This window comes from Myxocyprinus asiaticus, chromosome 2 (genome assembly GCF_019703515.2).
Source record: "Myxocyprinus asiaticus isolate MX2 ecotype Aquarium Trade chromosome 2, UBuf_Myxa_2, whole genome shotgun sequence".
NCBI classification, from domain to species: domain Eukaryota; kingdom Metazoa; phylum Chordata; class Actinopteri; order Cypriniformes; family Catostomidae; genus Myxocyprinus; species Myxocyprinus asiaticus.
In genome coordinates this window covers 35,909,275-36,197,632 of record NC_059345.1, presented here as the reverse complement: position 1 = coordinate 36,197,632, position 288,358 = coordinate 35,909,275, and the positions used below count along the sequence as shown (strand labels likewise).

Genomic DNA, 288,358 nt, shown 5'->3' with positions numbered 1-288,358 from the left:
ACCATAGAGACCACCCCCCCCCCGACCCCGGGGGCATTTCGAGTGGAAATACATCACATGGTCTTACTGAGTCTTGTCGGAAGTATGTCATATGGAGAAGTCCTATGGTAGGTCCTACCTAACGGGGGAGGAGTTCTGCAAACACAGTGACCGGGGGCAGAGGAACCTCTGCCCAAGGAAGACGCAGTTTACTGACAGGGAAACAATTTAGCGAAAGATATATCACATGGGGTCACCTATGGGGAACCAGCTCATGTGGAGCACCTACCCCAGTACAGGGCTTAGTTAGCACATGTAGTGGGCCAGCAGCGAGTTTCTCAGCAAACTCGTCTGCCACAGGGCTTAGGAGGAAAGTCATCCAGGGATCACAACTTGAGAACACGACTGGGAGTCAAAAGCACACGTCTTCACCTCATGGGAGGGGAAAGGCGCTATGCGCAAGCGGTACACCTGGCCAGCTGTCCCAGAACTTACCTGCTCGTACCTGACAACACACGGGACAAACCGGCTCAACCTGGAGATTATAGAACCTCACAAAGTTGTTGGGTGTTGCCCAGCCCACTGCTCTGCAGATGTCTGCCAAAGAGGTGCCACTGCTCAGGGCCCAGGAGGCCACTACACTCCTAGTAGAGTGGGCTCGTAACCCCACGGGGGGCGGCAAGTCCTGAGCATGATATGCCATCACGATGGCGTCAACAACCCAGTGGGTGATCCTCTGTTTGGAGACAGAGCTTCCTTTCCGCTGTCCACCAAAGCAGACAAAGAGCTGCTCAGAGCTTCTAAAGCTCTGCGTGCGATCCAAATAGATGCGTAAAGCACGCACTGGACACAGCAATGCCAAACCTGGGTCTGCCTTCTCCTGGGGCAGCGCTTGCAGGTTCACCACCTGATCCCTAAAAGGGGTCATGGGAACCTTGGGCACATAGCCCGGTCAGGGTCTCAGGATCACTTGAGAGTAACCCGGACCGAACTCCAGGCACGATTCGCTGACAGAGAACACCTGCAGGTCCCCTACCCTCTTGATGGAAGTGAGCGCAGTCATGAGGGCAGTTTTCAAAGAGAGTGCCTTAAGCTCAACTGACTCCAGGGGCTCAAAGGGAGATCCCCGTAAACCCCAAAGGACTACAGAGAGGTCCCACGAGGGGATGAGGCGCAGTCTGGAGGGATTCAACCTCCTAGTGCCTTTCAGGAACCTGACGATCAAGTCATGCTTCCCCAAATACTTACCATCCACTGCATCGTGATGTGCCAAAATGGTGGCTACATACACCTTCAAGGTGGAGGGGGACAGCCGCCCCTCCAGCCTCTCCTGCAGGAAGGAAAGCACCGATCCGACTGCGCATCTCTGGGGGTCTTTGCATCAGGAAGAACACCACTTAGCCAACAGACGCCACTTCAAGGCATACAGGCGCCTCATAGAGGGAGCCCTAGCCTGAGTGATCGTGTCTACCACCGTGGGTGGTAGGCCACTTAGGTCTTCCTCATCCCGTCCAAGGGCCAGATGTGGAGATTCCAGAGGTCCGTTTGCGGGTGCCAGATGGTGCCCCGTTGCGTGGAGTGTGAGGTCTGAGAAACACGTCTGGGTGGGCCAGTAGGGTGTTACTAGGATGACCTGCTCCTCCCTGACCTTGCACAGGGTATGTGCAAGTAGGCTCACTGGGGGAAACTCGTATTTGTGTAATCCTGGGGGCCATCTGTGTGCCAGCGCATCTATACTGAGGGGTGCCTCGGTCAGGGCGTACCAAAGCAGGCAGTGGGAGGATTCCTGGGAAGCAAACAGATCTACCTGTGCTTGACCGAATCGACTCCCAATCAGCTGGGCCACCTGGGGGTGGAGTCTCCACTCTCCTCTGAGCATAACCTGTCATGACAGCATGTCCGCTGTGGTGTTGAGCTCGCCCGGGATGTGAGTGGCTCGTAGCAACTTGAGGCGCTGCTGACTCCAGAGGAGGAGACGGCGGGCGAGTTGTGACATGTAACAGGAGCGTAGACCGCCTTGACGGTTGATGTAGGCTATAGTCGCCGTGTTGTCCATCCGGACCAACACGTGCATGCCCTGGATCAACGGCCGGAACCTCCGCAGGGTGAGCAGTACTGCCAACAACTCTAAGCAGTTGATGTGCCAACGCAGCTGCGGGCCAGTCCAGGAGCTGGCAGCTGTGTGCCCGTTGCATACAGTGCCCCAGCCTGTCTTGGAGGCATCTGTTGTAACCACGATGCACCAGGAGCCCAGCTCTAGGGGAACCCCTGCCCATAGAAATGCAAGGTCAGTCCAAGGGCTGAAGAGGCGGCGACAGATCGGTGTGATGACCATGCAATATGTCCCACAGCGCCATGCCCCTCTCGGGACTCGAGTCTGAAGCCAGTGCTGAAGCGGTCTCATATGCACCAACCCGAGCAGTATGGACACCACTAAGGATGCCATATGCCCCAGGAGCCACTGAAAAAGTATCAGTTGAAGGGTAGCGATCACGCAAGGTAGCGGCATTCTCGCCCGAAGCGGATGCTGCAGAACCTGGTTGGGTGCCTGGCAAACTGAATCGCATAGCCGAGTCGGACAGTCCAGGTCAGCTATCGTGATGGGTTGGAAAGCACAAGCCACGCGTCCAAACTCCGGGTGAGGGGGACCAAGGGGATAATCACTTCGGACGTACCGGCGGGTGGGGCCTCGCGGCAGGGCGGAGCCTGAGGCGCCACGTCAAGGGAGCTCGAACCCCATGGCCGTGCTGAGTCCAGAGACATTGAAGCACTTACCTGGCTCCTGACGCCCACCATAAGATTGGTCGAGGAGGGGGGAGGAGGAATATTGTCCCTGCAGTCCATCGGAACCAACCCGGTGTGGGCATGTTTGTGCCACAGCTGGGCGCACAGGGGCGGGGGGTCCACCGCTGGAGCGCCGAACCTGCTGAAATGGGACGGTTGACGGTGGTCATGAAGACGGCCGTGCGCACCTGACATGTGACCCAGGGAACAAGAAAACCACTCTTTTGCTGAAGTTTTGGGTACCTTGGCATGCGGCGAAAAATGAAACAAAAGATTCTCCTCCCAGCCCTCCACCGGGGGATGGAGTGGTCTGTCTACCAGCTCCATAGAAGCAGGTCTCCTGGTCCCTGGGTCGCCCGTCTCAGGGGCACTTCGAAGCCTTCCTAGGGTTCTTGGTGGCCAGCCGCAAGACGGGTTGAATCTGCTTTCTGCGGTGGGCTCCACGCCGGGGCCAGGCCGGGCCGGGCCATGGGGGTGGGCTGCGGCGAAGCCAGCGCTGTTGCTGCAGGAGGACACACTTGGCGAAGAGCACGGGGTGCGGGGTCTTGAGCCACACTGGGGCAGGATGTGGTGGCGCTCTGTGGGCACAAGTGCACCGCGAGTGCCTTATCCACCTGGGAGATCACCGAATACCACCATCGAGGGTAGTGAGAGTGGGGGAGCTGAAAGATCAGGATCGGGTAGTAAAAGGCTCCCCCCACAATCTTGTCAGCTCCTCGTGCACTTCCGGGAAGAAAGGAACCGGGGTGGGGCGCAGCCGTGAGCGGCGCTCTGGGCCCAGGAACCAATCATCGAGCTGTGAGGGTTCAGGGGAGAGTGGAGGGTTCCACTCTAGCCCGATGCTCGCGGCTGCCCGGGAAAGCATGTCCGTCATCTCCGCGTCGGCCTGAGACTGGGCGACCATACCCGAAGGAGGAAGTCTCCGCGTCAGAGTGGATGAGCCCGCTCACTGATGCTGCGCTCGAAAACTCATCATCTTCCCAGGCCCCGAATAAGAGGTCGAACTCGCCCTGAGACGAGCCAGCGGTCTCATCCGAGAGCCCGACCGGGGCAAGCGAGCGTGCTGAGGTATGGGAGGTCCGTGGGGGGTTACCTGGCGGAGGTGGGCCCATTGGAGTCCCCAAATTGCCCCCAGTGCTAACCGATGCAGCCTCATACCCATAGGTAGAAGGACCGAGGCGGGGAGCCGCTGGGGTGGCTTGCTTTCTTACGAAGGCAAGCCGCAACCGCAACGTTGCCATGGTCATGTTCTCGCAATGAGGACAAGACCCATCCACGTAAGACAACTATCATGGCCATCAGAAGCGGAGAGATAGCGACCGCAACCAGGAATAACACACAAACGGGAAGGCATCTTTAAAAAGATGTTCCGTGTGTGCCGCTCTTTTAGAGTTGAAAATATACTGTTTTAGAATATACTCTTTTTGTTTGTTCTGCCGAAGCGCCCAGGGGCTTTCTCTGCACTCCACAGGTGCAGAGGGGGAGAAGCCGCTGAAATGCACCTTAAAATCCAGCAGTTTGAGGCGAATTGAATTCAGTGCACTGAATGCAATCCCTCGGCTCCGAAGAGAAAATCTGAATGAGTGGTTGCATACCAGCTCCTTTTATACCCGTATGTCCGGTGTTTAGGGCTCCCAAGAGTGACCCCTAGTGTCACTACATCGACACAACGTCGAGCGAGTGACAGATAGGGAACACACAGTTGTTTTAGCACATCTAGTATTAATTTCACCAGGAAAATGCGACAAAATGCAGAACGGGGCATGTAAAAGTCAGTTTGCAAAAAGCCCACACTTTGGAGATCATGACTGATCATGGTGACAAAGGGGCTCTCCTAAATACCCTTTTGAAACAGAAAATGACAAAAGTAACACCCTACGGTTGTGGAATTTGTGGATACAAATTATATCAGAATCAGAATGAGCTTTATTGCCAAGTGTTCTCATGTACGCAAGGAATTTTTATTTTATTTTTTGGTGATAGGAGAAACAAGTGTACACAGAACATTATAGTGAGACAGAATATAAAACAAGGTAGGAGTATAAATAGACATACACATAACAGAAGGCAGTGGTGGCTCAGCGGTTAAGGCTCTGGGTTACTGATCAGAAAGTCAGGGGTTCAAGCCCCAGCACCACCAAGATGCCACTGTTGGGCCCTTGAGCAAGGCCCTTGATCCTATCTGCTCCAGGGGTGCCATATCATGGCTGACCCTGCACTCTGACCCCAGCCTAGCTGGGATATGTGAAAAAGAAGAATTTCACTGTATACGTGCAAATGTATAATGTGTGATAAATAAAGAAAATTATAATTATAAAGAACATATAACAGAATGATTGTATCTGTAGATATTCCATATCTATACCTAGCAACAGGTACGATGTTTCTAGGGTCAGTAGATATTCAGGGCTGAGCACAGACCTCTGTGGGTATGTATGGGGCCTTCATCCTTTCATCCTTTGATGAAATATCAGAATATAATACACTTATAATACACAATAAAATACATAATAAGCCCCAGAAGTCCACCAAGCACCGCCCATGCCTACCAGTCCATATCAGGTATACCTCGCAAAAGCCATTTGTTCACATTTAATTTCAGGTTTTGAAAGCACACAAAGTTGTTTGAAGACATCATTTTGAACTCATCATATTTTATTAATTAATTTATTTACTTAATCAAAAATGACTTCTTGACTTACTTAGGTTACCCTAATAGTTTTCTGTTTGATTCCTGGTACTGCAAGTAAGCTGAAAACATTCCACTCTACTTAACCCCTGTCTACCATCTTCACTGCTATCAACATGGTTGATTCAGTTGTTTTGAAAGCTGTCAATATGAGAGCTGTTATTTGAGGACGGCTGTAAAAAGCACTGATTTTCTGACAGAAAGCAAGGTTATGAGTGGAGCAGTGGGATCTAGCTGTTTCCCAGAGTGTATCACTCTAAACTGAGAATTGAGGGCAATGGTCTCAAATTCTTCCTCCAGAGAGGTTTCTTTGAGGCCTGGGATCCAAAACCCCTCAAATTCAGACATCCTGACTCATCTCACCCTGCCAGTGCTGCTTCTCCTGCCCAGTAACCTCTTTACAACACTGCACTCTCAGGAGAGGATCAAGGAACAAAAGTAAGGCATTATGAATATTGATTGCCCACATATTCCATTTCCAGTTCCCTGGACGCTAAACTGTGAAAGTGAGTTCAAATAAAGTATCTCAAATATCTTTGTATTGCCCAAGCATTAGCATCTAGCATGTACTTTCAAAGAAATTGCATGTGTTTAACACTTATCAGCAAAATATTCACACAGCAATAATACCACAAATTATGTCAAAGTATTCATTTCAAACAACCTACATCAAACGATCAAAACTTCTTCAGACATCCAACACATATAGTTTTAAAATGAAGATGTGCAGTGTGATGTATAGCTCAGGTAATTGATGGAAACAGCCAAGGACTGAGGTTTATACTCTACCAGTCTGACATAATGCAGCCTGACTTATTGTATATAGCGAATGAGATGCAGTCTCTGTGGTAATAGTTGATCCCAAAGAATTCAATCAAACCTTCTGCACTATGTTTTTCATTGAGTATGTGTTTGTGTATGTGTGTGGCCAGACTGCTAACACCCAGACAACTGAGAAAAAAGGTACAGTCAAGCCTGTATTGATTCCTATTTATAAATATATAAGTACCTTATATATTTTCTGATAAATACATTTTGATGGAGAGTCACTTGGAGAGTATTATTGCCACTGATCAGGTCCTGAGACACATTTATTGTTAATTTCTGTTGTTAGTGTTTTGTTTTTGTTTGTTTGTTTGTTTGTTTGTTTGTTTATCTTAAGGCCCAAGTATACTTTGTTTTTGAGCATTCCGGATCGTCTTGCACCTGGTTGACCGCATTGCCTTTGTGAGTATACTTTTATGACCACAATTGAATCCGAATTCGTCTGACGCATGCCCACTACAACTTCTTTTTGAATACTCTTTTAGTAGAGTCAGTGGATGGCAAATGCGCCGACAATGCGCAAAGATGATGACTGCGTCTGTGAATCAAGAAAATCTGGTTAATGCGGTCAGGCCGCACAGACTGGATTATGACAAAATTTACGTCATGCATACTGTGTGTGGTGCGGTCCGCAATGCGGACGCGTAAAGTATACTTTGGCCTCAAGAGTTCATAAAGGAGGGAAAGCATTTATCAAACACTATTGTAAACTAAAACTTAGTTGGGTGCAAGTCAATTGGGTACAACAATTTCAAGCTTCAAACTGTACAAAAAGTCAGCATAAAGGTAATCCATACAACTCAAGTAGTTTAATCCATGCCTGCACATGTGCTCTGTGCATGTTCACACAAGAAAGTGTAATAGAGCTTTAAATAATGATCACACAAAGGAGAATGCAAGATTTATAGGCAAAAGGGAGTTACATTTTCATCTGCTTCTCACCCAAATCTGATCATGTTTCTTCAAAAGACATGGATTAAACCAAAGTCTTTCTAGCAAGTCAGTCCACTGGCAGCCATCTTTTGAACACTCCCGGGAAGCTATTTCCAGACATGAAAGTGCTGCAGAACACCAAAATTTCAAAAACGTTTGGTCAAAATTACGATCAAAGAACATATTTCAAATCAGCAATAAAATCTGACAACACTGGAATCATAAATTGTGCTTTTTTTCCTCAGACTACGCTAAAAAAACCTACATTTCAAATCAAATTCTCGGCATGTATAGCTAATGCACATGCACATTTTCAAATTGATTGGCAGGTAATGTCTGTATTTAAAAGGTGACTGGCTCTTTTACCTGTAAGGCAGGACTTCCTTTCTATATCCACTGACTGTTCCAATTTTTCCTATTAATTTTAATAGAAGTGGCATGTCTCTGCTAAATAGTCTATGATTAAACCACTTGAATTGTATGGATTAACTTGATAGCATTACAGGGCAAACAGTACCAATATACAGCCAATAAAGTGGCAAGCAGCAACTAACAGATTTTTCAGACATACAGTAAACACAGGTAGTGCTCTTCCTCTAGGGTAACATCTGAGCATCCCTGGTGTTCTGTCATGAAGTCTTGAGCACCAGTCTTCACTGTGTTGAGTCTTTTTAAAGGTACTCTAGAGGCTCATAGAGAGCAAAAGCACTAAATTAGATAGAAATCAGTCTAGCTAGCTAATGAAGATCTCTCTGCTACAACTGAAAAATGGACAGCTTGTTTCCTTTCCCAAATAATGAACAGCCCATTTATTTCTTTTCATAAATATGTCAGGATGGATATACAGTGCAGAATATGCACTGTGTAAAATCAATTATTTTTTACTTGAAATGTTACCATGTTACCACATGAAACATATTTTTAAATACTTGACAAAACGTTTTACAGTGTGCCTAACCAACCATAAATCAAGGTCTAAATCTTCCAAAAGGATGAGACTGTAAAATACAATTTTAAATAAATATTATAATCAAATGTTTATATGGCACTATCACTTTGATGAGAAGAGCATACTAAAAGTAAGCAAAAACAAATTTAACGGTCTCCTCTATTGATGTTTTTCACTTGCTTTTAATTGAAAACCAGTCAGTCAGTTTTGCATTATTCTGTCATTCCCAACGGAAAACAAATTGAATTAAAACTAATTGGAAATGAACAAAACTCAAAGGCTCCCTTAAACAAGACAACAGAAAAAAACAAAAAAGAAACAGATCAGATCAGATAAATAAACACAATAACATATAAAACTGATAACACACAGGCAACTGCCAATATGCACACACAAAAACGCACACACATGTACGCATGTACAATTCAGACAGCAATGGTACTTAAACAGAGGGCAGAGGGGAATCCCGCAGGCTCCACTAGGTGTTTGGCAGTGAGGGAGGGTTTTAGATAAATGACGCTGCCCAGGAGCAGTGCCCTGGGACATGGCCCCAGCCTGCCCCCTGCCTTTGCCTGGCTAAGTGGGCCGTTTCTGGGATGTCGGGGGCACAAGCATATGCCACTAAATCCCTGGTGAGGCCTAGCAGAGAGTAAACAGAGACTCTGCTAATGGAAAACTGCCTGCTTCTGACCTTCAAGTGATCTCCCCTCTGCTCTCTCTACCTTTTTCAGTCTCAGTCTTGCTCTCCTCACTCTGTTATTCTTTCTAACTGTCTTCTCTTCCTTTAAAACTCTTTTTATCACTCTTCTCTCATAGGATCTTCATCATGGTTAGTGTATACTGTAAATACAGCTTCTAAAAAAAGTTCAGGAGAAGCATGTTTATATCATTGTGCCAGCCACATACAAATACACACTAGAGTAGGACGCTCTGTGAGAGTAAATACAAAGAAATGCACAAAACAGGTGGGCAAAATGTTGAAATTGTCTTTGCTATTAAGCCAAATTACAGATACATTTATAAATCCAGAGGCATTCAATCAGGGTAACTCCAGTGTGTGGGTGTACAACCATAAACAGCAAACTGGAAGCATTTAATGGTGCACACCCAACACTAATGTGCAGCTTGGGCTAAATAAGATGTCTGAGAGCTAAAATAGACACGATAGCCATTGTTGATGCTGTCAAGATAACCCACAATATACTTATGCTGCTTTGTTTTATACTTTTCTCAGCAAGGGAATTACCAACGTGATCTTGTTAGTTTTTGTTAATATTCTTACGTAAAATGTGGTTATACTGTATAATATATACAGAATATTTTTGTATGTTTGCATTGACAACGAAATGTACAATGCTGACATTTTGACAGAATCTAAGACACAAACATTTTAACATTTTAACATTTTAAAAACTTTAAAGATGTACAAATGTTTACAAATCCTTTGAAGTTTAAAGAATCAGAAGTTTCGGAACAATTGTGACAGATCACACACACACACACACACATTAGGGAATGAGTGAAATGTGTTAATTTTACACTGTTATATTGACGTGTTTCAGTTATATTTCATTCTTGTTGAGCTTTGATGATAATTAAATTCAGCCTTACAAAGAGTGTACAAATATGTATACTTGTATTAGTGCCATCTGGACTTAATTTCTACATAAATGTTATTAAATGGGTCTTTCATTCAGTAAGTTGTTTTTTACATATGCTGCTAACTACCAAAAATATGCTTATTAAAAAAAAATTGTCTATGCAAGAAAACAGCATTTACATGACATTTGAAATTATTAAGTTATTCTCTGCTTTTGACATCAACACGTAAACAGTCAAACGCACAACACTTGTGCACATTTGAAAAGCAACTAAAACTCTGGTAAAAGTGTAAATCAGGGCAATCGATGTGTGCTGATTCTTCTTTCACTTAAGGCATTTATGACCTTACCTGATAAAGGAAAAGAGTTTTAGGCATTTATACGACGTTATATGTTGTTGACATATTAAGCATAATCAGTGTAAGAAAATGCATGCAAACATGCTCACTGACAAATAAAAGTCCCACTATGGGATTTTCTCTAATATTAAACTTGTATACCTGCAGCAGCAACCTAGTAAAGGTTCTGGGAATTTCGGTTTCCTTTCAGTTGTCTGAGGATTCGTAAAGATTTGTTTGTCTCTAAAGCTGAACATACATAAAAGCAGTTACGTTTTAGATGCTGTGAATAAACTCATTTATATATATATATATATATATATATATATATATATATATATATATATATATATATATAAACTCATTTATATATATATATATATATATATATATATATATATATATATATATATATATAGCTTCAGCGCCTATCCAAACATACAAAACAACTCGCAAACAGCAGTGACTCGTCATGGCTGTTGACGAATTTATCTACTCTCTGATACATCATCAGACATTTATTTGATGTGTGTATTAACAAACTGGATACGTATTTTTAGTTTGTTTGCTTATCTGCACACACTATTAGATGTGCCTTGGTTGTCAAGACATTCAGTAGATATCTTTGAGACATTTATGATGTACAATGTTTGTATATGATCTTTTAAGATGTCTATGAGAATAATAGTTATATGATTTTTAGATAAACAAAAAAAAAAAAATCATATGTCGCAGACTATGTGTTCTATCTGGGCACCTTCTCAAATCCTTATTGCCACTCAAAAACATCAAGTCAATGGATTTGAAATGCACTCATCCATGGTTAGAAGCACATTCCAGCTCTGGGGTTCGTTCCACATTTGCGACGATCCAGCAGAAACACAAAACATGCTTACTAGAATTCAAACATTGTGGGAAAAAGATGCTATAGAGGTCAAACTCCCAGCAGTGGCAAAAAAAAAAAAAAAAAAAAACATTTCTGTGTACTTTTCTCTGCATATAAAATCATATTTATAATAATAATAGTCACCTGCAGCAAATCTTGGATTTCCTCTGCACAGTGAAGCCACAAGACTGGTTCGCAAAACAGATTTAAAAGAGGCATACTTCATATTTTTATTGCAACCTCATCACCACAGTTTCCTTCGTTTTCATTTCGAAGGCAAAACCTTCTAATTCAGGGTCTTTCACTGAGTTTATTCCCCAGGTTGATTACAAGGTGCGTGCAGGCAGCCTGCCTGGCAGCACGAAGGCATTTTCACCTCTGAATTTACGTGACTACTCAAAGAGCCCACAACAGTTAAAAGACAATTTGTACCACCTCTTGACTCATGCCACAAATTTGGTACTTCAACCATATAACGTACTAGCTTACTCCTGTGTAGGCTATCTAACTATTGGGATTCCGTTAAATTCTCCCAGCATGACCGTTTTTCTCAGAAGCTCCCTGCCTTGGGACCACCCTTCATGAGGGGAGAGATCTTGACCACGGATGCCGGCAGCCTGCTGGGATGTGTCTGAGCATGCGGGGGAGCGTATAACCGGTCCCAGCATATTTATAATCGAGTTAAAAAAATATTTTTTTACAATTAGACTTTTCTCAAATCAACTGGAGCGCAAATATATGTTATATGGCCGCCCAACAGTATATTTATCATGTGTTCACATTAATCTCCAGGGCGTCACGAAGTCAGTGAGGCTCTTTCAAGCTGCGCGCAAGCTATGGTTCTCTGCAGATGTAACGCACGAAACAGCAGGTGTGGAGCTGTTCTCGAGCAATCAACGCACTGTCTAAAAATTGTTGTCGCTGAACAGGTTAGATCACAATGCAGTGGCTCACAGCTGGCCGAAGGAACTCTGTGATAAAATGGAGGACGGATTTGGTTACACGAATATCTTTTCTACTTAAAGAATTTGTTCTCACAGCTTCTTTACAGACTGTGTACATTTCAGTGCTCAGCTCACCGCTGGCTGCACTCTCTGAAAAAAGCATTACAAGGAACTATAACTGAAACAAGTCATTAATGAATAGATGCTGTAAAAGACTCCTATGTTTTTCCTCCATCTCCATTGATATGGATGGTTTGAGCCGTGTTCAGATATCGAGCCAACCACTGTTTTTAATTGGCCGGTGTTGACCGCATGATTTGTTCACATAACGTTACGGACACTTTTTAAATGCTCACACTCTGTTAAGGCACTCACAAAATAGGGAAAGCTCAAAACGGAGCGTTTGATGCATGGAAGTGCGAAAGGTCCATTAGAAAGGCGTGTACTACACAAGGAAGAGGCAGTCATGGATGGCTATTTAAAATATATATTTGACAATGTACCAGTAAACGTTGAAACTCTTCTCCGGGCTCTCTCTCCACAATTGCAATCTTTTTAGTCTGACAGACAAAGATAACAGAGGACAGGGAACAAATACAGCAGTGCGCATTGCAGCAAAGTTGAAATGTTCTCAACTTTTATTCGCATGCTGGAGCTTAACTATCGGAAACCCTTGCGTTTCTCAGCTTGAAAAACTGGCATCAAGAGATAAAGTGGTTATTACTGTATCCGATGTTCACTCAGCCACATTGTCCTGGACCAATTCAGTAATTTAATCACATTTATCTCCTTTTTACAAGGGTAAATAATGGGGATTATGGAGAAATTGAGTCCTGTCCTAGTTCTGCCCTGATAGTGCGCTTGTAGATAAGAGAGTCTGAACCAGAAGTGACAGTCTTACGTGTCATGGTGAGAGTGAAGAAAGCAGAATATGTGAGCTATATCGGAGTATTAAAGGCCTCAGGCTACAGAGATGAGTCAGTGCTTTTTAAAGGCCTTCTGAACCCAGGCTAGCACAAACTGAAAGAGAGACGAAAAATGTAATCATATTATACTCATAGATGTGTCTATACAATAGCTATTGTAATGGCACATGAGTTGTTGTAAGATCATGCTGTTGTCAAAAACTGTGTCTGTGTATGTGTGTGTGCGTGCATGCGTGTGGGTTAGGGTGGTTTACGAGGACTTTTGTTTTAGGTTACAAACTGGTAATTACAAAGGTATTATGCTATAAATGTGGTTTATGAGGACATTTCTAGTGTCCCCATAATTCAAATCTCTTAAAAAAACATACTAAACAATGTTTTATTGAAAATGTAAAAATGCAGAATGGTTTCTGTGAGGGTTAGGTTTAGGGGTAGGGTTAGGCTTAGGAGACAGAACCTATAGTTTGTACAGTATAAAAATCATTATATCTATGGAGAGTCCTCATAATGATAGCTGCACCAACATGTGTGTGTGTGTGTGTGTGTGTGTGTGTGTGTGTGTGTGTGTGTGTGTGTGTGTGTGTGTGTGTGTTTGCTAGCATTGTGTCAGGATTATGTGCCACACACAAAATGCATTTGTATTTGTTATCCCAAGGAATTTTATGAACCTGTCATATTCTGCTTTGATAAAAAATATCTGCAAAATTAATACAAATATAATGCACAGTGTATATTCATGTTCATACAAATCTGTGTACTAATCTGCAACACATACACACACACACACACACACACACACACACAGAAAAGGTAAATGCGAACATTACACTGTCTAAGGTGTGATGTTGTTTTGTCTCTGGGGCAATGCTATCCCATGTGCGTTCTTTGGAACATTCTGGAAGGGTATGAGGTTTTCTCAAGCCCTCATAAAACACAAGAGGGTCATATATAATTGTGAAGGGATGAAGATGAGACTGGTCTAATTATCTTTATATGTTGACAGTAATATTTCATGAGTTGGGTGAGGGCCCATGCCAGTGTGCCTAGCGGGTATAATTTGGGGAGATTTATGAGGTGCAGATCTTTGCCAGTTCATGTGCCCGCAGCGATTTCAGCTGTCTCTAGATTGACAGAGCTAACAGAGATATTATTTATTCATTGTGTTTATTCAATAGCCAAATACAAGAGCCCAGTTGTGACCTCAAGAGTCTCAGCCAGGAGGGAGGATGTGCTTCCTTTAAGAAGAAAGAGAGAAAGAGTGCGAGAGAGAATGGAGCTATTGAGTAACGAGAGGAGCACAAGCTCTGAAATGTTTTTTTTTTTTTCTTTTTTTTTTTTTTTTTTAAAGAACACTTGAAAGCTGTTCTGAGATATTGAGCAGGTGGACAGTGGGATATGAGGAGCAGGAGAGGAGGAACATGAGAAATCTAGATCACTCTCAATGCAATGGAAAGACCCAAGGGCCTACTCTCACTTCTACACTCTTTTTCATTTCTCACTTTCATAGGGTCTATCCTAGAGAGAAGGTGGAGCAGTTATAGTTATAGAGCTAACCTCAAAGAGTGACTTTAAGATAGGTGTTCAAAAGATGCTCTATGATCTACTGTAAAAAAGAAAAAGAAATAGAAATCCATGACATTTAGGGAGAAAAAACAAACAAACATGTATTTTACAGTTCGCATGGTATGTTAAACATTTCCATAAACATAACTAATTTAATCAAATATAATCTAATATTGTTTTTCACTGCAATTTTTTTTATTAGTTTAACGTAAAATTGCGTGTCTTGTTAAACATAATATACATTTTGACTGTTAACTATAAGGTAAATTATACTTTTTACTTATAAAATCATAATTAAAAAAAAAAAATTATCATCAGATTACATGTATTGTCTTGTTAAATATAATATAATTATTCACTGTTTATAGTAACTACCAATTAAGTTAACCAATTAACATTTTGGTAGCACTTTATTTTACAGAATTGTTTTACATTTATGCACTATATAATTACAACAACTATAGTAATTACTAGGTACTAACCCTAACCTTAACCCATATTAAGTACACGTAGTTACCTAATATTACTCAGTGCTTTCTTGAGTAAGTACACTGTAAGTATACTGAATGTACACATACTGTAAAATAAAATGCGAGCAATTGTTTTTTTTTTTTTTTTTTTTTTACTGTAGCATTTTTACATTCAATTATAATTTACAACATACAATGTTAGAGGATAGAACAAACAATTTAGGTGGAAGATGTGCTTTAACAGCCTGTCTGACTTGTGATACGCTGAATGTTTGATCAGTATAGGTGGTGTGCTTCTCAATATAGAGCTCTCTAAATGGACAGGTTTTGGGTGCACTCAAATATTTGAGGATAGCACTTTATAATAAATTATCAAAAAGCACCAACGCTATGAAAAAATATGGTTCTCAGGAGGAAACTTCAAAAAAGTATCAATTATAAAGCAGAGCCTCTGAGGAGAGCAGCCAGTCCTGCATTGATATGCTTTTCAGTGCAAATCACCCAAGATTATCTGGATAAGGGGAAAGTATAACAGCACTGGATAGTTTAATCTATTCTAGTCCTTTCTCACACACTGACACACACAACCCTCAGAAGAATTATTCAGTGAGTAAAAATATTTTCAAGCAGTTCTTGTCACACTGCTTCAAAGAACACAGACATTACACACTTCCAACACTGAATGGTATTGTCTGAAAATTACAGATCAGATCTCATTGTTGTAGTATAACCAGAGACATTCTCATGGGGATATTTGTAGACATATGCAGGTTAATATGCAGTGATCTTTTCATTATTATTATTATTATTATTATTATTATGTCATTTATCCATTTTTGGGTTACATTTTTTTTTCTTTCAGACTGTGTTTACTTATTTTTTATCAACTTTCCCCCCTAAAAAAGTTTTAAATAGTTTTTTTTTCACAAATTCTCTTTTTATATTTAATAAAATATAGAATTTCCAGTATTTACCAGCAACATAAATACTAACAACATAACTCCAAGTGAACCTCATCTGTTTATGACTGGCACATGATCACACACATACACAGACAAACAGAACACACACACACATACACACACACGCACACTCACATGCCATATCAGCGACACTTTCCAGGTCTTTCTCCCTAGCAAAGCCCTCTGTTGTGACACAGTCATTACAAATTGATTGCAAAATAGCTAACAATCATGATTAAATCATTAAATTCTTGTCTACGCTTCAGAGAACATTGGCAAAACTAACTTCCCACCAACCTCATTTTTTTCCTGAACACGAAATAATGATTTTCTGCCAGTCTTATTACAAAGCCAACATCTGATCAAGCCAGCATCCAGAGGGGATTATCACATGCTGCAGTATTAGAGCTCATTAGCAGTTTGAGTGCAAAGTTATTACACATTGTAATTGGATGGTGAGATTTATATACAGATCTGGACGGTTTCTGTAAGATTGTAATTACAGGCACCGTTGGTTAGCTACTTATCACTGTGCCGGGAGGAGAAGAGGAGAATCGGGGAGCGAGGGAGCGTTTCATTAACCCTTAACCCTGCTGGGGGAAAACACTTTATCTAGCCTGCATCTGGGCTAACGACAAGAGCTACATACGTTCATCAAACAATTTACCCCCCCCCCCCCCAACCTCCAACCACAACCTGCCCGCCCTGTACAAAGAGGAGTGGTTTAGTGTGAGGCCTGAAGAGAGGATTCTGGAGTGTTTGTTCAGATAGAGTGCATTTTCCCCTTGACTGAGCTCCATTCTGTAATTAGCAGGAGTAACAGTGTGGAAAAAGTATGCACCTGCTTAAGGATGCTTTATGGGGCACAGCTCTCGCTCTCTCTTTCTCCCTGTGAGTGTTTCAGTTTCCTCCCCTTATGTCTGTTGCTTTCCTGTACATCTGCATTTAGACAATATAATCTATATCCTTTGATCACTCTTTATCAAAACTGGTATCATTGGAGTACTTTGTTTTCATACTGCTAGGATGAAGAGATGAATTCTAATTTGTTTTTGTTTCCATACATAAAATATTTTTCCTTAAGCAAGTGTTAGTTTGAGTTAGAATTCAGGGTTACATTTAGACTTTGTTTTTTGTAATTTCAGCTGTCTGTAGATGGCCTCTGTGTTTAGGAGAATGTGTGTCAAGGCGTGTCTGTTCAGTTCTTTCTCGCGTCAGCGTTGCCGAATACATTGAACTCTATGGAGTGAAGCGCCGCCATTGCCCCCTGCGCTGTTGCGCTTCCGCATTGTAACGAGCGCTCATAGTTCAAAATATCTAACTTTGACCCTGTCTACACTAAAAAAAAAAAAATTAAATAGCTCTTTAGCTGAACTTGATTCAATAGCGGACAGTGGTTCCACGTGTTTGAAATTAGTTTTTTTTTTTTTACTTAAATTTACTATGTAATCTCAGCACAAACACTTTGTGTGGAAACTTAGTTGAATTGGGTAAACCCAACAAAATTAGATGTGTCAATGTAACAAATAAATCTCTTATTTATTTATGTACAAACTAGTGAAAGTGAGCAAGCTAAATACATGCTGGTTGGAAGCACTACAGAGTATAGTTTAGAAACTATACGGTAAGCACAGTATTTGGTTAACAAAGCAAGCAATCAGTTCCATATGTGACATTTACCTGTCCTCATCGTTAGCTCAAGCTCCACTTTTCACCATAATAATAACCCCCAAATCTCCAACATAACAGAAACTCTTCTAAATCTCAACATTACACAACATTAAACACTAACAAGTATGGCCCTTTATATTCATCTTTCACAAAAACACATACAATAACACTTAATTTTAACATTTAACACTAAATTCCTATTGAGTCCCATGCAAAGCATGCTGGGAAATGGAAATCCCCTGCCTGTTTAATCAATGCTACATTAACACCACAAAAAAATATATTAATTTAGTCCCAACTCAAATGGATTTAAATTGATAGAACATAATGAAATCAAGTTGTGAAAAATGTTCTAAATTTGTGTTGCTTTAGTTCATTTTGATTAAGTAAATTGAACAAGCAGCAAAAAAAAATTTGTTTTTGAGTGCATAGCAGCAGCCAATGATTACTGGGCAATTTGCATATATGCAAAATATGTTTTTGCAGTGACAGGTCCGACAGTAAACTGTAAGGATTTTTATACATTTTTACCTATCTAATGATGCCTTTTTGAGTACAAAGCAACAACATTTTTATGAAGAGATATGGAATGTTTCATAATTAATTTTTATTCACAAATATTTACCTTACTGTTTCCGATCATCCAGAAATGTCAGTTAATGAACTAATTTAAATTCACCAAGAACATCCTAAGACCTTAACGTACATGAGTCCTTTAATCACTTTCTGCAATAAATGTACCAAAGCAATTGCCAGGACTGTTCTCCAAATACATGTTTTCAGTGTTTACTGTGTACACCTCACACTTTCTTGTCTGGCATACTCTTAAGCAAGCGTCTGTTTCTCATTTATTCCATGAGCACTTGACCAATCCACAATAATTGCACTTACTATTTAATAATAGAAAATAAAAATAAACCTTCCTTGACAGTCTTTTTCTTCTGTGTTAGCTCCTACACTACTACAGCCACTCTGAGAACTTGGCAGTGCAATACTGCAGATATTGTTGTCTTTTGTATGACAAATTGCTTGCTATGTTCCTCATTTGTAAGTTGCTTTGGATAAAACTCTTAAAGTTACCCTTCTGTGACGCTACCTGCAACGATTTTCATGTGGAGGTCAAAGCAGTGCCTGATTCTGGCATTGAGCAGTGCGTTAACACCCTGACCCAAGTCATGTGGAAGCCACTTCACACACAGGATCTTTAAATAAGCTTTCTTAATTAAGCTAATTGTTACACCAGAATGCATTGTAAATAGCATTATTGGTAGACAAATCCAGCGGTCACTCTGTGGAGGATCAGGCTTGAAGGCTTAGAAACATAGAAGGAAAGCTACAGCATTAAACAAATCACATTTACTTTTCTTGTAACTCAGAAAGAAAAACACTGTAAGCCAGTATGAAAGAACACAGCACAAAGAGAGTGAGGGAAAGCCAGGAAGAAAAGAAAACAAATTTCATGAACGTCTCATCAAGATGAAACACCGTGCCTTTTTCGCTTTATCCTGTATGAAAACCAGATCCCTATGAATCAATGCTGGCTTACATTTTATGAGACAAGGAGTTAACTTGTTCAATTATGCCACAGACAGCTTTATTCTTTTGTAACAAGTAATGTGGGTGGGGAAATCGATACTGACAGGCTGGTTGCATGCTGCCTAATTTCATATTACCACCAGCCAATGGCGGCACAGCCCTGTGATAAAGCTGTTCTGAGTAGTTCATTATGAAGAGAGAGCGGAATCAATACACACAATGCTGTGCCTGCCAGAGAGAAGGACTCTTGATAAGGTTGATTCACTGTGAAGGAAAGGGAGGATTTGACTCGTAGACGTGGAAGTTTCAGGTACTGGATACTTTATAAATTCAATACAGGAATTACATGATTTAACAGAGTAGATCAATATTTCAAATGTTTGGCTAGCATATTTGGGAAGAAAGTTGCTTTTGGTGCCTTTTAACAGCTCCATATTCTCAGTATTGTACCTCTGTTAGGGATCCTTTAGAAAGAAAGTGCAGGTAATGAAAATTAGCTTTCACTTCTCCAAGAGTAAAATTACATTGCTGTCACATCTCTGACAGTTACCAATGGCACACAGCACAAGCAATAACCACAAAAGGTAAACAAACAAAAGCACATTATGACTCGAGATATTTATTTTTTCATTGCTTTCACAGGATAATTTGCCCTTTATTGCTCCCATTAATAACCTTTACAAGGTTATGCTTAGCAGGATATGACAGAAGCCATTTAGCCTAGCATGCAGAACTGGAAATATTGGCAATTCATAAGGGGGTCGACAACACTGTATTGTCTAGAAATTACATTAAGTGAAGTTTAATCTTAATATCCCATCTGCAATGCAGTTTATTGACTTCCTTTAATTTTCAGCTTAAATTCTCCACAGATTTAAGTTTATTGACTGGATGTGTTTTCATGAGACACCGCAATGGAACTGCAACGTTGTCAGCTATACTCTAGAATGCAATAAAAAGTGAGGGCTCTTTGTATTTGAATATGTTGTTGGTTAATATTGTTTCACACACTCATCTACTAAACCCCTGGCCTATTCACACGGCAATCCTAAGGCAATACTAAATAAAAAAGCATTTAAATCATTGTTAAGTGCTTTTATTTCTGTCTGATTGAATGAAATCCACCACAATCTCAGCAGGCATCCATGCACAGACAAAAGCCAGACAACTTCAAACCTCTTTTGATCAGTATAGGTTTGTGTCATCACCTTTTTGATGTGTTTCATGAGTGAGTGTGATTCCCTGATGGGGCACTTTATGCTCACAGATGCTCTTACTGTATAGAGGCCCGGCTTTTGTAAACTTGAGAGGGGAGGCAAAAGAGAAAAAGAGTGAGAGCAAGGAAACCAAAATTGGACAATATAAAATCAATATAAAATAAAAGACAAAGCAAAAATAGAGACTGAAAGGGAGTGTGAAGGGGGGAAACAAGCTGGGTCTCTGGGGTGTGTGACCCACTTGTGAGTATGCTGACAAATTCTGTATTGTTAACTGAGCTAGTTAATTGGTGACCACACAAAGGCCATTAAAGGAATAGTTCACCCAAAAATTATAATTCTCTCATCATTTACTCACCCTTATGCCATCTCAAACCCATATGACTTCCTTTCTTCTGTGGAACACAAACAAAGATATATTGATGAAAATATGATGTGAATATATCCATACAATGCAAGTCAGTGGGGTCCAAAACGTACAAGCTCCACAAAGGACATAAAGGCAGCATAAAGGTAATCCACACAACTCAAGTGGTTTATTACACGTTTTCTGAAGCGATTCAATCAGTTTTGGGTAAGAACAGACCAAAATATAACAAATTTTTCACTAAAAATGCTCTCATTGACATTTTACCTACTTTCTGCTTTCCAACTCCCCTCATAACATTTTCTCATATTGCTTAATTACCTATTTACATTTGATCTGAAAAAGTAGGCCTCCTGAACAAAGTAGGCTTTATGCTTAGCATACAACTACAACTTTTTTTTCTTTTTTTATCACAAATGCCTTATTTTATTGACAAAATATAATTTTTCAATCTATCCCGATGTTCTTCTCTAATGTAAAAAATAAAACATTTATTGTGAGTTCTACTGACATCTTAAAACCCTGCACTTCTGTCACAATCATTCACATTTTAAGGTGTCTTCCTCAAGAGGGTGCTTGCTGGCCGAAAAAGCAGAATCATCCATTGGGCTGCATGCAAAACTCTTTGCATTTTTTTTTTTACTTAGACAGGAAACATTTGTACACGAAAAGTATGTTTGTTTAACTTATTCATTACAAGAATAGGACGTATAATACCAATGGTAATCTGCCTGTGTCTTCTCCAGAATTACAATCAACTGTGATTTGTGCTTCCTGAACAGTGCTGAGAAATGTGACAGGTGCCACATGACAACACCATTTGTGTGCTGCTTCAGAAGAGGTAGGACAATCCTTTTCACATTACTATTTATACTAAGGACATTTAATAGTTGTTAAAATGAAAATAAAAACAAAGTATAAAGTTAAAGTATTTTCTGTGTGTGGTAAAATTACCCTAATGTTGGTCAGGACATTTTCAATTTTCTGAAAGTTGATAAGGACCAACCCGTTCTCACTCCAATTTTGACACTTGTGCAGAACCCGTCCGCATCTGCATGATGACACCAAATGTGCACCCTTGCGTCCTCTCTTTGACGCGGTGAGAAGCCCCATTGTTTTCAACGATAAAACTTTGTTGTCATTTATCAATCTTTGAACATTATTTTGTGTGCTTGACCTCAATGTTTTATAATACTTATAAATATATTAGTGTGATGTTACACTATACAATCATATATAATATGCAGGGTTGGGAGGGTTACTTTTGAAATGTATCCCACTACAGATTACAGAATAAATGCTGTAAAATGTAATTTGCAGCGTATTCCGTTAGATTACTCAAGGTCAGTAAAGTAATCTAAATACTTTGGATTACTTAAGCACTGATCGATTTTTTCACTTGTTTTAACTAAAACAAAAACTGCCAGTACAGTAAGACAAAATACAGGTTAAAAATGCATTCTCTGGAAAAATCCAAAATATCTTATGCAGTGTTGCTTCTTAAAAAAGACAAACTTTTTATATATTTTTTACAGGAAAACAATGCAAAAATTATCATCAAAAATAAGATTTTTTCCCTAATATCAAAGGTCTTGCCCTAATATCAAAGGTAATTTGTATTTGTTTTATTTTTTATCTAACTTGGATTTTCTTGATAAAAAAAAATATGATCATGCCAGCATGTAAAATGGCTAAAAATAGCATTTTAGCTTAGCTTAATCTCGTGCGACCCCACGTCCACATGCGTGGACATTGTATTTTGGCTTTGCTGTATGCAACACATAATTTAATTTAATTTAAACCAACTGATCTCAGTTCAGGAGACTCTGGGCTGTCAGTACAGGGTTAAACTTTCAACGTACAGAGTCATGTGACAAAACAACATGGTGTCGATCACAGCAGAGTTTGTGTTTGGTTGAAATGGCAACAAAACTACTTCTGGTAAGAAACATAATTCATTTTTTACATTGAACCTGTTTGAGTCAAAATATTAGAGTCTCTAGTTTCATCCAATATGCCATTTTGTTTAATTTGAGCAATATATGACAAAACAGCATGCTGTTAAACACAATTACCACATTTGTGGACTGTATACTCAATTCAGTTAAAATATCCTACATTTACTGTGATTATCACATTGATTATCAATGGATGCATCCAAAAACTGAAAAATGCTGCTTTCAGAGGCTTTATATGGAGTTAGGATGAAAATAAGGTGCATTTCAAACTGTTCTAAGACCAGTGCTAACAGAGAATACACTGGAAGTTAAGTCATTCACAAAATAGGGAGCAAGGGAGCATGCTATAGCTTTCTATGCAGCTAAGTGCATTCACTCCCAAAATCCAACCAAAAGTTCAGTTTCAGGCTGCAGATGATGTTTGGACCACTAAACATGTTTGGCAGACATGGGACAATCATAATCAGTACATAGATTCAGAATTTATAATGTATAATTTTATTTTTAATATGGTTGGCAATGGATGATGCTGGCCATTACTTTGAATTAGAAATATTTATGCACATTTCTGATGTAATGTCTGATGTAACGTAATCTCAAAAACATGAATAAACAACACTCCTGGAAACATTATAAACAATTTGATTACAAAAATCTGACATTCTATAGCTTGGTACTATTTACATTTCACAACTTAGTCCCACTGTTCACATATGTGGGCATCCATTTTTAGGAAAACTATTAGGTCTAAAAAGAGATGCTCTGAACCTGGAGGAGCTTGCTCTTTTCCCAGTTGACCCAAAGCCCTAATCGGCTGAGGTGCGAGAGCACCAAGTCCCTGTGTGCACACAACATGTCCCGAGATTGAGCTAGGATTAGCCAATCATCGAGATAGTTGAGAATGCAAATGCCCACCTCCCTTAATGGGGCAAGAGCTGCCTCTGCGACTTTCATGAAGACGCGAGGGGACAAGGACAGACCGAAAGGGAGGACCTTGTACTGATACGCACGACCCTCGAATGCAATCCGCAGGAAGGGTCTGTGTCGAGGTAGAATCGAGACATGAAAGTACGCGTCCTTCAGGTCTACCGCCGCAAACCAATCTTGATGCCGGACGCTGGCCAGAATGCGTCAGCATCTTGAACGGGAGTCTGTGTAAAGCCCGGTTCAGTACTCGCAGGTCCAAGATTGGCCGCAACCCACTGCCTTTTTCAGTAAGATGAAGTAGGGGCTGTAAAACCCCTTCTTCATCTCGGCCGGAGGGACAGGTTCTATCACACCCTTCCGTAGGAGGGTGGTGATCTCCGCGCACAAGGTAGCAGCGTTTTCATCCTTCACCAAGGTGAAGTGGATACCGCTGAACCTGGGCGGACGCCTGGCGAACTGAATCGCGTAGCCGAGTCGGACGGTCCGGATCAGCCATCGCGACGGATTGGAAAGCGCAAGCCATGCATCCAAGCTCTGCACTAGAAGGACCAACGGGACAATCTCGTCGGACGTACCGGCAGGTGGGGCCTCACGGCGGGGCGGAGCTCGAGGTGCCACAGCATGTCTTGGCCGTGCTGAGTCTAGGGACATCGAAGCACTTACCTGGCTCCTTGTGACCACCCCTGGAACAGCCTGGGACGGGGGAGGAAGAGGCCTGTCCTCATGACCCGTGAAGACTGTCATTTCGGGGGCGGATTTGTGCCACAGCTGGGTGCGCAGGGGCGGGGAGACCGCCACTGGGGCACCAAACCTGCAAAAATGGAATGGTGGATGGTGGTCGTGATGACGGCTGTGCACACCGGGTATGTGACCCAGGGAACGAGGAAACCGCTCTTTTGCTGAACTGTTGGGTACCACAGCCATTTGGGCATGCGGCGAAATCAAATGAAAAGGCAACAAAAGATTCTCCTCCCGGCCCTCCAACGGGGGATGGAGTGGTCTTCTTACCAGCTCCAAGGCAGTGGGTTCCATGGTCCCTGGGTCACCCGTCTCAGGGGCACTTTGAAGCCTTTTGTGTGTTCTTGGTGGCCGGCCGTGAGACGGGTGGCGTCTGCTTCCTGCGGTGGGCTCCACGCCGGGGCCGGGCCGAAGGGGCGGGCTGCGGTGGAGCCAGTACAGTCACCGCAGGGGGACGCCCTTGGCGACGAGCAGGCGGGGTGTGGGATCTTGAGCCACGCTGGGGCAGGATATGCCGGATAGCCTCCATCTGCTGCTTCACCGTCGAGAACTGCTGGGCAAAGTCCTCGACGGTGTCGCCGAATAGGCCAACCTGGGAGACAGGGGCAGCAAGGAACCGTGCCTTGTCGGTCTCACCCATCTCGACCAGGTTGAGCCAAAGGTGGCACTCCTGGACCACTAAGGTGGACATCACCCGCCCGAGAGTCCGTGCCGTGACCTTCGTCGCCCGGAGAGCGAGGTCGGTCACCAAGCGCAGTTCCTGCATCAAATCTGGGGCGGAACTACCCTCATGCAGTTCTTTTAGCGCCTTGGCTTGGTGGATCTGCAGGAGAGCCATGGCGTGCAGGGCAGAGGTGGCTTGTCCAGCAGCACTGTAGGCTTTGGCCGTCAGGGACGACGTGAACCTACAGGTTTTCACCGGGGGAATCGCCGAATAGCCCCTGGCTGCCCCGCCATCGAGGGTAGTGAGGGCGGGGGAGCTGAAAAATCGGGACCGGGCAGTAAAAGGTGACTTCCACGATTTTGTCAGCTCCTTGTGCACTTTCGGGAAGAAAGGTACTGGAGCGGGGCGTGGCTGCTTTGAGCTGCGCTGCGAGCCCAGGAACCAATCATTGAGCCGCGAGGGTTTGGGGGAGAGCGGAGGGTTACACTCTAGCCCAATGCTCGCAGCCGCCTGGGAAAGCATGTCCGTCGTTTCTGCATCAGCCTGTGTCTGGGCAATCGTCCCCGAAGGGGGGAGCCCAGCTGAGGCTTCTGCGTCCGACTGGACAAGCCCGCTCGAGAGCTCATCAGCTTTAAATCATTTGTCTTCCTTTACTGATTACTTGTTCATGCCAGTTTTGCCATTAAGAACTGGACCAGGGAGCAAACATCATCATCAGCTTCGAGGTGAGCCACATACTAGCTATGTTATAAAGAAGTTATGTTGTTATGTATTATATAAAATTAATGCATTTAAAATATGAATACATCGTTAATAACATGGAAAAATAAATGAAATGTATAATAAAGTATCTGCAAAGAACAACAATAAATGTAAGTCAGCACATTACAGCATTCATTACATTGCATCTTGTTGGGAAACAAGTGACTGATAAGAAGCATCACGATACATAAGAGTTGATCAAAATAAAAAGTATAATTAAGAAAAACAGGTCCATAGGAGATACCATATGAGATAACTGACAGTTAGGTGAAATATTGTAATAATTATACTATGTAACACAATTTTTGTTCCTGGGTAGTAAGTGTTATTTCCTAATTGCTTATGCCTCAAAGGTATAGAAAATGGCTATTATTCCCCACAAACTTTGCTTTTGTGGCCAGGACAGTGATATTTTAAAATTTACCAATTTCCAATGAGAAAACGGGAGAATTTGTGTCTTTTCATTCACATAAAGTCAGAAAAAAATTATGAATCCAAATTAACATGTATTTATACTAAAGTAATACAAAAATGACTACAAAAGATTTAGAAGTGAGTCGTTTTTCAAGATTTACGATTATACTGTAAATCACTTTCACCAATCAGCCCCCAAATATAGTCTCCCATCATGTTCTCATTATACTGTTCTTGGTAGCGGCGTTCAAAGTCCAGTATATCCTGATGGAAGCGCTCACCTTGCTCCTCCAAGTACGCTCCCATGTTCTCCTTGAATTTATCAAGATGAGCATCAAGGATATGGACTTTGAGGGACATCCTACAGCCCATTGTGCCATAGTTCTTCACCAAAGTCTCAACCAGCTCCACATAGTTTTCTGCCTTGTGATTGCCCAGGAAGCCCTGAAGCTCTGCGACAAAGTTGTTCCAAGCTGCTTTCTCCTTACAAGTGAGCTTCTTGGGGAATTCATTACACTCCAGGATCTTCTTTATCTGTGGTCCGATGAAGACACTGGCTTTGACCTTTGCCTCAGACAGCTTAGGGAAGAGTCATGAAGGTACTTGAAGGCTGCCGACTCCTTATCTAGAGCTCTGACAAATTGTTTTATAAGGCCCAATTTGATTTGTAGTGGTGGCATCAGCAACTTCCGGGGGTCCACCAGTGGCTCCCATTTGACGTTGTTCCTCCCCACAGAGAACTCGGTCCGCTGTGGCCAGTCTCGCCTGTGGTAGTGGGCCTTAGTGTCCCTGCTGTTCCAAAGGCAAAGATAGCAGGGAACCTTGGAGACCCATCAGGAATGCCACAATTCTGAAGTCTCCTATGACCTCCCAGATGTACTCATCATACTTCAAGGAGTCCAGCAAGGTCTTGATGCTGTTGTAATCCTCTTTGAGGTGCACCGAGTGAGCCAGGGGAAGAGACGGGTACTTGTTATCATTATGGAGCAGCATGGCTTTGAGGCTCCTGGATGAGCTGTCAATGAAGAGGCGCCACTCATTCTGGTTACAGGCGATTCCGATTGCCTTGAACAGACAGGTCACACTGTGGCAGAAGCAGCACCCATCTTGATGGGTGAAGAAGCTGGAAAAAGTTTGGTGACGCTTCCTCTGATCTGCGACTTGCACACTTTCATCCAACAAGTTCCACTGCTTGAGCCTAGATGTCAAAAGCTCAGCATTGGACTTGGTGAGACCAAGATCTCTAATCAAGTCATTGAGGTCTTTTTGGTTGGGGTAGTATGGGTTTCTCTCCACAGCTCCACCTCTGAAATCCCTCAAAGTCCATATCCTTGATGCTCATCTTGATAAATTCAAGGAGAACATGGGAGTATACTCGGAGGAGGAAGACGAGAGCTTCCATCAGGATATACTGGACTTTGAATGCCGCTACCAAGGACAGTATAACAAGAACATGATGGGAGACTACATTTGGGGGCTGATTGGTGAAAGTGATTTACGGTATAATCGTAAATCTCGAAAAACTACTCACTTCTAAATCTTTTGTAGTCATTTTTGTATACTTTAGTATAAATACATGTTAATTTGGATTCATATGTTGTTTTTTCTGACTTTATGTGAACGCCTGTTGTTTCATTGGAAATAGGTACATTTCTAAATATCACTGTCCTGGTCACAAAAGCAAAGTTTGTGGGGAATAATAGCCATTTTCTATACTTTTGAGGCATAAGCAATTAGGACATAACACTTACTACCCAGGAACCAAAAAAAAAAAAAAAAAAAAAATTGTTACACAGTGTTATTATTATTATACACAGGGATGTGATTCTTCCAGATTAATCCGGAATTCCTGTTTTTCCGGCCTAAAAATGTGACCCACGTGAATTGTGTAAAGGGGAGGTCACACTAGGCTTTGAGAACACTATTTTTTTTCGGACAACACTACGAACCAGGATATGATGTCATGCGGGAGCGATTCCGGTATAAGTAAATAATGAATCACAAATTACAAATAATATTTTATTAAAAATGTTAAAATATAATGTCTACTCACTTTCCTGCAACAATAAATATTGCAGCATTGAAATGTGTATACTTTTAATTGAGCCAAGAGGTCATCATTTGACGTTTCGGTCTCCTATTGGTCGCACATCCTCTTGTCGTACAAATTCACGGTTCAGAGTTCACCAACTTGAACTTTGGTGCGCAGCATAGTACGACATTTTTTCTCATGAGCTTACGTGTCCATTTACGTGTTCATATTATATAGAGGGTGAATATGTTATCGACAATGTCCTGTCCAGTGGATTCTCGATAAATGTATCTATTAACATTTTTTTAAAGAAGCAAGCACCTCGCTATAATTTTTTTTAAACGTAAATTGCGTGAGATGTGTTAGTTTAAAGACACTGCCCATCATAGGAGAATTTACTTGCTGCTAACATTTGATAACTTTAAATTTGACAAAGAGGACAAGAAAAGAAACAGACAAGAGGTTCTTGAGGAAATTACTGCAAGGAAAAAGTTCTCTTTGGGAAGCTTGATAATTATGGGCGTAGAATACGTGGGGGATGTGGGGAAAATGTCCCCCTCTCTTTCAATAAAACCAAAGTTTGAACCCCCCCCCCACGCTGTGTCTTACATACAGCAAATGTCTTAATGTGTAAATGCAAAAGTTAAAATTCACTGATCAATCATGTAATTAATTCAATAAAAAACTTTAATCGATTGAGAGCCTCTTATGTATTTATGTTCGTCTTGCGCTAATCGTTCTGTCCCCCTCACAGGGTGGCGGAGGCTTTCTCCGCTCTGCGCAACTCCAGTAGGGATGTGGATGGTGTAACGATGGGCTGCTGGCAATGACAATGACAATGAAATGAAGAACCCAAGTGCAAATTTATAATAAACGTGAAATCCCAAAACAGTAAATCCAAACATGAACAAAACATAAACATGGATTTGAACTTTTGACTTGACTTGACTTGAACAATCCAACCAAAGTTACATTCAACATTCCCGACAAAGCACAGTGGGAAAACATGAGGGCTTAAATACATGGGCATGGGAGGACACATGACAAAGATAACCAATGAACAAACAGAACTGATAACAGGATAACAAGACAATAAACCAGTGGAAACAAGACACATGAACATGGAGGGAAAACATGAAATCACATGACAAGGGAACCACATGACATGAAACAGGAACTAAAAATAAACTTTTCAAAATAAAAGACATGAAAAATATTAATTAACAAAATACACATGACAGATGGGGGTGAAAAAGAAAGTCTCAGCTTTCTAATGTTATAATTATTATGTTTCTCAGGACTCTAAAGATTGCAGAGAGAGAGAGAGAGCGTTATATGCAGCGCATTAGCATGATTGGTGATAACATTTACATGATTTACTAGCTGAAAATAAAAAATATCATGTATCACAAAAAAGTCAGAAACTTTTTTTGGTCTAAAATCACATTTACATAAACAGCCCATTGTGGCTTCAGACTCAGCATGAAAAACCCAGTAAATTCATTGAGCTGAAAGCTTGAAGATGACGTTATGGTAAGTAAGAGAAATATATATATATATATATATATATATATATATATATTATTATTATTATTATTATTATTATTATTATTAATTTTATGTTATTTTGATTTATTTTGACCTAATTCCTTGTCATTTATGACTTACACGTTTATTTCAGCCAAAGAAATGTCAACAAAACTGTTTTGTCCAGGCCTGCGATATTCTCCGCCAGGAGGTAAGTAATTTCAGACTTGAATCACTAAAATATCTGTTGTGGACTGACTAGTAATCCTGATACCAGGTTATGTTATAATTAAATTTTCTTTGCATCTAGAAAACATGGGAAAATGTTTCCAGGAGCACATCACAGCATTGAATTAAGTCAACTGCACTGATTTAAAGAGATTAATCAAACTCTATTCAAGAGTGTGAATATGTCAAGTCATTTTTATTTGTATAGCACTTTTCACAACACACATCCTATCAAAGCAGCTTTCCAGAAAATCATGCATTAACAGAAAATGAAACTGTAATATATATAAAGTCTTAGAGTCATCATTGTGTAGTTTGATTAAATATGATTATACATTTTGTATAATAATAAAATAATAAAATAATAATTGTATTTAGACCCCAGTGAGCAAGCCGAAGACTATAGTGGCAAGGAACACAAAACTCCATAAGATGTTGATTAATGTAGAAAAACAACCTTGGAAAAAACCAGGCTCACCGTGGGAGCCAGTTCCCCTCTGGCTAAACAGCATGAATATAATTCCAATATTAGTAATGTATGTGCAGTGCAAGTCATGGTTTAAAATGAGTAAACTAAGTAAGTGTTAAGGGCCAGTGTATGTACAAAGATTTTGTATGAACTGTAAAATTAATTACTGTCTTTGAAGTCCATCCTGAATTAACTGCAGAAGTTCACATAGATGCATTGTCCTTTGTTAGTTGGCTGATGAAGACTTATGTTGGCAATTAATTGATAGTCTATGTATTCCATTTTAAAAGTGTAGTCTATCATTATGCCAAGGTGATGCAGGCAGAGATCAGTGAGGTGCATCACAGTTCAACCGGCAGGTCATTTCGGTGAGGTCTATCCTAAGTCCAAGGTTCAGGCAGTGGAATATGAAGTATTACATGTCTTATGGTTGGAGTTTGCATCAGTTCAACCCCTGAAGTGCATCGTAATAGACTGAAGTGATGTCTGGCTGGCACCGGCTGCAGTTAGTCATCATCACTCAGAGACACGTAGCAGTGGAGTTCGACACCAAGCAGGAACGGAGCTGGATCTGGTTGGCTCTGGTAACCTCGGGATATGAATCCCGACAGGGAAACAAATAGAATGATATTAGCATAGATGCCATTAAATTTTTTGCAGAGTTATAGAGCATGATAAATGTTTCTGGTTTCAGCAGACCTAACTAAATCAGCCTAATTGTGAGTTGATGGATAAATTAGGTGTACAGTATGCCTGGCTAAATATATGATTCTTTAGTCTAGATTTAACCTGACTGAGTGTGTCTGCGTCCCGAACAGTAATAGGGAGACTATTCTATAGTTTAAGAGCCAAATAGGGAAAGGATCTACCTCCTTTTGTGCATTTTGATATTCTAGGAACTATTAACAGGCCAGAATTTTGCGATCATTTTGAACGTGTTGGAATATAGCGTGGTAGAAGGTCACTTAAGTACTGTGGAGTTAGAACATTCAAAGCTTTGTATGTACTTAACAAAAAAAAAAATTATTAATACAAAATTTAACAGGTAGCCAATGTAATGATGATAAAACGGGGCTAATTTGAACATATTTCTTGGTTCTAGTCAGCACTCTGGCTGCTACATTTTGAACCAATTGAAGTTTATTTATTGAACTTGCAGGACATCCTCCCAGTAATGCATTACAATAATCTAGTCTTGAGGTCATGAACGCATGAATTAGTTTTTTGGCATCAGCAACACAGAGCATGTGTCGTAACTTATCAATATTTCTGAGGTGGAAGAATGCTGTTCTACAAACATTGGAAATGTGATTTTCAAAGGACATTTTGGTATCAAATATAACACCTAAGTTCTTTGCTGTAGAAGATGGTGTAACAGTACATCCATCATGAGTCAAATTATATTTTAGTGGCTTATTTTTAGAGGTTTTTGGTCCAATAATTAGTACCTCTGTTTTTGTTAGAATTGAGAAGGAAATTTCTGGTCATTCAATCTTTTATTTCATTGATACACTCTGCTAATTTGGAGAATTGTGAAATTTCGTCGGGTTTCAAAGAAATATAAAGTTGGGTATTATCGGCATAACACTTATTCCACGATTCCTGATAATATCTCCCAGGGTAAGAATATATAAGGAGAAAAGCAGAGGCCCAAAAACTGATCCCTGTGGCACTCCATACTTAACTTTTGTTTGATTTGACAATTCCTTGTTTACACAGATAAAGTGGTAGCGGTCTGCTAAATAGGACCTAAACCATGCTAATGCAAGTCCACAAATGGCAACATAATTCTCAAGCCTATTCAAGAGAATGTTGTGATCTATGGTGTCAAAGGCTGCACTAAGATCTAAAACCACTAGAAGAGAAATGCAGCCGTGATCAGATAATAAGAGCAAGTTATTTGCAACTCTGATAAATGCAGTCTCTGTACTGTGATGGGACCCAAATCCTGACTGAAATTTTTCATATATACTATTTCTCCATATAAATGAACATAGTTGGGAGGACACTACTTTTTCTAGTATTTTTGACATAAATGGGAGATTTGAAATCGGTCTATAATTAGCCAATTCTCCAGGATCAAGCTGTGGCTTATTAATAAGCGGTTTGATAACTGTCATTTTAAAGTTTCTTGGGACATGTCCTAAGGATAGCGAGGAGTTAATAATATTAAGAAGAGGTTCTGAGATTACTGGGAAAACCTCTTTTAAGAGCTTAGTTGTATTGGATCTAACATACAGTACATGTTGTGGCTTTTGATGTTTCGCTAAGTTTTGTTAGCTCTTCGTGACCTTTGACAGCGAAGGATTGAAGCTGCACGTGAGGATAATTATGAGACACTGTTTTCTGAGGTACTGTGACAGACGATTGCATAATTCCACATTTATTTCTGATTATTCCAATTTTATCAATAAAGAAATTCATGAAGTCATTATTATTGTGCTACAACGGAATATCTGGTTCAGTCAAGGCTTTATTTCTAACCAAATTAGCCACAGTACTGAATAAACACCTAGGATTTTTGTGGTTGTTTTCTATGAGATTGCCAAAATATGCTGACTTGGCAGCTTTCAGTGCCTGTCTGTAGATACAGACACTATCCTTCCATGCACCGCAAAATAATTTTATATTCTTCCACTTGCACTCTATTTTCCGAGCTGCTCTCTTGAGAGCATGAGTGTGATCATTGTACCATGGTGCAGGGCTTTTTTTCTTTCGTTTTCTTTATTCAAAGGGGGGCGACACTATCAAGAGTGCTATAGAAGACTGTATTTATATTTTCTGTTATTACTTCAGGTCTTCTTGACTTTTTGGCTTACTGAGTATATGAGATAAATCTGGAAGATTGTTAATGAAGCTATCTTTAGTGGTCGAAAGAATAGTTCTACCTGAATGATAGCGTGGTGTAGATTCAGTAACATTAGCTGATCGCAGCATACAAGAGATGAAGTAATGATCTGAGATGTCATCACACAATTTCCAGTATCAACATCAACTCCATATGACAGAATTAAGTCTAGCGTATTATTATGGCAATGAGTTGGTCCTGTCACATTTTGTCATTAAATTGCAGCAACACCTCCTCATTGACCCTTCAGATGAGGCTTATGTTTATATCAATAACCTGGGGGAGCAGATTCATTTAAACTAATATATTAATCCGGTTTAAGCCAGGTTTCAGTCAAACAGAGTGCATCCAAACTATTATCTGTAATAATTTAATTTGTAATTAGTGCTTTGGTTGAAAACTATCTAATGTTTAGTAGCCCTACCTTTTTATGATGTTTATATTAAATTTTTTTGTTATTTTCAAGTTTTACCTTAATCAAGTTTTTTTCTAAATGATTTAGTGAGGGGTTTGTGTTTGGTAGTTCGGGGATCATACACAGTCTCTATGTGATATATAGGTGATACAGTCTCTATGTGTTGTAGTTTATGTGACTTGTGTGACATCTAAAGGCAGCTAGCAGATGTTCGGATTAGCCAATTTGTCTGCTTCCTGACCTGGGCCCCAGTTAGTCAAATACTATCACAATTAAAACTATGAGCCAAATTACTAGAGAGGAGAGCACCACCTTCCCTGGAGGGATGGAGTCCATCTCTTTTTATCAGGTCAGGTCTACCCCAAAAACTCTTCCAATTGTCTATAAATCCTGAGCTATTTTGCGGACACCACTCAGACATCCAGCCATTCAGTGACACTAATCTACTATAAACCTTGTCACCACAACGAGCAGGGAGAGGACCAGAGCATATTACAGTGTCTGACATTGTTTTTGCAAGTTCATACACCTCTTTAACATTATCTCTAGTGATCTCCGACTGGTGAAGCCGGACATCATTAGTGCCGACATGAATAACAATTTTAGAAAATCTACGTTTAGCATTAGCCAGCACTTGTAAATTTGATCTGATATCAGACACCCCCGAATAGATTGGAAACCCTAACAGGAATGGAAGAGTTGTGTCGCTTTGCTGAGCGAGTATACCGCCAAGACGTCACCCAAATGCCCTGCTGCAGGGGCTCTACAGCCAGATCCAAAGGGTGTGTGTTGCTCGCTGTTCTACCTGCATCCGAAACAGTATCTACCGACTTCTCTTTCTCACTGACCTCCACTAGCGTTCGGATGCATGTCTCTATCTCATTAACCTTCTCCGTCAGCCTGACTAATCCTTCACTGCTGTTGGAAGAAGCTATAGTAAACATGTGGCATGCAATGCAGGAAGCAATAACATGAGCAGATGCCACATGTCAAATGTCCAAAGTCAAATAGAGGAAGTGATGGAAATGTTTCTATTTCTCAACATTAGTATATGGTGTTTGTAGTTCCCTTTCGATTCAGTTCACTCAACTTTGCTGTAAGCGCTATGAGGAAGTGTCCTTCACATGACCTTGTTGAAACCCTTATACAATCACGGCAATCTTCTGATTGGCAATGGTGTCTGAGCCCCAACCCTTTAGGTGCGCAGTAGGCCTATATATGCAAGCGCTCAGTCACCATTTCTTCATAATTTTATTCCTTCAAGACTGCGAACTACACCTTCAACTTGGAACCCTTTCTGCTTCACTTACAATGGACGGAACTTCTCAGAAAGACGCAAACAGGACGACTCATCGCCTGTGCTCAGTGCCTGCACTGAGAGGCTTTCTTTTCCCTTGTGTGTTCCGGTGCAGAGTTGTCCACATCGTCATTGAAGACGCTCTCAGTGAACGGGTTCTTCGCTTCAGACACTCGTCCTTCATCAACGTGGTGTTTCAGCGAAACTCCTACCTACTTCCCACAGTGCTCAAGCTGGAGTTACTGTATCCTTTATATATATATATATATATATACACAATATTAACTAATAAGTGATCCGCATCTTTTTAAAGATTTCGCTCTGCAAGTGTTTCCTATGTGAACGGCACATCCCGCCACCTTATGAGCTCAAGAACTGTGTTCACTTAAGTGATCCACATCTTTTTAAAGATTTCGCTCTGCAAGTGTTTCCTATGTGAACGGCACATCCCGCCACCTTATGAGCTCAAGAACTGTGTTCACTACCTGTGTCTGCGCCCATGCACAAGCAGCTCTCATGGAGACAGATTGCCCTCACTGCGAGGGTATGAATCTCTGGACATTGCGCTCTAGGATTGACCTCGTTCTGAGGGAAGATCCGGCCTCTCGTGCCCTCCCATCCACCTCTTTTGTGTTAAGTCTCAAGGCACCACAAGGAGGCACAGTGGGGAAGTGAGTTTGAGCTGAAAGAATTAGGGGAGGGTCTCGTGCCGGCGCAAGCCCTGCGAGTCCCCCGAATTTCTGATCTAATATCCTCGCCTGTGCGATATGTGCGCGATGAGCTCTGGCCCTCTATTGGAGCACACAGCCTCATTACGTTTAGCGGCTCTGACGATGGGGATGATGCTATGTCATTTGCAGTTTCTGATGAGTGGTTCAAGGAGGATGTTGCCGTTCCTTCACCAAGCAAGGGTGAAGAACTTTCACACGCCATGGACATGGAGCTTCTTCGCATCCTCACGCTGTTGAAAAGCTCAGTCTTGTGTGGTCCCCTCCAGAAGAGCCAGAAAAGTCTCGCCTGGATGAATGGTTTTTGCAAACCGGCCATCGTCAACAGACCGCGATCCGGAGGAGAGCACCATTCTTCCCTGAGTTCCACACGGAGCTCACAAAGACCTGGCGTGCACCCTACTTTTTGCACACTCGGGTCAGAGATGCTGCCATCCTCATTAAAGTGGACCACGCTGAGGGAAAACGCTACTCAAAGCTTCCCCCATTCGAACAGGTGGTCGCAGTTCATCTCTGCCATAATACTGCCATGGGATGGAAATCCTGCCCTGCCTACCCCTCCAAGCCATTTCGACTGACGTCTGCACTGGTACGAAGAGCTTATACAGCAATGTGCCAATCTGGTTTAGCACACCAGCACATGTCGGTGCTCTGGGTTTTTCAAGCTAAGCACCTCAAACAAATGGATGAGCAAGGCCCTGATCCAGAGCTGTTCAAAGAGCTCTGCACTGCTTCAGATTTGGTGCTGTGAGCCACGAAAACTACCACTCAGGCCATCAGCAAAGCAGTGAGCAGCCTGGTGGTTCTGCAATGGCATATTTGGCTAACTCTCACAGAGATGCGTGATGCAGAGAAAGCCGCCCTCCTCGACTGCCCGGTGTCGCCCGAAGGTCTCTTTGGTAATGCCGTGGAAGGCTTTTTAAAATGCTGTTCATCGGGAACGGGACATTGTTCAAAATGTTGCTTCAGTGTGTATTACTCAAACAGAGGTTGTTCTCACAAAAGAGAAAAAAGCAGCCATTGTATAAACACGGGATGCTCACACAATCTCAGAAAAGGGGCAATTTACTCTTCATGCAACATACACCCCACACAATATGTTCAACCGCTTCCCTATGGTGAGCGGCGCTCTATCTCCTATAGCGAGCGACTCAATCAGCCCGCTCTCCGTGCAGCGATCCCTCACGGGCGTGTCAGACTGATGAACCAGGAATAACACACAATCGGAAAGGCATCTTTAAAAAGACGCGTCTTTAAAAAGACATTCCGTGTGTGCCGCTCTTTTAGAGAAATATACTCTTTTAGAGGAAAAAGCTCTTTCAGAAAATATACTCTCTTTTTTTCTGCCGAAGCACCCAGGGGCATTCTCAGCAGTGCACCAGGAGGGAGAAGCCGCTGAAATGCGCCGTCAGATCCAGTAGAGGTGAATGAACAGTAGAATTCAGCTCCGTGAGCATGACCGTTCGGCTCCGAAGAGAAAATCTAAATGAGTAGTTGCATACCAGCTCCTTTTATACCTGTATGTCCGGGGGAGTGGCATGCAAATACCACTCGCCAATTTTCATTGGCCTTTTATGAAAGACCAGAGATGTCTTGGGCTCCCAAGAGTGACCCCTAGTGTCACTACATCGACAAAACGTCGAGTGAGTGACAGATGGGGAACCTAAATTATCCCTGGTTGTAACAGAATGTGTGTGTGTGTGTGTGTGTGTTCAGCACTGTAGATGTGTTATGGTCTCACCAATTCATTTTGGTGTGTGTGTGTTCTGCATTGTGGCTGATTTATAGATTTTTTGTAAAATTCCCCAAAAAATGGTTCTGTTATATAGTCTGAATAGTTCAGTTTCGTGTGTGTGTGTGTGTGTGTGTGTGTGTGTTTGTGTTTTGCACTCTTGGTGTTTGGTAGTTTCACCCCTTCATGTCTGTGTGTGTTTTGTCTGCATTGTGGCTGTTTTTTAGATTTATATATAAAAATAATAATAATAAAAAAAATTTTTAAAAAAATTCCATGCTACAAATTTAATAACTCCCTTCAACAGCTCGCTTTTTATGAAGAATATACAGTTCTAGACATTTCTGGAATCACAAGTTTTAAGGAAATGTCTTGTAATAGATATATCTTGTTATATAAATATCTAATAGCCTACATAGGGGGCCTTTGAATATTTTCTCCAACAATGGGGGGACTTGGAGTAAAAAAGGTTGAGAACCACTGCCCTAAGGAATTTAATGACTAGATTATGTTTGCCTATCAAAGAGCCAGCCTCTAGGGCGTGGTATGTTGAGATAGTCGCTACATAAACCTTGAGAGTATACGGGGTAAGATCAGCGTCCAGCCGCTCTTGAAGAAAATCTCAGCTATGGGGCAATTCACCAGGTCTTTACCACGTGAAGAGCACCAATTTGCAAAGACATGCCATTTAAGTGCATAGAGGCATCTCATGGACAGTGCTCTAGCCTGTTAAATGGTATTTATCACTGACTGAGCCAATTCTGGCTCGTCCGATGTGCTCCATTCAGGGACCACACTGAGAGAGAAGGTCTCTCCTCAGTGGTATTTCCCATGGAGGGTCGTCCAGTATTTTAATCTCCTTAAACCAGGAGTGATTGGGCCATTTTGGCGCAATTAACAGAACTGTTTTCATGTCCCCTTGGACTTTGATGATGACAGAATGAAGGAGGCGCACCGGGGGAAACGCATACCTGCGTTTCGCCAGCCATTTGTGAGCTATGGCATCCATGTCCAGAGGGGCTTGGGACATGGAGTGCCAGAGGGGACAGTGGGCGTTCTCAGGGGAGGTGAATAGGTCATCTTCCACTTTGCTGGATATTTCCCAAAGCCTCATCACTGTCTGAGGATGAAGTCTCCAATTCCCAGTAATACTCCCTGGCGTGACAACAGATCCGCTCCGAAATTCAGATGGCCAGGGACATGTGTCGCAGGCAATGAGAGGAGATGACGACCGCTCCAGTGGAGGAGGTGTTGTGTCATGCTCATTAATTGTGGCGATCGGAGTCCGCCCTGGTGATTTATGTACGCCACTACTGTTGTGTTTTCTGAACGAATCAGAACTTGGTGATTCAACATGACGGAATGAAAAGCTCTCAAAGCTAAAAAGAGAGCCAGTAGTTCTAGGCGATTGATGTGCCACGTTCGTTTCGCACCTGTCCAGGTGCCAAAAGTCAGACGCCCATTGCACACTGCACCTCAACCTGTGTTGGATGCATCTGTGGTCACCACTTTTCTGAATATTTGAATATTTGACCCAGCATAACACCCTGTTGGTGCTGTCCATGGTGCTAGAGCAGCCAGACAGCAGTGAGTCACTGCGATGCGCATGTGCCCGAGGCTCCAGGCATGATGTGGAAGGTGCCGCTTGAGCCAGTACTAGAGAGGTCTCATGTGTAACAGACCTAAAACTATGACGGCGGATGCTGCCACCATAAAACCCAGCATTCTCTGAAATGACTTCAGTGGCAATGTTTTCCCCATTTTGAACTGAGACAGACACCGAAAAATGGTCTGTACACGCTCTTTCGTGAGGTGTGCGTGCATGCTCACTGAGTCGAGATGAACCCCTAAAAAGGAGATTTGCTGGCTGTGGAAAAGTGTGCTTTTTGCCCAGTTGACGTTCAGACCCAGATTTTTCAGATGACAAAGCAGCAAGCCTCTGTGTTCGCTCAATAGTGCCACTGATTTGGCTAGTAATAGCCAATCATCGAGGTAATTCAAAACATGCACACCATTAATTTTCAATGGGCGAGCGCCACATAGATACATTTTATGAATGTACGGGAAGCCAGAGACAGACCGAAAGGAAGGATATGCAGTTCCCTTGAACGCGAATCTCAAAAAACACCTGTGACGTGGTGCAGTTGGTACATGAAAGTATACGTCCTTCAGATCTATTAACGCAAACCAGTCCTGAGGATGGATGTGCGATAAGATCTGTTTCTGAGTTATCTTTTTGAATGGGTGCTTCGTGAGCATGCAATTCAAGCGTCTCAGATCTAGAATGGGCCGAAGCCTGCCGTCTTTCTTCGGAATGAGTAAATAACAGCTGTAAACCCCGCTGTGTTTGTGTTGCAGTCTGGGACAGTCTCTATCATGTTTTTTGTGAGGAGACTGTCTTTTATGAGGAAGAATCTTTGCACAACACTGGTGCATCCTGTGGTTGGACCCCAGATTGCAAAACGCCAGTGAAGTGAGTTGGCCGGCGTACAAACTGAATCATATAACCATGCTCGATCATTGAAGTTCATCAGATTTGATGCAGGAACTTCACTCTCCGAGCGACGAAGGTCACGACACGTACTCTCGGGCGGACGATGGCCACATTAGTGGTCCAGGAGTGCCACCTTTGGCTCAACCTGGTCAAGATGGGTGAGGCCAACAAGACACAGTTTCTTGCTGACCCCATTTCCCAGGCTGGCCTATTCAGCGACACCGTCAAGGACTTTGCACAGCAGTTCTCAGCGGTGAAGCAGCAGACGGAGGCTATCCGGCACATCCTGCCCCGGCGCGGCTCAAGATCCCACACCCCATCTGCTCGTCGCCAAGGGCGTCCCCCTGCGGTGACTACACCGGCTCCGCCGCAGCCTGCCCCTTCGGCCCGGCCCCAGCGTGGAGCCCACCGCAGGAAGCAGACGCCACCCATCTCACAGTCGGCTGCTTAAGAACCCACGGAGGTCATCAAAGCACCCCTGAGACGGGCGACCCAGGGACAACGAAACCCACTCATCTGGAGCTGGTAAGAAGACCACTCCATCCCCCGGTGGAGGGCTGGGTGGAAAATCTTTTGTTGCTTTTTTCTTTGATTTCGCCGCACGCCCAAGTGGCTGCGGTACCCAACAGTTCAGCAAAAGAGCAGTTTCCTTCCTCCCTGGGTCACATACCCAGTGTGCACGGTCGTCATCACAAGCAGAGCTTTAGGATCTCTGAGCAGCTCTTTGTCTGCTTTGGTGCACAGCAGAAAGGAAGCACTGTCTCCAAGCAGAGGATCGCCCACTGGCTCATTGACGCCATAACTATGGCATATCACGCCCAGGACATGCCGCCCCCGGTAGGGCTACGAGCCCATTCTACCAGGGGTGTAGCGGCCTCCTGGGCCCTGGCCAGAGGTGCCTCTCTAACAGACATTTGCAGAGCAGCAGGCTGGGCAACACCCAACACCTTTGCAAGGTTCTACAACCTCCGGGTGGAACCGGTTTCATCCCAGGTAGTGGCATGCAATACAAGTGGATAATCCCAGGATAGCCGGCCGTGTGTATCACTTGTACATAGCGCCTTCCACCTCCATTTGAGCTGAAGATGTGTGCCATTAATTCCCAGTAGTGTTCACAAACTTTGTTCCCTGGTTGACTTCCTCCGAGCCCTGTGGCAGTCGAGTTTTCGGAGAGACTCGCTACCGGCCCAGTACACGTGCTAACTAAGAGTCCTGTTCTGGGATAGGTGCTCTGCATGTGGCGGTTCCCTGTAAGGCTAACCCCATGCGATATATATCTTCCGCTAATTTGTTTCCCTGTTGGCAAACTGCGTTTCCATGTTTGTAGTAACTCCTCCCCTGTTGGGTAGGATCTACCTTGAAGATTCTCCACATGGTCGGAAAGACCATGTGACGTATTCTTCCACTTAAATATCCCCCCCTCTTTGGGCAAGGTGTGGTCTCCGCGGTGTCTTCCCCTTGGGAGGGACACCCCCCGACTAGACCTGGCGGCCCAGTCAGATAATCCCCCTTCTTTTTTAGGGAGTGGAAAAAGAGAAGGGGAAAAGTGGTCACGACTGGGTTAGCCTGTCTCTATCTTTTGGGTAGTCGACTTGTCCCCAAAGGGCCGTTCGATACTCAAAACTATGTTGGGGGAGGTTACGTGTCAACCTGGTGTGCTGGCTATGAGGCACACAGTGGTCTGCCCACCACACACCGCCATTCACGTAACACAGTTCAGCCAGTTGTGGCGTTTCTTATAGGGACCCCTAGTGTCACTACATCGACACAACGTCGAGTGAGTGACAGATGGGAAATGTCATGGTTACTTGTGTAACCTCCGTTCCCTGATGGAGGGAACGAGACGTTGTGTCCCTCCTGCCACAACGCTGAACTACCTGCTGAAATGGCCGGACCTTGTCTCGGCTCCTCAGCATAAAACCTGAATGAGTGGTTGCATACCAGCTCCTTTTATACCCGTATGTCCGGGGGAGTGGCATGCAAATACCACTCACCAATATTCATTGGCCTTTTATCAAAGACCAGAGGTGTCTCAGGCTCCCAAGGGTGACCCCTAGTGTCACTACATTGACACAACTTCTCGTTCCCTCCATCAGGGAACGGAGGTTACACAAGTAACCATGACGTTATTACTTGTTATTCTACTCATTTTAGGTATGCAAAAACTGACAAAAATAACCTCAAACAAATCAAACAAAATGCTAAACTTTGACAAAAGTAGTGTTTGATCATGTTTAAATATTTATCTAAACGTAGAACTTGTGACAAAATCTAGAAATCATCTTCTCTTCAATCAGGAATGAATAAGTAGCTCTCTGCAGCCATCTAGTGTTTATACTTGTAATTTCATATGGTTGTTATTTTTTTAAATGGACAGCAAAGTTTGATTCTTGAGACTTTAAGCATTCAAACGGTATATAATTTATGAGGATTGCTTTATTTGACTGACTTTCTTCTACTGAACACAAATAAAACATTTTAGAATATCTCAGCTCTGTAGGTAGATACAATGCAAGTGAATGGTGACCAGAACTCCAAAAGCTCCAAAAAGGAGATAACATTAGCATAAAAGTAATCCATAAGACTCCAGTGGTTTAATCATTGTCTTCTGAAGTGATCCAGTTGGTTTTGGGTGAGAACAGACCAAAGTATAACTCCTTGTTCACTGTAGATCTCCTTGGCGATCATGATTTCAAGCTTGATTACACTTATAGCGCCATCTAGTGCTCTTTGCATGCGTCAAGCACTAGGAAGTGTAATTGAGCTTGAAATCATGATCATGCCTAGAGACTGCAATGGCAAGATGTACGGTGAAATAGGAGTTACGTTTTGGTCTTTTCTCACCCAAAACAAACTGGATTGCTTCAGAAGACATTGATAAAACCACTGGAGTCATACAGATTACATTTAAGATGACATTATCTCCTTTTTGGACCTTCAAAAGGCCTGATCACCATTCACTTGCATTGTATGGGCCTACACAGCTGAGATATTCTTCTAAAAATCTTCATTTGTGTTCAGCAGAAGAAAGAAAGTCATACACATCTGGGATGGCATGAGTGTGAGTAAATGATTAGAGAATTTTCATTTTTGAGTGAACTGTCCCTTTAACCTGAAATAGAAAATTGACCATCACAGCATACAGTTTCTGAAAATTCCCGATATAGCAGCCCCAGAGGCAATGCTGAGAATGCAACACGTCCTAGTGTTGAGTTATGTATTGTTGCGTTGACACATTTTGGAATGCAGAAATGTACAAAAAAAAATGTGTGTAGAGTATGTTTTGGGCATTAGTCTTCCCAACTTTCCCCTCCAATTAATGCTCCTCTTATCATTGCTTGTTCTAATCTTTTCTATTCTCACACTGATATTTCTCATTCATTTATTTGTCCCTCTTCTTCCTCTTAAATCTCTGTCTCCTTCCCATGCCTTTCCCCCTTCCCCTGTTCCTTCAAAGAGACTTGCCTGCAGGAAAGCCTTATTGAATCATGTTAAACTTTCTCTCTTCTGATTGAATTGCCAGATAAATTGTCTTCGCCCTATGCGAGCCAAGCTATGTGTAAGAGCTTACAGTGATAACCCATTAAGACTGTATTCATTTAAAGAGCTTTCTTTGAGACGGACATCAATAAAAGGCTTTAAAATAAGCCCTGTTGTGTAAACCAAGCATGTTAAAGAGATGCTAGCAAGGCCCAACATCCTGCACTCTGCAGCACACAGCAGAAAGCTTTACTAGCTCTCTTTAAAATAAGTGACAGGATGAGCTGATATATCACACCATCCCTTGCGAGTGAAGGAGGAATAGAAGCTTCAAATCCTCTCTGAATGACATCTGGACATCAGTACACATTGCCTCCCATTCAGAGTGACAGTAAAAGCTCTATTGATTTTTAGCAGATTAAAAACACAGCAGGGAGCAATTTAAAATAGACTCACTTTTCAGAGTGTCTAGCCACTCTGACTAGTGTTATTCCAAGAACAAAATCATACCTGAGAGTCACTCTAACCAACACTTTTAACCATAAAAAAAAAAAAAAACGTTGTTTGGGGGAGGAATTACATGAGTTTGTTAAAACATCTTGTGTTTTTTTTTTTGTTTTGTTTTTTTGTTTTTTTTAAAGGAGCTGTGAGAGGCAGATTGTAAAATGTGATTCATTGAAGTGTCACTGTGTTTTAACACAGAATCTTTAGTACGTCTTTAAATGCAAATAAATAATAAAATAGCCTAAGAATTTTTGACAACTTTTTGTTTAACATGATAATTATTTTAAGATGATATTTTTTTATTCATAACAATTTGTAGATGGGCAGCGCTCACACACATATACAGACTAAGGTTGTTGGGTAAGTGTTGTGTGTAAATGTGTGTTGCTTTTAGCCATAAGCTGAGAGAGCGTTTCCGCAAATATGTCAATACCAATTTTACAATCAATAGCTGTTTCAGTTTTGGAGTTTTGCAGTTACTTAGCCAAGCACAGTATATCTCTTATCCTCAGTATATATGTCATTATATACAATTCAAGAAATTATAGTTGTGGATAATTTAACTCTAGAATGCATAAGCAAATTTACCCCCATAAAATGCATATGTGGGTTGAAAATAACTAGTCTAGATTCTTATTCTTTACAAAACTACTACTTACACTTACACTTACTTTAAATTTAAAGCTTACTTAATTTACAAATTGTAAACCATGACTTGCACTGCACACAAATAACTAATATTGGCATTATATTCATGCTGTTTAGCCAGAGGGGAACTGGCCCCCACAGTGAGCCTGGTTTGTCCCAAGGTTATTTTTCTCAATTAACCAACATCTTATAGAGTTTTGTGTTCCTTGCCACAGTCGCCTTCAGCTTGCTCACTGGGGTTCTAAATACAATTATTATTTAATTATTTAATTAAATTGTTGTGTTTATACACAATTTACAATCATATTTAATCAAACTACACAATGATCACTCTAAATCTTTATAGATATTACAGTTTCATTTTTTTGTTAATGCATGATTTCCTGTAAAGCTGCTTTGAAACGATGTGTGTTGTGAAACGCGCTTATCAAATAAAAATGACTTGACAGTGTAAAAAAGGCTTTATAACAGAAATATGTGCAATTTCCATGTTTGGTGGTAATATCAACAATCCTACACACACAAACACATACATATACTGTACATATGTATACAAGTACAGTTGGACTATATGAACAAATGTTTTTTTTCTTTAAAAAAAATGTAGTTATAAACTTGTAAAATTACAACCTTATGTACTCTATAAACATGGCATTTAACAAATATTCAGTTGCATAACACATGAAAACTGAAAGAAAATAATCAATGTATTACAAGAGTAATACCAGTGTTAAATGCACTGAACACCATAGTATATACAGGTGCATCTCAATAAATTAGAATGTCGTGGAAAAGTTCATTTATTTCAGTAATTCAACTCAAACTGTGAAACTCGTGTATTAAATAAATTCAATGTACACAGACTGAAGTAGTTTAAGTCTTTGGTTCTTTTAATTGTGATGACTTTGGCTCACATTTAACAAAAACCCACCAATTCACTATCTCAAAAAATTAGAATATGGTGACATGCCAATCAGCTAATCAACTCAAAACACCCCTGCAATGTTTCCTGAGCCTTCAAAATGGTCTCTCAGTTTGGTTCACTAGGCTACACAATCATGGGGAAGACTGCTGATCTGACAGTTGTCCAGAAGACAATCATTGACACTCTTCACAAGGAGGGTAAGCCACAAACATTCATTGCCAAAGAAGCTGGCTTTTCACAGAGTGCTGTATCCAAGCATGTTAACAGAAAGTTGAGTGGAAGGAAAAAGTGTGGAAGAAAAAGATGCACAACCAACGAGAGAACCGCAGCCTTATGATTGTCCAGCAAAATCGATTCAAGAATTTGGGTGAACTTCACAAGGAATGGACTGAGGCTGGGGTCAAGGCATCAAGAGCCACCACACACAGACATGTCAAGGAATTTGGCTACAGTTGTCGTATTCCTCTTGTTAAGCCACTCCTGAACCACAGACAACGTCAGAGGCGTCTTACCTGGGCTAAGGAGAAGAAGAACTGGACTGTTGCCCAGTGGTCCAAAGTCCTCTTTTCAGATGAGAGCAAGTTTTGTATTTCATTTGGAAACCAAGGTCCTAGAGTCTGGAGGAAGGGTGGAGAAGCTCATAGCCCAAGTTGCTTGAAGTCCAGTGTTAAGTTTCCACAGTCTGTGATGATTTGGGTTGCAATGTCATCTGCTGGTGTTGGTCCATTGTGTTGTTTGAAAACCAAAATCACTGCACCCGTTTACCAAGAAATTTTGGAGCACTTCATGCTTCCTTCTGCTGACCAGCTTTTTAAAGATGCTGATTTCATTTTCCAGCAGGATTTGGCACCTGCCCACACTGCCAAAAGCACCAAAAGTTGGTTAAATGACCATGGTGTTGGTGTGCTTGACTGGCCAGCACACTCACCAGACCTGAACCCCATAGAGAATCTATGGGGTATTGTCAAGAGGAAAATGAGAAACAAGAGACAAAAAATGCAGATGAGCTGAAGGCCACTGTCAAAGAAACCTGGGCTTCCATACCACCTCAGCAGTGCCACAAACTGATCACCTCCATGCCACGCCGAATTGAGGCAGTAATTAAAGCAAAAGGAGCCCCTACCAAGTATTGAGTACATATACAGTAAATGAACATACTTTCCAGAAGGCCAACAATTCACTAAAAATGTTTTTTTTATTGGTCTTATGATGTATTCTAATTTTTTGAGATAGTGAATTGGTGGGTTTTTGTTAAATGTGAGCCAAAATCATCACAATTAAAAGAACCAAAGACTTAAACTACCTCAGTCTGTGTGCATTGAATTTATTTAATACACGAGTTTCACAATTTGAGTTGAATTACTGAAATAAATGAACTTTTCCATGACATTCTAATTTATTGAGATGCACCTGTACATTTAGGTCATATAGGATCCATATATGCAGTGTAGGGGTAGTGATGCAATTCTCTTATAAATGTAAAAAAAAAAAAAAAAGTCAAAAGACACCTTTATTGAGAAATACATGGATTGGCAGATCAAAAGACTACTTCATGTACAAATTATAGTCAGAAAGTAGATGGCCATGCAATTTTTGACCCACATATGTATTGTAGGGTATCTTTATTTCTAGTTAATACATTTTGATGCCACGACATACATTTTTATTAATCGTTAAGAGAGATGGATATACAGTATAATATCACACAAACTATTATCTGCACATCAATGCCTTCTGTCCATAATCATCTCTCATCCCTGTCACAAAAATAAGTGCTCAATATACAGTAAATATTATGGTATTATATATATATTATATAAATATACAGTAAACTCTACATGCTTGGACTTTTTTTTTTTTTTACTTTTGTTAAAAAATTAAAAAAGAAATATAACAAAAATGTAAAAATATCTTTATTCTAAAATATATTGATTATTTCAAATCATATAGGAAAACACGTCAATTGACAGTGTAAAGATCAGATAAGAAATGTACGGCTATAAAATTAAAGAAATGGCTTTGACTGAGCCCGTGTTTAAAAGGGCTCAAACATGCTTGGCTGCAGGTCTGTGAGATCAGGAGAAAACACATTACATCAGAAAATGAGTTGGTAAACAAACAGAAATCCATCGGGAACAGGCCTCAATAAGCAGCTACACACACTTAGAAGTGATGCGAGCTGGTCCCTGGGGTTTTACAGAGGTAGTTTAAATAAAACTCACACGTTCTCTTTCTCAAATGTACACCGACACACACACAGACACACATACACCAGAAAATTTAAGAAATATAAGAAAATTAAGAAGGTTGTATGTGAAAATCAGTTTCTTCATGCAACACGGAATAACAAAAAAGACAGGGAGACAGGAGAGATAAATGGAAAGGAAATATGTAGGACAAAAGTGAGGTGAAGGAGAAGTGAAGTCAGAGGAGTAAAGAATGTGTGACCAGTCTAGCTGCTAAAAACATTTTGACAATTAAACCCTATGGCACTATCCAGGCAGTAAATACAGTGGGCTAAATCAATAGCGACCAGCCATAAACAGAGACACGAAAGATACAGCTGAACAAAATGCTATGGATTTTCAGTGGGGCCATGTGACAGCCACTTTCAAATGCAAATATTAACTTATGCATATTGTCCTCCTGGTGGTTGGGCACCTATTGATTGGATAAAACTAACTCTATTGATCACTGAATAGTTAATGGAGATAATTAAATCTATGATGTACAGTACTTAAGACTGTTTCTGAAGCCCTCCCACACACTCAGGGGACGCACAGAGGACTTTCACTTTTAGCCATGCCCTCATACAATATAAATTATAGTGTAAGATCTAAATTAACATCTTAAAGAGATCAAATAGCAGACATATTAGGCTGACATGTAAATGATCCCCCCTACGAGTCTAAATAAATGCACAGCAATGGGAAAAAATATATATCCTTAATCGATCAGCATAATTCATGGCATTAAGAAGTGCTGGAAACAGGAAAAGGTTGCTGTAAGTATAGCATTAAAGGGCAGTGTACAGTGCGCAGGCCAATGTTAAACAAACTGCCAATCAATATCTCTTTTATTAATGGTCACAATCAATGCAGCACTGACAGAGCAGACCAATTAACACTATCGATTGAGAGGAGAGGATGGAGATAAGACGAAGAGAAGAGAAGAGAAGAGAAGAGAAGAGAAGAGAAGAGAAGAGAAGAGAAGAGAAGAGATGGCAAACTGAGGGAAGAGTCTCTGGCAAATCAAAATGGATATTCAAATGGTGCAACGTCATCTGCTTCCATTCAAAAAGCATCTAAAAAAGGCCAAACAGAGGCAAAATGAAATTTACCTCCTTCCACATTAATAGCCAATCATTTTCAGAGGTAACCACTCAAGCCAATCAGCTTTCAGTATCACATTTACGCTTCATCAAGCCTGCTTGTGGAGAACGTGTCAGGTGAAGAGAAACTTTCAAAATATGCCAAAAATACAGATAGAATAAAAGTTATTGGAAGATCTAAAAACATGTGAAAGACTAAACAACATGATCATTTATTTGACGCAATGAAGCAGTGGAGGATGGAATTTGTCTACACATATAGTAGCCTATTAGGTGAGTAGATGTTACTGTACATGGAATGGGGCCCTTCATTCATTTATGAATGTTTGCATTGATCGTAGTATGTAGCTGGCGCTGAGTCATTTGTTCCATTCCTTTGTTGTATTTACAAGTGTTGAGTTGGTGATCGGAAAGTGCTGAGTTTATGAGCGGAAAGAGTATTAGGCCTACACATCTGTAGTTATCAAGAGAGGACGTCATCGGTGTATGGGAGCATAATTACCAGCAAAAAACATATCATAATACATGATATTTAGACCCATTGCAGTCTTTTATTGGTTTGATCTTTCAAGACTAATTTATATATTTGCCTCCTCTGAAAATTTCATTATGGACCTTCACTGGTTTTCAACCAGAAATGTCTCTCTCTCTCCTCTCTCTGTCTCCACTACCTTCACAGAACGATGGGGTTTAAAACACCAGGTTCCCACACTGTGTGGCCCCCTGGGGTGCGGTGTGGAAGACACCCTGACAGAAAGCAGACCTGGACTATCTCCCAAGAGGAAGGAAGGGGTCAGGGGGCAGTGGCCCCTGTCTACCGCCACTGCCTGCATGTGATGTGGGGTCTGCATTGGGAAAGCTGCTGCTATTCTCTTCTCATCACACACAGAGCATTCTAATAAGGCCAGACTGCAAGTTCTCCTCCTCATGCCCTCAACCCCAGGGAACTGTCCAGATAGTCTGTATGTGTTTGTGTGTGTGTGTGTGTGTGTGTTTGTGTGTGTGTGTGTGTGTGTGTGTGTGTGTGTGTGTGTGTGCACGCACACATTTGTGCATGTGTGTGACTATTGATTACAATATCAGAGATAAAATATGTATTCCCACACTGAGCATCATTAATCTATATGCATTTTTAAACACTTGTCTCTGGGACGTTTGGAGCAGCCATGTTGACAGTCCTTATCATCAGTCAACAAGCGTTTCGGCTGTGAACTACATTGTTGATTTTTAACACAATCCATACTGCTTTCTGAAACTGCTTATCATCATGTTCCCAGTTTTTCCAGTTATCTGTACATATTTTTTCCATTTCTTTCCACAGAGTACAAATTTCTTCAGTGTTCTCCTTCCTGTGCCATGTCCTGTTCCCAAGGAGACAGGGTTAGAGGGCCATATGGTGAGTGTCAGCCATGCTGGCGGCTCTTATGAGGGGTTATCAAGAGCTGAGCTACCTGACCCCAGTGACCTGCTCACACTCAGACAGCAGCAGGAAATGTGACAAGGAGAGCGACCAAGAAGAGAGGAAAAAGAGGAGGGGGCCTTCCAAAATGAACATCAGAGTATCCAGTGTCTGTAGTGAACAACCATTATTCCAATATTTATTTTATCTATTAGATGTGTATTTGATGTGTTTGTTATAAATTTGTAATTACATATTCATAGAGGGAATCTTTCTGTTATAGGTTAGTTAAAGGTCTTCTCATACTTTTGACATTGTGTAACATACTGCTTCTGTGCATATCAGCACAAAGATAGCCTTTTCTTGACTGTAAGGGACACTTTGAGTCATGCATTTTTCTTTAAAAAGAACAAACGCAGAGATCAAAGAGGGAATGATTGACTTAAAAAATTTATCTTATGGATAAAACGGACTGTCTTAAATGGGATGTTCCAAAACTTCCTGTCAACACTGTAATAGAAATGTCACATTGAGGAACAGATTGATGCAATTACACAATCTAAAAACATGTTTGGAGCTGGGAAGTACACAGACTGCCTTCTGGAGGAGGATCTCTCAGGCCCTGGTGGAGAGTTTGTCAGCAAAGTATTTAAAGAATGACCATGTATATGGGGAAAGCGTGAGCACACAAATTCCAGTAATCATAGAATGGATGACATGAACCTTAGGAAATTAGAGGGTTACCTTTGCATCTGTCAAAAGAGGCAACAGTCATCATTCTTGCTCTATCTCTCATTCATTCTCTTCTCTTTTTTTTTTTTTTTTTTCTTTACCTCCCAACCCTTTCAGCCCATGCCTTCAAAACCTAATGAATCTCAGACGGGCATACCAAAGGGAAAAAAAATCTAAAAAACTGGTCTTTGCTGTTTGCCTTGTTCGTGGGGTATGAAAGTTTAACTCAGCCCCTCATTTAGAAGATGCTTTGATGAATTAAAAAGGATTGAGAGTTTATGCTCTTGCTCTTTCTCTTTCTCTCATTTTTTTTTTTTTTAGTTTTTTTTTTTTAGTTTTATGCTATCCACTAAGGTATAAAATATTCACTGTATGGGACTGAGTGCGTTCATTTGGGGTTTCAGCACGTTAAACAATGAGCTACTCAATAATCTGAGATTTGAAACGCAGTCCTCTAAGAAAATCTTTACATCCCTGCTATAGCTCACCTGTACATTTATTCATCCTCTGTCTGCCCTCCCTGGGCTCAAATTCTTACTCCCTAACCAAAGAAAGAACCAAACACAATACACACTGCAGACGGATATAATAGGATTTCATATTGAATCTCTTTCCTTGTTGCAATCAGCAGATCAAACCTTGTGGTCAGCAGTGGCAAGAATCAGGTCAATTATTATTTAATTTTTTTTATTTATTTGCTGTGTTTATATGATGTGCAGTTGTTAAAGATTGTTGAGATCTGCAAGAGTGAACGCTTTATTACATTACATGAAGGCTATTTGACATTATAACTTTACACAGAAAAAGTTAGTAAGTGATTTTATCACACTAAAATCATGTTAACACGCATATTGTTTATGTCTTATAGATAGATAGATAGATAGATAGATAGATAGATAGATAGAAATAATTAGCAATTAGTTTTGAGCATGCATAATGAATAAGACAAATACAGACACTGGGGTGTAACTGTCAGTACTTTCCCTGGATTTTATTGCAGTGTCTAATGCTTGCAATTTATAGCCTTTATCCTCCAAACTTAGTTAACTTTTGGGGTTAATTGGACATCTGTTGAATGCAACGCATCTGTGTGGTTATTTAAGAATGTTGCCTGTCTATACTGTAACTACCAACAGTTCTGGACTAATTTCTTGAGATAAGATGGTTCACTAGAATAACTGAATCTGATATCCATACATCAGAGAAAATTGCCAGGCAGACAAAAATCTTAAAAGCATAATATTGCATTTCAAGTACTCAAACATGTGTTTACTTAAGGAAGCTGACTCTAAATTAATAAAGAAGACACCTATGAGGTTTGATCCAAGTTTCTTGGTCCCCAAAGTAATCTTGACAATCTGCTAATCAGGAATTAGCAGTAACAACAAAAAGCTGTAGCTGGTTTTGAAATTTGATGATGAATGTACGGCCGAGTCAAGGTCAAGGGCTGTGGAAGAGCCATGTTGAGACCTAGTCTAAAATAACCAGCTACTTCAGAAATCAAAGGTATATAATTTCCATTTCTTTACAGTTAACAAAGTGTTTGATCTTGGCAGCTATATAACATATGCTTTTAAGTTCTGCAAAGGGTTTTTTTTTTTTTTTTTTCACTATAGTGAGATCCAGATTCCAGTTTGGGAAAAATAACCTCAGACAGATTTGGAGGTACATAACACATGCAATTTGAATGGAAAATAAAAAAAATAAAAAATTAAATGAAATAGCCATGTCTGAATGGCACTCGACCGTAACAGCATTGTGTCCTGGAAATGAAAATCCACAACACTGTAAAATGAGGAATGGGTGAAATTCTTAGCATGTTACATGAGAGTGAAGTGAAGACAAGCTGTGTCTGGGATAAAACATGTGTCTGTGTCTTTTTTCCACAGAGCCAATTGGTTACACTGTTAAATTATGTGTGTTCTTGCCTTTTCTTTAGTTAGTCAGGACATACAGAATTTATGAATGTGGCACCAAGATACACTGATGTAGCACCTCGGTTCTTTCTTCATTTCTTCATTTTTTTTTTTTTTTTTTTTTTTTTGTGCATACTAAAAAACATAGTTAACTCATATTGGCAATCATCAATAATTTTTATTCCCCAATGAAACAACTGAGTAAAGAGTAAGGTTGAAGCTCAGAAAAAAAGTAGGAGAATGAGTAAGGAATGACAAGGCATTCTAGTTTTGGACACTGATTTCTTGCTTGGATGGAAACATTGGTTTTACATCAGAAAGCACAGAAATAATGCACTGGGGACTGACACGACAAGGCCCGACGGGGCAGATGAAAATAAAATGTGTGGAGGAAATATTTTTAGAGCCATCTGGCTTGCGTTTGAGACCAAGCATGGAGAAGAAAAATCTCGGGCCTGCAAATGAGGACCAGAGGCCTCAGAAATTGAACTGTCGTTGCAGGAGATGCTGTTTTGTCCTGCAGAGGTAAGGCTAGACTTCAGCAGCCCCTGTCTGTTCCCACTTACCTCCAGGGCAACACACTCTCACCTGAAGATAAAAGCAGTCAGCTCAATTTTCCTAAACCTACAGAATAACAAAAGTTACGTGATGATAACTAACAAATGGTCACTTTCTGTTTTTCCCAAATCCCAGGGGTGAAAACCTGATGCTAAAATGTGCCCGTCATAATAAGAGATAAATGAATGTTCTTTCTGCCTGTACATGTAACTTAATCTTTAATTATCCCGCCCTACAAGGCTCAACATTTTCCCTCTTCTGGCAATCTTTCAATCCAGGAGTAAAATCAAAAGTGAAAGAAAACTTCTCAATTAGTTGAACTTCTTACTAATACTGCATGGTACCCAAGACAAGGCTTTGAAGTAAGAGCAAGTGGAAAAGTAAATCTGACATTACAACAGCCTGAATTTCTTTCATGTTTTCAAAAACATAAACTTAACCCATGTGCGTCCATAAAAAAATTTTAAAAAGTCAGAGGTCTTTAAAAGACAAAAATGTCCACGTCAAAAAACTGGCATAATAATATTATATATTTATATTATTTTTCACGTTCAATTAGTTAATTTTTTTAACCAACATCAGTCCTGATCATAACTACCAAATATTCATTCATTTGCAGGATTTTAACCCTTTAAATGCCAGTTTGTTTACATAATGCCACTGTTGTTTTTTACACACACACATACACACAAATTTCTCAATACACATACCAAACACATTCTGACATCCATACCAACACACCCACACAATTGTAGCTGCATCAGTTATTCACTTAGCCTGCAGTGCTCTATAATACAGCAAACAGAAAATAAGAAAAAAGCATGTATTTGCTCCATAGGCTAAACATGAGAAATATGGCACCATCTGGTGGAAAATATTACAAATTTCAATTTTGAAGTCAGGGCTCCGGAATGAAAGCATAATATCATAGAATTCATGATTTTATACTTTAATGGCACTGGGATCAAATATTGCAGATTTAATGGGTTTCAATGGGGACAATTTTGTCCTTAAGGTCCTGAGTGTAACTATTTTGTGAACACAGTGTATTATAGATGTATTACAGGAACTGAGGTTGAAAAATCAAAATTCCCCCAACAATACACACCTTTGGCAAAAATGTAGCCGTTGCCATTAACACAGCCAAAATGATCTAAAAAATGAAAATGAAAAAGACAAAAATGTCCCTAAGGTCGCACGATGGTTAATTTACTGTCCTTGTACAGCAAAACTACAATCTCAAAATCCAGAAGTATGTCATGGAGATTGGGACCTAGCAATGAACTGTATCCCCCATGTCTCTGTCACAGTCCTTCATCTTGCCAACTGTAAAAAACAGATAAAAACAGTGCAGCCTCTCAGAAGTGTTTATGCAAACAAACACCAAGCATGGCTACTTGTAAGTATTGGCACCAGTGTTTGGTTAACTACCCAAAAGCATCTGCAGATGGGACCTTTCCCAGGGAGCCACAAGCACGATGAGAAGAGAAAAGGGGGGAGGAAAAGAGTGGTTACAGAGAAGATGAGAGAACTGTATTTCTAAAGAAGTATTAGAACCACACAAATTAGTAGAGATGTTATAGTCTTCTCTGATCATGATGAAGGGTTATACAGTAATTACTGAGACACTTGTGTAATACAGAATGTATTTGTCCCCAGAGTTTATTGCGAGATGAATAGATTTAGTAATGTGTGCATCCTTGACCATACTCTGATCATTACATGTGTGCACAGACAATCATACTATTAGGCACTGGAGCCTTACCTGACAAATATTTTACCAATATGAATACAACATGCATGTGCACAAGCAAATATGCAGAATTCAACAAAGTCACTAGAGGGCTTACTCAGAAACACTGTGACTGAGACATACTAGTTCAATCTGTATGTAACAAGCTACAAATCCCTGAAAGCAACATAGGAACACTGATGATAGATTTACACTGGGGCCTTTAGAGATCCTGCCAGCTAAACAGTCCTGTTCACACAAGCTCAGCACAACAGTGATGAACAAACCTAAATATACAGTGCATCACACATCCAGAAAAAAAAAAGTGTTGGGTGTCTTTTGCTGTTATCACAGTTTGAGAACATTTTATAATGAGTGTTAATTAAACAACTTATTTTTCTAGCACATTATTTCAAAACTACCTGTAATGTACACCAGAAAAATTATAAGCTGGCTTTGGCATATGCACCAACTTTAAGTAAATAAAACATAATTTAGCATTTACAACAAAATGGAGCAATTTGATTTCATTATCGACACTGCAGAACAGACATTGAAGCCATTTATACTGCATCAAACACAAAGGTTTTATTAAAATAGGTAGACAGATAACTTTATAATGCCTCTATAGGCAAAGATAATTGCGGATTAAAGTCTCCCTAACTCTGGTCAATTTATCCATCTGCTGAGATGAAGTTTGTTTTGGATATTGCTGGGCACTGTTGTGGTCCCATCCATTATAATTTGAGTGCTTCTTATTAGAATATTTATTGCCTTCTTTTAAATGTTTTGATAATTTAGCAGTGTTAGTAGCTGACCAGGAATGAAGCGAGGAGTGACAGTGAGCAATAATTCAGGATCTCGTATGTCTGGGATTCATCTGAATATATCAGGGATATCAGACTTGTTTAATGAGATATCACTCTGCTTCGATCCAGGTTGTCCCCTCCCCTCTGCCCCTCTCTGAGCATGGCCTTATTATTATTTTATAAAAAAAAGCTCTGATCTGTCTTATGAAAAAGCAGAAAAGCTTTGTGAAATTCATTAAAGCAGCCTGAGAAATGTATTAAATGAGAAGGTGAAGCTGGCTGTTGGTTTAACCTTTCTGCTGTGAGGCTTTGAGTCTCCATAATCCCTATGCAAGCCCCCCCCCCCCACACACACACACACACACATCTATCTATCTATCCATCTATCTATGTATGTATGAAGGACTGGTCATTCTGCCTCATCAGTTAGGGCTGATTTAACTTTCTACCTCCACCCCCCAGTGGTAGAGTTTATTTTAGTTTAGTTTAAAAAATAAACCTACTCTAAGGCAAGGGCATAGCCAGGATAAAAATGGATGGACCAAATTTTCTCCAAATTTTCCTTAGCAACAGAAAGGTGGTGCTTTCAAACAGTTCTTGCACACTTTCAGAAAACAGAATTTATGCCTTTTTTTTTTTTTTTTTTTTTTTTTTTACTAATTTAGAAATATATTTTTGAAGTAAAAAAAAAAAAATGTAAAAAAAAAAAACTCTAATAGTCTGAGTCATTGGCTACGCCACTGCTCCAAGGAATAATCACTTAAGTAAGTAAACGAGTGAACGTGGCACTCAAAGTATTGATGGGCTTATATTATGTTGCTGTCATTGCAGTTTACGAGTTATCCTTCGTCACTCCATCAGAGCCATACACTTACTCGCGGCTCTCTGGCGCCTCTCGAAGAGTGAGCTCGTAATCGCAAAAAGATCACAGTGGACATTGTTCTCGTCCGTTTTAAGTAGGGGCAGTGATCTATTCGTCTCACATTATCCCTGGAAATTATAAAATGAGAGGAGAATAGATCGTTGCGATAGCCACAAGACGTGGAGAGAGTGCGTGAGCATTGTGACTTACTGCGCGTGCGTGAGCACTACATTATAACTTTTCTATCATAGTTATTTCACAGTAAAACTATTAGGATAGTTATTATGACGGGGGGGTCTTCTAGGCTAATTATATTGTCTAAAACATTTAATAAAACTGCATGTATCACCCTTTATCCAGACTATTTCGCGCGTTATTTCTACCATCACTTTCAAGTACGCATCCTTCAATTAGAATGCTGTTCCCGTCGCCTCCCACTACTGCCGTATAATTAGACTTGAGCGATTCAGCTAATTCCTCTCTCTCTCTCTCTCTCTCTCTCTCTCTCTCTCTCTCTCTCTCTCTCTCCCAATCTGATCGTCTAATTTCACCTCAAAGGCATATTTTCACGGTGTAACTCGCTGGTTAAACAAGGCCATATCCATTTGTTAATTGATGCAATTACGCATTTCTCATAATGGTCGCGTAGGTCCCGAGATACGCATCAATCAGTTTTCTGTTGACCTGCCAGAGGTTCTCTCCATGTGTGCTCGTCTGCCGGGACTGGCCCTCTCTCTAATAGAGAAAGATAGAAACATCATCGCAATTAACATCAGGTCGGACCTCTGATCGGTCAGACAGACGCGAGCAAGGGTCCTGCACAAACCTCTTCAGTTCATTCCCTCATCAGCGGCTTATAGTGTCTTAAATGTAGTCTAATAATAATCAGCATATTGGAATTGAGAACATAGCAATCTAATATTATAGTTATTATTAAAGATTAGAATTGTGACATGTTTATTTATAAACCTAACAAACTTGTTTCAAATCCTCTTTTGCTTTAGAATTTAGCCTATATGTGAACAGACATCTAATGGGTAAAAACACGTCATTTGCCATGAAAACATATTTTTCCAAAATATACTAAATATCGTTAAAGAATGTGTGTTACAGTAATTAATATTAAAAGTGTATGTAAACTTTGTAGATTTAAAATCTTTATCGGATCAAAAAGTATTGATTATAGCCATCTGTTTTAGCAGTTGTTTCCAAGTGATTTATCTTTGCACTCTAAGTCTTAGAATACCATGATCTAAAAAATAAATAAATAAATAAATAAATAAATAAATAAATAAATAAATTTAAAAAAAAAAACAGAGGGGACAAGGGTGTGCAAAACACACCTCAAGAAAAGCGCGAAGCATGACGTGATTGGCAAAGACATCACTCTATCCTCTTCCGTCCCGGGATTAGGATGACGTCACACGGATACCCGTGCATGGATGAATTCTAAAGAACTATAGAGGCACAAATAATAGCACAACCACAAGTTCATTTCTTGCAAGTCTTACGTTATCCTTTAAGCTTTCTACAGCTGTTTAACAACAATATGTTTGTACTTGATGAAGCTTAACTCTAATTTCTCATTTCCTTAAGGGGATTATACATACATATAAAACTAGGGCTGGCGCAAACATCCTCAGTGCTTCCCAGTTAAGTGCAGTCATCTATTATTGAGCGAAGGGCCGAGTGTGGAAATGTGTGTAAGACGCTGGATTTGAAGTACATTTTGTTTCAATCGATCAGAAGGAGAAGAATATTGCTTATGGTTACAAAAGAAGCAGCTATGTCTTTCTCGCAGTTTGGATATCCTTACAATGCAACTTCTCAGGTAAGCATGGAAACATTATATATTTGTCCTATGGAGATGCTTAATGACGGCTAAAGCCACAGTGTGTTCTTTTAACTTTCTATGGACTGTAACACTGGGTAGCAGGTTGCTCTATCACAAAGTGCATCCTAAAGTAAAGTTAGGCTATAACTTGGGGTTTGTCAGTATTTATAGTAATGGGTTATTTGAATTATAAATGATCTCACGTGTTATTGTAAACGTGTAAATTACCTTTACGGTGTAATTGTTCATGGTGAGAACGAGACTCCTCCCTTTGCCGGTAGCCTTTGCTGTTTGTATAAACGAATTACACATGTTTACATAAAAGCGATTTTGATTAATTGAATTGAGAACAATCATAGGTTTACTTTAATCTTAAAAAGATACAACGTTTCTATACAGTCAAAATATGACGGTTAACTACCCTACCGTTAAGCAAAACTAACAGAAAGTTTTACTTTCTGACTTAACAGAACTGTAGCAACTGGACATTGTTTTTTTTTTTTTTTTTTTTTTTTTTAACCGAACAAGTAAATTAGCCCACAAAAAAAATAAAATAAAATAAAATAAAATAATAATAACAAAATAAATAAATAAATAAATAAAATTATTTCTTAAAGTTTCCATGAATTTTATTAGGCTAAGTCTCAAAGTAAAATGAAAGCACACTTCTTATCTTTTTTTATAAGAATACAACACATAGATTAAATAGAATCAGTTTTAAAGGAATAGTTGTACAGATCAGGCTTAAAAAGTAAGAAAGCGTCTTAAGCTTACCTTACATTTCTGTGTAAAGGAAAGTGTGCGCATACTTTGTAACACAAAGATGAAATGACACGCCTATCCACAATTTTCTTCATGCAGTTTTTCGTCTCGGCAAACCCCAGTACGACTTGCTGCGAATCGATTTCCAGGTCGGTGACTGAAGGATCGAGCGCGTCTCAGACAGCAGCCTCCTTCTGCTGTCCCTCCTATGAGAACCGGCTGCTGGCGAGCACACGGACGGAGCTCAACGCCGCGCTCGGGATGTACGGCTCTCCGTATGCAGCAGCAGCGGCCGCAGCCGGCCAGAACTACGCCAACTATTTCCCGTACAACGCCGACCCCTCGGTCATCTACTCCAGCCTGGTATGTGGAGCTCTCTCATCAGATATAGCGCGAGTCCACGTTCAATCGATTGACTTATTCAAGTCTCGGCTTCTTATCGATTATTTTGGTTTGTAAGAGGATCAATTTGTCTTGCTGTCTGGTGAAATAACTTTGAATAATCAGAAGAAATAGACAGAATGAAGCGCGACATTGCACATCATCTGCTTCGTTTATAAGGGCCTATTTTAATGGGAAGATACTGTGTAAATAAAAATATGTTTACTGTATATTGTCCATTATGTAATTAATAAAAGAAAAGTATTATGGAGATGTTATTTCAAATATAATAAATACATGCCATTTTCTAAAATAATCAGGATCAGACTAAATACCAGTAATAACAGCTGCCACATATAAAGTTTAAAGGTATTTTATGGTGTTTTACTTGATTTATTTACAGAACCCACAATATGATATTAAAGAGGGGTCAGGAAGCCTTCATGGCACTATAACCCAACCCGCTGCCTACTATCCATATGACCACTCACTGGGACAGTACCAGTATGACAGGTGAGTTTTAAGTCTGTCCCATGCCTAATAAGATTTTAATATCATATTTATAATATACTTGTAATAAAAATTCTCAGATTCAACATGCCGCTTTTTGTCTTGATCCAGGTATGGGACAGTTGATTTTAATGGGTCAACACGGAGAAAGAACGCCACGCGTGAGACAACAAGCAGTCTTAAAACATGGCTTTATGAACACCGGAAAAACCCATATCCTACAAAGGGTGAGAAGATCATGCTGGCCATCATCACCAAAATGACTCTCACTCAAGTGTCCACCTGGTTTGCCAATGCTAGAAGGAGATTAAAGAAAGAGAATAAGATGACCTGGTCCCCCAAAAACAAAGCAGGGGATGATATCAATAAGACTGACCCAGACAGCATTACCAAAGGTACCTCATATCTCTTCTCAGCTGTGATTAAATCAGATTTCTGTACATAAAACATGTTTAACTGTGTTTGTTGTATTATGTGAATTTCACTTCACTACCTCTCACTGCTTTCAAATAGACTCCAAAGATAGTAAGGATGAGCGGGACCTGCAGTTCAGTGACCTGGATGACATTGAGGATGAGGACTGTGACAAGCTGGACAGTGACTGTGAGAAATCGGGTCAGGATGACCTCCTGACTTCCTCCCCTCCAAAGAGAGACTGTAACCCTGACCTCCCTCTCCACTCTAACTTCACCTATTTTCCCTGTGGCCTAAAGAGTTTGGGGCCTGTGAACCCTGACCACCTGGATCCTCTGGGCCCCAAACCACACCAACAGCAGTCATCACCTCAGTCCACCTCTACAAGCACTGTGGCACTCTCTCACTGTGAGGTATCAGAGAAACCCCGGATCTGGTCACTAGCACGCACAGCCGCTGCAGGGGTTGTTTTAGGCACGCAGCATGGAGATGCACGGACTGAGCCTGTGGACTGTCAGATGCAGGGAGTCAGGTTGCCCACAGTCGGAGGAGGGCAGAGTAGGGACCTGAGCAATATTGAAAGCCTTTACCAGGAAGGACTGCATGGGATACATAAGGGATACAGTAGTGGAAGCTACAAGACCCTACAGCTACACTCTTCGACCTATCCTGTACTGACAGAATCCTGCCAGTACTCCTCAATGGAAGGTACAGCATTTCTGTGTTGAATCTACATTATAGAACTACAGAAAAGAACCAAGTAACAATACCAAAGTTTAACAGGGTAAACTTTTCTGCTGTTGTTAATTTTGAATGCTAGTTAACATCCTTTCAGTTCTTAGTTAATTATTGCAATGATACATATTCAAAATACAAAATATTATATTGTTTCCATATCAAGCTACATCTGTAGTGTTTAAATTGTTTGTGGTTATTGACAGTTACCTGTGGGTATGTACATTCAGGGTGACTGACAACGCATTTGTGGTCTTTTATGTTTACTGCAGGCTTCCAAAGTGCAGGAAAGACAGAGACAGAACCCACCGAGCTCAATGACACATGTCCAGTACTGCAGGATGCTAAGACCACTGCATTCAGACCTGTGATAAAGAGGTGAGGAAGGTGAGCATGAGTGAATAAACACACACACACACACACACACACACAGAGAGAGAGAGAGAGAGAGAGAGAGAGAGAGAGAGAGAGAGAGAGAGAGAGAGAGAGAGAGAGAGAGAGAAAACTTTGCATTATTAGAATTTTAAAAATTATTATTTAATTTAAGGATAATTTTTCCAAATGAGGATGCCCCAAAATGTCCCCAAAGAGAGGTTTTGTAATTTTTTGCTCACCTTTGGTACAAAATTGTCCCCAAACCAAGTACACACACACACACACACACACACACACACTGACAAATGTACTTACTTTCTGAAACCCTCATGTTGATGTTCTTATATTATTCCATATTCTGCAATAAGAAAAAAATCTTAACCCATTGACTACCTGCTTATAAACTCAACAGGATATATGCACTTTCTTATAAGCTTTTAGAAAGATCCGCAAAGAGCAGACATTTAAATGTACCTACATGTATTGTTTTCTTTTCTAAAAAAAAAAATCCAATCAAATAGGATTACATGATATCTGTCACCCCACAGTCTGCATAGATTTGAGTGGACATCAAATAATGCCATTACACATACTTTCTAGTAAAGTAACTCTGATAACATTAAACATTTGAGCTGTGCAGCCCTCAGCTTAACTGATGAAAATTACTGGATTCTTCTGGCAATATTTCAGTCACTGCGCAACTAAAACAGAATAATGTATATTTATTTTTAGTATCTATGTGTGTGATTTGAGGTAATACGTTCTACAAATCATCTGTGTTTATTTCTTTGCCACAAGGATTTCATCAAGCAGTTCTCCAGTATTACCTGTCCTTTTCACCTAGTCTGACTTTCAAAATATCACCTCATACATTTCCCTTTTCTCTGTTATTTAGGACTGCAGAAATGCCATTAAACGCAGGGACATTTTTGTGATCTGCATTATGCACTATGGAATGGAGGCAATGAAGAACTAAGCTCATGGCAGCAGACACTTGAAATTCTAGCGCAATGATGTGTACTCTTTCTGGAACTGTGAAAAATGGAGGCAGCCATAATTTTGCACAATATGATTTGATGGTGTCAATAACGTTATGCAATGTTTTGTGGATGTATGAGAATAACTTGTCTGTGATTTCTTATTTTTGCACTAGCAATCGTAGTTTAGTTATCCTATTTATCTATTTATTGTTTGATTATCCTTCTGCTTTATTTATCTGTTACCAAACATCCTCTCAAGGTTTTGTTGTGTGTTACGTTTATTTATCTGTGGTCATGTGCTTAATGTTCTGTGATTAACTTTTTTGAAAGCTGGTGTAAAACTTACAGTCAGTCTTTTTACTTTTATTTACTTAACAACAATTACAGAGGTGAGATAACTTGCTCCTGAGGAGTGTGCTCTGTATGTTTATATCAAGAAACTGTGTATAAATGTTGTGTTGTAATTTATAAAATATTTTATAAGAACAAATTTTCAATTTTTCTGTAAATATTTATTTTATACTATATATATATATATATATATATATATATATATATATATATATATATATATATATATATATATATACTTGAAGTCTTGATGTTGTTGGAAGGTCATAAACTTAGAGTTTGTGAATAGACTCAACAAGGGTGTGAAGAAAGGGGACATCCGTTTCTCATTGTCATTATTTAATCTGTACTGGCATCAAATACTTTGTTACTGTTCAGGCTGGGAGTGAGAAAGGAATAGGTTATGAATGCAGCTTTGTCTCCATTGCGCGCGAGCGGGTTCATCATCATCCAGTTCTTGTGTTAACAACGGGGTCACGGGAGCATCCATGGCATGAAACGGGCATGAAGTGTTTTGAAGTTGATCAGTCAGTTTCACGAACTAACCTCCCCGGGAATCTTTAAGCACCCAATTAAACGCGTAAAGCAATGGCTATAGAGGTTCAAAAACACGGGGATTTTTTAAATTTTATTTTATTTTATTTTATTTTATTTATTTATTTATTTTTTTATTATTATTTTTTATTTTTTTTTTCGTTTATTTATGGTCTTAGACTGATTTCAGTAGCGGAGACAAATGAGTTGGCATGTAGAATATCTGCCTAAAAGGATAAAAACTAAAATGGAAATAAATAAAAGGAAATCACACTATTACGTGTTAGGCATGCATTTGTGATGTTACATTTGTTTTCAGTAACCAGAAGAGAAATTAAGTCTTGAATATTAGTCTTGAATAAACATGTCAGTGGTAAAACAATAACATAAAGCATAAAAACAAGGCTGGAGCAATGACCTAGTCGTGTTCCAGTAGCCTAAATTAAGCCACATAAATATAGACATTATTTCAGGACGGATTGAAAGATTAAGGCATGTAATAAAAGTATTAGGACTGTATTAGGTCTATTCAAAGGCGCTGTGGTCAGTTTGTGGGCGAACTGAAAAAGGGGTCGTGCCGAATGTCGATGTCAATTGTTTGCGCTGCAGAATTGACAAAAATGATTATAATATCGCGATAAATAATAGGCCTTAATTTTTAAATCCTATAAATAAATGTTTATTTAGAAAAGCCTTCAACAGATATGGTCATAATGCCATAGTTGTAAATAATGAGCTAGAACTTTTGTTAACTTAATGTTTTTATTTTTCTAAATTATTATTGTTATTATTATTATTGCTGGTGTTGTTGCTTTTGTTAGGCACGTCAAAGACGCCATAATAAGGCAATAGCCTATAACACAAATGTTTGCATTTCATTCCATGTCCGATTACATTTTGGTGGATTTTTGAAAGCTTAATTTGCAGCTGAAGAAATTGTGGTAAAATGTATATAAGAGGCATGACACGATGCAGGTGGCATGCTTTTCCTCTTAGCTCTCCGTTTTTGTTTTTATTAAAGGTCAACGGACCATCGTTTGGATTATCCCTCAGGATCTGCACTACCAAGCAATCTATCCAACAGGCGAGATCTATTTCTACAAATCTTCCTAAATATAATCTCTCAAAATAATATTCTGTATACTATTTTGATTAAAAAAAAAAAAAAAAAAATCAGAAACAGAAACAGAGCTTAGCATGGTGGAGAGTAACTAGGAAGATTTCAAAACCAGAAGCCTAATGCTTAACAGCCTGAGGCCTGTTTTTTCTCTAACCATCTTGCTTTCAACGATCTCCACGATCAAACATTTGACCCAGACCACAAACTGCCATTATACGATGCAAACAAACAATGCACAATAACAAACCATTTTGTGTATTATGCACGGTCTTTTCCTTTATTTAAACTGCTAGACCCGTAGCTAACTGATTCTGTGTTGACAGTGCCACACAGTTGTATGACGGCCACATAAAGACGTTTGCTGTGTGTTAAATATTTAAAGCAAAGGTAATTAAAATGGGAGCCGTAAAGAAGAGCTGCCAAACATTATTGAAGGTAATGATGCATGTGCAATGGGATTAGTGCGGTAGCGCTATACCTGAGGGAACCGGCAATAATAGCATGGATTCCTGCCACACAGCATCAGGCTCACACTGCAACTAATATATCAATTAAGAGCCTGTCTTACAACAGGTTTACACCATATTAAATCTAGACCAACGAGGGCAGAATACGTCTAAGACTGCATTCGCGTTCAGATGGGGACTATGTAAAATGTGTCTTGTGTCCTAAAGTGTGTAATTAGCTTCAAAGAACTGCTTCTATGATTCACTATGTTTGTCTGTCCTTCAGACAGTAAATTAGACTATTGGATGGGTGAATTGGACACGTGCTATACATTATGCAGAGTGCATGAATGTACAGTAAATGACATTACAATAATGGTCTATAATGAAAACGTCGCATTTATAAGTAGTTTAATAAGGTCGATCATCCTCATCTATTTTTTTTAATTAACCAATTTTAATTCTTTTAGACAGATAGATAGATAGATAGATAGATAGATAGATAGATAGATAGATAGATAGATCTGGTTCTTCCCATAGGGTCAAAATTGACCCTTTAAGATAACTGAAGAAACAATTTGGAATAAGTCTTTTTTTATTATTTATTTATTTATTTATTCCATCGTTATTATTATTATTATTATTATTATTATTATTATTATTATTACACAAATTATTTTAAATCATCTTGTGGCCCCTTTGGAAGTTTGCTGAGGCCTCCTATAGGCCCATAGAGTGCCCCCTAGTTGAGAACTGTTTCAAGGGACTTATTAGAAGGACTTATATAATAGTTATTGCTATCATATAATCAATATCTCATAAATTACAAATTTGCAAGAAGCCTTTAACCTTAGCCCCAAACATCAGGTTAGCTTTATAAAAAATAACAATGCAACTTACACCGATTAAACATGGGGATATAAAAAATAAAAGAATGTCTGTTAAGTAAGTCACACTGTTTATTCGCATGGCCATAGATTTGAGGTTGCTATATCTTGTGACCTTTGAATGGCAAGATTCAATCTGTTTTAAGGATAATGAAAAATAAATGGCATAAATGGTTTAGATATTAGATTGGACTGATGATCCAGTACTGATCTTTATAATGTTAATTCAATGAAAGTTACTTTTAGCTAATGATGTTCACAGCCAGCGTGGGTTTTTGGCAAAGATCTGTATCTTGAAACATACAGTATGTGCTGCAGTATTCTGTGTATGGCCAACATTAATATAATCCATGACCATGAGCCATGACTGCTGGATCCTACAGAAGTCTTTTTTTTTTTTTTTTTTGCTGTTAGAGTGATGATTGTATATCATTCTCCACTGGTCAGGGGGACCCTGACTATTATTGACAATACCCCAATTATTTGTGCCAAAGGTTAACAGAGGATTGAGGGTTGTGACTGTTGAAAATTAGGTTATGAGGGGTTTTCTCTCTCACCTCAGACTGTTCACTCGAGCATAGTTGCGATGTAAAACCAGCTAACTGGTTGTGACAGAATAGCAATGGCCAATTCATACTAATAAGGCCCATGATAACAACAACAACAACAACATCTCTGACAACAATTTGCCCAAAGCCAGACAAAAGAGGTAAAGAGAAGGTGCCATTTGATGTGTCCCACACAGTGCCATAGAGGGCATATGAGAGAGGATCTCAGCAATGATGGTTCAGGGTTCAAATGTTGATGAGGGGGACAATGAACACACTTCATTACATTTTGTAAAAGGGCGCAGTGAAATGTGTGCAGGGCTTTGTTTCTGTGCATGTCTCTCCTCATGGAATTTCTGGTAGCCGATGTTGGTATAAGGTCCTTGCTAATGAGTTGTGTCACAGATAATTACGGTGGCCGAAGAGCTCAATGAAAAGCTGGCTTTGTGTGCCTTGCGGGCGGACGGTACATTTTCAACCCTTGCTACTTCCAGTGCACTCTGAGTGACCTGCCTCACCTGACCCTCTCCTGACCAAGGGTTGTTGTCCTGCAACGATTGAGTCCTGCCCAATGTAGAGGATATTGCACAGATCTCGACTAACTGTACCTTTAATAAAGCCAATCATACAATAGTAGTCTCCTCTTCTACATCAACCTTATCTTTACTAAGGCAGGGGACAGCAGACCCAGTTTTCATAATATTCATAGTCAAGAAGAGAGAGACTGGAGCACAGCTATGTGTTATTCTTTCTTAGTTTCAGCTATGCATGCTTTCATCCTCATTGAGAAACAAAAGCCCTATAGGTAAAAAATACATATAATTACAGCTGCCTCAACCCCAGCTGAGCCTCTGTCTGGCTACTGTTCTGGTTTTCCTACTTCCAAACTAAGGTGGAAGATCTGATACACACATAAATGTCATTTAAAGTTCTGTCATCATGTCTGTCTAGCTACTCTTCCTCTTCAGTTTTCTCTCCTTTCTCTGTTAGTTATCTGCCTGGGCTCTAAACTGCCTGGTCACCTCCATTTCAAACAAACCTTATGCACAGACAGAAATAAGGTGGATTACGTCATAATTAATCATATTTCTGATTGTTATGGTTTGTCATAAGGCTCACTGTGCATTACAGATCACCTTACTGACCTCCAAAAGAGAATCTTCAGCAAACAGTTTGCCAGTCTGTCTATTTAGATATAAAACCCCCTCTATGAGAGATAAACACTACGCTGGCTTTTGAAAACACAGTTTCACACTATTTCAATTGTCATGCAGTTGGCCAATTGTGTTGTAATCTTTATGTACCATCCTTTAAGTCCCATGGTTTCTAAACAGCACATCAGCTATTGAATGCATCAATGTCAGAAACAATCAATCCAGTTAAATATTCCAAACTCAAACATGACACATTTTCTGTGTTCCATTACTGTTTGCTTTACCAGAAAATATAAAGCAGTATCAGCTCTTCTCTGAGCAGTGTTTGTGTGCATGTCATGTGCGTGTCAGTAAGAGAGAATGTTTGATGTAAACAGTAATTACTAAGAAATGCACTCTTTGCCATTTTCTTAGAAATGGTACATTATGTGTATTTATGCATATACTGTATACTATGTGATAACAGAGAGAAAGGAAGCCACGCCCTCTTTCCAACCCTCGCAAAATCCAACTGCCAGAGAGTTGGGTAAGGGAGCAAAGAATTTATGGATGATATTCACAGAATGTTGCATTTTTCCCTCTTACAGCTTTCCCTGGAAGAAGTCTGCAATAGGCATACAGCTTCCATAAATACCTCAAACCAAACTTTATTCTACCAATGTTAAAACTTACCTCAAAATTCCAACATTGCTATTAGTTTTAAGGTGTTTAAATGAGAGAAAAAAGAAAAGAAAAAAAAAAACAATGTCTAAGAGATAGGAGATCAAGTTTAGTTTAGGCCTAATCAGTGGTCACAGCAGGTCTGTGTTAAAAGAATGGTTTTTACACATCTCTCTTCACTCTCCCCATTAGGGGTCTGCACCTCTGTAGGAACATCTTATGTTACATTAGACTCCACTGTGCAAGGAAGTCAAACAATAATTATTCTGACAGAGAAGAATCTATGTCTACCTTTACCATCCATCAACTTTTATTAGGGTGAGGCTGACAATGAAGGCAAATCTGTTCTATTGCTGAAGAACTTCAACACTTTTTGGCTAATGATATTCAGACTGTCGCACTTTGTGAAGTCATAAAAACAGTTCTTGACATCCTCATTTCCATAAAACCTCTGGAAACTTTACCATAAACTATTTGCAGCTTGATGCTCACACAAACACAGAAAGATAACCTGCAAGGAACATCATGCCTCCAAAAGAGGCGAGCGAGAGTGAAGGGTTACAGTGGTAGCATGGTAGTTATGACATTGCTTTTGAACCATGTATTCCAGAACACAGTGTAATCAAGAGGCGCTGTTGCAACACGCCCACACACTGTTCTAGCTGGGTAAACAGCATATTCCAACAGCCTTGGGCACTGAATGCAGACCACACATTGTCACAGCTCACTTTTAGACGAGAATACCATAAAAAAAGTCCCATTATGCGCGTGTGGGATTTTTCGCCCAGTTAAAAAGCCCTCTGGGCTGTGCCCAATGACAGAGCATCATAATTATGCATTTTATTGGCCATCTCATTCCAGCTATGACTGATTCGGCTCCCAACTCTAAACGTTTCCATTCGCTCTTTCATGTGGTAGGACTGACAGCGCCACAGCTTGCCTGTTTCAAAGGTGGGCTGACAAATATTTACGACCCGATGTGAAGTCACATGTAATCAGTGCTCATGAGCTGTTAGAGAGGAATCGGTTATTGGAACACACTTATCTTTTACATTATAAATGTTTCTTCAAGAGAAACCCTGGGCCCTTGATGTGGCTGGCCAAAAATAATAAGTGACACATTTCTTTAGCTTCATAGATAATGAGGGGTTATCTGCAAAGGTTGCTCGCTCTAAGAAAATGGTGGAAATAAATCAGTGGCCTCCCTCTACTGGTTAAAGTTATCACAGCAATCATGGTAACTACTTTAAAAACAGCTTCGGCCTTCTATGCAATGACCCCAAATGATGGAGAGCCAGATAATCTTGTAAAAGAAAATTGTGAGGATGCCTAAGATGAGTAATTACACATTTACTTATGTCACTTGAGGAATTTGAGATAGTCTGGCAGGGAAAGCTTGTGTCATGCTCAGCTAATCCTACCCCTGTCAAATAACAATTCCAAGCCATCCAGCAGGAGCAGTATCATAAATTATCATAAAATAAAATAAATAAATGTAAAAGATGGTAAATTATATTTCCAGTACTTATGAACACAAGGCAGAGGGGAAAACACATATGAAGGAGAAGCTGTTTATGCAGACAGCAAGCGAGAATGGTAGGGTAAGAGGTGAATGTGAAATAATATCCTCTGAGCACTACTTAAATGCTCCAAAATAAAAGTTAGTGGTATGGTATCTGCATGTGTCAACTCTATTTCCTCCTTTTCACTTTTCATTCTTGATTCTAATATCTCCACGTTTTCTTATGCAATGGGTTATAGATGTAGATTTATGACAGTAATATGTTCCTTCCCATGCTTTAACTGCCCACAAGGCCTGATGTCAGGGACACATTATCCAAAATACATATTTCCCTTTGTATTAGGAGTTATGGGAATAGCAATCCTCAAAATGAGAACAATAAATCAATATTATGCCATTAACGGGAGCATGGTTCTGTCATTTAGGTCATATCGAGAGTCTGAGAATGGCGAAGTGAGAAGTGTTCATTCAGATGACTGGTGCTCAAGGCACACCATGTGTTTGTTGGTCCTGATATCTATAGCCAGTTCCCATCTCTTCTCCTGATGCTTCTGGCATCTGTTATGCATTTGCCCCCGATTCTGCCTCGTTGTGGTCATCCAGTGAGACCCCACGATAAACTAGAAACGCATTTTCGCAATCTCTGTGGCAGGGGATGCGATCTCAGAACATATTAAATTTGTTACTAATTTTAAAACTTGGCAGCGCAGGCCACGTTTCTGCCACTGGTTTTCTGTAGACAAGTCAGCTGAAGCCCAACGTGACCACAACCACAATACAAACAAAGCAAGAGGAACAGCAGCTCCCTTTGTGCCTCACACTGTAAATGTTTACAAAAAAGGGCTTTTTAAAACTAACTGGACATAATGACATTATGCTAAACCAGAGCTCTGATGGGGTGGAGGTGCATTTGCTCTGTTCTCGTCTTGTACTTCAGCGGCAGATAAAAATGTACGGCTTAAAAGCCAAACAGAAATGGAAGAGCAAATTCTGCAGTCCTACAGAATTAGTGGTCAACTCTTTTTATCTCCAATCAAATACAGGTGCTGGAGTTATCCAAGTACCACACAATACTCTTGTGGAAAGCTTAGTTCAAAATAGCTAAATAAGATTTCTTGTTGTAACATGCAGTTCAACATTATTATTATTTTCATTTTTGTGAGTAGTAGTATTATAATGTTGCAATTCTGCAATACATTTTAAACTCATAAATAAAAAGTAATGGGCATATGATTGAGTAAAAGCATTATTCAGGGTTTCCACCTTTTGACGTATTCATTTCTATGATTTTACAGATTGCTCCTAATTACTGGATAATATATATATATATATATATATATATATATATATATATATATATATATATATATATATATATATATATATATTCTTTTTTTTTTTTTTTTTTTTTTCAAGAGATTGAATTCAAAAAGTGTAATTTCCAGCCATTGAAATATTTTAGATAATTTTTAGATTATAACAGAGCATAACTAGAAAAAATATTATTCACTATAGAAATTTCCATGACTTTGCCAAGACATTTTAAGATTTTGTTCATTTACATGAATTTTTGAGGTCTGGAAATTATAATTTTCAAATCCCCTGATATTTTCAGGTTTTCCATGAATGTGGGAACCCAGTATATATATATATATATATATATATATATATATATATATATATATATATATATATATATGTGTGTGTGTGTGTGTGTGTGTGTGTGTGTGTGTGTGTGTGTGTGTATGTGTGTAGAGGCGGCCATGTTGGCTCTATAGAAAGACTGTGAGTGCAGATGTCACTAGTGGAACTGCACTGACCTCTAGAGACCGATCTCTCCAGGCACAACATGGAGGTTCACTTACCCTGACAGCTCTGGCAACATTGACAGAGAGAGAGTGCGCTCAGGTAAATCTGCTAGTCCAGCACAGACCTGCTAGTCCAATTCAATCTCTAAAACACACACACACACTGTCTTAACCACCCCAAAATCTCTGTGCACTGAAATTCACCCCTGAACAAAGCCACCACTGGTCTAATACGTTTAGCATCCTTTTTTCTCCTCTACTCTGTAACATTATTGTTGCAGTATCCACAGTTCATCCATAGTTCATCCACTGTGGGTGTTTGTGTGTAAATATTTGATTATGTTTTAGATATATTTGATAAAAAAAAAAACAAAAAGAAAAAAAAAAAAAACGTTTGTAAGAAATGAACCTGATGTTTATTAGTAATATAGAGTATTAATCATGTCAGTTTTCTTAAAACATGACACTTATAATATAAAAATTCCCATCGAACTAAAAAAATGTCTTGGAGAAACCCTTCAGTCTGAAACAAAATATAAAACAGTTTCATACAAAATATTAATGTCTGAGGTAGCCTGTTAAAATCAATGAAATCCTGTAGTATTCTAGGAGAGAGGCCAAATTGTATGTATATGTTACTTTTCCTTCGAGAAAACATGACACATTTGGATTAGTAGGCATATAGATATACAGACATTTCCAGCTTTTTCCAACATGTAAACTCCTGTACTCAGGCCTAGGGAAAAGCTATTAACTGCACAAAAATGTTAGCACTGCTTGTGCTTGTAAGTTGAACTATTATTTTAAGGCAGTCTTTCTTTATATATAATTAATGATGTTATGTTTTATACATATCCATGGTAGGTTTGTGTATTTGCTTATCACATCCTAAGAGCACACATCCCATAATCCTGAGTCCCGGTCTGTAGAGGAACATGAGGCATCTCATTCAAACTATTAATCACTTTTTAAGATTTTACTTTTTCAGAGTTTAACACTGTTGCTGTTATCATCATCATAATCATCATCAGTCCTCATATGTGATAAAACATGATGGGGAACATATAAGTGTCTGGGGTCATAAACAACAAATTTAGCTGGAGCAGTAAAGTCTTACTCCCCAATGGGAATATAATACTGTAATATACATTTAAATTAATATACACAATGTATGAAATAGTACTATACTGACTTCCACCTGTTTAAACCATTTGGGGGGCACAAGGATGTCAATCTGTTTCACCAGGTCTGAGTGTATAAACTTTACATTTTCTGTTGATATGATATTTCAAGGCAAAGAAGATCATTACAGAAAAGTGACTATGCTATGTTATGAAGTAACAACAGGCTAATTTTAAGGGGTCATATTTAGTGTTTTTGTGTACTTCTGTATCCCTATAAAAGGTATCTATGAGTGTAAGTATGCCTTTTAATTTATATATGAATGCATATATGCAAGCATGTGTGTGTGTGTGTGGGTGTGTGTGTGTGTTAATGCAGAGATGCACAGATGCACTGCACCATAAGGCAGTATACTGATTAGGGCCGTGTGTAATGCATGAATCAAAGGGCACAGAAGGGAAACAATCAATCTGACTAATGGAAATCCCTGGTGAGAAGTGTGGGCAGAGTCACCCAGCTGTACTATCTCAGTGACCTCCCAGCTTGAACACACACACACACACACAAACACATGTATTTAGTGTGAATTTTGTGGTTACAGCTATTTTCACATTCTGTTTTGTCTGATTCTGAGCATAGTTTACACAAACCTATCAGTCACAGGAGAAATGAGAAACGTTCACACTTATCTGTTTTTTTGTTGTTGTTGTTTTCTCCCCTTTTCTCCCCAATTTGGAATGCCCAATTCCCAAAGCACTCTAAGTCCTCGTGGTTGCATAGTGACTCGCCTCAATCCAGGTGGCGGAGGACGAATCTCAGTTGCCTCGCGTCTGAGACCGTCAATCTGCGCATCTTATCACGTGGCTTGTTGAGCGCTTTCTTCGGAGACCTAGCGCATGTGGAGCCTTCACGCTATTCTCCGCGGCATCCATGCACAACTCACCACGCACCCCACCAAGAGCGAGAACCACATTATAGCGACCACGAGGAGGTTACCCCATGTGACTCTACCCTCCCTACCAACTAGACCAATTTGGTTGCTTAGGAGACCTGGCTGGAGTCACTTAGCATGCCATGGATTCGAAGTCGTGACTCCAGGGATGGTAGTCAGCGTCTTTACTCGATGAGCTACACAGGCCCCCAGTTTGTGTTTTTTAATGTCATCGTTTTCCAAAGTGAAATGCAGTTATGGTGACCGTTTTCGAAAGTCTCTGTTTTCAATGGAGGAAAATGCCATTCCCTTTTGTATGAGATGCATAAATATAGCGAAATCAATGTGTTTTCAAATGAAAATAGATTAGTGTGGACGTGACCTCAGAGACCAGATTTCAGCTTTTTATCATTCAATTTTAACAAAATGGCGTTTTGCCTTTGCACAGCAGAATATTGTCCAAACCCCATTCTTAAATGCACCCATGTAGCCTAAATATGTAATTCTGTCTTGAAAAAGAGTTCTAATTCATGAGCCATAATAAGTATACACAAACACATATCATTTACAGTTATCTTACAAGTACTAAATCAACCAATAACTGCAAATCTGACACACCCCTACGACATACCACAAAACATTGCATGGACTAGATATACAGTATCAGACAATGTTATCCGACACCTAAGAGCAGAACCATCTAACTCATAAATATGCAAATATATACTATATATACTGTATAAAAACACACACACACAGGCACAAAAAACCCCCAAAAACATTCTGCTGAAAACAAAAAACAGGACAGACACACACACACTCAATTACATATGTCCAGCAGCATAGCAGTTCTTAACACATTCAACGTGTCATTGTTTTTGTGCATCAGTGTTTTAGCTGAGGGCTCCACATGTGTCTGCCATATTTATCCACCCTACAGGACTTTCTCTAAGCAGGGGTCCATCAAACAGACACATGAAAAGGCAGACGTATTTAGACAGAGAAAGCTGTGGTGTGAGTTTTCCGAGTGTGTGTGAGAGTGGGTCAGTGTATAGTGAATGGCAGCAAGTTTATTTTCTGTTTTCATTTTGATGACAGACTACTTGAGTGTGGTGCACACTGGGCATCCTTTGTGTATCATATTTTGTCCTTCAATAAGATCAGGACTAATACATGTGCCGATGTGATTCTCGGTCTCTGTGTGTCTTTTTGCAATGTCTGGCCTAGTTAAAGTATAAATACAGATAGCTTTCCAAAATGTACATCTCTTAACAAGATACTGTACATCTTATATGATGGCTTCCACACATGCGTGCATTTATTAAGAAAAAAAACACAAATCACAATCATTACTTGATTTAAACCAAGATTCAACCTTTGACCTCAAGTTGGAGGATAATGTCTAAGCCAAGAGGAATGCATTCCTGATACTGTACACAGCATGAATCAAAGCCTACTCCGTTCTTTTGGACGATAGTTTAAGATTGCTTTGGTTGCACCGAGCTCCCTTTAGTGCTGAGCAGACTTTCATAAAATTGATTTTCTGAGTACACCCTTTTAGCGACTATAAGCTTGAAATATGAACCCTTCATTGCTGAGAGCATTTCTTCTCCATTTTTCCCCCTCTCTCCTTTATTTCTTTTACTCTTTTTATTATTTTTTTCTCTTACTTCATAACTAATGATCTGGGGAGGGAGTGTGTTTGAAATTCTCCACAGTAACCATTTTCATAATTAAACATTTCTAATTCTGGAGCTTTGGCTGGCTCTGAGCAAACAGGCACCGGCAGCGGAATGGGAAACGTTCGACGCCTTTCATTAGAGCTCTTTTTAAATCAGGGCTCTGGTTAATGCATTCACTAATGAAGCAAGAGGACATTTAGCATCCCTGCTCATTAGGAGCTAAACTGCGGCCATTTGTTTGTACAGGAGAAGGAGAGGGTTATCAAAGCGTACGGTCAATCACATTTAATAATGAGGAGGTATTACTCTTTAATGAGTTATTTAAAATTATCCGGAATGCAATTCGTCTGAAAACGAGTGCCCTTTGAGGATAGTGCGCATTAAACAAAGTAAAAAAAAATTTATTTTATTTTTTTGCCCTAATAAGAATTCAGGGTTTATGGTTGGCACAAATTACAGTACAAAGCATGGGTGTGGTTGTGGGTGTATGCTGTTGACAAATATGTTCAAATAATTGACAACTTTCCCTTCAGCCTGGGAAAGTGAATGATGTATTATAACACAGCTCTTTTAAATCACAGGGCTCAGTGGTTTGACACTAGATGTCAATTCATCACCTTCTGACAGCCAGCCGCTATATAGCATTCCACCTGAAAAATTATACATACAAATGATGATAAACATCAACACATTTGTTATGTGGAGGAAAATAGATGGGGCTGCACAATCCACTGCACTGAATGCTTATTGTTCCTTCAGTATCAACACTATTTACATTATTAACAGGACTGGAAATAATAATTGGCCATATATTTCTCACCATCTGATAAACATCCTCTGCCAAAGGTGCTTGACATTCTGCCATGGTTTGTAATGTAAATGACAAAATTTTTATTTATTCCATATCTTAAAAGCCAATGAAGTGGTTTGAGGAGAGAAATAAGCCAGCTACAGGTGGAGGTCAATTATCATTTGAATAATCGAGGCAGCAGCATGGCAGACCCAAGTCCCTCTGAAGTGTGACACATTTTTATCTTCATGCATTTCAATGAAGTCAGACCTGTACATAAAAGGTTATCACCTAGGAAACATATCTGCTTAAGCACAAGTTAAACAGGCGAGTGAGATCAGCATAGATATTCAATTTAGCCACCCAACCTTGAACTATAAATATTTCAATAAAACCCAATGAGAGCGGGGGTCTCTCGGTCTCTCTCTCTCTCTCTCTCTCTCTCTCTCTCTCTCTCTCTCTCTCTCTCTCTCTCTCTCTCTCTCTCTCTCTATCCCCCTTTCCTCCCTTCTTTGATCCAATTCCATTTTAGCTGTGGGAGATAGGGAAATGAGGAGAGGGAGAGGGGGATGGGATTTATAAAAGGAAAAGAGAAAAGAAAAGAAAAGAGGAGCATGGGAAAGTGTGGGGTGAAAAAATGCACCATACTGTAGTTTAGCTAAATATGCTGTTAGACGCATCTGGCCCCGAAGCCTAAGGGAGGAGAAGGGATAGATGGAGGAAGACAGATTGATAGAGAACATATGAAAGAAAGAGAGAGAGTGAGAGAAAGAAAGTTAAACATGAATTTAACAGTTGAGCTGCAAGCAATGTTGGGTCCTGCATTCAGAAGACATGAAATAATCTATTTTTTTTTTGGTTTCTCTCTCTCTATCCATCTTCAAGAAGATCATAATGTCAGTGTGGCATGGCCCTCTGAGTATCATACACAGGACTTTCCTCACACATATTCTCAGGATGTATCCATATACTGTAAGTTTAAATACAGATTAAACTGGAGCAGAGCACAACCGTGCCTGTCCACTTTTTAAGTCTTGTTGCTGGAAGTATTTTTACCATTCTATTTTTCCATATGGATTTCATGACATTCTACATAAGAGTTCTAATTCATGAACCAAATCAACCAGGTGACCCATAACATAAATTGATCTAAAGCAAAAAAGTATATTTGAAAATCTTACAAAATGACAATGATACAAGACTGTGTATCTCACATATTTCATGAGAGAATGAACTAAAACACAATGAAGTACTGCGAATTGCATAATTAAATTAAAAATTATGTAAAAATAAAACTACGGATTTAAAGTTGATGATTATAAGTATAGAAAAAATTGTTTAAATTTAATGCAAAATAGTCAGACATATACAAATAAATAAGTTCTTTGAGAATGTAGGGAGACCAATTCAATGACATTATTCACAATGCTTTCCAAAGGTCTGTCTTTAAAGGTTTATAAATTATCAGTAAAAATCAATAAATCTATGACAAAATAAATAAACAATGGGATTTTTACTTCCTGAAACCGACGGCTGCCCTCAATTGTCCATACTTTAAGATTTTGAAACCATAAAGTCATATTTTTCTCAACAAACTTTCATAAAAACTCCAAAAAGCAATTACACACATTTGTATACAGAAATCCACAAAAAGATTTAGGGCAGTTTTAGTAGTGTATTGAAGGCATGGCTTTACTGGTAATAAATAAATAAATAAATAAATTCTGTGTTAAGACATACAGAAAAATCTACCATATGCCCTGACCACAGGGACAGAGGGGTGCAATTAAAGATTCATTTTCTTAAATATCACAGAGACAGATGCCAATAAAGTGATGGTTAGATAGACGGAGTGTTAAAGGAATAGTTCAACTAAAAATTTTAATTCTGTCATAATTTACTCACAAATTCCTCATGACTTTACATGACTTTCTTTCTTATGTGTTTTAATGAATATCTTGCCCTGTCTTTTCAATACAATGACAGTGGGTTTGTCAATGACAGACGTTTGTCATATTCCAAGCCTTCTGAAGAAATACGATAGGTTTGGGTGAAAAACAACCCAAATTTCAGGTCGTTTTTCATTGAAATTCTTGATATCCGTTGAGCATTAATGAGTGCTATAAAAGAAGCTTGTTCACAGTGGCTTGCATGTTCACGTGAGAACTTGCACGTCAACCTAGTCTAGAGAAATAACGTTACAATAACTACGTTTTTGCAAAATGAGTTTTACGTGCTGCTTTCTACGTTGCTGGTGAAATTAACACTTCAGGCACTACAACAGCTATGCGTTCTATTCACTTTCACACAAATCACGGGTACTATGGCTGATTATGACTTTATCTATCTATCTATCTATCTATCTATCTATCTATCTATCTATCTATATATATATATATATATATATATATATATCCAGATAGCAAACTGACATAGAATCAAGAAAGAATCAATGTCTCTCGCAGCATTGAAACGACATTGACCTCTGGCGTTGATTCTACATCGTCCACGCCACTGGAAACAAACATAAAATCAGTCTAATTGGTTTGCTTCCCTGATGTCGAAATTATGTTGATTTCAGTTGGGTGAAACAACGTCGTAGAATCAACACAGTTTCAATACTCAATCTAATTGGTTTGCTTACCTGATGTTGAATCGACGTTGATTTCAGTTGGGGGAAACAACGTCATAGAATCAACATATTTTCTACTTTTGTTTTAAAAATCCCAAATACTTAAAAATGAATAATTCAGCCTATATATGAAGTCTTTATTAAACACACAGCACATTCAGTTACTCATTGTTTTATTTATCCAAAATGTACATTTACAAATACATAAATCTTTTGAGTTAACTTTTTCAACAGTATATAAATCTTAATACTTATCAGCCAATTACAGAAAAATTACTTTACGCTGTTGCATTCACAAATGGATGTATAATAACAAATTCCATGCTAATTTAAAGGTAGTGTCAATTTTACAGATTTTAAGAGTTTGCTCATCCATAAAATTAAAATGGTGTCATCATACCCACAACCTCATGTTGTTCTGAACCTTAGACATTTTTATTTGGAACACAAAAGTAGATATAAGGCAAAACATTACTTTCATTGCATCTTTTTTTTCTATTAAAGTAAGTGGTTGACTGAAATTCAATAGTGCAATATCTTTTGTGATTCAGGTTTGGAACATACGGAGCCCCTTAAGAGGGCAGAGATGGAGACATTTTTCCCCCCTGAAATATTTTACAAAAAATAACCATGGTTTTAGTACAGTAACCATAGTTTATCAATGGTATTTGTAGTAAAACCATAACTACAAAACTTTCCATGGTTTTACTAGTAAACATATTTTAACCATGATATTTGTAGTGAAACCATTGTAATAACACAGGAAAATTAGAAGTATGGTAATAAAATTAGAATATTGTAGTTCCATTGGTTTTACTATCATAACAAACATTTAAAAAAAAATTTTTTTTAAAAAAAACATTTGACCATTATTAAAATTAAACCTTGTTTTACTACAGAAACCATTGTTTAACCATGGTATTTATAAACCATTACTACAAAATGTAACATTGCTACTAAAGTCATGTTTACTACAATATTACTCAAGTAAAACCATGGTTAATTTATTGCATTGGAGCACAAGACATATAAATAACATTACCCTTGAAAATAGAGGACAGAGTAAAATAATTGATAAATTATTGAGAGGCTGAAGTGAGGAGCAGTGAGTAAGTTGGCCAAATTTCTGTGAAAATTATTGAAAATAGAGTCCTGGCAAATACTGAGGTCATGTGCTTTGTGTTAAAACTCTGACATCAATTTACAATCTTAATTTAAAGTAACATGGAAGCATTGTGAGAAGTCCACTAACCTCAGGGCAAATGTTCCAACTTTTTATATGCTGTTTTGATGAAAGATACATGCTGCAAAATTGTCAATAAAAGCAGTATGTTGACCAAAAAAAAAAAAAAAAAAAACTTGGAAATGTAATATTTGGGCCATAATATGTTAGAAAATAGCAATAAATTATTTTTTTTCATAATAGGTATTTATGTTCTTGCCTTTTTTAAGGGTTAATGATCAGCAGGCATACAAAATATTTCATAATAAATTTTCTGGGGAGCATTTAATGTGCATCAATAAGTGTACAGGCAACATTTGTTTCCACTGACATCTGTTTTTTTTTTTTTTTTTTTTGTTGTCTGCACCATGTATGCTTCATCCATGCATCTGCAAACCCCCCTCTGGTAAGATAAAAAAGCTTGGAAAGGTGGAAAATTGTAATCAGTGATGAGAAAGTTCCTCCCTAAAGGTAAAAGAAAATACATCAATTACAGTGAAACTGTATTTTAACAGTGGGTCATTCCATAATATATTCAAGTCTTATGAATCTAAATTCTAGAATTATAAAGAAATAAAATATTATACTATTTTAAATAGTACAGTAAATACCACCCTACAGTATATCAAACATTATCTTGAGATATTTGGCATTACAATACAATGCTCAAAAAATATATTACTGTCTTCTGTATCTGAGCCTCTTTGGGGTGGATTTATAAAAAAATAAATAAAAAAAAATCTAGAAATCAGCTGAAAAGTTGTAACACTGCAAAAAATATTATCGTCTAAAAACTATTACCTTCTGAAGCATGTCTCTCTGAAATAGAGAAATATGTACACGTGACACTATTAAGCAGTATTTTTAACAGTCCTAATCATAATCATAAAATCATCATATTTAATCCTTTAGTTAAAACACAAAAGACAACAACTGTTCCCAGCACAATGTGTAGGTACAGCAGATGACAATGTATTTAAATGTATGTTATATTGTTGTAAGTCATTTATAATAATATGAATAAAAATAATAATATAATAATATTATAAAGATAACTTGAGACATCTACCTTTGCCATGCTCATCTGGACCTCTGTGGTGAACACTAGTGCAGACTAGGACACAAGGATTGTCCCTAAATTTAAAACACAGTCTTTGAGAATGTAATGACAGTTTTAACATTAATTCACCTTGTGTATTATTGACTCAGTATGTCACGCGTGTCGAAGGACATTCGTGAGCGGAAGACAGATAATTAATGATTTAACTAAAGTTAAAGTTTAGAAAATATGAGTGAAATTGATCATGTTGAAGCTGACCATCTACAACAACTGAAATGAGTCCAACATGGTGTTATCTAAATTTACCTCAGTTACCGGCTGCCTCACAGAAGACTGCCAGTGTGCAAATAGGGCATTTAATTACAAAATTAGAAAAGTTTCTTAGTTAAGAAACATTACAGTGGGAATGATTTTAAGAAACAGAAGGATAAAACTATTCAAATCTAAAGTGATGTTCAATAATAGACTGACAAAACAAAATGATGAATAAAAGTACATTTATGCTTACCTTTTTCTAGCGACACATCCTCTGACAGTTGGCCCGTTGAAGATTCAAAAATGCGCAAACTCAGATTTCTCTAACCAAGTTTCAACATAGAACAAACATTATGATTTTTACCAAATGGGTCGGCGGTACATGTTGATGAATCAACTTCATTTCGACGTTGAATATATGTTCTATTTTCGACCTAACAACATTCTGATGTACCGGCCAAATAGTGAATGTTGATTTAACATTGAAAATTGATTGATGACTGATTCTGACTATTACAACTAAAAATAGAAGTTGAATCAACATCTCATGGAAAAGATGTGTCTTTAGTCGTTTTTTGAAGACAGAGAGTGAGTCTGCTTCACGGATGGAGTTTGGAAGGTCATTCCACCAACGAGGTACAGTGAAACTGAATGTCCGGGAAAGTGATTTGGTGCCAGGACATGACGTGGTTGCTTCAGTAAATGTGCTTTTCATGTTGAATTTGCTTTTAAACACTCTCGATTAGGTATAGGCATAGGTTAAGGGTAAGGATGTCTGTTTTCATAATTTCTTTTCATTTTTTCTTTTAAGACACTATTGGTTAGGTTTAGGTTAAGGGGATATGTTTTACTCATTAAACCGTACATCTACTGTAATACTCACCTTAAAGGTGCTGTAAGAGATTTTAGCCATTCTAACTTCCACGAGACTGAGCCGTTGATTTATCCACGCCCCTCTTTCTAAAACACTGCATCTGATACAGTTGAAACTGATACAAAGCATGTTCCCACAGTTGTCAAACACAACAGTAGTGAAATAGCACCCTCAACTGACAAATTATAAATCAGAATATGCCATTAAGCCTCAATAATTCGCTGCAACGACAACACTATGAGAACGCCCAAAATGATTGACAGGCAGAAAGCACCTCAGACGCCGTCTGATTGACTACAGGACACTTTTTATTTGACATTTTACAGTGATCGGTGTGATATCTCAGGGCAGTTATTTCAGTGATATCTTTAAGGGAGTAGGATTATTTTTTGCATACCTTTCCATGAAAAAAAACGCTTACAGCACCTTTAAAAACCTTGTCTGACAACATCATTTCACTCTATTTTGGCACCACCTGTTGGGCATTTCACTGAGAAACTGCAGCCAAAAGTGTAATGAAGCACATGAATTTGGTTCGCAAAACTGTTGTCATTGTCACGTAAATTTCATGAGATCAGGCTGTAAGTTGTTTAGCTTTAAAACAATAGAAGTTCTAGTGTGAAAGTAATACGGGTGTGAGTGTGAGTAAATTATGACAGAATTTTCAGTTTTGGGTGAACTATCCCTCTAATGCACATGTGTTTTGCTTTTAGCAGCTGTATTTTTTTACTTTATTTGTGAGGTACCCTACACAATTCAGTTTAGTGGAATTGAACATGGTTTAACAGGAAAAAAAGCTATATTAAGAATCCTTTATGTCTCTGTTTTTTAATCACAGTCAGTGGTTAGGCATGTTTTATCTTTTCACTGTAGCTGGGCTGTATCATCTACATCTCAGTCACTGTCATCTCAAACTACTAAACTCACCTGCCTATCATGTTCTCAAGATTTGTATATTCCCCAAGCACACACACCTCCACTCAATACAACCACATCATGCAAACCTCTCTCTCTCTCTCTGTCTCTCTCTCGTCTCCATTCTATGCCATGCCAAGTGACAAGCTGCTTAACTGATTCTCAGTGCATTATGAAGAGAAGAAAGAGCCCCCACTTGGCAGGGCTAAGCCACCCATAGAGACCCCGATCAGTGCCGTGTTGTGACAGAGGACCTGTCAGTGGGGCCAGGGTACAGTATCACTGGGCTGATTTAGTGCCATCCAGACAGGGTGACAGAAGGTGAAAGCTCCAGCTATTTGTCAATGCTGTGCCCGTGTCAAAGTGTCAGGTGTGGGGACAGAGGGGGAGTGCAGCTGGGCTGATAGTAGAAGAGACAGGACCGTATGGTCCGAGACCCAGCAGCCTGTCAACCAGGAGTCAAAGTCTAGTCTCTTTTGGGGCACTAAACCCCTCCTCTTCTTTTTCTCTCAGTCTGACTGTCTTTTCAGCAAGGTGATCTCTCTTTTCTTCCCTGCCTGTTTCTCAATATGCCTTTCTATATTTTGTCAGAGCATCTCTCTCTCTCCAGAGGAAATCTGTTTGTCTCTAAACTCTATATCTTAAAAACATACCCACCTAAAACACTTCCCTCTGTCTTATTCTCACTTGTATCTCCCAGGCCAGTTTAGCTCACAGATCAGAGGTGCAGGTTAGTACAGTTGTACATACCCAAGGCAGCTTGTGTAAATATATCAGAATAAAGACTCCCTATTCTGTGTTTAGAGACCAAAAGAACAACCCTGGACTGCAAATATATATTTTTTCACAATTTAAGCCACATTGTCTTAAAAAAACAACAACTGTAACTTAAAAAACAAGTGGAATAAAAGTGGAATATTCTGATTGCACCATAACAAAGTATCTGCAAAGTCTTTTACTTAAATAACCATGGTAAAAATAGATTTATTCTACAGACTTGAAATCCATACAGATTAAGTGCAAAAATAACAACAGCAGCAAATCAAATCAAGCAGCATATGAAGTCTCAAAAAAACAACGTTTCATATGTTCATAAGACACAAAGTAATTAATTTCTTTATTCTTTCTTAAGCCTCTTTACTTATTTATTGGTGGAGGAGTGTGAGCGGTGTTTATAGTTGGGTCAAACATTGGCTCTCGAGCTTAATAGGGGATTACGGCTTTCTCCCAGAAAAGAACACTTATTGACTTTAGCAGCAGTGTAACTGGCATTTCTTCTGCTAGATATCCAGATTCATCTAAATGAGGGTGATGAAGTGATAAAGGATTAGAGGACGAGATGAGGTGGCTGGACAAGGGAGGAGGGAGTCTTGACATCCTGACAGTGATGCGCCCGGTTGTTTGTCCCCACTACATTTATTTTTCTCCTTCTACGTTTTTTTTCTTTTCTTTTTTTTTTTCTGTTTTTGTTGGCTTGTCTTAATGCCAGTACCCCCTCCCCAAGTCCATCTCAAAACAAGAGCCCGCTGGACTAATTACTAAGATGCACACACAGCTTCATATACACACACACACACATACTTGCAGATATCCCCCGAGTCCTTTTCGAAAAAGAAAATATATTGAATTAGCAAGCAGTACATTCATAAGGCAACAAAAATGCCATATGTTCGCAGTCATTTAGAAGTTTTGGCATGTTGTTTGAAGAATGTGACAACTTGAAAAGTACCTTTTCACACACCTAAAAGAGCAATACAAATCATACTGCCAGAAAGTGAGTAGTCAGAGTTGAGGTGTGTGTGTTTCTGCTCTCCTGAGCTTTGTGAAGGAAAGGCATCAGAAAAAAAAAAGATAGCATGGTTTTAAGGAAGTTCGGCACAGAATTTTGACTCTTGAGTGTTTCACAAATACTTCACATTTAGCTTTCACATCAAACATCACTCGTCTTTTACTATTTCAATGAAAAGAAAGCTATTCTCAAAAATCTGAAAGATTCTTTAATTTCTTCTTTTCCACAGGCAAACGATCCTAACCAGCATGTGTCCACGTTTTTCACACATTTTAATCAGAGGGGCCAAACACTTTCCTCACCTTCTTACCATTTAACATGGTTTATTTTAAAAGCTTAACCTGTTTTAACTTCTCAATCACAAGAACAACACTGAGATGTCCAATAGCTTTCAGATCTCAAGAGTGAGGAATTAAAGAGAGGGTGTATGTGCAAACTCCAGGTAAGGTAAACAGGTAAGAAAAGCCTAGAAGAAGCGACTGTACGGGAATCTCTTCAAAAGCAATATATTACCAGTAAGTCAAATGTTTTCGGAAATATGTTTTTATTTATGGATACCTCTCCAGTAGCTGAGTTTATGGAAGCCCCATTTTTCAGGAATTGAATATTATAAAGTTGGACTGTCCTCAGAACTGTTATCGTTAAACTAGGTCCTAATCATCAATATTCAATCATTTAGTCAGTCATTTCTTTATTTAAAAAGACCATTTGATAGAGGAACAGCATGGAATGGCCAGTTGGAGTTGGCTATTTCGTATGGTCTCGGACTGCCAAGGACCCCTCTGTCAAGCTCCTGAAGTTTGCAGATGACACTACTGCCATCAGTCTCATCCAAGATGACGATGAGTCTGTATACAGAAGGGTGGTTGAACGGCTGGCTCACTGTTGAAGTCAAAACAACCTGGAGCTGAACACGCTCAAAACGGTGGAGATGATTGTGGACTTTAGGAGGAACACCCCAACACTGACCCCCCTCACCATTCTAAACAGCACTGTGGCAGCAGTGGAGTCATTCATGTTCCTGGGCACTACCATCTGAAGTGACCTGAAGTGGGAGACCCACATTGACTCCATTGTGAAAAAAAGCCCAGCAGAGGTTGTACTTCCTTTGCCAGTTGAGGAAGGTCAACCTGCCACAGGCACTTCTGTTACAGTTCTACTCAGCAGTCATTGAGTCTGTCCTCTGCACTTCAGTAACTGTCTGGTTTGGTGCAGCTACAAAATCGGATATCAGAAGAATACAAAGGACAGTTCGGACTGCTGAGAGGATTATTGGTTGCCCCCTTCAAGAACTGTATATGTCCAGAGTGAGGAAAAAGGCTGGAAAAATCACTCTGGACCCCACTCACCCTACCCACTACCTTTTTGAACTGTTGCCTTCTGGCCGACGCTACAGAGCTCTGAGCACCAAAACCGTCAGGCACAGGAACAGGCATCAGGCGTAGTGACTCGCCTCAATCCGGGAGGCGGAGGACGAATCTCAGCTACCTCCACGTCTGAGACCGCCAATCCACGCATCTTATCACGTGGCTTGTTGAGCGTGTTACTGCGGAGACATAGCATATGAGTCTTCACGCTATTCTCAGTGGCATCCATGCACAACTCACCATGTGCCCCACCGAGAGCTAACCACATTATAGCAACCACGAGGAGGTTACCCCATGTGACTCTACCCTCCCTAGCAACCGGGCCAATTTGGTTGCTTAGGAGACCTGGCTGGAGTCACTCAGCACGCCCTGTATTCGAAGTTGCGACTCCAGGGATGGTAGTCAGCGTCTTTACTCGCTGAGCTACCCAGGCCCCCGAAGGACATACTTATTAATATTATGCCCTTACCCAAACCCCTTATCTAAACTTAACCAATCAGTAGAGTGTGTAAACATGATAGGAAGCTGTTGTGTGTGACAGGATGGAAACGATGCCCAGCGATGTCATTGAATTCCTACGACTTTTACTACAGCCAAACGAGTGTAGTCACACAATATCATACGAATAAGCCAAATTTAGAAAAGTCGTTGGAATCCTTACAATTTTGCCGTGAGAGTGTGTTGGAATGACCATTTCAAGAAATGTATTTGAAAAATCTGATGCTGTGATTAAGCTTTACTGTGCAGTGCTTGACTGAAACAAAGATCACTCAGACAGGACGTCAATTATGTTGTAAAATTCCAACCTGGTCTCATAGAATCACTTAAAAAAAACATTATCTGTTTGGGGGGGGGGGGGGGGTAACTAGATTTTAGCATCATACAGTGAACATTTCACCTCAGAACTGCCGCGATGAGTATAAGTAGCCACGTTGTCATTTTGCAAAAATGGTACCACAGACACATAATTTAGTAGTAGAAATGATCATGTAGTGTTCACAATAAGTTCCTGTTCTAAAGCTGGACAGTGTAGAAGAGCTTGAGAAGCTCTTGATTGATGTTGGTCTCTAATGAGACAAAGACATGTTCTTATAGTTGACATCTTATTACAGAGAGACCATAGTTTGATCCTGTCTGGTGGAACAGACAGATAGATTTGGGCTGAGGCCTGAACAAGCCGGGACACAGACTGCATGTTTGTGAGTCCTGGCATTCCATCAAGGAACATGGAAGATACATCCATGCATGGATCCAAAACCAGAGACCAGACTCAAATAGGAGTGTTGCCACTGGAATAGCCAGCTCTGTTTACACATACACACAGTCATTTGACACACAGTTTCCTCAGTATTCAGCAAACATCCTGCAGCATTTTGCTTAAGTGTCAAAGGGGAACAGAGGGTCCTAACAGGCAGCACAACGGGGTACGAGGCAACTGAGCCCGGCATGGGATCAATATTTTTTTTTCATTTCCCCATCAGAGTGTATTTGTGTGCTCTACATAAACACCTATACACGTTCATCACCCTCACACGTTTACAGTCTGCTCTTTTAAAACAGACATGACAAAAAAGAAGTTTATCAAATCTGCATATTAACAATATATTATAAATTGATAGATGTTTTGATTTGATTTTGGATGGATGGATGGACAGAAAAGAAAGAGTGATAGATAGATAAATAAATAATGTACTGAGTCTGTTGAGGATGAACTTGACCTGTGTGCACAAAGCCCAGACCTAAACCCCACTGAACATCTTTGGAGTGAATTGGAATGCCAACTGTGAGCCAGGCCCCATCGTACAACATCAGTGCCTGACCTCTCTGATGTGGTTGTGTCTGAATGGGAGCAAATCCATGCAGCTATATTACAACATCAGCTGGAAGGTCTTTCCAGAAGAGTAGAAGATTTTATAGCAGCATGAGTAGGAACAATCCCTATGGTTTTGAAATCAAATGTACAACAAGCAGCAAAGAATGTCGCTTTTCAGATGTCCACAAACGTTTGGCTATATAATGTACCAAAAAGTACTCTCAACTCTGTTTAACACACTTTGCATGTTTAAATCCATTCTGCAGAATTTCCCCAAAAATCATGCAGAAATGATTAATATAACGTAATTTGTATTTATTTATTTTTTTACATTTACTCAATTAATAGATAGTTTCATCAAAAGCAACTTAAAATGGGGAAAAACACAAGCGATTGATCATAAATACAAGCAATTGCTTGGTGAACACCATCTGTGTCTTCCTTTGCACGTCATTTTAGATTTAATAAATGCTTTTCATGCTTTGTTTTCTTTTTGCTGACAATTATACAAGCAATCTCACAGTAGGAATCCAGTGGAGAACAGCGAAGAAAAGGAGAACACAGTTAGAGGCAAACATATTTTCTTGGTTGTAATGTGTCAAACATACACGTACACACTAGCAAATAAGACAGGGGGATTCTGCCCTGGGCCAAATGAAATTTAGCTTTACACATTGCTCATTCTGTATGGGGATAATCAGAGATAAACAAGCCACTCTTTTTGACTGAAATTACTCCCTCTCTCTGTTTCTCTCTGCACAAAACTAACTTCATGAGTATAGGTGTGCTTCCATTAAACGTAGTAGTATATTTGACTCAAAAACCTGTTACAAGTCAAAATGTAGATGTTTTCTGCAGAACACACATTCTTAATGCCTAAATGTCCTTTTTGTTTCTCTCTCTATCCACACGTCAGGTTATGCATGGACATCTGACCTGTATTCCGAACAAAGTGGGTAATTGGAGAGAGAGAGAGAGAGAGAATCAAAGTAAGAGCGCAATAGAAGCTCAAGGAGATTGAATGTTGATTTATTGCAGGTTGGAACCCCACTCTGGGTGTGAATGAAAGGCTGTTCTGTCCTGGACCAGCCATGCACTAAGACCAAGCTCCTCACACAGGCAATGGTCCACTAAAGAGGGGCTTCACGTAGTCACCAAATCTCTTTAAGCACACACACACACACACACACACACATACACTTAGTGAAAGTAAATCCACTCTGCATACACAAACTGAATCACTAAAGCTCCGAAAGCCCCTGAGGCACACTCACACTTACTGACTGAATCTCCAGTTTCCACACACACACACACACACACTTTATCAACACCTGATTCCATTAAACAGAATGAGTCCACTGGTGTCACCACACTCAGATGCAGTTGTGTGCAACATGTTTAATGCAGTCAAGCTGTTGTCCATCTATAGCTACAACCAAACCCCACTGAAAGAAAAGTGTTGCTACAAATGCAGTCACAACCCACACAACACTTTAATGTCATGTATACCTGCAAAATGAAGCTCAGCAATGTTTAACGATAACACAATAGCTTGTGTTGGCTGTCCATCAGTTATCACTTAAACATGTACCATTATCACCATTGTTTCCACCAAAATGCCATTAAAACTGCAATTGTTACTACTGTAAATTATAATAAATGAATATGGGATCTCCTTCGAATAGTACAGTATAAGAAGATTTCTATCATTTTGGTTACAGTAATTTCTTTTTGTTGATGACAGAAGTGGCAAATAAAAAGATACCAGACAATTATTTTAACACTAACTGTATTAGCAATTTTATTTGGTGGAAACTATTGTTACCTTTGTAAATGTTTGTTATCACTGCATGTGTTTTTCAAGTAAAGGACAAACGTGGATAATCAGCTAGTTTAAAACAAAAGTTGAAAAGTACAAAGTACAAAGATACAAAAAACACAGAATGAAGGTTTTCAAGAGCTGTATTTTTACTTAAACACAATAATGTTTCACACACAAACTTTGGCTGTGCCAATTTAATCAATTTAATTTAAGTTTTTTATGAATTTTTTTATTTATTTTTTTATGCCAAGACAAATTGTATTTACTTGTTATGGAAGTGGATGTACAGAATGCGAACCAATGCAGCTAAGAGTCATTAGCTGAAACAGGGTTGTGGGAGCAGCGCTTTTAGAAAACCTCACCTCTGCTGCTTTAAAAAGGTCCTTCATGAAACCCGTGTCACGGGTGGGCAGAGAACCTGAGGTGCTTGGCCATGAGACAACTGATCACTAGAGTTGGTGTAAAGCAAGCCCAGGGAGGCCACTCATATAACCGCTTTGTTGCTGAATAAATGTCATTTGTAACTGGGCTTTCAAAGGGCCATTTGTCAACATGTTTACAGCAACAAAACTAAAAGGAGGTGGGTGTGCTGGAAAAAGAGAAAGGGACTTAAAAATTGAGAGAAAAGGATGGAAAATGAGGGGACAGTAATTGTAGAAACGTTTACAAACAATTAAGAGGTGATTTCACAAAGGGCAGCCGGTACAGATGGAGAATCCTTGAGTCCCATGAATATAATCTGCATATATAATATGTATATATTTGCATATGCATATGAAGTGTGTGTATGTGGGGTGGGGGGGGGGGGGGGGGTGCTTTTTGTCATGTATTTGCAGCAAAGATGGATAGTTCCATTTAATTCCTCACACACATTCTTAAAGAGGCATTCGTGTCTGTTTGTTCAGCCAGCACACCATCAGGTCCTCTGGAAACCTTCTTCATAATTTAATTTGTGAAAACAATTGGAAGCACTGCTTGTTCAGAGGAACTGTAACCAAAGTCTGTCCTGACTCTCTCACCTACTCTGCACATATAGCTCAGAGCCAGGGTGGCCATTTTCACTAGTCTAAAATTACATTACTTCACCCCTTATTTTATTTGCTCAGAAAACACATAAATCTGCGTTAACAAACCTAGAAATGCTGTCTGTGATGGAATATGTTCTTTTCTCATGTTTATCCAAAGTACACTTCTTGGATAAACAACATTTCTTAACATATCAAAATAACAAAAATTATTGCCACTGTTCTGTGTCTGTATATAAATAATTACTGTTAATTTAAAACACAAAATCTGCAGCCAAATTAAATTTAGCAAATCTTAAAAGAGGCCAAAATAACAGAGAATCTTAAGCTGGTCTTGGCCTTGATCTAGTCTACTGTGACCACTGACCATTTTGGCTGTAATTAGAAATAATTAAAACAGGGATTAGAAATATCTTAATATTGGAACACAGGGCAAAAGATGTCCCGTTCAAGATAAATCCTTTAGAACAGCTGTTATGGACTATGTAAGACAGTATCTATGAAAAGAAATTAAAAAAAAAAAAAAAAAAAAAAATTATAATTTACCAGGAACCCTGAACTACAGCCCTACAGCCCAACGGCAGTGCTCTATGGATGAATTGATTAATTTTGTTGGGTTCACAGGCACAATGTAGTGTTTACTTAAGCATTTAATACAGGCATTTTTCACTTTAACTAAAGATGTATGATTAAGATAAAAAAAAAATAAAAAAATAAAAAAGTCTGACTGATGCTGATCTTGGGCAGAATGACCTGTAGGGCGATGGGTGTGGAGTATATGTTGTTTTCATGAATACACAAGAAGGTTAAGGGGGGGGGGGGGAGAATGACTATGGGTCTGTTCCAAAACTTAGTGAGCTCCCTCTCTGTCTCCTGCCTAGACAGGCAGCTGTCTTCTATTGCAGCATCTGAAATGGAGCCTCATGAGAGATCGATTTTGAAGCCTCTACAAAGGCAGCAACTCCACGTGCCATTCAAATGCTCATGTGCAGCACAAAAATCTGCATTCCATGTATGGTCTGAAATGCATTTGGACAGTAATTCTGAGAAAACATCCTTTGAAAAAAATGCAATGTGAAGGTTGTAAAAAGTTACATTTATCTTTAACAACACTATTAAAGTGAATAGCAGGTGCAACAACGGTGCTACAACATGGGCCACCATCTTGATTGTTTTGGATTGAATGGATCACATGACTGTGTCACATGACCACAAATACATCATCATTTTCAGATATCTCCATTTTCCCTGTCCACACTACATTACGAAGACAGTGTTTTAAATTTATCCACTTGGGTGAGACTTTTCGAAAGGCTCAGTTTTCGCTGTCAAAAACGCTGTTTCAGTGTGTACAGAAGGCCAAAACGTAGAAAGAAAGATGTGTTTTCAAATGAAAACGTATTAGTGTGGACGTGGCCTAAGATACCTGACTTTTGGAACAGCCTTCGCATCGGGAGCGCGACTATGATGCATTAAAATGCTGACTCTGGAGGAAGCTTATTAGAGCCTCTGTGTCTCTTGAGAAAGGTAGCATGTTGGCATGGCCATCTCTACCAGTCAATTTAAGGCCTGTTCACACAAAATCCAATGTAACTAAACAACACACACTGAAGGAATAACACACAAAGACCAATGCTTAAAGGAATAGTTCACCCAAAAATGAAAATTCACTTATAATTTACTCACCCTCATGCCATCCCAGATGTCTACGATTTCTTCTGCAGAACACAAATGAAGATTTAGAATATCTCAGCTCTTTAGGTCCATACAATGTAAGTGAATGGTGACCAAAACATTGAAGCTCCAACAAGCACATAAAAGCAGCATAAAAGTAATCCATAAGACTATTTAATCAATGTCTTCTGAAGCAATCCAATCAGTTTTGGGTGAGAACAGACCAAAATATAACTCCTTTTTTACAATAAATTTTGACATCAACATTCTCCTTGGTGATTATGATTTCAAGCTCAATTGCACTTCCTAGCGCCATCTAGCGTTCTGCACATGCAAAAAGCCCTAGGAAGTGTAATCATGCTTGAAATCGTGATTGCCAAAAAGACTACTAATGTGTTCTGCAGAAGAAAGACTGAGATGACTAAATGATGAGAGAATTTTTATTTTGGGGTAAACTATTCCTTTTAATTTTTGACATTTTCCACAAAAACATATATAAATAAATAAAAGAAAAAAGCTTGGATTCATTAAAGAATTGCTCACCATTCAGATTCTTCAGTTCAGCACCAACATGCTGATAAACTGGGTGACAACCAACAGTCAAAGGCTCAGATGTTTTCAATGTGGGTTACACATCGTCCTAAACAAGTGTGTTGCAATAAAGCAACAAACAATTCCACAGAAATTTGAGTTTTTGTCCCAACCAGTCCCAACCGACCATGACGAGCGACAGGACATTTTGTTGATCACTTGGCTTCTGTTCCTGCGGCGTCATGATGGGTAGTGCTGCCCACAGTGAAATCTAAGTTGTCCAAAATCCTGTACATTGAACGTCAAATATCTGGCTGTTATTGTGTAATATTGTGCAACATTGTGCAGTAGTCACTGGAAACTTGTGCAGTGTTAGGGTTAGAATTATATGCTATTCATTATACTGACAAACTTTTGTGGCTCTTGAATGATCATCAAGGCCTCATGCGTTCCTACGGTAGTCTGTCCTTCACCATACAGCATCTCAACTAGCTGCTCTTTTATACCGACACTAAAATAGCAGTCATCTCGGCAATCTGCTGAGACAGAATGAAAGTGGCAAAGTAAAAGAAGAGGATGAAGAAAAGGAAAAGACACTCGCACAGGGATTAACAGTCCAGCGAAGGATTGAAACGTTCCACCTGGAGACACAAGAGTGATGCTCTGAGTGTGTGTGTGTGTATGGTAGGGGTCACTTGAGAGAAAATGAGGGGATCTCCCATTGGGATTAATGATCTGTTGCCCCCCTTTTCTTTTAATCAAAGTAACACAACCCCACAATCAGGGCAGATTACATCAAGGGAAGAGCCTGGTATTATTGTGTGCTTAATATTCCTGACTAGATTCAATATGGAATTGTTTCTATCCCTCCTTCAATCTCAGATTTTCTCCACTGGCTTGGAAATAGCTCCCCTTACAGGGACCACAGTTATACAACACATAGCCCCACAGTAACTGAAGCTGAATGGCCAGTGCATCTGTAATACATCTTAATTTTAATTAGTTAACTTTTTAAACATGTACTCCAAGTGGTAGACTGATATGGGATTTTAAATGGCTGATGCCAACACTAATATTATATCTAGAGACCAGCCTGATGGCTGATTTCCATAATGGTGTATACAGTCATGGCCTGTTGTTTTGGTCAATTTGTGTTAACACGTTATAGCAAACCCAAACTTAACGCCCCCCCCCCCCCCCTTAATTGAAGCTGTTTGGGGTTACCCGGTTTGCAATTATGTTTTTGTTTGGCTGACCAAATTTGTCAGTTAATGTACATATTGTTTTGTTTTCTTGTATTTTATGTATTGACTTATCTATATGCTCTATACACAAACATTTGTGTGGTATGCTGGACTTTGTTTCTGGACCAGTTTCAAGGGTTTCTCAGCCCAACATTGTCAATTTGTCATACTAACTGATTGTATCAAAACATTAACATTATCGTTTTCATTTCTTTGCAGGTGCTGGGTGCTTGAGGTAGGGAGACTGGCTTCCCTTCTGTATCTGGTGGCGGTTTTCTCTTCACCGTGTGCAGTGTTCATCACCATGTCATTCTTGGGCATCCCCAGGTGGCAATCAACAGCCCTAAATAGGCCGGCCACAGCACTGATTGGCTATCAGTGAATTAAATCATTATCCGCACATTAAAAACTGAAAGGTGACAGCCTATCCTACTACATATGGGTTCCATAAAGTATGTGTGCGTGCATGCGTGTGTTTATTTGTATGGATCTGCCGTTATTTGTCAACATGAGTTAAATCTTTGCAATTCTTGACTGATTCCAGTGTCAGAGTATTCTGTGCTTTTTATTGCTTTTAGTGATTGTTGTGTGGAAACTGACCTGTGTGATTTTTCTTTTTTTTTTTTTTTACAATTCTACAATTTCTAGAATTTTGTAATTCTAACTTAGGCTTTCTTTTCACATTTCCCCCACCACACTGGCAAATGAGATATGCACAAATTTGTTGAAATGCAATAGACATGTGTTTCAAACATTATTTACTCAAAATTAAATAAATAAATAATGAAAACAAACTGTTTATCATCCATTAACAAATCTATCCATATATTTTGGAACTTACAAAAAGGAAGACTACCTCTTGTATTAATCAGCTAGGTGGACACGGTTATCAGCTAATGCTGATAATCTCAAAATGGCCAAAAACTGAAATACATCCCAGTCTCAACCTGTTTGTCTCATGAATTACGATGGCAGAAATGTGGATGGAATGATGGAGGCCATCCTTTTCTAGTCTTTCCTAAAGGTTTAAATGTATAAATAAACGAAACACTTTTGTTTTTTGTAAAAATGTTACTTTTTGTGTATTGATTTTTAGTATTGTACTTATGCCTCCTTCACACTACACGACTTTTAAAAGATGTCGGATTGTGGTACCATTCATATTACACAACTGTCTGTCTTGTCAAGGAAGTTGTAGGGTTCTCAGATTACATGAGGAATCGACAACGGGTGAACACATTACAAAACATTTCACTACTGACGAATCCCCGACGACTCTGCCTGGACTCCAAATTATGTTTCACAACAAAGTACATGCGAGAAGTGATACGAGATACGAAAACAAATGCAATATGTTATGCATTTCAGAATATGATGTGTATGTTTTTAATTGCCTTTACATAAAGTGCAAAGGAATCATATATTTTATTGGCTACAATATGAAAAAGTACCTCCTACTGAAAAATCTACCTATTTGCTTACCTGACTGTCCAAAAGAATTAGCAATTTCTCTCCAACTCTTTCTCCACCCGGTTGTGGTACAGTTCAGGGGAAACATCAAATAGGCACTGGTGCTCCTGCCATTAATTTTATGTTCCACTAATTTATCCTCCATTTCTTTGGTCTAATGAGACTTTCTTGATACTGCAGCCATGCTAGTTAATGTTCTGTTGCAGGTACATCAGGACTTCTCCTACTAAAACTTCCCATGCCCCGTTTCTTGCTCTCTCATTGGCTGTAGGTCAACGCTGCAGTTGTATTCAGTCAAAACACATTTCACGATTTGGAATCGCAGACAGGTCCAGATATTTAACATGCTAGATATCTCGCTGACATTGTCGACGTGTAGACACTTCTCTCAGATCACGTCTTTGATAATTCATACATTGCGTTCGTCGCTCGTGTGAGTGAGCTCTGATTTGCCTATGATTTCGGGCTTTTGTCGGCGATCTCCACAAAACTGTCGGCGAGTGAAAATCGGGCCTAAAATTGTGTAGTGTAAACTCAGCATTAGTCAATTGAAAATATGTTGAAATGTTTGGGGAAAAAAGACATTTTTGATGATCTGTTTTTATATTAGTACTTAGCGTTTCGAAAATGTACCACTTGCTTGTGAAAATAGTACCAAAGCGAAAAATCAAATAAAAAACTGGGCATCAAAGGGGCCTGCGGGCATGCATGGTTGTTAGTTTTGTAGACTGAGAGAAAGGGAAAGGGGAAGAGAGGAAAAAGGAAAGAAAGAGCTAGAGAATCCATTACTTCAAAATCAGCTGAGGCTTTAAAAGGTCGGTTTGTTTTGACGTGGATCTGCAGAAGTGAATGAGAATCAAACAGTGAAGCCAAGAACACTTCAGATGTCAGATTCATTCCTAACCTGCCTCCACTTCTCTCTCTCACTCTCTCCCACACACACACACATACACAAAACCAGAAAAAAAACAAAAAACAAGATAATTCAATAATGCCTTGGAGAATCAGGATTACCTGAAAAGAGACAGAAAGAGAAAACAGAAAGAGTCAGAAAAATCTTGTATGGCTTTTTCCCCCTTCTCGGTTAAAGATTATTCTCTCAGGCTGCATTTTAAAACCCTTGATTGTTCTTAAAGGAATAGTTCACCCCAAAAAGTTTTTTTTTTTTTTTTTGCTCACCCATTGGCCTATGTTGTCCAAACCTGTGTGACTTTCTTTCTTATGCAAAAAAAAAAAAAGAAAAACAAAAAGAGATGTTTTAATAAATATCGCAGACCGCCTTCTTAATGCAATGGCAGTTGAAAGTGACTCACTTTAAAGCTTAAAAAGAACCTAAAAGTATTATAAAAGTAGTCCAAGTGACTCCTGCGTCACAAGTCTTACAAATCAAGTTCTTGTGTGAAAACACAAGCCACTATGAACGAGCTTCTCTCATAGCGCTCATGAACACACAAGAGATGTCAAAATTTTCTCTGCAAAATGACTTAAAGTTCTCACCAAAAGCTATCACATATCTTCAGAAGACATGGAATATGATGCAGGAGTGGCATGGACTACTTTTCTGTATACTTTTGGGTCCTTTTTAAGCTTTAAAATAAGGCACTATCCACTGCCATTGTATTGAAAAGATGGCCCGTGAATTTAATTAATCTCCTTTTCTGTTCATAAGAAAGAAAGTCATATGGGTTTGGAATGATATTAGGGTGAGTAAATTATGACCTGATTTATGATCCTTTAACCCATAGAGCCCAGTTCCCGGGATTGCTGGGGACTGGACACTTCTTTGGCATGTAGAAACAAAGACCAATTTGAGGCAATGTACTATATATAGGAGTTTGATGTGTGTTTGTATAACAACAGGCTACTCCATTCAGAGTAATGATGATAGTTCCTTTTTTGAAAGAGACAACCTATTTCTGTCAATCTGGGGCTAAAGTAGGTTAAATCCCCAGAGAAGAGGGCAGCTGTGCAACACTAGCAGGGCTGGTGGAGTGCTGCTGGAGCATTCACTCCTGAGGAACAATACTGTTTTACTAAGGGAAAAAAAGAGAGACAGTCTCTGTGTGAATTTTAATTAGGCTATGGGTGAGGCTGTACAATACCTATGTCTTTCCCCAATTTGGATGTGTTTGTGTGTCACTCCTCCCATCTAAATGTTTTCCATAAAAAAATAAAAAATAAAAACAGAAGAAAAAGAGAAGAGATATCTCTTAAGACATCATAGAGAGCTGAGACGCTGCTGTCCATGTATCTAGATGGCTCCTCATTCTCTGAATCAGGACAGGTTACGATCTATTAAAGTGGAGTTATATAACAGTATTAATTCATATCCAGTGCTATCACATCAATAAGATGAATGCAAATTGTTGAACATGCTGTATCAGAGTACACAAACCTTAGTCCACAACAAAGGTGTTTCAGTGAATAAAGTATCAAGACCTTTCACATTATTCATACATTATATTGGGGTTAAGTTAACACATTACGTCTTCACCAGTGGCGGGCCGTGCATTTAAAGTCTAGGCCTTCAGAGTGATTCATGCCATTAAGAAAACACAGTTTCACAGTGAATAAGACACCCTATGCCTTTGGGCATCATACATTATGTCACAGCTAACTAGTAATAACAATTGACATTAAAAACATGTTCACGCACGAAAGCAAGAACTTGAAAGGAAACTTAATAATCAAGCAAGCCTAATTTTAACTGCAGCATGACTGTTTTGTGAAATGAACGTCTCCCAAACATATTAATCTACCAAGGAAGTCTATAATACCTGGAAAAATCTGTCTAATAATATTTGCGATTTAAATGTTGCTTGCAATAAATTTCGTTTCATCAGGGAACACGGCTATGCTGTGTTCCATTCAAGTTGGATGAGGGATATTCCTATTTGATATCTCTGACTATAAATGCATTCCATTCCCCAATATTTGGAAATTGATGTTTAAGGAAACAAAACTGCAATGCTCCCATTAGAGTAGCAGGGGTTTGACTCTCATTGATGTCTCCTAGCAACCCAACTGATAAACAATGCTGCAGCGCTAGCATTTGTGCTTCAGGTGTACGATTATCAAAAGAGATTATAATGTTCCCTATCTGTCACTCACTCGACGTTGTGTCGATGTAGTGACACTAGGGGTCACTCTAGGGAGCCCCAAACACCTCTGCTTTTTTGAAAAAAGGCCAATGAGAATTGGCGAGTGGAATTTGCATGCCACTCCCCCGGACATACGGGTATACAAGGAGCTGGTATGCAACCACTCATTCAGATTTTCTCTTCGGAGCCGAGCAGTTGTATTCAGTGCACTGAATTCAATTCCCTCCAAAGATGCACCTCAAAACTGCTGGATTTATGGCGCATTTCAGCGGCTTCTCCCCCTCTGCACCCGTGGAGTGCAGAGAACGCCCCTGGGCACTTCGGCAGAGCGGAAATAAGAGAGTATATTCTAAAAGAGTATATTTTCATTCACAAAAAGAGCAGCACACACAGAACATCTTTTTAAAGATGCCTTTCCTTTTGGTGTGTTATTCCTGGTTGCGGTCATTATCTCTCCGCTTCTGACACAATCACTATCTTACGTGTCTGGGCACTGCCCACGCTGAGACATCGTTCATGGATGAGTCATGTCCTCATTGCGAGAACATTACCATGGCAATGTTGTGGTCGCTGCTTGCTTTCGTAAGCAGCTCCCCGCACCGGTCCTTCTACCCACGGGTTTGAGGCCACGTCGGTTAGCACTGGAGGCGATTTGGGGACATCAATGGGACCACCTAGGCCGGGTATCCACCCATGGACCTCCCATTCCCCAGCACACTCGCTTCCCCAGATCGGGCTTTCACACGAGACCTCCGGCTCGTCTCAGCGCGAGTTCGACTTCTCGTTTGGAGTTCCGGAAGACGATGAGTTATCGAGCGCAGCATCGGAGAGCGGGCTCATCCAGTCTGACGCAGAGGCTTCGGCTGGGCTTCCTCCTTCGGGAACGGTCATCCAGTCTCATGCCGACGCAGAAATGACAGACATGCTTTCCCGGGAGGCAGCGAGCGTCTAGCTAGAGTGGAACCCCCAACTCTCCCCTGAACCCTCGCAGCTCGACGATTGGTTCATGGGCTCGGGGCGCCGCCCATGGCCACGCCCCACCCCCGTTCCTTTCTTCCCGGAAGTGCATGAGGAGCTGACAAGATCGTGGGAGGCACCTTTTACTGCCCGGTCCCAGTCTTTCAGCTCCCCCGCTCTCACTACCCTCGATGGTAGAGTGACCAGGGGGTATTCGGTGATCCCCCAGGAGGATAAGGCGCTCGCGGTGCACTTGTGTCCGCAGAGCGCCACCACCTGGTTCGGGTGCCCGAAGCTCCCGTCCAGGGCATGTAGGTTTACGTCGTCCCTGATGACTGTGACCTGTGGTGCAGCTGAACAAGCCGCCTCCGCCATGCACGCCATGGCTCTCCTGAAAATACACCAAGCCAAGGCGCTAAAAGAACTGCACGGGGGTAGTTCTGACCCAGGATTGATGCAGGAACTGCGCTCTGTGACCGACCTCACTCTCCGGGCAACAAAGGTCACGGCGCGGCCTCTCGGTCCAGGAGAACCACCTTTGGCTCAACTTGGTCGAGATGGGAGAGGCGGACAAGCCACAGTTCCTTGACACCCCATTTCCCAGGTTGGCCTGTTTGGCGATGCCATCGAGGACTTTGCCCAGCAGTTCTCGGTGGTGAAGAAGCAGACGGAGGCCTTACAACATATCCTGCCCCAGCATGGCTTAAGATCCCGCACCCTGTCTGCTTGTCGCCAAGGGCGTCCTCCTGCAGCAATAACACCAGCTCCGCAGGAAGCAGACGCCACCCGTCTCACGGCCGAGGAAGGCTTCAAAGCGCCCCCGAGACGGGCGACCCAGGGGCGATGAGACCCACTTCTCTGGGGCTGGTCAACAGACCTCATGCCCAGGAGGCTGCGGCACCCAAAAGCCTGACAAAAGAATGGTTCCCACGTCTCCTGGGTCACATATCCGGTGCGCAAGGCCGTCGTCACAACCACCGTCCCATTTTGGCAGGTATGGCACTCCAGCGGCGGACCCCCCGCTACTGTGCGCCCAGCTCTGGCACAAACACGCCCACACAGGATTGGTTCCAGTGGACTATGGGGACAAGATTCCTCCTCCCCCCTCCTCGGCCAATCTTATGGTGGGCGGCAGGAGCCAGGTAAGTGCTTCGATGTCCCTGGACTCAGCACGGCCACAGGGCTCGAGTCCTCTCAATGTGGCACCTCGAGATCCTCCCCGCCGCGAGGCCCCACCACTTTTCTCGGTTTGTAGTTGGACGCAGTCTCAATGACAGCGTGCCTCACAAACGAGAGCTCACAATCGGTGCTTAACTGTCTGAAGGCGTTCAGAGGGAGGACAGAGGTTCCACTGAAACTTTTTCAGAGGCTCCTGGGGCATATGGCATCCTCAGTGGCGGCCACACCGCTCGGGTTGATGCATATGAGACCGCTTCAGCACTGGATTCAGACTCGAGTTCCGAGATGAGCATGGCACTGCGGGACACATCGCATGACCATCACGGCAATCTGTCATTGCCTCTTCAGCCCTTGGACTGACCTTCATTTCTAAAGGCAGGGGATCCCCTGATCCCCACAGACCCTGTGCAAGGTCAGGGAGGACGAGGAGCAGGTCGTCCTAGTAGCAACCTACTGGCCAACCCAGACATGGTTCTCGGATCTCACGCTCCTCGTGACAGCCCCCCCCCGACGAATTCCCCTGAGGAAGGACCTTCTTTCTCAGGGACGGGGCACCATCTGGCACCCACGACCAGACCCCTCCATGTCTGGCCCTTGGACGGGATGTGGAATCCCTAAGTGGCCTACCACCCGCGGTGGTAGACACAATCACTCAGGCTAGGGCTCCCTCTACGAGGCGCCTGTATGCCTTGAAGTGGCGTCTGTTCGCTAAGTGGTGTTCTTCCCGACGCGAAGACCCCCAGAGATGTGCAGTCGGATCGGTGCTTTCCTTCCTGCAGGAGAGGCTGGAGGGGTGGCTGTCTCCCTCCACCTTGAAGGTGTATGTAGCCGCTATTTCAGCTCATCACGATGCAGTAGATGGTAAGTACTTGGGGAAGCATGACTTGATCATCAGGTTCCTGAGAGGTGCTAGGAGGTTGAATTCCTCCAGACCACACCTCGTCCCCTCGTGGGACCTCTCTGTAATCCTTTGGGGTCTACAAGGAGCTCCCTTTGAGCCCTTGGAGTCAGCTGAGCTTAAGGCACTCTCTTTGAAGACTGCCTTCCTGACTGCGCTCACTTCCATCAAAAGGGTAGGGGACCTGCAGGCGTTCTCTGTCAGCGAATCGTGCATGGAGTTCGGTCCAGGTTACTCTCACGTTATCCTGAGACCCTGACCGGACTATGTGCCCAAGGTTCCCACGACGCCTTTTGGTGAACCTGCAAGCGCTGCCCCAGGAGGAGGCAAACTCAGCCTTGGTGTTGCTGTGTCTGGTGTGAGCTTTATGTATCTATTTGGATCGCACGCAGAGCCTTAGAAGCTCCGAGCAGCTCTTTGTCTGCTTTGGTGGACAGCGGAAAGGAAGCGCTGTCTCCAAACAGAGGATCGCCCACTGGGTCATTGACGCCATCGCGATGGCATATCAGGCTCAGGACATGCCACCCCCTGCGGGGTTAAGAGCCCACCCTACCAGGAGTGTGGCGGCCTCCTGGGCCTTGGCCAGAGGCGCCTCTTTGGCAGACATCTGCAGAGCAGCAGGCTGGGCAACACCCAACACCTTTGCGAGGTTCTACAATCTCCGGGTTGAGCCGGTCTCGTCCCGTGTATTGGCAGGCACGAGCAGGTAAGTTCCGGGACAGCTGGCCGGGTGTACCGCTTGCGCATAGCACCTTTCCCCTCCCTGAGGTGAAGACGTGCTCTCTTGACTCCCAGTCGTGTTCACAGACTGTGATCCCTGTATGACTTTCCTCCTTAGCCCTCTGGCAGTTGAGATTGCGGAGAAACTCGCTGACCAGCCCAGTACGTGCGCTAATGAACCCCTGTACTAAGGTAGGTGCTCCACATGTGCTGATTCCCCGAAGGCGACCCCATGTGATATCTTCCGCAAAATCGTTTCCCTGTCGGCAAACTGCGTCTTCCTTGGGCAGAAGCCCCTCTGCCCCCGGTCGCCATACTCTGTAGAAACTCCTCTCCCTTCGGGTAGGACCTACCATGGGACCTCTCCACATGACATACTCCCGACAAGACTCGGTAAGACAATGTGATGTATTCCACTCAAAATATCCCCCCCCCCTTTTTTTGGGCGGGGTGTGGTCTCCGCGGTGTCTTCCCCTTGGGAGGGACACCCCCCGACGCAGACACTTATGGCTCCCAGTCAGTTAACAAATTCCACTCTTTTTGGGGAGAAAAGAGAGGGAAAGAGGCCTCTGCTGGGCTAACCTGTCCCTATAGTTGGGCAGTCGACTTGTTCCTGAAGGACCGTTTGACGCTCAGAGCGTTGGGGGAGGTTACATGATGGCCTGGTGCACTGGCTATGAGGCACACAGCGGTCTGCCCATCACACACCGCCAGTTCACGTAACACTTTTCAGATTGTTGTGGCATTTTGTATAGGGACCCCTAGTGTCACTACATCGACACAACGTCAAGTGAGTGACAGATAGGGAATGTCATGGTTACTTTTTTGAAAAAAACGAGACGTTGTGTCCCTCTTGCCACAACGCTGAACTACCCGCTGAAATGGCCGGGACCTGGTCTCGGCTCCTCAGCACAAAACCTGAATGAGTGGTCGCATACCAGCTCCTTTTCGCATACCAATTCTCATTGGCCTTTTTTCAAAAAAGCAAAGGTGTTTGGGGCTCCCAAGAGTGACCCCTAATGTCACTACATCAACACAAAATCTCGTTCCCTCCATCAGGGAACGGATGTTACGAAAGTAACCATGAAGTTTTATACACCTGTTTCTGCAGGCGTTTGTTAAACACGCTTTAATATCATGTAATGTGGAAATGAACATATTTATCGATATTACTTAATAAAGTGAATGTTTATCACTTACTTTGTATATCACCCTGAGTGTCGACATGTTTGTGTGACATCATGCCCCTGCATCTCGGTGAAATCGGAGATGAGAATTTCTGCACGAGCCTACAAGTTGTAATTCTGATTTCAAGATGCATTCCATTGCATTTTTCCTAGTAGGAAGTTGTAAAATCCGACTATTCGAGCTGAATGGAACGCAGCACTACTTTTCAAAACTTGATCCGACACTGAATGCTCAAGCAGCCTAAAAAACTCCTGATGTTGCTATAACAATGCAAATAGCACTTACCAATTTACTTGAAGTGAAAATCAGTCCTTTCCTGTTTAATAAATTAAGCAATCACACAGTCATGCAGAACATCTTGTGTTTTTAAATTCATAAGGATCTCTTTCTCAACGGCAATACCAGCAGTGATGATAGCCAACTGTCAGACAGATTGATCTTACGCTTTTTGCTCTTGAATTATGTACATCACTTAAAGCGTGATTGCATCACTCAAGGCTAGCTAGAAGGCCTCGACCGGGATATATCCTAAAGATCACACCCACCAAGAACAAATAAATTAATCTGATTGGCTGTTGAATCTGACAGTCTGACTTTAGTTGCCCATTCATTTACACTGTTGAGGGATTCTGCAGAAATTCTGAAGGCCTGAGGGGGTGGAGCTCAGAATCACACACTGCTTCGGGCATACGATTTGTGAAACAGTTGTCACACTTTGCTTGTAAGCATCAAGTAATAAATTCTGACTGGATAAACTTTTTGTTTTTCTCTATTTGTTTGTAGATTTAATTAAGAATGGAAAGCAATTAAAATACATAGGCTAAAAGGTGATTGAGAATGAAAGGATGAAAAATATTTATTTATTTGGCATGTTAGGCCAGCAGAGAAGGCTTTGCTGGCCCTGAGAAATCGCCACTGGTCTTCACATATTCTCCACACTTGTACGGAGTATTTGTTCCAAAAACACCCTAAAGGCATCAGTCTCAGCATAGAAGTCTTCAGAAACTGATGTTTAATTTAATTTAGTTACATTTAATTAATTAAATTTAGTTTTATTTAATTTAGTAGACCATTCTCTCTGACACTGTAAAAAGTGGTAACACGAAAGGATGGAGATTATGGCCCTGGTGTAACCTAATGTATTCAGGTTTATTAAGTGATTTTAAACCATTTTTAGATGAAAAAACAACAGTTATTTTAGATGTTACTACATGAAGCACATTTTCAGGTTAACATTTTTTCCAATGGACCCTTAAATTAAACTGGCTGTTTTTTTTTTTGTTGTTGTTGTTGTTGTTGTTGTTGTTGTTTTGTTTTTTTGCTGTTCTCCATGCATGACATTTTTCTAAACACTCTTTTCACATGTAAAATAAGATAAAGGGCTTTGCTGTGCTCACAGTGTGGGTTTGCTGTCTGCTCCAATATAATTTTTAACCTCCCATCCTTCAATAAAGGCCTCTTTTCAAAGCGTACATTACATTGTGACAAGTTGTGAAATGCGCTACTTCGGCTGTTTGGTCAAACTAAAATGATTGGAACACTGTTAAAAATAAACTATAGTCACTCTTTCCTTACGTTGGGCCCCTTCAGAAGGATTTGAGGAGAAGCAGGTGCTACATAGCCAGAAACAGCACAAGGTTTTACTCTTATCATTAGCTCTTCTAATGTTTAGGAATAATAGTATCTATCCTCCTTCAGGGCAGGCCAAGTCTCTAAACACAAAATAGTTTAGACCATATGTCAGACCATATGTTAATGTTTCAGGTTTCTGACAATGATTTTAGAATGAGCTATTTATGCACAATTTCAGTATATGCGTTTTGGACTGGTGAGGATGTTATGAGTTCTGAAACTTAAAAGTATCTGTTAATAGTACATTGAACACTTTTATCTTTTTAAACACATTTACTCACATACTGTAAGTGTTCTTTACCTTATTTGTTAAAATGCCCCCATATAACTCAACATGCTAATACACACTTTTTACTAGGGATATCATACAATATCGATATATAAATTATTGATCAGCACAAAATTTTATCGATACATTGAGGCATTGATTAATTAAAAGAACAGCGTGAAGCCTCCACACGCGCTATGTCTCCACAGTAACATGCTCAACAAGCCATGTGATAAGACGCAGAGGCAACTGAGATTCGTCCTCCGCCACCCGGATTGAAGCGAATCACTACGCCACCACGAGGACTTAGAGTGCATTGGGAATTGGGCATTCCAAATTGAGGAGAAAAAGGGGAGGAAAAAAACAACAAAAAAGAAGTGTACTTTGTGTGCTTTCAATTCACTGCCAGTTGCATTCCATTCAATGTAGTCAATGATGTGATAGCTTTGGGAGACCACAGGGGATGACACATAACATGTACTGAAGCCGGTCACGACATGGACTAGGCATCACACATTACGATCTGATGGCAGTTCAGTCAAGTTACGAAGGCTTTTGTACTTCTTCAAGAATTAACAAAGAGAAGTTGATGAGTTTGCAGGTTAGTGTATGAAACTGATGTAACTGTGCAAACTGAACGATTAGAAATGGCGACGTTTATTATGTATGTTTATTATTGAATAGGTGTTTCATTCAAGCTGCCAAACCACAAAATGACATACTTGTAACTGAAAATACATTGTGTAGTCTCTATGAAAGATACTTTTACACAATATATCATCCAGTAATGAGTAGAGTCCTTTGATAATGATTTGGGTCGAATTTAATAGAAAACTATGCGAGTTGAGCTCTGTGGCGTTGCAAAACATTTTTACAACCTCCAGAGACAGTGAGCCCATGGTGTATGCGTACGTACCTTCATAAAAAATAATTGTTTCAAATTTTAGAATGTGCCATGCCGTATGCCAGACGCATCTGGTGCACTTTACCAAAGTTGTTTTGAGAAATATGATTGAAAATACTAAGAGAATTGTGCAACGAGCAGCCCTACACTGTAAACAATTTCTGTAATTCTAACGGTAAAAGGCTGTAAAACTGCTAAAGAAAAAAACAAAATGTTAATTGATTAACGAGTATTAGCTGTAAAATATACAGTACATTTTTTTTATATATTTTAAAAGACAATACAGTAGTTTTTACGATAAAATGTTGTTTTTAGATGTAAACAGTATGATTTTCCTGTATAATTAATGGTAAAAATGTACATTATGTTTAACAGGAGAGTACATGTACTTTTTACAGTAAATTATTGTTAAATTACAGTAAAAAACAATAATCGGGCGTTCCCACAATTCCCTGCATGACCCATCATATTTCATTATATTTTATGAGAATTGTTATGTTTCTTATTTTTAATATCAGTTATGTACATTGGGGTGTTCTGTTATATATTTGATCTAGTTTAGTTCATATTTACTGCATTATTTTAATTACACATGTGTTACACTGATGGTGTTTAGTGTTTGTGTGAGTGACACTGAGCACTGTCTCTACATTTTTATTGGTCATTGCTCCTGGAAGGGCCACTATTGATGAACTTCATGTCATCATGTGCCCTTCTGTAATTGCTACGGTGAGTAACAATACATTATAAAGTGAAAAGCAGAATTTTACAGTTTCAGAAGATTAATATCAAGTTTATGATGTGTTTTTACTGTGAATTTAACAGATTTTTTTTACAGTGCCAGCGTGGTTATGTAAATTATAACAGTTTGAAACTGTAGAATTTACAGGTTGTTCTGTAAAGTTGTTTACATTTTTACTGTATTTTTTACATAATTATTCTGGCAATTTTTTTGTAAAAACATCAGGATTTTTTTTTACAGTGTATTTATATCTGAAAAAATCCTGATATAAATCGATAATCATCAGGAAAATCTCCAGATTGTTGATGCGTGGAAAAGGAATCAATCCCAAGCCTACTTTTTACTCAAATGATTACAAGCACCAATAACATAGCACATGTCTGCAACACGCAGCTACTGGCCAACGTTCAAGTCTTCTTAAAAACACTGTAACAAACAAAGTTTAAGTTTCTCTTGTTAAAACCTCAGTGATGTGACTGATGTCAGAATGGGGAAAGACAAAAATACAAAGCAGCTTTTAACTGTGCTTCTCTTCAGAATGGGAAGCAAACAGCACACTTTTAATTCTGTCTTCATCTGCCAATGAGCAACAGCTTGACATCACTGAAGAATCTCTCATCTTTTTTACTACCAAAGAGAGTAGAGAGAGTTTGTGATCTTGGCATGATATTTTTGTATAAGGGGATTTAGCTCCACCCTCCCCTGACACACAGACAGATTACACAGTGATTATACACAACTCAATATTGCATGACATCCTCTAACACGTGAGGGGATAACCATCATGTTTCATTCATTTGGTTTGAATGAAGCCTCATTTGAAGCTTCGAAAAGCTTAAGATTTATGTGAAATTCAAAACAGAACAGATGTCCTCTTGAATTTGCTTCTCCAGAAGACAAAAATCTGAAAATAAGCCTTGATTGCCTCAAAAACATAAACATGTTTAGGCCTTAACCCACAGAGGGCTTAGAGGTTATTTAGTGGCATCAATAAGAAGCAAAGCACCATGGGGAATATCCAAATGACAGATTTACTGTATATAAATGCCATTATTCTGCCCTGTCTCAGTGCCTTAATCTGAGTTTCATAGTGCTTATATGTCTAATAATAATGTGTATTTTTAGTAATCAATTAATCAGTATACTGTATCTTCTTTTCCTCTGTTTCAACAAAATGTCTGTGTTCACACTTCTGTGCTAGCTTTGGGTGCGATACTACAAGTAGCAGCTGCTTAGGGCTAAAACCAAACATTCTTTCTTTTTATATCTCAGTGTGATCTCACGGTACAGTTGGAAACAGTAGGTTGACTTTTCTTTAGCTGAAATCAGTCTGTTTTTAAAGAAATGCAAAACACTGCCCCCAGTGGCCAAAGTGGTAAGTGTTGTTTGGCTTATGGACACATGTGAGCTCCATTTTATGGGTGAAATGTCCACAGAGGGGTGCCAAAAGCGAGTTGTGAAGCAAGTTGTTTTAAACTGTGCAAGCTATAACAGAGTGAAGAGGAATGCATTTTTCACAAACTGTACCCCCCCAACCCAAACCTAACCATCAGTGGAGTAAAAATGTAATTTTAGGGGGAAAAATGCAGCCTCTGAATCATGCCCATCACAGATTATGCAAACACGATAACTTCCTGGTTTCAATACGGCATGCAAACCCAGGTCTCCCATGCTTCTGACACAACGTGCTTCTGGTCTAGCCACAAGGGAAGTTAAACACGCTGAAGCTGATGCAGAAATGTCTGAGATGCCGCTTGTTATTGAGATGGAATTATGTGGCCGATCCAACATGCCGATTTTCATGTTTCTCTCTGTGTGTAGAGAGTTTTTATCTCTTTTGATTATGCATACATTCGAGCTGCATGATCATGACAAAATTATAATTGTTAATTATTTATTTTAATATTGTAATTGCGATTAATTATGATTAATATACACTCACTGAGCACTTTATTAGGAACACTATGATTCTAATAAAATGCCCCATGTGGTCTTCTGCTGTAGTAGCCCAGCCCCTTCAAGGTTCAACATGGTTTGCATTCTGAGATGTTGTTCTGCTCACTACAATTGTACAGAGGGGTTATCTGAGTTAACGTAACCTTTCTGTCAGCTCGAACCAGTCTGGCCAGTCTCCGTTGACCTCTCTCATCAACAAGGCGTTTCTGTCTTTCTTGTTTTTGGCACCTTTCTGGGTAAACTCTTGAGACTCTTGTGCGTGAAAACCCAGGAGATCAGCAGTTACAGAAAAACTCAAACCAGCCCATCTGGCATTAACAATCATGCCACGATCCAAATCACTGAGATCACATTTTTTCCCTATTCTGATGGTTGATGTGAACATTGACTGATGCTCCTGACCCATAGCTGATTTTATGCATTACACTGCTGCCACATGATTGGTTGATTAGATAGTCGCATGAATAAGTAGGTGTACAGGTGTTCCTAATAAAGTGCTAAGTGAGTGTAATTTGCACTCGAACCTTATATTTATATGGGCTACACATCCAAAACAAGCTGAGATATAGTTTCTTTAATTCCTTTATTGTTGTTTTATAGCATTAAAAAAAAATATTGTGAGTCGAACATTTTCACATATGGGGAGTAGGCTTAAATGGAATGCTGTAATTAACACTTTTCACAATTAGTTAATTGTAGCCACTGTAACTGTAATCTCGATTATTTATTTGATTAATCGTGCAGCCCAAGCGCACATGCACAGCCACACACTTTCACACAATATAAGGTGTCATCTTTCTGTCTAATAATTTTAGCGAAAGTAAGATTTACTTTAATTATTCTGGATGGATTTTGTTTCACCTAAAATCTTTCTGTTCCCTTTTCTTCTTGCTGGTTAAGTGTGACTGGCATTTGAATTACCTGCACAGATTGTTATGCTTATCAATCACCTCTCAGCTACTAAATTGTGATGACATCACAGACAATTTCCAAATATGAGATTTTATTTACTTGGAGCATAAGAAAGTCTTACATCAAAGCATGATGTGGTCATGAACAGCTCAAGATTTGCTCAGGGTGTTAAGAAAATATATATTTAAAATGAAGAATGATCAGTGACAAGTGTGACCATACCTTCAGTACCTTCAGTTTAAAGCCCAAGAAGAAAGAAACAAAGAAAGAAATGTGTGTGTGCATGTATGCATGCTTCTATTAGCCTGTGTTTGGATAATGGCAGAGGCTAGATAAATAGTTTGAGGTATAATATATATATATATATATATATATATATATATATATATTTTTTTTTTTTTTTTTTTTTTTTTAAAGAAAAGAAGATCAGTACTTTAAATAAAAGCAGGCAGTGGAAAGGAAAAAAAACTGTAATATGCAATAGAGAGATTTATGCCTATTCCAAGACAAGCTAAAGGGCCTTATTATTTAGCACATTAAAAGCCGTTTTAGACAAAATCTTATATGCAGTCTCTCCATAATTAATATAATCTAATAAACAACATAATTTAATATTTTCAGCTTCTTTCCATAAAGTGAACTTTGAATCCAATTTCAGGTCCTCTGATTGAAGATTCTCTATATTGCAGCTAACACACCGACCTTATTCTGGATGTCTTTGTTAACAGAGACTGTGGAAAGCACGTCTTTCTCTGACTATTAAACAGCTAGGTCGCCTGAGCTCCGGAAGGAATACAATAAAAACAGAAAAACAATAAAAGGAAATGTGAGTTATTAAATCGGATATTGAGGTAATGTATAATCTCAGCTTGTCTTGCTGGTTCATGCATGAACATCTTTGCTTAGCCAGTGCACTGCTTGATTTTCTAATGAAAGCCAAAGTCTGCTTGAAAGATGGGTGGGTGGATGGTTGAATATTAAGATGATAAGAAGGACCACATTAATCTTTATAAAATTACAAAGAAAAATAAACTATTTAACATATAATTCTGTCCTGCATACAGTCTGCAGGCTAATTATAAAACCAGCAAGCAAAAAGAGAAAGTGTTTAATAGTTTTTAATTCATAGTGATCTCACAATCTCTCTGCTCTCTCTAACTCTTAGAGCTCTTTTTTTCATTCACTGTGAAACATTAAATGAACCCATTAGCCCGACCGACTCAAATACTAAAAGGACCCAGGTTGAATTTAACAGAGCTTTGTGCGTGATCAGCCTATAATCTACTCTCTTCAAAACTGCAGCTGTTTTCACTGATTAATAATTACCTCTTCACAACAAGTGCTACGCAGTCTCCTGAACCCATTCATTTGAATTGTACTGTATATAAAAGTATTAAATCCAGCAGAGGTCCAAAAAAGTAATTAATTTTATGAATAAAGAGTAGATCTTAAAAAATACCATGTAAACAGACATCATTTTATTATTTGACTTGTTCTTTCACTAAATTAAGAGGGTTTTGAAGGCACTGAAGTGCATAGTGATGAAGTTCTGTGTCTGTGTGTGTGTTTCCCGGTAAGAGTGTTGATTTCCTAATAAATAGAAGTGGAGGCAGGGTCAGGAGCTGGGGCAGGGTGTGTCTGATCGAGTTAGGCCCGAGGGGTGAGATGAGAGGAAAAGAGAAGAGAGGACTTGGCCCAGTGCCAGGGTTAACTGTACCTCTCCATTCTTCTCTCTCCAAGAAGCCATCCATCTCTTCCTCTCTCTGCTGACACTCTGTTTATTCCCTCGTTCATTTGACATGTCCCCAATCAGCTGGATGAATAGAGGTACTGCCTCGCTGATGTATGATCTTTCTAATTAAGACCAAAAGAAAAGATCTGTGACTCAACTTTCTCTCTTGTTTCGCCTCTGTCTCCTTTTCTGTGAGCAAGTTTCCTTTTTTCCCTGACCAGGGTAACGTCCTTTTGGGCAGGATTGGCTGTAGGTCATTTACAGGAGAACAAAGAGATAGGAGGGAGGGAGAGAGAGAGAGAGAGAGAGAGAGAGAGAGAGAGAGAGAGAGAGAGAGAGTGAGAGAGAGAGAGAGCAGTCTGGCATCCAGGATGCTTTTGTTTGTTTTTTTGCTGTGTTTAAAACAAAGACGGAATGGCGTTGAGAATCTCATCAGCAGGAAACCCCCTTAGAGACATACATATTCAAAGGCATGCAAATGACAAGCTCAGAGCGGGGGCTGGGTTCACTTTGGAACTGCTTAATTACCTCATTTCTAAAATAACTTGTGCCTTGTTTACGAATACAGCACATGTAGGTAATGGCGCAAAATTTTGGGGGGTTACATTGTTTCACTTTCCAGACAGCACACATTTTTGCCCTGTCGCTGACACTGGGAAAAAAAATGGCTTGGGAAACTAATACTACAATAAACTGAATGAATATATATATATATATACACACACACACACACACACACACACACACACACAGCTTAGCTGGGATATGTGAAAAAAATAATTTCACTGTATATGTGCAAATGTATAATGTGTGAAAAATAAATATAATTATTATACACACACTGGTGGCCAAAAGTTTGGAATAATGTACAGATTTAGCTGTTTCGGAAGGAAATTGTTACTTTCATTCACCAAAGTGGCATTCAACTGATCACAAAGTATGGTCAGGACATTACTGATGTAAAAAACAGCATCATCACTATTTGAAAAAAGTCATTTTTGATCAAATCTAGACAGGCCCCATTTCCAGCGGCCATCACTCCAACACCTTATCCTTGAGTAATCATGCTAAATTGCTAATTTGGTACTAGAAAATCACTTGCCATTATATCAAACACTGCTGAAAGCTATTTGATTCGTTAAATGAAGCTTAACATTGTCTTTGTGTTTGAGTTGCCACAGTTTGCAATAGACTGGCATGTCATAAGGTCAATATTAGGTCAAAAATGGAAAAAAAGAAACAGCTTTCTCTAGAACAGGGGTCGGCAACCTTTTTGACATGGAGTGCCATTTTTTATTTTCCTGGTCAGTGGCTGTGCTGAAATTGTGTGGAATCTTAAATATTTCTCATATTATGTCATACTACATTTTTCAAAATCACACAGAGGGGTAATCACTAACACGTAAGCAACAGCGAGAGAGAAGCAGGCTATTTTATTTATAAAAAAAAATTCGCACCTGCATTCCAATCTACATCTTGATGTAATCCTTCTTCATGATCACGCAACGTGTTTTCATCAGCTGAATGGGAGAATAAACACTATTAAAATGTGATGAGAATCGCGCTGCACATGCAAGCCATTCGTGCATAACAAGCGGATCAACTATTTAACCCTTTTCGGTGAATAACACCTGCAAAATCCTAAAACTTTATTTCCAGGTTTAATTTACATTTTGAATACTCAGATTTTTATCAGATTATGTTTTCTCTTTTAAAATTTTAATGTAATTTTGGATGTGACCATGGTTTAAGGAGGGTGTACCTGTATGCTGGGTTGGAAACCTCAAGGATTAATAATGGTGTTTTCCTTATTACATGACGTGTTGTTCTGAAAGCAAAAAGAAACAAATGAAACACGGAATGTAGGCTGTCATCCACGCAGCCTGACCGAAGCAAAGCGGGCACGTTTACTTGTGTGATTAAACGAAAGTAATGCGCTGCCGTCTCGTGATGCACGAATGGCTTGCACGCGCTGAACGAGTTTGTTGGGTATACTGCAGTCTCATCACATTTTAACTTTTTGTTTAGCCTCCCATTCAGCTCATGAAAACACAGTGAGTGGTCATAAGGAAGGATTACATCAAGATGTAGATTGGAATGCAGGTGCAGAATTTCATATGAATAAAATAGTCTACTCCTCTCTCGCCATTGCTGGTGTGCCAGTCATTACCTCTCCACGTGCCAATGCTGGCACACGTGCCATAGGTTGCCGACCCTTGCTCTAGAAACTTGTCAGTCAATCATTGTTTTGAGGAATGAAGGGTATACAATGCTTGAAATTGCCAAAAAACTGAAGATTTCATACAAAGGTGTACACTACAGTCTTCAAAGACAAAGGACAACTTGCTCTAACAAGGACAGAAAGAGATGTGGAAGGCCAGATGTACAACTAAACAAGAGGATAAGTACATCAGAGTCTCTAGTTTGAGAAATAGACGTCTCACATGTCCTCAGCTGACAGCTTCATTGAATTCTACCCACTCAACGCCAGTTTCATGTACAACAGTAAAGAGAAGACTCAGGGGTGAAGGCCTTATGGGAAGAATAGCAAAGAAAAAGCCACTTTTGAAACAGAAAATCAAATAGAAAAGATTAGAGTGGGCAATGAAACACAGACATTGGACAACAGATAATTGGAAAAGAGTGTTATGGATCTTAACCCCATTGAGCTTTTGTGGGATCAGCTAGAATGTAAGGTGCGTGAGAAGTGCCCGACAAGACGGCCACATCTATGGCAAGTGCTACAGGAAGCGTGGGGTGAAATGTCACCTGAGTATCTGGACAAACTGACAGCTAGAATGCCAAGGATCTGCAAAGCTGTCATTGATACATGTGGAGGATTTTTTGATGAGAACTCTTTGAAGTAGTTTAAGAAGTTCTGAAACTTTTTTTAAAATTGTAATAGTAATTTTTCACATTATTAATGTCCTGACTATACGTTGTGATCAGTTGAATGCCACTTTGGTGAAAAAAAGTACCAATTTTTTTTTCCATAAGAGCAAAATCTGTACATTATTCCAAACTTTTGGCCACCAGTGTGTATAATATATATGAAAAAAGGGGAATACATTTTTTTTCTTTACAATAATTTTCTATACGTTAACATTAGTAAATGCAGTATGTATCATGCACTAACAATGAACAATGTTTTACAGCATGTATATTTTGGTTCATGTTAATCTATAAATATTCTTCATTGTTAGTTCATGTTAGTTCATGATGCATTACCTTGTTAACAACACATACTAACTTTTAATGTAAATATTAGTGTACATGTAGACATTAACAAACCAAGATTAATTAGTGCTGTAAAAGTAGTGTTCATTGTTAATTTATGCTAACTGTTGTGTTAACTAATGTTAATAAATGCAACCTTATTTTAAAGTGATCCGCATCTTACATACACTACTTAAAGGAATAGTTCAGCCAAAAAATATAAATTATCTATAATTTACTCACCCCCTTGCCATCACAGATGTGTATGACTTTATTTCGTCTGCTGAACACAAATGAAGATTTTTAGAAAAATATCTCAGCTCTGTCCATACAAGGCGAGTGAATGGTGGCCAGAACTTTAAAGGTCCAAAAAGCAGATAAAGGCAGCATTAAAGTAATCCATATACTCCAGTGGTTAAATCCATATCTTCAGAAGTGATGTGATAGTTGTGTGTGGAAAAACAGATCAATATTTAAGTCCTATTTACCATAAATCTCCACTTTCATATTCTTCTTTTATTTTAGGTGATTCGTATTCTTTGTGCATATAGCCACCTACTGGGCAGGGAGGAAAATTTTTTGTAAAAACGGACTTATGTATAGATCTGTTTCTCACCCACACCTATTATATCACTTCTGAAGACATGGATTTAACCACTGGAGTCATATGGATTACTTTTATGCTGCCTTTATATCTTTTTGGACCTTCAATGTTCTGGTCACCATTCAGTTGCATTGTTTGGACCTATAGAGTTGAGATATTCTTCTAATAATCATTGTTTGTGTTCAGCAGAAGAAAGTCATACACATCTGGGATGGCATAAGGGTAAGTAAATGATAAGAGCATTTCTATTTTTGGGTGAACTATCCCTTTAAATACATGATTTACCTTTTTGTTCAAATACATTTTGATAGGACACAGAAACAACTGAGGATCTAAAAACTTTGTCAACATGGCTATTCTCCATAATCCACACTAAAAGTACCTGCTCTGTATGGTGTAAAGATGTTACATTAATATCATACAGATTCTTTTGAAGAGCTACAATGAGATCAGAATCAGAATGAGCTTTATTGCCAAGTATTGTTTTCTTGGTGACAGAAGCTTCCAGAGCACAAACAATACAACAGCAAGACAATAATAAAATAATAATAATAATAATAATAATAATAATAATAATAATAATAATAATAATTGAATAAAAATAAAAAGCAAATAGAAATATAAGTATATACAGAAATACACAATATGACAAATATATATATATATATATATATATATATATATATATATATATATATATATATATATGGTATGTACAAATACAAATCTGTTATATACAGTGCAAGAGAATGTAATGAAGGCTATGAATGCTGTGTGATATGCATTAGGATATTGTTATATCATAAATGTTGATAATGTACAATCAGTACAGTTAATAACTAGCTATTGCTACCTAACTAGCTTCTATCAGGATAGAAGCCCTAAGAAAGAGGCTAATGTATAATATTAAACACAATGTTTCACTCCAGTGCCTCTTAAAACATGTGTGAGAAAGGAGGGAGAGCAAGTGAGGTAGTGAAAAATGAGAAGACACCTTTGAAAAGAATCAATTACAGTAAAATGCATTGGAATCACTCGTGCATTTAATACATCGCATATCGGAGCGTTTCAGCCTGTTCCCTCATGCCTGCTGCATCAGCCTGGCCCATCTGCACAGCTTTGCAAAGTAGCAATATTTTAAATTAATATCAATGCATTATGAGCCAACAAATCCTTTAAACAGCACATTAGGATGAATTGTTGCAGGGCTGTGATATCAAATAACAGGTATCACATTTGGCAAGGTGAGCCAGAAAGAGAGCAAGATAAAATAGAGAAAGAAAGAGCAACAAAAAATCTGACCATGAAGGTAAAGTGATCCGTGTTTTTGCATTAGCTAAACTGATAGTACTTGTAAATTAGCACATGGGTGAGGATTAGCTTCCATAAGCAGTATTATTGTCAGAATGTACGCTTTAAAGTATGTTGTGTACCTGCTGTGCTTTTCCACCATCAAACACTGACATTTGTGGAATTTTCCCCAACATCTCAAAATTATGTATGTCACACACCCCACAGTGACCCCAATCAGCTGAAAAGGCATGTTATTTAAACTAACATTCTTAATCCAATGTCAAAAATAAATTACATGCACAAGTAATAAAAAAAAATATATCCCACAGCCGGTGACTAAATCTTTCTTTCCATGTCATCCTTTAGTGGACAAGTCATGTTTATTACAGACTAACAAGGAGGAGGACAGGGATCAGAACTGTGGCCTGAGAACAGAATGACTGTTTTCTGCTGCTCTCGCGCTGTATTCACACTGTACATGCTGTAAGCCTGTATGGTCCTTCACGTAAGGCCTGCAGGAACACTTGTTTGTTCCTACCCTCGTCCCTGGCAGTACACAAATATTTACCCCGATATACATTTCATACACTTGCTAAAGGACAATGTCTACACATGTAGGACAACCCTGCAAAAAAAGGGAAATCGTGAAATAATAGTGTCCCTCTCACTAAGTAGAGGAAGATGGAGTACACACAGCATGAGATGCACAATCACATCTCTCTTAGAACAGAAAAAGGCTCGGTTTTATCAAACAACTGCCGCCTATAGCGTCCGAGTCGACCCACAGTTCCTCGAATTAAACTACCTGATCATTCATTACCTGCCCACACCTGTCAAACTAAACAATGCATTTTCGGCAGAGAATTGATGACTATTTGCAATGTATATAGGCAAAAAAGCTTCAATTTAGCACTGTGGTATGTGTAGATAAAATGACAGTTGTGATTGATTTGACACAGCAGTCCAGATTTATCTTGCAAATGGAGCAATGGAAGTTCAGCTTTACAGCCTGTGATCTGGTGCGGTGCTGATAGCGCACGGAAAGAACAGAAGAATATAGTCCCAATGGCTCTGAGGCATATTATGAGGAAGTGTCATTGAACAGATTGTCTTGGTCAAGGTTATGATGCACTCATACGTCTTAAGGAGTGTGTGTGGCACTTGGCTCTCTCCTCCCACCTGCACCCCCACCAGACGACCCTCCTTACAAGGTGACCTGAAGAAGGGGATAAAAAGTAAAGACTAATCAGCATTTCCCATGGAAGGCATTGAAACTGGGACAGAGAAAAGTGGATGCACTACGGTGCTGAAAAAAATAAATCCCACCCAATATAAACAATACACAAACAAACCAAGCCAACCATATTCCATCCACTGTTCAGAGAACTACCTCTGCAGAGCTGAAGATTGAAGATTTTTTTTATTTTTTTAGAATAGATGAATTAACACAAACACACACAGAGTTCTAGACACTTTCACACAAAAGCATCACATGCAAATGTACAGCATGTCATCTCAAAAGAATGAATTTCCATCACACACCATCGCCCCCTAGTTCCACTCACTGAGTTGAACAGGCTCCTCTCAATACATTTATAACTGAGAGAGTGTTTCCCTCTCAAAACAAAAACAAAAAACAAAAAAACATTTTCACTACAGTTTAGTCTTTATTCCATGTTTTATTGAGTAGTGGGGGTGGGGCAGAAATAACATAAAAAACAAAAACAGAAGATGGCAATCCATGAGTGCAGCCATTGATAATGTTTTGTTTATAGCTCCTCGAGAATAATCTCATGTGTCTGAAGTGAGTGTGTCATTCGGGTGTTAATCCAGCTGCCACATTTTAAGCCCCATACACACATGCAGCGACTTTATCGCTTGATGTTGCTAGTTTCTGTACTGTGAAGTCACTAGTGGGCGTTCCTACTGCTGTTGCTCTAACGTTATTGATGGACTGCACGTCTGGCCATGTCTTTTGAAAATATGATCACAGATGAGGCATTTTGCAAGTAAAACTACGATTTCATTCTAATTTAACTTGGAATCCGTTTTCTTATTTCTAAAAAGCATATTCTGCAGGGGAGAGTGTTTTTATATGAACTGCAGCTGTGCTCACTGAATCATAACATTAATGTTTGAATCAAACTCATTCAGACTGCCAACAGTTTCTTTTCCACACATAATTTTTTATTATATCCATATATGGAGTTATAGACGAATCATATAGAACAATGAAATCGCTCACAGAAATTTTAACTTCTCCTCTGTCTTGCCTACACTCGACTCCATTCTCTCAAATGAGACGGATGACATGAGCTCCACTGACACAGTCTTCACTCCTATAGGTTGTCGCTCCTGAAAGTCGCTCCTCATTTGCACCAAACTTTTAAACTTTTCTCAACTTTGTCGTGTCAATCGCCACATCTAGACACCAGAGGTCGCTCGTGTCGCCAGCTACATGCTACCTGCCATATCCCGAGTGGTCTCTCCACTGATAGCATGACAATGTCCGAGCACACCGTTCATGATTTCGAACCATGGAAATTTCTTTCTTTGTGCACTGCTTTGTCCAGTCTTAACAGATTTTTTACTATGCCCACGTCTTTTTTCCCCCTAACCTGTGCCATTGTGTGATGAATATTAAACTTGGCAAGTTCAGCGACAATGTACTTAATATTGTCTTCGTTTCAGAAGATGCCGTCGATCTGATGTTGAACGTTTTCATTGTCCCAAATATTCAGAAGAGCCCTGATTTCATCTACAGACCAGTAGTGATGATTTTTCATTTTCTGTAGATCTGTAGAATTTAACTGTCAGCTTGACATGAAATACTTGTAATGAGCATCTCTGTGCCGACCTGCTACCTGATTCAGCTAAACTCCGCCTTTGCCCCTGCCTCAAGCCCCAGTTGGCCTTCTTTGGCCCAAGGGTATTTGTTAGGCCAAAGGACATTGGCCTCGAGGAAGCCCTGAAGTGGCTCGATTAAGCTCAGTGATTAAGTGACAGTGGAAGTGCAGCTGGCCCTGGTACACACTAGCACGCCCTATTTAGGCATGACAGTGGAAACGTGGCTAATAAGATGAGGTCGCTTTGTCGTTGGAAGTTGCTGCATGTGTGTACGGGGCTTTACACTTTGCTAGCACACAGGCATCACCTGCTGACACAAACACACAGCACCCACTCTCTAGCAGCATTTACACAAGAGCATATCCAATCCATCAAAAGGGGAAAGAGAGAAAACTAAATAACATTTACAGAAACCTTAACTGTCCTTAACTGATAGATATGATGGTATAAATTGTTATGTATTTGTTTAGAAATGAGCAGGCCCAAACGGAATCTGTGAACTTGTTCTACATTTTTTGCGCTTGAATTCTGCAGAATGTATTTAAACTACGGCTGTCAATCAATTGCAGTTTTTATTTGATTTAGTTAATGAATTAATTAAATTAATTGCATATCAATATTTGCCGAAAAAGGTCTCCAAATAAAAATATTGCAATATAAAATTATTAAATAATTAGAAATTATTATATTTGAATAATTAGAAATATCAATATCTCTATCTATCTATCTATCTATCTATCTATATATATATATATATATATATATATATATATATATATATATATATGTATATGTATTTATTTATTATATATATATATATATGTATATATATATATATATATATATATATATATATATATGTATATGTATTTATTTATATATATATATATATATATATATATATATGTATATGTATTTATTTATATATATATATATATATATATATATATATATATATATATATATATATTGCATTACTGTGGCAGAAGGCAATATATTGTTTATTTTCGATCTCATTGGACAAGCCTATCATTGGCCTACAGTCCCAAGCAATACATTTTTCAACTGAATTCATCAGTCTTTCCACAGAAGGCTTATTATAAGGCCTTTTCTAAGGACGCGTCTATGTACAAATGTATCAGACCGATGCTTTTGGAGTATTTTACTTTGGTTGTGTCACGTAATAAACACAGTGTTTTAAGAACATAATTAAACATATTTTAAAACATAAAAAACCCAAAAGAGTCAAGACCCCAGCATTCGGAGTTGCGCCCGTCCAGCTGTGGTTGAACACATTAACAGGTTTGTTTCCTATACAGCTGCGCATTGCCTGTACAGCTTTAGTTGTTATTACCCCCTGTTGACTGTGGCTCACAAAAACATGAAGGTGGTACTTTAAGCTTGAATTGCTCCGTTTGTTGGAATATTCCTTATTACTTTGTGGGGGAATGAATAATTGCTTAAATATTTTTAACAAGTTATTTTTTTATAGAATTAATCGCATTAAACCAACAGCACTAATTTAATCACATGTTAAACTGAGCTGAAAGTACAACAATCTTAATGGCTGCTGAAAGCACTAATAATTTCATTAAAATATTTAAAGGTTTATTTCACCCAAAAAATGAAAATTCTCTCATCATTTACTCACACTCATGTCATCCCAGATGTGTATGACTTTCTTTCTTCTGCTTAACACAAACAAAGATTTTTAAAGAATATCTCAGCTCTGTAGGTCCATATAACTCAAGTGAATGGTGGCCAGAACTCCAAATAAAACTCCAAAAAGGAGATCAACTTGGCATAAAAGTAATCCATAAGATAAAGTGGTTTAATCAATGTCTTATGAAGCCATGCAATCGGTTTTGTGTGAGAACAGACCGAAATGTAACTCCTTTTTTATTGTACATGTGGACAGCAGTCTCCTTGGTGATCATTATTTCAAGCTCGATTACACTTGCTATAGCACCATCTAGTGATCTGTGCATGCATCAAGTGATCTGCGTATGCTAGGAAGTGTAATCGAGCTTGAAATTTTGATCATGCCTAGAGACTGCGATGACAAGACGTAAAGAGAAAAAGGAGTTACATTTTGGTCTGTTCTCACCCAATACCAACCAGAGGTGGGGTCTTGATCTTGTGGTCTTGGTCTCAAGATGTCTCAAGACCATATAAAAGTGGTCTTGGTCTGAGTCTGGGTCTTGTTACTCAGTGTCTTGGTCTGGGTCTTGGTCTCAACGTTTAAAGTCTTGGTCTGGATCTCGGTCTCGGCCTATGCTTGATGGTCAAGACCGCTGTGTATTTACCAGTGCACTAAATGCGATTATTATTTCAGCCACTAGTTGGCACTGCATCTTTACCATTACTGAGAATTTGCAAGCACAGTACTTCTGCCTCGGTCATACCGCATGTGTCGGCAACCACCATCTCTCATCACATGAATGTAAGTGCAAGAACTATGGTTTAACAACACAAAGCAAACATTAATGATTTATGATTACATCTGCCATGTAGAAGCCGTGACTTCACTTGGGGTAATCGCGCAACCCAATAAGCTTGTTACGTTGCGAAGTGTTCTTTATTGGTGGGAGTAGGGCTGAATGATTATGATTAAAATCATAATTAAAGATTTTTTTCCCCTGATATTGTAATCGCTATTAATAAGATCTATTACTATAATTTTATTGCATGCCATATTTATGCAGCTACACATCCCAAACAAGCTGAGAACTGTGTTCCTGAATTAGTTCATTCTATTTATTCATTAGTAGCCTAAATTAAGACAGTGACCAAACGGACAACTTTACAATGTTCCTCTTCTTGGCAGCATGAAATAAAACTAATTTAAATTGTGATTAAATTATATACAGAAAGTGAGCAAAACGCGCTCCATTTATAATCACTGAAGCTGTCAATCACTTCAGTTAAACGCAAGCTCACTGAGTTCTGCACTCTCCCCAAAACTCTCATTATAATCAATAAAGCTGTCGTAATTGCACAATAAATTTCTTATTTACATCGTTTTTACTCTTTGCTTGAGAGTGCGGCTGTAAGCACGTACAGATCTCAGTCTGTGAGCAACGGCAGAGCCGGTGACTTAACTTTCTTAAAATGAGAATTTTAACATATAACAATATTAAAGTACATAACCATGCCAACCAATCTGCAAACTCTTTAAAATGAAAATTATGTAAAATTATATTTGATTTCATACTAGTGATGACTATCATCACAAGGCAATTTAGGCCAGCCATGTTTTCAGTGAAAATGACTATTCTTATTATCATCATATTACAATATTTTGATTTGTTAATGAACATGGGTATTTTCCAGCAGTGGGGTCTTGATCTTGTGGTCTTGGTCTCAAGATGTCTCGAGACCATATAAACATGGTCTTGGTCTGGGTCTGGTCTTGACAACACCTCTGATACCAACTGGATCACTTCAAAAGACATTGATTAAACCACTGGAGTCGTATGGATTACTTTTATGCTGACTGTATCTCCTTTTTGGAGCTTTTGGAGTTCTGGATCACTTGCATTGTATGAACCTACAGAGCTGAGATATTCTTCTAATATTAATATTTAAATATTAATTTGTGTTTAGCAGAAGAAAGTCATACACATCTAGGATGGCATGAGGGTGAGTAAATGATTGAGAATTTTCATTATTGGGTGAACTATCCCTTTAATAAACAAATATGCACAGGGTGAAGGATGTGTGGTAATTTGCAAATGATTGGTGTACCTAATCTGTGGAATTCTGCATGCTCAGATTCGGTATGGGCCTGGAAATGAGAATTCTGACATGCTGCCACAAAATGCAGTATATAACAACAATACTGTATATTCCAGGTGAGGCTAAACTAGAAGTTGGACAATCTGAAACAATCTGCCTTCAATATGTGTAGTATAAACTACAAATGTACTTATTAAAGACTAAAGATGAGTTTTTCTCTTTTTATATCTAAAATACAACAACAGATAACTCAGTTTGATCAATTACTGTTGTTTTTTACAGAATTTACATCCACTTAAATTTATTTTACAGTAATCGCATAAGCTTTCAGAAACACAAATGATGCAGATTAAGAGCATGTATTAGACAGGTTAGAGATATAACATTTATGTGTCAGAAACATGAGGGTGATTAATGCAAAAAGACTAAGTGGCGTGATAGGTTATTCACTGATTTGAGGCCTTGCATGTTGCCTGCGTCTGACTTCTATCTGTCTGCCTGTCTACTCCAGAAGTGTTTAATGCATAATATTCAGCCTCTCACTAAGGTGTGTGAGCCTGTCTCTCTCTGTCACACGAAACACGCACACAGCTTAGCCAGGTCAACTTAAACCAGCTTTACTCCTCCTTAGATTTCCAATGCTGGCACTCAACACACCAGATTTAAGTTTCCTCCTTCACACTTTCATATACTCTGTTTATGAGAAATATGCCATCAGAGGCCTCATGTGAGCATGGTTGTTTCTCAAAGCTCCACTGCGACCTTCTTCATTGCTGGATTTTGGAGTGAGACAGGATATCTTCCTCTGCATGAATCCTGTGTAGTACATTTAATTCCCAGAGGAACACAGTGAGCAGGGACGTGTCGGCGGGGGAACAGAAAGGCATTTGAGAGCAGATTAAGAATATGAACAGCAATATTCCCGTTGGCGGCATCTGCATGCGCCCAGGATTACAGGATTCTGAGGAGATTACTGGCAGGGGAAGAGAGGTTACAGGGCCTGGAAACTTTTCATCCTCACCCACTGTACAGCATGGAGCATTCATGTACACAAACATTCATGAGTTTCATTTTCAGCATATATAATTATTAGTTTGGGTTTAATATAATTTCATGAGTTTATTAATGTGTAAGCTCCCATCATGTATTTGTGTGACATTGTTAAATTATTAAGGTAAAACAAAATTTTTACATGCCATTCCTTTGTTTCTTTATAACAAACAAAAAATAAACAACATTGTCTGATATTTTACAGGTCTGCCATTATTGATTTTCTATTATTTATAATAATTGTGTTTAAAATTCTGTCATAATTTACTCACACTCATATCGTTCCAAACCTTTATGACTTTCTTTCTTATGCGTAACACAAACCGAGATGTTTTAATGAATACCACAGTCTGTATTTGGCAGTTGATTCAATGGCAGTTAAAGCTTAAAAAAGGATGCTAAAGCATCATAAACCAATAATCCATAAGAGGTTCTGGTAAGAATCAACACAAAATTTAAAGACATCTTTCAGTGAAAATCATTGTGCATTCATGAGTGCTGTGAGAGAATCTTGTTCACAGTGGCTTGTGTGTTCACCACTGATTGCATTGATACCTATCGTATGCCTTGATAAAACGTCAGAGTAAGAATATGATGCACAGTTCGCACAGATTACTTTAATGGTAATCACCTTTTAAGCTTTAAAATGAGGCACTATCCACTACTGTTGTATTAAAGAGATAGACCGCAATATTCATTAAAATATCTCTTTTTGTGTTTCACACAATAAATAAATCATAGATATTTGGAGCAACATGAGGGTTATTACATCATGACAGAATTATAATTTTTGGGTGAACTATTCCTTTAAAGATATAACTTAGAGGCCCTATTATGCTTTTTGGGATTTTACCTTTCCTTTAGTGTGTAATATAGCTGTTTGTGCATGTAAAAGGTCTGCAAAGTTACAAAGCACAAAGTCCACACAAAAGGGAGTTATTCTCTCCCACAAAAAACACTGCTCAAGAACTACAAGAAATGGCTGGATTGTAGTCCAGTCATTTCTTCCGTAAAGTATCTACGTCACTATGTAACACATTTGCATAATGCCCGCCTAAGGGCTACTTTGGCCCACCCTCAAACAAACGTAGTTATAGCCGAGGCCAGGATGATTTGGGTTAGTGTTGTCGCCATGTCGAGAGGACGCTGTTTTCTTCACTGCGAAAGCAAAACCTCTTTGTTTGGACTTCCAAAGGCAGACGAATTGAAGAATCAGTGGTTAAAATTTATTTTTACCACTATTCCTCAACAGGACAACCACAACCAATGCCGGATTTTCAAGTCGGTTACCCCTGAAAGATAGTGCAGTTCCCACTTTGTTGGGACAAAGGACACAACCTCAGGATCACAACCTGTTAGTATGCTTGATTATTTGTGGATTTATTTGCTACCGATAGTTCAAATGCAGAGTTTTGTGTTGTAGCTACAGTGTACACCTAGTGCACAGCTGTAGGCCTCTGCTAATCTGCTAGCTAATGTTATTGTGTTGAAATAGTTTTGCTAATCAGCTGCGGGCCCACATTTACCTACAATTGTTCAGAATTACGAAGACTGTTTGTCGTTCTTACTATCATGAATAGTGATCAAGTGTGGAGATGGATTTATTTTTACAAATGGTCATTTTACATCTGCGATCCATGGTAGTGTTCGGCTTACTTGCTATGTAATGTTATTGTTTTGGTAAGGGTTTACTATTCAGCTGTGGGCTGGCTTTTACCTAAAACTGTGTAACAAAATGGTTGATCTCAAGAGTCTTATAAAATTATGTAATTACAATCTGTAATGTTACGGCCGCTTTCGGTAGTCCGCAGCTAATTTACTCACTAACTCTCCAATACAACCCAGTAATGTCCAACCGGGAGTAAGCCTCTGTTCTCCTTTCATAGCTCTGACGAAAAAAGTTCGGACCCATTCCAGCAAAAGATGACTAAATTAGATGCACTATGTGTCTTTTACTTGAAGCTTTGTTAGGTTCACAATAATCAACAGTGTACTTGTAAGAAAGCTACAAAATTAAAACTCATCACTGTGAAATGTCCTGCTCAAGTCATGCTTGTGAAGATGGTTCGGCTCGATCAGCTTGTTCTTCCAAACTTTCATTATTTCATTCATTATCGGACTCAGGCTAGAGCTGGTACGGCAAAAACCAATGCCACTGTTACCATAGTTACAATAGTGTTTACAGCTGCTCAGCAAGAGGTTGACCAATCACAACAGACTAGGCCAGCTGACCAATCAGAGCAGACTGGGCTTTTCAGAATGGGGGGCTTTAAAGAGACAGGAGATAAATCAGAGCATTTGAGCCAGAGTATGTAGAGCGGGGAAAATAAATGTACAGTATGAGAAAAATTACATGTTTTTTGAACATTAAAGCATGTAAACCTATTCTAGTAGACCCCCAAAATAAAATTATGAACCTGTAAATTAGCATAATATGGGCTCTTTAATTTTCTACAAAGCAATCATTTTAATACCTAATTTGATTTCTCAGAAAACATCTGTTCAAGTGGTGATTTCTTTATATAGTCCCTTGACATATAAATCAGATGTGGTTTTAAAAGAACTCTGGGAGATCAAATTTCAGATGCGGTGATTACTTACAGCCATAAGTCATCTCACAGACAACAAAGAGTTTGTGTACATCATGATGTAATTGCATACACATGTCCAGTATGATCAGTTACCTGATCTGTCACCCCTCTCTCTCTCTCTCTCTCTCTCTCTCTCTCTCTTTGAAAAGCCAATGCTCACTTTTTTTTTTTTTATCTAAATGTTTTAAACTCATAGGTATTTCATTCTGTAGGTATTTCTAATTTATCCAGTGCTTTAACTGTCAGGCTTGATTTTAGCTTCTAGAATATGCCATTTCCCCCTACCACTGGCCTGTCGCTTGGCCAACAGCATGCCACGCGTGCAAAGCAAGCACAGGAAATCTGTCCCCCAGGAGACAGCCAACAATGCTATGACCAGGCAATTCCCCTCCGCACCTTTCGTGTGAGGGAACATATACATTTCACATACTCAGCCGCCATGTGCAATCAATTACAAGCCTTAATGAATGCCAGCCAGGAGTCACAATGTGTGCAAAAGTGTGTGCATGTGTGAATGTTGAGGGGCTTGAACAGGCGCTTTACCACTGAAGTCTGAACAAAAATTAAAGTTGCAAAGAAACAAATAAAAAACGTATTACAAGAAACAAAAAGAAAACTAGAATACTGTGGCATGGGGGGCGTGGTCATGTGTCGGTCTGCGGAAGAGGGAGAGTGGTAAGGCTCGTCACCTGGCTCATAATTATTTCTAACACCTGTCTCTCATTATAGTGATAGCGGAGGAAGGCTTAAAAGGATGCCGAAGCAGAGAGGGTGTTCGTCAAGCGCGACAGCCCGAAGTTTAGGTTGTCTTCTATGGGAGGCATGTCATTTATGACTGTTGCTCCTCGACTTTGGAATACTTTCCCACAACCCCTTTGGGAACTCCCCACTCTCTCATAATTTAAATCAAAACTAAAAACTCATCTCTTCACTCAGTTATCTCTCGGCTGCTGGTTAGTTACTTAAGGAGTGCTTTTTTTTTCTTTTTTTTGGGGTGTATCAGCCCATTTGCTGTTTTTCATGTAACTGCTTTCATGTAAAGCGATCTTGGGTTCAAGAAAGGCGCTATTTCAAATATACGTATTATTATTATTATTATTATTATTATTATTGGCTTTTGACATTGAACAGATAACACAAAAACAACTTTTTCAATACTTTTTTTCTAACTGCTAAACTTTTAAACAAAGAATAGTTGAATAGTATTTTCTAAAAATATGTTTAAGATGATGAACACTCAAATGAATAAAGACTTTAGTTGAATCAAGCTGCTTTATTCTACATGTGGTGCTGGTAGCACTTTCATGAGGTTCGCCATGTTGAGATCATATGACCAGTCGAATATAATCTCAATAATTCCTTTTAATGGGACAATTTTACTTATAAAATAAATTAATAATGGCTGACTGTGAATGGCACATTTTTACAATGACACTGGTAACTGAGAACTTCTGTTTTTGCATAATGCGCATCTATGCCACTATATATATATATATATATATATATATATAAATATACACACACACACACACACACACACACACACACACACACACACACACTGATGAGCCAAAAATTATGACCACCTGCCTAATATGCTGTTGGTTCTCCATGTGCCGCCAAAACAGCACGACCCGCCGAGGCATGGACTCTACAAGACCTCTGAAGGTGTCCTGTAGTATCTGGCACCAAGACATAAGCAGTAGGTCCCTTCAAGTCCTGTAAGTTGCAAGGTTGATCTGCTGTGGATCAGACTTGTTGGTCCAGCACATCCCCCATATGCTCAAATGGATTGAGACCTGGGGAATTTGGAGGTCAGTGCAACACCTTGAACTCTTCATCATGTTCCTCAAACCATTTGCGAACAATGTGTGCAGTGTGGCAGGGTGCATTATCCTGCTGAAAGAGGCCACTGCCATCAGGGAATACCACTGGCATGAAGGGGTATACCTGGTCTGCAACGATGTTTAGGCAGGTGGCATGTGTCAAATTGACATCCACATGAAAGGACAGACCCAGGGTTTCCCAGGAGAACATTGCCCACAGTATCCCTCTCCAACGGTTTGTCATCTTCCCATAGTGCATCCTGGTGCCATCACGTCCCCAAGTAAATTGCACAGCCATGCACGGCCATCCATGTGATGTAAAAGAAAATGGAACTCATCGGACCTGGCGACATTCTTCTACTGCTTCAAGGTCCAGTTCCGACACTCGCATGCCCAGTGTAGGCACTTTTGACAGTAGACAGGGGTCATTATGGGCACTCTGACCGGTCTGCGGCTACGCAGCCCCATACGCAGCAGGGTGCGATGCACTGTGTATTGTGACACATTCCTCCTGTAACCATCATTCAAATTTTCTGTGACTTGTGCCACAGTAGACCTTCTGTCGGTTCGTACCAGACGGGATAGTTTTCGTTGCCCTTGCGCATCGATCAGCCTTGGATGCCCAACACCCTGTCACCGGATGATCAACGTTATTTGCTTTACCTGTAAGTGATCATAATGTTTTGGCTCATCAGTGTGTGTGTAAATATATATATATATATATATATATATATATATATATATATATATATATATATATACTGTATATATACACTCACTGAGCACTTTATTAGGAACACTATGGTCCTAATAAAGTGTCCAATGTGGTCTTGTGCCATCTACCTCAAGGTTCGATATGTTGTGCATTCTGAGAAGCTATTCTGCTCACTATGTATATATGTATACATAGTGAGCTGAATTATCCTATTATCCGTAGGATTTGAAGGCAAAAGTGATCGAAAACCCTTCCTAAATACATTCCAAATCTCCATCAGCGGATACATTTCTACTCATAAGGCTACGAATTTATCATTATTGCGATAATTCAGAGGATGAATTACCCAGTGTGCATGAGCCTTGTGGGGGATGACCCAAGATCAGTCCTAGATGAAAAGAACTGGAGGACCCAAGAATTGATTTTCATATTGCAAATGGCCATCTTAATCAGTATGCTTAAAGTGCCTCTGAGGAGATGTGTATATCTATTGAGTGCCTTGCAATGTAATAAGAATACATTCTTTATTGGTATATGTACAAGACACCCAACAAGAGGCAACATTGAGTGTTAAAAGTTTAGTTCACCCATAAATCTAAATGTTGTCATCATTTGTTCACCCTGATGTTGCTCCAACCCCATATGACTTTTTTTCTTTGGTGGAACATAAAAGAAGATGAAGAATGTTAGCCTCAGTCACCATTAACCTTTATTGCATCTTTTTCCTTAAAATGAAAGTGAATGGTGAATAAGGCTGTCAATATTCCAGGTTCAAGTTAAGCTCAGTTGACAGCATTTGTGGCAGAATTTATTAAAAAGATTTTTTTATTTCAACTTGTCCTTCCTTTTCATTAAAAAAGCACTTACAATTGAAGTGAATGGGGCCAATCCGTAAACATTCAAATACTCACTGTTTCAAAAGTATAACCACAAGACATAAACAATATGTGTGTTAACATAATTTTAGTGTTTTAAAATCGCTCGCTAACATTTTCAGTTTAAAATATAAAATTTTACAACTTCATTGTCATGACAAAGTAATGCTGCAAACCCTAAAATGGCCATAAAATGACGATTTTAAAAGACTATACAGCACAAATAAGGGATGTCAAAAGTAACGGTATTTCGGTACCAAGTCGATACTAAAATAAAAAAGATGTCAGGATACCAGTGCTTCTGCAGTACCGGTAGTACCGACTTAATTCGATACACGTGCTGTCTGACTGGCATACGACTGCTTTCAAATGCTCACACACAAATTTGACATTTGATAAAATAATGAATGCACAATTAAACAAAAGTAAAATCGTGATGTGTCCTAGTGTGATTATTAAACCACGAAAGGCTGCGATTTAGTCTGCAAGTGCAGCATGCATAAAAGTGTGTGAAGCTGATCAAACACTAAAAACTCTATATTGTAGGAGATGACACTCATTCAATGTCAAGTAACCAAAAATGAAATTCTCTCATCATTTACTCACCCTCATGCCATCCCAGATGTGTATGTTTTCTTTCTTCTGCTGAACACAAACAAATATTTTTAGAATAATATCTCAGCTCTGTAGGTCCATACAATGCAAGTGAATGGTGACCATAAAAGTAACTCCTTTTTCACTGTACATCTTGACATCTGTCTCCTTGGCGATCATGATTTCAAGCTCGATTACACTTCCTAGAGTGCCATCTAGTGCTTTGTGCATATGTCTAGCACTAGGAAGTGTAATCAAGCCTGAAATCATGATCGTGCCTAAAGACTGCTATGGCAAGACTTATAGTGAAAAAGGAGTTATATTTTGTTCTGTTCTCACTCAAAACCAACTGGATCAGAAGACATTGATTAAACCACTGGAGTCTTATGGATTACTTCAAAGCTGACTTTATCTCCTTTTTGGAGCTTTTGGAGTTCTGGTCACAATCCACTTGATTTCAGGATCTACAGAGCTGAAAAATTATTTTAAAAATCTTTGTTTGTGTTCAGCAGATGAAAAAAAAGTCATACACATCTGGGATGGAGTGTGAGTAAATGATGAGAGAATTTTCATTTTTGAGTGAACTATCCCTTTAAAACATGGAATTCTGAAAAAATAAAATGGAAAACATGGAATTTGGGTAAAAATACAAAAATTTCAGTACGGCCCTACTTAAAAATTCAGTGCTTACTTAATTGAGAGACACATCAAGAAAACATGCATTTGTTTTAATTTATCATTTACATTGACATTTAACTTTTTAAATAGGTTAAAGAAGTGTTCAATAGCATATTACCCATTTTTGATGTGGTATTGAAATTGGTGTCAAGAATCGTGAAATTTCACTAGAATCAGTACCGATTATTGAAATTTTGGTATCCTGACAACACTACCTCAAATAATACACAAGTTTTAACTTTTCACAAGCATTAACGTAGGTGCTTTTATAAAATTATAAACTTCAAATGTTTGCCTTAAAATGGGCAAACATTTCTGCAGTGGAAGTGTTATGAATGAGAAGCTGATTTGGGAAGAGTAATCACAGAGGACCTGCTAATGCAGCAATGGATATGGGTCATGATAGTGTTGGCCTCTGCTTTCTCTCTTTAAACTCACTTCCAATTCCCTCATTTCTTATACAGTACATACACACACATACATGTATGCACACTTTATGTCAAGATGGATCCCCTTTCAAGGGGAAGAAGCTTTTAAATGATTTAGCACTATGATCCAGAGACATTCCAAGCAATTTCATACACCACTGATATTCACAATGCCACTCTTAAGAAATGTGCGGGGCATATGCTACCCCCACCATGCACATACAGTACATACCCCCCCCCCCCCCCCCCCCACACACACACATACACACAATAGCAATTGTGACATTGACGGTAGATATAAAAAATAATGCAGGGGATTATGTCCTGATACTAGGCCTTATTTACTCATAGATGTATTAGGAAAAACACCTGCCTCTGACTCCAAGAGATTAATCTTATTGAGACTTAATACATACAGCTGGTCAGACAAGAAAAAAACAGAAAAATATGAAATATGAATATATTCGTCTTGTATAATATAAAATATGATTCATCTCTTGCAGAGATTATAGCTTGATGTATTGGTGTACTTAACAGGGAGACAAAGTTAATTTCTTTATAGGCCAAATGTTGCTGGCACGACCCGTAGAATAATAATGATTCTTCTGGGAATATTCTATAAATTAAACTTAAGCCGTCTTCTCTGTTTGCATATTAATGGCTGCTGGTGCAGGGCTGTTTTTGATTCATACGCTGTCAGATCCTTGTGCAGCTGCCACAATGCTCTGCACCTAACATCTGACAGCTCAGAATAGCATTTATTTATTCAACACTGAAACACACTCACTTTAATGCTGAAGATACTCTACACAGAGCAGGGCTTTTGCAATCTTGGTCTTTATTCTACTTCTAAAAGAAGATTACAGCTGAAGTTACTGATTTAAATCTAAGATGCTGCAGTGACATGGATCTACTAACAGTGCTTACAGTGAAATGTCTTATCAATGGAGACTTGCTGAACACAATCATTTATTGAAGTACAGTTCTAAAAAAAAAGCATAATGCAATAGAAATTAAGGCAAATGCCGATCATCTCACATAAAGTTACAATAAAGGTTCTCAAAGGCTCTGATTTTCAAGTTCCACATTCATTTAAGCACCATCCAATTAACAATAAATCTAAGACCTCTCATTATGATGCAACTCTATCAGCACTCTGTTTTTTAACCATAAGTCTTGGGTACCTGCAGTCTGAGAATTTAACTTTGCATCTGTTTTACCTAGACTCTGAAAAGTGATCCAGTAATCTCGCTTTGTGTCTTTTTCCTCCCCAACACCCCATGGGCCTCTACTTCCTGACAAAGGTCCTTCTCAATATCCTGAACAGAGACCAAGAGGGTAAGGTATAAGTAAGAGAGACAGAGAAAAATCAACAGAGAGTGAGGGAAAGGAAAGGAGAGAGATGGCGTGCCAGGTAGTGCTTAAAAATAAAGAGAGGAGGCCATTTAGGCAGGACTTAGATCACAGGTAACATGAATAAGGGGAGGCAAGACGTCTGCACCAGGATAATCTACATCTTTACTCCCTAAACACATGCACACATCACACCAGAGGTGCTAGTTTTATGCAGCAGACACAGACACCACTCTACTGTTTTCAGGCGGCACATTCCTATAAGAAAACCACTAGCGTGACTGACTAGGTCTTGTAACACAAAAGTCCTCAGATTTTAGCCTCTGGGCTGGATATGACCCGCTTTCTAATCACTATGGCCTCTTGAAAAATTTCCAAAGAAATCTAAACCCAGTCCTATTAAAAAAAATCTGCCTAATAAAGTGATGACCAAGGAAATTCCAGGAAATGGAAAAAAGATAATTTACATTTGCATAGCCGCTAAGGGGGCACCGTTCTCGTTCAATTCAATGACTTATGACTTGTCAACAAGAGACCAACATGTTACAGAACAGATGTGGCTGAAAATATATCAAGATCACTCATTAACTATTAGAATTCTTCTAATATATTTCTAATGTTTACTAATGCATTTTGTTAGACCTCTTTTGTGTTCCTTCCTTCTTTCTTTCTTTCTTTCTTTCTAAAATCTGTTTTTGTTCTCAGCCAACATCAAATCAAGTGTACAATGAAAAAAATTTGGAGTGTTGTTTGCTTAAAAAAAACAACAACAGGAAACAACTACACAATTCTTGGTGGCTTTAATTAGAAATTCTGAAGTAAAGTTTACTTTGCAATACTCTATTTCAAGTCAATTTTACTCACTCTTTGTACATTTTACTCAATCAATGTTGAATTAAACCATGCTTTTAAGTTTATTAGCATTTCAATTATTTACATAACATACTGTAGTCATGTACCAACATGACACAGGGATGCTTAATGCATGCTATGTAGTCTGTGAGACAAAATCACCTTGCTTTATAGCAACAGAAACAAATTCCAGTGCTTTGCACGCAGACCTGAATACATGGTGCACAAAACATGATGACGGTAACAATCTATAGATATTTTTTTATCAAAAACGGGTAATTTTTTGTAGAAGATGAACTGCAAACTTCACAAAACAAAATCAACAATAAAAATTGTGTAAATCAACTTGAAAGCAATGAAATCATGCATTATTCAAGCCTCGTGCATGCTGGGAACACCAGCTTCGAAAAGTTACGTAAATGTGTTATTTCATTTACCTGTGAAATTCACTCAAATTAGCAAATAACTATGACAAGGGTTTCTACCTTTAAGACTGATACATGATGATGCATTGTAAAAATGACAAACAATCATAAATAATATTTATTTAAGCTTAAACATTCATTTTTACATTTTTGAATTGAGTACAAATGTATAATTTACTTAATATTTTCAAGTTCACACTTTAATTTATTAAATATAGAAAGTACTTAATCTTTTCAGCTGTATTTACCTCACCACAAAATAGGTTTTCAGTGTAAGATCTTTGTTTATTTCTTCAGTGATTTTATTTGTTTCACCAACTAAATTGGTCAACAGTTATTACATCTGCTTATGTAATGTATGGAGTTCTTATTTAGAGTAGCAGTGTGTGTTACGTGTATAACACATGTAAATACTTATTTATATAAGTTATGTTAGCAATTCTAAAAAACACTGAATTGAACTTTTTAGTGACAGCAAGAACATGCAATCTGCTTTGGAAATTGTGATCGGGGACAATCCAAAACAGAGTAGTTAAATAATCAAAATCCATATTTGTACACAGTTATTCAAATATGCTCTTTGATATAAGGTCATCTGTGTCACAGATACGAATTATATCAAATGAAATCCAGATCTTACTGCACCCACACATCTAAAGCTGATTAACTGAGTATATTACAACAAATCTCAATCAAGGACAGTGGGACGGAGCAGATTTTAATCTATGTGAGAGACAAACATGCAGCAAACCAATCTAATATCACACATATATACACACAAAATGCACACAGTAAAAACAGTTCATGTTTGAATCCATATACACCAGGTAGTTATTAATGTATTCATAACTACGTACAAGCGAGATAACATCAGAGCACATGGCTGCCCCTGGGGTTACACTTAGAAGGAATGAGAGTAGGAAAGAGATTTGAGGAAGTAACAGACTGATGTAGCACTGTCGTTGCCAATGCATCTGAACCATTGCATCACATTTTAAATAATTATTATTTAAACCTACAACAAAATAGTTTACACTGTTGTCAGTATTTGCATCTTTAAAAGGCAGCGACACAGATTTGAATAAATCTAAAAGTGAAAAAGTCATCCTGTTCTGTCTGCCTGGTGAGAAACAACCCTGTAATAAAACTGTATGTAAATATTTTAAAGTAACTAAAAGCAATTCAAGGTACCCATGAATGTTTCATCTGAATGTTCACACACTTTTTGACATCCTTTAGAGTAATTTGTATGTGGCTTGAGAAAACATAAATATTTCAAACTGGTAAAGGGTAAACAGATTCAGAAAATGGCCTATAGGGTGATTCGTATTCTCAGAGTTGAATTTTCTCAGTAAACACATCCACACCATCTGCACCAACACCAAACAGCACTAGTATGAATACGCCTGAGTTTAGATGAGGTCCTACTAATCTAAATGTCAGTTACGGCCTGATTGCTCTGTGAGGGATCTGTGTATATGAGTTCCAAGCAAAGGCAAAGCAATCACTCGAACTTGTTTCCACACGCGATTGCGGAGCACGCTCACGCCGGTAGAGAATACGCACTTGCGTGTCCTATAAAGGCACAAATCATTTACATACTCGTCTCTTCACAGGTAGATCCGCTCATCTCCACCGAGATTTTCCACCATTCAGAGTGCTCCAGTTGCATCTCCAAGCGCAACGGGCTAACCTTTGTGACTGCCAAGAATGTGATTAATTTTTTAAATACAGCTGTTGACCTATTATTGAGACGGAGAGACGACACAGGAGACACTCCGCACACCCACACCATCATTACGGAATGCGTTATTCCATCAGTGTTTACAAGCTCGTGCTCAAAAAGTAACACACTCGCAGAAAAGGCGGTAAACCAGAATAATTCCACAAATGCTGTTCTGGGCCATTTTCCTGAGCAAAACTTCAATCAAGCCAAAGTCCCTAGATTCATTGAAGCCTTTTGACAGGAAAATAGTAACAACAGAGAAATAATCACTTCGAAGCGTTTGAATAGCTTGTTAATGCGCTCATGAATAAACTATGCTGGAGATAATGGGTTTGTGTTCAATAATTCATCACAATATGTCCCTCTCTGTGCTATAATGTGTGTCATGTAACTGTAACAGCATGTACTTCACAAAATGAGTTTGACAAAATTACTTAACAAAATTGGCCTAACCCATTCACTCATTTGGGAGTCCTTTTTAGACAATATTTATTTAAGATCAGCGTTGGGTTACTCAGAAGTAGTAATCCACTACAAATTAAACTGTAATCAGAATACTTTACAGATTACATCATGTAGAAAGTAATCCGATTACAAATTACTTTCTAAAACAATTTTCACAGGATTTGTTTTTTGTTTTTTGGCTTCACAAATTCAAAATAATGTCTATATTTCCACATTATTATTTATCACTCTCCTGCAACAAAAGCAAATGTACATATGAACATAATTCATGTTTCAAATGTATTCTACATAAATAATTTTGCTTTTGAAATGTGTAACCCAGGTAATGTACTAAGGCCTGTAGCGATAAATAATTTTCTGATCGCTGGAGTTCTATTGAATGAGACACTCAAACGTGCTGTTCATTCCTTTATTTGGACAGTAAAATGTGATTGAAATTTAAAGTGCACAATAATCGTGGTTATTGTGCACTTTAAATTCCAATCACATTTCACATTTATGTTTCAAATATAAACAAGGATGTTAGTGAATATAAAGCGCTTTGTTTCACTTTAATTTAACGATCATGTAATAACAAATCTTTTTTGTCATTGTGGGTTCATAAACACAGTGTTAATGACACACTGTGACACAGAGGAGCCCTGTGTCACACACGAGATGATAGAATGAAGAAACACAGAACCTCAAAGCTCTTTCTTCTTTTGAAATAAGGGCGAGAGACTTAAAGTAATGCGTGAAAGTGAAATTGGATAGAGTTATTTTACTATTGCATAATATAATACAGTATACAGTAATATAATATAATATAATATAATATAATATAGCTATTGAGGTTGCCTGGGTTCCAACAACAAAGGTGCAAATGTAAAATGGACCAAGACTAAAGTTGACCAAAAAGAGAGACAGATATGTTAAGTATTTTAAAATATATTGTAATGTCATTCAAATGTTTTAAAGCCTTAAAGGATATCATGTAGAAATTAAATATAAATAAATAACTTCTTAAGGTTTATGAAGCACACATACACCTATGAAAAAAACATGACAATTTTTATAACAATCATCATAATCATGAAAGCCCTACAATGGACAAGTAATCGTCATAATCATGAGAGCCCTAAAAAACACTTTTTAATCATCAGCTAAATTTATAATCTTGACAGCCCTAAATATACTTAAAAGTAATTAACTTGACTGATAGTCAGTAACTGTAATCTGATTTCAAGAATTTAAAATGTACTATACACTATACTTTTGACTAAAAGTTTTTTATATTACAGTAACTAATTATTTGGTAATCAGCTTACACCCAACACTGATTAAGATAAGTCTGAATAACCTAAAATGGTCATCAGAACAACAAGGACTACCAAGTATATGCAAATCAAGTAGATTTTGAGAGGGTTTCAAGTGAACAGCATTGAAATTTAACTTTGTAGGTCAGACTTGTACACTTGCCCTTTATCAAAAAATTAATTCACTTTGTTCTTAGCACTTGAACACTTTCACATCCAAATTGGAACAGGACCATAAGTGTCCAGTGTAGAACACACCAGCAGGGACAGGTCACAGTTCTGTGGCACATAAGACATGGTCAGAACATGTCCCAAATGGACTGATGTGCCGACAGTGATCAGACATGTTGACAGAACTTCTAACATGACCCAAATGAATCCCAACCCAACACCATTGAGTACCCTCCAAAATCAACTGGGCATGGCTTGAGTCAACCAGCTGGGAGCTCTGGAGTCAAGAATCTTACTAGTGGTTCAAGAGGAGAAGTAAGGGCCAGCTGGATGTGAGAGAAAGAGTAGAAGGGGACAGTCACAGGCCTCATGTAGCATTCCCCTTACACTAGTGACAACATGGAGAATGTGTAAGTGTGTGTGTGTGTGTGTGTGTGTGTGTGTGTGGGAAAGAGAGAGAGAGAGAGAGAGAGATGGCCCTTGAACAGACACAGATACTGGCCCATTGGAACTAACTAGAGAGAAATGCCAGGCAGAGTGAAATCACTTTGTCAAAGGCTTTTCTGACTCCCACAGAGTCATCTTATAAATATAGCCTATTTAGTTTTAAACTCTGCCAGGAATGTTGATTAAATGTTTTATCAACCAACAGATGAATAAGTTGTGCATTTGCATTCTGGTAGAGAAAAAGTGTGCATGTGTGCTGGGGTTGGAAAGTATCAGCGAGAGAGACAGAAAGGAGAGAGCAAGCTATAAGTAAAGGATGTCTGGCAGTCAACAAATGCAGAACAAAAGAAACAATTTGCATACAAATCAAAGTTTATCAGTCTTCCTATGCCTGTTGTGCATTCATACACACACACACACACACACACACACACACACACACACACGCAAAGCCTTGAGAGAACAGGACACCTCTTACTGTTCTCTTCACTGATATAGGCCTTACAGTACTTTCATCATAAAAGAGGATGGAGAAAGCTGGTGTGATAGGCATAGCCAAGCAGAAAGAGGGAGTGGTGAGGGGTGGGGGGTGGATGAGATAATCACTCCACACTTCAGTGAAAAATTGTCTCCTTTCTGAATATGTTCCATGAAATGAGCATGAAATGAGTCTTGTCTCTGAAAAGAGATGAACACTTGCACATCATTGCCAGATTAACATTACACACACTCTTTCCATTTGCAAACACTTAAAGATAAAAAATTAACTCTGTGCAAGGAGAATTGACAGGTGATATGCAGTAGAAACCCATTTTGAGAGCTTTCAGCCTGTTCGATTTCAATGCTAAGTCCTCCAGCTTTCTCCTATAAAGAGTCCACATCAGTACACTGTCATCTTTAATCCCTTCACTGGACGAAAAGAGAGATTTCAAGAGGAGTTAGAGGAAATCCAGTGGCAAACTGCGGGCCTGCTGAAGCTCAATAAACCCCACCGAGGACACATCAAGGCATGTAAGACCTCATGCCTACCACCAGAGGGCATACTTACTATAATTTGGATTCATTTCAACAGATTCTAATCTATTTCAATCTATTGCATTTGCCGCATTTTTCTTATGCCATCTGGTTAGAGGCACCGAATCAATACACAGTAAAACATCCCCAGAGAGAATTTAATATATATAAAAAAGCTGTATTATTAAAAACAACAAACAAATGGCTTACAATGACATTGCTTACACAGACTTAAAGGAACAGTTCAAAAAGTCTCAATTTACTCAACCACATATTGCTCCAAACCTGTGTGCTATTTTTTTTTCTTCTTCTTCCATCAAACACAAAAATGGATGTCACCATTCACTTTCATTGTATGGAAAATAAATGCAATGAAAGTGAATGGAGACTGAGACTAACATCCAGTCTAACATCATATGTGTTCAACAGAAGAAAAGTAATACAGGGGAGTAAATGATGAAAGAAGTCTAAATTGAGGGCGAACTAAAGATCAAAGAAACAGATGTCAGGATTAAAATGTGTCAGTTGTTAGTTGTATGGAGAGGGCATCATGTAATTTATTATGGTTCATAATTTATAGCCTTGGTCAAGCAGCAGAGAAGACACAACAACATCTAAACATCAACCTGTATGAAAGCAATTGGTTTAAGGATCTGATAGGCCTGGTGTGAAGTCATGAGCTGCTTATAATTGAAGAGAGAGCAGTAGGCCTTTTCATTTTTTTAGAGCAAACAAAGTTCTTTTCAAGGCAAATCAGTCCAATAAGCAGCTATCTTTGGAAAGATCCATGGCAGCTATGTTGTATGGATACAAAAGGCATGAAAATACAGCTCCAATCAACTTGAATAAGGAAAGATCGAAATCTCCAAAACGGTAGGTCAAGATTATGATCAAAGAACATCATTAAAATCAGCAGTAAAATCTTACAATAATGGTTTAATACACTGTGCTTCTTTAGCTCAGATCATGCTAAAAAAAAATATATTATTATTATTATTATTATTATTATTATTATTTTAATGCCATTTATTTATTCAAACATTTAGGGCTAAGTCACTTTTAACTCTTAAATACACAAGAATTTCACCAATCACTCATTTTCGGGTCTTTATTCATATCACAAATGGGTCTACAAAATGCAGATAGTGTAAAATTTTCAGAATATTTTCAAGACAATTAGAAAATAATAGAATCAAATATATTCTCATATATTTTAATGTTTTATTTTTCATATATCAAAGAGATAATGCAACAAATCAGGACAAATCTGGAACAGGATTCATTACTTTCACACTGAAATTTAGTGAGACACAACTGGCTGTAAAACACATATTGAGCTACACAATCTACACATAAGTATTTTCTCAGGCACTTAATTGAGTCTAAATAGATGCACAACTTACATAATTTCAGTACTACACCCAAATGACAATAGTTATAACATACTGTTCATATGTTGTACTTACTATAGTTTACTTCAGTGTTGTTTCTTCGTTAAATAGTAATTTCAAATGTAAATCAAGTTGTGGCGAGGGCGTGGTTGAGCATCTGTCCGAGGAGAGGGGAAGCGGTAAGGATTCATCCCTGGGTGATAATTAATTCTAACAGCTGTTTCTTGTTGCAGTAATCTGGGGAGAGCGATAAGAGGAGCCCATGCAAGAGTCCGGAGAGAGAGAGTGAGGCAAAGGAGTGCGATGCATAAGAGCTTTTTGATGTAAAAGAGTGTGAAGATACCTAAACCACGCTTCTTCATTCCCATACCGACTAGTCCTGTTGCAGTGGTGCCGAAACATATTGAGGAAGACAATATATCGTTATGGAGTCCTCGCCACTGGCTGAAGTCATCAAATCCTTCACCAGCATGCACCAGTCTCAATACCAGGCCCTGCTTGAGCTACATCACGGCCAAGACCAGTGTTTACAGGAGATTATATGGGCTCAAGCAGAGGACCGACAGGAGCTCCGGAGCTTCATACACCAGGAGCCAGACTTAGCCATGACCCTGGACCCAACAGCTTCCATGCCCCCATTCACCTTTCTGAAAATGGGCCTGCACAATGAACAAGAGGCATTTATCGACTTATTTGAGCGAACAGCGGAGCTGTGGAAGTGTCCGAAGTCACAGTGGGCAGCCTGCCTCCTTCCGCTGTTGTCTGGGGAAGCCCAGCTCGTGGCCCAACATCTGCCTGCAGCGAACCGCATGAACAGCATGGTGTATGAGGACTTAAAGAAAGCCATCCTGCAACGGGTCAGCCGCAGCCTAGAGTAACAACGACAGCAACTCCGCTCGCTAATGCTGAGCGAGCGCTGCCTCCTGTTTGCGTTCACCTAACAGCTCTGTGATGCCTGCTGGAAGTGGCTGCTGAGGAAGTCATCGATCTGGTGGTGCTGCAGTAGTTTGTCCTTCATCTGCCGACTGGAACAGCAGAATGGGTCCAGTGCCACCACCCGGCGTCGCTGGAGGAGGCTGTCCAACTGGCTGAGAACCATATGGCGGCATACCCTCTGCAGAGAAGCCCTCATTTTCTCTCTCTCCTCACTCTCTCTCTCTCTCTCTCTACTAAGCCCCCCCCCACCGTGTCTGGTCCCCACCCCGTTTCCCCGGAACTGGCTCCCTGGTCACGGGGGTTTGTCCAGCTGGTGGTTTCCCTTGTCTCTTCTCGCTCTTCTCCCCAGGTTGGTGAATCCGGATGCAGGCATAGCATCTGGGCTGGCTTGCTGGAGTTGTGGGGACCTGGGGTATTTCCAGGACCAATGCCCCATGATGGAACTGGGAGCATTCGTCCAGGTCCCTGACACTCCACAGGCTGCCCCCAATCGAGCTGGAAGGTATCGTATAACTGTGAGTACCAGGGGAAGAACATATCAAGCCTTGTTGGATACCGGTTGTAATCAAACCACTATACACCAATGTTTGGTTCAAGATGAGGCTTTGGGCATGGGGCGGAGGGTGAAGGTGAGGTGTGTGCATGGGGATATTCAGAGTTACCCTGTAGTGACAATCACTATTCAATTTCAGGGACAAAAACATAGTGTCGAGGCTGTGGTTAATTCCCGCCTCACTCATCCACTAATTCTAGGAACGAATTGGCCGGCATTTATGAATTAATTGAGGGGAATGTGTGTGAATGGGTCCTTCAACAAAGCGTATCGGTGTGTAGAGTGTGACGCGCTGGCTGGGGAGGCCGAGCTAGGGCCATCGATATCAGCTCCATTTCAGGATGACGTAGGGGAGGGTGAAGTCTTGGCTTCTCCAGCCCTTAGAGGGTTCCCTGCTGGAGATTTCCCTATGGAGCAGTAGTGAGACGAGTCCCTTAGGCACATGTTTGATCAAGTGAAAGTGATTGATGGTCGACACTTCAAGCCAGACATTGCACTCACATATCTGTATTTTTAAATTTTTAAAGATAGGTTGTATCGAGTGACGCAGAACACTCAGACAAAAGAGGATACAATCCAATTGTAGATACCGAAAAGCCGTCGGGAAATGCTATTCCAGACAGCTCATTATAATTCGATGGCGGGTCACTAAGGGTGAGAGAAAACTTTAAACCATCTAATGGCCCGTTTCTACTGGCCAGGCATTCATGGAGATGTCTGCAGGTGAATTAATGAAAGAATTGGTATAGACCTCATCGGGCCATTAAAAAGGACTGCATGGGTGTATCACTTTATGTAATTTCTGGTGGATTACGTGACACGATACCCGGAAGCAGTGACTCTGTGCAACATCTCAGCTCACAGTGTTGTGGATCCTCATGGATCAAGGCACTACTTTCATGTCACACACACTACGCAAACTGTATGAATTATTGGGTATTAATTAGATTTGCATCAGTGTTTATCACCTACAAACAGATGGTTTGGTGGATCTATTTATTAAAACCCTGAAAAATATGATTCGTAAGTTCGTGCACGAGGACGCTAGGAATTGGGTTAAGTGGCTCGAACACCTATTATTCGCAGTTCCAGAGGTCCCACAAGCCTCCACAGGGTTTTCTCCATTCGAGCTGCTGTATGGGCGTCGGCCGTGCGGCGTGCTCGACGTCAAGCGAGAAGCTTGGGAGGAGGGACCTTCAAACAGTAAAAATGAAATTCAGTACATTCTTGATCTTAGAGCAAAACTCCACACTTTGGGTCGACTAACACAGGAAAATTTGCTCCAAGCTCAAAAACGTCAAAGCCAGCTGTATGATAGGGGCACTTGGCTACGGGAATTTGCACAGGGTGACAAAGTGCTTGTATTACTCCCAACAATGAGCTCCAAATTACTCGCCAAGTGGCAAGGGCCTTTGAGGTCGCACAATGAGTGTGAGGTCTCGATTATGAGGTAAAACAAACATATAGTGTCGACGCATGTCAAATATACCATCTCAACCTCCTGAAATTATTGAGGAAAGCAGTCCCTGTGAAGTTGGCAACGGTGGTTCCAGAGAGGGCGGAGCTAGGGCCAGAGGTGAACTTAAAAGCCAATCATCTCACCCCGGTCACTCGTGGAGACCACTGTAATGGGTTCACACGAAGGAGGAGGCTGGAACCGGCTGAGCAGTCAACGTAAACTTTTAATGACACAAATGAACAAAAGGCAGCATAAAACTGACATACACACAGCTTCATGCGTCTCTCTCTCTCTCTCTTTCGAACTGGCGTCCCCGGTTCCTATTTAATCCTCTCCTGGCTGATTGAGCTGATTCAGCACCAGGCATCCATCATTACGGCCCAGCCATGCCCTCCTCCTCGTCACATATCCCCAATGCCCGATTCAGGCTGGGGAAACCTCCGGTTTGACTTACTTCCCCCGCCCTTCCTGGAGGGGAGGTGTTGCCCTTTCGGCTGTCCTTCCATCGGCCGGTCTTCCAAGCCTCCTGGGAATCTGAGTTGGATGAGGGGAGGGAGAGGGGAGAGGGAAAGAAAAAACTGGCTCGCCGGTCCCCGAACACGCTGTCGACTGGTCCTCAGCCAGCTGTGCAGCGGTCCTCCTCGACGACGGGTGATGGCACTGGACCTTGCCTCCTGGCAGACGGCAGAGGGCTCCTCCGCCCCCTCGTGGCCGGTAGCAGCTCCTCTACTTCCTGGCGGACAGCAGCGGGCTCCTCCACCTTCTGGCAAACCGCTCCAGTACCACCGGACCATACCTCCATGGTGTCACGACCCTCCATCAGTGGTGAAGGATCTTCGACAGCGCATCCTCCCTCCCAGGTCTCGGCACCAATGTAATGGATAAGCTCATCGGGAAAGGAGGAAGCGGGAACCAGAATAACTATTAACAAGACTTTAATTCACATTAAGACCACGCCCCGGTCGTGGTATGTACTCATCCCTACCGGAAAAAGTGGTACGAGAAGAATTGGACGCTATGCTCGAGATGGGAGTAATAGAGGAATCAACACAGTGAGTGGTCCAGCCCAGCGGTGCTGGTTCCTAAGAGCGACAGGTTGGTCCGGTTCATTGTGGATTATCAGAAAGTAAATGCAGTGTCTAAATTTGATGCATACCCAATGCCTTGTTTTGATGAACTGCTCAATCGGTTAGGCACAGCTTGTTTTTATTCAACACTGGATTTGACAAAGGGCTATTGGCAGATCCCCTTAACAACAATATCCTATGAGAAAACGGCCTTCTCCACACCATTCGGCTTACACCGATTTGTGACGCTTCCGTTCGGTTTGTTTGGGGCTCCGGCTAAGTTCCAGAGGCTAATGGGCCGAGTCCTACAGACCACACGTTGCTTACGCCGCTGCCTACTTGGATGATATCATTATTTACAGCAATGATTGGCAGCGGCACCTGCAACATTTGAGGGCTGTCCTGAGGTCGTTAAGGCAAACGGGGCTCACGGCATACCCAAAGAAGTGCACAACTGTGCGAGTGGAGGTACAGTATCTGGGCTTCCATTTGGGCCACGGGCAGGTGCAGCCCCAAATTGATAAAACCGCAGTGATTGCAGCCTCCCCGAGACCCAAGTCCAAAAAGGAGGTAAGACAGTTCCTGGGGCTGGCTGGCTACTATCGTAGGTTTGTACCGAATTATTCGGCTGTCACCAGCTTGCTGACTGATCTTACTAAAAAGGCAGCACCAGATCTGGTCCAGACAGGGGGTTGGGGGCAGTGCTCTCACAGGTGGTGAAGGGGGAGGAACGGCCAGTGCTGTACATTAGTCGGAAGCTCTCTTTGAGAGCGATTAAGTGCAGCCCCGTGGAGAAGGAATACTTAGTCATCAAGTGGGCTCTCCTCACTCTCCATTACTACCTGTTGTGGCAGGCCTTCATCCTCTGTTCAGATCATGCCCCACTCCAGTGGCTCCACCGCATGAAGGATACTAACACGTGGATCACCCATTGGTATCTGGCATTACAGCCTTTTAAGTTTGAGGTGGTCCACAGGCTGGGGGCGCAGATGGCTGTCGTGGATTTCCTCTTCAGAAATGGGGGGGGGAGTGGCGAGGGTGTGGTTGAGCATCCATCCGGGGAGAGGGGAAGCGGTAAGGATTCATTCCTGGGTGATAATTCATTCTAACAGCTGTTTTTTGTTGCAGTAATCTGGGGAAAGCTATAAGAGGAGCCCGATTCAAGAGAGAGAGAGAGAGTGATGCACAGGAGTGCAACACATTAGAGTGTTTATCGACGTTAAAGAGTGTTATTTCTTGTAATAAAAGAGTGTGAAGATACCTGAACCATGTGTCCTCATTCCCATACCAACCAATTCTGTTACACAAGTCAATAACTGAAACAACAGTGCCACCTTGAGTATAATATGTATACACGCAAACAATACTGATAATTCACCACTGTCACTCAGAAAAACAATGTTATATAGTATTTATTTGTATGAATATAGTACTAAATTCTCTTGTAATAAACAAAGAAATAGATATCATGTGATAGTAAACTTATATAAATAGGAAAATCATAAAAATATAATTTATGGATGTGCAAAAAATAATAATAAATATAATAATAATAATAAAATAAAACAACACTATTACATACCTAGGGTCTCTAATGACCCTATAGACTTTTGGTCCTTAAGCCATTATAAAATATATATATATATATATATATATGTATATTGTGTTACACTATTTATAAGAGAAAGATTGAGGAATATTAAAGAAGTGTGGGCACAACTCCAAAAAATGGATGAGTTACAAGGGGTGGAATGAGGTACTGTGTCACTAAAGACCCGAAGTTTGCGTTTAAGTGTTAAACAAATTTTTTGATGTTTGGAGTGAATGCATTTGAGGATAAGGTCCCTAAACTGTACACCACTGACAGTATTACAGGGATCGAATACAACTACAGTTTTACTCTCATTGAACTAGGGAAAGTTAGTAGCCATCCAATATTTAATGTCCATAAGTCAATCAAAAATAAGAGTTTACATTATTTAATAATTATCACTGAGTTTTACTGAAAGAGTGAACCATCAGCATGATGGTGATAGTATATTTTGTATTTTTGAAAAAGTATCCCAAGTGAATATATATGAAAAATAAAAAGGTGTAGATTTCCTATGCCTGTAAAGAGGTATAGGCTCAAGTTTACTGGATCTTGTTGTAGCCCAATCTAAGAGGGGACATAACCAAAAGGTGAGATGGATGATACCATGGTATTAATCTTTCCGATAAAATAAATTATTAACGAGGTGAATTTCGGTCGCTTTATTCACATTAGGCCACTTTTACGGCATCATTTAATTATTTCAAAATGCATTTTCACGACTTTGCCACCAGAGGGAAGGCTTTACATTCTTTACTTGTCGGACCTTGTCAAAAAGATGCACGTCAACATCATGGTAAAAGGGTCATTCCTGGCTATTGGTGACCTTTCTGTCCCCAGGAAATAACTCTTAATATTTTACTTAAAATAAATGAAACGTTTATTATGAAAGGCTGTTATTATAGATTGAGGTCTTCTTTATAACATTAACACAAAATAATGCATGTAAAAGTTTATATATATATATATATATATATATATATATATATATATATATATATATATATATATATATATATTTATTTATTTATTTATTTATTTATTTTTTTTTTTTTGGCACATTCACTCCTTTTTACGATGTCCCCAAAGAACATTTTCAGTTTCAATGAGACACATTTGCAATATAAATATAAATATAAATATAAATAAATAGAAAAATGCCTTTATTATTGTATGGATCAAGTTAAAATCTTTCTAATTATAAATATATATCAATGGAAACTTTCCATTGGGTCCCCGAAATCACGTTCCACCCTTTTAGTTTGTGGTTTTTCGTCTCATGAACAAAGAAACACACAAAAAAAATACAATTTCCATGAATCCACATTCAGGAAGTGACAAAAAAAGCAAAGTGAGGCGAGCAAAAACATTTTTTTGCAAGTTTTATGATGTTAACCTGTATGTCCTACTCTTCAATTTACACCCTGTCAGGCTAAATTATGAAGAAAGTAAACAACATTTTAAAAATTGTACAAACATGTTTGATAGATACTAAAGTACTGTTGATGTGTGGAGAGTTAGCTAACTAAAGTTTGCTGCCTCAATTAGCAATGGCTAATTTGTTTAAAAAATGTCCACCCTGTTAGGTTCCACCCTGTTAGATATATAAGCCTAACAGGGTGGAAAATCTATTACAGCCAGTGTTGGGTGTAATGCGATTACAGAGTAATTAGTTACTGTAATCTAATTACATTTATGACAAAAAAAAGCAGTGTAAAGCATTACATTTTAAATTATTGTAATCAGATTACAGTTACTGGGTTTAATTAATCTAATTACTTACTTTTATTAACTTTTATTAAGTTATTTTAACTTTTATTAGCATTACACGTTTTGAAATAATATTATTAATGTAGAATTCTTTTAAAACATGAATTATAGACCTGTAATTAGTGAGGTCTATAATATAATGAGTAATGTGAGGTGCTGAATGTATGATTTATGTACAACAATTAACAAAGAGGAAAAAGAGACATTATTTTGAATTCATTTAGAGGAAAAGTGTTTTAGAAAGTAACTATCAACTGATCACACCCTCTTGTGTATAATCAGTTAATATGCATTTACACAGTAACTGACCATTAATATAAAGTGTTGTCTATACAATTTGCATGATAATGTAAAGTTAAATTGTACATATTTGTTAGGAAATGGCTCCACCACTAAGTGCAGTAAAAATGCAGTGTCACTACAGAGCAGAGCGAGATGCAGATCCAGTGAGACAAGCAGAGTATCTTCAGAAAGAGAGGGAGAAATGGCAGAGAGACCGAATGACAGGGGAAAAGAAAAAAATTGCTGACCTTAGTGAAAGTGAGCAGTGAGCACAGAGGAAGAAATGGAGACAGAGGAAGAGGGAAGCAAAACTCAGGGAAAAGGCTAGGGCAGCTATACCATCTTCACCTACAACACCTCTTGGGGAGCTCAAAGAAGTAACTCTGCAAGATGTTGTGGCTCCAGATGTCCCTACCACTGAAATCCTGTGGCGTCCAGAGGCTATTACCAGCGACCATGTTGGGAGGTAGTGTATGGTGAGGTACGATGATGAACCCTACCCTGGCATCATAATGGCCGTTGAAGAAAATAACATCCAGGTGAACTGCATGCATTGAAATGGTGTCAACAAATTCTTCTGGCCTGGCCCTCGCAAAGCTGTCAACTGGTATGCTGACAGTCAGGTATTGTGCCTGATTGAAGTGCCTCAAGCACTAAACAAAAGGTTGGTGCAACTGGACATGGCAACATCGAGATATGTTGAAGAATCTGTCTGGGCAGTGTAGGCAGGTTGAGAATTCTGCTAACATGTTGTTCTGCTATGTAAACATGTTCAAAATTGGCTGTGGAACAGGAGTCTTCCCAAAGGTGACACAACAGTCTTAGAATGATATTAAGACAGTAGGCCTAGACACACACACACACACACACACACACACACACACACTTTTGGGCTACTTTTAAGTGTGTCTCAACATGGTCCCAGCATGCTATATGTTTCAACCACTGCAGTACCAATCTTTCCCAGTAAGAGATTCACCAAGGCTTACAATAAAATGAAATGAAATAAACTTAAATGTAGTTAAAAATAAAATATTATATCTAATTAAATACTGGCCCGTACACAAACTGTGTGAGTCACTGAGTTGGGGAACTGTTGGGGAAGAAGCACATTTGTTTGTATGGAGAGGCATTGGTGTATATTTGTTAATGTGTTTAATGTTCTGTACATTTAAAGTGTTTAATAATCTGTATTTTCAATAAATGTTAAATCATCTGTGAGTTAATACAATTATTTATTTAACAATGACTCACGGGGTCATTGTTGGTAATCCACCCTGTTTGGGTCCTTTCCACCCTGTTTGTCACTATTTTTTTTATTTTATTTTTTTTTTAATAACTTAACTATGTTAAATGTTTTGCATGTTTTTATATTAATTTGCAGAGCTGAAAAGGATTAACAGAATATATATGTTTTTTGGTGCAAATTTCTGTTATTATCTACCATTTTGAGTAAATTGGGTGCAAAAATGTGACTGTTCTCAATAATGAACACATGTTCTACTCAACCATTCTTTATTATTCAAAGAAAAAAAAACGTATATGATGGAATAAGGAACACATAAGTTGTAAGAAAAGCTAAGTATTGTTGAATATTTACATTATTAACACTTTGCCATACATTATGTATATGTCCCTAACAGGGTGGAACTCTCTTACAGGCCATGTCTAAACAATCCACCCATATTTATTATTATTTAAATGCTTGAGCTCTACCAATACAAGTTCCTGAAGGTTAAACATGTCATTTACCTGATATAATGTTATAAACATGAAAAAATAAAATAAAATACAAATGTATTCTTTTTTCCCCCAAAAGTTAGCACATTGAAAAGTCACCAATAGCCAGGAATGACCCAAAAACAAAGTAGGCCTACCTACATGAGACATGTGACGCAGTTCAAACAACTACCTTTTTGAAATAAGTTTAAAAGTCAACATTTATTTTCTGAATCCAGAGTTAAAATATTGCGTTTCTCACAGTGAACGAAAACAAATTTAAAGGCGTTTCACGCCATTCGGAACGTAAACATAAAGCTGTCCGTTAAATGGTAAACGAAATAGTAAATAAAATGTGTGAACTTGACAAGCCACCGGCTACGTGGGAATCACGTCTGTTTAAATGTAAATGTAAACATTTTGTCGTTAATTTTAGATTACGTTTAATCTGGTCATCTCTGGCCTAAACACATCTGTTGAAGCCAAAGAAAAGTTTTCAGTTCAGAACCATAAAAACAAATACTGGGATCAGGCACAAAACCCTTTCTTCCCTGGGAAATTACTATGTAAGCTAAACAACTAACCAACATCATTGAATCACTATTTATTAATCTACTGTACAGTAATAGTGTATATAATGCTATGTTGTTCAGTGTGTTGTAGTTTGTACAAAACAAAGTCCTTGAGAGAGCAAACTTAATTGGCCAAACACTTCAAACTTCAGGGCTCTCTGTGTATGTGTACATGATGCGCGCCCACACATCTTTCTGCTCTCTCCCGCTGTCACGCGTCTCCTATTTCACTGCTTGCCTAAATTCTTGGATCTGGAGGCTGCGCAGTCTCTAGCATCAGAAAAGTGCGTGTGCAAGCAGAAGCTATTTCACAGACCACGGGAGCAGGATGTGTCGCTGAGGAAAAGAAAGAACATTTGCAGTGCGGTCGAGAAACTCGTCGTAAAGACTCATTCACCACCTTATTTTCAAGACACAAGCATCTTTGAACCGGACCAACATGATGCGCTTCAAGTTTTTCAGCTGTAGGCATTTTGTCCTCAAAGTTTTCCTCGTTCAGTTTCTTGCTTCCCTGCAAACCTTTGCTGCGCCCTCACCCATCATAAGGTTCCCAGGCGATGATACTACTCACACAGACAAAGAGGTGGCTCTGGTGAGTGTAATTTTTATGCATTTTCTTCTCTCCAATAAAATTAGCATTTCATATATGATGACCCTTGAAATGAGGGATTGTTTAGTTTGATTTTTAAGCTCTCTCTCTCTCTCTCTCTCTCGCTCTCTCTCTCTCTCTCTCTCTCTCTCTCTCTTTCTTCTACAGCACTATTTAAATAAGTTCTATGGCTGCCCAAAAGACAGGTGTAATCTGATGGTGTTGAAGGACACTCTGAAAAAGATGCAGAAGTTTTTTGCTTTGCCGGAGACAGGGGAGATCGACCAGAAGACGGTAGAGATCATGAAGAAGCCACGATGTGGAGTTCCTGATGTGGCCAACTACAATTTCTTTCACAGGAAACCCTTGTGGGGACAGAAAAATGTTACATACAGGTGTGTGTGTCTGTGTGTGTTTTCTTACTCCCTTGATTCCCCACCGTTTGTCAGCCGCTCCTAGTCTTTTAAAGACCTTGTGAAATCAAAAGTAAAGTTTTGCTGCTTTTAGTCCATGTCTATTAGCTTTAAGGTCATCTATGTGCTAATGTACATCTAAACGTTGACAAAATTCATTTTCAGAAGATAAAAGCATTTAAAATCTGCAGTCTCGCTCTTCCAGCTAAAAAGGCTCTGGAACATCCATGACCTCACATAGAGGTTCAGAAACCCTGTCCAATCAAATGCTCTCTTGAACTAAAACAGCCTTCGCAGGGCATATTGAAGGGAGCACAATCCATGTATGGTCATTCTAAACAGATTTTCCAAAAAGAATTGCTTAAAAAGTGAGTTCTGACTGACCGTTATCACCTTTCAGCCATATGAAGCTCTCACAGTGGAGGGTAATTGTCTTCGAAGGGAATAAGTCATAAGGATGATCACTTCTAAATGGGACATGCCATTGCGGGAGCTAGAGGCGAGGAAAGTTGCTAGAGTTTATTTATATTTTTTGTGTAGCTGGACGTTTCTTGGGATGTATAGCTTAAGTACTGTAAGTGTTCTTTATTCATCATGCTTAGTGTATTGTGATTTAAAACATGGATGTATTATCTTTTACTCACTTGTTTTTTTATATCTGTTTTGGCACTGGTTCCAGCCTTGTTGTAAGCAAAGACCACGGTGTGCTGTGCTGTGTTTGTTTGTAGGCTGGTTATGCAGTAAAGCGTTTAGTTTGGTTCTAACGCGTTTACGCGTTTAGTTGCGTTTAGTCGCGTATCATTTGGTTCTCAAGTTTTAGAAAAGCTGTCCGGTATTGAGATCGCATCTCAAGTTTCCCCGGTAAGCTGCTCTGACATGAGCAGCATGGTGGAAAGGGTGTGTGTGTGTTTATGTGTGTGTCTGGCTGTACACTAAAGCTTATTGGCTATTTTAAAAAATGGGATGAGTCGTTCGACATGTCCCTCCCCCTCTTGCTGTTTCAGACAATAAATAATATGTAAAAACACCAAATCGAATCGTGCTCATCAAAACAGTGACTTTAAACATATTTAACACACTAGAAATCAACAAAGTTCATTAACGTTATATATATTGTATCTTATATGATCTTAAGAGTGTTTGTAATGAAAAAAGAAAGAAAGAAGAGATCCTGTTTGTATGACTCAGTAAGTCTCTCAAAAAGACACATGACTTTTCAAGAATGTTCTTATTAGGACCTTTGTGTGTAAGTTGGACAGCAGTGGAGGTGGAACTTCAAAAGAGCAACAAATCGGAGTCAGGTGACGCCATGCGAAGGGCAGACATGTGAGAGATATCTCTGCGCACTTTGCAATTTTTTTTTTATTATTTTCATTACATAATCCGGTGAAATTCGATACACCCAGTTACACATTTACTGTTTGAGTTAAACATGGCAAAGAAGTCAAAATCCTCGGGCTCTGGAGACATTAAAAGACACTTACGGGTTCAAGATGAAAGCCCAGACAGGCCTGTGGAATGGGGACTCGATTTGGATGGCGCGGCGGGAGAAGGAATCCAGCGTCAACTGTCCAACATGTCGGTGATGTTGACGAAGGTACTTGCGGACTTGGAGGATCTCGCTGTAATACGTTGATCGATTACGGCGATGGAAAAAAAAATTATCTGAGCTAGTCACAAGAGTGACAGATGTTGAAAAACGAATCGAGTATTTGGAGTGATCAGAGAGGGAATTAACCGCTAATCCTCCCGCGACCAAAGTTGATTTGGAAGGTGTTCTTGAAAAGCTTGAAGATCTTGAGAATAGAAGCCGCAGGAATAACATTCGAATTGTTGGAATTCCTGAGCATGAGGAGGGCAGAGATATGGTGAAATTCCTAGACGAGCTTTTCCCGAGTCTGCTCGACATAACAGGCCACAAGCTGGAAATCGAGCGAGCTCACAGAGTCCCTGCTTACAGATCTGCTGAGGGAGGAAGGCCCCGATCGATTCTGACCAAATTTTTGAAATCATCCGATAAAGATCTTGTGTTGCGCCAGGCGAGGAGCAAAGGAAAGCTTTCTTGGAAGAATTACAATATTTTCTTGTTCCCGGACTTTGCGAACTCGACGAGAGAAACGTGATTGGTTTAAGGAATGCAAGAAACTCTTACATCAGCAGAAGATCACTTTTGCTCTGATGTTTCCAGCCAGACTGAGAATAAACACCAAGGACGGCAGCAAAGTATTTACATGTCCCAATCAGGCAATGTCTTTTATTGAAACAATGGGTGAGTAACAATTGGGTGTTTTTCTTGTGAGTGGATTGACTCACTGTACATACTCTGGCTTTTGGAGGAAGCTGGGTGCCATTTTTGTTTCCTTTTGTGTTGGCTCCGCCGAGTGGTTGGAGTTTTTGTTTTGTTGATTTACACTGTTCCTTAAAGAAACTTTTTCATTGACGGAAGATCACTTTTACAATGAACGGATGACCGCAAAATATCTACATGCCCACACAAAGGATGTCTTTTATAGAGTTGGCGGACTGTGTAAATCAAGGGATATACTTTTATGCGGCCTCCGAGTGAATTGACTCTTGACCATCCGAGGAACCGGGATGCATGTTTCGTTTCCTTTGTGCTGGTTCCGCCTAGCGGTTGGAGCTTGTTTTGTTAAATAACACTACTTCGGGACAGTTATGGATGAATCTGTCAGTTCCTTGTGCTTATGCCTCCTGTTGGCTGGAGTATGATTTGTGGAGTATTTTCGTGGGATATTGGAATTAATATGTAATCTGCTGCACTCATCAGCTGGCTCACTGAAGATTCGTTTGTCTGACCGAGGAAAATGAACGGCTTTATATCGGCTGGAATTTGTTTTGTGAAGGAACACACCTTTGAGACAGTTCTGTGAATGGGTCTACACATTCTTTGTGTTTATTCTGCCTATTGGCTGGGGTTTGTTTTACAAAATATTTGATGTTCTGTAATTTTGCCTTACAAATTTGTGAAGCAAAATTGAGCAATCCGATGGCAAAGTTGTCGCGGGGTCTCTCGTAGGCGTACATGGACTCTTTGAGTTTAGAGGGATTGACGACGGTTGGCGCTTTCATGCGTGGGGTTAATGCGCACGTTTTTCTGTTTGTTTTGTTCGGGGGGAAGTTTGGGGTTTTATTGTTGCATTGATGTTGAAATGTGGTCTTAATAATTTTGTTTTTGGCACACAATTTATTTTTTTTATTAAATCAAAATGTCAAATGTTAATATGAGTGTATTATCTCTCTCCACATGGAATGTGAATGGGTTGGGGCACCCCATAAAAAGAAGGAAGGTTATTTATTTTCTTAAACGTAAGAAATATGATATATTTTCTTTAGTGTTGGCACAAGTAAGAGGAAGGGAGTCATTATATTGGTAAATAAACATTTACAATTCAAATTTCTCAAACAGTTTAATGATAAATTAGGAAGAGTCATTATTGTTTTAGCAGAAATTCAGGGGCAAAGTCTGATTTTGGCTAATATTTACGCACCTAGCACTGATGATCAGGGCTTTTTTATAGATCTTGAAGGGATGTTGCAAGCCGCTGGCACCCCTCATGATATAATATTGGGAGGAGACTTTAATCTTTTGATGGACTCAGTCCTTGATCACAGTGAAGCAAAAGTGTGTAAACCCCCTAGAGCAACATTGATGCTTCACAGGATGTGTAAAAAGCTCGGTCTCACAGATATTTGGAGACTTTTGAACTGATCTGAGAGGGACTATACATTTTTTTCATCAGTCCATAAGATTTATTCTAGAATAGATTTTTTTTTTTTTTATATATACATCCAAATCCCTCATTTCATCTGTTGTTGATTGCTCAACTGGAAACATTTTAGTCTCAGATCATGCCCTGGTGAGTTTAGAGGTGTTGCCACATATGGAGAAAAATAAATCATATAGTTGGCGCCTTAATGTATCCCTTTTGCAAAATCCTGATTTCCAGCAAATGTTAAAGACTGAAATCAGTGTTTATATGAAGACCAACTGGTCCTCGGTATCCTCTGTGGGCGTGGCTTGGGAGGCACTTAAGGCAGTTCTTAGAGGTCGGATCATACAGTATACCTCATTCATCAAAAAATCCAAAGCACGAGAACTCGTGGAGTTGGAAGGAAATATTAAAAGTGCATAGGCAGAGCTGAAGTGCCGTATGTCATCTGATGGCCTCAGAAAATTGACCCGAGTGAAATATAGATATAAAACTATTTTGTCGCAGAAAGTGGAGTTTTGGTTATTCAGGGCAAGATAGTCATACTTTGAGTCGGGGGACAAAGCAGGGAAGCTTTTAGCTAGATATATAAAACAGAGAGATTCTTTTTCTACCATTCCCTCAGTGAAATCTGCTGGTGGTGAAATTTTTACCTCAGCCATTGATATTAATAATGCCTTTAAAGAATTCTATCTTGATCTTTATAGTTCCACATCTTCGTCTACTGATGAAGACATTAGAAACTTTGTGGAACCATTAGATCTTCCTAAACTGAAGACTGAGCAAAAAACGCTCTTGATTCTGAGATAACCTTGGAGGAGCTTGACGAGGTAATTAAGTCCCTACCTACTGGCAAGGCTCCGGGGCCAGATGGTTTTGCCGCAGAATTTTTTAGATCCTATGCTACAGAACTGGCTCCACTTTTGTTAGCAGTTTATACTGAATCATTAAAGAATGGAAAGCTTCCTCCAACCGTGACACAAGCCCAGATCAGTCTGATTCTTGAAAAGGACAAAGATCCATAGCAGCGGTACAAACAAACGGGTTAATTTCAGATTATTTTACTGTGGATAGGGGCACTCAGCAGGGTTGCCCTCTTTCCCCATTATTATTCTGTCTTGCCCTGGAACCATTAGCAGCCGCAATAAGAAAGGAGGATGATTTCCAGGGGTGATTGTGGGAGGTGTGGCGCATAAGCTTCTGCTTTACGCAGATGATATTTTATTATTCATCTCCGACACCACTAGATCTATGCCTTGCCTCCACAGAATTATTAATTCCTTTTCCAAGTTCTCAGGATACAAAGTAAATTGGTCTAAATCCGAAGCTTTGGCTTTGACAGCGTACTGTCCAGTAACGGCCTTCCAGTGGCCTAAACAGGGCATTAAGTATTTGGGAATTTTATTCCCAGCAAATTTGTCTGATTTAGTCAGAGTTAATTTTGATCCCTTAATAAAAAGGTTTTCGATTGATGTGGACAGGTGGGCTTCATTACACTTATCGATGATTGGGAAGGTTAATGTAATTAAAATGAATTTTATTCCAAAATTCAACTACCTGTTACAATCTCTCCCTCTAGATGTCCCCCTCTCTTATTTCAAGCAATCTGATAGCATAGGTTAAATTTCAATAAGTTACATAGGCCGATTGACAAAGGTAGGTTAGGCCTACCCAATATTTTGTTTTATTATTCTGGGTTCGGTCTCAAACATTTGGCTCATTGGTCGCTTCCACCTGAGAGGGCCCCTCCCTGGTTTTGTATTGAAAAGGAAGCTCTTGCCCCTATCTCGCCTCTGCATAGCCTTTCGATCAAATTAATCGGAGAAGTTAAGTCACACCCTGTTATTTTGCATTTGCAATCGATATGGACAAAAGTGTCCAGAGTATTTCATTCTGATATTTATTTAAACGTAGCCTCGAGCATATGGCAGAACCCTAAACTTTGCATTAATAAGTCCCCTTTCTGTTGGTCAGATTGGATTGTGATGGGGGTTAATACACTCAGTGACCTATATGAGAGTGGAGTATTGAGACCTTTTGAAAATTTGGTTCAAAATTTTGGGATTCCCAGATCTCAATTTTATAAGTATTTACAGCTGCGCCACTTACTCTGCACTGTTTTTGGGAGTGGCACGCACCTCCTAGAGCGGCAGATACTCTGGTAGTGGTGAATACTGCTTTTGGAAAAGGTCATGAGGCATCAGTGTATTACTCCCTACTAATTCAGAGTCTGGGGGATGGAGCTTTAAATTCCCTCAAAAGATTATGGGAGGAAGATTTAAATTTGTTTTTGGAGGAGGGAGTGTGGGCTTGGATTCTTAAAAATGTCAAGTCTAGAGATGCAAGGGTGCACATTATGCAATTTAAGAGTCTACATAGATTTTATTGGACCCCTTCTAAATTGTATAGGCTTGGTCTTAAGGACACACCCACCTGCTGGCGATGCCATTTAGAAGATGGAGACACCACCCATGTTTTTTGGGGGTGTCGTAAGATACAGGAGTTCTGGTTGAGGGTCCAGAATTTTATGGCCGACGTATTGGGTAATTGGATCTCCTTTTGCCCCAGGCTCTGTATTTTGGGTGACGGGGCGGTCATTGATGTAGGAGATAAGTACATGAAGAATTGGATCCTGGCTGGTGTGATGGTGGGCAGACATGTTATCCTTAGAGGATGGAAGTCAGCTGGAGCCCCCTTGTTTCGTGAGTAGTGCGAGGAGATGGGCAGGGTGGCAGCTTTCAAGGAGGTGTCGTGTAGAAGGCTGGGGATCTGGGATTCATTTGATGGGAAGTGGGGAAGTTATTTGATATTTTTGGGGGACTCTCGGGGAGGGACTGTGGAGAGAGAGGCGTAGTTTGAGATGTGTATGATTATTATATATTTTTTATTTTATTTTATTTTATGAATTTTTTTCTGTGTGTGTGTACTTATGTGAGACCACGAGGATGTTCGTAGGGGGTCGGGTAGTGTTGTTGATTGGGGTGGGGCAGGGGTAGTAGTGGGAGTTAAATATTAATACATTGTATATATGTTTTGTTTTTCTTTGTCATTTCTATGACTCAAATAAAAATGTTAATCTTAAAAAAAAAAAGAAAAAAAAAGAGCAACAAATCTAAACTGATTAGAGGTTATAAAGTTACTGTGCTGATGAAATGAAATGCTTCTCGAAGCAATTGACTGAATTGGTGCTATTGGTGAAAGAAACTGACCAATAATCAAAGCTCAACATAGACTGTTATGAATAAGGACTAATACATATTAGAACACATACTATAAGCTTTAGAGGGTTAACAGTCCATTCTAAGAAAAGAGAGGGCAACAATTGAGAGCTCTGGGAGATTTACTGTCCAACATGTCCAGGCAGTGTTTCCGTTAAATGAGTCATGACCACAGCTATGTTCTTTTAGCAGTAGCAGTTTTCAGGATCAGTATGCAGATTATGGAAGAAATGGTTCAGCTTTAGCTTTTCTGTCAGCATGCAGCTTTGCTCTGTTTAGAAATATATGATGCAATTCAAAGATAGTAAATGAGATTGTATCAAGGTTAAGGTTGGGAATAATCATATTTAATAAGAACTTAAACAAAAAGACACACAACATAAACACACACATGGCAGCTGCATGTGGCTTTCTCTCTCCCAAACTGCTGCGTTCTGCCACATTTAACCCTCTCCTCGGCTGATTAGCCCAATTGGCCCTCCTCCTCGTCACACTCCTCCCTCCTTTGCCTCAGGCCAGGGAACCCCCGGCATGACGTACATCCCCCCCCCCACTTCCCCAAAAAAAAGAGGAGAGGGAAAGGGCAAGGCAGAGCAACAGTGAGAGAGAGAGAGAGAGAGAGAGAGGAGAGGAAAAAAACTTGCTCGCCGGTTCCCAGACACGCTGTCGCCTGGTCCTCGATCACTCCTCCACCCTCTGGCAAATGACAGCCACTCCTCCACTTGCTGACCGGAGCCAGTCCTCCGACCCCTGGAGGATGGAATGCCCCTCCGCGTTTTGGCGGCCGGTAGGGAACTCCTCCACCCCTCGCGGACGCGGGCATTCCTCCACATCCAGGTGGCTGGCAGCAACTCCCTTTCCCCTGGCGGATGGCTGCGGCTGCTCCTTTGGGTGGATGGCAGTGGCGAGGACTCCACGACAGCCCATCCCTCCTCCATCCCGGGTTTCGGCACCAATGTAACAAGGTTAAGGATGGGAAAGGAGGAGGCGGGAACCAGCTGAACATTCAAAATAATAGTTTAATGAAACAAAAAGACACAAACATAAACACACACATGTCAGCTGCATGTGTCTCTCTCTCTCCCGAACTGCTGCGTTCCGCCGCATTTATCCCTCTCCTCGGCTGATTAGCCAAATTGTGGGCTGGGCGAGCGTAGTCACGGCCCTGCCCTGCCCTCCTCCTCGTCACAGAGATCACACAAAATTGCTGAATTGACATAGATTTATTTTACACAATATTAACTCAAAATATACTCAAATAAAAATATCAAATAAAATGCCAAATATCAACTGATTAATCAACCTAGCCAATTGAATTGGTTTACCACCATTAGTCTAATTCTTGAGCAAACATATGTATTCTAGGATGAAGTTTATAGGTGGTCCAGTGGATTTTTACAGTGGAGTTCTCTTGTTTTTTGCCATTGACCTTGCTTCAGTTCAGATCTTTGAAATTGATAGAAAAAAGCTTAATGTACTATGATAACATATTGTAAATTTCCTCCCCAGTCCAAAAAGAGCCTTTTTTTTTTTTTTTAAACTAAGCTGCAAAAACGTCTCGTTCTGAACTTCCTCAACTCTATGACATCACACAGATGACTGTTGTTCAGAAACTGTCATGGTGAGGTAGAAAGAAGCAAGCCAGATAGATGCTATCATTCTTCAATGCAAGAAGAACTAACGATAAGTGTAAAATTTGGGAAAGTTAATTAAAACGTGTGCTGTTCCTGGCTGTGTGTGGTGCCCGTTTCTCTGCATATCCCAAAACTTCACATTGTTAATAAAAAGTGGCTAAAGTTCCAGTCTGAAGTTTTTGTGCAGCACATTTCAGCATGGATTGTTTTGATGAATCTGTCACAATGTAATGGTCAGTGCAAGCTACATATTTTATATTTTACATAATAGTAAACCCAAACCCAGATTCCGCAGAATCTGTCATTTATAAAAGTTCTACGCAATCCCCACCCCTTGCATATTTGTTTATTAAATAGTTTGGCTAATGTCATCATTGATCATTGAATAAAGACTTAAATGTGGGTCTTTTCTGCATGCAAAGCATTTTAAAGAATTGGAATACAACCGGAATGGAACAGGTCACACCAGCAGAGGTGAATGTGAAAACCACGGAATAAAGGTTGAGTTCAAATGAGATTAAATCATACCCCAACATATCATGTCATGATGACAAAATTGTAACCCATCATTTAATTTCATGATGATAAAATTCCAATGTCCTTCACATCATTCTATTGACACCAAAGGTTTGTCATTGAAAGCAATGCGCTTGCCGGCCACGTCGCAATACAGACGCTATAGGGTGATTTTAATGTCTACATAGCGATGCGCAGGGCTTTTGCATAAACGTCAGTATTTGACGTCTTGGCCGTAAGTTTAATTTTTACTTCATCAAAGCACAGCACTTGATTTCAAAATGTCTAAGGTTTATCTAAGTTTTGTGTTTTTCACAAATGTAGAGTTTTGTGATGAGATTACAGTAAATGTTTCTTTCTGAGGACCCTTCCATGCCAATTATGTTCATGTAAGCAATGCTGCACAGTGGACCAGTGCACCACTGCTCCATGCCAGCTAAATCTTCCTGCAGGGCATTTGTAGTGATATGGGGGTTTTCTTTTTGTTTCCTGACCAGTCTACGAGCAGTTAGAGTCTTTTCTTGGTCTTCCAGATATTGTCTTGACTTCGACGATTTCTCTTTTTTCAACTTCCATTTTTAATGACATTGTAGACAGTAGGAATTGCAAGCAGGAAGCATTTGGATAGTTTTTAAAGATTCCCTCTGATTGTTATGTCAATTAACTTTATTAACCACAGTCAGCTGCTTAGGGGAGCCCATGGATGGTAAATGCAAACACATCACCATGAGAGATTTGAAGAGTCAGAGAAATTATTAAGCTTGATAATTAATTATTTATTAAGAAGTTATTAAGCTCTGAAAAGCATTTAACCTTGTATTCTTGTTGGTTTTGATGTGATGATTGCATGGAAGGTTTCATGAATGCCATTGTAAACTGTTTTTTTTTTATCAGAGATTAGTTGTATCTGGCCACTTTTGTCTTCCAAAGTGGTCTGCATAACAATTTTTACATCATGCTCATCTGGGCATTTTACACCTGCCTAATGTGTTTGCAGCCTCTGATGTTGCTCCATTTTTCTTCTGCATTAGGTGTCCTGTAGGGACCTTTTCAGGCTGCCTTGTAATGCCAATACAGGTTTGTATTTGACAGTCCTGTTTTGGTTTGGAGCAGAGCATCTTCCTTAGGAGAAACCAGACCGTTGAGGTGTGTTATTTCAGAATTGATCACTGAAGGTCTAATGGTGAGACCTTGGATATCCCATGCCTCTTTTTGATGAAGAATGAATTGATGACGGAGGATTTTTTATTTATACTGTAATTGTATGGCAATGAAAAGGGAAACATGGAAAGCATTTGCCTCCCATCGTACTCTATGGGACCCAAAGGTTTACTGCATTTGATCAGTTTGGATCCAGAAACTCTCTCCCAACAGCACGCCATTTGGGAACTTGACATTTTCTCAGAGTTGTTGCAGACTTATTCACTTAACCTTTTGGATTCCTGAGCAACTATACCAATAATACTATTACAATATAACAATACTTCCAAAAAATTAATAACTTGGATATTAGCTGCAAGTATTATATAAATAGGTAACAAGCTGGACAGTGTAGATCAAAGAGAAGGCAATATACACTCACTGAACACTTTATTAGAAACACTATGTTCCTAATAAAGTGCCCGATGTGGTCTTCTGCTGTTGTAGTCCATTCGCCTGAAGTGTCGACGCATTCTGAGATGCTATTCTGCTCACTACAACTGTACAGAGTGGTTATCTGTTACCGTAGCCTTTCTGTCAGCTCAAATCAGTCTGGCCATTCTCCGTTGACCTATCTCATCAACAAGGCATTTTCATCCGCAAAACTGCCACTCACTGGATGTTTTTTGTTTTTGTTTCTGAGTAAATTGTAGAGACTGTTGTGCATGAATTTCCCAGGAGATCAGCAGTTATAGAAATACTCAAACCAGCCCGTCTGGCACCAACAATCATGCCATGGTCGAAATCACTGAGATCACATTTTTCCCCATTCTGATGGTTGATGTGAACATTAACTGAAGCTCATGACACACATCTGCATTATTTTATGCATTGCACTGCTGCCACACGATTGGCTGATTAGATAATCGCATGAATAAGTAGGTGTACAGGTGTTCCTAATAAATTGCTCAGTGAGTGTGTAATCAAACTGGAAGGAGATTTTATGATTAAGAAACCTAACCAGTTTCAATGAACAAATTTGATCATGATGTAAAATAGCTCATTGTAAGTTTTCTTCCTTCAATAGGATCTTGGGCCACACCCCGGATCTGGATGAAGAAACAATTGATGATGCCTTCTATCGTGCATTTAAAGTCTGGAGTGATGTCACACCTCTGAACTTCACCAGGATCATGGATGGAGAAGCTGACATCATGATTAACTTTGGCCGAAATGGTAGCCCAGAAAATTGTTGGTCTTTCTATAGAATAAGTTTTAAAATTTGCAAAGTACTCTTCTTTAAATTTACAAACCTCAGTTTCTTTTTGGCCTTTTTCTGTATCATATTTAAAGCTCTTGAAGCTCTTTTCATGTCTTTTTAATACTATGTCAACCACAGTCACTCCAGAAAATCTTTAGTATATTGCACCTGAGACTGGCTTTGTGGTCTTTGGAAATTCTTTCTTGAATGCAGAATGCAATTACTTAACAATATCAACTGTATGTAAATTAATCTTTACGGAGAACCCTTAAAACCTTGCAATTAGATACCTTGTGTTCAATTATCAAAAGGTTAGCCCTGGTGCATTGGAATCAAAATAAGTATGTTTTAAGTTAAATGTCCGGTATTTTCTGTAGAACATGGTGATGGTTACCCATTTGATGGGAAGGATGGTCTGCTAGCTCATGCCTTTGCCCCTGGACCTGGTATTGGGGGAGACTCTCACTTTGATGATGATGAGCTGTGGACATTAGGAGAGGGACAAGGTATCGATTACTATTTCAGTTGTCTTGCTTCTGGTAACTTGCTCTTTAAGGTTCCTTTTGGTCATGCCAGTTTTCCAATATTTCACTCAGAAAAATGCTAAACCTGTTCATCAAAAGTCACAGAATGTAGTTATAAATGTCTATCTCTCTCTCTCTTTATCTCACTCTCTCTCTCTCTCTCTCTCTCCCTCTTATATTAGTGGTAAAGGTCAAGTATGGTAATGCAGAGGGGGAGTTTTGTAAGTTTCCATTTTTGTTCATGGATAAAGAGTACACCAGCTGCACATCTCAGGGTCGAGATGACGGGTTCCTTTGGTGCTCGACCACATACAACTTTGATAAAGATGGAAAGTATGGCTTCTGTCCTCACGAGCGTGAGTACACTTTGTGCTAAATTCTACAATGCATTATTTTTTATACATGTTCCATCCAAAAAGTTCAGAGAGTTAGAGCTTAGACTTAATTTGAGGAAGAAACGCTAAAAATATCATGACCAGAATATGTCACAATCAATGACTCATTGAGGTTTGTATTCCTCCCTGTGTTGCAGTCCTGTTCACATTGGGTGGAAATGCCGATGGAGCCCCTTGTAAATTCCCCTTCACATTCCAGGGAGATAAATATGATAGTTGCACAACTTCAGGCAGGGATGATGGGTACCGTTGGTGTGCCACCACAGACGATTATGACCGGGACAAGACTTATGGATTTTGTCCAGAGACGGGTGAGTCTATTAGTTTCATCTGATTCTTCAAAATGTTTTGGTCGGGGAAAATTTGTTTTTGAGTTGATCAAAAGCTAATCATATAGTTTTTGTGGTTTATTTAATGGGTTTATTTGATGTCATCATTATCGGGCTGATTGATTAAACATCACAGTTGTGTTGCCGAAATACATTAAGAAGGGTGGCAATACTTTGATCATGCAACAGCTGTAATTAATTAATAATCAGACAATAGGTGAATTCAACACTGTTTCATCAGTTTCATACATACCGTCACATATTTGTGATGATTAATAACTGGCCCCAGCAGAGGAGCATTACACATTTGTGTTTCTGCAACAGCAAGGTACTTTACAAGCTGACAGATTCAAATCGGCATTCGCACCGACACACAAAGCTGTGCTGGCTAAGCGCCTGTAACTCATCTTCGCACAAATATTGAATCATACTGTCTTTATAAACACATGATACGTTTATTTCATGAAACAGACAGTGAAATTGTCCACAAAGTACCACGAAAACAGTTTACAGCTTGTATACACACAGTCAACACATCAGTGAAACGGAATATTACCAATGCACGCAGGCATGTCTGTTTACATGTGCTTGTCATTCGTAAGTCACAAACAGCAACTTGAACAGTATTGTCATGCACATGATACATTTGTTTTATAAAAGAGACAGCCAAATTGTCACAAAAGCTTTAAGGTAACAGCTTACAACTCGTATACTTACAACACTTCTATAAACGCGACGTCTGTTTACATTAGGTAACTATGCGGTTTTCAATTCAGAGAACCAGTTATACTGATTTCTTTGAGAAACAAAGATTAATGTAACACTTCAGTTTTTTGGAAACCTGTTGCTGTGTTGCTCAAGATGTTTTAACAGCTGATGATGGAGATTCTTTGACATTTTACCTAAAGAGACAAGAGAGTCTTTGCAGAGACTTTAAATCAATACTTTAATGATGCATTTTATTTTTTAAGATAAGTCAGTTATTAAAGCAGTGCCCCATAGCTCTGGCCTGCATTTACTCTTTAGTTTCCAGCAGACTGTAAAAGTTTCTCTCCTTATTACAGAATATTTTCCATTGTATTAGTGATCTGGCATAAGCAAGCCAGGAGCACAGAAATCCTCATCTGGTTGTAATTCTCTGGGAATGCAGCCCTCTCTCCCTATGTGTGTGCTGAATAAGAGTCCGCCTGAATAACAAAACAAGTCTGGTGCAAGCATCAGCACAATTGGAGCTTTGGACCACAGGAAAAGAGAAGCCACTTATTTTAGCTGCTTTAACAAAACACAGCTCTGTTTATACCATACAATTGGTGTGGTCTTCATTTTGAGGATCAGTTTGATTTAGAAGAACTCCTCCCTGATGCCTCTCTTAGCTACAGTCCTGTAGTTTTTCTTAAGGTTTAAATGCCATGATATAATGACACTTAGGTAATATATAGGTTTACCACTAACTACCAGTTTTACAGCTTGTGACATCAGATTTGATAAACAGATACACTTAATGGCAATGTGAGCTAAGCTCAGAGAAGAGGATGATAGAAGTGATGAACCCAAATTTCACAAAATAAATGAAGAACAGAACTGGATATCAAAAACAAAGGAGAAGTCAAACAAACTAATAACTTAACTCAAACACAGGCAGTATTCTTCAGGAAGAGTGACAAGGAAGGGTAGTACACACGTGAGGAGTCAAAACGAGACTAGACCAGGAGTGGGAGTTTGAGGTGAGTATTTGTATTGTCTTTGATGAGGTGGCTAATGAAGATCAGGTGAGGGTAATCAGTCAGGAGAGTTGGAGCGGAGAAGAGAGGGAGCAGAGACTGATGAGGGGCCTGACAGTACCCACCTCCCCAAACGGGCAGCTCCCGAAGCCCAAAATGAAGAGGACAACACCGAAGGCCTGGGAGGAGCCAGTGGACGATCAGGAGGCCTGGAAGGCGGCCACAAGGCAGGGACAGGGTCAGGAGGCCTGGAAGGAGGATCAGGTGGCCAGGACAGAGCTGGCGGAGGTTCAGGAGGTTTAGGAGGAGGATCAGGTTTGGAGACGGCCATGGAAGGCTTGGAGGAAGGTGAGGAGGATTTGGGAGGTGGAGCCAAATGAGACTCAAGAGGGGGCTCAGGAGGCGGAGCTGGAGAACTTGGATACCGGAGTGTAGCCAAAGGCTCAAAGGACCAGGATGGAGCTGGAGGCTCTGAAGACCAAGGCAGCACCGGAGGCTTGGAGGACCAAGGTGGAGCAGGGGGATCGGAAGACTAAGGCGGAGCTGGTGGGACTGAGGACCAAGGCAGAGCCATAGGGATGGAGGTCCTCAGTGGAGAAAAAGGATCGGAGAGCCAAGGCATAGCTGGAGGATCGAAGAGCCAAGGCGGAGCCAGGTGACCGACAGACCAAGGCAGAGCTGGAGGGACGAGGAACCTTGGTGAAGGCGATAGGCTGGAGGACCACAGTGGAGTCGACATCGTAAAGCTGAGGTGATGTCGAGGGATCGAAGGGCCAAGGTGGAGTCAGAGGGTTGAAAGGCCCTTTCGTCTGTGATGTCACAGGGGGCGATGGTCGAGCCGGTGACTTGGGGAGAACTGGCTGATCAGGGGGAGGAGGAGGAGCAGCTAATGTCCTGGACGGGACCCGCAGAGGAGGAATGTCCATCGTGCTGGAGGGAACCAATGGAGAAAAAGGGTACTCGGGGTGGGTACAGGGTTGGGAACCAGCTCCAGATCTAACAGCTCAGTGAGCACTGTCTCTGGGACGGACAATGCTTGCAACGCTGGCTCTGGGGCAGACAAGGCTTGCAACGCGAGCTCTGGGACAGACGCGGTTTGAAACACGGGCTCTGGGACAAATGCGGCTTCAAGAACTGGCTCGTTGACCGTGGCAGGCATGGGTGTTGGCTCGTTAGCCTTGGGTGTTGGCTCGTTAGCCGTGGCAGGCGTGGGTGTTGGCTCGTTGCCCGTGGCAGGAGTGGCCGTTGGCTCATTGGCCGTGGAAGGCCAGGAGGGCGAGGCCGTGGAAGGCCAGGAGGGTGGAGCCTTATTCAAACCCTGTCGATAGCAGATGATCGGTGCTGGTTCATTCCAATGGCTGGCTGAGGCTAGCATGTGGAAGCGTAGTGAAGACTCAGGGCTGACAACTTTCCCTGATTAACATGGCTGAGTTGCTCACCGGCGTGGAAATCCCCCGTGAATGGCTCGAATACCTCCCGGAAGTGCATTGTGAAAGCTTCAATGGATTGCATGACAGAGCCCCCCTGTTTCAACATCGCGTCTCCCCACTGAAGAGCCTTTCTGGCGAGGTGAGAGATGATAAAAGCGATCTTTGAAAGATCATTAGTGAATCGCTGGGGTTGTGTCTCGAACACCAAGGAGCACTGGAAAAGAAAACCACTTCACTCTTCTGCTGAGCCAGAGTATTTTGCCGGCGATGCCACTGGGCTGACTAATGTCAGAGGAGACGGAAGTAGCGGAGGAGCTGTTGTGGATGCTGTGGAATCCGTGAAGGCATCCAGAGTGGAGGAAGATGAGGTGATGTGTCGAATATTAACTAGTCTTTTCAAGAGGTTCCGGATTTCATCAAGTATATCATCATGTCGCTGAAGCTGATGTTTGAGTTAGGTTACTCGCTCGATGTGAGACATTGCTTCTGCTGGGTTCATTCTGTAGAGGTCTAGTCTTCTGTTAAGCTCAGAGAAGAGGACGATAGAAGTGATGAACCCAAACGCAGATTTATTCAAGTACACAAAATAAACACGGGTATCAACGAAGAACAGAACTGGATATAAAAAAAGGAGACGTCAAACAAACTAATAACTTAAATCAAACACAGGTGATATTCTTAGGGAAGAGCGACAAGGATGAGTAGTACACACGTGAGGAGTCAAAACGAGACTAGACCAAGAGTGGGAGTTTGAGGTGAGTATTTGTATTGTCTTTGATGAGGTGGCTAATGAAGATCAGGCGAGGGTAATTAGTCGGGAGAGTTGGAGCGGGGAAGAGAGGGAGCAGAGACTGATGAGGGGCCTGACAACGTGAGAGTCCAATAGAGCAGTCTAAGTGTTTGACAGATTTGTCTTTGCAATAAGGCAACCATGTTGTTAATTTTTTTCTACATTTTTACTAGGGCTGTCAATTAATTCATTGAATTAATCACATACATAACTATTTAACAAGAGAGCCCCTCAAATAACAATAATTAAATATCTAATGATTGAATAATTATAAATAGTTATATTTATATGCTAGAGATAGATTTATTATAAGGGGCTGTCTAAGGATGCATCAGTGAACACCTGCGTCTCGGTTTGGTTGCGTAGCATCATACACATATTGTTTTTAGGTCACTGTGTCAAGTTAAACGTAGTTAGAAAAACACATCTTGAGGTCCCTGCATTCTGATTTGCACTCCATCAAGCTGTGTTTGAATGCAAGAATGCGTCCGTCCTCATCTTGTGCTGTCTGCTGTTGGTAAGTGTGGTTTGTTCTCTGTATAAGCTGCACATTAACTATACAGCTGGAGTTTTGCTTACTGCCCCCTGGAGAAAATAGATGGTACTTTGTGCTTGAATTGCTCCAATGGTAGGAGTATTCCTCATGGAATGGGGACATGATTAATTGTGTAAATATATATAATATATACACACACATTATTTTTATATTATTAATCATACTGAATTAACGCGTAAAATCGACAACTCTAATTTTGACTTTTTTTAAGATTTGGTCTAATCAGGATATGGAACAAACCTTGGCCCTGGTCACAATAGCTTGGTTTAAAGCATGATGTTTAACATAATTTCAATCAAATGTTGCTCATAATTATCAGGCATTGTATGCTTTTATAACACTATTTTGGTCATTGCCAACATTTAAAGATTTTGTGTATTTGCATTACCATTACAGCCATGTCGACAGTTGGAGGAAATTCAGAGGGTGCTCCATGTGTCTTCCCCTTTAAATTCCTGGGCAATACCTACGACTCCTGCACTACTTCGGGGCGCAGTGATGGGAAGATGTGGTGCGCTGTCACCAAAAGCTATGATGATGACCGCAAGTGGGGCTTCTGTCCTGATCAAGGTGGAATAGAGATATGTTTGTCTTTGTGTTTCATTGTTTGTAAAATTGTGGCTATAATATACAGTAGCTAGCCAAGTAGCTAATGCTATTAAGTTTTTTTTTTTTTTTTTGCACAGCAATCTCTTGCATATGAGTAGCATAAGTGTCTTCTTAAGCACATTAAATGAGCCATTGGCTTTATTTTTGCGCTCACATCCAATCGCTTCCTTTTTCTGTCTCTATTCTCTTGCTTTAAAGTACAGTATGTTTTGATGCTATGCTTTTTATGTAACTTTGGCAAACATAATAAATCCGCCTTTTTCCTGTTTCCCAGGCTACAGTCTATTCCTGGTGGCAGCCCATGAGTTTGGTCATGCCCTGGGATTGGAACATTCAGAGGACCCTGGAGCTCTCATGGCTCCCATCTATACCTTCACCAAAAATTTAAGGTTGTCTGACGATGACATTAAAGGGATCCAGGAGCTCTACGGTAAGTGTGAAGTGTCAAAAAAGCTTCCAATTGTTATGGGTCATATCATATGATATTCATATACCTTTCTCTCTTTCTGCCTCTTTTCCTTTTTGTACAGGTGTACCAACTGACAAACCTTTGCCTACTCACACCCCACCAATCACTCCAATGGATGTGTGTAATGAAAACATCATATTTGATGCTGTAGCCCAGATCAGAGGAGAGATTTTCTTCTTTAAGGACAGGTAATTACAGCTCAACTCTCCACCAATTCAAAGAAAGTCCTGAATGTGGTAAGTGGTATGATATTTTAACTTTTACCTCATTCCCAAGGATGAAAGAACATGACAAGGAAAACATCTTATGGTATTTGGTAATAAACTTGAGCAGAAACCCAATACTGGTTACTTTATGCTCCTTACACACAAAACTTCTATGCAAGAAGAAATTGATCTGTCAAAGAGAACACCATGATTCACTGCAGTAAATACCAGACACACTACTGTGGGTAGTAGATTTTTTTTTAAGCAATTGCTGGAAGGCCCTGCTCAATTAATATGTTTTAGTGGTTTCAGAACCTTTCTGCTTGCATGCACAGGAAATGGCCCCACAGCCATCTGGGGACAACTTCATGACCCAGTTTATCTGCTTTTAAAAACTAAAGCATATCTTTTTGAAATCATTATGGGCAGGAATCAGTTCTTTATAGTGACTGGAATAACAGCATAATGATTTAAACAGGAGAAGAATCCAAGTTATGCTGAAGCTTTAGCCACATTGTTAGTTCAAAATGTAAAGTAAAAGGAAGAATTAAGCCTGCATACTCAGGCGTTGTGGTGAGACTTGAAAAGGGAAAGTCCACAAATCTGATCCCACATCTCAAAATCAAAACATTTCACCACAAACAATACCATTTCAGGGGGCTTTTTTGTCCTTTTTAGCAAATTTTTTTTGTACACTGCATTTAACAAGGGCTATTTAGTGGTAGACTAAATTTGTTGACTGCTTTAATGTATTGCATCATTATGACCAGCTAAATATATTCCACATCGTGGACTAGAGATATTTGTACTTACTGGTTTTTAAAATTTCGTCCCATAGGAGACCTACAGTTTGGTAACTTTGCATATTTGTACTCTAAATCTAACCCCTTTGCCTAAAACCACACCTATATTCTACATGAAAAACAATGCACTTTTCCAAACCTGGACCTAAAACCTAAATGAGCCCAACTTAAACCACAGGAAGTGACAACAAATTGTCTCAACTGATAATTAGTCAAAATGGTGGCCTCTCTCTGCTTGCTCTTTAGTACAGTATTTATTGAGGTGTTTAGGTTAACCCACTCTGATGTTGCCCATTATCCTCTGAAACAACCAAAATAAATGTACAAACTTTTGCTGGTTGCATGCATTTAAATATAATTTACTGATTGATTAACACTAATTCAAATCTTTTAGATTTTGTCATATTGCTTTTTGTATTCAATACCACATAATAAGATATTACTGCTCATTTGCTCATTAGAGGTGTGTGTCATATCCAGAATTAAAATGTTGGAGAGGAGTCCAAAGCAAACATTAGGACAGCATAAAGCTTGCTGTCATTGGTTCTCACCAACATGCTCATGGATCAGGAGCTCTGGAACGAAAAAAGCCACTTACTATCCTGCACACACCTTCAGTTTTAAAGCTGACTGCTCTGTGGTTACAGTGATCATCACAGGACCACACACACACTGAAAAGAGTGTATGCTGAACTTGAGAAAATTTCTGGGGTTTGAGAAAATTTTAATGGGCTCTTGTACAAGACAACATCCTGAGAAAATGGTTCAAAGACCCAGATCATAATCTGAATAACGTAATTTGAAGTTTATGATTTTGATTCATTCTAAATTCTTTAAACACCCACTTAGCAGTTCATTAGGAACACTATGTAAATAAAGTGCCCGACGTGGTCTTCTGCTGTTGTAGCCCATCCGCATCAAGGTTCGACATGTTGTGCATTCTGAGATACTATTCTGCTCACTAGAATTGTACAGAGTGTATCTGAGTTACCATAGCCTTTCTGTCAGCTCAAACCAGTCTGGCTATTCTCCATTGATCTCTCTCATCAACTAAGGTGTTTCCGTCTGCAGAACAACGGCTCACTGCATATTTTTTTTTTGTTTTTGTTTTTTGTCACCATTCTGAGTAAACTCTAGAGACTGTTGTGTGTGAAAATCCCACAAGATCAGCAGTTACAGAAATATTTAAACCAGCCCGTCTGGCACCAACAATTCCCATTCTGATGGTTGATGTGAACATTAACTGAAGCTCCTGACCCATTTCTGCATGATTTTATGCATTGCACTGCTGCCACACAATTGGCTGATTAGATTATCGCATGAATAAGTAGGTGTACATGTGTTCCTAATAAAGTGCTCAGTGAGTGTAGATCTTCCATAGAACATACTATAGCCTATACTATACCAAAAGGCAAGACATGAAAGTTAAGCATCTTAAGGAGTTTATTGTTTGAGTCTATTGTGCTATTGTTTTATATGGCATTTCCATAATCTTTATAGTTTTATTATCAGTGGTGCTTGCTAAGGTTAGCATGACTGTAACTATTACTCAGAGTTTGGCGTTTAAACAAACCCTTAACCTAAGTATTTAACGCACCATGTACTGTTTGTGCAATAGACATGAATGATACCTCAAATCATGCTGCTTATTGGAGAAGTGTGCTTTTACTTGTCTAAGCGATCGGACTTGCGTTTTTTTGCCTGGCAGATGATAAAGTAGCCGAAAACAATAATCTTATAGATCTATATTGAAGGATGGTCTTGAGCCATATCTAAGGACTTTAAAGCTGCACTACGTAACTTTGTGCTCATTAGCGACATCTGTGGTTGAAACATAAAATTGCAAGCAATTTGTGGAAGAACACTTTACGTCAGTCGTGTTATGGCACTGCTCTTCTGGCAGACGAATCTCATGATTTGGGTTTACCTGGACATCGCCTGTGGGAGATATTCAGAGCCATGTTGAGATTATGTTATGTTTTACAATTAAGCATTTAAAACTGAAATATTCCTTGCTTTGATGAAGATAAAAAAAAAAACATATTTTGAATGTATTAATTTTACACTTACAGTGCTTTTCTTACACTTCACTCAAAGTGCTTTTACATAGAGAACAGGGACTCAATCACTACCAGTTACCAGTATATTTTATTATGATTTTTCAAGTGTTTTATCTACTATTAATGTTTGTAATGTACTAAACTTACCATTTTTAGAGCTGAAACTCGTGATATAGCTGATACGAGTTCAATGGGAGACTTTATTATTTTTATATTATATTGCACAGCCTCAGTTGATAATGCAAGTAAACCGTAATACTACAATTATATGGCTATGATATGCACACAATAACGCCATAAACTAAAAAACATAAAACGAGGATTCAGTAATGATGGGGATAAAATATACTTCATTAAACATGAAAATATTATGCTTAAATATGCAATATAACAATTACAAGAAGTTAATTTCAGAGGTCATAAATATTAGTAAATGTCAAAGTAAACGTAGATACATCGTGATCGGTGAACACATGAGTAATGTTCTATTCATACAAGCATGGCAAGCAATATAAGCTTTAACAACCCTACCAGAAAACATATCCAAGCATTATAGCAGGTAAACAACTTAGCCAAACAGATAACAGATAAACATCCATCCAGATTGATGCTGTTAACTGAGAGTGTGACTTACTGAACTTAACGTAGTTTCTCCTGCTGGAACATGAGACAGCCGGTATTTCTTTCCAGTGTTTATGGACATGATGTAATGACACAAGAATGAACGTCATAAGCCAGGGATTTCGTGCTATATCCGACCCGACAGCTCAAAATACAAATCATTTTTATAGGTTTACCGTAATGAATCGGGGTAAGGTGAAGACATTGTTTTGAACACTGATTGTTTATGTACACAGTCAGTAATGGCAATTTGTTCATTTTTAACCAAATAATCTTACCTAGTGCAGCTTTAATAATATAATTAATAAGACTTGGGGTGGGCTCTTTTGACTCTTTTGAAATTATACCAACCACATACCCTAGCAGCCACTCAGGACACCTTAGAAACCACATTTCAATGTATGAAAAACTACTCTAAACACAGTAGCAATGTAGGGCTTTACTGGTTGTTTAGATCAGTGTTACTATCAGAAATAATTAATAATTATTTCTTTAGTTATTAATTAATATTTAAATTAATTAATTGAATCTAACTCATTAAAACCTCATATGGGGCTCCAGTAAATGTAGTGTGCTACGTTTAGGAGCAAGTTTGGTTATTAGCAATAATTAATAATTATCAAAGATAATTATTAATTATTAAAATCAATAGGACATTGATGAGAATCAGAGTTAGCTTTTTTTAATCCTTTAAATCAACAATTATCAAAGATAATCGTTAATTGTTAACATCGATGAAACATTAATTAAAATTAACATTAGCTTATTGATCATTCAAATTCAACAATCATCAAAGATAATTATCAATGATCAAAAATCAGTAGAATATTAATAAGGATTAACATTGATGGGGCACCACCCTGGAATCAGGGACTAATAACCAGATAGTATAACAGTCTCAATATTAGATTGTTTTCTTAGGAAAATCGACATCCGAAGAATATTGATTTTCGGGAAAAAAAAAAAAAATGAGTGAAGGCTGGAATCCGAGCACTGACATCCCGTCAGCATGACACAGGCGTATGCAAAACAAACCAAAACACTTCTCTTTGTAATATAAACAACGTTTATTTATGCAGTAATATCAATTAATAATTAATACAATGCAGTCAATAAACTTCTGACTTACAACTACAAACTAAACAGTGATATGATTAGATATGGAAATCAAAATAATCCTATAACACATGAGGGTGTGTGTGTTTGTGAGGGGTCGCACGTGTGTGTGTGGTTAGTACGAGAGAGAGAGAGAATTAAGTGACGGCCCTAAAGCCGATTTCGCGATCGTTGGAGAGAAAGCAGCTGTTAGTTTATCGCTCAGAGACGCGGTGGACAGCTCGTAAACAGTCCCGCGTTCTTTGACTCTTAATGGATCAAAACAGTTTGCCGGTCTCAACCACGATGGCGAAAATGCACAACAGTCCAATTTGGTTGGACCACAATACAGCAAAACAAATTCGAGATAATTAATACCCTGAGTATTAATAATGAGCGGATATGGCGGTCTGTAAACTGTACCAGCAAAAACCTTGAAACACAAGAATAACACACTATAATATTCTATCTCTGCCCAGACGTAAACCTCTTACTTCAATCGCATGAGGACACAGGTAGAATGTGTGTTCCTCCGTCCTTTAACTCCGACCTGGTTCCTTGAGGCTCGGGTGATGACGGGAGGCCGTTTCCTCGCTCTGTTGGCGGGCACGGCTGTTGATTCTCGGCGGGCTGGCGGAGAACTCAGAAATGTCGACTTGATTGAACGGGGCACCACCCTGGAAGAGAAATCTTTAATCTCTTCACTTCTGCAGGCAAACGGATGAAGATGCGGATTGCTCAGCGGTCTCCTTCGGATCCGTTAGAGTGTTCGGTTGAACACAGAGTAATCTCAACTCGTCCAGCGAGATGGAGATTGTATGGCCACAGTTTCAAGTCGGACGTTACTTCCTTGTGCCACAAGGTTGCACCTGAGAGCAGCGATGAGCTACGTCTATACACGGTGAACAAAGTTGCTGGAAGCAAATCCCGGAAGCATTTCAGAGGTATTTCTACTCCTGATGATGTCATGGTTTGAGGGACGTTCTGTTGTGTGCCTCATCCAATAGGAGTTAAGAGTTCGATCCTTTAGTGAGCAAGGCTTCAAGGGATTTTGTAGTTTTGGACTCCTTTTGTTTGATTTTGGCGCGATTTTTATCAGTAAGATTTACTACTTGGTGTGTGGGGACTGAGTTAGGTTTTACGACTGTGTAAGGCCTGCCTTTGTCTTCTATCTGAATACATGAGGCCCAACAGCAACATCCTGCAATGTGGCCATTAGTTTGCAAGCATCACACATGTTTTTTTGTTTGTTTGTTTTTTTTTTCAGAAAATTTAGAAATTGTCATGGTTACTTTCGTAACCTCCGCTCCCTGATGGAGGGAACGAGATGTTGTGTCGATGTAGTGACACTAGGGATCACTCTTGGGAGCCCCAAACACCTCTGCTTTTTTGAAAAAAGGCCAGTGGAATTTGCATGCCACTCCCCCGGACATATGGGTATAAAAGGAGCTGGTATGCAACCATTCATTCAGGTTTTGTGCTGAGGAGCCGAGACCAGGTCCCGGCCATTTCAGCAGGGAACAGAGGTTACAAAAGTAACCATGACATTCCCTATCTGTCACTCACTCGACGTTGTGACGATGTAGTGACACTAGGGGTCCCTATACAAAACGCCACAACTATCTGAGCTGTGTTACATGAACTGGCGGTGTGTGATGAGCAGACCGCTGTGTGCCTCGTAGCCAGTGCACCAGGCCATCATGTAACCTCCCCCAACGCTCTGAGCGTCGAACGGTCCTTCAGGAACAAGTCGACTGCCCAACGATAGGGACAGGCTAGCCCAGCAGAGGCCTTTTTTCCTCTCTTTTCTCCCCAAAAAGAGTGGAATTTGTTAACCGACTGGGAGCCATAAGTGTCTGCATGAGGGGGTGTCCCTCCCAAGGGGAAGACACCGCGGAGACCACACCCCGCCCAAAAACGGGTGGGGGGGATTTTGAGTGGAATACGTTACATGGTCTTACTGAGTCTTGTCGGAAGTATGTCATGTGGAGAGGTCCCATGGTAGGTCCTACCCGAAGGGGGAGGAGTTTCTACAGAGCATGGCGACCGGGGGCAGAGGGGCCTCTGCCCAAGGAAGACGCAGTTTACCAACAGGGAAACGATTTTGTGGAAGATATCACATGGAGTCACCTTCAGGGAACCAGCACATGTGGAGCACCTACCTCAGTACAGGGTCTCATTAGCGCACTTAAGAGGCACCACTGGCCAGGGCCCAGGAGGCTGCCACACTCCTGGTAGAGTGGGCTCGTAACCCCACAGGGGGTGGCACGTCCTGAGCCTGATATGCCATCGCGATGGCGTCAATGACCCAGTGGGTGATCCTGTGTTTGGAGACAACGCTTCCTTTCCGCTGTCCACCAAAGCAAACAAAAAGCTGCTCGGAGCTTCTAAAGCTCTGCATGCGATCCAAATAGATGCATAAAGCTCGCACCAGACACAGCAACGCCAAGGCTGGGTCTGCCTAATCCTGGGGCAGCGCTTGCAGGTTCACCACCTGATCCCTAAAAGGGGTCGTGGGAACCTTGGGCACATAGCCGGTCAGAGTCTCAGGATCACGTGAGAGTAACCTGGACTGAAATCCAGGCACGATTCGCTGACAGAGAACACCTGCAGGTCCCCTACCCTTTTGATGGAAGTGAGTGCAGTCAGGAGGGCAGTCTTCAAAGAGAGTGCCTTAAGATCAGCTGACTCCAAGGGCTCAAAGGGAGCTCCCTGTAGACCCCGAAGGACCCACGAGGGGACGAGGCACGGTCTGGAGGGATTCAACCACCTAGCACCTCTCAGGAAACTGATGATCAAGTCGTGCTTCCCCAAGTACGTATCATCTACTGCACCGTGAAGAGCCGAAATAGCAGCTACATACACCTTCAAGGTGGAGGGGGACAGCTGCCCCTCCAGCCTCTCCTGCAGGAAGGAAAGCACTGATCCGACTGCGCATCTCTGGGGGTCTTCGCATCGGGAAGAACACCACTTAGCCAACAGACGCCACTTCAAGGCATACAGGCGCCTCGTAGAGGGAGCCCTAGCCTGAGTGATCGTGTCTACCACCGTGGGTGGTAGGCCACTTAGGTCTTCCGGGTCCCGTCCAAGGGCCAGACGTGGAGATTCCAGAGGTCTGGTCGCGGGTGCCAGATGGTGCCCCGTCCCTGAGAAAGATGGTCCTTCCTCAGGGGAATTCGCTGGGGGGGCTGTCGCGAGGAGCCTTGACGGTTGATGTACGCTACTGTCGATGTGTTGTCCATCCGGACCAACACGTGCTTGCCCTGGATCATCGGCCAAAACCTCCGCAGGGCAAGCAGTACTGCCAATAACTCTAGGCAGTTGATGTGCCAACGCAGCCGCGGGCCAGTCCAGGAGCCGGCGGCTGTGTGCCCATTGTATACGGGCCCCAGCCCATCTTGGAAGCATTTGTTGTAACCACGACACACCTGGAGACCTGCTCTAGGGGAATCCCTGCCCGTAGAAATGCAAGGTCAGTCCAAGGACTGAAGAGGCGGCGACAGATCGGCGTGATGGTCACGCGATGTGTCCCGGGTGCCATGCCCATCTCGGGACTCGAGTCTGAAGCCAGTGCTGAGACGGTCTCATATACATCAACCCGAGCGGTGTGGCCGCCGCTGAGGATGCCATATGCCCCAGGAGCCTCTAAAAAAGTTTCAGTGGAACCGCTGTCCTCCGTCCGAACGCCTTCAGACAGTTCAGCACCAACTGTGTGTGCTCGTTCGTGAGGCGCGCTGTCATCGAGACTGAGTCCAACTCCAAACCGAGAAAAGAGATGCTCTGAACCAGGGCTTGAGAGCTTGCTCTTTTTCCAGTTGGCCAAAATGGGATGGTGGATGGTGGTCGTGATGACGGCCGTGCGCACCGGACATGTGACCCAGGAGATGAGGAAACCATTCTTTCGTCAGGCTTTTGGGTGCCGCAGCCTCCTGGGCATGCGGCGACAAAAGATTCTCCTCCCGGCCCTCCACCGGGGGATGGAGTGGTCTGTCGACCAGCTCCAGAAAAGCGGGTCTCCTCGCCCTTGGGTCGCCTGCCTTGGGGGCGCTTCGAAGCCTTCCTCGGGTTCTTAGCGGCCGGCCGCGAGACGGGTCGCATCTGCTTCCTGCGGAGGGCTCCACGCCGGAGCCGGGCCACGGGGGCGGGCTGCGGCGGAGCTGGTGTTGTTGCTGCAGGAGGACGCCCTTGGCAACGAGCAGACAGGGTGCGGGGTCTTAAGCCGCTGGAGCAGGATATGTTGTAAGGCCTCCATCTGCTTCTTCACCGCCAAGAAATGCTGGGCAATGTCCTCGACGGTGTCGCCAAACAGGCCAACCTGGAAAATGGGGGTGTCAAGGAACCATGCCTTGTCCGCCTCTCCCATCTCGACCAAGTTGAGCCAAAGGTGGCGCTCCTGGACCACCAAGGTGGACATCGCCTGCCCGAGAGACCGCGCCGTGACCTTCCTCGCCCGGAGAGCGAGGTCGGTCGCCGAGCACAGTTCCTGGATCAATCCCGGGTCAGAATTACCCTCGTGCAGTTCTTTTAGTGCCTTGGCTTGGTGTACTTGCAGGAGAGCCATGGCATGCAGGGTGGAGGCGGCTTGTCCAGCAGCACTGCAGGCCACAGTTGTCAGGGACCTAAAGGCCCTGGACGGGAGCTTCGGGCGCCCGTGCCAGGTGGTGGCGCTCTGTGGACACAAGTGCACCGCGAGTGCCTTATCCACCTGGGGGATCACTGAATACCCCCTGGCCGCTCCACCATCGAGGGAAGTGAGAGCGGGGGAGCTGAAAGACCGGGATCGGGCAGTAAAAGGTGCCTCCCATGATCTTGTCAGCTCCTCATGCACTTCCGGAAAGAAAGGGACCAGGGAGGGGCGTGGCCGTGGGTGGTGCCCTGAGCCTAGGAACAAATCGTCGAGCCGCGAGGGTACAGAGGAGAGTGGAGGGTTCCACTCTAGCCCAACACTCGCGGCCGCCCGGGAAAGTATGTCCAACATTTCCGCGTCGGCCTGAGACTGGGCAGCCATTCCCGAAGGAGGAAGCCCAGCCGAAGCCTCTACGTCAGACTGGACGAGCCCGCTCTCCGATGCTGCACTCGATAACTCATCGTCTTCCCAAGCTCCGAACGAGAAGACAAACTCGCCCTGAGATGAGCCGGCGGTCTCGTCCGAGAGCCCGACCGGGGCAAGCGAGCGTGCTGGGGAATGGGAGGTCCATGGGCAGTGTTCTTACGAAAGCATGCCACGACCACAACGTTGCCAAGGTCATGCTCTCGCAATGAGGACATGACTCATCCACAAACGATGTCTCCACGTGGGCAGTGCCCAGACACGTAAGACAGCGATCGTGGCCGTCAGAAGCGGAGAGATAACGACCACAACCAGGAAAAACACACAAATGGAAAGGCATCTTTAAAAAGACGTTCCGTGTGTGCCGCTCTTTTTGTGAATGAAAATATACTCTTTTAGGATATACTGTCTTATTTTCGCTCTGCCGAAGTACCCAGGGGCGTTCTCTGCACTCCACAGGTGCAGAGGGAGAGAAGGCGCTGAAATGCGCCGTAAATCCAGCAGTTTTGAGGTGCATCTTTGGAGGGAATTGAATTCAGTGCACTGAATACAACCACTCGGCTCCGAAGGGAAAATCTGAATGAGTGGTTGCATGCCAGCTCCTTTTATATCCTTATGTCCAATTCTCATTGGCCTTTTTTCAAAAAAGCAGAGGTGTTTGGGGCTCCCAAGGGTGACCCCTAGTGTCACTACATCGACACAACGTCGAGTGAGTGGCAGATAGGGAACTAATTATTATTATTTTGGGATTCATAAAAAAAAATAATAATAATAAAAAAACATTGTTTCTAAAGCAATAAAAGTCTTAATTGCAATATATGATCCAAATGTTGATAGAATATTGCATCATGGGATCCCTGGTGGTTCCTACCTCTATTATTTAAACCTATATCTTAAAATCAATACAGCCTAAAGGTGTCTGTTCTTCTCCAAGTGCGTGTGCCCTCTCTCTATTTTCACTGATTAATATTGCTAGTCTGTGAAGGCCAAGAGTAGAACAGTTCAGCAGTGGAAATGTCATTATCGTAGAGTTCTGATCATATTACAGTGTAATTCTGTGAATCCCTGCAACAGCAAGTCTCCCTTTGCTGTGTAGCAAGATGACTTAAGATATCAGACATTCACCCAGCTAGATAAATGCTACAGCTGTATAAGCCATTCCAAAGAGAAAAGGGAAAGATAGACATGAGTGTGAGTGAGGCCAGAGAGTGCACCCCCAAAAGGTTCACTTATGCTTTGTTTATTCAGCTGCATCAGAATGTCTTTTATTTAATTTATTTTTTATCAAATATTTGACTCATACATCTGAGGCATTCCATAAAACAAATTCTTCTTTTGTTTCATTGTGTTTCATTTATTGAACAGCTGCAAGTCAGAGCTGACCTGCACTAGAGTCTCAACTACAAGAGTGTTCCTTTGGATTTTCTGTTATAACATGTTTAAGTGCAGAGAGAGAGAAGGGTGGGATGCTAAAATCCCTATGTCTTTAAATCACTATGTATACTGCTGAAGGAGTGGTGCTTTGGGGCAAGAGGCTTGATTACTCATCAGTAATTCAGTCAAAATCTCTTAGCTGACACTATAACGTAAAATTTAACTGTGCGGTTCACAGAACATTTCACTCTGGTGAGTTATATTCGCATTGCTTAAAAGTCCAAAAATCTGCATTTTTCACTGAGACTGTGAAATATTGGCCTTTGAAAAATAGGTCAATGGAAAGAGGTCTGGGGTGGTGGGTTTTGTTTCTGTGGTTGATGCTGGGTCAGCAGGCAAGTTAGGATATGTCCAACTGGCTCTTAACTCACTCTTCAACAATAATAAGAAACAGCTGCTCAATGAATCACCTCATTGTAGCTAGAGTGCAGTGCTCTCTCTCTCTTTCTATCCTACTTGCTTAGGTTTCTTTCTCATGTGTCCTCCCTTCTCTTCTCTGCACACACACATCATTATGGCTGAATGGTTCCACTTATTTTATTTTCGATACGATAAAGAGTAGTAAAAAGGCCAAAATTGCAGATATCAATACAATTTCTAATTTTAAATGTGTGTGTGTGTGTGTGTGTGTGTGTGTGTGTGTGTGTGTGTGTGTGTTTGTGTGTGTTTTCTGGAGATAAAATGAGTAACTATAGCCATTACACATTAAAATACATTTTTAACATTAAATAAGCCTAAACTGCAAATTATCCCACCACTTTTTTGTTTTCCATTTATAAGCAACAATTATAGAATATGATTAATCATTTACAGATTTTTTTTATTTTTTTTTATTATTATTTTTGGTACTGTTTTCACAATTGTTTTTGTTGTTTTTTTCCCCATTGACTAAGTACAAGTCACAAAATCACAAAGTAAAGTTTTTCTCAAATCAAAAAAGTGTTTCATCTATATATACCTTTCATTGAATGTAATGACCTTTTATAGTGTTATTAACATCAAACTTTTCATTTGAATCTGTTCTTATTAATTTTAATACATTTGATTATCATGTCATCCAACTGATCTTAATGGTTAATCAGTGAATCATTTGGTAAACCTATAGATTCAGCTGGTTTGGTAATTTCTGTTTGTAAAGTATCAACATCTAAAGTAAATTACATTTAAAACAGGATACAATATTGCCAGTTTATACCATTTGTAACCACTATTGTTTAAAGTATGTGCCATATACATGGGTGTGTGTGAGCATTAGCAATTTGTCAACATAGACTGCAAGGGAGAACCAATCAATGACTTTGTATAAGAGGCCCATCAGAGTGGTCAAAGAGGTGGACATCAGAAGGAGGGAGGAAGAGGCAAGGGAACTGTTTTGCAAATGACATATGGGCCATCATTGTTCACAGTCAAGTTATTTTTCATTTGTATAGTGCTTTTCACAACACACATCGTTTCAAAGTAGCTTTACAGAAAATCATGCATTAACAGAAAATGAAACTGTAGTATCTATAAAGTCTTAGTCATCATTGTGTAGTTTGATTAAATATGACTGTAAATTGTGTATAAAAATTAAATAAATAATAATTGTATTTAGGACCCCAGTGAGCTAGCCGAAGGCGACTGTGGCAAGGAACACAAAACTCTATAAATGTTGGTTAATGGAGAAAAATAACCTTGTGACAAACCAGGCTCACTGTGGGGGCCAGTTCCCCTCTGGTAAACAGCATAAATATAATGTCAATATTAGTTATTTATGTGCAGTGCAAGTCATGGTTTAAAATGAGTAAACTAAGTAAGTGGTAAGGGCCAGTGTTTAAACAAAGATTTTGTATGAACTGTAAGATTAATGACTAAGGTCTTTGAAGTTCATCCTGGATTAACTGCAGAAGTTTATATAGATGCACTGTCCTTCGTTAGTTGGCCGATGAAGGCTTTTATTGGCAATTAATTGATAGTGTATGTATTCCATTTTAAGAGTGTAGTACATCATTAGACCAAGGTGATGCAGGCAGAGATCAGTGATGTGCATCGCAGTTCAACTGCAGGTCATTTCGGTGAGGTCTATACTAAGTCCAGGGTTCAGGCAGTGGCATATGAAGTATCCCATGTCTTATGGTTGGAATCAGCATCAGTTCATCCCCTGAAGTCCATTGTAATAGACTGAAGTGATGTCTAGCTGGTACCGGCTGCATTTAGTCATCATCACTCAAAGACACGTAGCAGTGGAGTCCGACACCAAGCAGGAACGGAGCTGGATCTGGCCGGATCTGGTAACCTCAGGATATGAGACAGGGAAACAAATAGAATAATATTAGTGTAGATGCCATTACATTTTTTGCATAGTTATAGATCATGATAAATGTTTCTGGTTCCGGCAGACCTAACTAAGCAGCCTAATTGTGAGTTGATGCATAAACTATGGCTAAATAGATGAGTCTTTAGTCCAGACTTAAACTGAGTGAGTGTGTTTGCATCCCAAACAGTGTTAGGGAGACTATTCCATAGTTTAGGAGCCAAACAGGAAAAGGATCTACCTCCTTTTGTGGATTTTAATATTCTAGGAACTATTAACTGGCCAGAATTTTGCGATCGTAATGAATGCGATGGACTATAGCGTGGTAGAAGGTCACTTAAGTACTGCGCAGATAGACCATTCAAAGCTTTGTACGTAGTTAACAAAATTGTTTAATTAATATTCAATTTAACAGGTAGCCAATGTAACAATGATAAAATGGGGCTAATATGATCATATTTCTTGGTTCTAGTCAGCGCTCTGGCTGCTGCATTTTGAACCAATTGAAGTTTATTTATTGAACTTGCAGGACATCCTTCCAGTAATGCATTACAATAATCTAGTCTTGAGGTCATGAACGCATGAATTAGTTTTTCGGCATCAGCAACAGAGAGCATGTGTCGTAACATGTGTCGCAATATTTCTGAGGTGTAAGAATACTGTTTAACAAACATTGGAAATTTGATTTTCAAAGGACAGATTGGTATCAAATATAACACCTAAGTTCTTTGCTGTAGAAGATGGTGTAACAGTACATCCATTGTGAGTCAAATTATATTTTAGTGGCTTATTTTTAGAGGTTTTTGGTCCAATAATTAGTACCTCTGTTTTGTCTGAATTGAGTAGAAGGAAATTTCTGGCCATCCAATCTTTGATTTCATTGATACACTCTGCTAATTTGGAGAATTGTGAAATTTTGTTGGGTTTCGACGAAATATAAAGTTGGGTATTGTCGGCATAACAGTGGAAACTTATTCACAATTCCTGATAATTTCTCCCAGGGGAAGCATATATAAGGAGAAAAGAAAAGGCCCTAAAACTGATCCCTATGGCACTCCATACTTAACTTTTGTTTAATTTGACATTTCCTCATTTACACAGACAAAGTGGTAGCGGTCTGCTAAAGAAGACCTAAACCATGCTAATGCAAGTCCACAAATGCATAATTCTCAAGCCTATTCAAGAGAATGTCATGATCTATGGTGTCGAAGGCAGCACTAAGATCTAAAAGCACTAGAAGAGAAATGCAGCCATGATCAGATGATAAGATCAAGTCACTCTGATAGGACCTAAATTGTTCATATATACTATTTATATACTATAGGACACTACCTTTTCTAGTATTTTTGACATAAATGGGAGATTTGAAATCGGTCTATAATTAGCCAATTCTCCAGGATCAAGCTGTGACTTCTTAAAAAGCGGTTTGATAACTGCCATTTTATAGTTTTTTGGGACATGTCCTAAGGATAGCGAGGAGTTAATAATATTAAGAAGAGGTTCTGAGATAACAGGGAATACCTCTTTTAAGAGCTTAGTTGTTATTGGATATAACATACATGTTGTGGCTTTTGATGTTTCGATAAGTTTAATTAGCTCTTCATGACCTATGGCAGCGAAGGATTGAAGTCACTCGTGAGGAAAATTATGAGACATTGTTTTCCGTGGGACTGTGACAGACGACTGCATAATTCCAATTTTATTTCTGATGATTTCAATTTTATCATTAAAGAAATTCATGAAGTCATTACTCTTGTGCTGCATCAGAATATCTGGTTCAGTCGAGGCTTTATTCATAACCAATTTAGCCACAATACTGAATAAACACCTAGGATTATGGTTATTTTTTATGAGTTTGCTAAAATATGCTGACCTGTCAGCTTTTAGTGCCTGTCTGTAGCTACAGACACTATCCTACCATGCACTGCGAAATACCTCTAATTTTGTATTCTTCCACTTGCGCGCCATTTTATGAGCTGCTCTCTTGAGAGCATGAGTGTGATCATTGTACCATGGTGCGGGGCTTTTTTCTTTAATTTTCTATAATCGAAGGGGGGGGGGCAACACTAACAAGAGTGCTAGAGAAGACTGTATTTATATTTTCTTTTATTACTTGAAGTTATTTTAGACTTTTTGGCTTACTGAGTATATGAGATAAATCTGGAAGATTATTAGTGAAGCTACCTTTAGTGGTCGAAAGAATAGTTCTACCTAAACGATAGTGTTGTGTAGATTAAGTAACATTAGCTGATCACAGCATACAAGAGACGAGATAATGATCTGAGATGTCATCGCTGTGTGGCAGAATTTCTATAGTATCAAAATCAACTCCATATGACAGAATGAAATCTAGACTATGATTATGGCGATGAGTTGGTCCTGTCACATTTTGTCTGACTTCAAGGGAGTTGAGAATATTGATAAATGCTAATCTCAATGCGTCATTTTCATTGTCTATGTGAATGTTGAAGTCATCAACAATTAAAGCTGTATCCACAGTACACTACTAGATCTGATAGAAAATGTGCAGTGGATTCACTAAGGAAATCAGAATACGGCCCGGATGATCTATATACTGTAGCAAGGGCAAAAGATGACAGAGATTTTTTATTTGTATCTGATGGTGTCACATTAAGCATTATTAGTTCAAAAGTCTTAAACTTATATCCTGTCCTCTGAGTAACAACAAAAACATCACTGGAAATTGCAGCAGCACCTCCTCCTCGACCCTTCAGGCGAGGCTCATTTTTATAACAATAACCTGGTGGAGTAGATTCATTTAAACTAATATATTTTCAAGTTTTACCTCAATACATTTTTTTCTAAATGATTTAGTGAGGGGTTTGTGTTTGGTAGTTCGGGGAACAGACACAGTCTCTATGTGACATCTAGGTGATACAGTCTCTGTGTTGTAGTTTATCTGATCTGTGTGATGTTTCAAGGCAGCAAGCCAGATTGTGTGCTTCCTGACCTGGGCCCCAGTTAGTCAAATACTATCACTATTAAGACTATGAGCCATATTACTAGAGAGAAGAGAGCAGCACCTTCCCTGGATGGATAGAGTCCGTCTCTCTTTAGCAGGTCAGGTCTACCCCAAAAACTCTTCCAATTGCCTATGAATCCTATGCTATTCTCCGGAAACCACTCAGACATCCAGCCATTCAGTGACACTAATCTACTGTAAACCTCATCACCACGATGAGTAGGGAGGGGGCCAGAGCATATTACAGTGTCTGACATCATTTTTGCAAGTTCAGACACCTCTTTAACAATATCTCTAGTGATCTCCGACTGGTGAAGCCAGACATCGTTAGTGCCAACATGAATAACAGTTTTAGAAAATCTATGTTTAGCATTAGCCAGCACTTTAAATTTGATCTGATGTCAGACACTCTGGTACCAGAAATGCATTTAACAATAGTGGCTGGAGTCTCTATTTCCACATTCCTTACAATAGAATCTCCTGTAACCAGGGCTCATTCAACATGATATTCAGTGGGTGCATCACAGAGTGGGGAGAGTCGATTGGAAACCCTAACAGGAACGGGAGAGTGGTGTTGCTTTGCTGAGCAAGTATGCCACCAAAACGTCCCCCAAACACCCTGCTGCAGGGGCTCTACAGCTGGATCCAAAGTGTGTGTGTTGCTTGCTGTTCTACCCACATCCGAAACAGTAACTACCGGCTTCTCTTTCTCACTGACCTCCACTAGCATTCGGATGCATGCCTCTAACTCAATAAACTTCTCCGTCAGCCTGATTAATTCCTTACATTTATTACATGTAAACCCCTCACTGCTGATGGAAGAAGCTATAGTAAACATCTGGCATGCAATGCAGGAAGCAATAATATGAGCGGATGCCATGACATACCGCAATTTTTTGTTGATGTTGTTGTTATGGTTGTTCTAGATTGGCTAGGGTTTGAGATCGATGTGAATCCCTCACGCAATTGTTTGCTGTTGTGTTGGTTCCTGATCAGCACATGTTTGAGATTGATGCAATAATCTGTGTAAAACACAGAGGAGAAATTAAATGCATGCAGTCGAAATGTAAGATGTAGACAAGTGGAAAAAAGAAAAGAAAAAGAAAACAGGTGTGGGCGGTAATATACATGCAGTTGAAACAGTAGAAAAGCGGAAGAAAACGAAGGACGCTGTAAAATGGCAAAGGATAAAACGATGAGCGTAGAGAAATAAGCAATGATAAGAAGGCTAGCAAGTTACAAACAAACAGACTTGTGCAGTGTGCCAGCAGTGTGTTACAGTAAACAAAGGCCCAACTAAAGCAAAGGCTGCCAAATTACAGCAACTCACCCAATCTGAAAAGGTTCAGTAAAGTGTCAATTCACTTTAAATACATTACAGTGTTCATTACTGTACTTGTTACACAATTCTTAGTGTCACTTATGGTATTGACAGCATTCTTTGTACTCTCAGAATTGACAAAGAACATCAGTCCAGTTTCATACTGTATCTTCGTTGATCACACCTTTTGATTGAAATTGAGTTGATATTACTGGCATTATAAATTTACAGTAATGTCAATTTGGTTACGCAACATTCTCTAAGTGTATTTCCTAATGCAACTTTGCAGTACTGTAACATTTTTTATTCAACACCTTTGAGGTCGATTTAAAACATGTAAATGTATCTTACATTGTTTGCTAGTTAATTAAATGATTTGTTAAAATGGCTAAATTGAAAGAAGTACATTCTATTGTGTTTTGGTGATTAAACCAAATGTTTTCATTACTTGTCACAATAATCTTGTGTCCTGAAACAATGATTATATGAAATGAAACATGGACAATCCTAATGAGGATTTGAAAGAATGACTAGGTTTTTTACAAGTGTGATCAGTTTAGTATTTTGTATAAAGAGTTTTAAATATGTACCACTTACATTTAAAAATAGTACCAAAGTAAAAAAAAAAAAAAAAACTGTAATAACTTATACCGTTGTATAAAGTTATATCTCTCTCTATTTGAATGACTGAGCACTGCCTGAGATGCCTTTTCTCTCTTTAACTCTAACCCTCCTGTTACAGATTCCTCTTCAGGACTGCTGATGCAAGGAGGAAACCGACAGGCCCCATGCTGGTGGCTACATTCTGGAGTGAACTTCCAGACAAGATTGATGCAGTTTATGAGAACCCTCTGGAGGAGAAGACAGTATTCTTTGCAGGTAAAGTAGTGCGTACAGTTTACAAATTTGGGCAATGCAGTAACTAATTGAGTGTGATAATACAAAAGTTAGATAATTATCTGAAAAGTTACATGTCATTGCAAGGATCTTCTTTTGATTTCATAACTCATTTGTAAATGAAATGATATTTCTTCTTGATTCTGCTTTATTTCACTTCTCTTCACATTTTTGTATCATGCATTATGGGTTGCTATAATGCTTGCCAAGGGACTGCTCCAAAAACATGTGTTAAGAACTCTTTCAGTCACTCTCTCATTTTCTCATACTGTGTGTGTGTGTGTGTGTGTTTTCTGGAGATAAAATGAGTAACTATGGCCATTACACATTAAAAGCCATTTTTAACATTAAATAAGCCTAAACTGCAAATTATCCCACAACATTTTTGTTTTCAGTTTATAAGCAACAATTATAGAATATGATCAATCATTTACAGTTTTCTACCTCCAAACACAATCATTTGTATTAAAATATTGTAATTGTTATTATAACTGTTTTCTAGGTGATGAGATGTGGGTATATTCTGCCAGTACTCTGGAGAGAGGCTATCCCAAGAAGATCTCCACCATGGGTCTTCCTTCAGATTTGCATGGAATCGATGCTGCCTACTCCTTCCACAAGAGCAAGAAGACATACTTATTTGCTGGCAACAAGTTCTGGAGGTAATCCTTTTTAAAACATCTTGATCAAGTATACAGCAATCTGTGTTGACTGTGTTTAATGGACAAAACATTGTAGAAGAATACAAGCATTGTAACTAGGGATGTGCCACGGTGGTTGACTAATCGACTAGTCGTCCAACAACTGACTAGTTGATTAGTGGGATCGACTACTAAAATTAATATTTTAGTTGTGGTGGTTTTAATGGTAGACGCTGTTCTCATATTAATTGAGAGATGCTGCTTCTTAGAGATCGTTTTTGCATCAGTGCAGTAAAACCCTTTGCAAGAACTTTCATCTCTTTAATGCTTTAAGCTGTCCATTTATGCACCGCTGCTGTTACAACCATCAAAGCACCGCATTAAAAATGCATTTCGAGATGCTTCACTGTTGGATGTTAAATCCTCTGCTGTAAGTAATGTTCCTGTATTTGAGGTGCTTTGGAGAGACTAAAGTCTTTTGCTGATTCTGTCTGAAATTGCATGAATAAATAGTTGCAGTAAAGTATGTTTAAATTTCTTGATGTCATAAACTAGATGTTTACCCACATTATCTTGCAGTTCTGCACTTTTAAGTGCACAGTAAGGATCACTCTGAGACTCCCAAATGCTCTGTTTATATTGAAGTACATCATTCTGCATTTAGGTTGCGCATAAGCGGTTTTATGCTGCTCTGCATTGAAGCCCTTCCATTTTTAATTTGATAGTTTTTTGTAATAAGATATTATAGTTATTTAGCCTGTTTATTTGTTGTATAACCATTAGTTTCTACACCGATCAGCCACAACATTAAAACCACTTGCTTAATATTGTGTAGGTCCCCCTCAGAATAGCATTCTAAGATGATATTCTTCTCACCACAATTGCACAGATTTGTTATCTGAATTACCATAGACTTTGTCAGTTCAAACCAGTCTGGCCATTCTCTGTTGACCTCTCTCATCAACAAAGCATTTCCATCCACAGAACTGCAGCTCACTGGATGTTTTTGTTTTTGGCACCATTCGGAGTAAATTCTAGAGACTGTTGTGTGTGAAAATCCCAGAAGATCAGCAGTTACAGAAATACTCAAACCAGCCCATCTGGCACCAACAATCATCCATGTGATTATCTAATCAGCCAATCATGTGGCAGAAGTGCAGTGCATAAAATCATGCAGATACAGATATCAGAATGGGGGAAAAAATGATATCTCAGTGATTTTGACCGTGGCATGACTGTTGGTGCCAGACGGGCTGGTTTGAGTATTTCTGTAACTGCTGAGCTCCTGGGATTTCCACGCACAATAGTCTCTAGAATTTACTTCTGAAACACGTCTGATCGGGGTCATGTGATCATAACGGAGCCTATATTATACATTATTATCTTAAACACTGACTGGTCGACTAGTCATTCAAACAACCGACCATCTAGTCATTATGAAAATGAGTAGTTGTGCACACAACTAGTTGTAACTATAATGTAACTAGTGATGTAACAATAACTAAATTCATAACTGCTTGTTCTTGTGGGAGCTATAGCAGAATCTGGAATCATGAAATATGTTTATTTCCAGAGTTTAAGTGAATATTCCCTCATTCCCTTCATAATCAACACTTGTAAAGCCTTTGTTGCTCCACTATAGCCTAATGTCTTCAAAGGATGTGGGTTTGTAATAAGGATTAATTTAAATATATAACAGTGTGATTTTAATTACACTGTGGTTTAATAAGTTTACTAAAATTTACACATTTTAAAACCACACACCCACTGCAGGATTATCAGGAGAAATTTTAAAGGAAGAGCAGAAATGTATTCGTTATTACCATGCATCGTCACATTTTCTGTAACTTTTCAGATACAATGAAGCCAAGAAAAAGATGGATCCAGGCTTCCCTAAACTTATTGCTGATTCTTGGACTGCTGTCCCTGATGACCTTGATGCCGCCTTCAGCCTTAATGGTGATGGTAAGAAACCTAGTTGCTTGGCTTCAGATCCAATGCTGTCTGTTGTAAAAGTCTGTGGTATTAACCTCTAATCTGAATGGAGTTCATCTCATTTATTTTTACTCCCACGCCTACACTCTGTTAGCTCTTTCAAATATATCTGAAAATGTCTGAACTGAATGATGTGTAGTACTCCTTGTATGTTCCTTATGAATGTGTGTTGGGCCAAAGTAGAGCCTGATAGAGAATTCTTGGAAAATAACTCCAACCCAATTACTGCTGGCATTAGGCCTTCAACAACAAAAAGCCCAGCAATATGGTTCCCCAGCTCAAGATGAGTAGTTTTTTTCCAGTAATGGCCTCTGTCAGAAGAGCACATAAAGACTCTAAATGAGAAAAATTTTAAAGGAAAGAGAGAAGTGAAGGATATAACAGTTTTATGGAAGGCCCTCTGGTTTCATTTAGATTTACGGGAATTGACTTAACATGCTTTTACAACCACCCAACCTTTCCCTCCACCATCACTAAGGTACATATACAATTGTACCGGTATACACAAACACACATACACACCTAATAAAGCAAATCTGTGCCGTTTCTGAAAGGTTCCTGTGTGTGTGTGTGTGTGTGTGTGTGTGTGTGTGTGTGTGTGTGTGTGTGTGTGTGTGTGTTAGGGTGAGTTGGTTTTTGTGGTTTTTAGGTTACACACTAGTCATTATGTCTATGGAGAGTCCTCATAATGATAGGACTATTAACTAGGGCTGCGCGGTTTACCAGTGCTGACGAAGTATCACGATACCAAAATAAAACGGTACGATATCATCTTGTTGCTAATTCCAGTAACATATTAGAGTATGCTGTCATTAGCAAAATGATATGAGATGTGACAGTTTTGAGATGAAATCAGTGACAATTTGAAAATAAAACAAAAAACCTCTGTATATGGCCAAGTGTGACCTTTAAACAGCAGAAGGATGTAATTTAATTTAATAATATCCAGTCACATGCGCTACACGCTCCAGAATGAACAAGAGGTGCCGCACAAACTCACACAAACGCAACACACACTGCTGGTGCTTGATTTTCATACAGTGTGTTTAGAGTATAAATGGCTGTTAACACTTAAATGAACTCCTCCGATGTAGCTCAGAGATTTCAGCTTGAGAGTCATGACGGGAGTATCCCAGCATTAATGGGAAGCTTGATATAATTAACCAGTCAAAACAGAAAGAACTCAAAGTCTGTCAAAATAAAAGTCCAGCTAACATAAAAGCTCTATTCAACTGGATGCTTGAAATTGAGGACAGAAAAATATAACTACTGTATAAAAATGTAATATTAAAAAGTAGCAATAATGCTCATAATAACAATTATATAATGTTAAATGGATGTTTTATTATTATTATTATTATTATTATTATTATTATTATTATTATCATTATTATTATCTGTAAGCAGTATCACAAATGCAAGTGTTTTAACAGCATGTTGTTTATTCAGCCATAGCAGCCTTGTGCCACAGGTAATCAGATTTTTTTCATCATTAATGTTTTCATTAAAACTGTGAAGCTCTATTGTGCAGCATTTTATTTTACCAAATGTGTATATATATATATATATATATATAATATTTTTATTTGATTAAAGCTGTAATGTATGTATCAATTTGATTAAACACCATTTGATTATAACATTTAATTAAAACATTAACATGGAATCCAGAAAAATTTAAACGCATTGTATGTTTCTGTGAGACTTTATGCAGTTCTTTTAATCAAGGCTGAGGCTTTTTATTTGTTGATCATAGTATCGATTTAGTATTGATACCGAGGTACCAGGGCTGGTATCGTACCGAAGCCAACATTTTGGTATCGGAGCAACCCTACTACCAACATGTGTGAGTGTTAGGGTGTGTGTGTTATATAATATTTAATATATTTAGAATTTATTTTATTTTTGATAAACACAAAACAAATTGATAAAGTTCAGTCATTAGAGCATTAAAAAAAAAAAAAACGGAATGTAGATTTAATTTTTATTCCGTATTTTGATTTGCCGTTTACACTTATTGCATGCTTTCAGGTCACAGCTACTTCTTCAAAGACTCTCACTACCTGAAAATGGATGACAGCAGTCTGAAAGTGGTCAAAGTTGGGGAAATCAAAAGGGAATGGCTCCGCTGCTGAGCACCAGCAGAACATTCAGTCTGTAGCACTCTGTGATGATCTTCATCACTAGGTAAACAAAGCCAGTGTGCCAAATGACAGCACTCACATTTACAATACTGCCCCTCTTGGTTACCCAGACCCTATGAAATTATAACCCGTAATTAGCTAACCAGAGAGGCCTGGTGATTTCCTTGACTGCCTGGATGTATGTAAAACAAAGGTAAACAAGAATTTCCATATTTATAATTGATGTTGTTTTGTCATAACTTGTGATGTTTCTTGTTTATTTTTCATTTTGAAAGTGTTTAGTAGAGTCTCTGCCCCTTAATAAATCTAACCTATGTGTATATCTTTAGATTTAAAGGACTTCTGACATTTAGCATTTTTTTAGCAGTGTCAGTGAGATGCATCTTCTGGTTTTTATATATATTTGCACAAAATAAATCCATCCAAGCAGTATGTCAAAAGCACAAATGTAATATGTTGATAGTACTGATATGCAAAGATTAAGGACTTAATTCATGTTTTATTATGTATTAAATACTATTGAATAAAAACGCCTGCATTACATTTAATTGGAGAACACATTTTAATACATAATAACTGTGTTGCAAACACAGAGACCAAACAACTGTCAAAGCACATCATTTTCATTAGTCTTGTTTATTTCCTCTCATGGTACAGAGAGATTCACAGCAGGGGTTGCCTGAAGACTGTATAGAGTTTGTTGCATGATGGACTCATGTCAAACAAGTATCAGGAGAATACGGAATAATAATTGTTTTTCTTTCTTTTTTTCTTTTTTTTTTTTAATTGACATATGCAATCTGTTTATATTTGTATTGTTTTGTTTTTTTTTTTCTATAAGTTTTGTGCAGTTTGTTACTATCTGTCTCAAAATAAAGATTAATTATCTTTTTCGTGGGTTTTTAATATTCAAGTTGTAATTTTTGGAAAGCATTCTACAGCATTTACAGTGTTGATGCTTCACCTTGCTTCAAGAAATCAATAGGTACTGTATGGTCCCCATTATGTTTCTCCTCTAATTGTCGCAATAATAATAATAGATCAATAAGAGCCCTATTCCAAGAAGACAATGTTACACGACCAAATGTAATTACATACTGGAATCAATTTGTGGATGTTGTTAAATGAGCACTCAGTAATTTTTTCCTCAAAAAAGTTTAACTCCTAAAGACATGAATTGTAATTTTGAAACATATGTAGGAAATCATGACCACCCGCATTAAAATGAAGAATCCAGTCATGTCAGTAATCTTATAAAAGCTGTTTTATTCTACATGGAGAGGGTCCGCACATGGGGGCTGCCATGTTAGACTCACATGATCAGCCGAATACTACTCGATTAATCTCAGTAACCATCCTGTTATTTGACACTTTCACTCATTGATTAAAATAATCATGGCTGACTGTGAATACTAAATTTCTACAATGGCATCTGAAACTGAAAATTATTGATTTTAAATGATGCTGCATCCAAGCCACTAGGTGTCAGTATAAGTTACTGAGTGCACCTTTAAATGGAAAAAGTTCGGCTCTTACCTAACCATTATCTAATAACAAATAAGTTTGCATATTTTAAACTCATTCATAGAATATAATCCTGATAAGCATTGTTTCATTTAATTTAAAAAATATATATAAATGTAAGGTGCAGCTTTTGCAATCAATAATCCAGAGACAGCTATTCATTTGTTTTGGCACTGCCCACTTGTAGAATAATTTTTTTGCAAAATGTACTTAATTTTATTGTTGAAAAATTTAATGTAAACATATTTACTCAAATATATTTAATCAACTTTGTACTTTTAATTCCAGAATTCCACATTGACAGGGATGTAAATTACTCACCTTTGAGCTAAAGTCACTTTTTTCCGAAGCTAATTTTCCCAAATTGTTTGGTAATTTTGTTTTGTTTTCTTTACATTTTCTTTAATAAAATGACTTGAAAGTATTACTTTAAGCCTAAAGATTATATATATATATATATATATATATATATATATATATATATATATATATATATATATATATATATATATATATATATAAGCTTTGAATACAATAAACGAATCAATCAAAAATATAAATTTGGAACACCAGCCATGACTTTTCTGGCCTTTTTCACCTCTCATGAGTTTGCATCTCTGCATTCATAAATGCAAAATCTCAGGAAAGAAACCTTGTTTTATAGTGTTTAAAAAGAAATTGCATAGTGTTGATTCAGTGTTGCCCTTGCAGAAGCAAAAAGCTACTCAAATTGTAAAGGCATGTTTTGGGACTTTATGTAATAATGTTAATAATATTAACAGTAATAATAAACTTCAATAGAGAAAAGGTATGGTTCCCATTATTTTAGTTTACTCGTCAGTGTCATATCTGGACAAACAGCGACATCTAGTGGTTCATTCTATAAAGAGCTCACTTCTAGTTACATCGTGCGTAACACTTGGGTACAAAATTACTAACTGCTTATTATTTAAGTTATTTATGAGGCGAGAACATTATAACATGTTTAACGCACACCTAGACGTGGATGCTTACTTAATTGTGTCATAAAAGGACATGAATATAGGCGTTTAAGTTCATTTCTGTGAAGCGGAACTTCGAAGTTTGGTTAACTTTTATCGTAAAAAAAAAAAAAAAAACAAACAAAAAAAAACTTAAGCTTGTTAGGTTTCAAATAAACCTAATTTCTAGAATAAAGACGAGGTCACCAACTGCTCTAAATGACTACTACAGGGCTAAATAGGATTATGTCTGTAAGAGGTGGAGCGTAAACGTAAACACACAGGATGTGTCTCAAAACCAAGTGAGCTGCCTACCTAGACATGCTGCATGCTATGATTCCCAAATATAATTTCTAGTTAGGGGCTGTTCACACCGAACGCATTTTTTAAGCCTGCGCTGTTTTTCGAGTGTTTTTCTATGCAACCATGCGCTAGACAGACGTCTTTGACCGTTGCGCCGCTTTATTTTCCACATGCTTTCAGTTAAATGAGTTGCGCTGCGTCTGCCTTTTTTGCCACAAGAACGCGTTCGGTCTGAATGGCCCCTCACTAGGCATCTCATAGGTTTTGAAACACAGCCACAGACCGGTATGACCCCAGTGGCATAAGGTTATTTCTCGTGTGTGTGTGTGTTGTGAAATGAGAGATGCGCAATCAGGAAGCTCTTCCGTCATAGAGATTTGAACACATGAAGAAGCTGCAGTGATCTGTGAAGATGCCGCCCCAGAGAGTGTTCGCGCTTCCCCGTCAGAAGTCCCTGTTTCTACCGGCTGTCCTCAATCCATTCGTGCACGACCTTAAACTAACCAAAGCCGATCAAATCAAAGTGAGTCCATAATGTTCATTAATGGCATGTATATTCATAATATTCGCTAAAACTTCATTGTGTTGACTGTCGACATGTAGAAACGTGGATCTTATTTGATTTGCCTGATGACTGATAGTCAGGTTTGTTTCTTTATCTGCTTGATATAATCTGTGTAATATATGAGACCTCTTACACTCTCCTCCCTTAGCATCAGAGATGAGCCCTTGTCCTAAATGGACTTTCAACTGGTTGATGCAGCAGACAGAGGGCATTTAAATGAGCTACTTCTGGTGTTTGAATATTTGCGAATAATTGTTCAACTTCATGCTTAGGGATAGTTATAATTTGTGTTATGCATAATACATTTCCCTCTAACCAATTAAATGAAAGACTACTGTATTAATAAAGTCCCTATGGAAACATTTCAGTGAGGTTGAACTGCTGCTCCCTTGCAACCATTTTGGCTTGAATAGACATGAACATATAACTGAGTCATTTGCCTCATGTTAAATTAGGGCTTATTATGTGGGTCTGTCTGTTTATCCTCCTCATGTCTCTGTGTGTAGTGTTTTCTTCTGGGAATCATCCTTGTGCCTCTCCGATCCATTTTCTTGATTCTCGTCCTCATGGTCATGTGGCCAGTTGCTGCAATGATAACATTCAGACAGCCTCTGAAAGGAACTGTGGAGCCCATGACTGGCTGGAGAAGGTACATACATATCTTTGTGGTTTCTTCTATGGCTTCCGTTTTTTATTTTTTGCCAAAATCCGATTCAACACCATGTTTTTGGGCTTGGGTGTTTGGGTTACCTAGAGTACAAGCTATAACCACCATACACTGTATCTTTGCATATTACATATTACCTTTGCCATTTCTGCCCATATAGATACTTCTCTGTCCTTCCTTTTCAGTGGTGGATTTATATTCCAAACACATATACTGTAACACATACTTATACTGCGGTAATGACATTTCTTAGTTTTTGGGGGAAAAAAAGAGGCTAGCTCATGATTTTGCTAACACTACTTTGTAGCTAACATTAGATGCACTTTACATACATCAAAATAAAGCAAAATATGCATCTATTTTTGTAAAATATTGCATCAGGTTCATATATGGTAATGATGGCGAATAAGTATACTCTTTGATCAGAAGGGATAAATGATTAAATTACTCACTTTTGTCAACATCAAATCTTCAGTCTTCTCTCATGGCAGTCATGTACGCCTCTGTCAGTTATTATTTCCATGGTTATCACTTAAACAGGTGTTAAAGGTTCCCCCCCAGAAACAATATGCTGTGATGGTAATGACGAGAATGTTGGGGACAGCGATACATTGTCCAAAAACATACACAAATTGTACGGATGTAAAATAAAATAATATAGCTCCTACCTTTGTAAACTACTCATGAGTTTTATCGAAACAGAGAAGTTTAAAAGTCTGGGTTGGAGAAAACGCCAAAGTAGCAAAGTATTGGTATTTAAAATAAAATAAAATAAAATAGGAAGACATCATTTTTTTGGTACAGTAAATTTTTTTTCAAGGTAAAATAACTATTGTTTTTAATTACTAAACAGTTTGTTTCAGAGTTAAGTGTTTTTAGATGAATTTGTGGTCCAGGGACATAAAAGTGCCTCCAATTGAAGAATCACCCACTTATACACAGCCTACATTTAAGGACGAGATTAAAATGCACCTGTCCAAATTTTATTGTATTTAACTCTTAAATCAATGTACCAGACACTCTTATATTTCATTTATTACAGATTCATTAACTTCACACTGAAATTTTATGAGACGCAACTGACTGTCAAACACATATTGAGCTACACATAATCTACACATAAGTATTTGCTCAGGCACTTAATTGAGCCTAAATAGATGCACAACTTACATAATTTCAGTACAACACCCAAATGACAATAGTTATATCATACTGTTCATATGTTGTACTTGCTATTGTTTACTTCCACGTTGCTTCTTCGTCAAATTGTGAAGTCAAATGTAAATCAAGTCAATCACTGAAACAACAGTGCCACCTTGAGTAATAGCATGTATACTCTGTATGTGTACACGCACATGGAATACTGATTATTCACCATTGTAGCACATAAAATAAATGTGATATAGTAATTATTTGTATATATATATATATATATATATATATATATATATATATATATATATATATATATATATATATATATATATAGTACTCATTTCTCTTATCATAAACAAAAAAGTAGATATCATGTTAGAGTAAACTTATATAGATATTAAATAATCATATAAATGTAATTTATTTAGGAGCAAAAAACAAAAAACAAAAAAACAAAAAAAAAAAACAGACACTATTACATACCTAGGGTCTCTAATGACCCTATACTTAAGCCATTTTATTAAAAAAAAAAAAAAACTTTTTGCAATTTTGTCTTTTTTGTGTGTGTGTCACATTATTTATAAGACAGTGATTGAGGACTGCTAAAGAGGTAAAAAAAAAAAAAAAATATTGATGAGGTACAGGGGGTGGAATGATGTCCTAGGTCACTAAATACCTTATTAGTTAGTTGGCCAAAAGTGTTTAACCCTAAGGGTTAAACAGTGAAAAAAAAAAAAAGACCAACATATTTGGCCAACTAACTAAACCAGACCTAGCACTTCACCTTAAACCTTACACTTTGGCCTTACTAAAAGCACAATCTCTTAGCATTTTTGGGCTTTGTCTTCATTCATGATTTGAATCTTTTGCTACAAGCTAAATTGTAATTTACAATTCATTTGGAATTGGAATTTGTAAATTATTTGAATTGTATTGGCTCAGTGGATGGTATCTGGTTTGTCACAGTTTACTGGTCTGTTGAGAAATCAGACCACTGTAGTCAATTTTACACAAGGTTTCTTGCAAAATTGCTTATTTTGCTGTTTGCCATTTCTGCTCAGAATGACCACACTGATCAGATAAATTAACTCTTATCATAGAAGGTAGTTGGAAGGCTGTCAGGGGGATGTGGTTATTCTCGTAACTTATAAAACAACATGCTGATCTGACACCTGATGAGTACACCATTGTCAAAGCCGTTAAAGCAAACATTTTGTTTTTGTGTGCTTGTGCACCCATTGTGATTCACCATGTTTTGTGCGTTTGTTTATGTGTTTGTGAGCAGGTTTATGTGCCAAAGAGTGTTTACGTTTCTGGGCCGGATGTATTTCTTCGGGATGGGCTTCAGGGTGGTGGTGAAGGGGAAGCAGGCCAGCAGTGTAGAGGCTCCCATTCTAGCTGTGGCCCCCCACTCATCTTTCTTTGATGCTATCGTCTGTATTGAAGCTGGTCTGCCCTCTACAGTATCCCGCTCAGAGTCCTTGGAAGCACCAATCTTTGGAAGTAATCAATATGGATATTTACATCAATATGGGCTTATACAATAAGGAGCACAAATTAAAAATGCAACATCAAATTATATTAATATGTTTTTCGGTAGCACCTGAATATGTTACCTACTCCATCATTTTGTGTCACTTTGACCCAGTAACACATTTTGAGTTTTATGCACTAAAGTAAAAAGAAAAGCAACTAAAATGGATTAGGCTCTGTCAGTAAACATTTAAATGATTATATCTCTGCAACAGTTTGGAGCAAACATAATGATATCATTTGAAAACTGAAACTTTCCTTTTTGCTTTTAAAACTCAAAATGTGTTTCTGGGTCATAGTGACTCAAAATGATGGAGTAGGGAACATACACATTTCATCATTCAGGTTCATATCTGATCAGTTTTTAAAAAAAAACTAATCAGTAGCTGAGGTGGCTTCTCATACTTATTCAGCCAGTGGCAAAACAGGATGAGAGCAGAGCAGAGACCTGATTGGTTTCATTGAGTGGCCATCGCTGCTACCGAGTGTGGAATTTCCCAGCAAATTAAGAAATAAAATTAAAGGAAGCATAACATTGTCAAGCCTTGAAAAATACCCATTATTGTTGACAGTTTTGCATGTGTTATTATTGCTTCTTAATATGATGTGATACCAATTAAAGAATCAAGTGCATTTTATGTTCCTCAGGGTTTTTGCGCTGTGTGCAGCCAGTGCTTGTTTCACGCAAAGATCCAGATTCTCGTAGAAACACTATCCTTGAGATTAATAGGAGAGCACAGTCAGAAGGCCGCTGGCCACAGGTGAGTGCCTCCCTTTACTTTAGGTCCTGCTCAGAATCCTAAAGTCTTAATACCTTTGACACCAAAACCTGTGATGCTTAATTTGCCACGAATGATTGACCTGATTCACACCACGAATTAATATTTTATTTTCATGTGAGTTGTGAGAAAAATAAAATTGTTAAAAAAGGTTAAAAGTTCTAGCTCTGAAAATGAATTTCACAATGTGTCAGCAAAGTGAGTTTCAACTTTTGAAAGCAGGAAATTACTTGAGACCCATACTTCCTCATCCAGAGTTCCTAAATATCCCTCATAAAAAAACATATAGCAAGTTATGTTGCAACACTGTGGATGTTTACTTCCTTTACTTTAAAAACACACATATTTGTTAAGTGTAAAATGTGTTTTTTTGTGTGTGTGTGCGCGTGTGTGTGCGTGTGCGCGCGCGCGTGCGTGTGTGTGCATGGTCATGCGTACGTGAGTGTGTACGCCCAGAGAGCTAAATCGGACAAAACCTCCCTTTGGGGACATTTTGGGATATCTTCATTTGAAAAAACAATCCATACATAAATTAAATAAAGTATAATAATAAAAAAATAAACTTTTTGGTTTACTGTGTGGGTTAAAGTAATTATAGTTAGCTTTATATTAAAAACAATAGAAGTCTGTGGTATGTCCCCATTTAGATCACACCATGATAGCTGTCACTGAAAACATTGCGGGTGTTATTTTCTTTTTCAGATGATAATTTTTCCTGAAGGAACATGTACAAACAGGTCATGTCTCATTACCTTTAAACAAGGTAAGTAGGTTTTGTGTTTATTTTTGTTGTTGTTATGTGTATTTAGTACTGTTGTTGTTTTCTAGAAAGGTTAATTATGATATTGAGGAACAAAAAAAAATCCAATATTTACAGTTGATGTTAAAATGTAATATACTGCAGCAAAATTCAATAATTCAGTAGGTAATTAATGAAGGAAGTGAATGAACTGTGTATGAAAATCATGTTGGCTGTTATCGGTTGTCACTGTGCAATGCAAATGTAAACAAAAACATGCACACGTACGGTAAGAGAAAGGAAAGAGAAACTGTCATGGAATTAGTTGCTATTTGCTGTGACTTGCTGGGGTCAGAGAGAGAGTGTTTTGTCTATGAATTTGTATTGTTCTCACCATCAAGTCTTTCTTCTCATCAGCAGGTCAGTTTGATATTTATTTTTGTGATATGTATGACCTATTGATTCTTTCTACATTTGGGTCATATCATGAGGACAGTGTTAGCGTCATTGATACTCATTGAGTTCCCAATTGAGTCCATCTAACCATTCAAATTGTTGTGACCTGATATGTAGGGCATGCTGTGAATAGAGTGTCAGACAAGCTTTGAGCTTCATTCAGAAAACAGATATTTTTTTAGAATCGAGGACAGCCTCTATATGATTTGTAGTGTTGCGCTGTTGTACTGAGCTGTTTATTTAGGAGGTAGGTGAACCACTAAGGTTAAAAGAACAAAAAGAACAAAAGTGATGAATGAAAGGTGCTTATGTGCTAGTCTATTTGTCTCCACAGGTGCCTTTGTCCCAGGGGTCCCAGTACAGCCTGTTCTTATCAGATACCCAAATAAGCTGGTCAGTATTCATCAGAAAGTCAGCCAAAGTCTCATATAATTGTGTTAATTTCTGGTGACAAACTCGAATGGAATGGAATTATATAGCTAAAAGCAAGCATTGTGAAAATATGTAAAATAAATAATACTGCAATAAATCCATAATACTGTAACTCTGAGTCAAGGGCATAAAGTAGGATACTAATACATGGGACCACCAGCCAAACTTGTAAATGATATACTGTATAGACAAAGGCCTTCTCAGCTGAGCTCACTTACAGTCTACTGCTCTTGAATTAATTGCAAATTTATATCATCTTTAAATAGCTTTTGTCTTTTTATTACAAACAGGACACGGTCACGTGGACATGGCAAGGCCCAAAGTCGTGAGTAATATGAAAAATAAAAAGCCTTTAAATCATGTATACAGTTGACAAAATGTTGTCTGAAGTTTGAGACTGTTTAAGCCACAGAATTAGGCCTTTACAGTCACTATAGAAAAAAAGTATATAAACATAATTTAATTTAGAGCCTGATAGTTGTGGGAAGTGATCGTCTCAGGGATGTTTTCTTGGGTTTACTGACATTTGAACTAAGAAAAAAGGGGGATAAATGCATTAAAGAGAACCAAGAAAGAAAAATATCCTGCTGTCTGACTCAATTTTCATTTTTAAGGTATTGATCTTCTCTGCATGTGCAGAACATATCTGGTTGCTCACTTTCTTAGATAAGCTCTGCTTGCAGACCTGAGTATGTTGTACTGTAACTGCAGTTGCACATTAATGCATATAAAGAGGGCAATACTTCTTGAGAATGTTGGTATCGAACCTCACCACCACTTACTGTTTTAGGGCCAGACTGCTGCTGCTTACACTCTGTCAGCTCTACACAACAGTGGAAATTGAGGTCTGTGAGAAACATTTGTGCATTTTTTCAGGCAATGTTTTTTTTTTAAAATAAAAATCGATTTAGAAGGATTTTAACCCTTAAACGCATACCTTGGGTCTTTAGTGACCTAGGACCTAATTCCACCCCCTGTACCTCATCCATCTTTTGGAGTTGTGCCCACATCTCTTTAGTTGTCCTCAATCTCTCTTTTATAAATAGTGTAACAAAAAAATAAATAAAAAAGAAATACCAAAATTGCATAAAAAGTTATTTGTTTCAGTGATTGACTTGATTTACATTTGACATTACTATTTGTAAGTAACAGCGTGGAAGTAAACTATAGCAACAGTATGATATAACTATTGTCATTTGGGTGTAGTACTGAAATTATGTAAGTTGTGCATCTATTTAGATTCAATATATTCCTGAAAAAATATGTTAATATGTGTAACTTATGTGTTATGTGTAACTTGTAACTATGTCAATATGATGTTGACAGCCAGTTACATCTCAGGAAAGTTCAGTTTGAAAGTAATGAATCCTGTTCTAGATTTGTCCTGATTTCTTGCAATTTATCTTTGATATATGAAAAATAAAACATCAAAATATGTTTTATTCTATTATTTTCTAATTGTCTTGAAAATATTTTAAAAATGATTATTAACTATCTGGGCATTTTGTAGATCCATTTGATAGATATATGTGCCGGGTCTCTAAAGATACCCTTTTAAGGGTTAAAAGGGCATCAAGACTTAACATAGCTCTGTGCAGCTTTATGGTTTTCCCAAATCACACACAGCTTCAAACAAGCTAACATCCAGCAACCTCTTTATATGGTTGTAATGAGTGCACATTTGGTGTTTTAGTTTCTACCCCCTCATATTCCTACTGAGACAGAGAAAAAGAGTCCTACCAAGTTTGCTCAGTCCGTGAGAGCTGCCATGGCAGAGTAAGCACATCATGTTTCTCCTATTCTTTTGTATTTGGTATACCTACACATGGGCATCTACAGTGTAAGCACAATGAAACAATCATGTTGATTGATGATTCACAAGTCAATACAGTGCCAGCCTGAACTGTATGTGTGTATGGAACTAGGTCACTGGGCTTGTTGGTCACAGACCACACTTATGAAGATTGCCGTCTGATGATTGCAGCTGGAGAATTGACCCTGCCTATGGAGGCAGGTCTCGTGGAGTTTACCAAGATCAGCAGGAAATTGGAGTATGACTGTTTAATCTAAAAATGCATTAAAACTTACTTCTATGACATAATAAATTATATCTATAAAAAAAGAAGTCAAAATCATTCCTAATGACAGTTTCGTCTCTGTTTCTGTTGTAAATTCAGACTAAAATGGGACAATGTGAAGAAGGAGTTGCAGAGTTTTGCCAACATAGCCTGTTCGTGCAAAGGTGGGAGGATCACGATTGAGGAGTTTGCCAGCTTCCTCAAACTGCCAATCAGCCCAGCTCTGCAGGAGCTCTTCGCTCTGTTTGACAGGGTGAGTGTGTCCATAACCAACCCCTTTTGAAGTTAGATGCCGAAAAGAATTGAAAAAGTATGAAATACTAGCTTTAAGATATGCACTGTTTTTAGTCCTAATATGTAACATTGTTAGAATTCTTCACAAAAAAAACAAAAAAAAAACTATTTGCATATGTTTTCTGTTCTCTCTGTAGAATGGGGATGGCACCATTGATTTCAGAGAGTATGTCATTGGTGTAACTGTGTTGTGCCGACCAGCTAATAATGAGGATGTAATTCAGACTGCATTTAAGGTAACGATATCAAAGATGACACTAATGCTATTACAAGAATATAACTGCAATGCTTAGATTCTCAAACAATGAGAATGAAAAGATTAAATAAAGATGGTTGTATGGTGTGCTTATATGAGGGCAAACCATAAAAGTAGTCATGTGTCAGTGGTGGTTTGCACCTTATGGTGGTTTTTAGAAGAAGATAAAAACACTTAACAAAAAGAAACAGCATTAATCGAGTCAACAGTAGAGCATAAGGATGGTTAACATTGATGTGATACCATTGATAGTCATGTGATAATTTGTTCATTTATATAAATATATATATATATATATACACAAAGGGGTAGATTATCAGTCATGTCTGTGAACTCTTTCTGCAGCTGTTTGACATTGATGAAGACAACTGTATCACACGTGAGGAGTTTAGCAGTTTGCTACGTTCTGCTCTTGGAGTGTGTGATCTAGACGTCCACAGCCTCTTCACAGAGATTGATGCAGATGGATCAGGACATATAACTTATGGTCTGTATGCCTGTGTAACTACCACAGTGATACAACTGTCAGTCATATTAGCAGTGCTATCATTCATATTCCAGATAATACCACTCATTGATTTGAAAAAGCTGTTGACATTTTTTAATTTTTATGTTGCCAATTAATTGGCATGCTAAGAATCGTAATTAATTATTTAATTGTGTTTTTGTTTATGTTTTTTTCTTCCTCTAGGCTACATTTCTTTGGTTGTATAATGTGTTATTATTTTTTTAACTTGTGCCATTTGGTATTATCAACTTTTAATTTAAGCACTCCAGCACAGTTTATTGTGTGTATTTTACTGCAGACACTGCAGAGTCCTTAATCGATATATATTTATGTTAGTTTGTATAACCCATGTTATTAAAATGGTATAATTTTATTTGAGGTTAAGACTTCAAGACTTTTTTGGGTGCATGCACTGAGCAAGCATACACTGGCGGCCAAAAGTTTGGAATAATGTACAGATTTTGCTCTTATAAAAAGAAATTGGTACTTTTATTCACCAAAGTTGCATTCAACTGATCACAATATATAGTCAGGACATTAATAACGTGAAAAATTACTATTACAATTTGAAACAAATTTTCAGAACTTCTTAAACTACTTCAAAGAGTTCTCACCAAAAAATCCTCCACATGTATCAATGACAGCTTTACAGATTCTTGGCATTCTAGCTGTCAGTTTGTCCAGATACTCATGTGACATTTCACCCCACACTTCCTGTAGCACTTGCCATAGATGTGGCTGTCTTGTCGGGCACTTCTCACGCACCTTACAGTCTAGCTGATCCACAAAAGCTCAATGGGGTTAAGATCCATAACACTCTTTTCCAGTTGTCTGTTGTCCAACGTCTGTGTTTCTTTGCCCACTCCTTTGTTTTTCTTTTTCAAAAGTGGATTTTTCTTTGCAATTCTTCCCATAAGGCCTGCACCCCTGAGTCTTCTCTTTACTGTTGTACATGAAACTGGTGTTGAGCGGGTAGAATTCAATGAAGCTGTCAGCTGAGGACATGTGAGGCGTCTATTTCTCAAACTAGAGACTCTGATGTACTTATCCTCTTGTTTAGTTGTACATCTGGCCTTCCACATCTCTTTCTGTCCTTGTTAGAGCCAGTTGTCCTTTGTCTTTGATGACAGTAGTGTACACCTTTGTATGAAATCTTCAGTTTTTTGGCAATTTCAAGCATTCCATACCCTTCATTCATCAAAACAATGGTGGACTGACGAGTTTCTAGAGAAAGCTGTTTCTTTTTTGCCATTTTTGACCTTATATTGACTTTAAGACATGCCAGTCTATTGCATACTGTGGCAACTCAAAAACAAACACAAAGAAAATGTTAAGCTTCATTTAACAAACCAAATATCTTCCAACTGTGTTTGATATAATGGCAAGCTAGTTTCTAGTCATGATTACTCGAGGATAAGGTGTTGGAGTGATGGCTGCTGGAAATGGGGCCTGTCTAGATTGGATCAAAAATGACTTTTTTCAACCAGTGATGGTGCTGTTTTTTACATCAGTAATGTCCTGACTATACTTTGTGATCAGTTGAATGCAACTTTGGTGAATTAAAGTACCAATTTCCTTCCGAAACAGCAAAATCTGTACATTATTCCAAACTTTTGGCCACCAGTGTAAACTATCAAATCTTTCAGTGAATTCACTCAGAGGATTCCACAGTAATTTGTGGTATTTATTGAGCATCACCATGAAACCCAGGGGCTTTGTCTACACCTGAAAGTATCTTAGTTAACACTCTTGATTTCATGCTTGTGCATGTGCTTCTGTTGAGTCAATAAATATGATACTTTATCTCTCCCTTTCTCTTTTAGATGAGTTCCGTTCCTTTGCTCTCACTCACCCCGAGTATGCCAAACTTTTCACCACCTACATCGAGCTACAGCGATACCAGGCTTTTCAGGGAGAGGAGTCAGACTTTGACGCTGCTTTTTCTGAATGCTGTAACGCTTCTCATGATGATTACCAAGAGGACAGTCAGACTTCTGATAAGAAAGATGACTGACACAGCCAAAGAATGTAAAGCAACAAAATATGAAGCAGAAAAAGATACAACCATAAGCTTGATATTCTGTCTTACCATTTGAAGAGGTGCCTTAGGCTTGGGTGGATTTTTTTTTTTTTTTTTTTTTGCCCCTTCACACAGTAAGCAAACTTGGTTTTCCCTGTACCCAATTAGGTACAGAGTTTTTTCAAACAGTTTCATGTTTTATTTCGAAGCCTTCAGATAAGTGTTTACAAACTGTGTTTACAAAATACGTGCTATGATATTTCTTATTCTAACGCAATATAAAATAGAATTTAATTATATGCCCCTCGTTTTATTTTATTTTTTTACATAAAACTTGTAGTCCCTACTAAATTTTTCATTCATGTCATTATTTGAAGTCTGAGTTCATAAATATTATTTGCATACCTGTAATAGAGAAAGTGATTTTCTGATCTGGTACTTTGAACACAGGGCCCCCAATTAGGACAAAGGTCAAAACTTAAGGGTGTTTTTTGAATAGTGGATACTATAGTGGATTTTCAGATAAGATGAAAGTGATCCAAAATAGATCTTATACATATACAGTAGAGTCTTTTTTCTTCGTTCTTTTCTTTCTTTCTTTCTTTCTTTCTCTTCTCTGCTCAGGGACTTGGGTGTAGAAAGTGTGTTGTAATCAAAGGTTTTGCTTTGCATCTGTTTTTATTTGCATCTCCATTGAGGGGAGATGTTGCTGAGTTAGCCCCTTGCTGCTTGTTCTGACTAATACTCTATTGCATCCACTGAAAATAGGCCAATTTGTGAGCAAACAGGCAACACAACACACCCACAACAGCATGCACCAGGGGGCTTGGTTCCAAATTATCCCACTGCAGTGGTATTTATTTAGCAATGCAGGTTGCAATTATGATTTTTGTTAACACAGCAAAGTTAGCTTATTTTGCAATTAAAAAATCCTTTGAATTTTAACTAGTATTTGTTGTGCCTTTTATGTTTGAGTGCATGAAAACTTGTTAAAAGAGTTTATTCACTCTTGAGAACTATCAGGAGATATGGTGGGAAAACTGCTGAAGCAGCTTTCCTGCAGACAAATACTCTCATACTTAAAAGTTCCACTAGGTGGCAGCAGATCCCAGTATGTCAATAGAGCCTGGTGGCTGTCGAGCCCGCATAAGCAGCTCACTCATTTCTAGAAAAGTGTCGGAATGTCAGTCTGTAGTAGCAGTGCACATACTGTGCATATACAGTTGCAAAAGTGGATATACTCATTACTTTATAAAGGGAAATTGCTGTGTGGGCATGACTTTCGGTATGCATGTTAAAAAATATAAAATTAGAAGCAAGACTCCCTTTGTAAATTCCCTAGGGCCACAAAAGTGCACAAAAATAATAATAATTAGTATTTCTGTCAAAAATATGTAAACTTCCTTAAAACAGGATACATTTACTTGACAAGCAAAATGACATGAAAAATTAAGAGAGGGTTATGCTATAAAACTAGAAAAAAATGGCCAATGGGGTGAGAAAAATACATGTGTTTTCTCTTTAATTAATTAATCAATCAAATTAAATGTATTTTTCTGGCCCTATTATTGGCAAGATGGATGGATGGATGAATAAGGGAAGGAATAGTTCACCCAATAATGTAAATTCTCTCATCATTTACTCACCCTTATGCCATTCCCAGATGTGTATGACTTTCTTTCTTCTGCTAAACGAAGTTTGAGAAACATGAATATTTAAGGCCTTTTTACTATAAATCTTCACTTTCTTCCTCTTTTCAGTAGTTCGCAAATTAATGCAATCCTACATTTGAGGATAGTGTAAACGTGTTTGGCTCGCTGTCCTTGACGAAGGGCTCGAGGCTCGAGACTTGACATGAGCTCGAATGCCCCTCCAGACTTAGATTAGTTATTGATGAAATAGATAGGTGCAGATGGGGAGGTGGAGGGATGCTGGAAGGCTCGATGCCACATAGAGGTAAACAGCTGTTTTTATACGCTTGCACTGTCGGTGTGATTTGTCGGATTAAATGAACTTGCTCCTCCCGAACTTTGTTAATGAAACAGCATTTGTTTTTTACGTCATTTTTCGTGTATATCGCCACCTCCTGGGCAGGGAGGACAATTTATAGTAAAAAGGACTTAAATATTAATGTTTCTTACACATCACTTCTGAAGACAAATTTAAAGGGATAGTTCACCCAAAAATGAAAATTATCTCATCATTGTTTCACCCTCATACCATCCCAGATGTATATGACTTTCTTTCTTCAGCAGAACACATTTTAAGAAAAATATAAAAATATCTCAGTTCAGCAGGTCCTTATAATGGACGTATATGGTAACACGATTTTTGATGCTCCAAAGCACAGACAATCAGCATTAATGTACTCTATATGACTCCAGTGTTTAAATTAATGTCTTATAAAGCGATACGAACGTTTTTGTTGCGAAAAAGATCAATATTTAAGTACTTTTTAACTGTAAATTATCGCGTCTGGTAAGCAGCAGTATGCGTGTTCGTGAGAGGGCAGAGGTCACGAGGTCTTTCCAGCAATGGCATGGCAATGTTCTGTTCATTGCAGCAGACACTCTACCTCTGTTGGCATTGCCTGGCATTGCCTACATGTGCACCACCATGTCTCCTGCGCTCTCTGTCTCTCTGAGGTTTGTTCCTGATCAGAATGCTCAGGTTCAAATAAATATGGCTGTGCAAAAATTTGTATCTCCTCTTCTCTTAAATCAAAATCTTCTAGCATCTTTGTTTAAATTTGCTTCAGTTTGTTTACGGTGTTCGGACTGTACAGCGTTCCTCCTACTCAGTAGTAAACAGCACTGCTCTTCTGGGTGTGACGCGCATGCATCACTTCTCGTTTATTACGCCAATATGTCACACGAGAGACCGCATGACCTCAGCCCTCTCGTGAATGCGCATACCGCTGCTTAACGGAAGCGATTATTTATAGTTCAAAAGTACTTAAATATTGATCTTTTTCACCAAAAGCGATCGTTTTCATTCATTTAACCACTGGAGTCGTATGGGTGACGTTAATGTTGATTGTCTGTGCTTTTTGGAGCATCAAAAATCACGTTACCATCCACATCCATTATAAGGACCTACTGAGCGGAGATATTTTTCTTCAAATGTAAAGTCATATACATCTGGGATGGCATAAGGGTGAGTAAATTATGCAATTTTTGGGTGAACTATCCCTTTAACCACTGGAGTCATATGGATTGCTTTTATGCTGCCTTTATATGCTTTTTGGACCTTCGAGGTACTGGCCACCATTCACTTGCATTGTGAGGACCTACAGAGCTGAAATATTCTTCTAAAAATCTTTGTTTGTGTTCAGCATAAGAAAGAAAGTCATACACATCTGGGAGGCATGAGTGTAAGTAAATGATGAGAGAATTTTCATTTTGGTGGGAACTAACCCTTTAATGCGTCCTGATACCCAGCAACACTCCTGTCAGCTTGAGACAAAGTTAAACAGCTTTTATATTCATGGAAATAGGTGAAATACCTGTCCTTCAAAAATATTATAAAGGAGATTGGTAAAGGAGAAACATTAAACACTAATGAGAAACAAGTTTATCATTAAGCGGCTTGTAAAATGTACCTTTTATTGTGCTGAGCTGCGCTATATCAAAAACAAGTTAGACATCCTGTGCAGCACTAATGAAAGAGAGTATGTAATGAGTGACTTGCAGAGTGCTTTTGTCAATAAAATATCATTAGAGGGCAGGTCAGGGATGATGATATTGATGATGTCTTATGAGAAGCTAATGTTCTCTCCCTCGTTAGATATAGCAGGATGAAGAATGGGATTGCACTCAATTCATTAAAGTCCTGCTGCTCCACATGCTGTGATAACCAGCTGTAATTTCCACCGTCAATTTGTTTTAACCTTTTCAAACGTGAGGGGGCATTTCATTTTAATCACAATTGATGAGATTGCATAGAATCAATTAAGTCACATTGTTGTTTCTGTTTCTTTCCCTCCCTTTATCTCTCTGTCGCTGGCTTCCTTTCTTTCACAGTCATTTCTCCCTTTTTTTCACTCACAATATTGCTGCATTCATTTGATTTTAGCCTGAGGTGAGTCTGCCTAGTCAAATTGTGGACAATCAGCCCAAGTAAAAGGTTTTATTTGCACAACACCAAACAAGCATTAGCTAGTAGGGCTTTTTGCTTGGTAGTCTGTGCTTGAAAAGATGAGGGGGCTGATCAGGGCCTCGTCTGAAAAGGTCAGTGCTGACAGGCTGCACAGCTAATTGACGGCTTGCAAAATAGCTGCAAATCACAGACCCTTCACTCCCATTGCAAGCATAGACAATGTATGAAGTAAATACTTTTCAATTAGAAGGAGACATCTACAAACATATTACATTCTCTCTATTCTCACTTTTATATGTTCAATTTAATTTACATTGTCAAAATGTCAGAACATGGCTTTAAAGTGTTTTATATTTTTGATTTGTCTCTCTGTGTGTTTTTCATTTCCTTTGCTAGCAGGGCAATCGTGGACACAGAGAAGGGGGTCCTGACCTTGGTGAGAAGCATCTTAAAGTCCTTTCAGAGAGAGTTTGAGAGTTCATGGCTATAATAAACCATGCATTATCCATCCTCAAACCACTGGATAAAACTATGCTGATTTACTCAACTCTGTCCTCTCAAAGAGGTTAAGCAAAACACAACATTAAATTTCATTCATATCATCCCCACACCTACTTCTTCAATTATTATTTTCTGGTTTATATATATATATATATATATATATATATATATATATATATATATATATATATTATCTTAAGTAGTCCATAATATACTGTTGTTAAGGCCTAAAGATTGTTAAGTGTCTCCTGATTTTAGTTAACACATTGACTCTCATCCATTATCCATCAATGCTGGTATACATGCATCTATCCATCAGTTCACCTCTCTGTTTATCCATCAATTTATCCAGTGGTTCTTAACCAGGGGGCCTCAGCAAACTTCCAATGGAGGCCTCATGATGACTTAAAATAATTTAAAATATAATTTATATTAAAACAACTTGATTAAAACCACAAAGAAATCAAGATTCCCACATAAAATCACATTATATTTCTCAGTCCTATGAAAATGCATCACTGTGTGCTCTCTCTGAAAAGTTTTGAGGGAAAGAGGGTGCCTGTGAATATTGTATTTATCAGTGGGGGGCCTTTGTTCTTTAGAAATATACTTTATACTATTTGAATATGTTAAGAATGGTATGTTAAAGGGATAGTTCACCCAAAAATCAAAATACTCTCATCAGAAATCAGATACCAGAAGACTACAAAGGACAGTTCGGACTGCTGAGAGGATTATTGGTTAAAGCCTACAGTCAAACTGCAGTGCACTTCACTGACCTCTGCCTGCATCACCTTGGTCAAAGGATAGACTACACTCTTAAAATGGAATACAGAGATAATAGATTAACAACTTAAGCCTTCATCAGCCAAATAACAAAGGAAAATGCATATATGTGAAATTCTGCAGTTAATCAAGGATGGACTTCTAAGACTTTAGTCATTAATCTTATAGTTCATACATAATCTTTTTGTTTAAAAATTAGCCTAACACTTACTGTACTTAGTTTACTTATTTTAAACCATGACTTGAACTATTCATAAATAACTAATATTGGCATTATATTTATTCTGTTTAGCCAGAGGGGAACTGGCCCCCACAGTGAGCCTGGTTTCTCCCAAGATTATTTTTCTCTATAAATCCAACATTTTATGGAGTTTTGTGTTCCTTGCCACAGTCACCTTTAGCGTGCTCACTGGGGGTCTAAATACAAATATAATTTACTTATTTATTTATTTATTATTTATTTTATGGCACAATTTACAATCATGTTTTTTTTTTTTTAAACTGCACTATTATGACTCGAAGACATTACTATATTACAGCTTATTTTTCTGTTTAAGCATGATTTTCTGTAAAGCTGCTTTGAAATGACGCGTGTTGTGAAAAGCACTATACAAATAAAAATGACTTGACTTGACATGAAGGTCTGTGGTCCAGAAAAAAAGAAGAAAAAAAAAATCCTGCAGAGCCCTGACAATGTCAGTCATAAATGCATAAAGAAACATTAGGAACTAGAAGCGAGTTTTGTTTTCTCTACAAATAGTCTTAAATTTAACTACAGTATACTGGGGTTATATAGGGTTATGAGTCCGACCCAGCTTATCTATCAAATAAAGTGAGGGTCATTTGGTCTCCACTTTACAAAGATGCAGTGTAGGGCTTCATTCAAAAGTGTTTTATAAGAAGAAAGGAAATAATACTCTAGGACTTTGATTTGATGGGCCAAAACACATTTTAAAGGGCAAGCTAGCTGTATGATCATTAGATCCTGAAATGAATTATAGCTGAACCATACTAAATCTATAATATGTAATGATTGGATGTAAATAATTGATAATAATGGTAAGTAATTTTGTAACTTTCATTCTGAGATAGGTTTCACGGTCTAAGTGACACTCCTCAGGTCAAAGGTTATCTAAAGGCATTATGGTAAAACCCAGGCAGTACAAATACACCCCTTCAGTGGGACGGCATTGGATCACACAGTCACAATCCATCATAAATGTTTATATGTAGAGTAACTTTTATTTATCATGTGCAATAAACTGAACTTTATTAAACACTATTGAAAGAGACCCTGATTGGCTTGTTGTAAGATACCAAAGAGTTATGGTATAGTGACCAGCTCTTAAACCTGTCAAATGGAAACTCATTGCAATATTAATGCAGAATACTTAAAAATCCTTCATTTTACAAGGAAAGAGTTGGCAACTTGTTTACTCTAAAGGTGACCTTTAGACCTTTAGCACCACCCTTTCTCATATGAAAACATCCTAAAATAGTAAATAGAGATTCCAGCTCCTTTGGAGGAAGAATATGTGTTGCCGAACAAATAATTATGCATCTAAAACCTTATTCCTTACTTTTGTTGTTTAATCTGGACCAGAATATGTACAAAACTGCACAAAACAGGCCTGTGAAGGTTTCATAAAAGAAATGCTGGATAACTTTAAGGGGACATTCATTGACTTTAATGGGATGAACTGATCGCCCATATCTAATAGAAATCATGGCCTATGGCTAAAGTGGGTGTGGAATTAGATTACACGTGGAACACTATGCTTTTACTGCTTCTTAGTAAACAGCTAATTTAATCTGTGAAGAATAAGAGAGAAGAAACAGGCAAATCAAAGAAGAGGGATGGGGTGGGGGTAAAAATAACTTTTTCAAAAAAAAAAATAAATAAAATAAAATAAAATAAAATTCTAGTAGTGGTAGGAGACTTTTTTAATTGTAACTCAGCCTCTTAGATATCCTCTAACATATTTTTTGAGATTTCTAAATGTCTAACTGAGAGTTGACCTTCTTTAATGATGATTCATTATAAGCATAGCTTTAATCACAGTGCATGTTTATCGAACTCATGTAGTAGGTTACAACCTGGTTACAATTGTCCAGTTGCTATGGGGTTATTTACAGTAGACAACTTTGATGAGATTCATTATTAGAGAAAATCAAAATCTTGCAAGGTGCTTCCTTTCTTGAGTCCATCGGTGGCGCACCATATATTTGTGGATGAAGAAGAGTGTCACATTCAAGGGGGTGGAGGGAAAAAAAATTTAACAAGAAGGGGAGGATGATCATCATATAGGAAATATCACGTGGAGAAACTGGATGTCGCTTTTAAATATTCACAATTTATAGCCACTAGCTACAAGGGAGGGGAGAGTAAAACTTCCACGAGCAGCTCCAGCCTCCCATTTTCTGAATCAAGCAGGAGGAACGGATCATGGAGGGACCCCCTCAGGATGACAAGTACAGAGTCAACTTTAATATGAAAGACTTATATCTCGAATTGAAAAGCGACGCAGCTTCACTTTATACATATATTCTATGAATTGTGACGCTTAAGTTTCCAAGAGTAAATTGCCACTTGTAAAGTTTTCTTTTCCTCGTTAACCGTGACCGATATCGCGCATTCATTGCAGACTGTTTTGCTCGTTATTAACAGTGACAAAAAGTACTTACTGAGGGAGTATGAAGATGCTTTATGGGCCGTTCATCCTGAACGCCTTCTTGAAAAAAGCTAGACGCAGCGCAACGAACGTAACAGAACGCAACGCAGGTGAGACGCTTTCAGAAGTTGACGTTGATAAAACGGCTGGACGCGGCGCAAGGCAAAGACGTCCGTCTAGCCAGCGCATGTTGACATAGAAAGAGGGGAAAGAGCGCAGACGGACACAAAAACGTGTTTGGTGTTATCTGCCCTTTACTTGACTCATTTTGCTACGTTAAGCGACACAGCATCAGTTTATACAGTTAGTCAACGAATTATTGTGGCTTGTAAAGTTTTTATCTTCCTCGTTTACCGTGACATAATGATCTGAAGTATTCACTGTAAATCGTTTTTTTTTTTTACTGTTATTAGTGACAGACAAAACTATTTTAGAGGGTGCGTGCCGACGCTTGACTGTCGTATCACAGCAGAAAACTTCTAATTTTCTCTCTTTCACAGCTGATGAAAGCTGGGCAGAAATCTCCACCTCACCTGGAGAGCAACTGTAGTGTTTCCTATTCATCATCATCATCGTCGTCGTCAGTGCGAGCGGCGCGCGCCTCACTTTCTCCGCATTCTCGGGGCCACGAGAGCGCCAGGGCACGAAGATGAACATCCAAGTCCTGCCCGAGCACAAACTGTCCGCGGTGGCCCCGTTAAACCCGTTTAACGTGGAGAAGAAGGAAGTGGAGCTGATCCTGGTGAAGGAGCTGAACGGTGTCCAGTACACGAACTCCTCTGTCGTGGCCTCTCCGAGCTCCCGAGGCTGCGGCTCCACTGAGGATGGGGAAAGGGAGACATGGGGCAAGAAACTGGACTTTCTGCTCTCTGTCATTGGCTTTGCTGTGGACCTGGCCAATGTGTGGAGGTTCCCCTACCTGTGTTACAAAAACGGAGGAGGTAAGTTTTTATTTTCAGGGTCACCCTTTACATTACTGTGTTGCAGTGTATGTTTGGTAACACTTTACAATAAGGTTCAATTCGTTAGGGTTAGTTAATGCATTAGGTATTATGAACTAACAATGTACAAAATATTTTTTTACAGCATTTATTAATCTTTGTTAATCTTAGTTAATAAAAATACAATTGTTCACTGTTAGTTCATGTTAGTAGTGCATTAACTTTTGATGTTAAATGGGTACATGTTGAAACTAACATTAGCCAAGATTAGTAAATGCTGAAAAAGTATTGTTCATTGTTAGTTCAATGTTGTTTACTAATTTTACTGAATGGAACCTTACTGTAAAGTGTTACCGTGTGGATTTACATAAGTGGCTACTAATGCTATTGAACAACATTGTACTTAATGCAGTGTGTTTACATGTTATTTTCTGGAGCATATCATAAACGCGTTGTGTTTCTTGTTGTTATTGAAAGTCATTTTAATAACATAAATGATTTTTAACAGACACTGTAATATTAAGTGTTACTATTCTGTGATAAAGATAGAGCCTGTTCAGTCATCAGTTGCTGTTCTGATGAGTAAGTGTCAAGTGGGTCTTAAAATTAACAGCCTTTTTAGAAAAATTGCTCTAGGTCACAAAAGTCAAGAGTGAAAATAACTAATTTCAGAATGTCATGAAAGCTGATGGTTTTAAAAAGATATTTCGGGTTCAATACAAGTTAAGCTCAATCCACACCATTCGTGGCATAATATTAATTACTACAAAAATGACAAAAATACAAAACTTTTGACTCATCGCTCCTTTTCTTAAAAAAAAAAGAAGCAAAAATCTGGGTTACAGTGAGGCACGTACAATGGAAGTGAATGGGGGCCAATCCATAAACGTTAAAATACTCACTGTTTCAAAAGTATAGACACAAGACATAAACAATATGCATGTTAACATGATTTTAGTGTCATAAAATTGTTTACTAACCTTTTATGTGCAGTTATAGCCAATTTTACCACTTTGTTGCCATGATGATGTAGTGTCAAACCCTAAAACCCTAAAATGACTCTAAAAATGATGATTTAAACAACTTTACAGCTCATATAACGCATGGGTTTTAACAGAATAATTAATGTAAGTGTTTTTATAAAATTATAAGATTCACATTTCTGTCTTTAAACCTCCCAAAAATTGGCCCCATTCACTTCCATTGTAAGTGCCTTAATTTAACCTCGATTTTTGCTTTTTTTAAAGAAAAGGAGGGATGAGTCAAAATGATTTTTTGTGGCAATCAACATTATGCCACAAATGCTGTTGATTGAGCTGAACTTGTATTGAACTCAGAATATTCCTTCAAGAAAGACAACAGTAACTTTATTGGAATGACTCATTCAAACACAAACCAGTATCTGAACAACCTGCAAAATCACAAACCTGATTTTGTTTGTGCGTTTCAGAAACAATACATTAACCACTAGTGAGCTATTGTTTAACAGTTGTGTGATCTGTTATAATTAATGAATAACGTTATATGATGTCACTCTTTGTAAATAAGGCAGATTCCCTGCATTTCTTGAAGACAGGTCACACTCAATTAAATGGTCATGGGGTCAAACAGTTTCATGAGAAGGTAGCAAGTTATACCTCTGAAATCATAATTTCAATTTACATTTCGCCTTTATGTAATGGTAACACCATGAAGAATTGTCAACATGAATATATTCTAATATAAACTCTTACAAAAATCTAGAGTTCTGGCAAACCCCTGTGGTAAATTCGCTTTTCCTTATTTTCACTTGCAAATGAGCTCTGCGCCAAACTCTTTATTGTTGCCACAAGTTTGCCATATAAGTGTTTGCCAGAAGTAGCAAATTGTCCAGTGTAGCCAAATGTTTTTCTGCAGGTTCACCATTACCGGTGAAAATCTGATAACTTATTGCAATAATGTTCAGCAAATTGTATCATTTACTGCAAATTTACCACATATTAATTGGCACTTTGTCTCAGTTCGCAAATAAACCATTATTGCAAAAGAATTACAGACTGTCAGAGTTACAAACTATGATATTGTACTGTAAATCAGACTGACTCAACAGTTTACTGTATTTGCCATGTAGCTTTTGTTTAGCTATCATTTAATCCTTGGCTGCCCTGAGGAATAAATTGTCAGGTACCAAGTGTAAAATGTAATTTGTCCCCCAGGTGCCTTTTTGATTCCGTACATTCTGTTCCTGTTTATTGCTGGGATGCCACTGTTTTACATGGAACTTGCCCTGGGTCAGTATAACAGAGAGGGAGCAGCTACTGTTTGGAAGATCTGCCCTGCATTTAAAGGTAGGTTGAAAATTTGTATATATTCAATTCTAGTGACATGAAAGTTGCTGATATGGAGTGTACCATGTTCTCAAAACATTGTGAGTTGCAACACTAACAAATTCCAATAGACATTGTAGTCATTACAATGCATGCACTTTAAAGGGATAATTCACACAAAAATTTAAATTCTCTCATCATTTACTCACCCTCATGCCATCCTAGATGTGCATGATTTTCTTCTGCAGAACACAAACAAATATTTTAAGATGAATATATCAGCTCTGTTGGTCCATAAAATGCAAGTGAAATGTGACCAGACCTTTGAAGCTCCAGAAATCACATAAAGGCAGCATAAACGTAATCCATAGACTCCAGTGGTTAAATCCGTGTCTTCTGAAGTGATATAATAGGTGTGGGTGAGAAAAAAGATCAATATTTAAGTCCTTTTCTACTATAAATATACACTTTCACTTTCACATTCTGAATAAAAAAGAACTGAAATATTGATCTATTTCTTACCCAAAGACATACATTAAACCACTGGAGTTATATGGATTACTTTTATGCTGCCTTTATGTGATTTTGGAGCTTCAAAAGTCTGGTCACATTTCACATGCATTGAAAGGACCAACAGATGTTCTTCTAAAAATCTTTGTTTGTGTTCAGGAGAAGAAACAAAGTCATACATATCTAGGATGGCTTGAAAGTGAGTAAATGATGAGATAATTTAAATTTTTGTGTGAACTATCCCTTTAATTTCATATGAAGCAAGCAACTTTTTCCATTTAATAGCAATAATATTTTTTACTTTCCTCCTCAGGGGTTGGCTATACTGTGATCATCATAGCATTGTATGTTGGGTTTTACTACAACGTCATCATAGCTTGGTCACTTTATTACTTATTTGCCTCATTGACGAACGAGCTGCCCTGGCTCAAATGTGGTAACTTGTGGAATAGCCCCAACTGCACAGATCCACAGCTCATTAATGGTACCTTCTTGGGTAACGGGACTTCCTATGCCAAGTACAAAAACACACCTGCCGCCGAGTTCTATGAGTAAGTTCTTTGAGTTCTTAATTACATGATATCATTGTCTTTTGCCCTGGGCCTTTGCCATTGTAATTGAGTAGCTTCCTTTCCTTTCCTTATGTGTATTGTTTCACAAGTTTCTTTGCAGTAGTGTTATGACATACACTTGAGAGCATAAAACTTTAACTGTGAAACAATATCAATATCAGTTTTATGACTCTGGGTGCACAGCTGGCACTTTTTCAAGTTGATGGACTCATTATATAATCCACTCTAGTCAGCTCGAGATTTTCTCAAATTAATAGTGCAAGTATCATGATTATATGCTTTCATTTTGTCTTGTAAGTAGATCGTTTGTAAAAGTAAATTAAAAACATCACTACTAACAAAACCAATTAGGTTTCTCTTGGTAGGCATATCCTTATGCTTAACAATGTCTGTGATGTTAATACAAAGTTATTCTATTGACGTTGTTCCACTTTGTCATGTTGTACCAGTCATTTGTCGCTTCCTTTGGAGTCTTGCTGATATGGCACCTAATGGAGCTATCACTCAGCAAGCGCTATTCAGGATTTGTTTCCATCTATTCTTTCATTCCACAGTGCATGTAATATGTTGCAGGCCTGGCACGAAGCATGGGAAATCTGTACATTATTGCCTGTGTATGTGTGTGTGTCTGCGTGTGCGTGTGCGTGTGCTCATAAAAACAGTTCTTTTAGATACAGTATAAAGGATTTATTTTGGAATATGTAGAAAAACATAAAAAACACATTTGAAACCTGGCTGTGTCTCTGTCAGGCCATATCGAGGGGTTTTGCTTTAGTTAGACTGAGGAGTCAACCTTGAGGGAGGTTTTGTAGCCTAAATGAGTCAGGCTTTATCACTAGTTTAGTTGGTTAATTTCCAGGCATCTTTTTAGCTTTTATTATATTTTAAACGAAGGAGGACAGTTTTTATCATTGCTGAAGGAGTATTTGGAAGCACCCTGATGTTATAATTTTCTTCATGCAGATCTTTGTATCTTCAAAACAACACTAAAGGCCAGAGTTTTATTTATTTTTTTAATGTTTCAATAATACATTAAAGACATATTCTGTATATATATATATATATACAGGTGCTGGTCATATAATTAGAATATCATCAAAAAGTTGATTTATTTCACTAATTCCATTCAAAAAGTGAAACTTGTATATTATATTCATTCATTACACACAGACTGATATATTTCAAATGTTTATTTCTTTTAATTTTGATGATTATAACTGACAACTAAGGAAAATCCCAAATTCAGTATCTCAGAAAATTAGAATATTGTGAAAAGGTTCAATATTGAAGACACCTGGTGCCACACTCTAATCAGCTAATTAACTCAAAACACCTGCAAAGGCCTTTAAATGGTCTCTCAGTCTAGTTCTGTACGCTACACAATCATGGGGAAGACTGCTGATTTGACAGTTGTCCAAAAGACCATTGACACGTTGCACAAGGAGGGCAAGACACAAAAGGTCATTGCAAAAGAGGCTGGCTGTTCACAGAGCTCTGTGTCCAAGCACATTAATAGAGAGGCGAAGGGAAGGAAAAGATGTGGTAGAAAAAAGTGTACAAGCAATAGGGATAACCGCACCCTGGAGAGGATTGTGAAACAAAACCCATTCAAAAATGTGGGGGAGAACCACTACGCACAGACGTATGCAAGACATGGGTTTCAGCTGTCGCATTCCTTGTGTCAAGCCACTCTTGAACAACAGACAGCGTCTGAAGCGTCTCGCCTGGGCTAAAGACAAAAAGGACTGGACTGCTGCTGAGTGGTCCAAAGTTATGTTCTCTGATGAAAGTAAATTTTGCATTTCCTTTGGAAATCAGGGTCCCAGAGTCTGGAGGAAGAGAGGAGAGGCACACAATCCACGTTGCTTGAGGTCCAGTGTAAAGGTTCCACAGTCAGTGATGGTTTGGGGTGCCATGTCATCTGCTGGTGTTGGTCCACTGTGTTTTCTGAGGTCCAAGGTCAACACAGCCGTATACCAGGAAGTTTTAGAGCACTTCATGCTTCCTGCTGCTGACCAACTTTATGGAGATGCAGATTTCATTTTCCAACAGGACTTGGCACCTGCACACAGTGCCAAAGTAGCCAGTATCTGGTTTAAGGACCATGGTATCCCTGTTCTTAATTGGCCAGCAAACTCGCCTGACCTTAATCCCATAGAAAATCTATGGGGTATTGTGAAGAGGAAGATGCGATATGCCAGACCCAACAATGCAGAAGAGCTGAAGGCCACTATCAGAGCAACCTGGGCTCTCATAACACCTGAGCAGTGCCACAGACTGATCGACTCCATGCCACGCCGCATTGCTGCAGTAATTCAGGCAAAAGGAGCCCCAACTAAGTATTGAGTACTGTACATGCTCATACTTTTCATGTTCATACTTTTCAGTTGGCCAAGATTTCTAAAAATCCTTTCTTTGTATTGGTCTTAAGTAATATTCTAATTTTCTGAGATACTGAATTTGGGATTTTCCTTAGTTGTCAGTTATAATCATCAAAATTAAAAGAAATAAACATTTGAAATATATCAGTCTGTGTGTAATGAATGAATATAATATACAAGTTTCACTTTTTGAATGGAATTAGTGAAATAAATCAACTTTTTGATGATATTCTAATTATATGACCAGCACCTGTGTATATATAGCCAATCTATTATGCCAATACTGCCATTTCTAAACAGAGATATTTCTGTTTTGAAGGCCTTCTGTCTAAAAAATGTTTACATCCAAAAAAGATTGGTGGGATTTCCTAATTGAGAATTGCTTCAGATATTTCATTTTAAATCATCCAGGTATATTCTTCTGCCTGTTGCTGCTCTGGGGTACAACACAGGCACAGTGATTAGCTCGTCATATGGAAACTCTTTTGCTTAACAAAATTAGGTCAATATCACTGAAACTTGTATGCGGCACTTGAAAGTCTGAAACTCCTGCTTACACTCTATTATGCTGTACCGGGCTATGTAAAAAGCTCAGTTCTGTAGCTTTTGATGTTGACTGAAAGAAAGGCATCCGTTTGCACTTCAACAGAAAGCAATCCTTTTCCCTTTCTAAGGGAAAATTGGGCTCCCTGTGTTAGGAAAAACCAGAGGAATGCTTTGACAATGAAGAACCTTTGTTGTCTTGCTGATTTTTTAACAGCCAATTATGAACACACACACACACACACACACACACAAAAGACAAATCAGAGAGACACTTGTCACCGGTGTCTAGTGAGAGATCCTATTGTTGTCCCTATAAACGATTACTTCAACCATTCTTTTCTGTTTACATTGTGTGAAAAACTTGTGTTGAATAGAAACAGATACGTTCTGTTATGTGCTTAGAATTATTGTGCAGATGTTACAGATGTAGATGCAGATAGAGATCAGTTGGCATTCTAGTTATATGAGTAATTGCCTAAATCTTATATATTGGAAATTTTGTAATATGGCACTCTTAAAGAGTCCAGCATTACTGGCAGAGTGTCTCTGATGCACTGTAAATTTGAGAATTTCCATTGAAGGAGAAATGTAAGCTTTGGGCAACAGTGACGCCAAGCCCAGCATAGATGTTGTAACACTGTTAGTGCAAGCAACAAACAAAGAAATGTTTTAAACAGAGACTCAAACGTTAACCAATTAAAACATCCAATATGTGCTAGACAGAGTGCCACGCAGATAAACATGCATGTGTTTTAGCCCAAAATACAGATGCATTGTCCACACCCTGTTACTAAATTATGAATTGCAATTGATTTCTTGAAATTATTGCAAAATCAATGACAAATAATAGTGAGTGCAGTGAAAGGATCTCTGTGCTGAACTTTGCACATTTAAAATCTTGGAATTTTAAGAATCGATATAGAGATTGTTCAAATGAAGTTTGTGATTAATTGGGAATTCTGTATTCTTACCAAGCTTTAATGCCTATTATTTTTATTTTAAAACAAATATTTTATTTTTATAGGTTAAGCAAAGCAAAATCCAATTATTTTTGTGTATCCCCTGGAACCTGCTCACATGCCCCCTGTTGGTAATCACTTAGTACAGCTTTGCAGTGTAGTTGAGTCAAAATGTCTGCCTCTTTGATTAAGTTTACCAAAAGATTACCAAAGAGGTCAAGTTTCACAACCTCCCCCCAAAAAATAAAGTGCTCAGTGAGTGTAAATGTAAGGGATAATCCACGGCTAGGTGTGTGTTAAACGATTTTAAATGCACGACGTAGAGGCGAAGAACAACCCGACATGAAATGGAAGTGCCTCTGCAAAGTGCATTTAAAATCGTTTAACACACACCTAGCCGGGGATTATCCCGCTTATACCATGGTCACTTGCTAGCATTGATTAGTAAAAGCTGTCATTAATTAATGCAGTGCAAATTTTGACTAGAAGAAAACAAATTACGATTAACTTTATCCAGGAGTTCTGTCTATTCTAAATCAGACACAGAGATAAAGTAGTGCGATAATATTGTTTTTTAGAGACCAAACTCTCTTTAAAAACTGTGAATTTAAATACTCGATCCAGAAATAATAATAGTTACATAATGTAGAAGGGTTGGCACTCCTGAGAACATGTAATATTGAATTCCTGTTCGTTGTCATTTTCACATTATTGAGGAAAAAGTGGCATTGCTGACGTGACAGTTGAAAAAGTTGCACTTACTTTTCATGATGTGGAAAAAAATCACCTAAAACGCTCTAATCCTGTAGACTTCAATCTCTGAGACATCCAGATGGTATCCATTAAGGCTGCACGATTGATTGAATTAAGAATAAAAATCACGATGTGGCGTTGCTCGATTTCAAAACAGCAAAAGGCTGCGTGTTATGAAACAGTCTCCATTCAGAGCTTTAGTCAGCGATGTCTGATCGCAGGACGCCCCCTATAGGCGCACATGTTGAGTAAAGCAGCCATTTTAGATGAATATTTTTCATATTACAATATAAATCGTATTGCCGGACAGTGAAAGATGCATTTGATGGGTCCCGGTTACCTTCTCTCCACCTAGCATCACAGTTGATTTAAAGACGACACGGCATGACTTGATGCTGTTGTTTTGTGATGTGATAGTTAATCCCAGCTCTGACGCTATATTGGCATCCGGAGTTCATTTGAACAGAGGCATAACACTCTCGTAATGTGTCATTACGGAGGACAGCGAGAGGACGCATTAATATAGAACAGTGATTAAAAATGACTGGGACTACCTGTGCATTAAACGGTTTGAACTGCATGCATTCCAGCCAATCAGAATCGGGTATTAGAACAGAGCATGGTGTATATACAGTATATAGTCACTGAGCACTTTATTGGGAACAGTATGGTCCTAATAAAGTGCCCGACATTGTCTTCTGCTGTTGTATCCACCTCAAGGCACAATGTTGTGCATTCTGAGATGCTATTCTGCTCACTACAATTGTACAAAGTGATTATCTGAGTTACCATAGCCTTTCTGTCAGCTCGAACCAGTCTGACCATTCTCCGCTGACCTCTCTCATCAACAAGGTGTTTCTGTCTGCAGAACTGCCGTTCACTGGATGTTTTTTAGCTTTTGGCAACATTCTGAGTAAATTCTAGAGACTCTTGTGCGTGAAAATCCCAGGAGATCAGCAGAAACTGCACAATGAACAGACATAAATTAAGGCTTTTCAATCCACACATGACAACCCCTTACAAAGAGTTACCATGAATTGACTATAGTAATAATATTCATACTAAATATTATATTAATATTATATTGACATAAAACTATATATATATATATATATATATATAGTTTTATGTCAATATAATATTAATATAATATTTAGTATGAATATTATTACTATAGTCAATTCATGGTAACTCTTTGTAAGGGGTTGTCATGTGTGGATTGAAAAGCCTTAATTTATGTCTGTTCATTGTGCAGTTTCTCCTGTGTTCCATGTCAGTGTTGTTTAGAATGGCAAGGCTGTTTAATATGATTTTAAACTAGTATAATCACAGAGGTTTTCAACAACTGAATTCCCTGGCCCACCCTGCACTTCTTGCTGCACTCTTAATGATGATCTGCGCTGTGTGGTTGAGAGCTCGACACCAATCCACAAGTAAACACACGTACTGTGCTTTTGCATTGCTCTGTCCATTGAGCCATGCTGACAATTGATCCAGGTAGCACGCAGTGCTGTTTTGTTCTGCTTTTGGGGTTTTTGCCATTAGATATTTCTCATATCCACCAAGAAAGCATCAGAGAGAGTCGGCCAACTTTGAAGTCACAACAGTGCAAAATGCATTATGGCAGACTGCAAAATGCGACCATTTAGTCACAGTCTGGTGCCCTGTGTATAGTGAAGATGATTCCCAAAAAAATGCCATGAATAATTTGTATTTATAAATTAACTTCATACAAAGTGAAGTAAAACACACACACACAAAAAAACTAAATTCATATTTGGTGTAACCACCCTATGCCTTTAAAACAGCACCAGTTTTCTTAGGTATATTTGCACACAGTTGTCAAGGTTGTTGGCAGATAGGTTGTTCTAAGCATCTTGGAGAACTTGCCACAGTTCTATGTATTTAGGCTTAATATTGTCTCAATTGCTTCTGTCTCATTGTGTAATCCCAGACTTGACGATGTTAAGATCAGGGCTTTTTGGGGGCCATACCATCTGTTGCAGGGCTCTTGTTCTACTTTTATTCTATTCTATTCTATTCTATTTGCAAAAGGAATGTTTTGGAATCTCAAATTGATAGTTCTTAGTGACACACTGAAGCAGAAGATATAAAATAACCATCTTTAGGCAACTGTTTTGGGAAACATCTAATGTATCTAAAGAAACTAAAAATCTAAAGATTTTCGCACAGTACTTTATATACAGTATATATATATATATATATATATATATATATATATATATATACTGTATATTGTTAGGTCTACATGTTTATTGTTTACATGCACAATTTGTACTATTAACAAGTATTTACATTCATATGTAGAACAAGTGCTAAAACAAATTTTTTTATTTATTTTTATTTTTTTTATCAACAACTGACTGTAAAGAACAAAAAGGACATTAAAAGAGTCATTATCAATGACAAATAATAGTGAGTGCAGTGAAAGGATCTCTGTGCTGAACTGAATTTTAAGAATCGATATAGAGATTGTTCAAATGAAGTTTGTGATTAATTGGGAAATCTGTATTCTTACCAAGCTCTAATGCCTATTATTTTTATTTTAAAACAAATATTTTATTTTTATAGGTTAAGCAAAGCAAAATCCAATTATTTTTGTGTATCCCCTGGAACCTGCTCACATGCCCCCTGTTGGTAATCACTTAGTACAGCTTTGCAGTGTAGTTGAGTCAAAATGTCTGCCTCTTTTGTTTCTTTATTTTAATTTATCCAGTCCTTCTCATTTCTTTCACCACTTTTCCTGTCTTTCCTGGCTATCTATCACTTTTTTTCTCACACTTTCTTATAAACTGTTTGCCTTGTTCTCAGAAACTGTTTAGCTACTTTTCTCACTTTCTCCTTCTCCTGTACACTTTCCGTGTTTTGGACTGGTTTCCCACTCAGAAGTGCTTTGAAGTGTCATTTCCCCAGCTGTCTTCTGTGTGTAAGGGCAAGTGGAAAGCTGTCATTTCCTGAGCTCTTCCTCCCTCACACTCTTTTCTAATAGTCTTCGGCCACAAGTAATCCTGCCATCATGGGACAGCACACAGGGCACTAGAGAACATTCATTACTGTCACACATACAGCAGAGTCATACACTCAGCAGGTGTGCCATACACTGAATATTATATTAACCAGAGTTTTGCCCAGAATAGCTAAAAATGACAGCGAGAGCCACAAAGCCATCACAGAAAAAGGTGATTTACCAGCAGCTGTCAATCCTGAATTTCAATCAAACACACCAATTTAGTCTTACACAAACCCTAATGCCACACATTTTTCAAAAATAACTGACAAGACAAAAGCAAAAATGAAGTCATATGACAAGCTCAACAAAGCAAATTTCATCAGCTTGTGTGCCACCCACATTGGCTATCATTTGACTACATCGTCTCTGCCAATTTTGACAAGTCTAAGTCTGTCACTGTTTGTTGAAAATAATGAACAGTTACTGCTCTGTTGTATTGTTTTACGCAGTGAGTGTCCTGAATCGAATTATCTCGTAATTACTGAAATCTTGTTACATCATATCATACACAGTCTCAGATTAAATACAGGACTGATGTCATAAAGACAGAAATAGTAGATTTTGAGGAAAAATATAATAATTTGACGAGTCAAGAAAGGGACTTTAACCGTACTTAAACTTTACTTTATAGCGCTTTTAAATAAGAAAGCTACCAAAACAACAACAACAAACAAATAATCAAACAAAAAATAATAATAATAATTATAAAACCAATGAATGATTATCATGAAGTTTAAACAAATTACCTTAGGGCTGTGTTTCACTACTTCAAGTCTGTATTGTACTACACTGCCTGGCCCAAAAAAAAAAAAAAAAAAAAATCATACTCTAAAATTTCGTTGGACCTCCTTTAGCTTTGATTACGGTGCACATTGGTCATGGCATTGTTTCGAGAACCTTATGCAATGTCACAACATTTATTTCCATCCAGAGTTACATTCATTTTTGGCCGAGATCTTGTATTGATGACGGGAGAGTCGAACCACTCTGTAAAGTCTTCTCCAGCACATCCCAAAGACTTTAATTTAGGTGAAGGTCAGGACTCTGTGGTGGCCAATTTGTGTGTGAAAATGATTTGTCATGCTCCCTGAACCACTCTTTCACAATTTGAGCACGACAAATCTTGGCATTGACGTCCTGTCCTGAAATATGCCCCTGCCGACATGAAAGAAAACATCCATTGATGGGATTACCTGGTCATTCAGTACATTCAGGTAGTCAGCTGACTTCATTTTATTACCGCATAATGCTGCTGAGCCTAGACCTGACCAATTGTAGCAACCCCAGATCATAACACTGCCTCCAGAGGCTTGTACAGTGGGCATTATGCATGACGGTGAATTGTTTAATGCACTTCACTTCTTACCCTGACACACCCATCGCTTTGGAATAGGGTAAATCTGGACTCATCAGACCACATGACCTTTTTCCATTGCTCCACAGTCCAATCTTTATGCTCCCTAGCAAATTTAATTCGTTTTTTCCAATTAGCCTCACTAACAAGTGGCTTTCTTGTGGTTACACAGCTGTTTAGTCCCAATCCTGTAAGTTCTCATCACATTGTGCATGTGGAAATGCTCTTACTTTCACTATTAAACATAGCCATCAGTTCTACTGTTGATTTTTTATGATCTGACTTCAAGCATTTTTTTTCAAACACATTTTTTCCGCGAAGCTGATGGTTCACACAACTATCTTTCCAGGTTTTAATAGTGCGTTGGACAGTTCTTATCCCAATTCCAGTGATTTCAGCAATCTCCTTAGTTGTTTTCTTTGCTTGATGTAGGCCAATAATTTGCCCCTTCTGAAACACAGTAACATCTTTTCCATGACCACGGGATATGTCTTCCGACATGGTTGTTTAAGAAATGAGAGCTATACACTACATCAGTTAGGGTTAAAATAATTGTTGCCAGCTGAAACATATTAATCACTGCAATAATGATCCAAACATAGGCTCTTATTTAAATACAAACAGAGACTTTTTTTTTTTTTGACCAGGCAGTGTATGTTAAGCAACTACTAATAAATAATGTGATATAAAAGTTAGATGTCTAACAAATGCTATTGCCTGTATAAGGATGGTCAGAAATGGCAAAAAATAAAAACAGCACTGAACTTGAACTTGTGTTAGCAAGAAGGATCCATAACAACCACTAATGTGTGGCTTCACAAAAAAACATTTGAGACATTCTGTTATTTGCTATGAAAACAAACGTAATACGCTTCAGAGTTAAACAAGCTGTGAAGAGACCCCAAATGCCATCATAGTTATCTTCTGGGTTGTTTTCTGGCTGATAGCACATGGCTGAAGATATGTTGAAATCATAGGAGTTTGGGTTTTGCTTGGCAAGGACAGGACCTGTGATGAATGGAGAGCTCTTGAGGGAAAACTTGCCAAAATACTCGCCAATCTAATGTAATTATTGAATTAGAGGGTCTGTGCTCACATCTGTCCTGACCTAGCTGCTGTCAGAGACCTAGGAAGCTCCAGATCTGTTGCCATAGAATGAAAAGAGATGATGATTTATGACGTTTTGTGTCTAGAAAGATAATCCAGGATTATATTTTTGTCTTTGTGTGCGTGTTTGGACTACATATTAGGACAATGACTTCTGGCATTGTGTAGCACCCAGTTATGCACTATTGACCAATGATGTTTCAGTCTTGTCTTTTGTAAATACAATAAACATTCAAGCATTGAACTCTTTCATAAAGTACATAAAATTCAATGATCCCATTAATATTGTTAATAAAAGTCAATATCCAAGGCAAAGCATGAACAACAGGTGACCATAATGACCAAGTCATTCCTAATTCTGCCTTTTCACTATATTATTTGTAAGGGGATTAGAGGTCTGAATGGGCCTTAAAATCAAGCCTGATCCCGACCCGTACACTAGGCCGTGTGGCTGGACCCTACCAGACCAGACTGGTGCCATCAGATTTTAAGCCTGAACCCGACCCAAACCCGAATTGCTCACTCTTTTAATAATTTCTTCTTCAAGTAAGTGCATTTGTTGTATAGGCTGTATTTTATGTAAGCATCATAGGCAACATACATAACAGAATAGTAACCATAAACATACACAGTTTTTGCAAGGCTAGGCCCCTCAGCACACTAAAGCAGAAGGAAAAAAAACAAAACAATGGCTTACCGTTTATCAAACACCGAAACTTTGCAATCTTGAATCATGAGTTACAGTCTAACTGTCAGATGAAGTCCTCTTTGCAGCCTTAACTTCTTCAGAATGAAAAAACAACGCAGATGTGCACAAACATACGTTTGGTGTGAACGGCCCCTAACTAACCCATTTGCGTGTCTGAGAGTGAAAGCGTGTGTGCGAAATTAGTTAGGTAGGCCTATTTATTTTTTCATTAATTACAAAACCGTATCCGACCCGAACCCGAAGTCATACAGTACTTGAAAAACTGACCCGAACCTTGCCTGATACCTGGCAGTTTCTCAGGTCACAACTGACGCATGACACAACAGAGACATAGAATTGACGAATTGATATGGTTGCTTCAACAAATGTGCTTTTCATTTCGCTTCTGCATTTTAAAACACTATCAGCTAAGGTTAGGTGTTGGTTAAGGGTAAGGATGTCTGTTTTGTTAAACTCATTTCTCTTTTCCGACGCTATTGTGTAAGTTTAGGGTAAAGTTTTAGGTTAGGGAGGTACGTTTTATTAAAACCTATAAATAAAAAATTCACCTTAAAAACCTTTTCTGATTACAACCTCATTTCGCTCGGTGTTGGTGCCCCCTGCTGGACATTTCACTTGAAAAATGCAGCCAAATGTTTTATGAAGGACGTAATTTCAGTTTTGCAAAAACGTTGCAATGCTCACGTAAATTTAATGAGACCAGGCTGAGTTTATCTTGCAGGATTTTTATCTTTTCATAGTACACATTGTTTTTTTGCAGCTTTATAGACAATGATGCCTTAATTTCCCCAGTGAACAATCCATAAGTGAACTGTGGCAAGGGGAAATTCCCTAATGCCTTTTTTCCACTGCAGTGTTACCTGTAGTTTACTGCATGTCACTCATGTGCATGTAAGCATTTAATGTTGTGGCCTATCTATTATTGGATGTAGTGTCTCTTTTAATCACTTTTTAATCAAAGTGCATGTCACACATTTGTTTTTGTTATCAACGACAATGTTAAAAATGTTATAAAAATCACTTTGTAACTTCTTATGTAAATAAGTTAACAATTATGGGTAGCTGACCTGGAATAGTTTTGGGAACTTTAGCCTGTCACACCGCAGGACATGTATTCTCCATCTAAAACTATTTTAAACAGTATTTTGCTAAAAACAAACAAATTTGTAAAATAAAAGCATGCAGCTTTCAAGACCTCATATTAATTGACAATGAGACTACATGGAATGTGAACTTTAAAAAAAATATTTTTCACACTGCAGGACCATTACAAATTAACTAGTGAAGGCAAAAAGGTAAAAAACTTAAAAGAAATGGTGACCAGTTACAAGACCTAGAATATACACTTTCCCTTATGCATTCATTTAATTGTTTTACCTAAATCTTGGAATCCATGGACTTCCCTTCCCTTGTATAACCAAAAGATTTATTATTATACATCTTAAAGTGTGAAGGAACTCGTTTGAAAATTATTTATTTTCATGACAAACCATGACACTAAACATTGTTGTACCGGATTTGTATGTTAAAGTGCCTGAAGGTTAAATGAAATGTCACAGAGTGTGGATTAAAGGTCAAACTGTAGCAGGACAGACAGGTTGGCAGGTTCCAGCATGATGTTATTGGAATGACGCAAATTGGAGACTTCAAACGACAGTTCCTAAATGAGCGGACTGAGATTGGACCATCTCTTGAGCCCTCAGGGTTCGTCTGGTTTTCCTTTTCCTCATTAGCTGAGCCATGATGGCTTCATCACCCATCTATCTGTGGACCTCACTCATGCCAAACCTGCACATCTGATCCACATTGAATCCCTTATTGTTATTGTTGACATCATAAAATAAGCTATGACGTATTACACAGAAAATTGTTCATCTGGGAGATTAATCGGTAGGGTGGAGAGATGGTGAAGAATTTAAAATAGCAAGAATTTGGGAAAGACATGTCACTTGACGGCTGTGCTGAGGCTGATATTCTGGGTCTGAAAGCTTGGTTTTTAAAGGAATATTCTGGGTTCAATACAAATTAAGATTAGTTTAGATAAAATCACTTATTATCCTGTAAAGTTATATCCAATTTTACAACTTCATTGTCATGATAATGTAATGTCCCTAAAACGACTAAAAATTATGATTTGAAAAACTTTACAGCTCAAATAACATGAGTTTTAACAGAAGAATTAATTTAAGTGCTTTTTTAATATTATAAGCTTCACATTTTAGCCTTTAAACCCTACAGAAATTGGCCCCATTCACTTCCATTGGAAGTGCCTCCATTGAAATGTAACCTCAATTTTTCCTTTTTTAAAAGAAAAAGAGGGACGATTGTGGTAATCAACATTATGCCACAAATGCTGTCAGTTGAGCTTAACTTGTATTGGACCTGGAATATTCCTTTAAAATTGAAGAGAGATAGATCAATTCTGCTTCATATTTGGAGAGAATCTTTAATTCATACCAAGGCTACTACAGTAAATCCTGTATCATGGCCTAAGAGAGTTCATAGAGAGCACACAGCATTCGTTTTTTTTCCCCTGCAAGAGAACTCTTTAAGAAGGAAAGGCTACAGTAATATTCTGGCAGTCCTATAGGGGTTTGTTTATAATTTAAGAACAATGGCCTTTTGCTGTTTCTTCTCTTTGAACTTCACTGGGAGGTTGAGCACAGGAATCATTTAGATCCCATTCTACACTCTTAAGAAAAATGGTTCTAAATAGTACCAAAAAAGGGTTCTTCAGCTTGTAACAATAGCAGAACCTTTTTGGTACTAAATATATATTTTTTTTAAAGGTTCCATAAAGAACCTTCCCTTGAAAGTGCTATATAGAACCTCAAAAGTGCAATAAAGAACCTTTTTGATGCTCTATATTTCTGCTCCTATAAAACATTATAACCTCAGTTCCCTAGCTGTCACTCACTCGATGTTGTGTCGATGTAGTGACACTAGGGGTCATTCTTGGGAGCCCCAAACACCTCTGCTTTTTTGAAAAAAGGCCAATGAGAATTAGCGAGTGGAATTTGTATGCCACTCTCCCGGACATACGGGTATAAAAGGAGCTGGTATGCAACCACTCATTCAGATTTTCTCTTCAGAGCCGAGTGGTTCTATTCATTGAAGCTGAATTCATCCGCGAAGTTCATTCACCTCATCTGCTGGATTCTACGGCGCATTTCAGCGGCTTCTCCCCCTCTGCACCCGTGGAGTGCAGAGAATGCCCCTGGGCGCTTCGGCAGAACAACTAGAAGAGTATATTCTAAAAGAGTATGTTTTCTCTCTAAAAGAGCTTTTTAAAGATGCCTTTCCGTTTGTGTGTTATTCCTGGTTGCGGTCGTTAGCTCTCCGCTTCTGAGGGCCACGATTGCTGTCTTATGTGTCTGGGTGCTGCCCACGTGGAGACATCGTTCGTGGATGGGTCTTGTCCTCATTGCGAGAACATGACCATGGCAACGTGCGGTCGAGGCTTGCATTCGTAAGAAAGCAAGCCACCCCAGCGGCTCCCTGCCTCGGTCCTTCTACCTACGGGTATGAGGCCGTGCCGGTTAGCACTGGGGGTGATTTGGGGACCTCAGTGGGACCACCTCCAATGGGTATCCCCCCACGGACCTCCCATTCCTCAGCACGCTCGCTTGCACTGGTCGGGCGCTCGGACGAGATCGCCGGCTCGTCTCAGGGCGAGTTCGACCTCTTGTTCGGAGCCCGGGAAGAAGACGAGTTATTGAGCGCAGCATCGGAGAGTGGGCTCGTCCAGGCGACTGGGCTTCCTCCTTCGGGAATGGGCGCCCAGTCCCAGGCCGATGCGGAAATGACGGACATGCTTTCCCGGGAGGCCGCAAGCGTCAGGCTTGAGTGGAACCCTCCACTCTTCCCTGAACACTCGCGGCTCGATGATTGGTTCCTGGGCTCGGGGCGCCACCCACGGCCACACCCCGCTCCCCGTTCCTTTCTTCCTGGAAATGCATGAGGAGCTGACAAGATCGTGGGAGGCACCTTTTACTGCCCGGTCCCAGTCTTTCAGCTCCCCTGCTCTCGCTACCCTCAATGGTGGAGCGGCCAGGGGGTATTCGGTAATCCCCCAGGTGGATAAGTTGCTCGCAGTGCACTTGTGTCCGCAGAGCGCCGCAACCTGGCGCGGGATCCCGAAGCTCCTGTCCAGGGCGTGTAGGTTTACATTGTCCCTGATGGCTAAGGCCTACCGTGCCGCTAGACAAGCCTCCTCCGCCCTGCACGCCATGGCTCTCCTGCAAGTACACCAAGCCAAGGCTCTAAAAGAACTACACGAGGGTAGTTCTGACCCGGGATTGATGCAGGAACTGCGCTCGGCAACCGACCTCACTTTCAGGGCGACGAAGGTCATGGCGCGGTCTCTCGGGCAGGCAATGTCCACCCTGGTGGTCCAGGAGCGCCACCTTTGGCTCAACTTGGTTGAGATGCGAGAGGCTGACAAGGCACGGTTCCTTGACGCCCCCATCTCCCATGATGGCCTATTCGGCGACACCGTCGAGGAGAAGCAGCAGATGGAGGCCATACAACATATCCTGCCTCGGCGCGGCTCAAGACCCCACACCCCGTCTGCTCATTGCCAAGGGCGTCCTCCTGCAACAACAACACCGGCTCCGCCGCAGCCTGCCCCCGTGGCCCGGCCCCGGCGTGGAGCCCAATGCAGGAAGCAGATGCCACCCGTCTCACGGCCGGCCACTAAGAACCTGAGGAAGGCTTCGAAGTGCCCCTGAGATGGGCGACACAGGGGCAAGGAGACCCGCTTCTCTGGAGCTGGTGAGCAGACCACTCCATCCCCTGGTCCCATCTTTGCAGGTATGGCGCTCCAGTGGCGGACCCCCTCCATGTGCGCCCAGCTGTGGCACAAACACGGCCACATGGGATTGGTTCCGGTGGACTATGGGGACGAGACTCCTCCTCCCCCCTCCTCGGCCAATCTTATGGTGGGTGGCAGGAGCCAGGTAAGTGCTTTGATGTACCTGGACTCAGCACAGCCACGGGGCTCGAATCCCCTCGACGTGGCACCTCGAGCTCCGCCCCACCGCGAGGCCCCACCCACCGGTACGTCCGACATGATCATTCCCTTGGTCCCTCTCGCCCGGTGTTTGGACGCGTGGCTCGCGCTTTCCAACCCGTCGCGATGGCTGACCCGGACCATCTGACTCGGCTACGTGATTCAGTTCGCCAGGCGCCCGCCCAGGTTCAGCGGCGTCTGCTTCACCTCAGTGAAAGGCGAGAACACCGCTACCTTGAGTGCGGAGATCGCTATCCTTCTGCGCAAGGGCGCGATAGAGCCTGTCCCTCCAGCCGAGATGAAGAAAGGGTTCTACAGCCCTTACTTCATCGTACCCAAGAAAGGCGGTGGGTTGCGACCAATCCTTGACCTGCGAGTACTGAACCGGGCTTTGCACAGACTCCCGTTCAAGATGCTGATGCAAAAATGGTCTTACCTCGACACAGACCCTTCCTGCAGTTTGCCTTCGAAGGCCAGGCATACCAGTACAAGGTCCTCCCCTCCGGCCTGTCCTTGTCCCCTCGCGTCTTCATGAAGGTCGCAGAGACAGCCCTTGCCCTGCTCAGGGAAGTGGGCATCAGCATCCTCAACTGTCTCGACGACTGGCTAATCCTAGCTCACTCTCGAGAGTTGCTGTGCGCACACAGAGACCTCGTGCTCTGGCACCTCAGCCGACTGGGGCTTCGGGTCAACTGGGAAAAGAGCAAGCTCTCCCCGGTTCAGAGCATTTCTTTTCTCGGTTTGGAGTTGGTCTTAGTCTCAATGACAGCGTGCCTCACGAACGAGCATGCGTAGTCGGTGCTGAACTGTCTGAAACTTTTTCAGAGGCTCCTGGGGCATATGGCATCCTCAGCGGCGGCCACACCGCTCGGGTTGATGAATATGAGACTGCTTCAGCACTGGCTTCAGACTCGAGTCCCGAGATGGGCATGGCGCCGCGGGACACATCGCGTGGCCATCACGCCGATCTGTAGCCGCCTCTTCAGTCCTTGGACCGACCTTGCATTTCTACGGGCAGGGGTTCCCCTAGAGCAGGTCTCCAGGTGCGTTGTGGTTACAACAGACGCCTCCAAGATGGGCTGGGACACCATATGCAACAGGCACACAGCCGCTGGCTCCTGGACTGGCCCATGGCTGCGTTGGCACATCAAATACCTAGAGTTGTTGGCAGTACTGCTCACCCTGCGGAGGTTCCGGCTGTTGATCCAGGGCAAGCATGTGTTGGTCCGGATGGACAACACAGCAATGGTAGCATACATCAACCATCAAGGTGGTCTACGCTCCCGTTGCATGTCACAACTCACCTGCCATTTCCTCCTCTGGAGTCAGCAGCGCCTCAAGTCGCTACAAGCCACTCACATCCCAGGCGACCTCAATACCACAGCGGATGCTACTATACTGTGCAAGGTCAGTGAGGACGAGGAGCAGATCATCCTAGTAGCACCTTACTGGCCCACCCAGACGTGGTTCTCGGATCTCACTCTCCTCGCGACAGCCCCCCCCCCGGCAAATTCCCCTGAGGACGGCACCATCTGGCACCCACGACCAGGCCTCTGGAATCTCCACGTCTGGCCCTTGGACGGGACGTGGAAGATCTAAGTGGCCTACCACCCGCGGCGGAAGACATGATCACTCAGGCTAGGGCTCCCTCTAAGAGGCGCCTGTATGCCTTGAAGTGGCATCTGTTCACTAAGTGGTGTTCTTCCTGACGCGAAGACCCCCAGAGATGCGCAGTCGGATCGGTGCTTTCCTTCCTGCAGGAGAGGCTGTAGGGGCGGCTTTCCCCCTCCACCTTGAAGGTGTATGTAGCCGCTATTTTGGCGCATCACTACGCAGTAGATGGTAAGCACTTGGGGAAGCGCGGTTTGATCATCAGGTTCCTGAGAGGCGCTAGGAGGTTGAATCCCTCCAGACCGCGTCTCGTCCCCTCGTGGGGCCTCTCTGTAGTCCTTCGGGGTCTACAGGGAGCTCCCTTTGAGTCCTTGGAGTCAGCTGAGCTTAAGGCACTCTCTTTGAAGACTGCCCTATTGACTGCGCTCACTTCTATCAAAAGGGTAGGGGACCTGCAGGCATTCTCTGTCAGCAAATCGTGCCTGGAGTTAGGTCCTGGTTACTCTCACGTGATCATGAGACCCCGACCGGGCTATGTGCCCAAGGTTCCCACGACCCCTTTTAGGGATCAGGTGGTGAACCTGCAAGCGTTGCCCCAGGAGGAGGCAGACCCAGCCTTGGCGTTGCGGTGTCCGGTGCAAGCTTTATGCATCTATTTGGATCACACGCAGAGCCTTAGAAGCTCCGAGCAGCTCTTTGTCTACTTTGGTGGACAGCGGAAAGGAAGCGCTGTCTCCAAACAGAGGATCGCCCACTGGGTCATTGACGCCATCGCAATACCGGGTTACGAGCCCACTCTACCAGGAGTGTGGCGGCCTCCTGGGCCCTGACCAGTGGTGTCTCTTTGGCAGACATCTGCAGAGCAGTGGGCTGGGCAACACCCAACACCTTTGCGAGGTTCTACAATCTCCGGGTTGAGCCGGTCTCGTCCCGTGTATTGGCAGGCATGAGCAGGTAAGTTCCGTGACAACTGGCCGGGTGTACCGCTTGTGCATAGCGCCTTTCCCCTCCCTTGAGGTGAAGACGTGCGCTCTTTACTCCCAGTCGTGTTCACAGACTGTGATCCCTGGATGACAGTCCTCCTTAGCCCTCTGGCAGTTGAATTACGAAAGTAACCAGGACGTTATGGTTTTATATTAAATATAAAAACAAACAAATACATAAATAAAAGTAAGGCATGTGTCAGTTAAGTACTTTTATTTTCTATTTAAATGAAAAATTGTGGAAAAAAGTAATGCTTTTACAACAATTGTTTGCTGAATACATTAATAAATGATTGTGATTAAATAATTCCAAATGTATAAATCAAATATAGCAATAATAAAATAATATATATACATTATATATACATATTTACATTAATAAATACATCAACAAATACATAACATGAAAGAGCCAATAAATGCATATGCAAATGAATTAGCAGACCCTCATTGCTCCACACATTAAGGCTGGGACAGAAACGTATACATTATTTAATCTTTTATAGAGAAAGTGTTTTTCTTCCATACTGACAACTAATCGTTCCAAGGAAGAGCAATGCCCAATGGAAACACAAAATAGATGCAATGAAGGCTAAATTCCACTAAAATATCTACACAATCCTCTATGATGTCTTCACCATCCATCACTGTGTATTTTGGTGTAATTGAGTGGCAGCCCCTCTCTGCAAGTAAAGAGGTTGTGGGGTCTAACAGCATCTGTTTGAGTAGAAATACACAATTAGGTTCAGAGTTAGTGTTTCATTATATGTGGACATTATATGTGAGCCATTCACAATATGAAAAAGAAAAAGTGAAATAAAGTGTGATAGGTTTTTATTTTATTTATTTATTTATTTTGTGACTGGGGAAAAATAACTGAAACATGTTTATGTTTATGCATAAACTCAAGTAAATAACTGAAACATTCCAAAATTCTATATGGATCACAAATTCAGTCTTTATCACTCACGTGCTTAGTGGAGAAGCGGAGAGAAGTATCCTCACAGAACACAGCTGGAAGACATAGTGTAGCTGCTTTTTAACTGTAAACCTATGACACAAAGAAATTACATTGTATTAAATAATAATAGTGTTTAAATTAATGGCAAAAATAGATATAAAAAGGAAAGAGAGGACTACTTAAAACTCACATAATCTGATAGCTTTAAGGCAGGCATATGCTGTTATTAGAGTAGTCAACTCATACCACCGGTGGGATGGACACCTGAAAACACAATAAAAATCCAAATTGACCTCCTTTTTTCAGAACATAATGTTAGTATTTTAAATGTAAAAAAATTTAAGGTGTTTAATATGGACTTGCTCAGTATTTTGCAAAAACTTACCCATGTGCTGTGCTGCCTTTATCTAGCAGTGACAAAATTGTCTGTTGTCTGATAACAGGCATAGTTTCATTCGTTCTGTGATTACTAATTAGAGGTTATAAGCACTAAAGTTGGTCCATCAGTCTCATGCCCTGCAGGAAGAGAAAAACAGATGTCATGAGCTCTTGGTTCTATCTTCATGAATTCTCATCAGGATTATCAAATATATTTGCAAAAAATAACTGGATGCTGGTTTTATTTGGAAATTGTGGCTACATTTCTAAATCTAAAGATGCTCTGAGTAATATAATGTATAATTATTGAATGCGTAAAGGACAATGTTACAACAAGAAAAATAATTTTGCACAATTAGTCATGGTAATGCTTAAAATAGTAACAGCTTGGGGAAAGTTTCGCCATACAGTTTACTGTACATTCGTCTTGAATTTTTTTTTTGGCGTAAATGAGCTGAGAAAATGTGATCTCCCCAACATGAACAGTTACAGCCATAGTGGTTACAAAAGTGTTAAAAAGCATGACTTCAGATTTGGCCAACTGTTTGCTCCCAAACAACACATTTACGATAAATTGTAAACTTTAAATTTGCCACGGTTACACTTTCAAAAACATTGAGTGAAGCGAAAGAAAAAAGCAAATGCTCACTTCCATTTAACTGCACTAATGGGATTGGTTATCCCTGATAACTTTCCTGCTAAAACTACTAATGGGTAAATATTACAAAAAGATATCAAGTTTACCTGTGTAGAGTGTTGACAGTCTGTGAAATTGGTCGGTTGAGCTGCCAGGACTCCAGTGCTTCGAGTGAACCAATGACACGGTGGCTTTGAAAGAATTTATTGACAGTTACATTCAAAAACTAAAAAGGCGGGAATAAAGAACCCCTAATGCCCAATGCAAAGAACCATTTGAGCACAAAAGGATTCTTCAGGAAGATATGGTTCTAAATAGAACTATTAAGGTCAGTAAAGAACCTTTGAAGAACAATCTTTTTTTAGAGTGTACAGAGACTCTTTTCTGAGGGTTTATCCAGATATTTTGCTCAAAAGAGGATTTTGAGTAAAATCCAGCAATAATATTCATCACTGGATCGTTGAGAAACCATTTGTCTCCACTATTATTCACCTTTTTTTATTTATGCAGCCATAAAATGCTAAAGCCTTTGGTCATCCCTCCTATGGGAGCAAGAACCTGAGGAAGAAAGAGGGATTTATGAGTTAGTTATGTTCTGGCAAATCGGTTGCAAGGATAGTATGTGACACCGATTGAGTTTGTGTGTATATGCAGGAGAGCAGACCGTACAGAGGACACAGCCGTAAAAAAGAGTGTGCATAACATATAAAGAATATGAAAGGTTGTAAGAATGTGCTAGAATAACAAGACACGGTTCCCTAGACAGAGTTGGTCTAGAATAAATTCTCTGTTGTTGATGATAAAAGATTCTTTATTTGACCTTCAGTTATCTGGACTAGGCTTTATGATATCCTCATTTGGAAGAACATCCCTTACTATTTGAGACATGCAGAAATCCCTCTAGTACGTCCCAAACATTAAGAGGTGTTCTCACAGCCCCCCCACCCCCACCCCCATTTTTACTCTGTTTACTGAAATCATAACAGCCATCATAATAATTGGTTGTATTATTTATGCAAGACTCATTGACCAAAGCTTCATAATTGAGGAGGAAGACACCCCAAGGACATCCATGGGAAATTTTTTGGCTGCAGAAAGACTGTAGCCTAACACAGAAAACACTACATTTCTCCAGGAGGAATGAAACATTACTTTGGATAAAAGTGTCCAAAAAATCTGACATTTAAATCAGATATTCAATTTAAGTCTTTATTTCAAACCAACAACTATAAACAGGAAAAAATAACTGAATTGAAATGAAATATTTCTTTAATTACACTGAACATTTTTCCTCTATAGGCGCGGAGTTCTACACATTTATCAGAGTAAAGGTATCCATGACCTGGGTCTTCCTCGCTGGGAACTCACCATCTGCCTTGTCGTGGTTGTCTTTATCCTCTACTTCAGCCTGTGGAAGGGGGTCAAATCATCAGGAAAGGTTCAAAACTCCAATATAAGTATCAAATAATAATTATGTAATATATATGTTTGTTTTAGGCCATTCTGTCAAAGTGTCATTTACATTTTTGAGATGCTGTATGTATATAAATTCTGATTTTGATCTGCATTTGCAGAGTTTTATTTGTGCTTGTGTGTGTGTTTAGGTTGTATATATTACAGCTACTATGCCCTACATAGTGTTATTGGTGTTGCTGATTCGAGGCATCACACTCCCTGGTGCAATGAATGGAATTAGGGCGTATCTCCATATTGACCTAAAGAAGCTAAATAACCCTCAAGTAAGTTCGTGCTCATGGGGCTCAAGTGATTCCCTGAACTAATTCAGACATTTCCAGATATAAATCTGGAAAGCCTTGATAAAATAAGTCACAGAGCTCAAGGATGCTTTACAATAGTAACACAATAATGTATAAACAATGAACAGTCACAAAAACACAGTTCAGAACAAAAACACAGTTTATAGTTTTTAGGCTGAAACCTCCTGTTATTGCTGACACTCTAATTAAGGGACAAGCCATTGAGCTAGTGGAAAGTCATCCTAGGCACTATAATTGATAATAAGTTGACTTTTGAAAGAAATACAGAACAGCTTGTCTACGATAAGTCAGCAACATGTCTTTTGCTTAAGAAAATTGGCTAAGTTTCAAGTTGAGGACTCTTTTCTATAGAGCTTACATTGAATCTATTCTCACATTTTCATTGCGCTGTTGGTTTGCCTCACTAAAGGTAAAAAAAATAAAAAAAACACACACACACATTAATAAGGGTAGTCAGCAACCTGTAGCAAAATTATTGGAGTACAACAGACAAGTTTGCCTGATTTATTTAATACACAGGTTTTAAGAAAAGTATAGTCCATTGTGTCCGACAGTGCCCATCTCTCTTTCTGGCCTTGCTGTTGTGTACCCTTTATAGAGTTCCTTTTGAGAGGACAAATAGAAATAAATTCTCATTTGTCCCCTCGGCCATTTCCTTGCTCAGCTCTATAAGGGAAAATTAGTATACCCTCTCTCCATCTTTTACTATGAGAACTATGGCTTCAATCTTCTTTTTATGCTCCTTTTTACTATTTATTATATGTTATTATGTTTCTCAGCATTGTATTTGTGTATTGTAATAATGTCTTGATGGATGTCATTACTGCAAAACAAACTGCCCAGGGACAAATAAAGGTCAAGATAAGTTATCACTAATTATTGTTTTCCTGCAGGTATGGATTGAAGCAGCTACTCAGATTTTCTTTTCTCTAGGAGCAGGCTTTGGAGTCCTCATTGCCTTCGCTAGCTACAATAAATTTAACAATAACTGCTACAGGTAAGACAGATCTTTGGTATAAGTGGTAAGTTGTAAAGGCTGCCTGTAACCAGTGGTGTATTAAGGTCAGCTTTGTTTATTTTGTAATAACATCTCTGTCATTAAAGAAATGTCCAGTTCTCAGCATCCAGAGCATGGGACAGATAGGAACTGGTTTTGTACCTGACAATACAGATATGTTCTATTGTGTCACACAATCTTACCTCAGAGCATATACAGATTTTTGCTTGATCTGTTATCCTAAAACCATTCCATGCTGCAGTTTAACCCTGGAAGTCCACTGAGACTAAGAGGCTGTGGTTGTGATTGCTCTTCGAAAAGAGTTCTCCTGGGAAAACCAGCATTCTTTTTCAAGAGATAATTGTTTGGGAAAGTTGTCACCTTGTGTAGTGCATGGACATGTAATAGTCATGATAACGCCTAAAAATGGGCTGTGGCTCTAATGGGCTGTTTTTAAACACAAGTTCTGGATGAAGGAGGAAGAGAGCATAGAATAATATTATACAGTCCTATATATCCAAGTTTAATTGGTCACAAAATGCTGGTGGATAAGGTTGATGATGTGATTTACACTGTAAACAAGGTTTTGTCCAGTAACCTACAAATGTAATGTGCTTCATGTGATAATAAATAAATTAAATGGTTGTATTCAAGTAAAAACAAAAAAAAAAAACATAAAGAAATTATTAAATCAACCTAACTAAATTAGGTTACACCTACACCTACCACCTAAGTCATTTTTAAGTGTTATTGCACATTACCACTTTTTACTATGTATTTTCATGTGGTTTAAAAGTTGCAAGAGCAAAACATTCACTTTGGTTAGCTTGTCTAAAACTACATTAAAATTAAAACACATATGCAATCATGCTTCTGATGCCTTTTAAATGCACACATTTAAAGTATGTTAAAGACTTACAGCAAGCAATATTGAATTCACATCACAATATGGTAAAGTGGACCTGTTTTCTCACTCTGGCACAGATGTCTTACAAAGCATCTACAGTCATATCAGAAGTTTTTTTTTTTAAAGTTTATTATAAAAAATAACTATTGAAAACGCCCTTTTGTATGTTCACATGCTTTACATTTAAATAAATCAATGCATAATATTAACCAGTACACCTCTTTAGCATTTGGCCATGAGGACAATATGTTGCAAGCAGCCAAGACGTGGCTCCAGTTGAAATGGCTGATCAGATTTATGTGCTTCTTACAGAATACTAATGGTTCCACTCCGGGTCACACACTTTGAAATTATTAAGATCAGGCATTTTTTGTTTTGTTTTAATTTGTTCTTTGTTTAAAACATTTCTGTCATGGTCATTGTTTAAATTGTTTGTTAATGGCTATGGCAAAGTCTATATTTTTTTTAAAATCCTTTAGTTATTAACGATATTTTTTGTTATATTGCCTATTAGAAATGTTGGGTTTTTAGGGCATTGTTAGTTTCAGTTATTTGTTACTAGGTTGAAAGAGCAATCAGGACTCATTGTAACTGGAAAACACTGTGGGACAATGGCAACATGGTTTCAAAAAACAATGCTCAACGTCAAGGTTTGTGCTCTGCAACAAGTGTTTTCAGTTAAAATACATTGATTGTACTACTTTTACGGTCCTCATCCAGACTTTAAAAGAAGCTCTCTAGTACCACATAATTTGGAAATCTATGAAGTTTGGAAATTGAAATGGTGTTTTCAACCAAAAATCTATTAGTGTGGATGTGGACTGAGCCTTGATATGAAACTCAAAACTAAATCACAATGGGGCTAAGCCACAGTTTTGGCATTGCCTCACTGTGGCTTTTAATTATTCAATTGCACAAGTAGATCACATTCAGTTGTTTTAAGTCATGAGGCTTAATGCACACATTTATCTTTTACTCTGTTGCAGGGATGCTCTCCTGACCAGCACGATAAACTGCATTACCAGTTTCTTCTCAGGGTTTGCCATCTTCTCAGTACTGGGGTATATGGCTTATCGGCATGGTGTCAACATTAAGGATGTGGCCACTGAGGGTCTGTTGCTCCCACAGCTTCACTGTCCTGTCTTTTTATATTTTTTATCATCTATTAGTCATCTGTTTCTCAGTTTTACACTATGCATTCTGTCATTTTCTTTTCCTTTTGTGGTAAACCAGAGTATAACCACTAGCAATCATTCATTTTAGCTTTGTAGCTCTTGTTTGATTTTGCTGGAGTTTTACAGTGTCAGTCTGTGTGTGATATTGTGTATTCTGTGTGCAGGGGCTGGACTGGTATTTATCATCTACCCAGAAGCAATCTCAACTCTACCTGGATCTACATTCTTTGCAATAGTCTTTTTTATCATGCTATTGACACTTGGGATTGACAGCTCTGTGAGTACTAAGAAATCTTGGTGTTGTCTTGGTTTATAGGCAACCAGTTTGTATTGTTTTTGAATGCTATATAAAGAGTTTGTTGAGATATTTTTAATCTCACATGAAATTGAATAGACACCACTGACTTGTTTACATGAAAGTTATTTAAGCTTCACAACAATTATACCAACAATGTAAACTTCAACTAAAAATAGTGTGGCTCTAAAATATACTCCCCAGCATGCAAACAATGCTTGATGTATTTTCCTGTTTAGATGGGCGGCATGGAGGCAGTAATCACAGGGCTCTCAGATGACTTCAAAATCCTCAAGAGGAATAGAAAGTTATTTACGTTCGCTACAGCATTTGGGACATTCCTAGTAGCCCTCTTTTGTGTCACAAATGTAAGTCTTGTTTGGACACTATAACGTGAACATTATAAGTAGTATTGACATTGTATGCTCTTCATTCACCAAGGTTAGAATTTGGCCACATCCATGCCAATCTGGTGAAGTTTCAATACTCTGGAAAAAACAATGACTTTAGGAAACTGGAAACAAAGTATGTGGTTGTGGAGGCATTTTCAAAAGTCTCCCTTTTTCGGTGGAGGAAAACACCATTCTAGTGTGGATGAGAGGTGTAAATGTAGCAAAATCAATGCATTTTTTTAAATTAAACAGATAAGTGTGGACGTGGCCTTTACTAACACCATAAGGGATGTTTAGTTAGTGTAATTAAAGTCCAACAATATCCTGTGTTTAGGCAGTATCACAATATGAAAATTAGAGGTAGACCGATAAATCGGTTTTACCGATAAATCGTGCCGATAGTTGCTTTTTGGAACCAATAGTTTTTTCATCATTTATTCATTTCAAAATAAGAGTCCCCAGTGTGTTTCGGTCTTGTTTATACTTAAAAGTCCTGTGTTATGTACCAAGTCTTAATTTGTTTCTATTTATTATAAGTATTTTGGTTGAACAAAAAACTGCATCTGAGATTTTATTAATTTTGTACTCTTTGGCTTTGCCTGCCATAATAAAGAAAGAATAAGAAAAAAAAAATATGTTACATTCTATAAATCAATTTGAAAAACTGTCAGCCGATTAATCGGTTATTGGCCTTTCCCACCACATTAATTATCGGTATTGGCGAAATCCACTATTGGTCGACCTCTAATGAAAAATTCAAAAACTCCTGTTGATTTATTTCACACTGTTTCATATATAGATATACATTCATCCATCCATACATAGGAATGCTTAAAATTCATGAACAGTTGAGAGAAATATATATACTGTAAATGTATATAATACTATATCCAGTATATACTGTATGTATATATATATATATATATATATATATATATATATATATATATATATATATATACTGTGTGTGTGTGTGTGTGTGTGTGTGTGTGTGTGTGTGTGCGTGTGTGTGTGTGTGTGTGGGCAGGTTTGGGTGGTTTACGAGGACATTTTTTTTTAGGTTACCAACTGGTAATTACAAGGGTATTATGCCATAAATTTGGTTTATGAGGGCATTTCTAAATCACATCACATATTAAACATTGCTTTTTTGAAAATGTAAAAATGCAGAACGTTTTTTGTGAGGGTTAGGGTTCGTGAATAGAATCTATAGTTCGTACAGTATAAAAATCATTATGTCTATGGAGAGTCCTCATAAGGATAGCCGCACCAACGTGTGTGTGTGTATGTGTGTATGTTCTTTTGTCTCTATTTATATGTCCCATTTTAATTTGTGGAAGAGGAAAGAGAGGGCCAGTGTCTTTAGATTCACATGGTGTAACCCATGTGATTTCATAAATTGGAGCTGTTCATTTTTAATTAACATTTTAGTAGCCCTTTATCCAGCAGCTCAGTGCAGGCCCTCATCTTAAGTATTTCTTTGTTGTATATCGGCCATTACAGGGTGGGATCTATGTGTTGACCTTGTTGGACAAGTATGCTGCAGGGACATCCATTCTATTTGGGGTGCTGATTGAGGCCATTGGAGTGTCTTGGTTCTATGGTGAGTGGATGCTTCATAAATGTGTTTTACACATCTTATAATTACTCATTGTTTATGCCACAAAGACATCATGAGTACCATAATATGAGTATAAAGAACTTGTATGTTTTTGGATCTGCTTCCACTATATAATGAAAAAAGTGGTAACCTGATTTGTTGTCTGAAAGGTCTGTTTCTACTTGATCAAACCCATAAAAATTACTTATGTTAGTGAATCATAATTTGGTTGGTTTAGTCAGATAAATACAATTTACTTAGATTTACCAATTAATTTAGATGTTACCACATGGAGCACTTTTTTAGGTTAACTGAGAAACCATTTTTTCAGTGTACTGTGCTTTTGAGTAATATTACATTTCTCAACTGATCAAGTAAGACGCAACCTAATTCACAATACATTGATGTTATACATTACAGAGACATGTAATGATAATCCATTCCATGTAATCTGTAAATCTTTGTTTATTTATGAATATTTAAACATGTTTTCCAACTTTTGGACACACAACTTCTTGCTTCTAGTTGCAAATAAATAATTCTGGTTCGCAATCTGGTTTCTGGTAATGTGTGTAGTAGCCTTAAAGTATCTGTTTAGTGTTTCTTAAGTCACCCCCAGCACTGCACATTTTCAGTTTTGGAAATAATATCTGTTTTATCTCATCTCATTAGTAGTTTCCATGAGTTCAATTGAGTTTGTCAGATTAGTAAGACCTTAAGTACCTAAAATGCACAGTGTGAGGGCCCCCAAGAACAGGTTTTGTTACCAGCATTGATGTTCACCACAAAGATGCATTACAGTATAAGCCTCTGTCTAACATTATCTTAACAATTTAGAACATCATTGCAAAGAATGTAACTGGTGAAATTGATAAAGATGGAAGGATGACCAAAAAATCGATCTAAATTTATCTAAATAGTATGAAAATGATTAATTCAGACCAAGGCATGTGCAGTTCTTGCATTAAGAGGGAGGACATTTACTGTATACTCCTGTTGCCATATTTCTGTGTATTACAGAAACTTCTTATCTTACATCTTAAGACTAGGACATAGTATATACTGTAGGTCCTAAGTGACATTGCCATGATTACTAACAGATAAGATAGGATTCTAGAGTTACTGTAGGATGTCTCTGTAATACAGCCCCTGGTGTCATAGAGGTTGCAATCATGACTGAAAGCACTCTCTGAAAATCTAAAGGTCTAAATTGTTTGTTTACATTTAGTGCACTGTTAGGGCAGTCATTTTCATTCTGTAATATTATTACACAATAACTCAAGAATGATTCAAAGCAATCTCATAACTATAAAGATCAGTAACTCCCCCCCAGAGTAAACAAGTACAAAACTGTGTTTCAGAAAATTCAAGATTATCGGCCCTGCATTCCATGACATTGCTTCCTGACTTCCAAAACTTCTCATATCTCCTTCTAATTTGATTACATAACTTTCGAACACAGTTCTGTCTGAGAGTACAGTACAAAGGGTTCAGATCATCCCTGATATTGTAAGAAGAGAGGCCACAATTCATAGAAAGGTCTCACGTGTCTTTTTCTTAAAATGATATCCAGATGCTGCAAATTTCTTTGTACTGTATATTCCTTAGGCGTGGACAGATTTAGTGAGGATATTGAACGCATGATGGGCTTCAAACCAGGAATCTACTGGAGGCTTTGCTGGAAGTTCATCAGTCCAGCGTTCTTGCTGGTGAGTGAAAATGAAGGGGTGATGTCACAGATTATAAAGTACAAACATAACACCCAATGCAAGAAATGTTTTACTTGATTTTGATTCATTATTATTTATCCTTTCTCTGCCACTGTTACCTCACACAACTTTTTTTCAGTGTGTCTGAAGTATTTTGTAGTGGGCATGTGGCTTTTTTAGGACCATGTAATGGTCAGTAAATAAAAATGACTTGCTTAATTTTTGTTATGCTGACAAATTTGATTTTAATTATTTTCTACAGAATAGTGAACCACTTCTTAGTTAGTGTATTTGTTTTGCAGTTTGTGGTGATCGCCAGCATTGTTACCTCCAGTGACCTGAGATATGATGACTATATTTTCCCTTACTGGTCGAATGTGGTGGGCTGGTCCATAGCCTTGTCTTCCATGCTGTTTGTACCCATCTATGCCATCTACAAGTTCCTGAGTATGCCAGGCACCTTCAAGGAGGTTAGTAACAAAATAAATATACAGTGGACCCAGAAAGTAATGTATTTTAATTGGGGCTGTCAGAATGAACACGTTAACACATGCAATTAATTTAAAAAGTTTAACGCGTAAATTTTTCTTAATCGCGATTAACGCATTTACTTTTACGTTAACGTTATTAGAGCATAGTCAACCGGCAAATTAATATTGTGGAGGATGAGAGTTTAAGAGATTTAATGCCCATTGATATGAAAATGCAATCTATGTGGAGACTAGTTCTTTCAGTTAGTCAAACTCCCACTTAGACTTTGGGAAACATTTAGTGTTACTTAAATTGATGATATTTTAGTGCATTTCTATCTTTCTGCTGTGGAAGGCTTTGTTTGTAAAATGTTAATAAAGCATTATATTGTTTTCTTTTCTTTCCTAAGATGAAAATAAATGCATTTTGACAAGAAAAATTTCAGCACTTTCAAAAGTTGTGATTAATTGGGATTAACTACAAAAATTTGATTAATCGCAATTAGAAATTTTAATTATGTTTGTGGGGGCCTGGGTAGCTCAGCAAGTAAAGACGCTGACTACCACAGTGGAGTTGCAAGTTCGAATCCAGGGCGTGCTGAGTAACTCCAGTCAGGCTTCCTAAGAAACCAATTAGCCCGGTTGCTAGGATGGGTAGAGTCACGTTGGGTAACCTACTCGTGGTCGCTATAATGTGTGGTTCTCGCTCTCGGTGGGGCATGTGGTGAGTTGTGCATGGATGCCACGGAGAATAACATGGCCTTCCACACGTGCTACGTCTCCGCGGTAAGGTGCTCAACAAGCTACTTGATAAGATGCGCGGATTGATGGTCTCAGACGTGGAGGCAACTGAGATTCATCCTCCGCCACCCAGATTGAGGTGAGTCACTACGCCACCATGAGGACTTAGAGCACATGGGGAATTGGGCATTTCAAATTGGGGAGAAAAGGGGAGAAAAAAAAATTAAATCGACTGACAGCACTCATTTTAATTTTTTAATGTTTTAAAAATATAAGTATTTACATGTATTAATATTAACAAATGTATGTATTTCATTAGATAACAAAATATCCTATTAGCATCAGCAAACAAATGATGCTAGACTTTTTCCACTAACTTTTCTGAGCCATGCTTGCAATTGCTTTAAACAAAAACAATGTTTCCAAGATCATTTTAGTGGATGAATGAAGTCAGTCCCCCCCATCAAAGTAACGACAAGTGTATAGTTTCACAATAACTATTTACATAGTTCTACAAAATTTTATAATGAATCTTGATAACTGTCTTCATTTTGAACTGTATATCTTCTTTTTTCATTTAAAACCTAACAAACATCTTTATGTGACTTGTTTTGCATGTAAAGTGTGCTTGTGCTATTTTTATTTGTAATAAATGCCACTTGGTTAAATTTTTAAGTGTGAGTTAAGTGTCAATACACTATTTGGGGCCACTATATTCATTTCTGCTAATTTAAATTCAGATTAAGTTCCATATCTGATTGTTGGCTCTATGAATTTATTGTGTGGTCCCAGATTTTAAATATCAGATTCAACTGTAAATGTTACTTTCCAAAGCCACAAACATGCTACTGACATCTGGCTTAGTGCTTAAATACTGTACACTCACATTTTCCACATACACCATTCTGTCTTAAATGTTTTCAGAGATAATCAAACATTTGAAAAATAAAATGGCACATTTCCCTGCGGCTATCTGTTTCTAAGCAGATGATTACGTTTTTGTTTGGATCTGTGCGTCATTATTGCTGTGTGTTTATGCTTGCATGTTCACTATGTTTTCTCAACCTTCTCCATTTCAGAGGATAGCATACTGCATTACTCCAGAACATGAACATCACATGGTGGCCGAGGGTAATGTCAGGCAGTTCACGGTAAGACTCAAGCACAATGCTAATGGTACCATTGCAAAAATCTATTACCAGGACCATATGGATTCTGCTGACTTTTTTCACATTTTCTGCGCTGATTTTGGGGGAAAATCTACATAATTCTGTGGAGCATAATAAAAGGTTTTAAAGCTGTTTTACAGAACTTTTGGGCTCTCTAATGACATCTGTTGTTGACACCTAAAACTGCAAGTAACTTGCAAAGGAACACTGGGTCTCATTCACTAACCGTGTGTTTGCACGTATTTGTGCGTGAAATCTGCGTACAAATGTTTTCACACAGAAATCATGATCCATCAATAAGTTTGCACTAAAATGTATTCTAAATGTACCAAAAAATGTAGGACCTGACCACACGTTTGCACAAACTCCCGGTGTCCTTATAAACATTGAATAAACACAAAATGAATTAAATTATACATACTATATACATATATACATGTGCACGTTTAAAAGTCTTATTATATATATATATAGTCTTATTTAAAAGCAACAAAAATTGTGCATTATAGCTCGAGCTGGGTTCTCTTTCTAACACTCGTTTGGTATCTCACTATGGGAAAGCCTAAGACATGACTGATATCGGAAGCATCAATGACACAACATCTGTCAAAGACTGACAGACCAATCGCTGTAGCAATTGGGGAGTCCCGCCTCCCCAGTATAAACCACAGCTACCTGCAGCTGCCTCATTCTCACTCTCTTCCCCCTGGAAGATTTTCGGGAAGTGGTCCTCAGCAGATGCATTTTTCTTGTGAATTATTGTTAAGCAGTTGTTTGACAGAGCCGCAAGGTAACATCCGGATGCAGTAATTCTTCTGTGTTTGTTGAGTGGCTTTCTTTTTCTCAGTGAGAGAGAGAGCAAAACTAACGTGGTTTTCTCTCTCCGCCTTCTGTGGAAACTCTTAGCACTTCTCAGTGTTTTTTCCCCTACTTTTGAGGGAGGAAAAAGAGTTCACTCACTCTTTACACTGCTCTGTGCTAAGAGGTTTCATGTTGTGGTGGACTTACCGTACCAGACTTATGCCTCTCCTCTCACCCAGGAGAAGAGTTTATGGAGAGTTCTTGAAGCCCGTGCACATGGGGGAAGATGATGGATGACATCTCTTCGGCTCTTCCCCTGCTGTTTTAAGACTAGTGAGTGGGAAAGTGAGACAATTGCTTTTTCTGAATCAGTCCTGGCCTCCGAGTGCACAAGGGGATAGTGCCCCTTCCCCAGTGCAGGCAGACATAGACCTTATTAATCTGTCACAGGGCCGCAATCATACTGTCGCTGGACTGGCTGCTCCAGCCGGTAGGCCCAGGGGCTGTACGAGATCAATACGATGGGAAAAGACTCCCGCTGCTATTGAGAAAGGATGGCAGTGGCTCTCACGCTGCTCAGGCTGAAAGCTGGTGCACATGCATAGGTCATTCCTGGGTTTAAGCCACTGTGAAAAAGGGCTGCAGACTGCAGTTGCTGTAAAACCACCTCTTTTTAAAAGGAGTTGTCATGTTAGCGGCTCAAGGAGAATCAGCTCAGCTATTCGAGGAAGACTCCTCTTTACTGAGCAATGAAGTGATAAGAAACATACCGGTAGAAGAAAGCCATCAGGGTTTTTATTCCTGGTACTTTGTATTTCCCAAGAGAGAGGGAGGTCTCCATCGCATTTAAGATTTGCAGAACCTAAACAAACACCTCAGAAAATTTCAAAATGCTCACCATGTTCAAAACTCATTCTGTCTCATTCTATTTATCACAGAGACTGTTTAACATCAGTAGATCTCCGAGATGATTATTTTCACAAAGACATCTTTCCTGCTCACAGGAAATATGTCAAGTTTGCTTTTCAGGGTATAGTTTACTAGTATGGGAAAATCCCATTTAGACTTTCTCTTGAACCTCGAGTATTCATGAAATTTGTAGAGGTAGCTCTGACAATGTTAAGAAATTCGGGAAACAGAGTGTCTGCTTATCTTGAAGATCTACTCGTATGTGTGCCGTCTCACTGGCAAGCAGGGAGAGATATGAGCACACTGGTGACACATTTGGTGAGCTTGGGATTCAACATAAACCAAGAAAAGAGCTGTCTTATTCCCTCGTAAGAAATAATTTATCTGGGGCTCAAGCTGAACTCTGATGTGTCTCTGGCTGCTGGACTTGATAGCCTCAACAGTGGTCGTGTTTCCCCTGGAATTGTTGAGAATGAGGGAATTTCAGAACTGGACAGCGTCCCCAAGCTTGGGTAATCACCCTCATCGATGAAAAGCATCTCGCCAGAATGCATGAGCACTCTCTGTCATTGGAGAGCCCTGTCCTTTCTCAGGGCATGGTGCACGTTGGGTCCTATTCTGATGAGAAAGGTGGTGACGACAGATGGATCTCTCACAGGCTGGTGTGAGGTAGTCGAGGGCAGAGCAGTGAGGGGAGTTTGAACTTCCGCACTGAAAGAAAAGCAAACTTTGCTACTGACACACTTTGTGAACTTCCAGGAGTAATGAACAGGGGAGTGGATTTGCTGTTCAGGGGGAATCCTCTGTACAGGCAATGGAGGCTTCATCCTCAAGTGGGGAGCCTCATATGGCAGAGATTTTGGCAGATGGCCATAGATCTCTTTGCATTGACTGAAGACATACAATGTCCTCTGTTCTTCTCCCTGGTGGGTGACAATGCACTGCTGGGTGTGAATGCACTAGCCCACCCTTAGCCAGACACAATGCACTATGCATCCCCTCCGCTGAGCCTGATCGGGCCGAACTTGCAGAGAGTAAGAGAGTTCGGACATTCACTAATTCTAATAACGCCGAACTAGTCGAGGAGGCTGTGGATGGCAGAGAAAGCCCAGCTGCTTTACGACCAGCCCTGGCCTCTACCTTTGTGCAAAGATCTTCTCTCTCAAGCTTGCGGGGAGATTTCCCTTCCCTCTCTGCAGAGATTGGCTCTCTAGGCTTGGCCTGTGAGAGGCTAAATTTACATACTTTACATTACCAATGGTTTGCCCCCAAGAAGGATTGAAATGATCCAGAGCGCTAGTGCAACCTTGAAGCTTTCATTGTATGTACCTCAAATGGCGAGTGATTGAACGATGGTGTGCAGATAGGCACGTTGTTCCATACTTGTCTTTGGTGATGGACGTACTGTGTTTTCTGCAGGACCTTTTAGATAAGGGCAGAGCCTTTTCTACGGTTAAAGTCTATCTTACCGCTACATCAACATGTCATATGGGCATTGACTCTGGCACTGTGGTCAAGCACACCCTTGTTTGTCATTTTATGAGAGGCGCTCAGAGGTTATACTCTTTTGACCGGTAGTTCCACCGTTGGATCTGTCTGGTGTCCTGAACACACTGTCTCAGCCCCCTTTTGAATCATTAGAGAGTGTCATGTTAAAGCTGCTCTCTTTAAAGACAGCTTTGTTACTTTCTCTCAAGATGGCCAAGCAAGAGAGTGAATTACATGCTCTATCGGTTCACTCTTTGTGCATGTTATTCACCCAAGGAGGTCTGAAGGTAACTCTTAGACCAAACCCAGCATTTGTGCCTGAGGTGAGCGACTTTTGGGTACATGTCAGTTGGTAGATTTATTGGCTTTTCATCCGTCACGTTTTTCCTCGGCAGAGGAAGAGCGACTTCGTTGCCTGACTTGATTGGAGAATTATCAGCTTTTTTTTCATGGGCTGACTCACATAAGGGGAAACCTGTATCTTGCCAGCACCTCTCTTGTTGGGTGTTGGATGTGATTGTGCTGTTACACTAGCTCTAATCTGCAGCCTCCAGAGAGGTTACGAGCCCACTCCACTAGGGGTATGGCTACACCCTGGGTGCTGTTCAATGGCATTTCAGTTCAAGAGATTTGTGCTGTGGCATGCTGGTCCTCTCCAAACACATTTCTTATTAGTAAATGAGACCGACTGACTTGATTCTAATGTCAGATTTGATTTGGCACTCCTATTCTGTGCATATGGTTTGAGGTTACCTGTCTTCACCACATCACCGTGGAGATCACCTGCACAGCTGAAGTAATGATGTGCTATTTTCATGTTATTATTTTGTTATTCAATTAAATATTTTTACGGATATGGAGTATATATTACTTGCTTTGATGAAGATAACTCTGTTATTTACATATTGTAATATGATTATCCTTGTTTTAATAATATGCTATTCATCCAGCACATTAATGTGTGTATTTTAAAACACATAAAATATCCTAAATTTAAGAGGTGAAACCCGTGATATGGCTGAAATGAATTCAGTGTGCTGAATTTAAAATGTACAGCCTTAGTGGAAAAAGCAACTAAACCGTAATGCAGTATGCACACAAAAGTAAATAAAAACACAAGAGGATTCAATAATGATGGGCATGTAATACATTAAACATGAAAATCATATGCAGAAATATGCAACATAATTACAATAATAAGTCATTTCCTTATTAATTTTTTGTGGCAATAAAGTTATAATGGATGTAACAAAACACAATTAATATGTTTAATAGTAAAAAAAACTGTGCTAAGAATCTAAATCGACACACACACTCTACAGCAATGTTATACAATACTCAGAATTCATGATTATTGCTAAACGTTACCAGAAAACCTATAAACACTGTGCTTACTGACATGACATAAACACACAAGGACAAATGACGTTAAAATGCAATTTCCCTTCAAATCCGACCTGACACCTCAACATATAAATAAATCATGAGTGTAGGTTCACCTTAGTAAATCAGGGCAAGGCAAAAACACAGTTTTGAACATGGATTTTTTTATGTACTCGCTCAATAATTAAATTGAGCCAAAATTTAACCAAAAGAAAACTTCACTAGTGCAGTTTTAAATAAAGCTGAGAGTACTATACTGTAACTAGTATCTGAAAGCATACCCAAATTAACAAAATAAAATGTATAATAGTATAAAACAAAAGTGGTGGGGAATGCATACAATTTTTGTGAATGACTGAGGCTGCACATTACTAATATTTGTCTGTATGAGAGACAACCTGTGGTGAGCATAGCCTTTTCACAAAGAATGTTGTGTCTCAAAGGTATTTTTATATTTTTGTTTTACAATTGTATTTTTTTGTCTTGTTTTTCCAGCTCAGACATTGGTTATCCATCTGATTAAGGGGCCAGGTGGGAGTGCCCTCTCAAATGCTACTTGAATTCTGGAGAAGATATGGTGTGTGTGTGTGGGAGAGAAAGGTTTCTTCAAAGGTCTCTTACCAAATGAAAAGTGTCCCCTGAGAAAAGGACAGAATGAAGCAATGGCTATGTGCATTTCTCTACACCACACACACTGTACTGTCCAGACTGCTCCATTTGTGTTCAGTTGTGGATTTGAGTTTATTTTATATTGTAGGCGAATTTAATGTTGTGCCTGTATATCTTTTTTATCATACACTAAGGACTTAATCATAACACACCTCAAAAGACCTAAAATAAAACTCCTCAAAAACTGTATTTATGGAAAATACAGGTATTTTCCACTTTTTTTATTGATTAAATAATGATTGGGTTGTACTAGTTTTACTTTTATGACGTTATGGATCATTGTTTGCGAAAGCGTATACAGAAAAACTCTACAGCTATATTAAACATTATATAGCTGGGAAATTGAGTGTGTTTACCGTATATGGAATACAGTAAGTGGGTATAACAGGTTAACTTACACTGTATATTATCCCTTGATATTCCAGGAGATCTTTAACTCGATATAGCAGGTTTGGAGGGTTTTGTAGTCATTGCTCTAAATTGGGGTCCAGCTCTGTGTGTTTCTCAAATTTTACCTTGTTTTCCAAGAATTCTTTTTTTTTTTTTTTTTTTTTTTTTAAACAGCTGGCTTTCATCAAGGGTCCACTGAGGATTATCTCAAGAACATCTTTTCCTTTTTTGACACACCTCACAAAGCAGACATACACCACTGTTTCAGTGCCTTATCTAGCCATAAACTTCCTGCCATTAAGTCACTCGTCCTCATGTAGAGAGTGCAGGGATGTTCACTGAGGAGAGAGCCTCAATAATCTCCATGACAAGGGAACTTTATACTTGTAGCTTTCAAAATAAACCGAGGCTTGTTCCAATGAGCTGCCTCATGTAGAGCTACAGGGCTCTTCATTCTTTCTTTCTTTCTTTTTTTTTTATGTAAAAGGGATTTTATTTTATTTTTTTCTGGTCAATGGATAAACATTTTAAGCTTTATTTGCTTATGACCTTTGCTTAGACCAACAATTATTATTATACTAACAAATGTTATTACAGGACAAATTTGCTATCTAGGGGCAAAAAAGTAAAAAGTTTTTGCCCTTTCAAAATAATCATTTTTGTATCGATTCAAAATCAATAGAACAAATACACAGAACAAGTCAAGGACTCGCTGAATCACATTGTTGAAAGTTCAACTGACTGTTTACAGCCTACTAGTGCTCTGAAACACTAAGCAGAGGTTTAGCTTATTTAGTTTCAATTCTGTTTGACATGACAAAAGTTCCATTCAAAATTTTCGAATCCAAGAAATACAAAAAAATGTCAATTTCCACTATACACTGTCAAATGCTGTTCAATTAATTGAGCTTTTGTGCTACAGTTCCATTATCATGTGATCTGTTTGAACATTTCAAGCCTTTTCTATGGGTATTTTGTGTGTCATGTGTTCGCATATAGGTAACAGACTATGTCTCTTTGTTTTCAAACCAGTCAAAATCAATGATCTGTCTAACCTATGTGGTCTTTGTTTTGAGATGACAAATAGATTTTGTGATTCGCCATGGCTTTCTCGTTTGAAGGAAATGTTTCACCAACATTCTTTAGTGCCAAAATTAACTCCAGTTATGGCATCACTGTTTGTTTGTGTTTTATTTATTTCTGCATAGTATCCATTAAAATACAAAACAAATTAAACATGGTCACTGGTAGGATGCAAACAACATATGTGGATTATGAAATATAAAGAGATACAAACATATTCTTTTGTTAAATATCTAATATTGTATGTATCAAATTCTTTATAAAATGTGAATGTAAAACATTTTAAACATAATGTGTCTATTGTTATATCATGCTGTGTGATGTTAGTAAAGATATAAATATTCAGAGATGTATTATTAAGTGTAACCGGAAGTGACGTAGCCACATGAATGTAAACAGAGCAGCTCTGGCATTTCTGAGCGATGCTTACAGAATACTGTGTACAAATACAAATGTGTCCTTTTGATTGTGAGTGACAATTATATGTGGAAAAGTCAAAATATGCACATTATAACAATAAAGTCCTTTCCAGTACACACAGACAGACAGACAGACAGAAATTTGTTTTTTGTCTGCTCTTAATGGAGCTTTTTTTGTTATTTTGTTTTTAACAATACAAACTTGACACTGCATACCAATTTTGTGTCACCCTTTAGAAATGCACATGGACTTTTCTTAATAGTCCTTTTGTCATAAACTGAAAAATAGACTATATACTGTCATCACAGGCTGACAGAGCCGTTTTTGTGTCTTTCTCTATAGCATTCTACTTTTGTGTGTGTTCTATTTACTCGTCTCTTTGCCGGGGCACACTGAGGTTATACAGAAGCCAAGCATGTGTCCCAACTCTGCCACATGCTGTTTAAATAATAATATGCCCCTTGGTCAGATCATCACCTGGACTGGAAAATTATCCTGTTAATATCCACTGACCATCCAACAGTACTGTTGAACAAATAGCCTTTGCCAAACAGAAAATAAACCAAGATTGTATTGCAGGTCTAAAATCGTATTTGGGCTCTGTTTCAATCCCTAGTGAGATGCCTTGGTGTCTACTGTCTAGCATTCTAATGAAATGGAACCTCAGCAGGCCCACACGGAATCCGCACACTTTTTTCACATTTTCTGTAATGATAGTGGGGGAAAGCCTGAGGAATTCAGTGGAATGGATTAAAATATGGTAAAATGTTAGAGTTTAGTGTATTATTCTCTTTTTTGATAGCTGAAAGCATTATCATATTAGTCCAAATAATTAAGAAACAAACATGCAAGGGGATGTGTAGAATTTTATGAATGATGTGCATTCAGCTTTGCTCTCGGATTCTGAGCATGCCAGTAATTTAATTGAAACACTCAAATAGGTAGCAGCTGGCAAATAGTGCTCACATTGGATTCCAATAGTTTGATGCTAGCATGTTGCAAATCTAAAATTTTCATATTCTAAGAAAAAAAAAAAAAAGGCATAGCACACAAATAATGGATGAGATTTTTACTTAAATGGAACTATATTAAAATTGTAGACGAAGATGTTCAGTGAGTTTGTCACAGTAGCTGCTGATTTATTCATAAAGGTATGCTGTTTTAGTTTTTGTTTGAGACCATCTGTCAGACACTCAGCAAATCATCCAAATAACAAATAGCTCTGATCACACCACATAAGAGGTCATCTAAAGTGAAGCATACATCTGCAAAGCAATCCGTTGACCAGTGGTCTGATGTTATGACTGGAGGTTTTCCAGAACATGTAACTGTTAGCCACATCACTGTCAATTCATTGTTTATTATCAAAAACTTGATGGACAGTAGCCAATCATTGGTCACTTTCTCAATCACTGGCATATACTGTATGATCATTAATTGACTTAAATTGATCCTAATCAATTACAGTCATATAGTAAATTCTGGAGTACACATTATTGAAGTGGGTCCCCACAAACACAATACTTATTTTTAAATATTGCCTCACAAGATCAGAAATACTCACACAGAATAATGTCAGTATTTGCATGAAAACAAAATAGGGCACAAACAAATAGGGAATAAGAAATTTTATAGTTTCTGTTTTTTTAAATTATTTATTTATATTTCACCATGACATTTTGGGTTTACACTGTGCAAAGAGTATGTTAGTCACAAAGCATAGTAAAGTTGTAGAGTTTCTGAAATGACAGAAAGGGATTTGGAGTATTTCTGTCTCTCTTTCCTCTCACTCAGACACACGCAGTGCAGTCTTACAGGACAAATGAAACAAATGTGCCCTTGGCATGGTATTTAGAAATAGAAGGTTTTAATGATTTGCTTCTTCAAAAAAAAAAAAAAAAAAGGAGAAAGAAAAGGGAACAAAGCCAATGCATATGAAAGACAGACAGACATACCCAGGAGACAGCAGGAATTAAGGGCCTGAAAGGAGATTATTCTGCTTCAGTTTGTCTAATCTTGGGAGAGAAGATAATGAATGAAGGAGAAAAAACAACAGGCTACTGTTTTCAACAATTAAGAGATGGACACAGACAGTTAGAGTAAAGCAGATCCCCATTTATGGGGACACAAAGAGGGAAGAAGAAACATTTAGAAAAGGAGACAGAAATTAAGAGAATAAAGAAATTGAACCAGAAGGAGAGTGTGTTTAAGGTAAAAACTCCAGAATATACAGACTGCAGTCAGAGTTGAACTTTAAACTTTCCTTAAAATGCCACTCAGCCACAAACTAGGGAGCCTGGAGGCTCTGTGAAAGGTCTTTCTGCAACCTCTCAAATGTGTCCTTAAAGGGATAATTCACCCAAAAATGAAAATTCTCTCATCCTCATGTCATCCCAGATGTGCATGACATTCTCTCTTCTTCTGAACACAAACAAAGATTTTTTGTAGGTCCATACAATGCAAGTGAATCGTGATCAGGCCTTTGAAGCTCCAAAAATCACGTATAGGCCACATAAAAATAATCCATAAGACTCCAGTGGTTAAATCTATATTTTCAGAAGCGATATTATAAGTGTGGGTAAGAAACAGGTCAATACTTATTTATTTTCTATAAATCTCACATTCTAAGAAAAAAAAAAAACTATATATAGCTAAAGTGTGAATTCTAGGTATTTGAAAATTGGTCCAAATGTTTTTAACAAGCTGAACAAATTTGACAAAATTGATGCCTGAATAACCTGAAATGGTTAATATGCTTTGGGCTATACAAACCATTATAGTCTGAGTGTGTGTTTATTATATCGTGGCGGTCTGACGAAAAACACGTATCTCCAAAAAATTAAAAAAAAAATTAATAGCATACAGTGCATCTGGAAAGTATTCACAGCGCTTCACTTTTTCCACATTTTATTATGTTACAGCCTTATTCCAGAATGGATTTAATTCATTATTTTCCTCAAAATTCTACAAACAATACCTCATAATGACAACATGAAAGAAGTTTGTTTGAAATCTTTGCAAATTTATTAAAAATAAAAAATGAAAAAAAATCACATGTACATAAGTATTCACAGCTTTTGCCATGACACTCAAAATTGAGCTCAGGTGCATCCTGTTTCCACTGATCATCCTTGAGATGTTTCTACAACTTGATTGGAGTCCACCTGTGGTAAATTCAGTTGATTGGACATGATTTGGAAAGGCACACACCTGTCTATATAAGATCCCACAGTTAACAGTGCATGTCAGAGCACAAACCAAGCCATGAAGTCCAAGGAATTGTCTGTAGACCTCCAAGACAGGATTGTATCGAGACACAGATCTGGGGAAGGGTACAGAAAAATTTCTGTAGCATTAAAGGTCCCAATGAGCACAGTGGCCTCCATCATCTGTAAATGGAAGAAGTTTGGAACCACCAGGACTCTTCCTTGAGCTGGCCGCCTGGCCAAACTGAGCGATCGGGGTAGAATGACCTTAGTCAGGAGGTGACCAAGAACCCGATGGTCACTCTGACAGAGCTCCAGTGTTTCTCTGTGGAGAGAGGAGAACCTTCCAGAAGAACAACCATCTCTGCAGCACTCCACCAATCAGGCCTGTATGGTAGAGTGGCCAGACGGAAGCCACTCCTCAGTAAAAGGCACATGACAGCCCGCCTGGAGTTTGCCAAAAGGCACCTGAAGGACTCTCAGACCATGAGAAACAAAATTCTCTGGTCTGATGAAACAAAGATTGAACTCTTTGGCCTGAATGGCAAGCGTCATGTCTGGAGGAAACCAGGCACCGCTCATCACCTGGCCAATACCATCCCTACAGTGAAGCATGATGGTGGCAGCATCATGCTGTGGGGATGTTTTTCAGCGGCAGGAACTGGGAGACTAGTCAGGATCGAGGGAAAGATGAATGCAGCAACGTACAGAGACATCCTTGATGAAAACCTGCTCCAGAGCGCTCTGGACCTCAGACTGGGGTGAAGGTTCATCTTCCAACAGGACAACGACCCTAAGCACACAGCCAAGATAACAAAGGAGTGGCTACGGGACAACTCTGTGAATGTCCCTGAGTGGCCCAGCCAGAGCCCAGACTTGAACCCGATTGAACATCTCTGGAGAGATCTGAAAATGGCTGTGCACCGACACTCCCCATCCAACCTGATGGAACTTGAGAGGTCCTGCAAAGAAGAATGGGAGAAACTGCCCAAAAATAGATGTGCCAAGCTTGTAGCATCATACTCAAAAAGACTTGAGGCTGTAATTGGTGCCAAAGGTGCTTCAACAAAGTATTGAGCAAAGGCTGTGAATACTTATGTACATGTGATTTTTTTCATTTTTTATTTTTAATAAATTTGCAAAGATTTCAAACAAACTTCTTTCACATTGTCATTATAGGGTATTGTTTGTAGAATTTTGAGGAAAATAATGAATTTAATCCATTTTGGAATAAGGCTGTAACATAACAAAATGTGGAAAAAAGTGAAGCGCTGTGAATACTTTCCGGATGCACTGTAGAAAAACTCTTTATTCTCATAAAAAATCTTACAAGATACTTGCTAAACAGACAGCCTGATTAAACATCTTTTCATTGGTCATTTCGATGCACAATTCAAACAGTAGGTAGAGATCATTTGGCGCATTCTGTCTATGGTAAAAAGTAAAAATTGCCAAAAGTGGAGATACATATTTTTCATCGGACAGCGACAATATTTCTAACCACATTAAATGCTTTTAATATGCACCAATTATATGATTTTCTCAGTGTTGTTATGCTATTGAACAGAGAAAACAGGCTTCTTGTAATCAGTTAGCTTAATTGCATTACCTTTCAGTATTGTAAAATAAAACCCATCTAGTTTTACGTTGGTCTAGGCATCATAGCCTACAGACTCTGGCTTTTCTACCAGTGAAAGATTTTTGACAAGATTCTGCAGTAGGATACTCAAGGTTGAAGACACTGGTCAGATCAAAGAGGAAACAATTTTGTTTTTATTAATTGTTATTAATTATAATAATTACATTTAGTAAATGTTTAAATAAACGTTAATAGTGCTTCAGTTAGAATACAGACTATAGTAAATCCCAGATCGTCAGTGCAGCTAGTGTTTCCCATAAGACTATATCAGCTGAGAGAAACACCAAATAAACCTACAGAAGTTCTATGATTTCAGCTGCATGATATCCTTTATTTCATTTTATTTGTGTTTTGGCCATAACAGAGTTATTCCACTCTGTATGTCCTCTACTGATGAGGAAGAGAGATTACCTGTTCTGAATTTCCACACTCTGCTCTCCCAGCACTCCCGATACAGGAAGATATTCAGTGCTGATAACACATTCTCTCTGCCTCTTTCCCTCTGTTTGTCTTTCTCTCTCTTGTCCTCCCCCTCTTATTTATCTTATCTGCTGTGGTCTGCCCTGCTTAATGCATCAAAAAGGTCAAAACCACAAACTTTCATCAAATTTGCTTAATCAATAAAAGTCAAGCTGGCTCTCCACAGACAGTGGGCTAATTGCAATCCCTCTGCAGATGTAATGCAATTAAAGAGCTCAGGGACTTTTTAAAGTTCTCTTCATATTGAGGGCCTTGTTCTCTGCTTCTAATCCAATCGCTGAAGACTTATCCATGTGACCACATTTATAAAATCTGTAGTTTCTGTTGACAGCCAGAGAAGACCTAAAACCACCAAATGAGACAGAGAGTGTATTGTTGTCAGAAGAAGATTAATTCAACATTCTGCAAAAGCCAAAATGAAAAGCAATGTTGATAACAAGAAATGTTCCATAGCAGTAAATCAGCTCCTGGTAATTCCTCTCATTATTTTTAATTACACAGATTACAGTACACCATAAAGGCAGTAAATAATTTTTTTTTATTTAAAGAGCATTAAAAAACCTTAACGTGCAGCACCAAGACATTTGAGATCCATATGAGCACTTCCTGAGAAGGTCAATTGGAAGACATCAAGCATGAGCTGATGTTGACACCAATAGATTGAATATCACCAGTCACATCCCTTAAAGGGATAGTTCACCCAAAAAAAATTAATTCTCTCATCGTTTACTCACCCTCATGCAATCCCACGTGTATTACTTTCTTCCTTCTGCTGAACACAAATGAAGATTTTTAGAAGAATATACAATATACAACTCCAGTGGTTAAATCCATGTCTTCTGAAGCGATATGATAGGTGTGGGTCCTTTTTTACCTTAAAATTCTACTCCTGGCCCAGTAGGTGGCGATACGAAGAATTTTAATGGCCAAAAACAAAAGAAGAAGAATGTGGAAATGAAAGTGGCGATTTATAGTAAAAAAAGAACTCAAATATTGATCTGTTTCTCACCCAAACCTATCATATTTCATCTGAAGACATGGAAATAACCACTGGAGTCTTAATGATTACTTTTATGTATCTTTATATGTTTTATATTCACTTGAATTGTATGAAGAGAGAAAGTCAGACACATCTTGGATGAGTAAATGATGAGAAATGTTTCATTTTAAGGTGAACTACCTCTTTAAGTCACAAATGGCATATGTTGTTTTTAGGTGTTAGCGAAAGGTGATCTACTCCTGGCTTTATCAGATTTTAAACAATTCAATTTATCCAGGTTTGCTCTACTGATGAAATTAGTATATTTTCACAAATGTAAATATTTTTTTATTTATTTTTTTAAAGTAAAAAATTAAAGGACACAAGTGAAGGGGAACTGCCCAACAATATCACTCAACCACAAAAATTACTTAACATAAATTTGGTTTGTATAAAATGTTCTTTATAAAAATGCAACATGGTTTGTATTTATATATGAACAGAACATCCTCTGAGAATGTTTTTTTCATTATGATGAAAATGTTTACATACCCCCAAGATCTAAAGCAATGTAGCTAAATTTTATTTGTCATGGTTAGTACCAAAGTCAGGTTTAATTCTGTACAACCATGCGCATTTTGATTTATGAGACCTTCTCGCAATTTTATTATAAATAAATAAAACAAAGGTTCAGCTGAGCTTAGTATTAACTTTCTGAATGGCAATATTCATTATACAGTCTGCTTTCATTGCTATTTTCCCTATGGAATAACATCTGCCAGTGTAGTAACTTTTTTTTGTAAGAGTGCATCTCTAAATGTTAGAGAACAGGGTCATTGCAGGGCATTTCCTCCCTTAACAGGGACTATTTGGGGTGTAACGTAGGAAGCCAGGAATCAATGGTCTTCTTCAGTATAGAGTAAATATTCCCAATGGTTATTTTTGTTGGAATGTACCAAGGAAGCAAAACGAGAATCGAGTATAGAGTCTGTATAGTCCAGCTAGGGTGGATCAGTCACTTGTCAAAGTGACATTGTAAGGTCGAGCACAGATAACTGAATTTGTATCGCATGAGGAATATGGAAATTTGTTTTTTGTTAGATCCTAATATTCCATTCAGTTTCCAGTGAGGTGGGCCAAAATGTTGCATGTGCAATAGTACTGCAGCTCCCAGATAAGTCTTGTTGTCGAAATCCAGAACACTGGATGTACTATTACTTTTTCCTCCAAGCCTGCATTAAAAAACAAATATTCAAAATACGTATGGAACACTTTACTGATAGTGGCAATGGTATGATTTTCGAAATGGGGCTACAGAGGGGCCCTTCTGTGCAGAGGGGACAAATCATAATAGCATTATTAATATATAATGTGGATTTATTTAATATAGTGTACTATATACAAGATAACAAAAGAGTGAACAAAGGGGAAACAATGAGCACCAACACTCACCACGAAACAGCCTACAAAAGGACAAGATCTGACTTGTACAAAGAAGACCACAATTCAAAAACTCATACGTATTTATTTCTAGCAATTTAAAACAAAGTGACAAACTTAAACTTAGAACACTCTGTGTTTCTAAATGCTCTTAAGCAATGTCCTTTTGTTTTAAATTCTCAAGAATTATTATTATTATTATTTATTTATTTTTATTCCAAAAATTTCATTCAGCTAAACAGTAAGCCAGGGGTGTCTGATTTCCAATATGGCTTTCCCACTGGTTCCCACTACTGAGTTTGTTTAATTGTGGATTAGATCACTCAGCACAGATTTATTTAGACAGTATTGCACAATCTAAACCCACTTCACTAGTAAACAAACTTGCTCTATGCTATCCAGCATGATACACAGTACAGTATGCAATCTGCTGTACCTGTACCTGACAGGCCAATGTTAAAGTCAAGGTTCTGCTGGTTAGGATGGTCCATTCAACGCTGTGTATTCTGACTAAATATTTTGAATACTTACAAAATGTAAGTATTCAAATATTAAATCGCAAGTATTCAATAGCTAGTGGCATGAGTAGCAGTATGCATTTTCCCAATTACTCTTACTATATTACTATCTTAAAATGGCTGAAATGTTTTTTGTTTTTTTTTTAAACAAAATTCTCCCCAAAAAGGGGAGAAATTGTAACAATTAAATTAAAATAGTTAAATAAAACAAAATTTAAATATCTTCATAATCTCACAATAACAGTAATAATGTGTTATTATGAGATTTCTTTGTAAATCACGGGTGTCTAAAAATTAAGCACAGGTGCCTTTAAGAGCACTATACTCACTCCGAACTGCAGAGCCCTTGAAGTGGGTACTCTGAAGGAAACATGGCATTACTGTATGAATGTATCCTTTGCTAACAGCCTTGTGGAAGGGCCCTCTGAGAAAAGATTCATTTTCTCACTTTCGTTTTGAACAAGCTTTCGAGTAGCATCCCTTTCCGCTGGAGTTCCCTTCTGTCCTTTTCTGCATATCACGGCCCCCTTCAGCATATCACATTCAGCATTCTCAGTGCTCACCGCAAATATACAACTAATTGATCATGATATTTGTTGTCAATAATTTCCATTATCGATCATTTTCATTCATTCATACAATTTTATCGATTAGTTGTTGCAGCCCTAGAATGTACTGTATTAGCAATTGTGAGCACTGAGGTTGCTTTTAATTACCAACCATTCCTTTCTGCCATGATTCTGTTCCGCTCTCTTGGGTAAAGATTGGTGGTGATGTGTTCCGGTTTACTCCCTCAAACACTATGGCTGTGTCTCGTTTCGAAGGGTGTGCCCTCCAGAGGTCGCATTTCTCGGCCACATATGTCATCGAGGCTGTCTCGTTTCAGAAAAGCAAGTAGGACACTCCGAATGCAGCCTTTGAATGCAAACTTCTTTCATGGGAATTTGGAGGATGCATGAGGTGTATTTGCTGCATTTATATCCTTTTTGGAGCTTAAAAATTTTGGTACCCATTCACTTGCATTGTGAGGACCTGCAGAGCTGAAATATTATTCTAAAAAGCTTAGTTTGTATTCGGCAGAAGAAAGAAAGTCATGCACATCTGGGATGACATGAGAGTGAGTAAATGTTTAGCGAATTTGCATTTTTGGGTGAACTTTCCCTTTAAGCTTCCCTGTGGAATGCTTATGCATGTCATTTGGTGCGTGATTAAACTTGCGTTAATAAGGAAAATTCAGACCACATATGAATCATTGACAGTTTGTTTAATTCATAATGCGGCCAAAAATCACAAGCAGCTATTTTTTTAGGATGAGGTAGATTTCTGCAACAGTGCTCTATAGTTGGTCACTATACATGTCGGTCAGACCATCTTTAAGTGTCTAAATATTTTTTTTTTTAAAGTGTTCTTTTTTCTTTCTTTTTTTTTTTTTAGCCAGATAAAACATGCAATGTTGAACAAACTTTATGCACTAAGTCAAAGTGGCATAATATTGTAAAAGTCATTTAATCACATGATGTTCAAGAAGTAAGTATCTCTGTCAGTCTATAGATGTGTAATATATCTACAAGATTTCCATGAGAAAATTGTTCCCACATACTGGTTTGAATACCTGCTGACAGAAAGATGATCAAATTAATAATAGGATATATCTCTCCCCATACTGAGAGGCAATCATTAGTTCCTGGAGAGTTTAAAAGAAGAGAGCAGAGCCAGATATTACACAAGTTCAGCAGACAGAAGACAGATTTTTCAAAACAAAGATGTAAGCTGTATGACTGGCAACAACAACAAAAACCGTATTCCTGTGGGAATTTTTCTATCTCAAGGACTCCCTAATGTGTAAGTAATTGGCAGTTGTAAATAAAAAATAGGATCAAATTTAGAAATAATAGAGCGAGACAGGAAGAAAGAGAGAGGGAGAGAGAGATTTGTCATATCTTGTTATTCAAAATTGAAACAGCTATCTATGTTCAAGTAAACATTAGAGGCCTAAATGAAGTTGTGAACATTGAGGTGGGTGTTTTTGTACATTGTTAGTAGAGAAGCACACTCAATCAAAGTGGTATTTCTGTCCTAATATAACAAGACAGCACAGAAGCACAACTGTCATCAAATAGACTCCCAATGAGAGACATGAAGAGAGACTGGGAGTGAGTACAGACTTTGTGGACTAAAATCTACAACTACTTGGACCCTCATAACATTGTACTATAAATAACATTCTAGGTGCAACAGAGAATTCAGACAGCTTTTTGGAGACCAAAAATAAAATAAAAAAGACTCCAAAAAAACATTCCATTAAAATGTTGTACAACAACGAATAAAACTGGATGGTGGAATAACTTATCTACAGGTGTCTGCTGTCAAGACTGCAAAAAATGCTTAGGCATAAATTACTTTAATACATTCCGTTCATGTAATTCTAAATTAAATTATGTTTCACAAGCCAAAGGAGAAACTGTACATAATGGCACGTGTCAATGCACAAAAGACCTTTTGTCCTTCCTAATTAATACAAACCACCAAGAAATCTTTTTTGGGGGGTGGTGTAATTAAAAGAACCAGTGAAGACAGAAAACCTTATGTAAATCTTGCTATGTAGCCCTTTGCATGGTTACGACTGTTCCACAGGCAACAATCACATTCTTATCAGCTGTTTTAAATGTTTAGTTTGATAACATGTTTTATCTTTATCTGTTCAGTGGAGGCTATTTTTATATTTCTTCAAAACTGCCACATAAATGCACAAGAAAATCTGCCAGGTCACATCACTGTAGGGATTATTAGAGCTAGTCATTCTTCGACCAAACCAGCGTATGGCACGAAAAGCACATTTGCTGTGCAAAACAGCAGTTGCTGTATTTTAGTCAGTCACAAAACTGCAGATTTGTTTAACACAGCATGCATGCTTCTGGCACAGATGTTTTGTTTTTGTGCTTATTTTGTCTGCTACGAGGGTCTGTTGACATGTCTTATGGGTCAAGGACATGTCACCGTTTTAGTTCTCCTATCAAACTATTGTGCAGTTCTTAGTCAGACCATTTTATATCTACTGTATATTTTATCATGTGGACTTTTCATCTGACTGTCTTTGATCACATGAAGTGCATCTTGGTGCCATCACTTCCCCAGGTAAATGGTGTACACGTAGACGGCCATCCACATGATGTAAAAGAAAATGGGACTCATCGGACCAGGTGACCTTCAACTGCTACAAGATCCAGTTTCGCATGCCCATTGTAGGCGCTTTCGACGGTGGATAGGGGTCATCATGGGCACTCTAACCGGTCTGCGGCTACACAACCCCATACACAGCAGGGTGTGATGCACTGTGTTGTGCCACATTCCTCCCGTAACCATCATTAAAATATTCTGTGACTTGTGCTACAGTAGACCTTCTGTCAGTTCAGACCAAATGGGATAGCCTTTGTTGCCCTCGCACATCGATGAGCCTTGGGCGCCCAACACCCTGTCACCAGTTTGTGATTTGCACCCGACAAGCCTTGCCACTTCAGAAATGCTCTGATCCAGTCGTCTGGTCATTAAAATTTGATCTTGTCAAAGTCGCTCAGGCCTTTACTCCTGCCTTCAACACGTTGACTATGAGAACTGATTGTTCGCTTACCATCTAATCTACCCAGACCTTGACATGTTGCATTGCTAGGGGATGATCAACATTATTTCCTTTACCTGTGAGTGGTCATAATGCTATTACAGATTAATAAAGCTGGGAAAGAGTGGCAACACTCATTTAGGCTGTGAAATGTGATTGGACAGTATAAAGGATCAGCCATGATACGCGTGTCTTACGTCAGCAAGTGAGGAACAGTGATGGGTGAAAGTTCATGTGGTCATTATTGTTTATGAAATGTCAGTTTATCTATTAACCACACACTTTCCAACACTAACATAAACTATTACTATCTTGCAGTTTGGTCTCAGTGTTCCTAATAGATCACAGTGTAAGTCAAGTTCACTGGAAGTGATTTAAACTAAACATATAACATCCACTGTATTTGAAAAACACAATGATTTCCATCATAATACTTTGAGACAAACAGTTTCAAGGCTGTTTGGCCAGTCTTTTGTTCTTGTTCCAAACCTGTGACATATTCTACTAAGGAAGCACTTAAGAGCCAACAGACAGACAGACGTTCCCTAAATAACACAGATCTTCTCAAAAACCTGTGTGCACTCCAGATAGTTCATATGAATTTGAAGGGAAAGCAACAACTTGTCGATAAGCTTAAAATCAGCTAAAATCACTTATAATACATTTACCTGTATTATAATAACAATGTTTTCTAAATGCATATAGTCATAATTACAACTTGTCAAAGTCAGGAATCAAACTTGGGTCTCTAGCACAAGAATCTTAATTTCTACCACTGAGCCACAGAAGGGAGTTAAACCCAGTTTATTAACAAAAATATCAAGAGTACAAAAGCAATTTCTTACTGACAATCACAAAAAAACAGAAAAATCTTTAGTCCAGAAAGGATCCAAAAGGAGGAAAAAATAATCTCCAAAAAAACTCAGGAAAAAGACACCAAAAAACAGCAAAAAATAAACACAGGGGAAAAAACAAGCCAAAAGGCTTACAAAGTTTAGTACTAGGACTAGAGCAAACTTACGGCAGTAACTGGCTAGGAACATCAATAACCAAGCAAAGAAACAAAGGAAGTGATCAACTTAAGTACACGGTCCAGAACGAGGCACAGGTGAAAACAATAACACATTATAAAATGGCGGGAAACTGAAATGAAACACAATGAGGGCCTCTAGTGGCCAAAATAAAACATTAAAGCAAAAAACTCTGACAACAACTAAAATGAAAATAGGCCAAGTATGTCACTATTTCCTGAGGTTATACAAGGTTCTTTAAAGGGATAGTTCACCACAAAATGAAAAGTCTCTAATAATTTACTCACCCTTATGCCATCCCAGATGTGTATGACTTTCTTCTGCAGAAAACAAATGAAAATTTTTAGAAGAATATTTCAGCTCTGTAAGTCCTTACAATGCAAGTGAATGATGACCAGACCTTTGTAGCTCCAAAAATCACATAAAGGAAATATAAAAGTAATCCATACGACTCCAGTGGTGAACTCTATATCTTCAAAAGCAACATTATAGGCGTGCATAGGAAACAATATTTAAGTAAAACATTTTTTTACTATAAATCTCCACTTTCACTTTCAGTTGTAAAAGTGAAACTAAACAGGCACCACGTGTGATTTTTAGATGTAAAAGTGAATGTAGAGATTTAGGGTAGAACATGGTGTCACGGGTTGGGGTAAGGAAGGAGAGCAGGGTAAACAGGACACTAGAACACATGCAGAACCGACTAGATAACAAGACGAACTGGCACTGGACAGCAAACATGAGGAAACTAAAATAGGGAAAGAAATCAAGCGGGTTAAATCAGGGCAGATGTTAACAATGAAACAATAACAAGCAAACAAGGAGGTGGGGTGTGACATAGACCGAGAAGCACGTGGCGCTGCAGAAACAATAACAAAGCTGCGTGCTCTCACAAGCAGGCAAAACAACCGATTGGCAAGAGTGCACATCGTTGAGATAATGAGGTGATACACACTCATGCCAATCGACAAACAAGACGAGAACAGACACTGGTGTGAGAGGTGGGCCACATACACCTAACACCTTACCAAAGTGACCGAACCTCAGCACAAATAAGAAGACAGCTCGTCCCCGGGTGCACGGTGCAAAGCGAGCGCAACGCACGTCTGTGAGAGACAGACAAGGAGTATGAATGCCTGGGTCCCGACACAGACCGGAACCGAACTAGACAGGAAGTCAGAACCCAGTCACCATACCCCAGACATGAAACACAACAGACAAAAGAGAGCGTGGCCGGAAATAAAACAGCCTGTGTGCTCACACAAGACAGACAGGTGGACCCAGGACAGGGACAGGGTCCGGAGGCCTGGGAGGCGGCCCCAGGGCAGAGGGGATAGAGTTCTGGGCTGTGGCCGGTGGATAGGGTTCAGGAGGGAGCAGCTCAGAGGACAGAGCCTTGGAAGTCTCAGGGAGCGAAGCCGTGTAAATCTCAGGGAGCAAAGCCGTGGAAGGCTCAGGGAGCGAAGCCGTGGAAGGCTCAGGGAGCGAAGCCGTGGAAGGCTCAGGAAGCGAAGCCGTGGAAGGCTCAGGGAGCAGAGCCGTGGAAGGCTCAGGGAGCAGAGCCGTGGAAGGCTCAGGGAGCAAAGCCCTGGAAGGCTCAGGCCTGTGGCTGTGAGCACAGGCAGTGGCAGGGTAACAGTCTCCTTGGTCGTGAGCACTGGCAGTGACAGGGGAGCAGTCTCAGTGGCCGTGAGCTCAGACAGTGATGGGGGAACGACCTCTGTGGTTGTGGACACTGGCAGTGATGGAGGAACAGCCTTTGTGGCTGTGAGTACAGGAAGGGACAGGGGAACGACCTCTGTGGCCGGGAGCACTGGCAGCGACTGGGGAATGGCCTCCGTGGCTGGGAACGCTGGCAGCGACTGGGGAGCGGCCTCCGTGGCTGGGAGTGCTGGCAGCGACTGGGGAGCGGCCTCCATGGTCGGGAGCACTGGCAGCGACTGGGGAGCAGCCTCCTTGGCCAGGAGCGCTGGCAGCGACTAAGAAGTAGGAGCCCTTCTTCTCCTCCTCTTCCAGATGGCAGGGAGCTCTGCTGTGGGAGCGCTGGCTCATTGGCTGTGGCAGGCGTGGGTGCTGGCTCACTGGCCGTGGGTGCTGGCAGCAGCAGGGGAGCAGCCTTCGTGGCTGGAGGCACTGGCAGCGACTGAGAAGAAGGTGCCCCTTTCCTCCTCTTGTTGGTATGGGTTCGGGAATGGCTGGGGGCTTGACAGTCTCCGGCTGGACAGGTGGAATGGCCAGTGTGGGAGAGCTGCCTGTACTCAGGTGTTATCCACTCCTTCCGGTGGTAGACATAGCCCACAAAATCCCAGAAGGAGATGGGTCCCAGCCCTTCCATCTCCCAGGCTCCAAGAGGGTCCTTAAGGCACCCATTCAGCAGACCGAGATTCTCTGACATCGCCCTCTCCTTCCTGGAGTGAGCGGAGTTGGGTGATCTGGGCTGATTGCCAGCTGCAGGTAGCCTCGTAGGAGGGAGACAAAAAAAGAAAAATGCACATAGTGGCCTCTGCTGGGTCCTAAGTGGCCATTTTGTTGTGTCACGTGTTGGGGAGAAAAAGGACTCAAACGCAGAGTTAAAAAAAACAAAAAACGAGAACAGTCACTTGTGTGAGAGTTCGGCCACACACACACCCAACACCTTACCTAAGTGACCGAACCTCAGCACAAACAAGAAGACAGCTCGCACCCTGGGCGTGCGGCACAAAGTGAGCGCAACGCACGTCCACGAGAGACAGACAAGCAGTATGAATGCCTGGGTCCCGACACAGACCAGAACCGAACTAGACAGGAAGTCAGGACCCAGGCACCACACTCCAGACATGAAACACAACAAACAGAAGAGCACGTGGCCGGGAATAAAACAGGGGCCGCACGCTCACACGAAGACAGTCATGGGAGGATAATGCCATGGCCCTGTCAGACCAAAACCCAGACTGACAGAGAGAGAGGGCCGTGACACAAGGACTTAAATATTGATCTGTTTCTCACCCTCATCTATCATATCACTTTTGTAGATATAGATTTAACCACTGGAGTCTTATGGATTACTTTTATGTTTTCTTTATGTGATTTGTGGAGCTACAATGCAGTGTAGTCTAGGGCATACGCCATATGCCCACCTGAAATAAGTGATGATACATATGGCCACCAGAACAATGAGTAGGCTTTTGACTTGGAACTTTTAATCTACTAACGCGATGCCGCAGCACCGGTGAGTGAATTGTGTTTTTAATTTTATTTTAAAAAGTGTACGGCGCTTCTATTTAAATGCGCACGGAGCAGCGGGAGCACAACCGATGGCACTGGTTAGACAGACAGTCCAACTTAGCTGATCCACCAATTAGAACGTTCATTTCAGACGTGATTGGATATTTGCTAACCAATCATATTTTCCGTTTCAATAAGGGGCGGGACATTTCCAGCATCTAATGATAATGCACAACCCTGGAGTAACCATAATTTGTGTTGTAAATTTAATTCCCTGCTAAATGTAAATGTATACATTTAAATTTAACTTATGCAGTTAAACTTGAAATTGAAAATACTGCATGTTTTTGCACAAGTGCTAGTTTTGATGCTCTTCGTAGATGCTGGACAACTGTGTCTCTTAATTATATAAAATGTCTTTTTTTTGTTTTGCCTTTTACTGCTGTCGGTGGTGCCTATTTCTCGTGATATCAAATCATTTCAATTTATATTTCTAAGAAGGAAAACAATTTCTAGTGAAGCAAATTCACTACAGACAGAAACGCACATAATACACAAATAAAACAAATAAACATTAATTCTTATGTAGGCTATATATGGTAATTCTTGGTAACATGTTAACGTGAACATTACTACACTCATATTAGCTATACAATGCTTAACAGTTTATTGCCAATTAAGTATGTATTAGTTTATTAATTAGAGTAATTATAAAGTATTAAGAATTTTCATAGTAGCCTAATGAAAGGAACATTAATGACACCTATTAATTTAAATACATATTTAACATATGTTACCATACCATGGCTCTTAGTAGTGAACTGTACACCATGCCAGCAAGAAACTTCCTTCATAAATTCACAGTATGTCCACCTCTTCAGACACTACTAAACCACTTCTACAAAGGTCTGGTCACCATTCACTTGCATTGCAAGGACCTAGAGAGCTGAATTATTCTTCTAAAAATCTTTGTTTGTGTTCGGCAGAAGAAAGAAAGTCATAGACATCTGGGATGGCATGAGTGTGAGTAATAAATTATGAGATTTTTTTTTTTTTTACTTTTGGGCAAAGTATCCATTTAATGTTCCCACTGACTGTCCTGCATGGTCATACATTTGCCAATTTCATCGTGCAGCAAAGAGTTTTTCAAAGTAAACTAATTAAGGAGCAAAGTAAACTAATTATAGAACGACAGATTTTGAGATTAAGCAATGGGAAATGAGTGTTTTTTGAAAGAGGCAATTTAATGGTTCACTGACGGCACTTCATTGAGTTAATGTTTCTGTTCACTTATGTTTGATTTGAAAAGTTTTTGAACTTGCTAAAGCAAAAATTACAACTTCACACCAACTGCTTTCATCCTAAATCAAATTCAAGGCATGGCCTTGACCTGGCCCTCTGCTATCAAAAAATCAATTATGAAACCTCACAATCCAGATACTGTGATCAGTTCTAAATCACAAGCAAACTACATTTCGGTATAAGATTTGGTTTTAACATACCCTTCAAAAAACTGTCAAAAATGTGTCTCTCTGAGCATATCACAGAGGATAATATGGTTGTCTTTTTTTTTTTTTTTTTTTTTTTTCATATTGGAAACTGGCTTCAAAAGTTATCAATATCAAACATACTGTACAGTTACACAGAAACAGAGCATTTCCCCTTTGTACTTTCACTATATCTTTCTTTTGTACTTTCATTATCTCTTTCTCTTAGACAATCACAGTTTTCCTTGAGTCACTTGAAATATGGTGGGAATGTCAATTTAACCATCATTAAATCTAAACCTTACCTTACAACACTAACATCAGAGGAACAATCCATATAAAATGATGTGCAAGTACAGCAATCTTGTTTTAGGAGACCTTAACAAAGTGGCACGGCAATCAACTTGTGTTATCAGATCTCTAGATCACATTGCATGTCATTACTTAATCATCTTCATTCATCAGCAAATATGCTGCAATTTTATAAGGATTATTTCCCCATGTGAAAAAATCCATCAACATCCGTGACACAAGAGCAACATTAAAGGAAAACAAACAGAGAACTGTCTGGAGTCTGTATTTTAGAGACCACAGTGGTGGTGGACTGGCTCAGATCATATCTTCACCTCTGCAGGCCTAGGGGACAAAAGAGAAAGCAACAAAAAAAAAAAAAAAAGATTATTTGGGGGACAATGTGTATTTGTAATAAAGAATAAGCATTTTATTACATTTTATTCCACTCCACATAGTTCACCTGTATATGTACTGTATGTGTTTTTCCTTAAACTGGTCTGTCTCTTTTCGGTGCTGTTATGGACCACAAGAGAAGGAAATGCCGCTGATGTTATCCTGTCTTACTACAGTATATTCAATACACCACAGACTGGAGTAACTCTCTTTGAGTTAGTCATCCCCAAAGGCTCCTGTAGGCGCTTAATCTCTTTCTAAAGGTTTCTCTCTCTCTTGAACATTGTTACGCAGTTACGCAGAATTTTTTACTTTAAATTAGAAGTTAGTTCAGGAGACAGGTTAATAAGTAACTTGAAGACATAGTCTGCAGGTGGAGCAAAGCAAGATGTACAAAAGCATCAGGTAACAGTGTAATAAAGCCATCTGATGTTTTTTTTTCTCTCTCTTACTTTTGTTAGAGTGTAGAACTGATGGTCATCATAGCTTCTTGCTTGGCATCCTCTTGGCCATACAGCCAAGGGCGTAGCAGCCAGGGGGGATGTGGTGACACATCCCCTACACTCTTTAAAAAAGGTGATTCGGTGTGTTGGCTGGAGAGCCAGGTCTCTTAAACAACCAAATTGGCCCGGTTGCTAGGGAGGGTAGAGTCACATGGGGTAACCTCCTCGTGGTCGTGATTAGTGGTTCTTGCTCTCAATGGGGCACGTGGTAAGTTGTGAGTCTCCGCGGTGTCATGCACAGCAGCCACGTGATAAGATGCATGGACTGACTGTCTCAAAAGTGGAGGCAACTGAGACTTGTCCTCCACCACCCGGATTGAGGTAAGTAACCACGCCACCACGAAGTAGTGGGAATTGGGCATGCCAAATTGGGGAGAAAAGGGGATAAAATTAAATAATAATAAAAAATATAAAAGTGATTCAGTCCCCCACACTTTTCCAAGCTAAACCAACACAGAGTCCAAATGGTGGATTTGTATACAGCATTTTGTTACTTTGGGCTGACTGAGCAACAATACAGCCAATCACAGGTGAGTTTCATGAGCCAAAACAACTCTTACATAACAGGCCATCAGTCAGACAGTCTAATCAACACGGCTCTGTTAATTACTAGATCTGTGTTAAAAATGTAAAGCTATTTTAAATATCAGCTCCTGTTTTTTTAACTCTATGTTGGTGTACAGTCGACAAACTGTAGGAAAAATATAGATCTGCTGTGTTCTTAGGACACATGCATTTTACTGAAGTCAATAGATACAGTATGTAGACACACTTTTTTATTCATGAAAATGAATGAACTCATAATAATATAAGACTATTATTGTTGTCTTTTGATAAAAGTCATGCTCAGCAGCTCACAAACTGTAGGGAGATGATGGATTTGCTTTGTTCTTATAATGCTTAAAACCTCTAACAAAGTCTCTTTGTGGGTCTGTAGACATACACATTTTAAAGGATTAAAATTTTCTTTTGATTGTTGATTCAGTGACTAACTCGTTTCACACAAGACATCACCAGGTGGCATCACCAGAAATGGTCACTGAATCATTACATGGATCTGAACAAATTTTGGTGAACATGGTCAAAATACAAAAGCAACTTGGATAAATTTAAATCCCACTTTGCACAGCACAGAGTAAAAAATTAAATTGCCGGCAAAAAAAGAGTAAAAAATAAAAATTGTAAATATATATACATATATATATATATATATATATATATATATATATATATATATATATATATATATATATATATATATATATATTAAACTAAGCCTAGTAGGAAACTAGGAATTTAACTAAGAGAACTTTCTCACAAGAAATATGATTGTATCAAGTGTAATATGTCACTGTTAGGTGTGTGTGTGTGTGTGTGTGTGTGTGTGTGTGTTTTCACACTGTTTACTTTACAGTAAACACCATTGAGCAAATAATGCTCACTTGTGGTTGCTTAATGAATGTGCTGTTCTCAGGTGTTCAGTGTTCAACTGACAAGAAGAACTTTGGCTACACCTACAGGGTAATAGTGGAAATTATCCATTGAAGTCCAAATCTCAAAAGTTCAAAACAAAACATTTATTGGAGTTTTTTTCTCAGAGATTGAGTTTTTCATAGCTCATCAGTTCTTAGTTATGTTTCTTTTAAGAATCAACTTTGACTCAGATGTTTCTTTCAAAATGTCTAAGAATAAATAAAAATAGACACACATTAAATGTGGAACACAAACAAAGATAATTTGATGAAGATATGATGTGAATATATCACAATGCAAGTCAATGGGGTCCACACTTCCAAGCTTCCAAAAGGGCAGCATAAAGGTAATACATAAAACTAAAGTGGTTTAATCTATGTTTTCCGAAGTAATCAGATCAGTTTTGGGTGAGAAAGCCCAAAATGTAACTTTTTACTATAAACCTTGCCATCTGCAGTCTCCTTGGTGTGATCATGATCTGAAGCTTGATTACACTTCCTCAGCGCTCTGCACATGCATCAAGTTCAAGGAAGTGTAATCGAGCTTCAAATCAAGTATGAATTACATTAATGCTGCCTTTATGTCCTTTTCGGGGCTTGGAAGTGTTGGTCCCTATTGACTTGCATTGTGTGAATATATTAACAATACATCATACCTCCATCAGAATATCTTTTTTTTTTTTTTGCAGAAGAATTAAAGTCATATGAGTTTGAGATGACATAATGGTGAGTAAATGATGAAAGAATTGTCATCTTTGGGTGAACTATTCCTTTCAGAGGTCACTGACTTTTGTAATTAAAGACTGGGAGAATGGCAATAACAAGCTTCATAACAGCGCTGCAGAAGTCTCAGCAGTTATGTGCTTGGACAGAAGCCCTGAAGCAACACAACAAGTTTAGTATCTCTGTAAAACTAGTAGAGTAAGAAGGGTAGCAACAGAGAACAGTAGCAGTGTGACTAAATGCACATGCATCAGCATAGCATAATGCCCAGACTCAGACCTCCATAGACTGTTCCTTTTAGGAGCTTCAGCAGGCCCCTGTGGCTGACCTAGTGCTCTGCCCTGAAATGAAAATACTCCACTGGGGGATGCAAGTAGTGAAATGACTAAAATATAAAAACATTTCAAATAATGACATATATTTACAATAAAAATAATTACATTATTAGAGTTATTTCACTCTATAAACAAGAAATGACAATGGAAAAATGGCTTCTATTTTAGTTATCAGTGAAAGGACAACTTGTAGTTTCATGAAATTACATGCATAACTGCAGGGCTTTAAAATGTACCACATGAAGCCAACAAGACACTTTAACTTGTTAGTTTACTGTAGCTTCTGTACAAGCCCAATATTAATTATGTTTTCAAACAATCAGAAACAATAGGGTGTTTCTCTCTCTCTCTCTCTCTCTCTCTTTTCTTTTTTAGTGGGGCATGGGGGGTGTTACCTACTTTATAGCTGTTTTGACAAAGCATATGGTACCACTGAGTGCTGAGTAGCGCACTGCAAAACCTCTGCCTTAGGAGGGCAGCAGAGACACATCACAGCTGAAGAGTTTACCATATGAATATAGAAAAGAAAATATGCAGATTATACTCCAGTATCTTGAGTAATGAGTACAACATCATCCAACCAGCAGTGCTACATTGTATTGTTTTTTGGTTTGCTTAAAGGTATATATATATATATATATATATATATATATATATATATATATACAGGTGCATCTCAATAAATTAGAATGTCATGGAAAAGTTCATTTATTTCAGTAATTCAACTCAAATTGTGAAACTCGTTTATTAAATAAATTCAGTGCACACAGACTGAAGTAGTTTAAGTCTTTGGTTCTTTTAATTGTGATGATTTTGGCTCACATTTAACAAAAACCCACCAATTCACTATCTCAAAAAATTAGAATATGGTGACATGCCAATCAGATAATCAACTCAAAACACCTGCAAAGGTTTCCTGAGCCTTCAAAATGGTCTCTCAGTTTGGTTCACTAGGCTACACAATCATGGGGAAGACTGCTGATCTGACAGTTGTCCAGAAGACAATCATTGACACCCTTCACAAGGAGGGTAAGCCACAAACATTCAAGCTGGCTGTTCACAGAGTGCTATATCCAAGCATGTTAACAGAAAGTTGAGTGGAAGGAAAAAGTGTGGAAGAAAAAGATGCACAACCGAGAGAACCGCAGCCTTATGAGGATTGTCAAGCAAAATCGATTCAAGAATTTGGGTGAACTTCACAAGGAATGGACTGAGGCTGGGGTCAAGGCATCAAGAGCCACCACACACAGACGTGTCAAGGAATTTGGCTACAGTTGTCGTATTCCTCTTGTTAAACCACTCCTGAACCACAGACAACGTCAGAGGCGTCTTACCTGGGCTAAGGAGAAGAAGAACTGGACTGTTGCCCAGTGGTCCAAAGTCCTCTTTTCAGATGAGAGCAAGTTTTGTATTTCATTTGGAAACCAAGGTCCTAGAGTCTGAAGGAAGGGTGGAGAAGCTCATAGCCCAAGTTGCTTGAAGTCCACTGTTAAGTTTCCACAGTCTGTGATGATTTGGGGTGCAATGTTATCTGCTGGTGTTGGTCCATTGTGTTTTTTGAAAACCAAAGTCACTGCACCCGTTTACCAAGACATTTTGGAGCACTTCATGCTTCCTTCTGCTGACCAGCTTTTTAAAGATGCTGATTTCATTTTCCAGCAGGATTTGGCACCTGCCCACACTGCCAAAAACACCAAAAGTTGGTTAAATGACCATGGTGTTGGTGTGCTTGACTGGCTAGCAAACTCACCAGACCTGAACCCCATAGAGAATCTACGGGGTATTGTCAAGAGGAAAATGAGAAACAAGAAACCAAAAAATGCAGATGAGCTGAAGGCTACTGTCAAAGAAACCTGGGCTTCCATACCACCTCAGCAGTGCCACAAACTGATCACCTCCATGCCACGCCGAACTGAGGCAGTAATTAAAGCAAAAGGAGCCCCTACCAAGTATTGAGTACATATACAGTAAATGAACATACTTTCCAGAAGGCCAACAATTCACTAAACATGTTTTTTTTTTATTGGTCTTATGATGTATTCTAATTTTTTGAGATAGTGAATTGGTGGGTTTTTGTTAAATGTGAGCCAAAATCATCACAATTAAAAGAACCAAAGACTTAAACTACCTCAGTCTGTGTGTATTGAATTTATTTAATACACAAGTTTCACAATTTGAGTTGAATTACTGAAATAAATGAACTTTTCCACGACATTCTAATTTATTGAGATGCACCTGTGTATATATATATATATATATATATATATATATATATATATATACACAATTATCTGAAATGACTTTTGGTATCCATGATTCACTATCACTTTTTTTCCTTTTTGTGCCTCTCTTTAAAAGGAGTGAAATACTGGATGTCTGGCCCAAAGTGTCCACAGTGGAAATCTATGCTTACCACTTCCTGTTACCCATGAGTCAATGAGAAACAGAGACAACAGAGATTTCCCCTCTGTCCTCTGAGGAATTTACTGTTTTCTCTTTCAAACTGCCCTTCTGAATCAATTATGTTTAATCCCAGTGCAGTCTATTATTGTATTTTTGATTCTGTACTCAAACTAATCCCTGTCTTTCTCCTCCCTTTTGTCTTAATCAAAGACAAGTAGGATTAAACACACAGGTGGTCGGTAGGTTTCAGACCCGTGTGTGATACACAACACCCACGTAAGACCTGTATGTGTGTCCAAGTGTGTGTGCCTAGCCTACAAACTATTGGGTTTCTGTTTGTTAACAACTGTAATGGCTGTATTCTTCAAAATTAATTGAAGTGACTCCCACTATAATGGCACTATAACGTTTTAAACGGACACAGATAAAGTGATGTCAGTTTAAAAATGGTAGTGTTAATGATTTCTTGTGGTTTCTGAGTAGTATAGTTTTGGTAAATGCACATTTAAATGAATAGTGAACCCACATAACATATATAGCAATTTATAATATTTAAAGGTGCATTCAGTAATATTTGAACTATATGTTATGCAAACACTTGGCGTACAGGCAACGGTGGCTTAGATGCAGCATAACGCAAAAACTGAACTTTTCGCTTATCACTTCACTTTTATACAGAAATAAATAGTAACAGTAGAGTAGTAGCCTACTAGCAGTAATATTACCAATAGTAATAGTAAATACTAATAGTAATAGTAGAGAAAAAGACATTGTTAAAATTTGCTATTTACAGTCTGCCACAATACATTTATTCAGAGATTGAAAGCAAATTGCAGGGGATTATTGAGATAAAACAAGTAATATTTGGCTGGTCATACAATCTCAACATGGTGGCATTCATGAATTTGTGCCCAACACCATATGTACAGTAAAATAAAGCATATTTTCTGTAAGACTGATATGACTAGTCTTCATTTCATGTGAGTGTACATCATTTTAAACAGATTTTCCAAAGGTACTCTACTATAACTATTTATTTTGGTATAAAAATTAACCAATTAGCAAAGTCAAGAGGTGCAGGATCATATCTTGCTCTACTAACTCTAAAAAAGATTTGTCAGAATGTTGTGTTGAGTGCTTTAACGTCCAAAACAATAATAATAATAAAAAAGCTGTACTGATTCTGTTACTTTAGTCATGCAGACAGGGGCATAGCCAGAACTTTTTTTCAGGGGTGGCCAGATAAGACCCAGTAATTTTATTGGGGTGGCCAAAAAAAATCACTACTGACTGTGACATGCTGTACCAAAAGAAAATTCTACAGACAGAAATTCTGTAAATTCTACAGAATTTATAGATCACAAATGTACACAAGGAATTTAAAGTTATCAATTTATTTCCAATGCCATACAAAAGAAGGAAAATGTACTGATCCTACGTTGGCATCGTTGGCACGGCTACATGTAGTTTATTTTTCCAAGATACTGCAGTGAAATGAGAAACAAGTGACCAAGCGTCCCCACGTCGATAAATGATGCAATAAAGTTGGCTTGACGTGGATATTCTTGATTCACAAACAGTCGCAAATGTATGGATCGTCTAAAAAAAACAGCAACACTGGAGCATACAAATCCAAAACATTTACAAACATTTCCATAACATAGAGAATACAACTTCAGTAACATTTGAAGCAAATGACTTACAGGCATACAACCAACTCCAAAGTGTGCATGTAGGTGTCAGCAATAATGCACATCTTTTAGATTTTTGATTTTATATATATATATAAGTCCAATTATATATAAGCATTTCTATATTCATCAGTATTGTAATAGGCCTTGGTGTCGGGATCTGGATTTTATTTAATGGAAAAGCGGATCAAGTTGGGTTCTGAACTCGCGACTACATTGGTACAGCTAGTAAAAACATGCATCGAACATCCACACCAACCCAGCCTTTTTTTTTTCTTTTTTTTTTAATGCAGCCAATAACCTACAAACAAGGAATCTTAAATAATGCCTAAACTAAAACTTTGCTAACTAAATTCAGCTGACTCGATACATGTGTTAACGGACTATGATAATGGCCTACTTGAACAACACATTGTTTCCTAGAGCTGGCAGAAAATACTCAAAACAGACACAAGCAGCGTATCTATCAACCACAAATAATGTAATATTGAGCAGCAGTCATCGGAGTTGCATTGGAGTGACGTCACCTCCCCTCTTCGAATGATTGGCTAGAAGAGCTGTCCATCAAGAACTAGTGGACCAATAGGGATGCAAAACGCCCCCTGATTTACATGAAACTACTCAAGTTTTGGAAAATCAAACGCAGAACTTGGAAACAAAAGCAAAGTCAAATACAGCGTAAGTGTACAAAAAAATAAAAAAAATAAAAAATTTAAAATATGAGCAAAACTGTCAGAGAGCATAAAAAAACAGTAATATAACCAAGGAAAACTTGATTTTGTTTGCAATTCTGATGACTTTGCTTTCATTTTTTTGTTTTTTTGCAGCATTTTTTAAATGTGTTTATATATTTTGGATTCATGCTTGTTATTTTTTGATCTGTGCTTATTATTTTGATCTGCACTTTTTATTTTTGCGCTTATTTTTTTATCTGCGCTTATTATTATTTATTTTTTTTATCTGTGCTTATTATTTTTTGATTCACGCTTATTATTTTTGGATCCGTGACTGCAATACATTTTGGATTTTGATCCCATACACTGCAACGATCGTTATATGACCTCACACTTCTACATACAGAGGTTTGTGCCATGTGGGCAGTTTGCAGCTGTTCAGCCTGAATAGTGCAGACTGTTTGCGTCACAGAGCGGCGAAAAAAGTCACCTGTCTGTCAGTGTTGTCAAAAGTGCTTTGCACAACAGGGGTGGCCAGACTTTTGTCTGCACAGGGGCATAGCTACGTGGTGGCCAATCAGTGCCACCCCTGACTGAAGCTTGGCCACCAGCTCTACGCCCCTGTGCTGACAAAAGTACAAACAAAAAAAGAGTTTCCAGCTTATTTACCACTATAACACTGTGGGCAGTTTTGTGACTAACCAAGGACTACACAGCAGTGTGTGAAGACTGTAACACACACACACACACACACACACACACACACAAAAAGTCTTACAGTTAAATTTTAAAGCCCAATTCAACAAAGAAATGCAAATGCATTTAGCTTGCTTTGGGCAAGAAAACAGAAGGACCTGACCTAAAATAGAAAGGCTGCACCAAGGATCCCACATCTTTTGTGGCCTTGTAGCCCATAAGTTCCTTGAAAGGAAATGTTTAAAGTGACAGACACAAGAAGAGACCAACACCCTTATGTGAAAAACCCAGGATAATAGAAAAGTCACTTGAAGTATTTCACTCAGAAATTTAAATTCTGTCTTAATTTACGCACTTATGCCATTCCAAACCTGTTTGACTTTCTTTCTTCTTTCTTATTTTCTTTCTTAAATTTTTAATTTATGGATGAACTATTCCTTTAAAGAAGAGAAATATCTTCATCACAAAATGTACCCTGATGTTAGATTTACATAGTGCTCCAAGCTCCAGTTATAGGGTATTATTCACCTTATGTGCCAGAGAAACTAGTGTGCAGCCATCTTGAAAATGTTGGCTTTCATGTAGTAAAGGGGTAGTGTAGACTCACACCATCAACTCTAGGTAAAAAATATTTTCTTTGATCCCATACGTAATAAATTTTGATCAAATCTTCTCAATTGCTTCAATGTAAACCAGAGGTTAAGAGACAAAACACAGGAGTGCTGGAAAGGGGCGGTGCAGAATAAGGTGAATACAACAGTTACTTCCTGTCCTCGCATCTGATTGGACAAGAGGCGTTCCAAGAGTGCTGATAGCTCACACCATCAGCACTGAGATGCTTTACTGTTTAAATCACTCCGCTTGTGTTCATGGTGTTCTAAACTAAAGTGTAAAAGTAGTAAAATCAGCTAGATGTGCGTCTTTTCATTTATCATTTTCATTTTTGCATTTGGCAAACACTTTTATCCAAAGCAAACTATAGTGCACTTATTACAAGGAAATCCCCCCAGAGTAACCTGGAGTTAAGTGTCTTGCTCAAGGACCCAGTGGTGGTGGCTGTAGGGATAGAACCGGCAACTGCTTCTGCTTACCAGTTCTGTGCTTTAGCCCACAACGCCACCAACACCACTTTAATGTCCTGTGACTTTAAAGATTTTAGTCAGCAGGTGGCAACAAAAGACCATTTTTATGTCTTATGAGCCAGTTGAGTTGACATTCGTCAAGTCAGCGATAGGGTTTCTTTGAAGTCATCGGCATTGTCTCTCACTCTATGATCGTTCAGATTACTACTACACTACAGCTGGGAAATAGAGTTAAACCCCATTTACACCTGGTATTAAGATGCACCTCGGTTGATCCGATCACAAGTGGTCAGGTGAGACACATCGTTGTTTACACCTGGTCACTTAAATGCGTCTCCTATGACCACTTGTGTTCGGATTTGGAGGGGAGGTTTTCTATTTCATGACGACATACATCAATAACTATGTCAGT

The 288,358-nt window shown here is 39.3% G+C and overlaps 4 protein-coding genes across 9 annotated transcripts; all 4 read left to right on the top strand.

Annotated features, from left to right (window-relative positions):
• The first annotated feature begins 56,645 nt into the window (after positions 1-56,645).
• LOC127416018 (iroquois-class homeodomain protein IRX-6-like) lies at positions 56,646-63,241 on the top strand. Of its 3 annotated transcripts, none has more exons than XM_051655092.1 (7): positions 56,646-58,600; positions 59,465-59,728; positions 60,150-60,259; positions 60,368-60,651; positions 60,770-61,378; positions 61,678-61,783; positions 62,676-63,241. In XM_051655092.1, exons 1-7 carry the CDS (start codon positions 58,535-58,537, stop codon positions 62,713-62,715), a joined length of 1,479 nt encoding a protein of 492 aa, XP_051511052.1. In that variant the 5' UTR covers positions 56,646-58,534; the 3' UTR covers positions 62,716-63,241. The 3 variants fall into 3 exon arrangements, with proteins under 3 accessions (XP_051511052.1, XP_051511059.1, XP_051511067.1); XM_051655099.1 differs by having other exon boundaries at positions 61,678-61,792; XM_051655107.1 differs by lacking the exon at positions 59,465-59,728.
• An 88,770-nt stretch (positions 63,242-152,011) lies between these two features.
• mmp2 (matrix metallopeptidase 2) lies at positions 152,012-195,501 on the top strand. The gene is made up of 13 exons (XM_051655068.1): positions 152,012-152,332; positions 152,498-152,724; positions 164,069-164,217; positions 164,620-164,748; positions 164,949-165,122; positions 165,299-165,472; positions 170,384-170,557; positions 170,871-171,026; positions 171,127-171,253; positions 189,674-189,810; positions 190,331-190,490; positions 192,325-192,434; positions 194,496-195,501. The coding sequence occupies exons 1-13, from the start codon at positions 152,180-152,182 to the stop codon at positions 194,597-194,599; spliced, it is 1,974 nt and encodes a 657-aa protein (XP_051511028.1). The 5' UTR covers positions 152,012-152,179; the 3' UTR covers positions 194,600-195,501.
• Positions 195,502-197,753: 2,252 nt separating this feature from the next.
• lpcat2 (lysophosphatidylcholine acyltransferase 2) lies at positions 197,754-209,842 on the top strand. Its single transcript, XM_051655087.1, has 14 exons — positions 197,754-197,938; positions 198,487-198,629; positions 201,088-201,305; positions 201,984-202,096; positions 202,817-202,877; positions 203,644-203,702; positions 204,032-204,066; positions 204,532-204,586; positions 205,435-205,517; positions 205,667-205,792; positions 205,919-206,072; positions 206,251-206,349; positions 206,715-206,856; positions 208,701-209,842. The coding sequence occupies exons 1-14, from the start codon at positions 197,828-197,830 to the stop codon at positions 208,889-208,891; spliced, it is 1,590 nt and encodes a 529-aa protein (XP_051511047.1). The 5' UTR covers positions 197,754-197,827; the 3' UTR covers positions 208,892-209,842.
• A 6,768-nt stretch (positions 209,843-216,610) lies between these two features.
• Positions 216,611-260,716, top strand: slc6a2 (solute carrier family 6 member 2). 4 transcript variants are annotated; one of them, XM_051655036.1, is made up of 16 exons: positions 216,611-216,754; positions 216,951-217,064; positions 217,455-217,895; positions 220,091-220,222; positions 221,025-221,262; positions 243,004-243,142; positions 243,309-243,443; positions 244,376-244,479; positions 246,373-246,497; positions 246,726-246,838; positions 247,096-247,224; positions 248,752-248,851; positions 250,457-250,557; positions 250,860-251,027; positions 252,848-252,919; positions 258,752-260,716. In XM_051655036.1, the coding sequence occupies exons 3-16, from the start codon at positions 217,604-217,606 to the stop codon at positions 258,917-258,919; spliced, it is 2,016 nt and encodes a 671-aa protein (XP_051510996.1). In that variant the 5' UTR covers positions 216,611-216,754; positions 216,951-217,064; positions 217,455-217,603; the 3' UTR covers positions 258,920-260,716. The 4 variants fall into 4 exon arrangements, with proteins under 4 accessions (XP_051510996.1, XP_051511007.1, XP_051510988.1 ...); XM_051655047.1 differs by lacking the exon at positions 216,951-217,064 and having other exon boundaries at positions 216,668-216,754; XM_051655028.1 differs by having other exon boundaries at positions 216,680-217,064.
• Positions 260,717-288,358: the final 27,642 nt, after the last annotated feature.

What these genes read in the sequence shown, in the direction of transcription:
- LOC127416018 (XM_051655092.1), top strand. Translation starts at nt 58,535, where the DNA reads ATGGTTACAAAAGAAGCAGCTATGTCTTTCTCGCAGTTTGGATATCCT. An exon ending in CTTACAATGCAACTTCTCAG is followed by an intron (nt 58,601 to 59,464) that starts GTAAGCATGGAA and finishes TTCTTCATGCAG; the next exon opens with TTTTTCGTCTCGGCAAACCC. An exon ending in CCAGTACTCCTCAATGGAAG is followed by an intron (nt 61,379 to 61,677) that starts GTACAGCATTTC and finishes TGTTTACTGCAG; the next exon opens with GCTTCCAAAGTGCAGGAAAG.
- mmp2 (XM_051655068.1), top strand. Translation starts at nt 152,180, where the DNA reads ATGATGCGCTTCAAGTTTTTCAGCTGTAGGCATTTTGTCCTCAAAGTT. An exon ending in GGGCTTCTGTCCTGATCAAG is followed by an intron (nt 170,558 to 170,870) that starts GTGGAATAGAGA and finishes CCTGTTTCCCAG; the next exon opens with GCTACAGTCTATTCCTGGTG. An exon ending in GAAGACAGTATTCTTTGCAG is followed by an intron (nt 189,811 to 190,330) that starts GTAAAGTAGTGC and finishes ACTGTTTTCTAG; the next exon opens with GTGATGAGATGTGGGTATAT.
- lpcat2 (XM_051655087.1), top strand. Translation starts at nt 197,828, where the DNA reads ATGCCGCCCCAGAGAGTGTTCGCGCTTCCCCGTCAGAAGTCCCTGTTT. An exon ending in CCAAAGCCGATCAAATCAAA is followed by an intron (nt 197,939 to 198,486) that starts GTGAGTCCATAA and finishes CTCTGTGTGTAG; the next exon opens with TGTTTTCTTCTGGGAATCAT. An exon ending in ACATGGCAAGGCCCAAAGTC is followed by an intron (nt 204,067 to 204,531) that starts GTGAGTAATATG and finishes TTACTGTTTTAG; the next exon opens with GGCCAGACTGCTGCTGCTTA.
- slc6a2 (XM_051655036.1), top strand. Translation starts at nt 217,604, where the DNA reads ATGAACATCCAAGTCCTGCCCGAGCACAAACTGTCCGCGGTGGCCCCG. An exon ending in GATCTGCCCTGCATTTAAAG is followed by an intron (nt 220,223 to 221,024) that starts GTAGGTTGAAAA and finishes TTTCCTCCTCAG; the next exon opens with GGGTTGGCTATACTGTGATC. An exon ending in GTAATGTCAGGCAGTTCACG is followed by an intron (nt 252,920 to 258,751) that starts GTAAGACTCAAG and finishes TTTTTTAAACAG; the next exon opens with CTGGCTTTCATCAAGGGTCC.